Raw genomic sequence first — 283,477 nt, 5'->3', positions numbered from 1 at the left:
TAATCCAGCTGGATTTGCCCCCTCCAGGAGATCCACCTGCTCTGAGATTTTATGACCCCTGCTTGTGCATACACCTCCCAGCTGCAATAAGACGATATCTTCTTTCTTTTGAGTTCCTTAGGAATGTGATGACCCCCACACAGAGAGTCTATGCTGATAGCCATCATCAATGAAAACTGAAAGATTTTGTGTGGCGACTCCCACTCTGCAACACCAGAGGGTCAACATTCCTAACCCCCTCCCCTATGACCCACTGGCCTATATAACTGTTCAAGATTCTGTGCCCCTTTAAGATGGTTCTTTTGGACCTTAATCAGCCATCTTCCCTCTTGCTAGCAAGGTATAATAAAATGCCCTTTCTCTGCCACCATCTTGCCTCTTGTTGATTGGCTTTTGTTTCACAGTGAGCAGATCATGCCGTTTGTGTGGTAACAAAAATATAAGGTATTACAGAATCCTCATTAGCTAATTGAAGTTTACCAGGAGAGGAAAACTTTTTCCTGATACTAGCAACCCTCTACTTATAATGGCTTTAGTTAAAATTCCCGAATTTTAATAACCTTTGCTCTTGAAAATAAAACACTTCGAGTGATGAGCAAAACTCATGTTTAAAGCCATGTGATCATGGCAACTGGAGCCACGTAGTGGACCGGGACTAGACTAATCCAGTCAATAGCAACACACAACCACAACTGATTTCTGAGGCAGAAAACTTTTCACATGGATGCACAATCAGGTGCAGTGATCCTTGCGCCACTTGACAAAGGCATTGCCTCTCTTCAAAATGCATAAGAACAGGCGAGGTAAAATCCAAGGAAGAGTGTGCGGTGTGAGTAAAGGCTCCCTTTGGGATGAGGGATTCCAAATCTTGAGGAACAGAGCTCCCAGACAGATTGAAGTCTAGTGTACGTTGGTTCAAGGGAAGCTCCCGTGACTGTCATCCCCCTCCTCAATTCTGGACCATGGAACCCGCTTGGGAGCAAAGCTGCACCTGCTAGGAAGGCTTGGAGTACTTTTATGCAGCAGGCTGCAGAGGCTCACAGCCAGTTACCAGTAGAATGGAGAATGCCAACAAGCATGAGTGACAGTGAATGGCCTCCAGCTGTGCCTACTCTTGTGGCGCTAAAGCCAAGTGAGCACCCTAGCAGTGCAGTAGCGTGGAGGTTAAGAGACTAGGCTCTGGAGCCAGATGATCTGGATTGAAATCCCAGCCCAACGACAGTGTGTCCTCAAACAAGTTACTTAACCTCACCAAGCCTTAGCTTCCTCCTGTCTAAAATGATATAACTATAGGATGTACATCATGGGGTTGGTATGAGGATGTAATGAATTCATTTATGTAAAAGGCTTATAACAGCACCTGGCATATGGTAAGCACCCAGTAAGCACCAATTGGCTACTTTTACTATCATTATGGGACAGAAGCAAAAGAGATATGGGTGGAGCATTTTTCCTGCTTTTAAAAAGGCAAAGTAGCTACACCTACTTCTATGTAAAAAGTGGCCCAGTGGATGTCAGTCTCTAACCAATCAGGCGAGTTTCTCCATCTCACCTGGGGAAGAGTAAAAGAGAGAGAATACGGATGTGCTGTCAGCCCTCCTTGTCCACAAATGGGGGAGAGAAATGAGTGCCCCACGTTCTGAAGAACCTTAAAGTGTTGATAATAAGGGCTCCCTCTCTACCAGACACCAGAGCAGTAGAAGAAAGCCATACATATCATGAAGAAGAATTTCCCAGAAAATTTAACTAAAACCTTTGAAGAAGGAGGCATCTTTTATTATAGGCGTCAAATGATGAGGAAACTGGAAGCAAGGGCTGTGATGGTTCTCAACCACGGCTGCATCTTAAAATCATCGAGTTAAAATCACTTTTAAAAAGATTGGTTCTCAGGCCTCTCTCCAGACCACTTAAGACAGACTCTTTAGAAGTGGAGCCAGACAAGGGTATTTTTTAAAACCTTCTCAAGTGATCTAATGCATGTTCAAGGTGTAGAATAGGAGAAACCTTTCCCAAGGAGACTGTCCCTTGTCAAGCATTTAACATTCAGAGAGACTTACCATGGAAGACACGTCTTCAGCCTAGGTTTTAACAATATTTTATTTCTAAAGCTTCAAGGATTCCAAAGACAAAAAAGAAAATGTGGGAGGAAACACTGATACTGGGCACAATATAAAACCTGTACTTCGTGTGCGATAGCATATATCCCATTTGACTGTAATTGCCTGCATAATCCTCTCTCTCACCAACCGGCCTGTTAGCTCTGAGGGCAGGGCAGCAGCTGTGCCTCCTGAGTTCATTTGTTTTGATTCCCAGTGCCTGGCACAGTCTCTGGCACATGGTAATCTCTCAACAAGTATTTATTGAATGAAATTCAGCATTCTTAATGTTTGTAGAAGCAAATATTTGTGTGGTTTTGGAGAACATTTATGATGTCTTGGTATTTTACGGTGTGAAATGAGTTTTCAACAACAAAATTCTAATTTATAATATTCATTTCTATCAAATAAAGGTTTAACTTTTTCTGATTCAACTGTGGACTGTTACAAAGGAACCAAGTAAGTCACAAAGGAAGGAGGGACCTTCTGGACTACATCCTGAAAGGAATTTATCCCACTCATTCTTGCACAAACAACATTCAACAGCTTAAGAAACCTCCAACAGAGGTTTTAGAGAAGATGCAAAAATGTTCTTCTCACTATTTTATTTTTAATAAAGGTTAAAGACATTATATTAAAACATAACTATAAAGTCAGCTTCCAATTACGACAGAAAGAAGAGGTCAGCAATTCTTCTCCACTAAATAAAAGTATATAACTGGACAAAATTGTCAAAAATACCCACTTTATGTCACTAGAAATCTACCAGAGATGGACAACAGATTGAAAACCTGCTAGAGATTCAGGTAAGAACAACAGAAGCCTACTACTCTCCCCCAACCCCCACCCAGCTCAGTCAGCAGGAATGACAATCTTCTAACGAGCAACTTTGCTTCCAGAGGGGGAAGACTTGATTCAGGTGAGGAGGTGGGGAGAAATCTGACGACTTTACATGCTAAAGGTAGCAAACTCAGTTATAAATGAACAGGGAATACCCACAGCTTTGTTAGCACAAGGATGCAATCCCAGTTGGGGTGAGCAGCCGACCAACCAAACATTTAATGGAGAGATCCTGAAAGGATCGAGACAAGTTCTCCATACATCCCTGGCTGACTGAGAAGACGTACTAAATTTAACCCAGACAAGGGAAGGAGTGAAGAAACAAAACCTATATGGGATAAATAGAAAACAAATGGCAAAATAGTATACCTGAATTCAACTATAAGATACGTTAAATATTACTGGATTAAATATTCTAAGTAAAAGACACAGTTTGTCAACATGGATTTTAAAAAAAGCAAAACCCAACTATATGATATTTGTAAGAGATACCTTTAAACATGAAAACAGAAAGAATGAAAGTAAATAGATGGGAAAAGATATGCCAGGAACATATTTAACATAAGAAAACATGTGGCTCTTAATATAGCTGGCAAAGGAAACTTCAAGGCAAGGAGTATTACCAGAGATAAAGAAGGATGCTTCATAATGATAGAAGGAGCAATTCATCGGGAAAACTGAACAGTCTTAAGTATTTATGCACCTAGTAACTGAGCATCAAAATTCATGAAGCAAAGCCGACAGAAGTAAAGAAAGAAATAGACAAATCTAAAAATCAGAGTTGAAGATTTAACACCTTCCTCTCAATAACTTATAGAACAATTAGACAAGAAATCAGTAAAGTTATGGAAGATTTGAACAACTGTGTCTGCCACCTTCACCTAATCAAAATGCTACACCCAACCACTGCAGGCCACATTCTTTTCAAGTGTACATAGATCATGTACCAAAATGGACCATATCCCAGGCCATAAAATAAGCCTCAATAAATTTTGAAAGATTGAAATCTTATGGAATATGTTCTCTGGCCACAGAAATAATTAAGTTAGTAATTGGGAGCAAAAAAAAAAGTTGTTAGAAAATATCCATTTGGAAGTTAAACAACACATTTCAAAATAACTTTTAAGTCAAATAAAAAAATCACATTGGAAATTAGAAAATGCTTTGACCAGAATGATTGAGAAAATACAGTTTCAAAATTTATGGGGTGCAGTTAAAGCAGTGCTTAGAGAGAAATGTATAAGTTTATATGTTCATAGTAGAAAAAAGTTTGAAACCAATTATTCTAAGTTCTTACCTAGAAAAGATACAAGAAGAAAAGCAAAGTAAACCCAAAGTCATAAGGGGGATATTTTAAGATAAGAGAAGAAATCAATGAAACAGAAAACTTACAAGCAATAGAGATAATTAACTAAACAAAAATTTGGTTCATTGAAAAGATTAATAAAATTAATAAACTCCTAGCAAGACTGGTTTAAAAAAGAGAAAACATAAATTATCGACGTCAAGAACAGGAGAGAGGGTATCACTACAGTGAAAGAGGGGATGTCACTATCGATCCTATGGGCACTAAAAGGATAATTGGGTATATTTTGAAAACTTACAACAATAAATTTGATAGCTTAGGTGGAATGGACAAAGTCCTTGAAATATAAAATTTACCAAAACAGATATAAGAATAAATAGAAAATCTGAATAGCTCTATATCTATTAAGTAAATTGAATTCATTATCAAAAAACCTTCCACACAGAAACCTCCAGGACCACATGGTTTCAGCAGTGAACTCATCAAACATTTAAGGTTATCAATACCAATTTTACACAGAAGCTTTCAGAAAAAAAAGAGGAAACATTTCCCATCATATTTTAAGAGGCCAATATAATCATGATACCAAAACCTGACAAAGATAAGAAAATAAGGTTACAGATCTATATCCCTCATGAATATAGATACAAAAGTCATTAACAAAATGTGACCACATGAAATTCAGCACTACAAAAACAAAACAAAAACCAGGACAATACATCAAGACCAAGTGCATATATTCCAAAGATGTTGGTTCAACATTCAAAAAATCACTATAATTCACCATATTAATAAAGAAAAAGGATAAAAGCGTTATGATCTCAAAAACTGAAGAAAAAATTCAACAAAATTCCACACTCACTCATGACTAGAAATTCTCAAAAAAACTAGGATAAGAAGGAACTACCTCAATCTGACAAAAGCATCTATAAAAAACCTACAGCTAGGGGCTGGCCCCGTGGCCGAGTGGTTAAGTTCGCGCGCTCCGCTGCAGGCGGCCCAGTGTTTCGTTGGTTCGAATCCTGGGCGCGGACATGGCACTGCTCATCAGACCACGCTGAGGCAGCGTCCCACATGCCACAACTAGAAGAACCCACAACGAAGAATACACAACTATGTACCGGGGGGCTTTGGGGAGAAAAAGGAAAAAATAAAATCTTTAAAAAAAAAAAAAAAACTGAACTCAACTTAAAAAAAAAAACAAAAAAAAACCTACAGCTACCATCATAGCCAACGGGGAAATATTGAATGATCCCCACCCCAAGATTGGGAACAAGGCAAAGATATCCAGCCTCATCACACTTCTACTCAATATTGTATTAGTGGTTCTAACTGGTGCAATAAAGCAAGAAAAAAGCATAAAGATTAGAAAGGCAGAAGTAAAACTGTCTTTATCTGCAGAACATGGAACAACCTAAGGAATACTAAGGAACAATACTAAAACTATTTAACAAAGTCACAGGACACAGGGAAATATGAAGAATATATATACATATATTAGCAAATAATTAGAAGATAATTTTTAAACTTCTATTTACAATATCATCAAAAACAACTAAATGCTTAAGAGTAAATTTAACAAAAGACACACAAGCCCTCTACACTGAAAACCACAGAGCACTGCAAAAAAAATGACCCAGATAACTGGAGAGAGATACCATGTTCATGTACTTAATATTACTATGATGTCAATTCTCCCCAAGTTGATCTATAGATTCAATGTAATCACAATCAAAATATCACAGGCATTTTGATAATTTTGATAAATTGATTTTAAATTTTATATGGTAAAGCAAAGGGCTTAAGAATAGCCAAAACAATTTTGAGCAAAATTAAATGGCCCATGCCACCTGATTTCAACACTTGTTGTAAAGCTTCAGTCAAGACAGTGTGATATTGGCATAAGCATAGATAGATAAATGTTATAGAATAGGGGGTCCAGACGTAGGCTCATATGTATATAGTTCATTGCTTTTTGACTAAGGTGCCAGAGCTGTGTAATGGGGAAAGAAAAGTCTTTTCAACAAATGGTGCTGGAATGACTGAATAAATGAAAAGGGGGAAATGAATCTTGACACCTACATCTGATCAAACACAAAAATTAATTTGAGATGGATTTCAGAATTAAGTTAAAAGCTTAAACTATAAATCTTCTTGAAGAAAACAGGAAAATGTCTTCATGACTTATTTGCACAGGACCCAAAAAGTACTAATCATTAAAAAAAAGACTGACAGATGCCTACAGCTCCTTCTGGGGAGAGGTCATTCACCATTATGACAAATGTGGACATAAAGCCCAACACAAAACGTTCTTGGGCTTCTGGAAAGAGCTTTTTAAATTTTATTGATCACTTTACTCAAAAGGAAAGCCTCACCACAAGCTACCTGTATCATCTCCTTGCACAGAGGAGGGAACTGAGACATACACAAAGAATTCAAGAAATGAGTCATCCACCAGCAATGGTGATGTCAGCAAAATGGCGGAACGGGCAGCTCTGAAGTCCTGTCCCTCCACAGAAACAGTGAAAAACAAGCACCAACTGTCAGAACTAACTTTGCAGGAACTCTTGAAGAGTCAAAGATTTACAACAACCAAGCAAATGCTGAATCAAGAAAAAAGCAGGACACAGGGACACGCTTTTATCCTTTTTCTTTATTAATATGGTGAATTACGGTGATTTTTTTGAATGTTGAACCAACATCTTTGGAATGTATGCACTTGGTCTTGATGTATCGTCCCAGTAGAAATGCTTTATGGCATTTTTACTTGCTCTTGCCACACCCCCTCCCTGACTCAGCAGCAGTCTTGAAGTCAGCAGCCTGTATTCCCTGTGTGGGACCCTGGTCTCTGGTTCTTGAGGAAACAGAGCAGACCTTATTCATGAATCATTGTTTGTCTGTCCTAAAGTGAGGGCTAACTGAAGGACTGATGCAAAGTGCTGTCTCTGATTTGCTAACTTGGAGCCCATTCAGAGAGGTAAAGTGACAAGCATTGCTCAAAAACTTTGTAAGCCAAACCAAAAAGCCTGCGTTGAGCAAAAGATTAAGTTTGGGACATATAATAGACTGCCTAAGGCCTGGGAGGAAAAGCAAGGGAGAGTTTCTTTGGGAAATTAGGGCAATTCAAAACTGTTTGTGTATACTGCGAAGTTTAGAAAGCAACATGCATGCCTAGGACAGGACAAATGTTCAGAAAGACCTGAGAAGACCCGAAGTTTTCTCCACCAGCTGATCTCTAGGCTCAGGGCAAGGAGGAAGTGAGGGTTGATGGAGCGTTTTCAGTGGGTAAGTGTTAAACGAGTTCCCCAGGACAGAGCTGATCCATGAAGGGTAGGAGAGGTGCCGTTTTTGTTTGTTTTGTTTTGTTTAGCTCCTGGCATTCAAGGAAAGCTCTGTCAAAACACTACTTGAACACACGCTAAGCCTTCAACAATTAAGAAAAGCCATGCTTGGGGAAAAAGAAGAATCTGATTTCCAGAGTTAACACATTATAATATTCAAATGTCCAATTTTCAACAACAAAAAGATCACAAAGAAACAGGAAAATACGATCCATTCACAGGAAAAAATAAATTAACAAAACTGTCCAGGAGGAAGCCCAGACATTGGACTTACTAGACAAAAATTTTAAAACAACTATTTTAAATATACTCAAAGAATGAAAAGAAACCAAAGACAAGAACTAAAGGAAATCAGGAACACAATGTATGAACAAAATGAGAATATCAATAAATTGATAGAAAGTATCAAATGGAACCAAATAGAAATTATGCAGCTGAGAAGTACAATAGCTGAAATGAAAAATTCAGTAGAGGGATTCAACAGCAGATTTGAAGAGGCAGAATAAAGAATTAGTGAACTTGAAGATAGGACAATTGAAATTATCCAGTTTGAGGAGTATGAATGAAAAAAGAATGAAGAAAAATGAACAAAGAGCTAAGGTACCTATGGGCTAGCATCAAGCAGATCAACGTATGCATTATGGGAGCTCCAGAACGAGGAGAGAGAGAGAAAGGGGCAGAAAGAATATTTGAATGGCTGAAAAATTCCCAAATTTGATCAAAGACATGAAGCTACACATCCAAGACATTCAACAAACTCCAAGAAGGATAAACTCAAAGGGATCTATACTGAGACATATTATAGTCAAATTGTCAAAAGACAAAGAAAAGTTTGCAGTTTCTCAAAAAACTTACACATAAAACTAGCATATGACCCAGGAATTCCACTCCCAGGTCTATATCCAAAAGAATTGAAAGCGGGGACTCACAGAGATATTTGTATACCAATGTTCATAGTGGCATTATTCACAATAGCCAAAAGGTGGAAACAACCTAAGTATCCATCAACAGAGGAATGGATAAGCAAAATGAGCTATATACATACAATGGAATATTATTCAGCCATAAAAAGGAATGGAGTTCTGATACGTGTGACAACATGGATGACCTTGAAACATGATGCTAAATGAGATAAGCCAGGGACAAAAAGACAAATAAGGTATGGTTCCACTTATATGAAATATCTAGAATAAGCAAATTAATGGAAACAGAAAGTAGATTAGATTAACAGAAAGTAGATCAGAGTTTATCAGGAACTGGGAGGAGCGGGAAATGGGGAGTTGTTCAATGGGTATAGAGTTTCTGTTTGGGTGATTAAAGGGTTCTGGAAATGGATGGTGCTGACGGTTGTACAACATTGTGAATGTAATTAATGCCACTGATCTGTACATTTTTAAAGGCTTAAATAACTAATTTTATGTTGTATATATTTTACCATAATGAAAAAATTTTTAAAGACTTTTAAGTTGTACTTCATAAAAATTTTAAAATAAAATTAATAAAATAAAAGTACCTGGCAATTTGAAGACACTTACATACTTGAATGAATTTCTTGAATTTCCAGGAATTAGTGTTACATCTCATTTTACAGAGAGAAAACAAGTCTAAGCAACTGGCTGAAGTTGACAGGCTAAGCGACCTGAATAGTCGTAATTATGATCAGTGTTTGGTTGTCTATCCGTGGAATAGGCACAATTTTTCCAAGAGATGATCCAACTCACAGGCTAGACGTGTTCCCCATCTGACCCCTAACTTTACATTTTATTCAAGAGTTTCTCATATAATATTGTGGAGCAAAGGAACTTAACAGCTACAGCTATCAAGAGAAGGTAGTTGTCATATTTCTAGTGCTAGAAAGAGGCATTGTGTTATCAGATTCCAGATTTTCACCTTCTTCCCTCAATCCCTTATTCCTCTTCGACACAATAGTGATTTATTAAAAAATATAAAATTCCAAATCACTCCTTGGTTTTTAGATAACTCCATATATTAAATACCCAATTATCTCTTTGCTATTAAAACGTAATTTATCTCCATCATGACATTTGCCATCATCACGTGTTTAAATTAAAAAAAAATAAAATTTAAGAGGTTTTACTCATTTGAGAGTTAATTCATTTAATAATAAATTAACAGTAAGCATAAGTTTTATTTAATGGTAGCATGAGCTGTAAGAAAGTTTCTCGCAAGGTGGTTGTGAACAGATTTTTTTCTCCTTTTCAATAAAAGCAGAACTATGAAAGCAGTGTTACAAAAGACCATCTTTAAAAGAATTATTGAACCGACTGAGCACCCAGCAAATGAATTTGGTACAAGATGATATAAGAGACAGGGAAGGGCCTCTGCCCTCAGGGAGGCTAACCCAGGGGGAGAAAGAAGACGTCGGTATCACGTGCAGCAGTATGATTCATAAAGTGCTCCAAGATTCTGAAAAGAGAGATATTGAGGCTCCAACCACAACAAGTACGACTGATGGAGGCTTGGAGCGATTCTTGGGTCTGTTCCAGAAGCTCAATTTTACTGGTTTCCCCCCGACCCCAATTGCTGGAACCTGCCATTTCTAGGAAAGGAAAATTCTTGTCACTGTTTCCACACAATAAAATGGGACCATGTTCAAAGAGAAGGTTCCCATTCCCAGTCTTCTTGGGCACCTTTCTTCTGCCTCCACCCAAGGGCAAAAAGGGAGAGGGCTCCTCCAAGGTTGCTTCACAGGATCAGAGTCACCTCCACGTCCTGCCCTGGCTGCCTTTTCCAGGGGCCTCCCTGAGCACATCCCAGAGGAATCCTAACAGATTTTGAGAAGGGGCACCTAACTGGTTGATAAACAGTTGTTTTCCTCAGGCGCCATCTGAATTTAATTTATTTAGAGCATGACTCCTCAGATGGCTCTCACTGGTCTTCTTTTTTTTCTTTCTTTTGGCGAGGAAGATTGGCCTTGAGCTAACATCTGTGCCAATCTTCCTCTGTTTTGTATGTGGAATGCCTCCACAGCAGAGCTTGATGAGTAGTGTGTAGGTCCATGCCTGGGATCTGAACCCATGAATCCCAGGGTGCCAAAGCAGAGGGCAAGAACTTAACTACAACCCACCGGGTCAGCCCCCATGTTTTCTTTTTAACTACAAGTATTCCTTGGAGAGAGGGAGAACATTCAATGAATTCACACTAGGGAAACTCCCTGGGCTTATCAGATCTGCTTTTCTCTAGGAGTGGCTTACGAGCTCCACATTTCCGGTTGCTGCAAAAGACAAGTGTAGAACGGGGGTCAGGGTCTCCCACTTCTACTTCCCAGCTGTGCTTGAGGTTGATTCAGACCCTCGTCAGGGGCATCAGTACATGGTCCTTAATGACTAGCGTGTATTTTCTCGGTGGTTTCTTAGCTCAGAGCCGTGCCTAATATCAAAGCTGCATGCATCAACTCAAAAGGCCTGGCAGTCCTGCAGCCTCTCTCCTGTCTTCTGGTCCATGACCACATGACAGGCCGAGAGGAAGGGGGATCCAGACGGTCCCTGCCTAAGCCTGAGAATAGTTTCTTTGCCTCCGTGATTTTAGAACTTGTTCTCAGTTCCCTGTTTCCATTGTAAATAATTCACCTTTTTTATCAGAGAGATAAGGCCAGGCCCTTGTGAGCCAGGAAAGATTTAAGAGACGATGAAAGCTCTGTGTTTTACCAGTGACCCAAGGACTCAGGCAAGCTGCCCTACCTGAGCCAGGATCCTGCCTTTATTTCCTGGACACAGAAATGTCTGTCCTTACAAAAAGGCCTACTTTTAAATTTTTTTTAGACTTTTTTCTTTTAGAGCAGTTTTAGGTTCACAGCAAAATTGAGAGGAAGGTAGAGATTCCCCACATCCCCTCAGCCATGCCATCCTCATGCCAGCCTTCCCATCATCAACATCCCGCACCAGAGTGGTACATTTGTTACAATCAATGAACTACACTGACACATCGCCATCACCCCAAGTTGACGGTTCACATTTCAAGTTCACTCTTGGTGGTGTGCATTCTGTGGGCTCGGATAAATGGATAATGACATGTATCCACCCCTAAAGTGTCCTACAAGAGTATTTTCACTGCCCTAAAAGTCCTGTGTGCTCCCAGAAAGGCTTACTTTTAAGCTTGGAAATAAAGTATCCTGAGGTGAGCTCGTCTTTGCAGCCTTCCCACCGCCTGTGGCTATGGTCATGGCCTTCGGGTCACAGCTTCTCAGGGGACCACAAGCGCCACCAGACCCACAGTCCCCACGGCCCACGAGGTCTCCACCAGGACCCGAACCCAGTGTTTCACTCACTCTAGGTCTTCCGTGCCCGAGGCCCAAGTCAACCTCCCAACCGGTGGGATTTATAACCCACTGCCTCCCAGCCCTAGCAGAATCCCCCGTGGACGCTCAAGAACTTGACTGAGAGAAAGGAGCCCCATGCCCACGGGTCCCAGTCACCGCTGCTGGCTGAAGGTCACTAGCAGTGAGCTATGTAGGCCGTCTTGTTTTCTGCATGTGGTTGGGAAGAGCAAGGCAAGCAACCACTCTGAGAAACGTTGACCCCTAGGAAATCCCAGACTTAAGTCCTCCTGACTCCTGGGAGGGGCAAATGGAATGGAAGAGAAGAAGCCAATTTAACCAAAAAATGAAAAACTGTGCTTAGACGTTCTTGCTTTTCTCATCAGGAGGGCTGGATTAAAACATGTAATTAAAAATAAAAACATGGGCCAGCCCCGGTGGCCTAGTGGTTAAGTACATTGTGCTCTGCTTCGCAGCCGGGGTTTGGTTCCCGGGCCCAGACCTACACCACTCATCTGTCAGGGGCCATGCCGTGGTGGTGGCTCACATACAAAAAGAGGAAGACTGGCAACAGATGTTAGCTCAGGGCGAATCTTCCTCAGCAAAAAATAAATAAAAAGTAAATAAAAACAACTTAAATCAGAAAATAAGTGTAAGGAAGTCCAAGTTTTGAGTGCTGTGGTAAGCTTTTGGGAATCCTTCCCCACTTGTCTCTTTAGTCAGTCCCCTCCCCCTCTCCTATGACCCTGCTTTGCTGTTGTCTGAAGCATGGACCTAGTCCACCCCTCACATCTTCCAGAAAGCACCCTTAAAAATCAAAGCGAGTAGAAGAAACCCGCCCACCTGACATTTGTCTAGTCTTTTCCCCTGAGAGTGAGAACAGCCACCAGAAGCTGATGCTGGAGAACAAGAAGGATTAAGCTGAGGAGTGAGGAGCTGCTGGCTCCCGGCAGGCCTAGGGGAGGAAAGAACCCTTAGAACCTTTCCCTGGGGTCATTCTCCTTGCCCCCTGTCAGCCAGCTGTCCCAAGGTTGGAGCCATGGGTCGCATCCTTGTGAACCGGGCTTGGCCGCCTCACCTCACACCCTTCCCCTCTCTCCCTGTGCGCCTGTCTCTCTCTGACATAAACCTGCCGCCATAATCCAATACGTCGCTCCCTTTCACATCAAGTAAGACGACCCAAGAAGGTGGTGTAGACGAAGGAAGCAGGGTTGGGAGATCTAGGTTCAAAGTAACTGCCTAGTGCCTACAGCGCAGAGACCCTCAGGTGCATGAAGTTTGCTCAGAACTAAGCGGGCAAAGCAGACGCTAGCAACGTGCCTGCCCTTCTCCTGTGTTTGACAGTGAAGACATCTGAGAGAAAAGAGTGCGGGCGTGTCATGAGAGTAAATACGGTAACCTGTTGGTTTGCTAGTTCATGTGCTGGACTTGGGACTTGGGAGTGCCGGACGGGTGGCGCTCAGAGCCTACACTGACCTGGACTGAAATGTAGGTGAGAGACAAGATTGACTCATATGCTGGGAAATAACAGCCTGTGACCAGGACAGGCAAGACGCAGGACAGCCTCGACCTCAGCGGGAACCGCCGCCTCTCCCCCCCAGCGAAGTATTCACTCCTGCGAAACGCAAAAGGTTGAGCCAGAACTTTCCAGTCTTTCCCAAGGCAGCTCCTTCAGGGGTATTGATGTGTTGGTTGATCCTCTGTTCCTGATTGTTCAAAGTGGACCCCAGAGGAGAAGTCACACCAAAGAAGTTACCACGAAGCAGGTATGGTTTCTCTTTCTTTTTCGTTTGCTGCGGGTGGACTGCCCCCCAGCCCCACGCAAAAGAAGTATGGGAGCACAAACAGGTCTTACATTGGAGGACAGCAACAGAGAGGGTGTGTGTCGTGCTGGCCTTGCTGCTCTCCACATTTCGAGGGTGGAAAAAACCACGCAAACAATCACTGAATACTGAGTCCCATGAACAACGCCCCCTGATCCCACACGCCTCCTAGAGAAATCATCACAGCGGAAACCCCAGTTCTACAGGAGCCGCCACGAGTCACACACACAATCAGCCCTTCTCTGGTGCAGGGCTGGAATCTCCGGACCCAGAAAGTACCACGGTCCGGGACTGTGGGAGCTGGGAACAACCTAGGCCTGATTCCTCTCAGCTTGCCGGGTTAGTGTTGGCAGCCCCGGGGCCCAAGGCCGAGAGGGCAGCATGACAGTCCCAGGGCCTCACCGCTTCAGGGAGGCCCCGCTACCCCCCTGCACAGTCCTGTGGCTGAGCCGGCCTTGGACGGATGAGTTTTCCACCTCTACTTGTGAGGGGAGACACCGTGTCCCACAGAACCGAGCCTCTCCTACATGTGCTCAGTGCCACCAAGCCCTCCTTCTCCGCACCTCACAGTCCACCCCGGCTGAGGCTGTGGTCAGAGCTTTGCTTTAAGGCAGCTCCGCACCTGGGAATGGTCAGGAGTAACCTCTGAGGCCACCAAACCTTGACTCAGTGAGTCAGCTGTCGCAGTCGCTATCCCCCTCCCACGTGGATGACTGCATAACTCTCCTGCTGGGAAGGTCAATGGTCACCACCGCGATGGCCAGGGTGATAGGTTATCTCCACCGGAATGGACGTTTGGTCTCTAAGGATATGGCCAGAATCTAAAATCTGAATCTTCTAGGCAAGGCCCCAGAGACAACTACTTCTCTAATCAGTTGGTTAATAGGAAAGAATGTTTTGCTATACAGCAAAAATACTTACTCAAAATGTATTTTAGTTATGTAACAAACTTAGTCTAAGCCAGAGGTTGGCAAACTGCAGCACACAGGCCAAATCCCGCCCACCAGCTGTTTTCGTTAACAAGGTTTTCTGGGACACAGCCCTGCTCACTCGTTATATAGCGTCTGTGGCTGCTTTGCCCTGCAACAGCAGAGTTGAGTAGTTGCAAAAGAGCCAGTAGCCCCCAGAGCCTAAAATATTAACTCTCTGGCCCTTTACAGAATAAGTCTGCCGGCTCCTAGTCTGGAGCTATCAGCTTGTTCCTCAGTTATTATGGAATAAACACAAGAGATAACCACAAAACTGACAAAACTGTCAGCAGGTAACAGCTTTTTAAAATCATAAATGTGATTCATGATTACATGCTCCTTGGAAAATGAAAAAGCAGTATAGCGAAAGCTAAACTGTCCTCCAGCCATCCTGCCAACACTAATCCGTCCCCCAAAAGTAACTACTCTAACCAGGTTGGCGTGTTTATTACCAGACGGCAATTCACATAGTCATATACAGATGCCTTGCCTAACAGCAGGGTTAGGTTCTGAGAAATGTGTTGCCAGGCGATTTCCTCGTTGTGCAAACTTACACAATGTGCACTTACACAACCTAGATGGTAGAGCCTACTACACACCTAGGCTGTATGGTACTGATCTTATGGGACCACCACTGTATATGTGGTCCATTTGACTGAAACGTTGTTATGTGGCTCATGGCTGTATACACTAATAAACTATTTGTTGTCATATTATTTTCATTCTGTTTTCCCATTCAACAAACTTTCCCTGTCTGTACTCCATATGGAGACCTTCCATATCTATCTACAGTGCTACCTCATTAATTTCAACTGCCACACTTTAATTTTTAATTCCACAGAGTACAATCCTTGTATGTAGCCATCTCCTTTTTGATAGATATTTGAGCTGTTTTCATTTTTTCCCACTCTTACCAACAATTCCACAGTGACCCTCACTGTATGTGTCTTCTTGTGCTCACGTGCCAAGTGCTTCTGCAGAGGAGAGGCTGAGAAGCTGGATTGCGACATCTCAAGATATGTGCATTTTCATTTTCGATGCTGGCAAATCACCCTCTACCGTGCCTGTACCAATTAATACTCCCACCCGCAGAGAACGATAGTTACTGTTCCTCCACGCCTTGATGCTTGCTATTTATTAACCGTTTTATTAATTTCCCAATTGGATGAGTGAAAACAGTAACTCATTTAAAAAATATTTCAATTTCCCTGATCACTATTGTATTGATTTGCAAGGCTGCCATAACAAAATACCACAGGCTGGATGGCTTCAATATTAGAAATTTATTTTCTCACAGTTCTGGAGGCGGGAAGTTCAAGATCAAGGTGTCAGCAGCTACGGTTTCTTCTGAGGTCCCTCTCTTGGCTTGCAGACGGCCGCCTGCATGGCCCTTCCCCTGTGTGTGTGCATCCCGGTGTCTGTCTTGTGTCCAAATTTTCTCTTCTTACAAGACCAGTCCTATTGGATTAGGGCCCATCCTAACTACCCCCATTTGAACTAAATCACCTCTTTAAAGGCCCTATCTCCAAATATAGTCACATTGTGAGGTACTAGGGGACACAAGTCAATCTTTAACAGCTAGTGAGGTTGGCATCTTTTATATAATTCTTGGCCATTGTATTTCCTTTTCTTAACTGCCTATTCATATCCTAAGTTCATTTCATATGGGTTGTCTTTTTCTACTCATTTGTAAGAGCCTAATATTTATTCTTGATGCTAATCCTTTGATATACATATAGTAAATATTCTAAGTCTGTCGCTTGTTCTTTGGGGGTTTTTTTGAGGAAGATTAACCTTGAGCTAACATCTGCTGCCAATCCTCCTCTTTTTGCTGAGGAAGACTGGCCCTGAGCTAACATCTGTGCCCATCTTCCTCTACTTTATATGTGGGATGCCTATCACAGCATGGCTTGCAAAGCAGTGCCATGTCCACATGCGGGATCTGAACCAGCGACCCCCAGGCTGCTGAAGCACAAAGTGCGCACTTAACCACTGCACCACCAGGCCAGCCCTGTCGATTGTTTTTTAAACTTTGTTAACATCTTGTTTTTAGCCAACAGAAATATTTACTATTATTGTTATTGCTATTATTAGTTGATATAGCTGAATTTATTAATTTTCTCCTTTATGGATTTTGCTCTTTAGGTCTTATTTAAGAATGCCTTATCAACCTCCAACATTATGGTGATATTTTGGCACATTTTCTTCTAATACTTTTATCATTTAAAAAAATAGGTCTTTCGGGGGCTGGCCTGGTGGCGTAGTGGTTAAGTTTCTACACTCCGCTTTGGCAGCCCAGAGTTCGCAGGTTTGGATCCTGGGCACAGACCTAGCACCACTCGTCCAGCTATGCTGTGGCAGCATCCCACATAAAATAGAGGAAGATTGGCCACAGATGTTAGCTCAGGGCCAATCTTCCTCACAAAAAATAAGCAAAAGAGAAAGAAATAGGTCTTTAGTTCACTTGGAACTCATTTCTATGAATTATTCCAATAGCATTTATTGAAAAGTCCATTCTTTCACTATTCATTTGAAAAGTCACCTTGGTCATGGACTAAATTCTCACTTTTACATGTCTGTTGCTGGATACTCTGTTCTTCTGTATTTATTTCCTTTTTCTGAGCCAATTTCCATTATAGCTTTACTGTTTCTAATTGATTTTTTACTGATATATAGAAAATCTATTTGGTGTTTTGCTATTTTGTTTGGTTATGTTACTGAATTCTCTTAATAGCTGTAAAAGTTTATCAGTTGATTCCTTTAGAATTTCTTGGTAGACAACCATACTATATATGTATAACAACAGCGTTGTTCCTTCTTTCCTAATCTTTACACAGCTTTTTTGTTTTGGTCTGCTTGCCTTTTCTTGGCTTTCCAGGACAATGCTGAGTAATAGCCATAACAGAGGATAGGCTCATGGCTGACGTATACAATTGTGTGGGTTGTACACTGCACAATTCTAGGGGTACCAATCACAAACACTTAGATGTCTTAGATATTCTTGTCACGTTTCTCATTTTAGTCTATTTTTATTTCATACTGTGAACTCATATTTCTTGGAGACTTCTCTGCAGGATTCTTTGAAGCTGGAGTTGTGCCCTGGTCCCAACCTGGGAAGGACCTAGGAGTGTGTATGGGTCTGTTCCTGCACACAGGGGCCTTCTAGGTGGTGTGATTTGAAGGGAACTGGGAAGAGTTCCCTGCTACCCAAAACCTGCTCATCCCCTGGCCGTACCTCCTAAACTTCTGTGAAACACTGAAACAACAAACCAGATATCCAACTGAGGATTAAGATAAAGAGACACATCCAAATCCCACACGTGAGACACGAGACGTGTCCCCAGGGTCCCTATGAACAAAGAGAAGGACCATGAACCACAGGCAGTCAGAGCACTGCCTGTGCGTGCAGGAGACAGGGTTAGCCAGAGGTCACTGCGCCCTGTTAAAGAGTGGAGAGGGGACGGGGTGTACTTTTGACTTGGGCTGACGCCAGCTCTCCACCCTGCTCCACGTCTAGGAATGACCCTTCTGACCGCCTGGACCTGATGACTGTCCCGGGAAGCACAAAGGCCACGTTTCATTTACCAATTTGAAGATAGCAGCTACCGTCCTGTATCTGAATTCATACAGTGCGACTTTTCCGTCTGAGCTCCCACTGGGCACCTGCCCCACACCAGGGCCAAGGAGGGGGGTGATTTTTGGTCACAATATTTGATCCGTTTCAAAAAAAACTTTTAAGTATATGTTCTCATTTTATCCCTATGAGTTTTGTGACAAACTTTAACTTACATAGTATATCCATTTGCACTATAGGAAGAATCAGAATAAAGGGAAAAGAAAAGAAGTTCTAGCATTTGTTGTCTTCGTGACCTCGGACCCACCTCAAAGCCCCATTTTCTTGTTTGTAAAAGGAAGAGTAAGACCTGTCCCACCCTGCTTAATAGGAGACAGGCCCTGCTCTGCCACCTCACAGGCACCTCCACACGAGATGATGATTTTGAAATCATTTTGTAAACAACAAAACCTGTGTAATGTGAGTTAGTAAGTTTACCGAACTTGTCCCTTCATTGAACAAAGTCAACAGTTTTATAAGCTTCACTGTCAACTTCTCAGAAATTCAATTTTTATAAAATTTCCCTCTACCTGCTTTTTTTCCTCTTTATCCTCTGGCCAGTTCTGATACACATACACACACATACTCACATAGGTGCGTGTAGATATATACACAGAATATACACGCATAAGACATATGTTAAAGAAAGGAAACAACAGACCCAAAATGGAGTCACCTGTGCTAAGCCCCAGGTCAGCAAACCAAGACAATCCCTAAATCAAACCGCATTTTCAGCCTCTCCCAGGAATGGAACCTTTAACCAGTCAATCTGGAATTATCTGGTCAGCACTAGTGAGGTAATCTGCCTGACAGACCCCTGCCTGCCCCCAAAGGAAGGTGATCTTGCCCGAAACAACTTACTCTTTGCTAGAATAACTTCTTTGCCCCTATAAAAGTATTCCATTTTGTACAGATCCTCAGAGCTCCTTTCATTTGCTGGAAGAGATGCTGCCCGATTCATGGGTCATTGAATAAAGCCAACTAGATCTTTAAATTTTCTGAGTTGAATTTTGGTTTTGTTTTGGTGAGGAAGATTGTCCCTGAGCTAACATCTGTGCCAATCTTCCTCTATTTTGTATGTGGGACACTGCCACAGCATGGCCTGATGAGTGGTGTGTAGGTCTGTGCCCAGGATCTGAACCCATGAACGTGGGGCTGCAGAATCAGAGCATGCGAACTTAACCACTTTGCCACCAGGCCAGCCCCCTGAATTTTGTACATAAAACATATATGTCACTTAACAACTGGGATACATTCTGAGAAACGTGTCATTAGGCGATTTTTTGGTTGTGTGAACATCATAGAGTGTTCTCACACAAACCTAGATGGTATAGCCTACTACACACGTAGGCTATGTGGTACTCATCTTATGGGACCACTGTCATATATGCAGTTCATTGTTGACCGAAACGTCGTCGTTACTTGGTACATGACTATATATGCGTATACACACACACACACACACACACACACACAAGTTGTCCATTCTTTCCTCCCCTTAATCTTGGTGACCAGCTTCTGAAGCTTTTTGATTTGACTCATTTGAAGATTAAAGGTATCCGCCTCTCCTCCCCATACCCTTTTCCTGGGAGAGGGCTATCTAGCTCACCTGCAAGTATGTACTGACTTTAAACAACAATTTATGATGCCAGTCATTTCACATGGGTGTTTTATTACTTCCTCTATTTTCTAGAACGTTCAAAACATTTCTGTTGCCATATCCTCTGCCCAGCACTTGGGCCTTTTTGTGTCCTGTCCCTTTTGGGGACTTCTCCATCACATCCTTTTTGTGTACTGCTGATTTTCTCCAGGGTTAGCTGGATTTCTTACATCCTCACTCCTCCAGATGTGGACTGCTGACGGACAGCACCAGCACCCCCTGGGAGCTTGTCAGAAAGGCAGGAAGCAGCTCAGGCCCGGCCCAGACCCAGGGATTGGGCTGTGCATTTTAACAAGCTCCCCAGGTGACTAGTATGCGCAATAAAGTTGGAGAATCCTCATCTTAGACTTTAAGCAGTGGGGATTCTGAAGCAGACCTGGGAGAGAAGGAAGGTGACAATCTTAACTGCTGCAGACCCAGGCTTCACAGAGATATAAATGTGGTTCAAAGACTAAGATCATTCAGAATCAAATGCATTCTGTTTATCTTTTTATTCCTCACTGTAGCGCTTTTAACTACCATTGCTACTTTCCTTTCTGCTTCTTCTCTGCCCCATGCCTTCTGCTTCTTCACAGCTCTTCCTGGCTCCATGTCCTGCCTTCTCTCTGTGTATCTGGGCCACCTGTACAAGGCAGCCTAATAGTTTGGCTTCCCTTTTAATATTCTTTAAATATTTGATCAACTTATTTAGTGACAAGGGATTTTTTTTTATTTTATTTTTTTGCTGAGGAAGATTTGCTCAGAGCTAACATCTGTTACCAATCTTCCCCTTTTTTTTTTAATTTTTAAAATTTTTTCCCCTTTTTCTCCCCAAAGCCCCCCGGTACATAGTTGTATATTCTTCGTTATGGGTCCTTCTAGTTGTGGCATGTTGGATGCTGCCTCAGTGTGGTTTGATGAACAGGGCCATGTCCACACCCAGGATTCGAACCAACGAAACACTGGGCCACCTGCAGTAGAGCGCACAAACTTAAGCACTCGGCACAGGGCCAGCCCCTCTTTTTTGTTTTTTTTGAAGCAGAGTGCAGTGAACTTAACCATTATGCCGTGGGGCTGGCCCCTTATTATTTTTTTAATTATGGTAAAATACACATAACGTACAATTTACCATCTTCACCATTTTTAAGTGTATGGTTCAGTGAAGCTAAGTATATTTATATTGTGCAACCGATCTCCAGACTTTTTTCATCTTATAAAACTGAAACTCTGTACCCAGTAAACAATAACTCCCTATTCCCCTCTTCCCCCAGTCCCTGGCAACCACCATCCTACTTTTTTATTTTAACTTTATTGAAGAATAATTGGAGATATAATAGTACATATTTAAAGTGAACGACGTGATGATTGAGATACATATATATTGTAGAGTGATTCTCAACATTAAGATAGTTAACGTCCATCACCTCTCAAAGAGAACGTGGTTAACTCTTTCTTGTGTATGGTAAGAATGTTTATGCTCTACTGTCAGCAACTCTCAAATTGACAACACTGTATTATTAACTATAGTCACCCAGCTGTACGTTCCCACCGTTCTACTTTCTGTTTCTATTAGTTTGACTATTCTAGGTACCTTCCATAAGTGAAATCATACAGTATTTGTCCTCTGTGAATGGCTCATTTCACTAGCATAAAATCCTCAAGGTTCACCCATGTTGTAGGATGTGTCAGAATTACCTTCCTTTGCAAGGCTGAAAATATCCCATTATGTGTATACACCACATTTTGTTTATTCATTTATCTGTTGATGGACATTTCGGTTGTTTCCACATTTTGGCTGTTGTGAAAAATGCTGCTGTGAGGATAGCTGCACAAACCTCTCTTCAAGGCCCTGCTTTAAATCCAAAGTTGGAATTGCAGGGTCATGTAGTAATTCTATTTTTAATTTTTTGAGGAACCACGATCCTGTTTTCCACAGTGGCTGCACCATTTTACCCTCCCATCAGCAACACATAAGGGGTCTGATTTCCCCACATCCTTGCCAACACTTGCTATTTTCTGTTTTGTGATAGCAGGCATCCTTACGGGTGTGAGGTAAGGCCTCCTCGCAGTTTTGATTTGCATTTCCCTCATGATTAGTGGTGTGGAGCATCTTTTCATATGCTTGCTGGCAAGTGATGCTCTTTTAACGTGTATCATATACTTCATGGTCAAAATGAGTATTTTATTGCATGCAATTTTCCAAACCAGACAGCTTCTTGGAAGGCATGTTTAGATAATAAAACCGTCCACACATTCCCTGCACACAGCCCGACACCACACATTTTTCCATTTCTGGCTCTGTCTGTCATTTCAGAGGGCTGTCCTGCAGGTTGTCCTCAGGTGGCTCTGGGTGACAGGCATACGAGTGCCCCTGATCATTCCACAGAGACTAGTCTGCGCTGTCAAGGAGTGTTTTAGATCTCCACCTCAGGGTGATGGCTACTTTGCTAGGAAAGGAAACAATTTATGGTTTACCTCATTTCCAGCAAGGTTTTCTCTCAATATAGTGGCCCCCTAGGCAGCAGCCTAGCCAGCCGGTCCTTTAATTTGGCTCTGTCTTTTTGCCATTCAGAGTCACTAGGAGAGGATCTGAATGGGTCAGTGGGTCACTTGTCCCCGGGAGAGAGCGATTACACCATCCTTCACAAGCCCCCAGAAAGCCTGTGGACCCTTTCTTCTGGGGCCCGGACCTGGTCCAACCAGGAGCCTCTCTGAAGGCAGCTGTGGGTGGGGCAGGCCTACGGAGCATCCTCCTCCTGCAGGGTCAGGCTGGGCGAGTTTATAAGAGTCTCCTTTACAAGAGAGGAGCAGTAGAGGCTCTGTCTGCTGGTCTGAGACCTAACCTCCCCTGGAGACTCTAGCCGTTTGTGTGGCTCAGTTTCATGGGTACAATGGAACCAGCGCAGACATGGATTTAAGCTAAAGAAGCTTAGGCTTCTGGGCCCCTCGCTGACATGGGCTCTTTTGCATAGTCATATGCTTCTGTAACATTTTCAAAAGTAGATATTTAACCACAGTTGTTTTTAGATGATTTCTACTCCACTGTCACAATTTCTCTGAAGTCAAGTGATGATGGCATGGCTGTGGGGATGCTGGGGATCAGGCTACGGGCAGCTGACTTGGGGACACACATAGTTTGGGTGTATGCATATGGTTGCACTAATTGCACATAGAATTGAGTGACTGCTGGCCATCCAGTGCCACAGCAGGTTCAAGGATTGCCCCACTCTGCCTGCTCATCCACCGCCATGACGGGAAGGCGCAAGGCCTGAGATGTGTCACAGTATCACCGCGCCCTGTGGTGTCCAGCACAGGCTAAAGGAGGGAGATGAGATTTGACATGTGTGGAGCCACCATCTAGTCCACGGAAAGTTCTTCCAAGTGTGAAGACTTATATGCAAGAATCTCGATAGAGGTTTTCTTAGGTGTGACCACCATCCTCAGCTAGTTGGGAAGATGAAACTTTTCTCCATGATCATAAGAAAAAGTAAAATTTGATCAACAATGTTAGAGGAAAGACTTTATTATCTTTCTGTTCTTTATATAGAAAATGACATTACGAAATTGTTATATAAGGAGTACAATCTGTTTTCTATTGCCGCAGCCGTATTACCACAAATTTGGTAGCTTAAATAATATAAAACATACTATCTTACAGTTCTGGATCTCCAAAGTCTAAAATCAGCATCACTGGGCCAAAATCAAGGTGTCAGCAGACTGGTTCCTTCTGGAGGCTCTAGAGGAGGACCCGTCTCCTTGCCTTTTCCAGCTTCTAGAGGCCACCTGCATTCTTTGGCCCATGGCCCCTTCCAACTTCAATGCCAGCAACATAGCATCTAACTCCTTTTCCATTGTCACATCTCTTTCTCTGACCAGACGCAGAAAAGTTTCTCTGATTTTTAGGATTCATGAGATCAGACGGAGCCCTCCTGTTTAATTCTAGGTAATTCCCCAGCTCAGGGTCTGTACCCTTTAACATATCTGCAAAGACCCCTTCACCATATTAGGAAATATATTCACTTGTTCCAGGGATCAAGATGCAGATATCTTTGGGGACCATTATTCTGTCTCCCCCAAGAGACAACCAAAGATATTATAGAAGTGTGCCAGGCAATTAATTAATTAAAACATTACACTATTTTTCCCGATTTTGTGATGTTTGTTACTTGTCCTTTTGTAACGTTTGGGATTTATTGTGATTTCTTTTCTCATTCTTTCTCACAAATACATATTCTCTTTGGTGCCTAATTATGTATTTGCAATTTTGTATTCTTTTTCTTAAAGAAGACTTCCCCAATCATCCAAGCTTCAGTCTCCACTTAAACTGACTAAGGGCACCTCTGCTCACCCAATGACTACACTGAGAGATTGACGACGTTTCTCCCGCCGCTGGCTAGGGGGAGTCTGCCATTGGCTTGGGTGGGTGGGCTCCTGGCCAGCAAGGAGCCAGGGAGGAGCGAGGGTGGAGACAACGTGTGCCTCACACAGTGACCCTCCTTCTGTCTGTGACCCTGGAGAGTCACTTACCCGAGCAAAGTGCAGCCTCGAGACACGCGGGAAGGGACACCCCGAGGAACAGACAAGCATGGCGTGTGCACGTGCTGGGGGCAGAGGTGATGCAGGCGCCCCTGAACCGTTACCCTGGGAACAGAATAAACCTCCTGCTTTGACAAGCACCATGACTCTCTTTGGTTCACCCTTAGCTATTTCTCCCTAGTTTGTAGCGACCACACTGCAGCTCCTCTGCCTTCCTCTCAGATTCTTTTCTGGCCTCAGCGTAAACTGGTGCCCACCCCGCCACCCCCTCACCCCCCCGCTTTTCTTGTGCTACCTTAGGAAAACACTCATCACCCGCTGTCTCTCTTGGGGCCTATTGCATCTGCCCTCTTCATCCCCTGATGCTGCCTCCCCTCCCACCGCCTGGGCCACTGGTCAAGGCCGGCCCCTCACCTTTGCTTGAACTTCTTTCCCTCAGCTCTTCACTCTTCCTGAACTACAGTCCCTCATTCTCGCCTCCTTAGTGTTCTCTCTCTCTGTGTTTCTCAGCTGGATCCCGACACTTTGACGAGGGCTTCTCTCCGGCTCATCTCTCCCCTCCTGGCATTTCGCTCTTCCTGCCCTAGTGAGAATTTTCTCCGTCACCACCATACACCTCTGTTAAACTTTGCAACCAAACAGGCAGCATCTTGGCCCACTTACTGAGCATTTCATTTTTCCCTGCATATACAGACCACCTCTTCCCACGTCTGTTCTCGATTTCTGGCCCAGATGTGTCCACAGCACAGCTCACCGTGTTCTCACACACCATCTCTAAATATTTTCCTCCAAAGGTTACTAGTTGATCTCGTCCCAGCATCCCGCTTTCCCCCAAGACACAAAGCCTTTTCCTTTAGTCCCTCCCTGTCACGTGTTCCTTCTGCAGGGGGAGGAGCATACAGATGCACACATTTTCCTGATTTTTCTCTAGTTTGTTGTCATGATCAGCCCTCTATTCCGTATCATTGAGTCATCTCAGATCGTTTCTACATTCATGTGGAGTGTGCTGCATCTCACACCTTGACCCCCTAGATCAGGACACCCCACGTCTGTGAACCTGAAGCAGGGTCTCATTCAGCCCTATTTTGGAAGCTGCAATTGCCCTGAGTCCTCTCCCGGCCCCAGGCAGGCGCTCTGCACAAGTTCCTGTGTGAGCCTCCTGTAACCTGCCGTCCTTCTCTGCTGGTCCCAGCCCACCCATGGGTTCCATCGAGTTCTCATCCAGCAGCGCTGCCTCTGCAGCCCTTTCCTTGCTCCCAGTTTCAGCCCTGAGTTCTCTTTCAAGCCCTGTGCTCCTCTCCTCTCTCCCCTGCCCTCCAACCCCGTTTCTGTCCTGACTCTTCCTCCTGGAAATCCTTGTTCCTTCTAGAGCAGAAACTGACTTCAGGTTAGAATTTCCCTCCCTTATCCTCTCAGGATGCACCACTCTCCTTCCTTTCTTTATCCCCAAATTCAAACTCGTCTTCCCTGGGGACGCCGCCCTCCATCCTGGTGGTTCCCTCTAGGCTGTCTTCCGAGTGGCCCGTGCCACTCGGTCCCTGCTGGCCTCCTCTCCCTTCGCTTCTTGCCCTGCCAGATCTGCCCCTGTGGCAACACGCCCATAAGAGGGCACTCTTCTCTCCCTTTTCCTGCCGAAGATCAGGGCGGCCTCTTCAGCAGGGCCCACTTTTCTTAGGAGGATCCTGAGCAGCGGAGAAGTTAGTGAGTAGAGCGAGTTAGTCCAGGGTCAGTGGCAGGGTCCAGGCCCTCTTGACAATGAGAGCAGGACAACGCCCATTACATCTACGGCCCCAGGGAGCAAAAAGCAAAGTCCTCTGACCTCCAGGAGACTGTGGGACGGCTGGGTCCTGTTTGGTCACAATTAGTCATTCCCATGTCCTTCAAGGAGGACCTCCCTTCTCCCTAATTTAATAGCGGGGATGGGGCCCTCAGCAAATGAAGTCACTGTGTGTATATACACCAGCCTGGTAAGGCCACTGCTGCACGCACACAGGATGGAGCCTTCCGTAATTCCAACGATTTCTGAGGCAGCAGCACACCGTGGGGCCATCCTGAATGTGTAGCCCACCCCAAAGCTCTCCAAAGGGCCCTTGTGACGGAGCCAAAAAGTGGTATTTTTCAGGGCTTAGTAAAAGGCCCTGGCTGGTGCGAAACAAAAGAAAAAGCCTCCAACGTGAACAATGACTAAAATACAAACTGAGAACCACAGCATCTGCAAGAAACAGGCGGTGTCAGCCTCAGAGAACCCGCAGGTCTTTGTAAACACAGGGCCGTCTGCTTCTGAGAGCCTCTGCTCAGAAAGTCAAGGGTGTAGACAGAGGAAGCCTCCCAGCAACCAGTCAGACCCAGTGGACGGCCATCGCAACTCGAACACTTCTCTGATGTGCAAGGAAGGCCCAGCAGTCCTCCAGAGGGTGGGGGATAAGGTGCCTCTGGATGTGGTGGGAGTGGCAGCAAGGTTCCGTGGTCCCTGCTGCTATAACCAGCGCTGAGAGAGCAAGAACTGAGGGTCTCAGGGAACCACCTTCTGCCCAAGAACAGAGAGCTAGACCGAAGGAATCTCATGACACAGAGGGACTTGGAGACAAACTGCCTGGGAAAAATCTTGCACAGAAATGAAGGGGGTGTAATAAACGGTGCACCCGTTCAGAAACAAGTCTGGTGAACAATGTAGCACAATGCTGACCTCAGAACACAGGCTTTAGAGTTGGGCTGACCTGGTTTCAAATTCTGACTCCACCTCCTACTAGCTAAGCAATGCCACCTGATCACCCACCCAGAGAGGGGGCAGCGATGAGTGTGCTCGGCGCAGCAAGCCCCAGGCATGGAGAAACACTAAATTCATTAATTTATTCATTCATTTATCGATGACTCTTCCTTGCTGAGAATATATCCTGTCTTTAGTATTCAGCCCAAACACTGAGCTTTACAATGATGTTTGAAAAGCCCTCACTGAAGAAGTATTTTACTTTCACTGATACAAGAGGCAATCATTTCAACGCTCCACTGGCTAGACTTCACAGATCACAGCAAGGAGCAGGTGCCGCCCTCAGAGCAAACACAGCTGCAGTCAATGGAAACTGCACGTCTAATTGTCTTATGATATTCCCATGAAAGAGAGAGATGGCTGGTACCGACCAGTCACCTAGTCACTGTCATTTCCTGCCCACAGGGCACCGTTTTGTAAGCAGGACTGACATAAGAGTGGAGTAAGATCAGGACTGGGGGTGTCAGCTGGCACCCCCACCCACCCCAGTTCAGACCTATTTCTAACAAAATTCTAGTTCTGTTTCCATTATCTCTTGCCATGTAACAAACCTCCCCAAAACTTACTAGATTAAATCAACCACCATTTTATTTTCTGCCATGATTCTGTGGCAGTTCTGCTCCACGTGGCATTGGCTGGAGGCTTAACTGGGCTGAGACGGTCAAGAGAGCTTGCTCACATGACCGGAAGTTGGTGGGGACGGCTGGAAGGCTGTGGCAGCTGGGCCTCTCTTGTCTGTGTCATCTCAGGGCCCTCCCTCTTCACATGGCCTCTCTGCATGGTCCCTTTGGGTGGCCACTCCAGCAGCATAGCCAGACTTTCTCACATGATGGCTTAGGACTCCTCAAAGGGCAAAAGCAGAAGCTGCCAGGCCTTCTTACAGCTTACGCCCAGAACTGGCACAGTGTCACTTCCCCACATTCTATTGTTTAAAGCAAAGCCCAGACCATCCTAGATGCATCATGGAGGGGACTGCACAAGGGTGGGAATCCCAGGAGATGTGGCTGACTGGGGGCTATCTTTGGAACATAGCTGTCATGAGTTCTCTAACTGGGACTTCGTAAGGATATGAGAGACTGGCCTACGGAATGTCCCAGGGTCTGCTTATTAACAGCAAATTTAGGCAAAACCAAACAAAAGTTATACAAACACTATGGAGTGAGGGTCTGGCATTAATTCTAATACCTCCTCATGAGTTAAGGAATTGGGGATTAATCAGACACGTTTAAGTAAACGTCTCTCCTGTGTCCTCTTGGAGACATTTCTTTCACCTTCTTGGCGTATGCCATCCACCGAGCTTCTCCTGTTATTCAGGTTGTTACTGCATAATGATCACTTCCCTCCTAGGGAACGGCATTTACACTGTTTGCTATGGAAGAGACATCTCACTATCTCCGATTGTCCAAAGTTGATAATTTACGTGCAGACTCTCTGCCAACCATCTCCATAGCCTCAGATTCTACTATTCCTAATGGCTCCGGAACGAAGCTGAAACTTAAGGAAAGCAGTTCTCCTCCAGTGTGCACTCCGAAGTGATACCTTGCATAGGAAATTTTCCCTTCCTGTGATGCTCTTTGATTTTGGCACACTCTGTGTCTGTGAGTAGTTAGAGGGGTTTATAGCAGGCCCCGGATTTCTGCCAAAAAAGTGACTTCCAGCTTTCGTAGGACCTGAAAAATGACCCAACATGACAGGGTATCCGATGTATGGTAGATGCTCAAACATATGTTTGTTGAGTGAGATTATAAGTGTTATGATAATTGTTATGATGAATAAATGAGTTACCTTTCGCAAAGGACCTAGAACACTGTTTCAATAATTGTTAGTTACCAGTTTAGTACCTGCCCCATTCCTTATTCTTCAACTCAAAGTCTGCCCCCAAAATACTAATCCCAAACCTTAGATAATCCCAGCCTGAAATGCTGACACCATTTTTCTCAGTGTCTTTTTTTTTAAATGCTACTTATTTTTTTTTTGAAAGATTGGCACCTGAGCTAACAGCTGTTGCCAATCTTCCTTTTGTTTTTTTCCTTTTTTCTTCTTCTTCTCCCCCAAGCCCCCCAGTACATAGTTGTATATTCTAGTTGTAAGTGCCTTGGTTGTGCTATGTGGGACACCACCTCAGCGTGGCCTGATGAGCGGTGCCAAGTCTGCACCCAGGATCCGAACCAGTGCAACTCTGGGCTGCCGCAGCAGAGCACGCAAACTTAACCACCCCCTGTCAGTGTCTTTTAATGGGAACATTTAATATATTTAAATTTAATTATCATTATATGTGCTATTTCCACCTTCTTACCCAGTGCTTTCTATTTATCTCATTCTTTGAGTTTCTTTTAATCTCTCTAGTTGAATTTTTTCTTCTTCTCCCATTTTTTCCTCTCTATTAGCTTCTATTAGGTATGCATTCTATTTCTAGACTTTTAGAGGTTATCTTAGAAATTTTAACAAGTATACTTTACTTATCAAAATCGAGTTATTTATTATCTTTCCCTCCCTCAACGATACAGAACCTTAGAAAAGTTTCACTGTGATCCTCTGTCTTCTATGTTGTTGCAGATTTTAGTTATGTTTTGCTTTTTCTAACTCCCAGGACATTGATATTGTTGGTTTATACAGTCAATATTTGTTCAGATTTTATAGTCAATTTTTATTCATTTTGCAAATCTGCTTGGTCAATTTTGTGGTCTTTTGCTCTTATATCTTTAACGTTTTCTACTATTTATTTAAATAGATTCCATGTTTGATAATTCAGGGAGCCTTTGAATGTCTGGTTTTGTTCTAAGTTGTTTTTGCTGAGTCTTGCTCATGGTGCCACGTTGGTCCTGGCCTTGCGATTTCTGAGTTTTTGCTCATATTTCTTGAACACTACTTGTGCGACTCTTCGTGCCTTGGTGGAATGTGAGTTCCTCTAGAGAGGAGGATCAACATCTGCTTCTGTGGGTGTCTGGGAGCACCACCAACCCAAGATCCCTAAATCAAATTCTTGGTTTGAGGCTTTTGTGAACACTCAGTATACATTTTGTCTGCAAACCTATACGAGGTCATGATTATGATTTGAAAAATTAGGAGAGATTCCCATACACACCTGTTCGGTTCAAGTTCCCAGTCTGTCTGCAGTTTTCTGCGGGCCAGGGACAGGGCACAGATTAATTCCAATCCATCCTTAGCGGTGAAACTGTCAGCTCTCATCTGTCATGCTGTTGGAAACAGAAATTGGTGTGTTGAAATTTCTGTCAAAGTTTCATTTTGGTTTTAGAAAAAGCAACATCATCTGTGGTGTGGCGGTCCTCAGCAGTCAGTGCCCAGACAGACTTTTGGGAAAAGCAGTGAATAGGACAGTTCCCAATTTCTACTCTACTACTTGTCCTCGGTGTCCATTCTCAAGGTGAAATTTCCCTGGAGGGGCATCTTGAGGACAGCTCTATCAGTGGCTACGAGTTCTCTGATTATTCACTTAGGCCCCCGCTTGCCTGGGACATGGGCCATTTTCTCCCTGCATCGTGAGCCTCACTCCTGTCTATCTTTCTCCCCATCTGTTTGGTTACTCAGTTGAAACCCTCTCTCTGCCCAGCCTTTCCAGCTCTCTCTGGGAGCTTGGGCCACAACACACCTGAGGGCTGCCCCCCTGGGTTTCTTCAATCCCAGAAACCATCCTGAACAAGTGACCTGTCCCCTGGGCTGCTCCCCGTTCAGACTTTTGACCAGCTCATGGCCTCCTGATCTCAGTCCATTCAAGTATTACTGCCATGAGCCAACCCAGATAGCCTTTTCTTTTTCCTTCTTGTTTCTTCCTCTTACCTTTCTCCCTTCCATGTTCTTGTTCACATGTCTTATTCCAGAACCCTATTATTGTATATAAAATGTCGTGGTTACATCTCTTTTTAGAACAACTCCAAACCCACCCCCATTTCCTCCACGAGAGGCAGCTCTAGGGTCCACAGAGCCAAATGGGAGTGACACACAGAGAGGACTGCCCCTGCACATCCTGCCCAGCCCTCTCATTCCCTGTGGTTTTTTCACTTCTAGTGCAAGGGGCCCAGAAGCAAAGCTGGAGGTGAGACCTGAAGAGAGCTGGAACCATGCTGACCTTGTGCGCTGCAAAGAAGCAGACTCCACTCCTGGAAAGCCGGCCATCAATGCCCATGAGAGAGATGGGGGTCCCCAAATCTGCCGTGTATGTGGGGACAAGGCCACTGGTTATCACTTCAACGTCATGACATGTGAAGGATGCAAAGGCTTTTTCAGGTAGAGCTACCTCTCAACCTTTACCCACCTGCTCCCCTGACACCCTGGGTTCTGCCACTCCTGACGCACACATTTAACTAGGGTTCTGCCATTGGCCCACTGGGCACTGTCTCAGGGCCTCAGCTTGACCTCTCTCCCAGGTTCAGAGTGTGGGCTGATGGCCCATCCAAATGACTCTCAAGAGAGCCATTTACATCTCAGAGGCTCCTTCATCTTCTGTCTTCCTGCCTTACCCAGGAAAGGTCCCTTTGAATTAAGGTGCCCCTGTGTTTCTCTATGTGTTCTTGAACAAAATAGCAGATCAGTCAGTAAAAGAGCAAAGAATTTGAAAATCCAAAATGCAAGTGTTCAGATCAGTCTTCTGGAGTGGTTGTTGAGTAAAGAATGGAATAAAATAAATGAATACTGCTACAAAACAAGCTCACCTAGAAACAGACAAACAGAGAGGTCCAAAAAGGTAAGGACTAAAAGGTCCCAGCTCACAGCAAGACAGGTCCGGACAGAAGGCTCACGTCGTCCAGCTGAAGAGAGAGAAAAAACAAAGCTCGAGGCGAGGCTCAGACCAAGAGGAAGAGAAGCCCACCAGGAAATGAGGGGAGCAGAGAAAGGAAATGTGTGAGGAAGGCTCCCGGTCTGCCCTGTGGGAGGGCCAGCTATGAGAGAGCAGCGCTCACCTCTGGGACCCTCACGCATCTCGGTACAGCCAGCCTGGCTTGGCCTGTGCAGAGTTCTTCCCGGTGGCTGGACATTCAGATGGAAACAAACCCTAGAGCCACGGCCCACTCTGCAGTCCCACCGAAGATGGGCCTCCAGTCAGGCGGGTGCGGGCCAGAACCCACAGGAAGATGTCCACGGAGGGATTAGCCCAGGGATGGGCTGCAGCAGCTCAACGTCTCCCCAGAGTGAAGAAACTCCGGCCTCAGGGCGTATGTGGTCAAGCTTGAGCGGTTCTCAGGTGCCAAGGGAATGGCTGGGCCTAGGCCGGGTCCAAAGGTGCCCATGCTCCAGGGAGAAACGAACACCCGTGTTGGGTGGGTTCTAACAGACGCTCAACACAGCAGCCACGTCAGGCCGCGTTCAGCTGTAGCAATGCTCCACTCAAAGGGGTTTAACAATGAGGAAAACATGTTACTGCTCATTTCTAGAAGTCTGAAGGCTTCAGGGTTGGTGAGTTCAGCAGCTCGGATCTTTTCACTTTTCTCTGCTGCTGTCCTATGTGAGAGCTCTGCTCTCGGGCTGCTCCCCCTGGGGCAGCATCGTGCAGGGGCCACAGGCGGTAACCACGATGCTCAGCCGAGGGACAGAAAGGCCCATCTCATCCTCTCTCTAAGAGCAAGGAAACCTTCCCCAGAAGACCCTTCAGTTCACAGCGGCTGGAACTGGGCCCCAGCATACTCCTGAACTGGTCACTAGCAAGAGCACCAGACACAATCCTGAGCTGGGCATATGCCAACACGGCCACCCGGAGGAGAGCAGACATCCGAGCCAGATCTGGATTCTGCCGGCAGCGTCCGTGTAGACTGCCTTGGGGGGCAGAGTCCTCTGCTCGGCTGCCTCCACTCAGTGGCTGTCCTGGGACTCCCGGGGTGGGTGGGGAGCAGCGTGCTGTAGGGGTAAAAGCTGGCATTGTGGATCACAGACCTGAGTTCAGATTTCAGCTTGTCCTTCACCTGGAAGGACAGCCATCTGTCTTCTCCAAGACTCAGTTTCCTCCTCTGTCAGGCAGATGACCTGATGAATTCCACGGGGTGTGAGAAATGAATTTGCACAGCTCTGCACGATATCCAGCTGCGCATCTGATTCACAGCATGTCGTTCATAAGTGTGAGCTCCTCCCCCTTTCCCGTTCTGGGTGGACTCTGGAGGAGCATCAGCAGGCAGGAGGGGGAGGTGGTGGCGCCCGTGAAGAACACGCCCCCTGGGCTGGTCACTGGCCCTAGGCCTCAGGCCTCCGGGGTCAAGCTTGTGGTCACCATGAACACGGCTCAGCCTCCGGGTTCAGCCCCAGGGCCACTCTGCAGCCATGCCTGTCAGGTCCTCGTTTTCCACACTGTGGACCAGAACCAGAGGCCAGAGGCCAGAGCCCAAGAGGAATTGGTTTCTTTCTATTCAGCTGCGAAAAGGGGGCAAGGAAGTTAGGGCCACATTGACTGGGTCTTTTGCGGGAAGTTCAGGATGCCCTGGCTGTGGGGAGAGGGCGGTTGTGCTGGGGTCTCTAAGGCATTTACCCCGGTATCTCCCCACCCGGCCAGCTGTGCCGGGACCTGTGGCTGACGGGCCCACACACCCCCTGCTTCAGGCCTCTGAACTCCTTGGCTCCCGCAGATCAGTCAGGAGAATCCGCTTTTCGGACGGGTAGGCCGTTGTCCGGTGAGGTAGAGAGTTCCCCACAGTTTCCTGAGCCTCCGGCTGCCCCTGGCCCCCAGTCTAGACTGGGGGCTGGGCAAGGGCGGGCCTTCTGTCCCTACCCTCCTGGGGCCGGTTTCCTCTGGCTCCCTCCTCCAAGGAGGAGAAACCCAGGAAGAGGCCACCTGCACAGAAACATGGCCTCGTCCTCCTGGGGTGCCTGGTACTAAGGGCAAGGGGGTGAGGGGAGGGTCGGGGTAAGCTGGGCGGGGCTTGGCGCTGTTGCCCCCAGAAAGGGGCCCGGGGGGTGGCTTGTTGGAAGCGCAGTGGGAATGTGGCAGGAACCGCTTCCTCCTGCTCTCCCTCCTCCAGAGACTCCTGGGGGGGGGGCCCCGCCGATAGAAAGACCCCCGCACCTCTCCGATGAACCCCACCAGACTCAGAGGCAGAGGCAGGCCCCACAGAGGGCGCGGCTAGTGTCCTCGGGATGTGAGGCGGCCTGGAGAGGCCCCTGGGCCGACCTCTCGCTCTTTGTTCTCTCCCAGGAGGGCCATGAAACGCAACGCCCGCCTGAGGTGCCCCTTCCGGAAGGGCACCTGCGAGATCACTCGGAAGACCAGGCGACAGTGCCAGGCCTGCCGCCTGCGCAAGTGCCTGGAGAGCGGCATGAAGAAGGAGAGTGAGCAGCGGGCGGCCTGGGCGGCGTGGGCGCGCGGACCCTCGGCCTGACACGCGCGGCCGCCGAGTGGGCGTGGGCCGCGGGCGTGCATGTGAGCGCGTGTGCAGACCCGCACGGCAAGTGTGCACGTGCACGCTGCCCGCACCCCCGCGGCAGTCCTGGGGTTTGGGGAGGTGGAGGGGCCCTTAGTCTCTGCTCTGGGAGGTGTGCTTATCTCAGGCCAGGGTCGTGCCCCACTCTCCCCTCAGCGGCTCTTGAGGGATTCTTTTTGTCCCCTTCATCGTTGTTTTAACCAAATTGGGGAAGGTGAATTGGAGGGCGGGGAGCTGGAGACACGTAATGTGACATGACCCCCAACCTTCTAGTGGCTGGGGTCCGCTGCTGCCCCAGACCTGGTGTCCTCCAGAGGAACTGTTTGCAGATAGGCGACATAGAGTGCTCTCCTTCTACCTGTTGAGCTTTGGTGTAATTGTGCTCAGAGGTGACTCTGTGATTAAAGCTCGTGGAGAAAAGACTGGAAACTTCCAGTGCATATTTATCTCCATCAATCACAGAGTGACCTTACGTGATGGGCAGCCTCTTTCAGGGGCCGGGTTCCTGGGCATGCGGGCAGAGAGCCTGCTGCAGACCGGCAGAGAGTGAGGCCCTCCCCAGCCGTCCCTGCTCTCCCCTCCAAAGACCCCCACAGCTTTGCTCTACACACGCAAGTGGGCTCCAGAAATCCACAGAAGACCCGACAGCTCCAGGCTACATAGGCAGTGGCTAGAGTTGATATTTCCTTCTAAGCACTAGCCCCAGCTTCCGGGGTTTTGGAGACCCAGGGACCTTGGGGACTCTGAGGAGTCTTGTTGGTGTCTGATCTACCAGGAAGGAGTCATGTCAGGTGCATTTACTCAACGGCTATTGTGTACCAGGAGCTGGATTAGGCACTTGCCATGCAGTGTCTCATTGTAACAGCAGTGTGAGGTTAGCAGTCACTCCAGATAACCAGGAAGGAAACTGAAGGAGAGAGGTGAGCGAGCTTGTCAAGGTCACCGCTAGAGAGCAGCAAAGCTGTCCCTCAAACCCAGCACCTTTTGATTCTGAGGGCTGCACTCTGCCCACTGTCCCACAAAATTGTTACAAACCCCACAGCTGCGGGCAGCACACCAGCCGCACCTCATCCCTCTGTCCTCACCCCAGTGTTTCTCCAGAGGAGCCCACAGACCTCTCAAGTCTGGAAAAGGGCCGGTTCTTGTCACCAGCACCCTCCCTACTGTTGCCTGGAGGGGGTCAAGAAGTGGCCAAGCTCCTGGCAGGTGCCTGAGCCTGGTCTGGCTGTCCCTGCAGTGATCATGTCCGACGCGGCCGTGGAGCAGAGGCGGGCCTTGATCAGGAGGAAGAAGAGGGAACGGATTGGGACTCAGCCCCCTGGAGCCAAGGGTCTGACCGAAGAGCAGCGGATGATGATCAGGGAGCTGATGGATGCTCAGAAGAAAACCTTTGACATCACCTTCTCCCATTTCAAGAATTTCCGGGTATGAGGCATTGGAGCTGGCTCAGCTAGTGTGCTGGCTCCTCAGAAGGCCAGTCTCATTCCCAGGGGTTCCCACAGAGTGTTCCCTGGACCAGCAGCAGCAGCACCTGGGAACTTGCTACAAATGCAGATTCTCAGATCGCCCCACACCTCCTGAATCAGAAACTTGGGGTGGGGCCCAGCATTCTGTGTTGTGACAAGACCTCCAGGTGATTCTGACACACTCAGGTTTGAGAATCTCTGCTCTCTCCTTCCACAGCAGGTAGAAATTGAGTCTGAGCAATAAAGGGAGGGAAAGCGGAGGTGCCCCAGGGTGGCTGGCATTCAGGCCTTTGTGATGATAGGGTCAGGACCTGCAGGGGGTGGACTTGTGTGAACTGGTTTTACTGACCCAAGAATAGTTAGTGATCTCAGCAACATTAGCCATGTACGACCCAGTGCCTCCTCCTCCTATGCTCACCAGCATCTCGGGTGGCCTGCCCAGCTCAGCGAACTAGTTAGCCCAGACACCCCAGAAGTCTGTTCTTTCCATCTGTAGCTCCCAGATCCTTCTCTCTGAGTCTCCTGAGCCCAAGGTCAGTGATGTTTGGGACACAGTGATGGTGGAGGCCCCCCTCATCTTCCATTAGGGCAAGGAGAAAACCCATCTCTGACCAGGCAGGGATGTGCCAGACCATTAATTCATAGATCCAGAAAGTGCACCACCTGATGGGAGAAGACCAGAGAGAAGAAACAAGTGCTCTGTGTTTGTGTGTTTGCACACACATGTGCACATGCATCTGTAATCGTGCATTCTCTCAGGCTGCAGCTGTGGCTGTGTGTACCTGTCTGGGGCCTGTGTGAGATCGTGTTTGGGAGAATACATGCTGTCTCTCTCTCTTCTCTCCACCTCCCGTCTCGTGTCCCAGCTGCCCGAGGTGCTTAGCAGTGGCTGTGAGATTCCAGAGTCTTTGCAGGCTCCATCACGGGAAGAGGCTGCCAGGTGGAGCCAGATCAGGAAAGACCTGTGTTCCGTGAAACTCTCTCTGCAGCTGCGGGGGGAGGATGGCAGCATCTGGAACTACAAACCCCCAGCCGAAGGCAGTGGGAAAGAGATCTTTTCCCTGCTGCCCCACATAGCTGACTTGTCCACCTACATGTTCAAAGGCATCATCAACTTTGCGAAAGTCATCTCCCACTTCAGGTAGGACACGGGGGCTGGGTGGATGGGTGCGGAAAGGAGCAGGAAATGGCCAGCAGGTTCAAAGGGTCTGGGGTAGATTCCTCTGAGTCTGGGGGATGTTGGTGATGAAAGACCCTCCTTTATCTGTGTCCCCTGGGGTACCTGGCACTGCTGGGAAATGGAGCCCTCATGGTACAGCTCATTCCCTTTGTGATTGTGGGCCTGCCACTTAACCTCATTGTGTCTCAGCCTCCCCCTCTGCTGTCTGGGAGCTAATAAGGCCTACCTTGCAGGCTGCCATATGAAATAAGAAAACATCTGAGGAGCATCCAGCACATACATGGTGGACATTCAGATAGGAATTCCCTTCCCTATTTCCTCCCAAAAGGGCAGGAATCACAAGTTGACAGTTCCAGAGCAGGAAGGAGTTGGAAGGAAAGGGAAGGAAGTCTAGAGGGAGAAGAGGAGACAGGCAGGGGCAGACGCTTGGGCTCTGGCAGTCTGCTGCCAAGAGAAGGCTGGGAAGGCCATGAGGAGGATGGCTGGTCCTGAGAACCAAAGGCTGGGCACTCCCTAAAGCTGGGCATGGAGTCAACAACCTGGGCAACTGGTCATCAAGAAGCCCTGGAACCTCCCGGTGTGGCACCAGCACAACCTCGTGAGATGTGGTCTGTCAGGGCTGGAGGTGGTACTGGGCTTGTCTTTCCTGGGGTCAGCCACCTGGTTTTGCTGGGCCTGCTCAGGTGGAGCCAAATCACACACACAAGGAGCCCCTGATTCCATCGGCAGGCAGAGGGCAGGTCATATTGCAGGAGCCCACAGTTTCCGCTGTGCCCTATGGGTGACACACAGGACTTATTTAATGGGGAGAGGAGGCGACAGGCTGGCGCAGGGTCAGATTGTGGCAGATTAGGTCAAGGGAGTAGGGAGAGAGGCCTACTTACACATGTGGATCTTTGCGGATCCCCACTGACATCTGATGACCCACAATTTAACACCAGGATGGGAGGTCACTTGCTGTTCTTTGTGACCACAGTTTTGAGCACAACCACCCCAGGAGGCAGGCGTTTTTATCACCTCCATGCTACAGATAGGAAACTGAGCTCGACCATGGTTAAGGAACTTGCACAGGGGTGCAGCTGATCAGAGAGGCCGGCTTTGGAAGCACAGAGGACAGAGCTGAGAGCCAGCCACCTGCCAGGTCCTGAGCTAGGTGCTGGGGAGACCCAGAAGGAGATCAGCTTCATGACGCTAGTTGCTCAGTATTATGGCTCTAAAAGGAGGATGGGGTGTGAGGAAAACAAGGGACCAAATTCCCCAGAAGACCAAAGCTGGGCACAGGGCCTTGTCAAGAGCCAGGCAAGAACCACCTCCCTCCCGGGTTCCTTCATTGGGAAGTTGGGGCCCCTCTCAGGTTGGGAGGGGTGTCAATCTAACCATGAATATCAGAGACAGCCACGGTGGCTAGGCCTGCGTTCAGTGCTGGGAGTGGGGCTCAAGGCATGCAGGCTGCCTGGAGAGAAACAGTAGAAACATTGAGTCCAAATAGATAGCAGGAAGCAAATACCCCCACTGCATGGAACTCGTGCCAAAGGAGTGGCACCTGCAGGACAACACTGCATTCTGGAGAGACGTCTAGGAGCCACAGAGACAGCTTGGCCTGAAGGACTAGCAGGATTTCCTTAAGTGAAGTCAAAGGGTCAATCATTCCAAGTGGGCAACCGAGGCAGAAAGTACAAGGCCAGGGACCAGAAGCCAAGGTCAGCGGCTGTGCAGGGAGTTGGAGGAGATGGGGCCAGGCTGTAAGGACCCTGGACACCAAGCTACGTTGGCAGTGGAGAGTTCCAGAAGGTAGCAGGAGACTGGAGGAAGGTGGAAGGGAGGAGTCATGTGCTTGGCTGGATTGTCAGGGGGAGAGATCGGAGGCAATCTGAAAGCAACTGCAGAATCCTCAGGGGTGGGAGCCCATCCTCCTCTCCCCGACCTCCCCTGACTTCTGGACCCTGGGAATGGGGGCTGGCCTGTGGCAGCTTCTCAGGAAGCTGGCCTCCCCTCCTGTCCTCACTGCAGGGACTTGCCCATCGAGGACCAGATCTCCCTGCTGAAGGGGGCTACCTTTGAGCTGTGCCAACTGAGATGCAACACGGTGTTCAATGCAGAGACTGGGACCTGGGAGTGTGGTCGGCTGTCCTACTGCCTGGAAGACCCTGCAGGTGCCTGTCTGCCCCGGTAGAGGGAGGGGAACACACCGTGGAGGGCGGGGAGGAGCCATGCCAGGAATATGCTGGTCCTGGGATTGCAGGGCAGAAGATTGGGTGATGGGAAAACAGACGTTAGTGAGGGAAGTCTGGGTCTTTGGTCAGATCCTAAGAAATTTGCCCCTCCATCCTATCCTACTCACAGGGGGCATCCAGCAGCTTCTCCTGGAGCCGCTGCTGAAATTCCACTACATGCTGAAGAAGCTGCAGCTGCACAAGGAGGAGTATGTGCTAATGCAGGCCATCTCCCTCTTCTCCCCAGGTGATGACCCCACCTGTCCTGTCTGGCCTCCCCACCACCCCCAGGCTTGCTCACGCCGCCTCAGCTTTAGCTTCAGGAGGCAGCAGTCCCTCCTCTGCCCCCCAGGGAAGGTCCCAACCGACAGCCTTGCCCCCCGACTGACTGCATAGCTGGGATGGGGACTCTGACGGGTTTCTCCTCGGGCCAGTGGGGTGATGCACAGCCTTCCTAGTGCTCCCTCAGTTCCCTGCCTGGGCGTCTCCGGCTCTGGACGGTGGTTGGCTGGTGATTTGCCCTTTCTCGGTTAGACCGAGCTTGTCTTTGCCCCCATGGCCTTGCTGGCACCACACTGCCTTCGCTTCCCCACTAGATCGCCCAGGTGTGGTGCAGCGCAGGGTGGTGGACCAGCTGCAGGAGCAATTCGCTGTCACCTTGAAGGTCTACATCGAATGCAATCGGCCCCAGCCAGCCCACCGGTGAGCAGCAAACCGGGACGGTGTGAGGGGGCTCCCCCTGGCAGCCCTGCCCTCCAGGCCCCCGCTTGTTCTGGGCCTCTTGGGGAGAGCAGACTAGAGCCGCTCCTGGGGCAGCCTCTGATGATCAGGACTTTGGGGCCCTGTGCTGTGACCTCCCCTGAGGCCTCCTGCCCAGTCAGCTAAGCTCCAGCCCAACAATGGAGAAACGTAAGGAGGCCCAGAGGCCATGCCCAGCTGATGGGGCACTGCTCCCTGAGGCACAGCTCCCATCTGCCCAGAGCCTCCCACACTCTTGTCATCAAGGGGTGGGAACAGCCAGGTGCTCTCCTGAGGCTCCTACAGGCTCTTCTAGCCATAGCCAGCAATAACCATAATGATGACAAAGATAACAATACGATGATAATAGTAAATCAATCTATTAACAGCTACCATTTATTGAGAAGTGCCAGCCCTGGTGCCAAGCAGTTTACATGTGTTATCACCTTTAATCTTGAAAACAGCCTCACGAAGTAGGTGCCAACACCACCCCACAAGGGACAGGAGGCTCAGGGTGACTGCCCATGGTTCCACAGCCAGACAAGCGGAAGCTGGAGGTGGAACAGGTGGCCCAAGACGGCAGTCCACACTCTACGGCTGCTAGCCACCTCCCAGGGGCAAACACAGCAAATGGGACTGGCAACTCTTTAGTTTGGGCACAACCCAAAGGGGAAGGCTACTCAGGATGTGGCCAGACAGGGGCTTCCACCCCTTCACCGGGCCTCACAGTCCTCGTGACCTGGTGCCCATAGGCCCCAGCCATGACATGTGAAGGCCAGCACTGGGTATGCTTGTGTGAACTTAAACCTCTAGTCTTTACTTGGCGTGTTCTTTTGAGTTCAGCATCCTGGGATGCTGGGGGTGGCCGTGGCTTGATTTTCTCAGTCCTCCCCTGTATGGAGCTAGGAGGCATCATGGGGAAACTGAGGCACAAGATGTGTCTCAGACACTAGATCTCGGGCTATATCTAGGAAGGGACTGCAGCCTGCAGCCCCTGCCCCTACAACTACTCCACTTGGTCCTCACCCCAGCCATTAACCTGGGCAGAGAGTTCCCCTCAAATTGACCTGTGCACTCAGTGCCTGCAATACCTGGATTTTCCCCCGGAAGTCTGTATACGAGAGCATGAGGTGCGAGCAAGGAGTGCAGGTCCACACCTCAAGTCCCCCAGGCTGTTCTGCTCTTCTCGTCCGCAGGCTGAAAGAGAAGCTTAAGGAATTCAACCGAGCCTTGTCTCTTGGCTGACCTGAGATTAAAACCTCCAAACTTGTTCCAAACTTGTGCAACTTCAGAGCGGTCCCAGGGTTAGTGGGTCAGGGCAAGGGTGGCTGCACCCCCAACCATTCCTCTGGCTGGCCTGCAGGTTCCTGTTTCTGAAGATCATGGCTATACTCACCGAGCTTCGCAGCATCAACGCCGAGCACACCCAGCGGCTGCTGCGCATCCAGGACATACACCCCTTTGCTACCCCCCTCATGCGGGAGTTGTTCAACATCACAGATGGCTGAGCAGCGGCCCCTGGGCTAGCCCCCATGGGGGCAGCCAGAGCCAGAGCCCTTGGAGCCGCCACTCCTGGGGCTAGAAAGATGGACTCCACTGAGAGCCTACAGTGCCCGACAGGTCCTGCCTCTCCAGGGAACACACAATGACAGCTCTGAGGATGCTGGCTAGTATTCATCAGGAGGGAACATGGGTCCTCTCAGCCCCCAGCTCAGTCTGTGGAGAATGAAGCCATTGACCCTTAAATGGAGAGTGCACTGGCCTATAGGTCAGGCCCATTGAGAGGCAAGGCCACCCTTCCCTTAGAAGGCCCAGTGGTCTGGGGATCTAGTGTTATGGTGGGAGAGGGGAAAGGGTGACTGGGGGTGGGCCATCGAGGGTCTGTGCCCATACCCGAGTTCATTAGCTTCTTGGGTGTTTTCACTGCTACCTCTAGCACCCTTGTCTCCCACTTCTCACTCATTCCCAACCCACAGCCTCCTGTCCTGAGCTGCTCTGAGTTCCAGGCCTGTGTCCATCAGCAGATGCATTAGTGACTGTGGGAGTATTCTCGAGAGAAGCCAGAAGCCTGCACCAAATGTCAGAAGCTGCTCAGGACTTCCCTATCTTTTTATTCTTCCCTCCTCCTGACACCTCATTCTGTCTCTACATCCAAACATGCTATTAAGCACCAAACAATAAGCAACCTGCTGTGGGGTAACGCTCACTCAGAAATGGATCCTGACTTTCAAGTTTATGGTTCAGTAAAGAAAACAAAGCAGAAACACACGTAACTTTGATCAAAAGAAGTGATGTGGCGTAAGCAGCATAAAGGATGTCTTTGTGTGGATGCTGAGCTACGCTGGGGTTGTGTGTGCACTCAGGACCCAAGAGAGGGATCCCTGGAACCTGTGCCCAAGGCAGGGAGGGCACTAGCTGGCTGTGTGCACGTGTGTGTGTCTGCTCCACATCTGAGCTGGGGTGTGGGTTGCTCCCGAAGCTGGAACCCTGGGGTGCTCGCTGTGACAGGCTACGTTGCCAGGCAGTTAATAAATGCGCTGGATATGTGTGCACTGTATGTTTCCATTTACACATCTATTTGCAAAGTTAAAGAGGATGAAAGTGTCTGTTTTATTTATAGCCATTTTGAGTAAAATTTTTTTGCATTTTTCATAAACTACGTTTTAACTAATTTTACATAAAGCATTCCACACCTAAGAACTAGGCTTATCAAATCCTAAGTTTAATGTCAAATCAAGGTAAGAGGACTTACAGAATTAACTTTGGGTAGAGATTTAAACCTTTTTTCTTCTTTTTTTGCCTTCTTTTCTGGGGAAGAAAGAAATGTGGGGGTGGAGAAATAGAAATATATATTATGTATATAATATATATATATATATTTCACTACTTATTTTACTATTGCCCTTTACACATCTGCAGACTCTTCGTGTAAGAACATAAAAATGCATTATTTAACTTGGTTTGCTCATAAAATGATGGTTCTACCTAAAAATTTAAAGTATGTGCATAATTTAAAATGTACTAACAATTAATTTTAAATATCTCATTTCGTTGCAAATGAAGCTACAAGTTAACTGAATTTTAAGGAACAGATACTCATTCAGCTTTTACTATTTTACAGGAAGCAGGCCAAACTTTGAGAACTTAAGAAATCACTGACACTATAAATCAAAGCCAGCAAACATATTCCTTGCCACCCTCCAGATTTCCCAGCCTCTTCTGCATCAAGGAGATTCAGAACACACTCATTTTTAGAAAAGAAACTGAGGGAAAAAAGAGCTCCTCTCTCCAAATACAATGACTACAGCTTTCGCCCCCAGGAATTTTGTCTAATTATACTCGTTTGGAAATATGTTTCATTCAACTGTATTCGTAAGTCAGATGCATCTCTCCGTCCCCGTTGAAATAATTTTGAGTGTGCCATTCATTCAAGAGCCTGAAGTGGTTGTTAAATGTCGGCTACAGTAAGGTGAGGTCAAGGAGGGATTAAGACTGGAGGTAAACTCCCAGCTCCCAGTATGGATTTTAAAAATACCTGGGCAGTTCTATAAACATTGAATTGGTAGGTACGTATGATTTAATATTTATAAATACTAAGTGTAGTCGAAATGTAGTTAAGATTCAAGCTTAGATGCACCAGAGCTCACACAGGATACTCCTTTCAGCAGTTCTGTGGATCTTGAGTTTATAGGACTAGGAGCCAGACTAACTTTCCTACTCTCAAATATTTGGATTTCCTCAGTACTCCCTTCCCTGAGCTTTTCAGCATGGAGAACTAGGGGTCAGTCTCCGGGCATCCTCGTAGCCACCATTCTTTTTCTAGCTCTTGCCTCGGTCAGGTGAGGATGGAGTCAGTCTCCAAAGCTCAGGAGAAAAGACTAAGTGAGTGACTGCTGGCCTCTGGCTCTCCCATTAGTCAGAGCCACCCAGCAGCCAATCTCTACGTGGCCCAGACTCTAAGGATCTAATTAAAGCCTTGACATCAACAAGTCTTCTTGTGGGAAGGCGCAGGGTGGCCTCTCCTTTCTGGAGAAAAGATGATGTAAAGAGAAACATAGATCTGAGTGACCATCCCTTCCCGGCTTCTGGCAACGTGTGGGCCTGAGCATGCCACCTTCCACATTAGCTTCAGTTTCTCCCTGGACTCTTTCCTTTTCATACCCACAGCTCTCCTAAATCTGAAGGTGCCAGGTGGCGGGTGAAGTATTCCTACACCCGAGAAATGGGTGACCCACCCCATCACTCTGGCTCACTTCCTTTTGCATGAACGAGATTTGCAACCTAATCTCTCCCTTTCCCAACTGTCATCTGTCTAGAACATCTTCTGAAATGACATCTCTATCACTGCTCTCCACAAACGGGATCTCAAAGGACTGGTTGGTCACAACTTTTTGGAAGACCTAATAAATTAGAAACGCAGTCTTTCAGGATTTTAAGTTAAAAGGCTATCTTGCCGGACATTTAACACACTGTGTTAAGTGAATCTCAAACACACACTTCAATACCTTCAGGAGGCCCATCCCAAAGTAACGTTTTACATGTTTGTCCTGAAACCCCCCAACCTGCACCTCCCCACACACTGGTAAAAGTATCTATTTTACAAATATTAGTGGCATTAGCCAACCCCCCCAGCACAATAAGTAAGTAAATAAAGAGAAGACTAGACTTTATCCAATATAAATTTGTTTTTATTGAAGCAGCAGTCACATGACTTTATATCTAGCCTTTAGATTAGGCCTGACAGAGTGAGCCAGCCCTAAAAAAAAGATGTTTCTTTTTGCACTAAGAGACATAACATGTTTACATACATCATCCAGGATTGGAAATGAGCAGACTCAAACACATGTGTCGGTTACCTGGGAGGTACAGCCCCACTGTCTGTGGTGTTCATATATTTTACAGATACTCCCAAAGACCATTACTAATGGGATGAAAGTTAAAAGAAAACACAGCTACACCAAACCGTGAACACAGTAATCAAAGACAGCAGCTTACACACGTTTAAAAAACTTGTCCCTTTTAGGGATTTTCTCTCTTCAAAGCAGTGTCTGCAAAGCTTCCTCTACAGCAAATCCAAAGGTTTCCAAGATGGAAGCTGCACCTCTTGGGGCTATACAATGGAATAAGATCATTGGAAAGAAGAACTAGTGTTTGTATCTTGATTTTTATAACAAAGATTCATGTTTCTCTAACTGGAGGAACGGAGATGGTGATGTGACTACATATTGCAATGACAAAATAGGCAGGGTGAAGAAAAGAGGGTTGGGTACTGAAAGAAAGACCACACACTTGTGAATTTTAATTTCATTTCCAGGCTAACCTACTTTTTATTTAATGCAAATTACAGTACCAGTTAACTATTTCCAAACCAAGTCACATAGAACGAAATGTATTTACAAGGGAATGGGGAAGGGGAAAAAAAACATTGAGCATACTTTTCACAAAAAAGTTTATATTTAAAATGAAAAAAAAAAATCAGTCACAGAGGCATTCAAGTAGTAATAATGTTATACAGATTTTTGCTTTTCCTTTATATCAAGACAGATTTGCACAAGTGTTTGCAATAGTTTGTATACAACCCACAGTCCTTTATATATATATATATATATATATATAATAAATTTTGTTTTTTAGATTTGCTTTTAAGATGGAAGTGGTCACGCTAATTGGTATGTGTACAGGCCCAAGTGATCCATCGGCAACACATTAGAAATGCAAATTTTACAGGCAAGCACATTTTCATACATCTATCTGTATCTGCCTGTAGACAGATATATAAGAAAAAAAACTTAAAAATTAACACAAGGAAGTCTACTTTGTCAAGCTAACCCCTTATGTACTGGTTGTCATTTTGCTTTTATTGCAGAGGTGCAAAACGGAGCAACAAACTTGAACAAAAGTCATAACCCTTGTGAAAATAATCCAAACCCCAGGGATTACTTTCAAAGCCTCTCAAACGTAGAACTTAGTCTGGGACTCTACTGTGCTTCTAGTTGTCTCTCTCATTTTCAGTGGCTCAGGATTCTACCCGAAAAGACAGATTTTCTTGTAAAGCACGCTTAGTTTATTCTTCTATATAAGGAGAAAGTGTTCGGCTCTGTGATTAGAGGATCACTAACATGAACAAGAGGAGTCAGATACCATCTTGATTTAAAATAAAGAAAAATCCCCAGACCCCTGGGGATCTGGCATTGGCCAAACTTCCTTTGGAAGATTCCAAAGTTAAATCCTTTAAAAAGGCAAGGGGAAAAAAAAAATGAAATGCCAGTGTCTTTATATCCACAGGGATAGAGAATACAATAGTCCTCTCAGAAACCTTTGCATTGGTGCAGACAAGATGACTGGTTAGGCAGGCTTTGTTAAAACACAAACCAAGAATATGTGTCTAAAAATTAGGAGGACTTAAAAAAATGACAGAACATGTCACTGGAAAGAAGGTGCAGTCTTCTGCCTTGCTGGAATGAACACACGATGTTTCAAAAATAGCAACCTTTGGTTTGGTAAAGTTTTTCTCTTCTACTCAAGACATCTTATATGGAGTACTTGGAGGCAAAACAAATCATCTTGACTTTTTTTTCAAAAAAAGGCCTTCATGATGGGCACACAGTAAGAATTACACTGATTTTTAAAAAAAGAAATTAAAAAATAATGACATTTCATTGAATGGGGTGGAGGTGGTGGGAGGGAGGGAGGGGCTGAAACCACAGTCCTCTACGGGCCCGGCACGCTCCGGGCAGTAACCGCACTAGAGCATTTTAGACCACTGACGTATCAAAACCTGATACTATTACAAAATTCTGATTTATAAAAACCAGTTCTCTCTCTCTCTCTCATTTGGGAGGGAAATAGCTGAGGAGGAGAGAGAGAGCATGGAAGGTTCCCGCAATCTGCTGTTTGTAAGACCCACGGGTTAGAGTTTGGGGAAGAGACGAGTAAAATCTAATCTATTCGCTATCCTTCAGCTCTAGGGCTCCCTGGCACTACTCTAAGTCCCTGGATGAACTAAGTGTGAAATGAAACCGGTCACTGCTACTGATGAGGAAACAAACGTTCAGAATCAGAACAAAGGCAGGGCTTGAATGAAACGAGATTGTGAACGTGGTTCCCCCTTTCCGCTTCTGAGCATGGCATCACTGAAACTTAACTGTGGAAGGGGCAGAGACACTGTGTTGGGAGTGAGCTATTATTTCAAGGGGAAACGGGGGGGGGGGGGGGGGACAGGGAGACATGGATAGAGGAAGCAATTAAAATTTAAAAATGAAAACAAAAACAAAAAAAACAAACACATGGCAGTGAAGGCACTCCAAACTATATAGATACACTATACATTGCTAGAGTTATTGTTACAATAATACAGGCCGGTACCTACTGTACAGAGTTAAAACTATATGGCTTTAAAAAGCTCGTCTACATTTTGTCTGATTATTAAACAGAATCACTGCCCTGAACAGTAACTTTTTGCTCATTAATAACAGTTCCTGGGTCCACATATTTACATACAAAACAATAAAACTTAAATTTAAAAACATTGAAAGAAAATATAATGTACAAGCTTGAATTTGGTGAGGAGCTTTTTATTATTATTATTATTATTATTATTTACAAAAAGATATTCAGAGACCTGGATCTCACTTGTATAAAAGAGTTCTGTGATCCTGACATGATCTTTGAGAAAGAAAAACCACGCACCTCAGCCCTCACACACAAATAAGAGAAAAAGCATTTGACTTTTCTCTCTTCTCTTACTCCATTTATACAGGGCAAGGGGGGAGTGTTTCCTAAAACAAGCACAGATTTTTATGGACTCCAGCAAGTATACCAAGTCCGGAGTAGCGTCTGTGTCCAAATGTTTGGCTGGGCTGTTTGGTCTGAAAGCAGTTCTATTTCTCTGTCACAGACCTGCTGTTCAATTTCTTTATAAATCCTTCTTGAAAATGGTCTATCAAAGCCATTCCCTTTAGGAATTATGCTGCCAAATACTTTGATTCAGACTGCATTCAAATCTTGATGAGCTCTCAGAAGCTTGCTATGAAAAGTAAAGTTCAATTTGTTCGATTTGGTTTGAGTGAGTGTGTGTCCTTTCTCATGAACTCTGACATAATCAGAGGTTTGAGAAACCCCTTTTGTGGCCTAAGAGCTTAGCTAAACAGTGAGTGAAACGAAGATGGCTCACAGTTGCCTTTCTGGTATTGGTTCACTTCAGCAGGCAGTAGGACTCTTTGAGAGTCACACACACTTGGTTAAGAAGCAGGACAGGGTGCTGGGACCTGCATGAGGGCTGCCAAGAGACTCACTTCCAAATCACCTGGAGGGCAAGACCCCTAACATGACCTAAGGTGGCAATGAGGAGGGGCGAAGGAGGTTACACACAATCTAGGGCTCAGCTCTGCAGCCCTACGGCTATCAGCTAACCGTGGAAGGCGTGCGGGGAGGGAGCGGGCAGGAGGGACAGGTGGCCATCACTCAAGTGATCTTTAAATGTAAAGTACAACTGATTGTGCCTTAAAGATTCATAGGTCAAGTAATGGCCGAGAAGCACCAAGGTGACTAAGGTTCATTTTAGAGTATATAAGGCCCACATAGATGTCAACCTTAAAAGTATAAAACAAAGTTGTTGTGAAATCTATTTACTCACTGCAAACATAATCCTTTAATCCTCCTTGCTTTCCAAGGAATATTGCTTTTTCTTCAAAAACAAAGACTGATTCTTACACCATTCACTGACACACAAAGAAAACAAACAAAAACTCTTAACTGGGTGTGGGGGAAACATTCTTCTTCTTAAGCTTCAACCAGTTGATTTTGATACTGTGGACAAAAAAACAAAAAAGGCAGTACTGAATCTATGTATATATAACATATATACACATATTTATATAATCAGCTTTCCTATAAAGTCAGCAGGTACGAGTGACTGTTTATATCATGTTGACGTGTCGTTTTTAAGATTCCTACCATCTAAAATCATAGTGGCCTATCTGACATGCATCAATAAATAAAATTTAAAAAGCATGAGGTTAAAAAAAAGCTGAAATTAAATACAAATTCTAGATTTGGATTTAAAATTAGAACTACGTGCAGAATGCGGCAATTTCTGCAAGCTCGATTTGCAATTAAAAAATATGAAAAATAAACCAGTAGACTGTTACAGTTCACATTATTTAACTATAATGTCCTCTCAAGTGAATCTTTGCAAGGGAAGCAACTTTAGAAAACAATCTGGACAACTTCATCCACAGTGGTGAGATGTGCCCCTGGCCTGTCCCTTTCCTCCAGGTCCATCGGCTTTTGACCTCTGCAGCCAGAGTGGCCAGCTCAACACCTTTTTCAGTCTTCTCCTAGGTCATCAGTTCAAAACTACTGAGATCTGCACGGAACCTTTGGTCAGGCAGAGACCCACCCGTGGAGCGCGCGTGCTCCTCCTCTGGCAGCCTCCTACTGAGTTTCTTCACCACTAGCACTAATTCAGAGCAAAACAAAACCTTAACAAATCAATGAAGAATCTTCCCCTTATAGTTTCAAATTTTATTGACCTCCCTGGGTTACAAATGATACACATTTCCTTTTTTGTCTGCCACACCTGCCACCAACATGACAAAGGCAAGTCTTCAAACACCCGAGGATATGGATTAATTTTACAAGTGACATTTAAGTCCCCACTGAGTTACATCTGCTAAGCTCCCAACCAATTTCAAGCTGTGCACTATACCAAAGTCTTACACTTGACTTTAGAAGAAAACAAAGTTCAAAAAAACTTCAGCACAGAACAACGTTTTCTTATTTTGTGGAAGGGACATGAGGCAGGAGTCCTGTTTTTAAAGTATACAACAGCAGACTTTTGATAAAAAAAGATTGTCGTGGGAGAGATTGTGTGTTCTAGTGCTCCGCTTTCCCCCTCCCCACAACCCCTCCCACCCCCTGGATCTCCCTCAAAGTGAGAATACAATGAAATTGGTTTGTATTTATAGCTATTTTACAAGGTTAAATAAGAACAATAATAATAATAATAATAAAAAAAATTGAACACTAAAATGAACAGGTTTTTTTTTTTCTCTTTTTAATTTTCTTTCCAAACGTGACCAGTGTTGCTGAGTGACACTCAAGTAACTGGTGGTTTCTCCTGTGCAGCTGGCTGCTCGGGACTTGTTCAGGTGGAGTTGGAAGCTGATGCAGAAGCGGCGTTATTGGTCTGTCCACGGTCTCCAGCATTAGCATCTGCAAATCGAAAGTCCCAAAAGAGATCATGAGCAATGCTTTAACACCCCAAAGAGAAAAGTACACTGCCTTAACTGCAGACTGTGAGCTGTGTGGTCTTCCAAGCTATACCTGGAACTGTTTTAAGTATGGCCAATACTATGAAATCTGAATTTCTTTCTGCTTAGCGCTAAGACCATGCCTTGGTCTGGTCTTGGTGCAGGGAAGATAGTGTCTTTGAGTAAATTACAGACTCGGAGCCAGACATCATTTCTGTCAAAGCTCTTGCTATAGCTGGGCTTAGCTGTGCATGAATACTCAGCTGGAGTCTAACTCACTTGAAAATAAATGAACAATGCACAGCTGGGAAACCTTGCTGAAAATTCTGAGCCATGTTACAATGTGCCATCTGCTTAAGCAGGTGAAATGGGTGGAGGCAGTGAAAACAATATGGGTCAGTGTTGACAGGCAGAAGCACTAGGCACAAATCAAACTCAGTTGCTTGCTTTCTAAGTACAGTCCCTCTTCATTATTCACAGAAATGGAAGACAATCAGCAAAAAAGAAATAACCACTGTAGTACCAATTTGCTTATTCAATTCAATAAAGCATCTTGTGGTCAAATATCTTGGCAGTGACCTTATTTTGCCAAGCCCTTTGGAAATACGTATAACTTTATAACCAACTTTAACCCCCCTCCCTTTTAAGTTCATTATTTTTTCACAGCATCCATTAATGTTTAAGTGGGCATTTAATTGTGTCCAGATTGGCTCTCCATCTCAGGTAGGCAGACTGCTGCAGTGGCTAGTCAAATTGCATCCCTGTCATCCCAGTCATCACACATGACTGGGAATATACTGCTAGGCAAATTTTCCCCCAAACGCTTCACACTAAGCCCTGAGCAAGAAGAGACGTGGTTTGACTGGGATGGGCAACTTCCAAGAGCCATCTCCCTAGAAGTCACACAACCCTTGGCCATCAAGGCTGGTGACACCAAAAACCAGACTGAAGCTCTCCTATGTCCTATGATGAGTAAACAATATCATTGCTGAATGCAACATGTGATCCTTGGATCTTTCTACTTAAATTTTTTCATTAGAGAGAGAAACAAAAGACCCCAAAGACACACAGGAATTCTTTAACAAGGATTAGCTATTCAGTTTATCATTTCAATGGCCACTCTATAAAAATTATACTTCTTTTCTAGATTCCTGATTTTCCTGCTCTCAAAACAATTTGTCCTTACACACATTTAACTCAGACTCTGAGGAAGAAATGTTTATATCTCTTAATTTGAATGGTTATGGTTAAGTCATTTAATTTCCTTCAAAACATTTAAAGCTGTTTCTAATCCTGTTTTCATGCAAATAAGTGCAGATATTATGGCATCAGGGTCCCTACGTGAGGTTCATATTGTCCATGGCACGGAGTCACATTCACTCATTGGTATGGCACGTGGACAGGTGGCAGGAGAGAGTAGATGACATAGAATCTATTCTTCAAAGGCAGGTAAGCAGCCTTTTCCAATAATCAGTAAGTATCTGTGTCTAACGCTTCATTCACGACCCCTGGTCTTTCTCAGATAGGCTCAGTTTAGCAGGAGTTTTACTCTCAACAATCATCCAAATTCTGTGCATCAATAATCACCTAACATCAGTTTCTGTCCAGGCCACAGGTTCCTGTAAACCTTTCTTGGGAAAAAATACTCATTTTCCTAATTTAGGCACAGGCTGCATTAAAAACAACAATCCAGAGAAAGCCTGAAAGGCCCCAGAGCTATTTCAGAATTATAATGTTGCTCACAAATCCAAGCTCATTGTAGCATTTCCTATGCTTTGGATGACACTCAGCACCTTCCATGATCATCAACAGCACTTTTCTCTCATTTTCAGTATGTGAAGACAACAGGTAAAACTGCCACATTCTGGTCTTCCCCAGGACTTAAGAGAGTGACCAATCATCAGGAATTGATCTCTTGACCACAACATCAGCACATATACCAGCACTGTTAGCAGCTCTGGCCATGGCAGCCATCAGCTACATCAGCCACACCCACCAGAGCTCCGCTACATGGCCACCCAGCCCATGATGTTAATTTGCTCTTTGGCAAAATCCTATTGAGCTATTAATCTGGAGACATTCTTTCACTGGCTATTACCTGTGAGCTTATGACATTCCTCAAACTAGTCTCTCCTTCTTTGGATAAATTCAAGGCAGCCTGTATGACCATAATAAAAAGCACAAGCCTTTTAAGCGGACATATAGCCAGAAATGAATTCACCTTCTGAACAATAAAATTTGAAAAGGTACTCTTACTCCTCAGGTTTGTAATTTAATGAGCTCATATTTTTTCTCTGAATTATTTCCAAATCACTTGATGAGTAAAATTTTAACAGCTAATTATTCTGATTACAAATATCCTTGATACCAAAAGTCACAATGCTGTACTCATTCATCAAAAAAACAACCCCACCAAACCTTTGCCAAGTGCAATGAACTCCACTTAAAATCAAATTATACATGTCCTTGCTAAGAAAAACAGAGAGTTCTCTGTTTTTCAGAGGGAGACATAGCACAGGGCGGAGAAAAGCAAAACAAAAGACCGTGATGTTCTGTAAACTCAATGGGCGTCCAGACCGCCCAGCCTAGCAGCTGCACAGAGCTCCAGTTCATCAGTTCTTGGTACGTGCTTATTTTGCTCCCACTTTCAATTCTGTAAATTACTTTACATAACTGAATTAATATGAGACTTCTATACTAAAAGTGTTCGTTAATTTAAAATTCTGATAAATTTTCACTGGATTTGGATGTTTACTGTAATTTCTCTAACTTTTCTTCTCAAACTTTTAAACAGTAACTATTTAAAAACAGCAAAGCTCATTTTGATTCTCCTGCATTCCCTCCCATTACATTCATATTGGTAAAAGTGGTGCTCCCTGGCACCAGGGTTTAAAGGACAGGCTCACATCTTTTGATTATAAAGCATCCAATCCAACTAAGAATAATCAGACTGTACAGTCTCAAGTTTTTAGTCTTGAGATGCTCCTCTGAAATTCACAGAGATTCTTAAATCTAATCCAATTCCACAAAGCTTTACTGAGTATGAGACCTAGTTGTACAACTTAATAGCTGTGTGATTTTGGAACAAGTTATTTAACCTCTCTAACACTCAATTCCTTATCTGTAAAATGGTGATAATACCACCTGCCTATGAAGTGCTTGGCATAGTACTTGGATTATACTAATTGTTCAATAAATGGAAAGGTAAAAGGAGACCCTTAAAAATACATAAATTTATTGTTTAGTGTGACTACAATACCCACCATCACCACCACAATAAACATGAGTGGCAGCAGTTGTTAACATCTGAGTGCTTACCAATGTGCCAAACATCACACTAAGTACACTGCAAGCATGTCATTCAGCTCCCACAGTAACCCCAAGAAATAGGCACAATTATTGCCCCCATTCTGCAAATGGGAAAATGGAGACACAAAGAGCTTAAGTAATGTGCCCAAGGTCGTAGAGCTAACAAGTGGGAGAGCTGAGCACAGAGGGAGCAGAGAAAAGGAATGACGACTTTTACGGGCAGTAGGGGATAGAAGAAAAGATTTCCCAGCAAAGGAAGAAACGAGCTTAAGGGGACTTTCATTTAGACCTAACCCCTACATAATTCACTGTGATTTCTACAAGCCTATTTTTATTATCTAAAAGGGTTACTACATTAAAACAGACCAGTGAACCTATGATAAGAATTAAAAGTACATTTAGTTATTTTATTTTCTAATTTTCAAACAGTCTGTTGGGGTATACAGAGATGCAAGTGATTTCGAAACAACCATACAGCTGATATTTCACTGACTTCCACACTCCTAAAAACTAATGCCCATTTACCACCCTCTGATGCTGCTGCAGAACAAACTGGGGATGGACTTGAGGGGGAATGGACAGAATACTCAGCTTAGGAGAAGAAGGTAGAAGACCATTCTTATACACGTGGCAGCCACCTTCCAAGACGGTGCCAAAGGGTCATGCCTCTTGGTCTCCATGCTCTAATGTAGTCCCCTCCCCCAGTGAATAGGGTTGACCTGTATAACCAACAGAATATTGCAGAAATAATGGTGATTTCATAATGGTTAGGACATAAAAGACACTATGGCTTCTACCCACCTTGTCCTCCCCTTCTTGGATTACTTGGTCTAGGGAAAGCCAGCTGCCACAATGTGAGACACTCCCGTAGCACAACGGAGAGGTACACATGGTGAGGAACTGAGACCTCCTGCATACAGCCAGCACAGATTCACTAACCATGTGAATGAGCCATCCTAGAGGTAGATCTTTCAACACAGGCAAGACTTCAGATGTCTACAGCCCTGGCTGACATTTTGACTACAACCTCATGAGAGACCCTGACCTAGAACCCGATCCAGCTAGGCTGCTTACGAATTCCTGACACACAGAAACGGTGAGATAATAAATGTTTACTCTTGTTTTAAGCTGCTAAATTTTGGGATATCTTGATGTGTTGAAATAGATAACTAAAACACACATATATGTCAAAGAACTTAAATGCCAGTGAGGGTTTATGCTCACAAGCCCATGAGAGCGCCACTAACCAACTCCCTCTACAAAATTTGGTATGCTCCTAATACACTACACAAGACAAGGAAGACTGCATGGATGATCAATTGCTTTTTCCCTAGTTTTGAGAAGAGTCTATGGTTCTATGGTTTTTGTACTGGATACGGCAAAGGGAATGTGTGCATGTATTTAACTGAAACCAATTTTATTCTGTGTAACTTCAGAGGTAAAAATGACAAGTTGGGCAATCCCATAGTGAAGGCTAGAGTGATGCTCTAAGGCATCAAGTTCCCAAAAGCGTCCACGAGGCTGTGATTTTTGTCCTAAATTTTTATGTGCAAAATTTCATAAACGATACACATATATTTTTCTAGGGGAGGATCCATAGCTCTTTTCCCAGATTCTCAGAGATCTGTAAGAGTTGCTAGATAACTGAGTCACGGATTTGATGGGCAGCTGTCTCAATATTGAGGAAACTGCCCCACCTAGTTGCTCAGGTCACAAACCTAAAGTTCTCAACCTTGGTTCTTCCCTTTCCCTCCCCAACAGATCTAATGTATCAGCAAGTATCCTGTCCATTCTCCCTCCAAATGAGTCTGATCAAATGTGCAAATGTGAACAGGAAGGACAGTGAACATACGGTCCCACATTTATAAACTGCTGCCAAAGGTTTAAATAAAAAGACAATAGAAAATAAGGAAACCAGGTGGGAAGAACGGACAGAGAATAAACCTAGGAGCTGGGGTTCCAAAGGCCCTGCCACCATGAATCAGTATTCCAGAAATATGGGTCTATAAAAGTTAAAGGTTTCTAACTGACACAAGTGTTTACTGTTTGGCCCAGGAGTAATGATGGAAATGTTCTATCTGCACTTTCTAATAGGGTGGCTACATAGCTATTTATGGTTATTTAAATTTAATTGAAATTAAATGAAAATAAAAATTTAGTTCCTTATTTAGCCTAAACGTTTCAAGTTCTCAAAAGCTACAAAATTATATTTTAAATATTTTTATTATTGGCATATTAATAAAAGAGCATATTTCAGATATATCAAATCCTTTTTGTGTTTTATATGTACTTTCTAAGTATATTTTGGAACTTGAAGTATATTTTTATTTCTTTATTTCTTTTATGATGCTCTCCCAAGCACATTTTATATGTTTCTATTCACCAGCTATCCTCTTTCTATGATAGTTAGAAATGTCTCATGACAGGCCAACTCCTCTAAAATATAAAATTTTGGCAGCCTGGGATATATTATTTCTATCTTGTAGCTAACTGAGGATATTGTGATTCAAGCTGTTCCAAGTGGAAATGCCCCTACTATACAAATGTGTCTTGGATATTAGTACTGTTAACTGACACATGAACAAATAAGACCATGACTCACAGAGAATCAAAAGTGCACCCTAAGCTGCTATTTAAATTGAAACCATAATCCACACTCATGAAACCCAAGGATCACCTGTAAGGAGAGGGACTTAATTTTCATTTTCCTCTTTATAATGTCTACTATGATTTTGACAATTTTGCATGTGTAATAACGAGGGAGAGGGAAGGGGAAATGAAACCCTCCTCAGCAGAGCATCATCACCTTTCCTTTCCAATTCTTTCAAGGAAAAGGTGTGGTATAAGACACTAGGTGGCTTCAGTCATTTCAAAATTAGAACTGAAATTCAGACTCCAGTGAGCCAACCAATCCACCAGCAAACCTGGAGGGCCTGTCAATTAGACTGTTTATATTTGATCTGCCAGCAGCAGAGAAATCTTAGCTTCTCCAAACTCAGGGGCAGAGCCCATTTTAATTAAGAAGATTGGGTTTTGAGGGTAGGGAACTGAAGGTCATGGGGATACAGGAAACATTTTCATCTTTTAAGTTAAAAGACCTAATTTAGGAACAAGGAATAAGAAAAGACAAATGAATATAAGCAAGTGACTTCAGGCAAGGAACTGAGAAATATTTGAAGAACACATGGAAGAAGGTCTGATAGGACATTCACCAATTTAATCAAGAAGATCTGACATTGGGGCTGGCCCCGTGGCCGAGCGGTCACGTTCGCGCGCTCCGCTGCAGGCGGCCCAATGTTTCGTCGGTTCGAATCCTGGGCGCGGACATGGCACTGCTCGTCAGACCACGCTGAGGCAGCGTCCCACATGCCACAACTAGAGGAACCCACAACGAAGAATACACAACTATGTACCGGGGGGCTTTGGGGAGAAAAAGAAAAAAATAAAATCTTAAAAAAAAAAAAAAAGAAGATCTGACATTACTTTTGGAGGAGGGGGAAAAACCCAGGTAAAAATTTTGACTTAAAAGGAGAGAACATGTTTTGCATAAAAAGAAACAGTTTCCTGGAAGTGATACTTAGCACTACTCTGGTGAAAATGACTAAGAACGTTTGACTCTAGGTATCTATGTCCAAGCTCGCCAAGTCAACTTGAAACCCTAACATGGGGGAGATACAACCTCATTGGTGTCAGTAATTTGTCAAACTGGCATAGGTGGATGGAAGTCTATTCTTCAAACACAGAGCCAAAAGGAGGAAATGGGTATAACACTGTCCCTAAAAAAGACACCCACGTTCTTTGGCTACCAAGTTGGTAATGCCTAAAGATACACATGTGTGCACAGGTGTGCTACACCTCTCCCCACCCCAATCTGGACTGGTCAGTGTTAAGGTAATGGAGAAAGAGGAAAATATGTGCCCTGACAGTAGGCAGTGTGAAGGGACAAGCTTTCTGGAAGGCTATTTGACAATATGGATAAAAAACTTAAAAATTCTTCATATCTTTTGACTTGGCAATTCTACTTCTAAAAACTGAGACACAACCCAAATGTCCAAGAACAAGGAATCAGTTAAATAAATTATGGTACAGACTTAGAATACTACATAGTCATATAGCCTCATCCCCCAAATAGTATAAGCCCCTTAAAAAAAAAAACATGTCTCTCTGTCTATTCATATATAGACTAAAATATAAAATAATGTCACTTTTGTTTATCTTTGAAAGAGAGAATATGGGAGATTTTTATTTTTTAAAATAACTATATATCATGTTTTTAATAAAGAAAAATCTCCCCCCGCCCCCCTTTTTGAGGAAGATTAGCCCTGAGCTAACTGCTGCCAATCCTCCTCTTTTTGCTGAGGAAGACTGGCCCTGAGCTAACATCCATGCCCACCTTCCTCTACTTTATATGTGGGACGCCTACCACAGCATGGCTTGCCAAGCGGTGCCATGTCCGCACCCGGGATCTGAACCAGCGAACACTGGGCCGCCGAGAAGCGAAACGTGTGCACTTAACCGCGGCGCCACCAGGCTGGCCCCCCACACCCTTTTTTTTTTTAAAGCTGTATACTTTTATGAAATTCCATATACATTTGGGTTCAGACAAAAAGAAAACAGGGTTAGGAAAAGGAACACTTGAGGGCATACAACCAGACAGGAGATGGATACAGCTTTCCCACTGCACACTGTAAAAGTGGCAGAGCAGGCAAAGGATCATAGCACTTGGGGAGGGGATGAAGGGATGGTAACTGTCATTTTGGCAAAGCAAGCATTTGATACATTAACTTAATTTATTTAACATTTCCTCTCTCAAAATTAGTAGAAACAAATAAACAACGGGAGACATTATTCTGGGTTTAATTCTGCCCAAATACAAAGAATTGGCTGGTGATGCAGAGGATGACAAGAATTCTGGGGTAAACATAACTGCTGGCCCTGGCTAAATCTGAACCATGACTTTAGCAAAATGGATTTCAAAAAGTTCAGAGAACAAATAGGTATGGTTTTGTGGCTAGAGTCTTCAAAGGGGCTAATAATTGACAAGAAATAGAAAATTATAAAAAATAAAATTCTGACCAAGTAATTGCAAATCATCTCAATGCAAAGTAAAGGGAGAAAAACCAAGGAAATCAACTAAAAGGGTTTTCTCTGATGAGCTCATAATTTAAAAAATATATAACTTCTGGAAGAAGGGTACATATCTAAGGAAGAATGGAAAGTAACAATGTGAACTTGTAAGACTAGGCCAGATTTGGTTTAAATACGGTAACAGCAAAAGGTTTTCAAAGCAAGATCAAGAAAAGTTAAGCCCCCTGATCAGGTAAAAAGACAGAGAAGACAGACCTTGTCCAACTCCTATCATGATTCCCTTTTCTGTTAGAAGGGTTTTCAACCTGGAAAGGATATAACAAAAATCCTAATAAACAACATGCAGCCCAAGGAAGGTGAGGGCAATCTACACATTTTAAATGTCTTTAAACCCAGAATCTATAGTCCAACAAACAAATATTAAAACAGATTACAGAAATTCACACATTACAATTATTTAGGCACTAGTAATTTCCCTAATTCTTAAAAAAAATTTAATTTCCATCTTTGATAGAACTACTTTTTTGATGGAAAAAACCTGAAAGTTTTCTTGGCAACAGCAAAGCATTTTACAACATTTTTTATAACATTATTATATAAATGACTATTGCAAGGTTGGTCTGCAGCTAAGCAAACAAGAGGGGTAACCAATCACTCAGAATAATCACTCAGAATCGCCACCAGAATAATCTCTAGTCCCATTCAACTTATTTTAACAGTAATCTTAGTAAAGGCAAAAAAATGTCTAGTAGGCCCTGCCTTGTCCTGTTTGATATATTTTATTAGTTGCTTGTATAAAAGCAAAAAACTGATGTGTTTATGAAATGTGCAGATGATACACAATTGTATAGAAAACCTAATATATCTTGACATTTTAGAACATATTCAAGATTATGATTTAAAATCCTCATTAGTATGGAGTGCTTGCTGGCCATCATTACAATTTGGATGGTTTTTGTGTGCTAGGGCTTGGGTTGGTTCTATACAATCCCAGAGGAGGATCAGTGAACAGAAGAAGGTATAGGAAAACAAATTTCAGGGTGAAAAAAGGATAAGCCTTCTAAGAGAGTGATACAAAGATGAAATGTGCTCATTCTTCCAAGAATGAGCTTCCAGTTACTGAATATACATAAGCATGGGAGAGATGACCAGTTCTCAAAAGATAATAAGAAAGGTGAACTGAAATCAGTGGTTTTCAAATTTGTTTTAATAGCAGAACTATTGCACTGAAAGAAATCTTACCTAGAAGAGTGATATACAAAACAGATGAAGAGAGAAAACTGCTTTAGTTGAAACTCCCTTACCACATCTCACACTAACTCATCTGGCATTGGACCAGATGATCTCTAAAGTGGTTGATATTTGCCTAATAAAACTACAACTTCTCAAGATTTATTACTTGAGATGGTCTAGATGAATGGTCTCCCAAATGAAGTGAATGAGAGGATCTGTTGGGGATGTGGAGAAAAATCAAAATTTATATATATAAAAATGAAAATGAGAAATTATACTTTATGGACGGAGAGTAGTTCATGTAATTTTCAAGAGTTTTTCCTATCTATCAGAGCCGTGATCAGCTATAATGCTCCCAGATACTGAGGTATTTTAAAAACAATTTAAAAAGAATGTGAAAGTTTTTGGGGAAAAAAAAATCAACATCCCTATCCACTAATTTAAAACAACTGTTTTACTTTTTGTATATTTCTATCTAGTCCCTATCCACATGGAAACATACATTTTGGTACAATTACCAACATGGTAAGATTTTTAGATTTTCTCCACATAAATTAAGATGAAGAGTTCCACAAATGTCTAGCTTCATTATAATTCTTTTTTTATGGTTACATAAAAATGGAGATTCCATAATGTACTGAAAGAATTTCCTAGTGTTGATCATTCAGATCAGACTGGCTCTCCTTTTTATTATATAATTATTCCTATTCATATCTCTGTACATGGTAGCTTTTTTCTTCTATTACATGCATCTCGAAGTTAAGATTCCTAATGTGGGATTAGTGAAGTAAAATGTATGAACTCTGATGGCTGTTGTTAAACACAGGAATGCTTTCAGCAGGGCTTAATCAGTTCACCTGCAGTCACCACCTGAACCGTGAACACAATACTAGCTAAGCACTCTGTACACTTTCTATCTCCCTGCTCACAACTCTGTGCTGTGGGTATTTACTATTCCTGTCTTAAGGATAAGAGAACTGAAGCTAAGAGAACAAGGGGGCATGTATATTTTAAGGTCTTATTAAAGAATATAACTGCCAAATTCTTATTTAAAATAGAGATACACACACACATATATTTACTTAGATAGAGATAGCCTTTAATGTCATACAGTCAATCCGTTCACCTAGATCAGCATTTCCTGAAGAATGTTTTATGATACACTTGGCTCTCACTACTTTAGCCCCAAAGAAAACTGTTTTCGTTTAACTATACCGCGGTGTTACGCCTTTGGCTTATACTGAGGGGCACTCAAAGTATCCATATATAACTCACTATTACAATTATTGTTGGGATGGTGACAAGAACTTCATTTACTTTATCTCTGATGTATTAAATCTAAGGTCCTCAGGCAGAAATATTTCTCAAACAGCAGGGCCAGATACACTTTGCTTCTAGGCCACCAGTGTGCTTTTTATCTAACGAACAATGGGAAGTTCTACCAGTAACATTTCTTTATTTACTTTAGCCACTAGGAAGCTCAGAGCAATATCTGAAACTCTCTTTGGCAACTATTAAGATACTCAAGGCACAAACTTCTCTAAACTAATTTTAGCCTTCAGCCTACTATTTCTCTATTAAATCTTTTATACCCTGATTTACTTCAACTTTGAAGTAAACTCTCAGGATCAAAGTCCAATGCCAGTTTCCATATTTATTTTGAAATCTGATTTCAATAGCTATCAGAATATACATATAGCAATGAAATATTTTTTGGTAACTGCTGTAACCTGTATCAAAGTAACATAAAAATCAGCCAGTACACCTGAGCTCTAAGCCGGGAGACCATGTGGACATCTTATTTTTTTTTTTTTTGATAGACAAGATCTAGTCACATTCTGATCTAAATCTTAGTTAAATGTATTTGCATAGTAGTTTTAGCCCTTTGAAATGATTAAATTATACCAATCTATACTTTATACTTTTTGAAAATTTGCCTTTCCAGTGTACTAATATAATTCACATTCAGGATGATGGAACTGAAGTGAATTATCTTCAGTAACCTTACATTTGTACAGATTGCTTTCTGCTATAAACATTTCATTTGACATGTTAATCAAGAAATTATATGGAAAGTATGACAACTAAGGTGAGAGAATTTAACATTATAATGAGATACACCTTACATATAAAGTATTTATGGGGTCCTTTTGTTTTGTGCTTTTTGGAAATAAAGCAACTTTTTATTCACATTTATTCATTTGGCTGTGCTATGCTTTGATACTTGGAAGGTATTAAATGTTCACATGCATCAAATGAAACAAAATGGAGGTAATCATGTCTTTTTTAAAAAACAGAATTATGTTTTTATAGAATAGACTTCTGTGGTCTCACCTGAGGCTGCTGTGGCATTTGTAGGGGTTGAAGCAGTTGCTTGAATCCGAGCATGAGGAGGAATAAGGATGGTGGCTAGAGGTGGATTACTTGACAGTTCTAGAGGAAAGGTAAGACAAATATATTAGAGCCCACTTTTAACTTTGTATGTGAAACTACTTTATTGGTAATAATAAACATAAGATACTCCATTAAAACACTGGTTTAACAGCAAAAAAAAAGACATGTTAAATCCATATCTGAAACTAAATCCATGAGCTAGTAATCAACTCACAGAGAAAGCCCACAGAAATGCTGTGATACATAACAAAGGCACTATCTGCTAAAATTAGAATACGTCTGAGAACTAAGGATATCTTGGGGAAAAGTGTTGGCCAAAGTTTGAGAATAAGCATACTAATGAGATACATATCCATCTTTCTTTTTTTTGAGGACGATTAGCCTTGAGCTAACATCTGCCGCCAATCCTCCTCTTTTTGCTGAGGAAGATTGGTCCTGAGCTAACATCTGTGCTTATCTTCCTCCACTTTATATATGAGACATCTGCCACAGCATGGTTTGCTAAGCAGTGTATAGATCCCCACCTGGGATCCAAACCAGCGAATCCTGGGCCACCAAAGCAGAACGTGTGAACTTAACTGCTGCGCCACCGGGCTGGCCCTTATTTCCATCTTTCATTAATGTAAATCCACTAGGTTTTCCCATACTACTCTGACAATATTTGATTACATGAATTGAGGGTGATGGTGTCATAGAAAAGAAAATATGACTGTAGTCTGTGTGCCTCTCTATGTGTATGTATGCACAGACCAACCTACCCAATTGCTCATGAGCCAATGGCAGACAAAATCTATCCAAATACTAGTGGAAACAGGACTGAACAAACACCTGTTTAAAGTCTCGCTGCTTTTATAAAAAATAAGAATGTCTTTGTTCAATTAGATTTTCCTTTTTAACTAACTCAGTAAGATTGTACATATAGAAGCCCGGACATGCACATTAACCAGTGAGAGTTCATTTTCACTCTAATAACTGTTGCAATTTGAAGGAATAATTATATGACCACACTAGCTACAGTAAGACCTTATCCTCTAAGCTACAGTATACATTTTGACAATGCACAGATACAGCATGGAATTAAAAAAAGTTAGAAATGACTGGTTTTTTAAAAAATTAAAGAAAATTCACATAACATAAAATTAAACATTTTAAAGTGTACAATCTAGTGGCATCTAGTATATTCACAATGTTGTATATCACCTCTATCTAGTTTCAAAACATTTTCATCACCCTAAAAGGAAACCTTTAAGCAGTTACTCCCCATTCGTCCTCCCTCCAGTCCTAGCAAGGAAAACAGTGTTTTAATGTAGTAGTTTAAAAATGTTCTGGTGCAAAATCCCTATTAATATTGATTTATTCAACTCTGTACCTTAATATCTAAATGTTGTACTAAATTGTACACTAAATGACACCAGATTGTGGTAGAAAGAAACAAGCTAATGCCACGATTTATGAAAAATGAATGGGAGGAAAAGCTTAAAATTGAGAGAAAACTATTCATTATCTTTTCCCTTTAAATGAGAAGACTTAGGTCAGCTCATCCAACAGTTGGAAAACCACAGCCCTAAGATCAGGTTCAAAGAGATATTGTTTTCCCATAACCAGCTTTAGTAGCTGTTTTTCTTCTCCCTGAGGAACAGGAAGATTCTGTTTTATTTTAGGTCATCAGTCCAATTTTAACCTACAATCTTACACCCAGGAAAGCAAGAGAATCCCAATTGCCATAGTTGATGATTTTATAGTTCTAGAATAAAAATTAATATAAGATGTGGTAGTTATTCTTCATTAACCTAAAAGAAAGTCAAATTTACCAACTCAATTAAGATTAAAATCTGCTAAAACAGAAAGGCTTTTTAAAAATCCATCCATTTATCTACCCACTCACAGCCCCATCCATCTAACAATACTGAGCATAAAACAGTGAGTTAGGTCTCAGGACAGAAGGAGAAAAAGCTAACTGTCTTTGTCTGATCAACATAAATAGAAAATGGAAAGATAAACAAGCTGGCAAAAAAGGCATTCAGTCTATTCAGGATAGGGTAAAAGAAAATCTAAAAAAGGAAAAGAACCAGAGATTTTGATGTAAGACATTTTGACAAAGCTACTAATCTTTAAAATAAACTGAATATCAGTACTCTGTAGTCACTTTATTTGTGGCCCATGCGCCCATTTCCTCCCATTCATTTACTCTCTTTTACCAGATCACCTACTTTCTGTGTATCTGCACGCCCAGTTGAGGGGCCACAGTGGGTGTGTGTCTTACTCTGGGTAAGGATATGTGTGTGTGTGTAACACACACACACACATATAGGTGCAGGGCTTGGAAAAAAAAATCCTCTTTTTACCTACGTAGTAGACAGTGATTTTGGCCTTGCATAGGGGGAGAAGGTAACTAATGGAGGAATAGAAGTGGAAAGTGAACAAAATAAGGAGACGAAGAGGAGAAGCTCTGGGATCCTGGAGGCTTTGCCACATCCAAAGACACAGTGGAGAGTAAGTAAAGTCCACAAAACAATTAAAAAGAATAGATTCTGGGGGCCAGCCCCATGGCCGAGTGGTTAAGTTTGCGTGCTCTGCCTTGGCGGCCCGGGGTTTCACTGGTTTGGATCCTGGGCTTGGACATGGCCCTATTCATCAGGCCATGCTGAGGCGGCATCCCACATAGCACAACCAGAGGCACTCACAACTAAAATACACAACTATGTACTGGGCGGGCTTTGGAGAGAAGAAGAAAAAAAAGAAGAAGATGACTGGCACCAGTTGTTAGCTCAGGTGCCAATCAATCAATGAATCAATCAATCAATCAATAAATAAATAGACTAGGTTCTTAACCTAGAGTCACCAGTGAGTGGCCTTTGCAGGGAAAAGGAAGGAGGGAGACTTTTGTGAACTTTTAAAAGTCAAACATCCTAAAAGTCAAGGGATTCTAAACTGGACACCCACTTACAGTCCTAGGTCCCTCCGACTCCTACAGCCCAATGTCCTTCTTAACTACAGGCATTCCTTAGGGTCCACAGCTGTCTAACTACAACCTCTTCCCTACTTCAGAGAGCTGGTTTACTGTCATGGCTTTTGCCCATGTGAATGAGGAAGCCTCCTTAGACTCTTACTGTATAGTCCTGTTCTCTACACTACAAATCTGTCCCTTTTGTGGACAGGTTTGTAGAGTCTGTCCCCCTTCTGTGGGGACAGACTATGGGTACTTCCATGGAGGCTGTCACAACTAGTCCAAGATGGTTGTAATTGTTTTTCACTCACAACAATTATTACCTACTCCCAATCTCCCTGTCTATCCATGGCAAGAAGTTAGTAAGGAAACTGAGGCAATGAGTGTGGACTTAAACTGCAGTGAAAGAATGCAAAAAAGGATGGCATTTTGGAGGATAGAAACAGCAAAGCAATAGAACTTTTCAGGATTAGGGAGAGTGCATGTATTCTTGAAGGCAGAGAACAAGGTGTGTAGAAGAGATTGAAAATGAAACATAAGCTAATATTTATTTACTAAATATGTGTGGTAGGCTTGAGAGCAGGATGATAATCAAGGGAAGAAGAAGGAACATAATACTGAAGTAGGGCTAGCTTGGGAGAAGTAAGAGGTAGGAAGGATAAGAGACAGACTGTTACCTCAGAGACATGGCTCAAAACAACATGGCAACAGGTTCCAGAATTTTAGAAAAGTTAATGCATGATAAGGATTTCTTCAACCAACTGCAGATGCCATGAAACTATTCATCAAAAACAAATCACATAGTAGTTCATTAAAAAATGTTAAGAATATTTTGATGGCGTATCAATCATAATGTGCTCCACAACCAAACATTTTAATGTACAATTTAAAGAAAAGCAAAATGAATTTAAAAAGACCAATAAACCCAATCAAGATAGATATCAACCAAAGGTTAACCAAATTCATTTAACTAAAATTTGCTGCACTGTTGCTTATACTGCAAACTATATAGAAAAGAAAAATTCCCAAAAAAACACAAACTCAACCATACCTAACCGCCTAATAAAGCAATCTTTTTAAACATTAAAACAAAACGAAACCTAAATCTAGTTGACAAAACCTAGAGTTTCCCTTAATCTGAAGTTTCTATTCTTCCAAATATAAGATTCTCAAAATTAAAGATAAGGAGCAGGTGAGAAGGGGGTGGGGAATAGGGTATACATGTTTGTTCAAACTGTGTAGTGTGAAAGTTGAGGATAAATTTTAGAACAGCAAACACGTGTTAACCAGAGAGAAGAAATCAACTCCTTTGTTGACTTGATCTACTCTTACAGTGATATAACAAAATATCAGTCATCAGGTAGAAGGGAATCTGCTTCCTTTGTTAGATTTGAAGGCGTTCAACCTGCAGATCCCCAGAATGGAATCACCAAGAGGCAGACTTTCTTTTTCTTCCGCAAGTTGTCTGAGGTTTTCATGTGTGCATCAAGCCTCTTACGTATATATGGAAATTGCCAGTGTTTGTCTATATAGTTAAACTGCTATTTCCCCTTCATTCACAAAAAGGTTTAAACGATCTAACAACAGCATGTCCATTACATTTGTGTAGTTTTACATGTGTGTGTGTGTGTGTGTGAGGAAGATTGGCCCTGAGCTAATATCTGCTGCCAATCTTCCTCTTTTTGCTTGAGGAAGATTGTTGCTGAGCTAACATCTGTGCCAATCTTCTTCTGTTTTATGTGGGATGCCAACACAGCATGGCTTGACGAGTGGTGCTGGGTCCACATCCGGGATCTGAACCTGTGAACCCTGGGTTGCTGAAGTGGAGTGCGTGAACTTAACCACTACGCCACTGGGCTGGCCCCCATTTGTGTAGTTTTTCGAGCAGTAATTCAAATACTAGGATGGTGAAACCTCAATCTCAGACATTACTGAATTCTAATGTTGCTTATTTGGATTTTTTTTAGATAAACAAGTAAACCCATCATAACAATGGGGTTATCTCCTAACGATTTCAAAATGCCCAGGAAATCCTTGATCAAGTTTCTAACTCTGACTATATATTCCATACTCATTCAGGAAATTAAACAAATACTACTAAACAATGAAACAAACACTAATTAGAAGATCAGACAAATAGTAAATAATTATAAGGCTTACTCCTGCTACTTGGTGATACTGGTGATATTTCATGTGAGGAATACATGAGTGAGGAATACATGATATCTGCACAAATCCAAGACTACTTTGCCTTGGAACTGCCCAAGAGGGAGCATCACAATTTATATCAATCACCTAGAAATGTCTGAATGCGTTTAGTGTGATATATTTTAGAAGTTATTTAGCAAAACGTTAGTGTTTTAAAAGTTCTGGTGATTAAAAAGAATAAGCTTTAATAACCTAAAAATCTTAGAACTCCATTCTTGATGAAGCATAATAAATGTAGCATCAAGTTTTTACACAACTAAAAACAATTTTTGGAGGCATTCAAAAATAATGCTGCTAATATTCTGAATTCAGGGGGAATCAGTCTGAGTTTTTCTGTATCCATTTATACCATGATTTTACATACCTTGCCCTATTGTGGTCTATGTTTTTAGATTTATTTCTCATTTTTTGTCTTTCTGGAGTCAATTACTTTTTATAATCAGAATTTTGAAGCTGGAAGTGTACTTGAATATTCTTTACTCCAACTACCCAATTTTTTTAAGTAAGGGAACTCAGACATAGTGTCTTGGCCAAAGCCTAAAATCAGAGACTGGGAATTAGACTTTGGGTCTGACTTACCTCCTTCCATATGCAATACTGCATATCTTTATTGTCTTGGTTATATATCATATACCACCAGTGTTCTGGTCTTCCTGGAAGTGTATCTGTCTACACTACATACAGAACTTTAAGCCAAGATACTAGTTTTTGATTGTTCCTATACCATTCCATACTCTTCCCAGTAGTATGGCCAAAGCAGCAGAAGGGATCAAATAATCTCAGGAAAAATGACAATAATTCTCATAAATAATTGATAATTTAGATCCTAAAATCTTGAAGACAGTCAACATTATTTGTCATTAGTACTCTAGTTGCCTAAACTAAAACTTACCTCCTGCCCCTTTTTGCACACTCATGAATTTTCTCAAGCTCTCCCTGCAGTGTTTTTCCATTGGTTTAGCATTTCAATACCCAGAAGACTACAGCTTGCTTACCTAAAAAATTGACGCTTCTAGATTATTTGTAAAATATTAAAGAATAATTCTGACATCAATTCCTTTGATAAGTATGAACAGCTCCACATCTCTTTAATTAATGAGACTAATCCACTTATTTATACCCAAATTTCCTCAAGTCCACTGTCTTATAAAGACCTTTTATAGCCATTTTCACTCAAAAGAACACAACAGAGAACAGAGATAGCCATGTAAAAGGTTTAGTTTAGCTTAAAAAAAAATTCAGGGGCACTGCAAATTAAGAGTAGTTTATAAGTTTCACTTCATGATTTAATTCATATCCTATATATAAATGAAGAGTTCCTATCTTATGTAAATTTATTTCTGCTACTGTAAATTACAAGAAGTCTAAAAATAAAAAGCTCTAACTCAGCGTTTATAGCAATTTGAGAATAATATCAAAAGATACTTCATCACCTTAGGTGGCTGAAATACTGTGCCCCCTTTAGCTGAGGCTGAGGATAAAGTAGACTAGAAGAAAATGCCCAGGACATAAAGGCACATAAACAGGTGGGCTGACCATATTTATGTGTATCACTATTTTTATAACAGGGAAATTGGCTTAAAATTCATTGCTACAAAGATCATGGAACCTCCTAATTAATTATCATAAATAATGAGTTACAATAAATTTTATAAAGAAGTAGTCTACTGCTCTCAAATGAAGGAAGTATAACCCTTTGATGAGCTGGGCTTCCAGAACTCTTGGTGCTTTTGTTGCCCATTCCTAACTTGTTCTCAATCCTATTTTCATCACTTCCTATTCTGGAACACATTCCTACACTTTTAAAAATCTCTTTCTCTGATCCTTTTCTCATTTCTTTTTGTTTTCTCTTACTGATTATTTTACTGTCCTTTATATCTTTACTTTCTGAACCCCCTTTTCTGTTTTACTATCTGCTTTCCTCACATCCATATGCTTGTCCCTAGTTCCCCAAAACATCCACAGTCTGCCTGAGGTTTTCATGTTGCTCTCTGGTTGCCCCAAATATCCTATTTTAACTCTCATTTAAGCAGTTCCCCCTTCTTCTGGCCTAGCCAATAAGTCACCACTCCTCCTCAACTCCCCACAACAAAGCTACCATTCTCTCAGATAACTTAGCTAGGTGGTAGAGCAGCATACTCTTCAAACTAAATCATTCTAATATAAACAGCTGATAATCTTTACTCATCCCTGCCCAACTCCCATCCTATCCTATGCCCTCAGAGGGACAATGCTTGCTAAAATAATTTCACTTAGTAAAATTTCATACAAATTGGGCAGAAAATTGGGACTGGGAATGTGTGTTAGTTGGAAACTCACCTTTAAACACACAAAACAACCTATTTCCCAATATATTTCAGCCTTGGAATAGGCAAGGAATTGGAAAATACAGAAAATAACGATCCCTGCTGGGATTTCCTGATTCTACCTGCTTCCTCAGGTCTGATTCAGTTATGTCCAACCTTTCAGATCTAATGACCTGAGGAAAGAGAGAGAAGGGTGTGTGTCAAGTCTGTCCTGGTTTCCAATGTCTAGATGCAGGTAATACTGTCAGGCAGGGGGTCCAAGAACACTGAAGCTCAAGTGCCAGAAAAATGAGAGGTCTGAAAGTCTCCTGAGTTATGGGTTCAGGAGGTCAGAAGAATCTCAAAGTTTTCTGTCCCATATATATTTTCATCTCTCTTCTTCCTCTAGTTGATCACAGAAATACTTGTTTTGATTATATGAAAGAAATACTAACTACCATTTTGGCTAATTATTCATGGCACAGTAATAAATGCCAAACTGCAGTTAGATTTGTTGTAAACTTTAATACAACACTGTATTTTACTCAAGTGTTCAATCTTCAGAGTTTTGTTCTATGGGTAGGTTTACCGTGCCAATTAAAACAACCATAAGAGGGGCTGCCCCTATGGCCTACTGGTTAAGTTTGGAGCACTCCACTTTGGTGGCCAGGGTTCAATTCCCGGGTGCAGACCTACACTGCTTGTTGGCTGCTATGCTGTGGCGGGGACTCACATACAAAACAGAGGAAGACTGGCATAGATGTTAGCTCAGGGTGATTTTTCCTCAGCAAAAAACTACAACAAAAAAACCAAACCAACAGTAACAACAACCAGAGGGAACATTAGAAATGTCCAATAAATACTGGTTGCATGAATTAATACTGTGTTTATTTAAAGTGGCATGCGTCACCCACTCAAACATTCATTGAGTAGCTACTACATGTAGATCAGGGATTATCTTTATTTCATTCGGGGGAAGTAGTACTGAAAATTTGTTGTGAGAATGGAGGAGGGTTTTATTCTGCTTACAGCAGAACCTCATTAATGCCCCATCCCCAATGTTTCCTATTTCTGGACTCTCTCTGACTATACAACCAATTAGAGGACTGGTTCTCCTTCTTCAACCTCTTGCCTTACTCAGTTTTATTCTGATCATCCATTAATTGCTATTAACTAGTATGTGCTTTAAATTTGCATCTGCACAACAGTTATATCTTTGCTTTAGTAAACAAGATCACCATTTGGAAACACTGCTCCAAAATGAGAATACAGAGAATCAAATAGAATGACATCAAATAACACCTCCTCCCTGGACAGCTGTGTCCTTATATAGAAACACTGTTCAAGTGATGTAGAAGGCCAGGGAGAAAATACTACTAGGTGATCACAGCCTAGTTTCAGAATGGCATTTCAGAGAAGGCATTTTAACACTGAAAAAAGGAGAGCCATGATGATGGCCCTTTAAACTTAAATGATGCCACTTTCAACTTACTACATTTAGTTTTATGAAAAACAATTTCAAGGATATATTTACAGGGTCCATTTGAATAGATACAAAGACTCATGTACATTCTATTCACTGATATCTACAGAATCACATCACAGAGATTGCACACTGTGTCTACACACATCACATTGAAACATACACATGCTCTTCAAATCCTCAAAGACATATATAACAATTTAAAATATCAAAATAAAACAATCTTCATTCTTTTAAAAAAACTTGTAAATATTAGATACGTATGAATAAAGTTTGAACTAGATTATTTAGTCTTCTTTAAATTGAGCCTTTTCTTTAAAAACACGTGTCAAAGTGAAGTATCATAACAACTACGGAGGCTTCTAAGGACATTAAAGTTAGTTGATTCTGTTTGTTAACAGTATGAAAACTGCCCATTCACAAGTCCTTCCACTATTTTCAAGACCATATTCTAAAATCTAAGCCAATTTATTTTCATGTTAATCTATATTATGAAGGTAACTTATTAGAGAACACATAAATAGCTTTTACCAGGTCCTGATTCATTATATTCTAATAAGCTTAGGACTACAATGAGATATCACTTCACACTCACTAGGATGGCTATTGAAAAAAAAAAAAGAGGAAAATAATTATAGGAGAGGATGTGGAGAAACTGGAACCCTTGTACATTGTTAGTGGCAATGTAAAAGTGCAAGCCACTGTGGACAATAGTTTGGCAGTTCCTCAAAAAAACTAAACATAGAATTACTATACGACCCAGCAATACTCAAAAGAATTGAAAACAAGTATTCAAACAAATACTTGTACACAAATGGTCATATGGCAGCACTATTCACAGCAATCAAAAGGTAGAAACAAACCAAATGTCCATCAATGGATGGATAAGCAAAACGTGGTATCCATAGGCTATGGACTGAATGTCTGTGTCCCTCTAAGATTCATATGCTGAAGCCCTAGTCCCCAGCGTAATGGTATTTGGAAGTAGGGCTTTTGGGAGGTAATTAGGTCATAAGAGTAGAGCACTTATGAATGGGATTAGTGGTCAATAAGAGACATAAGAGAGGTGATCTCTCTTTACCATATGAGGGTACAGCAAGAAGGTAGTAATCTGCAAACTAGGGAGTAGGCCCTCACCAGACACTGAATCTACCAGCACCTTGATCTTGGACTTCCCAGCCTCCAGAACTGTGAGAAATAAATGCTTGTTGTTTAAGCCACTCAGTCTATATTTTGTTATAGCAGCCTGAACTGATTAAGACATGATATAGCCATAAAAATGAATGAAATACTAATACAAGCTACAACACAGATCAACCTTGAAAATGTCATGCTAAGTGAAAAAAGCCAGACACGAAAGTCACATTTTATATGAAACATCCAGTTTTGGTAAATCCAGAGACTCCTGGAAACAGGTTGATGGTTGCCAGGGGTTGGAGGAGGGGGTTAATGGGGAGTAACTGATGAATGGGTATGGAGTTTTCCTTAGGAGCAATGAAAATGTTTTGGAACTTGACAGAGGTGGTAGTTGTACAACACTGTGAATATACTAAATGCCACTGAATTGTTTACTTTAAAATGGTTCACCCTCATGAGAATCTTATCTCAAATTTTAAAAAAGCTTAGAAATTCATAAAATAACAAATTTAGTTGTTTTTAAATTTTATTTTCTTTAGTAATAATGGAAAATTATTAGCCAGTGACTAAAGAATGAAATATAATTACTTTAAAAATGGGGCATGTGAACAGTGAAACAGAATCCCAGATTTTTAAATCTGATCACATAAAAGGTTTAAGTAGTATCTTGATTTTGAAGATACAGGTGCACTGCTCACACACACTGAAGAGTATGTACCAAATAGGTCTGAACATAAGGAGAAGTACTCTCTAAAATGTATCCATCATAAACATCATGTCATATTTGGGTTTCTACCAAGTTGCTCACTTAACAAGGGGATTTCTTGATGCGGGTATTTTGAGAAACAAGGTACTTGTTGGAGAAGACACAGAGTGTGAGGAAAAAACCCTCAGTCAATGTTGGTTTGAGAAACTTTAAGGTCACCTGACGGAAGTAGTAGGAAAAAAAAAGGGGGGGGTAGGCAAAGAAATTTAACATTAACTTAGTAGTTTCTGATATTAAGGCTCCATAATTCCCAGTGCTAGATGTCACTATATACAAAAGCCTTTTAGAGACCACTTAAAAAGCAATCCAACAAATAGTTATATTGTACAGATAATAAACATATACCTACAGTACAAAAGAAAAAAATTAATCACCTTGTGTAAAAGGGTATTTGTACAACTTCCAATGGTGGCCTTATATAGATTCAAAAAGTGCCTCATATAAAAAAATTTAGGTGATGTACCTAAAAAACTATGATAGATGGTTCAAAAAGTAGCTCTATTGGTTACAAATAGATAGATGCAAAAGATGCATATAGAGTTTAAACAAAATTATTTTATGAAATTTGAGATGCAAAATTTCTAAATTATATTAAATTTATGAAATATATAATTTTAAATACATTCAAGTTAATTGAAAAAACCCTTTGAGATCTTCTTTTTTTTTTTTAAGATTTCATTTTTCCTTTTTCTCCCCAAAGCCCCCCAGTACATAGCTGTATATGTTAGTTGTGGGTCCTTCTAGTTGTGGCATGTGGGACGCTGCCTCAGCATGGCTTGACGAGCGGTGCCAAGTCAATGCCCAGGATCCAAACCAGCGAAACCCTGGGGTGCCGAAGCGGACTGTGCAAACTTAACCACTTGGCCATGGGGCCAGCCCCTGGGATCTTCTTAATGGGAAAATAGAGGATACTTTACATTCAAGGATTATCAGTATACACATTAGAAACAAGATTGAAAAGAGCTACATCATAAAATTCTACAAGTGATTATTTTGGGATTGTGACTTTTTTATCTACACTACCATTGTATTTTAAACATTTTCCTCAATCTACATGCATTACTCTTGATTAAGACAATAGCAATAAAAATTAAGTTTATTTTCTGAAGCGGTCAAAAACTTACATGACATGGAATCACAGAATCTTTGCTCTGAAAGAGGCCAAGAAGAGTCTCCCAGTCTAACCTCCTGCCAAACTGGAGTAATCTTACCTACAATATTTGACATCATCCAGTTTTTTTCTGATACAGAGATCAATGTTTTGAAAATAACTTGTTCCACTATTAAACAATTAAAAACTTCACTGATTCATCAATAATTGTACTCGGTCTCTATTTGTGCCAGAAGCTGAGGTCTTTATAGTAAGCCCAAATGTGTACTGCTCTCTAATTTTCTGCTACTATTTTCAGTTTTGCAATCTGGAGAAATAATATATGTCTACTCCTTTCTTTAGAAGATAATCTTGGAGGTATTTTTAGACAGCTCTTAGGAATCCCTTAAGTCTTCACTTTCCAGGTTCTATATTCAGTTTTGCTCCTGTGTATAACCTACCCACCATTCATTAATATTCTTCTTAAAATGGCATAGTCAGGCCTAAAACAACATTCCAAATGATTTCTGATCAGCCCTAAATAAAATTAATAGTCCTAGGATATCCAAACATTTTTTCTTTTATGAATGTAATTTAAGACTGCATCAGCACTGCCAGTAGTTATATAACATTGACAGTTTAAGATTATAGTCAATGGGATTATCCAAGTCTATTTTACTAGAAACTTAGATCTTCCAAATCTACAGCTTAAAGTAATGCATTTTTCCATAGTCAATTTTAGAAAAGTTGAAATATGTGGGGAAAATTCACCTTAGAATAAAGGAAATAATCTATTTCCTGATCACAGAAAGCTTTCCATCCCCCTTCTATATTTTTAGCTTGAAAAGCTTAGTAATCAGTCAATCAATCAACTCTTTATTGCTTGTTTTACTTATAAGGAATTATACACTTAGGTTCAGTTTAAGAAGAAAAATCATATTATCAGAGGCAGTGTGGCTGACTGATTGAATCACTTAGGGTCTTAATCAGAAAGAAAAGTGAACACGGAAGTGGTGAAGAAATAATGACTATTTCTAAGTCTTTTAGAAACCATGAATACACAAACTCAGTTTTCCTTTCAATATTTTCTCAGCAGGAGCAATGGTGCCAAGCTGCTGGGGTGATGAGAATTTCTCTATCTACATCTCTTATCTAAGTTCTAAGAAAGGATATAGGACTCCAGTTCTCCCCGTTTGTAAGACATCTGAATTTATACAAATACAGCCACCAATTTATTTCCAGGTGTAAAAAGCTTGATATAAATCCTTGGAAAGCAAGGAATGCTAATATTCTAAGTGTCAGATACAAACCTGAAGATTAAACTGTACATCAGTCTTATTAGTGAAACCTCTATAACTTCTCATGTGCCAAGATTTATTATAATAACCTGCTAAAAATTAGAGAAGTTATGGCTATTTGAAACATTTTATCTGCCACTATTTTGTTCAACACCATAAGAGCAGTAGCCTATTAAGTGGTTAGAAAGGATGTTTCCTACCTGCATAAGTACTTAGTACTTTTGTCCTACACAGATTTTTACTAACAGTGTCACTTCACAACCATGTGTAGCTTTCCCAGAACTAAGCATGTGGAATTACCTTGAGTGGTGAAGTTGAAGAGTGCAGGTGTGTCTCGCCCATTTGGTAGTTTGACATTTGGGTCCCGTAATTCATCAAAAAATGAATGTGCACAAGCTTCCAGTGGTGTCAATCGGGCAGTTGGTGTATACTCCAACAGACGGCTACACAGTGCAATTGCCTCCGGTGGAGTTCGGGGTCGGAAGACCTGCAGTACAAAGAAAGGGAAAAAACAATTAATGTTCTATTGTAAGAATCTTAGCAAATTATCCTCTGAGTACTGAGTTAATTCCCACCACGTACAAAAACACGGTTGCATTTGTGAAAGGAACCTTCTAGAATGAAAAGCGTTAACTGCATATGATTCACCACCTGGGGTGAACTGATAATTAAAGACTATGTGAGAAAAGCTCAGAGGAAAAAACTAGGGGAAATGGAAAAAAATCTACATATGCTAATAACAAAGCAGTAAATCAAACATGCACGCAAAATATGACAGGCACCAGAGAAAGGCTGGGTTCCGGAGGCAAGCACAACTACAGGAATATAAAAAAAATTTTAAACTTTTGACTGCTGTGGCAGTAGATGAAAAGTTGCCTCTTTTGTATTTTTAGCAGAACAACTGTAGACAATGGATGGCCCTTTTCAAATTTGGGAATCAGCATCTGTTTACTATAGGTCTATAAATGTTAAGGATTTGGTATTACGTCTTCAATAAACAGAGTCTTTCATTATTTGAAGAAATTCTTGAATACCCAGAATTTGACAAAACGTCAAATGTTTTCTCAAGTAGCTGTTATCATGAACCTGGTCAGATTACTCTCATTTGAATGAATATTCAATGAATATTCTAGGGTTTTCATCAGGGAGAGAGAACCGTACTTTTCATTCAGAGCCATTAACTCACAAAAAGAGTCAACTGAAGGCTATTTTAAAGCAAATGCAAATAAATCCATTTGCTTAAAGGATAGAAAGCTTTCTGTCCATCTATGTCTTAAAATTCCTAATCAACACATAAAGCAATGAAAATATACTTTGTTCTAAATTATGGACAGTTAAAGAATAAAAGCAGAAGGGGGAAAAACAGAGCAGATGGACAGAAAGCCTTTGAAACTAAAGAAAAATGAAACATAACCCTTGATAGGAAGAACACAGAATCAAACTGGAGGTGTGTAGTGGCAGTGGTGGAGGTGGGCAGACATATGCAGACGTCTATCAATGGTACAAGTGAGGGAAGGACATGGAGATTGAGACAAGGCGTGGAGGAGCCTGGAAGACTAAGGTTTCCTAGGGAGAATGGCTCAGGTACCATCTGGCTATTCACTCAGGCTGAAGGTAGGAGAACTAGTTACTACTATAAGCTTATTAGATTTCAAGAGATTATAAGAGTACTTTCTACAGTGAAAACTTTTTTTCGTTTGTTTTTACACAAAGTTTATTATTAATAAAGATATTTTCCATGGAAATTCAGAAATTGGTTTGAGTAGGATCTTAGGAATTTATTTTAGAACATTAAAAGTCTCAGTCAATTTACTTGGCTACATTAGAAAACTCTCTGTAAGGTAAAAAACTGCTTTATCTTTATTCTTTTGAGGGATCATACTTGCTTCAGTCAAGGAAACCATTGTATTATTTGAAATGTTTAGATCTTCTACTGTTCTTGGTCATTTTCCCCTCTCCTGCTCCCCTGCCAGGTCCATAATAAACTCAGAAGGTAAAAGAAAATAGTGAGTGGGCAAAATCAGAAAATTTTTCATAAAAATATTAAGCAGTACTGACATATTTTATCTCTGAGGGAAGTCTGCATTTATCTGACAGCATATGGATTTATTTTGCTAGCCAGTCTAATCAAAAGTGCTTCTGCACCAATATGGGAGCACATAAGCAGAATTAAAAGTACCACCAAAAGCAGAAATAATTATCTCCTGCTAACATTCAAATGTAGGGTAGCTGGACAGTGAGGGTATTTTAAATGAAAAAATTTCATGTTATATCAATGAGGATTTTGTGTTAAAGTTACTAATAGACTAGCATTGTAAGCTTATTTTTGATTGTTTAAAAAAGAAAGTCATCCACATCTTTTTGGTATCTTACTGGCTACAAGTGACCATCCATGTGGGTACTAAAACACATTAGATTATTTTGCCAGGGAATCCTAACTCATGGAACCAAAGAGTTAAAAACAATAGAGAAAAGAACTCATTCCAAGAGCCTACGCTAAAATCAAGTCTTAACCTGCCTTTGAGAAAAGTATCCATTATTACTTTAAACGCTATCAGAGTTTCCTGATGAGAAAAGCCTTGGTTCAGTACTCTGTGGATGAAGGCTAAGTGGAAAATTATGTGGGGTCAAAACTCAGTGTCTCCCAAAGTTCAGATTTCTGAGCATAATACAGGGTATGGTAGCATGCAACTTCCAAAAATTACAGGCCAAACTAGAAAACAGCTCTTCTGAAATATCCTTGTGTCTAAAGAAAAGGAAACCAATAACTACTGAAATTTGGCTTTTAATAAAGAAGTTTCTGCTGCCATTTCATTGCCTACTCATTTAAATTGCCTAACACAGAACTTTTGGTTCTGTGGATCTTTGTCATTATTTATTCTTGTAAAAATATTTTCAAACACCACAATTCCTAAACTTCAGTCTAGAAGTCAATAAATCACTCAGGAGACTGACAATCTAAATATACCATAAGCCAAACCTATATCATACAGTGAATGAAAAAAGAAATTATAGTGACCTACATCGTTTTTACTATTACATTTCAAGAATGAATAACTATTCAGTCTTTCAAAAAAGGTTTTACCCCTAGTTTTATAGACTTGCCCTGAAATTTTCGGAAAAAAAAATTAAGTACATACCCGCACTCCTGAGGTGAAATGTCCTGTTCCTGACGAATCCTAAAGATGATAATGCAGTGAAATAATCCAAACAGGGGAAGTCAATCCAAAAGAGAATAGTCCAGCAAGGAAAAATATATCCAATGTTATAAGAAATCCATGGTGTGGGGGGGGACATAGAAAATGTTTATACAGTTATAAACTTTAAACATCAGTCTCCACAGTAGCAAGTCCAAGTTTTAAAAATTATTTCACCACAGTGTATGCAAAAAAATTTTTGATTGCGCAATGGTGAGGCACAGTAAAGAAACATTTTTATTTTAGTTTATTATGTTCCAATGCCAGTGCGTTTATTAAAAAAATACAAAACCAAAAAAAGTTAAAATCAAAATGAAATCTATAAGTAAAGTTCCCAAAGTAAAGTGTTTGGTCTTCTAAGACCCGGATTCACCATCCATTGACATGGCTGGGAGGGGGCAGATGAGCCTGCTTTTAAGATATGAGTACCCATTATACTAATTTTTCTCTATTAATGCATTCCAGTTACACAGTATAAACATTTTTTTTGCTAAATTATTAGTGATGAGAGCAAAGTAATAAATATATTTAATTAATATTACTATAGATTTCAAGCCAGATATTTTCAATTTGTGTGAGCTAAGAAGGATCAGGCCACCGCGGATTATTCTGCATTTTGGATTGACTTCCCTGCTAAAAGATATTTGCTGGTGTTCTCATTATCTTAGGACTCTTCAGGAAATTGACATATCGCCTCAGGAGTGAGGGTATAAACTTACTTCTTCTACAGTGGGCTGTGCCCCTCATACCCTTGCACCCATTACTTAGAAAAAATAAATATAGAACATTCTTTCCTTTTTTGGAAAAACTCATTGAAAAAATCCTACATCTTTGAGCACTACAAATTCAACACAGTTCCATCTGCAAATATGCCCAATTCACCCACCAAAAGCTAAACAAAAATATATACAATAAACAATACAACTAAGGGACAGTCACAGTTATAGGTGACATGCATAGTAATGTACACCAACACCTAGGCACAACGGAGCCAAATATGCAAGGGAGGTATGTAGGGTCTATTATGTCTAGGTATTGAGAACAAAAAACGGCAGAACTCACCCGTAGCTGTGAATTCCCTCGGCTATTCTAAGAGAATTTAACATTCTTTTAGGATAGTTTCCAGTGGGGGAATTAAATATTTTGCAAACATAAATAATCCGCGGATTACTTTTAGTCTGCAGACTAAAATTTAGTACACGGATTAAACTCCGGCCCAATAGAATAAAAATCTCTCATGAACTAAATAAAACACAACCAGGTGGACAAAAATAGAAAACCAGACTAAAAAAACTGAGAGCACAAAGTAAGACTCAAGTGGGCCAACTAACAATTAGTGCGCAGACTAAATATGGCCAGCCAAGTAGGTCAGCAAGGCCATGAAGAGCCCAAAACGCCCCCTTATAAAAACTAAAAACAAAAGTAAATAAAACAAAACAAAGCAAAAAATAAACGAAAGAAAGAAAAGAGAAAGAAAAAATTGAAAAGAACCAAAACACTGACATGAACTTTTAAGTGATTCAAATACTACCTCACCTGTGCAGCAACTCATTTTCTTAAATTGAGACAAATGAACTCTCATCACAAATACCAGTCCATAGAAGAAACTAACAGAAAAAATTCATTTTTTTCAAAATGAAAGTCTCAGTGGTATTGAACAAATGCAAATGAGTCCTTAAATGAAGAATTATTCAAAATAAATTTGCATTTGGATAACTCAAAAATGAGAGACATAATTTTCCCCTTATATGTCCTAGAATAGACTTTTGCTATCAAATATCAAATTTCAACCTGGAGCTAACTGTCGTATGACTGAATCTTAAGCCCTTTAAAATAACCATTCATATATACCATACCAAGGCCTATGGTCGATTCTCATAGCATCAGCTCTCAATAATTCTACTGTATTAAACAGCCAACCAGAGCAATGTAAAAATGCCTATGGGCAATGATAATTAATCTACGGAGAACACAGAACAAGTGCTGTGCCTGTTCTGAACAGCTACTCCTCCCTAGTTTTCATTGTGATAAATGTACAACACAGACACTGTTCTTTGGTTATGCACAAAACAGACAAGCACTCAATGTTAAAAACCAATAAACCATGAACACACCTAAAGAGCAACCCCAAGATTGGCTCTCAAGTAATCTATTAATCACCTAAAATTATTTGAAATTTGTAAACCTAAATACAAGATTAAAAGTGAGACAGTGCTATGGATTTGTTCACTAGTTAATTATGTTAATTAGCCAAGTTAATTAACTAAGAAAAGATCTAAGTCTACTTAAGTGCTCATATGTAGTACCTAATTCCTAAGAAACACAAACATCCCTTCCTTAGCCAAGACAGAGCTAGGATTCAATAAATTTCAGCTATTAATTAAAAGGCTTATTAAGTTTTCCTGAGCTCTGCTATATATAAGAAATAAATGTGTTGATATCAGCATTTAACTACACAGTATAATTTTTCGCTCTAACATCATTCACGGATAAAATAGTACTATAGGCTACACAAAAGTGCGATTTACCAAATGTCCACTTATCCAATTTAATCTCTCGTTGTTCATAAAATAAGTACTGTAGTAAGGATGACCTTCTTAAGAATACTGGAATATTTCCTTTTCATCCACACCGCCTCATCTTAAGGGACAGTCAGTCCCCTAGGCTACAACAATCCCTAACTTCATCCACACTTAAGCAAATCCAAATCCTCCTTCAACAGTCCCTCCTCCCCCTTCTATCAACCTTTAAGGAGGCTTCCTTTTTCCCTCCACCACTCTCACTGGAGATCTGTCTCATAATACTTAAGAGCCTGTGAAACACCTTTGAACACGTATAGCACACCATCAAGTATATGGTTACATTTTATCTTATATTATTCAATACTTGCTTCAGCTGAGGCAGTTACATCACCTGTAAGCTTTTCAAGGACAAGGACTATATATTTTATTTCTTTTGCATCCTTTATGGCATTCAGCACAGCACCAGTTACATAGGAGATATGGGTTTTAAAGAACATACGATAAATTTAAAATAGATTTTTGCCTTCTTTTTCAATCCACTCCCAAGCCTATCCTCTACTGCCCACAAGCGATCTTGAATCTTATGTCGTAGTATTCTTTTTCATATTATTACTCTCACATATGGATTAGCCAACCTAGTAGGTGGATTTCAAGGTGTATAGTTTCCAGCAAAGAAATGGGAGTATAGCCAGTATAAACAGAAAAGTGAGGAAGTCCACTCACACAACAAGAAAGATGTTAGAAAAGAAGTGACTATTCTAGCACCAACAAAGATACAGAGAAATTCAGAAAAAATGTAGAAAATTCAGCAGAGAACATAGTGCATTTATGAGACAAGTGATAACGGATTAGTATAATGCTCAGGGCAGAGAGGGTTTAGTAATAATACAGAAACTGATTCACCTAAGCAAAATAACAAAACAGACAACTGGCAATTTTAGGAACCAAGAGAAATTTCCAGCACGGTTTTATGCTTTCTGGAACACACGTGAGTAAAATGAGTAAAGCAGAGAGACCAGAAAACATAAATTGAGTGGACTTGCATAAAAAGAAGTTTGACAGCAATCTTTGTTTTTGTGCTCTCTAGGCCCCACTGAAGGCATTTTTGGTAATGTGTTAAACTATAGTTAGAACAGGTAAGTTTATCAAGTGAAAATCTTGTATTGAAAGGCTCAGAAAAAAATGTAAGATTATGAAGAAAGTCTTAAAAAAACAAGTATAGAGGGGTATTTTTCTTTAGCTTTAAGTAAAGAGAATAATAAAAATAATAACTTGTTCAGTCTAGTTTGATTCCTTTGATAGCTGAAACGATCTCAGAATTCAATTTTCTGGAAATACTAGTATTCATTTATTTTGAAGAATGTGGACAGTGTTCTAAGAAATCAGGTATGTAAGGACTGATTTTTGTGGAGAATGCTTTCTGGAATACTTAACCAATGATCTATGGTCCTACATATCCTACAGATACTTAACTATTATGTAAACCTATCACGCATGCCAAAAACTGAGCAAGAAACATTGTGAAGTAATTAATACCCATTTCACGATTACCATTACACAAGAGAAATTAGGAACTGCTGTAATACATATGGCATGACCTGGTAGATACTACAGGAGTTATGAGGTGGGAAGAATCACGGAGAGCTGGGATAATTAGAAAATATTTCATGGGAGAAGTGAGATCTGAGGTCTCCAGAAAAGGTTAAGACTTGGTAAGTAGAGAAGAAAAACATTCTAAGTGAAAAAGAGACACTGGCAAGAGGTAGAAACAATGTGGCTTCTCTAAGAACAGTCAGGAGAACATTTTGTTCGATCAAAAAATTCAGCATGACTGCACGGCCCCTTTGAAGCCAGCTCTAAGCAAGACAACATTCACCTATGTAGCTAACATATTAAACAGCCCTAATCCAACGAAAGAGATCAGGGCCTTTGGGATTCTAATCCTTCTGCTGACCAGATATATCACTTATGAATTTCATTACTCTGAAAGAATACACAAACATCTGTGTTAAGTAACTGACCTCCTACGATTATTTACTACCAGGATAAAGGGGGAATACTTGTCTTAAGGAACTTTAAACAAAAGTTTAGCAGAATCAGTTACTCAAAATGGGGAAAAAAACTCATACATCTATTACAACATAACCTTATTAGAAATCCATAATCTACCCTAACTACAGACTAGGCTTTTAAATTCTTTGCCCAACTGGGTGGAGGAGGTGGAGAACCTGGGAAAGAGACTGAGTTCAACTGATGAGATGCCTCAGGGAAGGCCAGGAGAAGGACAAGAACTAAATCTCTTGCTTTTCTGGAAAGGAAAGGTATAAATGATTAGGAACCGAGTGACCGCAGAATCTGTCATCCAAACTGGAACACTGCTGAGAGTGATGGGGCATGCAATTAATACTTACATTGGACAAGCATAAATTGGGGCATATGATCACCCATGTCATTATGTATATATTATACCAAATTTTCCTAAAGGCAATGAGAAATCAGATACTTTTAAGTAGGAGTGACAGTATCACGTGAGCTTTTAAGAAAGTTAACTTTGACAGCAATGAGGATATGAAACAGAAGGAGGGGAATCGGCCAGAAGGGAGAAGGTTGTTTTAACAATTCTACGATATAATGATGGCGTAAACTAAAATCAGGGCAGTGGAGATAGGACAAATCACAAAACTATACTGGAGGTAGAATCTTTACATTTATTCAGAACTAAAATAAAATAATCCTTTATATGCATATTTTAACCACATTTTCAAGAGAATCTGGATTAGAGACACAACAACTAATTGCCATCTTATAAAAGAAAAAACTTGAGGCACAGTGAGTAGGAGCAGGGCTTAAATCAGAACTTCACTTCATACCTAACAGACTGTCATTTAACCACACCTCCATGTACTAAATGCAGAATTTAAGCCTCCTCTCTTCTTCCAACCCATCTCCGTCTCTATTTAATTCTCAATCTACTTTTGCATCACTTACTTTTGCTTACCATCTGGCTTTTATTCTTTGAAGTGTACAGTGTACACCAGTGCAGAGGTCTTTATCCTCCCCACTCCCAATAATGACCCCTGTTTCAAAACGGCGCCTATTTCCCTTCCTACTTAAATGAATTATGTTGCTTTGGCTGTTAAGCAATAGTCTAAGGACAACTTAGTGGATTTCTAAATTCTCAAGATTCCTGCTATATACCACAATGGGATCATCTCATTGTTTTGTTCTTTTGTTTGCTATCTTTCCTACACATGTGCATCCTCTCACCTCAATGTTTCCACAGAAGATATTTTCTCCCTTAATATTTATGTCTGTCTACTTTTTTGAGAACACCAGCTCCCATATATATATATATACACACATACATACATATATATATGTATATGTATATATAGCTGTACCACACTGCAGCACAGAAAATCAGGGTTCACATGCCCACAGCATCAGGAAACGAGGCTAAAGTGGGTCTAACACAAAATAGCAATGAAGACAAAACAGCTTTTGTTTCCAGACTCCTGTTTACCTGCCCTCCAAAGGCAAGAAACTCTCCTCTTTAGAGAACAACATTATGCATGTTTTTAAAAAATCACTCCATTGGCTGCCTAGCATAAGGGAGCATTTCTCAAGTGGGTGTCCACTATCATAATACAGGGGTGAGGGGACTGAGTTCCCTCTAGAAATTTAAAATTTTGTATTCTCATTTTGATAATAACCTATTTTTAAAAATCAATATAAACATATTCTGTATCATCTAGATTCATCTAGATGACAGAGTAGTGCCATGAAATTTCTGTGCCTGAATTTGGTGTTGCGTTTACAACCACAATAACACTAATCTAGTTGTATGCACTAATGAGAAATTAACATAAGTTAAATACATAATAAATGCATTTGTACTAAGTGAAAACCAAATTAAGGCACACTATATAAATGAAGAGTTCACAGTAGTCTGAACAGACAAAATAGGTGGGAGAATTGAGTCGTTATTCTGCACGTGGTACAGGAATGGAAACCTAAATAAACGAATAAAATGGCTTTATATAGATTATTCAAGTTTGAAATGCATTAGTGTAAGACATAGAAACATCAGGAAGCCACAAGGGCAAAGGAAGATGTATAACATATAAATTGAACACAAATCTGTTGGCCACATTTTAATTATAACCAATCATTCCTCACATTCCATTCTGGCTAATAGCTAAATTGAAGAGATATAAACCACGGAAAAAACGCAGAATATGACACTAATATTGGTGGCAGTCTTGATTTAAAAAAAACCAAAAAACACAGGATCTGTTGATTTCACGACCTCAATTTCAGCATTATATTGGTCAGAAACTCTCTATTAAGGGTTACACATGATGAATACTTAGATTATACCAAAAAGAGCTTTATTTTTCTTTCTCCATAAAAATAACATGCTTATTAAAGAAAATATGGAAATGCAGAACAAAGAAAATAAAATCACCTACACTCTTCTTACCCAAACCACTGTTAGCATTTTGGAATATTTCTCTGTATTATTCAATACAGAATTCTTTTTTTGTTTTTCTTTAACGTGAGTGAAATCACAGTACACTACAAATCACTTATAATAAACACATTAACTTAGAATAATTTTACTGGATTCAAACTCTAAATCCAAATAGGCCACTTAGGATTCTCTGAGTTAGAGCCAGGTGAGAGACCCTAAATATCTTCTATACTACTGTCTTTGATTCTAAATAATAAATAAATAATTAGTAACGAGGATTTTCTGAAGTGAAGAGAGGTAATGAGATTATGAGAACCTGAAGGAAAGTAACTAGAATCATAACACAATTTAGAGACAGAAAAACACGTACTTTAAATCTGGGAATGTCAGCTATTTCACCTATAGCCCTAAATTACTTCATCTCTTATTATAAAAGATCTATAACCAATTAAATGAACTTACCAATGTTCAAAACAAACTGTTATATGTACACTTTTAAATACAGAGAGCTTTTGCTTGAAATACATATCAAAATGTTGAATATTTTTAAGCCACAAAAATATAAAATGAAATATAAGTAAATGGGGGAGGGGTGTGCATGGCACATAATTAGAAACTTAAAAGATGTGGCATTAAACACACACACACACAAAAGTTTAATCCTGGCCTTGTCACAGACACCTATGTAATCTTGTTTAAGTCACTTGGTATCTTTGGCCAGTTTCTGAAGCTATAAAATGAGGAAGCTAGAGATTCACTCTAGTTTATAAATCCTATTGAGATTTTTTTCCCTCTGCACACCTCATCTCACAAATCAAACTGAGATGAAAAAACTTTTTAATAAATTCATTTCAATTAGTATCAAAGAAAAAAAAAGTCTTCCAGTAAATTAGGACTTACGCTCTTAGAATTGGTTCCATCTAATGTGGAGGTTAAGCTTTTCTAATGGCTAGTGGCATCCTGTTAACATATCAATTGCTTTCAACATAACATATCAACCTAGCAAGATCAAATCTGCTTTTTATTCCTGCTTCCAAAACACCAATAGCAAAGTAAACAAGAGATGAAAAACATACAATATCATCTATGATAAGGTCTACATATTAATAGTTTAAAAAAGAATAAAGAAAATATATGAAATGTATGTTTTCATACGCAATATGATGTTGAACTAATAAGCACCTCTATGTAAAGTAATTAATTTCCGAATTTTAAGTAGCCAAAAAACTTACATATAAGATCCTATTCCTAATGAAATTCTATATTTTAATAATATAGGCACACTGTCCTCACCCTACAAATAAAAAGCCAGGCTGGAAATTATCTAGAGGAAATCAATAGGGACGAAACCATACATAGTCAATGAACACTGAAGTCCAACTACCCAATTATTTTTACACGTAGAACTGCTGTGTACTTGGTACTCAGGCAGCCATCTAGTCTCAAAATAGTGTAGGTTAAGAACAATGAGAAACCCAAGCTTTAGTTAACTATTGGTTAATGTGCTTTTTAAAAAACTCTTTTTGACTCACCTTAGTCCAAGGATGTGCCTTAATTTGAGGGAATTTGAATTCTGTGTAGTTTGGGTTCATTTCTCTAATTTGCTCCCTTGTTGGTGTCCCCAGAACCTAGATAAAGAAAGTAAGTTATTGACATATTTCTCTATACACTTAAAATGTAGTCTATGTTTCAATGGATTTTAAAAGGAATTCCAAAGTTACAAAATACATAACTTGATAAACAGAGCAGACTTTGTGAAAGACTTTAATTACTTTATTTTATTGAGGTCATAATAGCTTATAACACTGTGGAATTTCAGTTGTACATTATTGTCAGTCACCAAATAAATGTGCCGCTTAACCCCTTGTGCCCACTTCTCAACCCCCATCCTCTTTGGTAACCACTAAACTATTCTCTTTGTCTGTGTGTTAGTTTACTGTGAAAGACTTTAATTTTTAACTGACTACAGATCCAAGGCTATACTACCCTACACAAACTTTTATGATAATAATAATGTTAAATCAGGGTTGTACAAAAAGATCACCCAAAAACACTCAAGTAAAAATCAGGTATCTTCGTCCTATCTAGAAAAACAATCTATTGCAATGATGGCCTCTGAAATAATATCTCTTATTCATTTAGTAAAGTATAGCCAGAGGTTTTATTATCAATAAATTAATTAATCAGGAGACTCTTACTCAAATATGGTCATCAATAATTCCATTCAATCACTGAACATTTAGTGAGCATCCCCTGTGTACAAGGAGCTATGCTATGATATATGGAGGATACAAAGAACAAGACATTTGTGTGTGGAAAAAAGCATAACTACAGTACAAGGTAAAAATATACTGAGAACTTCATTGCATCTATAGCTGTAGCAGGCACTGGACAAAGGAAGTATCTGGACCTGGCTGCACAAGACAGGCGACAGGAAGAAACATTAAATACTAAAAATGAGCACTTTGAAGAAAGACGACATACATTACTCATCTTTATAACTCTAGGGGCCTAGTATAAAACAAGACTGTTCAAATAAAACATTAAGCCATTTACAATTCAAAGATAGTTGCACAGAAGGAGCAGAATGTAATGTTAAGTACTTGACTTGTGGTGGCAACCAGTGAATAATCAGGGCAAAGTAAGAATTTCAGGGTTTTTTTTGTTGGTTCTAATTCTCTAGACTTCATTAAAACTTTCAGAACTTACTCAAAATTTTAAAAGTTCTAGTCTTCAAAAGACACTCTTAAAAAAAAAAGGGCAAGCCATAGACTGAGAATAAACATTTGTAAAACATATATTCTGCAAAGAACTTGTATCTAGAATATAGAGGAGTCATAATTCAAAAACAAGAAGACAACCTAATAGAAATGGACAACAGATATGACCAGACACTTCACCAAAGACGACACAGAGATAGTAAATAAGCACATGAAAAGATGCTTAACATCATTAATCATTAGGGAAATGCTAACTAAAACTACAAGATACCACCTACACCCCTACTAAGAAAGCTAAATTAAAGACTGACTACATATACCAGTCTTGGTGAGGATATAGAACAACTAAATCTCTCATCTACTGCTGATGGAAATGTAAAATGGTATGGCACCTTAGAAAACACTTTGACAGCCTGTTAAAAAGTTAAACATATACTTACCAGATACCCATCATTCCCATTCCTAGGTATTTATCCAAGAGAAATGAAAGCCATGTCCATACAAAGACTTGCACATAAATGTGCACAGCATCTAGTTTACAAGTGCTGAAAAGTGGGAACAACCCAAATACCCACAACAGGTGAATGAATAAACAAATGATGGTATACCCATGTAATAGAATACTACTCAACAATAAAAAGAACAACACGGAGGAATCTAAAACCAACTACACTGAGTAGAAGAAGTCACACCAAAAAGGGTATCTACTGTATAATTTCATTCATACGGAATTCTAGAAAATTTTCTTTCTACAGTGACAGAAAGAAGATCCACGCTTGAGAGGGGCTGGAGAGAAGTATTACACAAAGGGACTAGGAAATTACTAGGAGTGATGAAAATGTTTATTACCTTGATTTCACAGAGATAGTTTCATGGGTGTATACATGTCAAAACTTACCAAACTGTATACTTTAAATATGTATTTTATTGTGTGTCATTTACACCTGTAATAAAAACTTGCAGAAATTATTTAAATACTAGAATACATAAAGTTTGAGTGAGACAGGTGATAACATTCTGACCTATAGAGTCATCATATTATTTGTCAATATACGTCAAAAGGAATCTAGTTAACCATAAACTGACATTTAATTGCCTATAAGATAATTTCTGAGCAAACTCCTGATGTTATCAAAAAGAAAAAAGATGCATAAAAATAATCTAAATTATAACACATCATTCTAACTCTTATTTCAAACATTGTTCTGGGGGAAAGCTCACTCTTACAGCACTGGAAACATATCTCCAGTTACACAACCTGCCTTCCTTCTTGTAGCAGAATTTCAGCTTTACAGAGAAGAGCAAGGTATCTAGTATAGGGAAGGAAAATCTCTGCCTTTGTAGCTGTAAATACCAGAACTTTATAAGTCAGGAACTATTCATACATAAAATATGAAGGTTAAAAAGGAATTTTAACTTAGTTTTTATTTTTAAATAATAAAGCAAGCACTTATATTCCAGATTGAACCCTTGATGAAGGGTGTGTGGGTGTCTCTGTGTGTCTGTGTATGTATGTACATATACTGGGAAAGAGGGAAAGGAGCGAAAAAGAAGGGAGAGTGAACTTATCAGTAATTCTGCCCCACAAATGCAACTCCGTTGGATTCTTTTAAGTACTAAAGAAAAACAACTGCAATGACATCAATAAATGAGTATTTAAAAATGTGTACCTTCAATGATCCCACAACTTACTAATTCCATTTTAAGATATATACAACCTAGAGAAACTCTACACATCTAAAGTAACATTGCTAATAATAATAAAACATTGCAGGCAAAAGCAAAAATCCAAAAGTAGAAGTAATAAATAAACTGTGGTATAGTCATACAATGGTATACTAACTAGCAATGAAAATGAACGAACCAGAGATACACATACCTTATGGATGAATGTTATGCAGTGGTGAGTTTTCACTCAACAATGAACACGTATAGTTTCATTGCCTTATATAAAGTTTAAAAATAGGCAACACTAAACTATATTTTAGTTCACATATTAAAACCACGTAAAACTAAATCAAAAGCATGGGACTACTCATTAGAAAAATAAGCATAGTTTAGCTCAACAGAGAGGAGGTAAGAGGAGCTATTGTGACTAGGATGGGGCATAAGTAGTTCCTCTAATTCTTAATATGAGTGGTAGGTACTTTGATATTAACTTTATTATTGTGATTTAAACTGAACATATTTTTATATATTTTTCAATATATATTTCACAATAAACAAAATGACACTTAAGAAATGTCCACTCTTAAAAAGTGAGTATTTGTTGTGCAGCCCCCCTCTATTTATTCAGTACTTTGTTAACACAAGATAATCCTAACGCCCTACAAGTTGGGAAGAATGCCAAAAGGAATGAAAGTTGTACGACATCCATTAGTAAATGCATCCTTTTACCATATGGACAGAGATCACATGAACTTATCAGCCATTTGGCTAACTTTTCAAAAGAGCCTACGTAAGAGAATTCAAGAGTTACAAACCATATAATGAAAAGGCAGGACACGCCCTGAAGTGACCGTTACAATTCTTGCATGTTTTTTACTATAATCTAAGAATATTCCCAAAGGAAGTAAATCTGTGAAATATACAACAGCTGAGAAACATGTCATATACATGAGGTTTGCTTAATACACAAACTTTCAATAATTTATTTAATGCAAAAGCAAGAAGGTATAGTATACGTATGTGTGTATCCACTCCCATATCCTCCTCTCTAAATTCACTGTCTCACAGCCACTTAAATCTAATCATTTACCCAAAATTTTATAATGAAAAACTTCAAACATATAGAAAAGCTGCACTTTTTTTCTTACAGTGAAAAACTGGTTCCCCCTTATACCAACTACCCAGATTCTATAATTAACAACTTACTATATTTGGTTCAACACATTTCCACTCCTCTATCCACACAGCAATCCACCTTATTTTTTGATGCATTTCAAAGTCAGCTGCAGACATTAGTACAGGTCAGCATACATATAATCAACTAAGGTTCAATATTTATCACTTTTTATTCTAAGCATTTCTTGCATACTAGAATCCTCCTTCAATAAACACCAGTGCATGGATGTGGAAAATCTTTTATCACAACGGGAAATAATCTGCTTGGATGAATAGTGATGACATAAAAAAGATTCTTAATTATACTTCTAACTGTTGGTCAGAGTTTAACTGTGTTCTTTACCTTCAAAATACGGATATTTGTGACTTTTAAGAAGCCTAATTATTAAGTATTAAATGGAATCATTGATATATTCACTATCAATTATTTAAAAGCAATTAACCAAATAAATTAGTCTGCCAGCACAAAGTGGCAATGGAGACCTTACTCCTTCGTTACAGCCACGTGACCTTGAATCACTAACGCTATTAAATGGGGAAACAGATTCTAACATTACAGTATGTTCTATGTCTAATTTCTCTTGCCAGATATTGCACTACTATAATCATTTTTCTATTCTTTTTCTTATTATTTTTTTAACTTAAAGCCAGGTTCTCCCCAGGCTGGCTAACAGAGATGGAAACTAGATGGGAGATCCTCCAGTCTAGGAGTCAGTAAACTTTTTCTATAAAGGGCCAGAGAGTAAATACTTGAGGCTTTGTGGGCCACAGAGCCTGTCACTACTCAACTCTGCTACTGTAGCAAAAAGCAGCCATAAACCAAAGTTTATTTACAAAAGTAGGCAGTATTTTATCCCTGGGCCCTACCTGTCCAGCTCTGATCTAGTCTGAACATTTTTAGAGATGAGAAAAACTGAGACCCAGAAGGAGCAACTTTTTAGAGGTCAGAACTAATTAGAGGCAGATCTAGGACACAATTTAAATCTCATCAGTGGTAAACCAATTCTAGGAGATGGCACCAAAGAATCTTTTTATTGGACTTGGTTAGAAAGCAAATTTTGGTAGTTGTGAAAAATATTGATGCTATTAAGCATGAAGGAATAGAGCTAGAAGAAAAAATAATATTTAAGGCATTCAAGAAGAAGCTGGAGGAGTTCTCTACCAGTGGTGGATATTAAGTATATCATTTAGAAGAGAGCTTGAGGCTAGAAAAACAGCTTTGGTAGTACCTGACGTACAGGTGCTAGGTGGCTGCAACAGTGCACAACAGGCAAAGTAGTTTGAAGGAGAAGAGTGCTAAAGATGGGGACCTACAGGACACAAATATATGGAAAAAAGAAAATTTAAAAAGAAGGCTACAACAGAAGTCCAAAAGATTGGAAGTCCCACAGACAATGATACCATGGAGGCCAAGAAAACTGAACATTTAAAGGACAGAAAGGTGGGTATCTTATGACACAATGAGCCCTGGTAAAATAAAGGCCAAAGCTATTCACTGCAGCTGACCTTGGTGAGATCAGTCATGAGACGAACAAGCAGACCATAATCATCTGAAATGAGTAAGTGGAGACAGCATACATAAATTCTCCTTTCAAAAGGCACATCAGGGAAGGAAAGGAGAGAAAGAAAAAGTAGTTATTGAGCACCCATTAAAGAGCTACGTAAGAGTTCTTTGCTAGGTACACGAATTTTCTTTCCTCATTTAAACTTTATAGATACTCTATTACCCCCTTTTATACCTAAAAGAAACCTAAGGTTGACTGAGGTAAATTGATTTCTCAAAGTTACAGTTTATCTGTGGTAGATATGGGATTCAAGTGCATGCGGAGATGACTCCCTAAAAAGGTCTACTCAATATTAAGGGCAGAAACAGCGGAAAGTTTTTTAAACATAATTTAAAAAAAATCACTTTCTTAAACTTCATTGATTATACCATGAAATGAAACCTGAATCCTTTTGAGTTGTGCAGGATATAAAGATTTCATAAGATCACAAGACTATAATTAAAAGTTTTTAAAGACATTTTTAGACATTTCTTGACAATTTAAAAAAACACAATTTAAATAAAATTGACCCATACTGTGGTAATCCAATTTAATAAAAAGAATATCTTCAACTGATAATATAGATCTTAGGCAAGAGAAGAACCATAAGAAGTAATAAAGACACCTTAACAGGCTAAATAAGATGAAAAAGTTTAACAAATCTCAAACTAATTTTACAGATTTTTGTAAAAATTCTTCTAATAATTCAGCAATTTTGATAAATCATTCAGGCTTCTTTTGCTGTAGATTCTCACTGTAAATCCCATGCTTACTCATGCTTAAGGATTTTTGTCTGTTAGTAACTGTTTCACATCTGTAGAATTTTGATTGGAATGTTAGATAGTGGGCAAATAATGTGGATGTAAATATTATGAGGAACTGTAATTGCAAGAATTTTTAATTGCAAGGCTTAAGTTGCAGAAATTATTGTTATCGAACTGCTTTAGGTATAAATACTGTGCATATCTAACAGGGAGCCATTAACTACTTTAAGGTGGTCAAATGTAAATAAAAAGTCTTATATAAAGTAGTACAATTTCGTGTAACTTTGTATCACTAGTTCAACAAATTTGGAATGTCATGCAAAGGCTTGTATTTAAAAAAATAAAAAAGATTATCATGGACTTCTGCTTCTGGTCATTACAAAGTAACCGATAACTAGAATTGCCCTCCAGATGTAAACAACTACAAAACTGACAAACAAAACACTCTTTAAAAGAAGAAGGAAAATATGATCTAGAAACAAGAGAAAAAAAAAATCAGTCAACAGACTCAGATCCAGAAATGACAGGGATGATAGAATGAGCAAATAAGGACTTTAAAACAGCTATTATAATGAGTGAAATGGAAGACCAAAAGAAGAACCAAATACTAACTGTACAGTTGAAAAATAAAATGAAAAATGAATACTCCACAGGAGGTCTAACAGCATGTTAGACACTATAGAAGAAAAACAATCAGTGACCTTAAAAAAAAAAAGTAATATAAACTATCAAAGCTGAAGCATGGAGGTAAAGAAGGCTAGAAAAACATGTACATGTGATTGGAGTCTGAGAAGGGGTTGAGGGAAGAGATGCAGAAAAACTACTTGAAGAAACAGTGGCCAAAATTTTCCCAAATTTGATGAAAATTCAATAAAAAGCTCAATGAACCCTAAGCAGCATAAATATAAAAAAATATTACACCAAGTCAGAATCAACCAATAAAAGCCACTGTTAAGGGGAAAATCTTTCCCCAAACAAAAAGACAGATTATACACAGGGTTATCAACAGTAAGAATGACAACTGACTTCTCATCAGAAACAGTGCAAGCCAGAAGAAAATAAAGTCATTTCTATAGAATGAAAGAAAAAAAGCTGGAAACCAAGAAATTCTATATCCAGAGAAAATACCCTTCAAAAGACATTGTTAGGCACACAAAAACTAAGAGTTTGTTACCAGGAGATTTTCACTACAAGTAAGTACTTCAAGATGAAAGAAAAGGTTTTCACACGGACATTCCTATCTACACAAAGGAATAAAAACCACTGAAAATGGTAAATATGTGGCTAAATGTATGACATTTCCCCCTTGCTTTTAAGTTTCTGTAGAAGAAACTGAGTGTTTAAAGCAAAATAATAAACTATTGTGGAAGTATTGTGGAAGTAAAATGTATGACAGCAATAACACAAAGTACAGGAAGGGGAAATGGAAATACACTGTTATAAGCTTCTTACTTTATATGTGACGTGATGTATTATTATTTGTAGACTGTGATAAAGTAAAGATGCCCATTTTCAATCCTAGAACAAACTTTAAAAATGCAGCAAGGAGGTAAACAGGGAACATAAAAAATAATCATTACAGGGGTCAGCCCGATGGCTGAGTGGTTAAGTTTGCGCGCTCCGCTTTGGCAGTCCAGGGTTTCGCTGGTTGGGATCCTGGGTGCAGACATGGTACCACTCATCAGGCCATGCTGAGGCGGTGTCCCACATGTCACAACCAGATGCACTCAACAACTAGAATATACAACTATATACTGGTGGGCTTTGGGGAGAAGGAGGAGGGAAAAAAAAACGATTGGCAACAGTTGTTAGCTCAGGTGCCAATCTTTAAAAAAAACAAAACAAAACACCTCATTATGTCCATAAGGTGGCAGTATAAAAAAGGAAAAAAATAAAATAAAAAATAACTATCAAGGTGGAATACTTAAACCCAACCATATTGATAATTACATTCAATGTAAATTAATGTAATTAATTTAATTGGGTTCTAAACACCCCAATTAAAACGCAGAAATTGTCAGACTGGATGAAAAAAAAAGACCTAAGCATATACACTCTGTAAGAAATGAACTTTAAATATAAACACACAAAGGTTAAAAAGATATACCATGCAAACACTAAGAAAGATGGAGTGCCTACATTAATAACAGAAAATGTAGACTTCAGGACAAGGAAATTAAACAAAATAAAGAGGTATGAATTCCCAATAATAAAAGTAATTTTAAGACTAATTCTAAGACCACGTGTTGATGAGAATGTAGAACACTGGAACTCTCAAACGTTGTCAATGGGAGTGAAAAATAGTAAAACTGCTTTGGAAAACAGTTTGGCAATTTCTTATAAAGCTAACATATACTTATCATACGACCAGCAATTTCAGTCCTAGCTTTTTATTGAAGAGAAATATAAACATATGTTTGCAAAAATACTTGTAAACAAACATTCATAGCAGCTTTACTCCTAATAGCTAAAAGCCAAAAACAAGTCAAATGGCCATCCACAAAGGAACAGATAAACAAATTGTAGTATATTCATATAAGAGAATAGAATTCATCATAAAATAGGTGATACAAGAAACAAAATGGATAAATCTCAAAAACATGATGTTGAGCAAAAGAAGTCAGATAAAAAAGAAACATACTATATGAAATTCTAGAACAGGAAAAGCTAATCTGTAGTGACAGAAAGTAGACCAATGGTCACTGGGAAGGGACACAAAAAGGGTGATCAACTGTCTGGTTTGCCTGGGATTATGGCAGCAAAACCCTCAGTCCTGGGCAAACCGGGCCGTTTGGTCACCCCAGGCACTACACAGGAACACTTTGGGGTGATGGAATTCTTGACCAGGATGGTAGTTATATATGTTTGTCAAAACTCATTAAATTGTTCACTTAAAACAGCTACATTTTATTGTAGGTAAATTACATCTCTATGAAGTTGACTTAAAAAGTAAAATAGACCATTTTGTAATTTGTGATGCCTTTACTACACTGAAAACAACCATACGTTAACCCTTCAAATATTGCTATTTTGAGGCTAGTATTAAAAGTATCAGAGTCTTCAAACTCTAAAATTAGAATTATTTTATATATAATATGTACAGTCTTTAAGAAAGCAAAGTTATGATTTAAGACGGAAAGGAATGTAAGAATGCAGAAGTAGGACATAATTCAAGAGGCGTTTAAAAATTTTTTTTCAGCCTCTTAAGTCATTCACTCATTTAAAACACTTACTGCGTTCCTATGCTCAAGCAGCTCTAGGGCAGAGACTTATACATAAATCAACTACAATCAGTCAAGATCAGTATAACAAAATAACCATAGATTGTGTGTGAGGTGAAAGTGCTACACTGCACTGGAGTGAGGAAGAAACTCAGGAAAGAGTTCTGGAGGAGAGACCAGAGCTGATTTGACCTGAGGAATCTGGGAAGCAAATGAGTGAGAAGTACATCATTCTATGCAACCTAGGTATGAAGTGGAAAACAGTATGATTTTGGCTAACTGTAAAGGCTGAGTGCTAACAGAGAATAAGGATTGGATAATGGGTGGATGGCAAGATTAAAGGCTGAAAGATAAACAAGTGACAGATTATGAAGAGCAAAGATTACCATCTGCAATCAACACCACAAACATAAGACATTTTAACAAATCAACTATGCTATTTCTACCTCTGAGTATACCTTTACGTTTTAAGTTTGTATTATGTTCAGAGTATATTTCTACCTGATTTACTCTAGCTGAATTATACATTTGGAAACTTTGAAATCATATAATTGAACTTTTTTATTTTATAGATTAAAAAGGATGTTTCAGATGGATCTCATCATTTCTGACAAAAAACAAGTCTTAGCGTTCCCTTAAATTTTTTTTAAATGTTCTCTACATTTCTTCTTTGTTTTTTTTTTTTTAAGGATTGGCACCTAAGCTAACATCTGTTGCCAATCTTCTTTTTTTCCCCTCTTCTTCTCCCCAAAGCCCCCCAGTACAGTCGTATATTCTAGTTGTGAGTACCTCTCGTTGTGCTATGTGGGACGCCGCTTCAGCGTGGCCTGATGAGCGGTGCCAGGTCCACACCCAGGATCCGAACCAGCGAAAACCTGGGCCACCAAAAGCGGAGAACGTGAACTTAACCACTCGGCCACGGGGCCAGCCCCAGTGTTCTCTTAAACTTTAAGAGATGGAAATCCAATTTTCCTTCAAACTTTTAGACTAAAAGTTTTTACATACTTCTTTAAACTTATTTCTGGATCTCCTAAAAAGTGAGTTTCTCCATGACTTAAAGGACATAAAACTGCACACAAATGTTTTAAGAACTTTTCTGTAAGTATGATATCTCACACAATAAAAAGGAGATAGGATGTTAAAGATTATCACACCACTGGGAAGAGTATGTTTTCTCAGTTATCTATTATTAGAACAAGACCTTTCCATTTATTGCAAAAAAGTACCTTTTCTTTGGTTCACCATTATGGAACATCATGGGAGGTGGGGGGTGGAAAGATTCAAAGAATCAGAGATCAGCCTGCCACATCCCTTTGGATATGCTGTTCAGGCCTTATGATTAAATCAATCATTTCATTTGTACCTGGTCCCATCTACGTTTCTTGTAACATTTTTTCACTCATTTAGTCACACATTTATCCAGACACTGATAAATATCAAATCAGGAATTATGATTTAGTTCTTCAAAGAAATAAAACAAAGCCAAGAATCATCTGACGAAAGCTATGAAATACAAGTATTTCTTTCACAACCCTGCTTTTTAATAGCTCAACACCAGAGGTCGCCAAACTTCAGCAATAGAGCTGTATGTGCAGCCTTTAAAACCAGGGGTGAAGTAAAAGAAATCCTATTATAAATTCGTTACTCCTTTGCTTGAAATTCTATGGTGGCTTCCAACTGCCTGTATGCTAATGTAGTCTGGTCACTGCCCATAGTTCCAGCCTTCTTTCTCCTAGTAAATTCATTCTTCTAACCCCACCACTTGGAACCGTAAGCTCAAACCACAAAGAAACACATAATACATCTGATTTCACCAAGCATCTTTGTCCAAATTCACACATACATTCTCCATTCCCTTCCTCTCCCTAAACGGTGAATACCTTTCCATGTTTCAAGATTCAGCTCAAGAGTTATTTCTCTTATGAAGCCTTTCCAGATAGTACTACCTCCAAATAGAACGCTCCTGCCTGAGACATCTATCTGCCTTACTCTGGGCATAACATCTGGGATATTATCTGCCTTACTCTATTGCCCTCAGTTGTTCCTCTCCTCCCCTCAGTCTCTGAACTCCATGAGGGCAAGGACCCTAGCCCAGCACCCAACAAAAACTGTTCACTAAATCAACACAGATAGTTTAACATGATATGCACCCTGAAAGACTAAAAGGATGCATGGCCAGGCCTATATATATATTGAATTCAATAAAAGCTTTTTAAATCAGGGGATAAAAATTGTGTAACACAGAGGCAAGAGAGATTATATGTAGCATGGTTGAATAATTAACCATTTTCATTTCTTCTCTGCATAAAAGAACTATTTATCCAATTTGGATAATTGTCAGGTTGGCTGCCTATACCATAAGTTTGATAGATTTTTCTAATTAGAAAACTAGAAAACACATCACTGAGCAATTCTATTTCAAAATATCAGTATTCTAAAATGGCATTGGAATCACTACTATACTATACTTTTCACTTTCAGAGGACTAATATAAAATGTTGTTCCCTCTGGTAGTTCCCTACAATTTACAGGTTTTTCTTTTTTAAATCTATTAGATATGGGAAGGTAGCTAAAATACTTAACTCTCAACACATGCAGATTTTATCAATTTTTACCTTTCCCTTTAACATATGATTGAAATTTTGGTATTAAAAACCTTTTTTTGTGGTGCAATGTTTCTTTCTCAGGGTTTTCCTCTGATTTCCAAAAGGCAAGGAGCAAAACGCTATATAGCAAGCAGCGGTCTTAAAATGCAATTAGGAACTTCAGTGAAGAAAAGGAAGAAAGGAGCAGCAAGTTGTCATGTTATTTGAACACAACTAAATTTGGCTAATTTAAAGTATTTATTCAGCCTAGGGAGGGTAAACTAGTATAAGAGGGTCCCTTTACGAGTCCATGCCCTACTCCACTCATTCTTTCTTGTGCCATCTGTCACTTAATTTGATCTGTTCCCCTTCTCTTTTTGAGGGTCAGGGGCTGGGAGGTAAAAATATGAGAAGTCCTCTCAAGTACTACGCAAAACAATGGTCAGAGTTTATTGCCTTCCTTAAAACACAGTGGAAACAGCAAACCTACCTTATCAACAGTTCCAAAGTGGATGCCCTTGTTCTTGTCTTTTTTTTTTTACTAACAGCTTTATTAAGATATCCTTCATATATTATGAAGTTCACCCCTTTAAAGTATACAATTCAGTGGCTTCTTAGTATATTCAGAGGTGTACAACCATCACTTATCTAATTTTATAACATGTTCATCACCCCAAAATGAAACTCTGTACCCATGAGCAGTCATTCTCATTCCCACACCCCCAGCTCCTGACAACCACTAATCTAATTTCTGTTTCTACAGATGTGGACATTTCATATAAACGGAATCACGTAACATGTAGCCTTTTGTGTCTGACATTTTCTGTACCCAATCATCAGCTGGTGGACATTTGAAATGTTTCCACTTTTTGGCTATAAATAATGCCGCTATAAACATTTGTGTACAAGTGTTTGTGTGGACACGTTTTCAATTCTCTGAGGTATTTACCTATGAATGGAACTGCTAGGTCATATGGTACCTTTATGTTTAATATTTTGAGGATGTGCCAAACCATTTTGGGTTGCACCATTTTAGAATCCCACTAGCCATGTATGAAAGTTTCAATTTCTCCACGACCTCACCAACATTAGTTATTGTCTTTTCATCTTAGCCATCCTAGTGAATGTGATGTAGTATTCATTATGGTATTGATTTGCATTTCTCTAAAGACTAATGATATTGAGCATCTTTTCTTTTGCTTACTGGTCATTTGTATGTTTTCTTTGAGAAATGTCTATTCAGATCTTTTGCCTATTTTTCAATTTAGCTGTCGTTTTATTGTTGAGTTGTAAAAGTTCCTTATATATTCTGGACATAAGTCCCTTATCAGATATATGATTTGCAAAAATTTTCTCCCATTCTGTGGGTTGTTGTCTAACTTTCTTGATGGTGTACTTTACAGCACAAAAGTTTTTAATTCTGATGAAGTTCAGTATATCGATTTTTTCTACTGTCATTTGTGCTTTTTGTGTCATATCTAAGAAACCGCTAGCTAACTGAAGGTCACAAAGATTTACACCTATGTTTCATTCTAAGAGTTTTATAGTTTTGCCTCTTGCATTTAGGTCTTTGATCCATTTTCAGTTAATTTTTGTATATGCTGAGAGGTAAGGATCCAACTTCATTCTTTTACATATGGATATCTAGTTGCCTAAGTATCATTTTTTAAAAGACTATTCCTCCCCCACTGAATTGCCTTGGAATCCTTGTCAAAAATCAATTGACCATAAATCTAAAGGTCTATTTCTGGACTCTCAATTTTATTCCATTGATTTATATGGCTATGCTCATGACAGTAGTATATATATATATATATTTTTTTTAGCTTTAGTGAGGTATAATTGACAAATAAAAGTGTAAGACATACAAAGTGTATATTGTAGTGATTTGATACACATATACATTGTGAAACGATTCCTACCATCTAGTTAATTAACACATCCATCACTTGACATTTTTATCTTTTTTTTTTATCGGTGAGAACATTTACCTTTTACTCTCTTGGCAAATTTCTATTAAATAACGTAGAGTGTGGCCAACTATAGATGTTTTACACTAGAGCCTCAGACCTTATTCATCTTATAGCCGAAAGTCTGTTCACTTTACCAGCCTCTTCATTTCCCCCACAGCCCAGCCCTTGGCAACCACTTTTCTACTGTTTCTGTAACTGTGACTTTTGTTCTAGATTCCACATATAAGTGATACCACACAGTATTTGTCTTTCTCTGTCTGGCTTATTTCACTTAGCATAATGCCTTCAAGGTCCATCCACGTTGTCACAAATAGCAAGATTTCCTTCTTTCTCATGGCTGAATACTATTCTATTGTATATGCACTGTCTTGATTACTGCAGCTGTGTAATGAGTTTCAAAAATGAGAAGTATGACTCCTCCAACTTTATTCTTACTTTCACTCTTTTCTTTCTGATTAAAATTTTACAATTGGAAACAGTCCCCACCTTCCCCCAAAAAAGGTGACTATTTGTTTTGATTACGCCAACTGTTCAACATAAAGTGAAAAAGTCATTCTTAGCTGATACATATTCACAGGCGTCAAAAGATCTTTTTTCCTAGGTGAGTCTCTGCCAAAGTGGTATGCTCAAAGAAGGAGTATAAAATAGAAAAGGGAGGAGGGTCAGAATCTCTTGGGTTAAAAAAAAAAAACAACACTATTTCCCAAACTTTTAAAAACTACACCCCCTTTTGAGACATGTAAACATTTTAAACATCACCGAGCTCTTGCTTTGGGAATCACTAACACCATAGTTCTTTGGAGCATCACAAGCCAAGATTTTCTTCACGTCTTCCTTCTATGATACGTATAAATATGAAATAGCACTCGGTATGCTTTTACAAACTATAAATGCCCCTCTACAAGATTCAGTGTTTCTTTATATTTTTTCCACCACTTAACTCTTAAGAATCGTTGCTCAAAATTTCTATCCTTTTGCTATAAAAGGAAGCAGAGACGACTCATTAAAACACAGGTTCTGAAATCGGGATCTAGATTATAAATGCCGCTAACTTGGCAGATTTCTGCCCCAGTCCCACCCCTCACCTGCCTCTTGACATTTTTTAGATTACTCCTAAGAAATATAATGTATTAAACCAGGACCCTGAGATCAAGCAAACAAAATGAAACTGTGCAGAAGAATCTGCAGTTGATAAATAAAGGGTATTATATCCCAAGAAGAGTAATCCTATAGACAGTCTTTTGACACAGGTCCTAAAATTTAACTATCCGTAAATCAGTTTTGAGGTGACAATGTCATGAAACTTCATTTTGTGTGAAAAAAGTTTCTTTGTACGAATAAAATATACACTGGGAACTTGGTAAATCATTCTACACTGCTTGTTTGGAGGAAACTAAAGATTTCAAATGGAAGCCATTATTCTCTAGTCAAAAGCTAAACTGGGCCACACTGCCAGAAAAGCACTCTTCCATGCCTGGGCACACAGACCTGTAAGTATATAGAGATTTAACCAAGTATGAGTAAAAGCAGAGCCAGTCCAATTTCATAGCAGTAAGTTAAAAGTGATGTTTCTTTTGGTCTATGGAAAACATCATATTAATGTAACAATGCAGGTAAGTAGTTACTACATTAAAACAATTATTTTAATGCCTCCTTTAATCATTCACTTATTTAGAAAATGCTGACATACTGTGTGTGTAATACCGATACTGCAGGCAGTTACTACAAATCGTAACCATAATTCCTTGCACTTGTATAGGGATACTTAACCTAGGGTTCCTGGATAAGCTTCAGAAAGCCCAAGGATCATCTGAAAGTATATGCAAAATTCTGGCATGTATGCATTTTTCTGGAGGGGAGTCCACTGCTTTGAACAGATTTTCAAAGTGGTCCATGATCCAAAAGCTATTAAAAGTTGCTGCTCTAGTCAGTAATTAACATGGGAAAATTTAAATAATAATATAAGAATGAATCAATCAAATATTTTGTTTACACATTACATCAATATATGTATATAGTAAAAATCTTTACCACAACGTATAATGAGATGTACTTACATGTCCTGGGGAGTGGCAAGAGGAGATAGTAAGTTTAATATGTTGTCACTGCAGTCTGTTAACAACACAAGCTCTACAGTATGCACAAGAAATGTCACCACATTTCCACATGCATGTTAGCAAAGATATATCATGAATCCATCAAAAAACTTAGAGGAAAAAAGTATTTTATATTTATTAAATTTTGATTTAATTAAAAATATCTTAGACCTCTGTCTGAGAGACTGTTTGATAGTGAAAATGTTAAGCCAGGAAAGGAGAGCAGTGCACACACACACAGGCATTGAACATTATATGGGGACAAGATAACTGAAAATCTACAATGTTTGCTAAACAAAGATGGTGAAAATAAGGTTGAACTGCACTTGAAAGCAAAGGAATCCATTATTATAACCTTGATAGCTTTAGATGAAGCACAATTAAACCTAGTCCAAAGACATCTCAAACTGATTTGGTATATTCATTACAGTAAGATTTAGGGGCTGTTTCCTTTAGTCAGTGGTCCCATTTTTTTAATACTAACATTTAGTAAATATGACTCAATGCGTTCTGGCTATCAAGTTGACATTACGGATCATACTGTTTTTCCCAGAGCTACAAAATTCCATGAATGGAGGACACCAATTGACTAAAGAGGAATCAGATAGGATTTCCCCACCATCCAACCCCTCCCGGATACAATGGTTGTAGTAATGATAATCATCGTAATCATCCTCCTCATCTTCTTATTCCTAGGATTAACATAAGGATGAAATGTGATAACGTACATAAAGTGCTTAGCCCAGTGCCTGGGGTAGAGTAGGTCTCACTCAGTGGGACCTTTTGTTTTATTTATGATTAGCAGTAGTTTCCCAATTTTGAATGTAGACTTCTGAGGAGCCAGGTAATCACTCCTCTCTTTGTCTAAATTATACTGCAAACAGCCATCGGTCAAATTGGAAGGTCAGGAAAACAATTATTTAGACCAATATTTGTAACAGAATGTGGGTTCTCAACTCTGTATAACTGTTTTCATTTGTTTACTAACAAAAGATTCCAGCACAAAACAATTGAAAACATCTATTTTCTCATAGTTTCCATGACTGCAAAAAGATATGATTGTTTAAAAGAAATCAACATGACCAAACAGTAAAAAGTGCAAATTCTCTCCTTTCCCCCTCTCCCCTTAATCCCACTCTCCACTGCTAAATCTTTTCCTTTCTCAATCTTTTCTACTGATAGGCATCATAAGAAATGAAGTCCATTTACGGAGCTGTGATAACATAATCAAAAGATTATTTGGGGGCCGACCTGGTGGCGTAGTGGTTAAGTTGGCACACTCTGCTTCAGCAGCCTGGGGTTCGCCAGTTTGTGTCCTGGGTGTGGACCTACACATCGCTTGTCAAGCCATGCTGTGACAGGCGTCCCACATATAAAGTAGAAGAAGATGGACACAGATGTTAGCTCCGGACCAATCTTCCTCAGCAAAAAGAGGAGGATTTGTGGTGAATGTTAGCTCAGGGTTAATCTTCCTCAAAAAAAAAAAAAAAAGATTATTTGCATCTTATTGTTTTCTACTTTCAAATTTCTTAAAGTCTCTGCCATAGATAAGATTTTAATAGCTGTTACTTGTGTAAGAGCTATCTACACAGAAATGTAAATTGTGCAATAATTGCCAAGAGAAATTTAAAAAGTAGTTTAGTAAAGTTGTTTAACAAGAGAAATTAAGTAACTTTAATTGCCTTATAACAATTTTAATATTGCAAATAATTTAAGTATCTATAAGTTTAATGTCACGTTTTTCTAAAAGAGATACATCCAAATTTAAAAGGCTAGTTACTAAAACTATGAAAGCTATACTGAAATTCTATCATCAAGAAGTGAGAGCCTGACTACTTCTGCCCTAAAATTCTTCCGTTAGAAAGCAATGGTTAAATTATTACTAAGCTTAAGTAAATGTTTTTGGAATAAATGAAAGTACATCTCTAGGAATATTAATACATTTAAAACTTAAAATTCTACGAAACGGTTGGTTTCTTTTAAACTTTTACTTTTGTGGTATTTTAATCCAGAAATTGAACTCTAGACTGAAGCTCACCTTTCCTTACTTGAAATTTATGTTTTAAAATTTGGAAGGGGAAAAAAAAAACCTACTAGTAAAACCTACAAATTCCCAGGTCTAGAACTTCCTAGACTGCTTCAACTTCAATCTATTTGAGAAATTTAGGGGATACTTGTCATTTATAAAATGAAAGTTAATGACCAAATCTTTAGATTTGAGAAGCCGAATATATCATTCAAAGGCAATAATATATTTATATTTTACCTTAATAATATTATTCTTTTCAGAATTATGTAATTCAGAATGTAATCATACAATGGAATCTATGCAGTCATTAAAAAGTCACTTAGTTAAAACATACTTCTTCATGTGAGAAATACAATTAATTATTATTATTTTGTGTGAGGAAGATTAGCCCTGAGCTAACATCCACCACCAATCCTTCTCTTTTTGCTGAGGAAGATTGGCTCTGACCTAACATCCATGCCCATCTTCCTTTATTTTATATGTGGGACACCTGCCATAGCATGGCTTGACAAGCATGCATAGGTCTGTGCCCAGGATCTGAACTCAGGAACCCCAGGCTGCCAAAGCGGTGCACATGAACTTAACCACCATGCCACTGGGCCAGCCTTGAAATACAATTAATAATTTAGTAAAAGTCTACAAAACAGATGGATGGCATTTTTGTTCAAACATATATATATGCATAGAAAAGTATATCAAAATATTTATAGAAGTACATCATTGGTTTTTCTCTTTTGTTGGTATTTGTGAGTTTGTGCATGCTTTCTCAGTCTTCTGCACTGAGCATATAAAATTATAGCATACATAATCATTCAAAAAGTAATCACCATAAAAAAATACTACCTTCTCCAAACCTTCAGAAGACTCTCTCTTCTAAACAACTACACACTATGACTGATGGCAGAAATGCCAAAGGACAACAGTGTGTCACTGAACCTACTATGTTTGTGAAATTCCTGGTAGAGTTTCTCCCAAAACGTTTTATTTTTCACCAGGTATCTAAAACCTGCACCAGATAATTCTTGAGGTTATTATAACTAGCAAGTTAAAGAAGAATTAAAATAAAAATCTTATATCTGAGAAATCCCTAACAGAATTTCTCTTTTTACAAATGCTTTGAACATCCAAGCATTTTCTTGATATTCAGAGATTAAGCGGCCTAACAAAATGTCGACTGATAATCCTATATATGAAATCAACCTCAGAAAGTTGTGTTCTTCATACTTAGAAATTGTTTTTCATGCCTTCCAATTCCATTCTGTGCCCCTGCATACTACAACATAACAATAAAACAAAGTCCCTGCTCAGAAAGTTTATAAAATAACGAGGGAAGTCCACCACATATAAAATTCATAAAGTTTGCTCTATAATTGCTCATTTTTTGCATAAACTCAAATTCAGAGAGAAGAGTATCTATTTTACTAAGGGTCAGCTGCTTCCAGATACTCTAGAGAAATCCCCCTGAGGTTTTCAAGGGAGAAAAGGAAAAGAACAGATTAACATGAATTCCCAGGCTGGCCCCATCGCCAAGTGGTTGGGTTTGCGCACTCTGCTTTGGTGGCCCAGGGTTTCGCCGGTTCAGATCCTGGGTGCGGACACGGCACTGCTCGTTGGGCCATGCTGAGGCAGTGCCCCACATGTCACAACTAGAGGGACCCACAGCTAGAATGTACAACTGTGTACTGGGGCTGGGGTGGGGCGGGGAGGAAGCAGGGAAAAAAAAAGATTGACAACAGTTGTTAGCTCAAGTTCCAATCTTAAAAAAAAAGAATTCCCTACTTACCATAAGGATTAAGAGCTCATGACTATTATCTCAAAAAAACTGAGAACTGAATTGGGCACCTCTGAGCACCTTTCATGGTTAGCAGTAAAGATAATATTTGTTTAAAATCTAAATTAATAACATTTAACTTTGAAAGCTAACCTACACAACTTCTGTTTTCTGATTTACAACTTAGATCAGGAAAACTGACCAGTTACATCAGAATTAGGTATAAATTTTTATGTCAATGAAACATTACAGATATTCAATATTTAAGGAAAAGATATATAGAATCAACAAGATTTAGAGTTCTATTAAACACACATACAAAACCCCCACAATGTTTATTAACCTCCATGCAATAAGATTTAGAGCTATACTACACACAGACATACACATCACAACACAATGTCTAACAACCTTAATATAATGTATAACTTCAGATCACCAAATGGGTGGTAAACTAGTGCTGATATTTCATCTATCCTGGGCAGCCATGCTTAAGACTGTAAAAGGCCAAGAAGCTGGATATCCCAAAGTGCCCTGTGATGCTAATTCCATTATCTCACATCACCTTCAAAACATCTACAGACAGTGATCTTGAAACCACATTTGAGTGATGACTGTGTTCCTTAAGGATAAATGCAAGATGACAAGATAACATATAAACGAAAAAAAGTGTTTTGTTTCAGATTTGGTCTATTACTACAAACTGACCATAGACCAACTTACAACAAATAAGCCCTAATGAATATGAAGTCTTAAACCAGGAATAAAAAATCGACAATTTCCACTAAAATCTATTAAATAAGCACAAACCAATAATAGCAGAAAATTGAATTACAGGGCTGACAAAAAGTGGTGAAAAAAGCTCTACACTTAAAGGTTTATAAGATATGATGGCAAGCGTACGATATGGACTTATCACAGATGCCCACTTAGCCTCATGAGCAACTTCATTTCTATCACGTATGAATTAAAATTAATGACAATAAATCATCACAAAATTCTAAACTATAATCAGTAGACAAATGACACAATTCTAATAAGCTAAACATATATGACAAAGAATGGCAATATGCCCAGAGAATCATAGTTTGGCAAGCTCAAAAACATCAAGTGAAAGCCTGGGGATACAAGAAAAGCTTAATGGTTGTACCAGAGCAACGGTCAGCAAACTATGTCCCAATCTCTGTTTCTGTAAGGCCTATGAACTACGAAGTGATTTTACAGATAATGATTTGCAATCAATTTGATGATAAGAAACATTAACTTTGAACTCCAATTAAGAGAAATGTTATAGTAGCCCAAGAAAAGAACTCCATTGTTCTAATTAGTAGACTTGTATTACTAAAAAATTGCACTCAATTGCTATTACAGTTTGAATTTCATCAATGAAAAATTTGCGGAAATTTATTTTCTCTTTTGTTATATAACTAATCTCTATAGATACTCGATTTGTGTTTTAGCCTACAAAGCCTAAAATATTTTATCTAGCCCTTTACAGAAAAAGTTTGCCAAACCCCTGTAATAGAACATTAATTTGAATAATTAATTTTAGAAAACACAGAGATCAAACTGTCTGAACTTAGATCTGAGTGTAGTGTGGGAATCAGGAAGGAAGCAGATCTGTTAAACAAAGGTTAGAGGTTCAATTGAAACTAAAAGATGGTTACCAAAAAAGACTGCAAATACCAGAGAGGTCACAGGTGCAAAGCATAAGCAATTACATGGATAGTAAGGAAGATTCTTGATCACACAGTGGTTTTTTTCAACCACACACTGATATCTAGCAAAATCACTTTACCAAAAGTAATATTTTTATAGAAAAAAGTACAAGGATTTTAAAATAACTTAATCGTAGTTCTGCATAGAACTGGTAAAAGATACTGAGGAGCTACGGCTCAGCACAATAAAAACCAAATTCAAGCTGTCTGGATATAGTACAGGCTGGATACCAAAGCAGAATCTAATGCTGGAAGTATTTAAGAAAACACTGAAAAACCATCTGTCAGCAATGTAACTAAGAAGATTCTTTCATTGGATGGAGGATTGGACTACATGACCTCCAAGGAGATATTCAACTTTACACTTCTATGAAATATTTGGAAAATCAAAAACGAAGCCCAAAAGACAGTAGGTAGTGTTGCTTTGGCCAAAGTGTAACCGTAGAATGAACCAATCTAGTGGTCTAAATATACAGACACTGGATTTTTTAAAAGGTGTAGGAGCTTAAGATCTCAAATATTAAAAACTTTTAAAAATTACATTTCAAAACTCAATTAAAATCTCAGCCCTACCATTCTTAAGAAACAACATTAATTCTAACATAATATTTTGAATCTAGTGTGGTTAATAAAGGTGTTGACAGGCCGAGTAAATAAAATTACATTAAACCCATAAGTCAAAATTCTGTTTCTATCAGTGGTCTACTTGTAGAGAGAAATCTTCATTCTTTCGTATTATAAATATTTATATATGGAATAAATACAAGCATTTCCTATGCACTCAGCAGATTATTAGAAGAGAGTACATGATTAGCAAAAATAGACACATTTTTATGCTTTTATTCAGTTTATATACATTTTAGTGATCTTATAACTTTTAAGTACTTTAAATAAGATACATCCCTTTCTTGCCTCAGATATCCAAAATAGCTTTTCCAGGATCAAACAACAGAAGAATAATTCAATTAGAAACCAAAAGGCTGGGTTCTCATACTACTTCTATAGCTGAACTTACTATGTGATCTTGGAACACTTTCTCCATTTTTTAAGTTTTTAATGAGCATGTATGTGTGATATGGATTCTTAGAATAGCAACAAAATTCCTTCCAGTTCAAAAATTCAGATTCAACTTTCTCACCTTGATTATTTCCACCAACTGATCCACGCCACTGTCCCCTGGAAATATTGGTTGTCCTAGCAACAGCTCAGCCAACACACAGCCTGCAGACCATACGTCTGAAGATAAAAGAAAACAAAGGCTTATTGATACTTTGTAGCTTTAGTTGCATAGAAAATTGCTTGTATGCATTTTCTAATTTTACTTTGACACAGAGTAAATATCACAAGCAAAAGATTGTATAATCGAAAACAGAGGGAAAAAAGCCATCAATCTATCCCTAACACATTTTTAAATTGAGTGTTAAACTTTAAGAGGAAACAAGGACAATAAGAGTATTCCAATAAAGGGTAAAGTTTATTTAATTATCAAATATCAGGTGTTCAAGTCTTTAACAAGCAAGACAGGATTACAGTACCAAAACATAAGGCCTATCTACTTATCATACGTAAAAATAAATCAAAGTGACACAATGTCTACACATTAGCAGGTGTTCACAGAGCAGCAGCAAGCAAGGATTCAATCTCCTTACACAGTTTTAAGCCAACGTAGACTCTGAGAAAAATTTTAAGACTCTAAAGATTGATTTCATGTTCTAATATGATTGACAGAAAAACGTGTTAAATATATTATTTTTTAAATGCAGACAGAGGTATATATTTTATTTCACAAATTATCAAATAGTTTACTTCTAAGTCAAAGTGGAAACCTCATTCCTGAGAGAAAACTTCAAAAATAATACAATAAATTTTAATAATTTTTAAATTTAATAAATTAAAAAATAATTTAAAGCATACATCCTGACTTACCCAAGACAGTCCTAGTTTAGATCAACTGCCCTGGGATAATTACTAATAGCATCCTCCTTCTCTCTTAAAAGTCTCACCAAATGGGAAGATAACTTAAATGGTCACTCTCATTTATAGCCCACCATTAAGACTTACTGCAAGGAAAAGTTAATTTTCAGTTTCTGGATGCCTGAGATTCCTGGGTTTTGTTTGAACCAACAATCAAGTGCTTTAGGGAGATGAACATAATTAATCGCTGGGCTTTCCTATCTATCAGTAGGGAAGGAGAATAATAGTAAATGGCATAAGCACACCAAATAATTTAAGAAGTGTGATGTGGTGAGATGCACTATCGAGAAGCATTGGAAATCTCTGCTTCAGTGACTACTTTTTACTGACCTAGAAAAATAATGACACAAAATTAATACAAGAAATTCAAGTTGATTTTGTCCAGTTCCAAGCAATGATAATCAAGACACCTATTTTGCAAACACAGACCAAGAGCCCTCTTTGATATATTAAGAAATTGTTAAATGAAGCAAATATGAAAATTTGCTAGGAAATCTTTACTTCACTCAAAGCTACTAACTACTAACATACTAACTCAAAATCAAGTAGAAAAGATGTATCTCCTTATTAATGTAAATGCTTTATTTTGATCTAGGTTTAAAAATATCCCTTTACCTAGCTAATCAGATGGAAGGCAATATGCATCACTTCTTTCCTCTATAACACACAATAATTCACCTCAGAAGCCAAGCCTGGAAAAATTGCAGGGGAATAATTACACATTCACAAAAAAAACACAGGAAACACTTTCTTTGGCTGGATGCAGCTACAAATATAGGAGACAAGGAGTAAAACTTTAAGGAATACCATTGCTTAGTGGTTGCCACAGAAGATTAATAATCAAAAGATTCTGGTGGCAACTATATTAGTAGTCTTCAATTAATGTTAACTCAGGCAAATTACTAAAACCAAGATATTTATTGTTCACTTTCTGGGAGATATTAAAATCTCTTCTGTTTATTTCATAGGACAAATGGATGACACTCTCCAAACAGAATAAAAGAGAACTAAAAAGAAGGCACAAAATGTAAGTGCTCCGGCCCATTCAATCTTCCGGTTCTTTGGGGTTTAAGCCAAAATAGTATTCTGTTTCATACTTAACTCTAATTCACGGTAAAAATGATCTTTCAAGACCATCTTGTTTAACACACTCACTTCACAGATAAGGAAATTAAGGCACAACAGAAAGTTCCTGAATAGCAGAGGTAGGCCTGGAACAGAATATCAATTCCCAATCAAAATACCACTGTCTTGAAAAACTGCCTCACTGTCACAGAATAACTGCTTCTTCAAGAGTCTGTAAGCTCAATTCCTTGTCTTAAAGAAGCCATTTCTTCTCATTCTGCCATTTCTCAGTAAGTCGATACAATCAGAGCCATCAGCCTCAGCTCAGGTTATATCCAATTACGACAATAACCTAGCCAGAATCAGCTACTCTTTCACTTTAAACATCTTTGTTAAAAATATTTCTAAAATGCACGTGTATCAGTACACTTCTAAATACCTTTGTTTTTGTCTGTTTACAAATCTTCCAGTGTTAAGAGCCAAGTATCCTAAGTCTAAAAAAGGGAGGCCAAATCTAGGATTGTTAGGGTTCAAAAGGCCCCAGCTGAATCAGCGGTATATGGTGAGTGCTAAGCCTAGAAAACCAGAATCCGGGTTTAGCCATGTAAAGGAGGCTACTGGAAAGCAGGTACTCATAACATCCACGGAATAGGTTCCTAATAGAGAAAACAGACTACGCTACCCTTCTTTCATAAGAAGATTCCAAAGAACTGCTAGGCACGTGGACATTTATAAAAGTAACACACTCTTAAGAGGGTCAAAGGTTTATATAAACATGCCTTCATGGGTCAGATGATACAGTCATGATTTTTTAAAGAAGCAAATTGCATTTATTTTAGGTAACCCTGACACAACTCATTTCAGTATCTGGTATGCAGATGATCAGGACCATATAATTGAATAAAATATCAAGCAGTTGGAAAATCCAATGACATCTTCAGAGATAAAGGGGTGAAATGTGCTCTTGGGGAGAGTTAACAAACACCACAAAAAGAATAGCACCTTACATTTCTATAGTACTTTCATCAACATTTTATTTAATCCTCGGAGACATTCAGAAAGGTAGGCAGAACTGTTAGTAATCTCCACTTTACAGCTTAGTTAAGTAGTAATAAAGCTGGAACTCAAATCCAGTTCTACTTTAACCAAAATATCCTTTTCATAATTTCTCACTTGTCCCTTAACATATACAACACAGCTATGATGAAACTTTGAGCATTACATACATACATACAACACACACACACACACACACTCTCAAACACATTATTATACTCTATCCTCCAGTGCAGCTGGTCTCAAAGTATGGTCTGCAGAGCCCTAGGCCCCCTGGACCTTTTCAGAGGTTCTAAAGGGCAAAGTTCTGTTCTGTTTTTTTTTTTTAAAGGTTGGCACCTGAGCTAACATCTGTTGCCAATCTTCCTTTTTTCTCCCCCCTCTCTCCTTTTCGCCCAAAGCCTCCCCAGTAGTACATAGTTGCATACACTAACTGTAGGTCCTTCTGGTTGCCTTATACAGGATGCCACCTCAGCATAGCTTGACAAGTGGTGCTAGGTCCGCGCCCAGGACCCGAACTGGTGAAACCCTGGGCCGCCCAAGCGGAGAGCATGAACTCAACCACCTGGCCACGGGGTCAGGCCCTGCAAAGTTATTTTCATAAGAATACTAAGATGTGATTTGCCTTTTTCACTCTCTTGACATTTGCACTGATGGTGGAAAAGAAATAGTGGGTAAGACTGTTGGCCCAGTGGCACAAATCAAAACGCTCTTTGGCATTTTGCCCTTTGGCAAAATAAAAGTGGTAATGTGATTCTGTTTAGAGGTCTTTGTTCATATCAGAGAATTTCTGCTTGTATCAAAAGACAAAAATTGTCCAAGTTCTAGTTTTTCTTAGTTTTCTGTTACTGTGATTTTTGGTTTTTTTTTTTGTCAGTTTGTTTGCTTGGTATTTGTATCCTTTTGTTTCTGTTTCTGGACTAAGGAAGTCTCTCCAGAAACAATACATAACTATAAAATAATTTCGACTTCTAATTGTACACCTAGCCTGAGGTTGCTCCTCCTTTCTTAGCTTCCTATTCATGTCCAGCTGATCATACTCTCTATGTTCACTCCTACCAATGAGCTAAAATGGGTTAGAAGAGGAGGTCAATGAAGACTGAAGCAAAGTGTCTCTACTGAATTCCTTCTATCATTAAAGATCTTTCCTGAAGACTTCCACAGAATCAGTGGGTTTAGCCAGACTACTAATGAAAAGTCAGACTTGTTTTTTTTTTGAGCTGACTTAAAATTAAATAACCAATTGAGACAGCACAGAAGAAATGTCAACAATATGGTCGGTCATCCTATTACTTTCAACATAAACTTAATGGATGCAAATTCTCCAACTGGTGATTAAGCTTAGAAATGAGTATTTCAGGGGAATTAAAAAGAAAAAAATATGATATATTTGAAATTTTAAGTTAAAAACAAATGGAATCATGCAATCATAAAGAAATAGCTTTATTATTCTAATAATCCAAGAAACCTAAAAGTAGACTAGTAAATGTATCAAATTCTAAAAGATGAAATTTTTAAAATTCTACATCTTTCTGCATATCAATCTTTAAAAAGAAACATGTTTTAGAGCATACTCATCTATATAGTTAAAGTGAAAGTATAGATAGTAATGCTAAACTGCTACAAACAAGACGCAATTACTATTATGTCACTATATTCAGATTTAGTACTTACCTATACTAGAGGTATAATCGGTGGCTCCAAAGATCAACTCTGGTGCCCGATAGTACCGAGAACAGATATACGAAACATTCGGTTCTCCTCGGACCAGCTGCTTTGCACTAATAAAAAAATAAAAAGCAGAAATTCTTTAAACTAAATCTAAACCTTAAAAGAATCTAAACTGCTATCGTTCACAACACTAAATGTTTATCTAAGAGTCACATAATTCCAATCATACAACATGAAAAAGAAAATATGAACAAGAAAATATGAACCATAACTATCTCTGACAAAAGAAACTTTTAATTTTAACATAACATTCTGAAAACAGAACAGCAATTTTTAAAGAATGCATTTATCAACCGTCACCTAAGAAAAGAAGACATAAAAGGTCACAAAAGGATAAATGCTACATTTCTTCTGATCCTCTGTTCCTTGAATTCCACCTCTAAAATACAAAGAAGGAAGGACAGAAAAGTGAGAGGTACCTCTGCCCACCAAAAAGCATAGTAGTAGACTGTAAAAACGAATACTTCTTACCCAAAATGTTTTTCTAAAAGGATAAGAAATTGGCCGCTTTTTTCCAATTTGACTTCTGACTCATAGAGTGAATATCTTACAGACCCAATCTACTTTATTTTCCACCATCTCCAGACAATTTATTAACTGTCTAAACATTCATTACTCAACAAAAGACAGGCCCTCTCCTTCAGGGCAGAGACGATTCATAGCCTGTGAACTCTAACTCTGCTGTCATAAGTTTAATTACATGCTCTCTTAATCTAACCTTCCTTCCAAAATACTTTGCGGCTCGTATTTTAAACATCAAAGTAAATTAAAATTAGTTTCTTTTAAGTTGTCTCCCAAGATAACTTGAAGACACACGAAATAAACTGTTGTAGAAGCTAACCACTTTGACATACAATAAGAGCAAAGATTAATACAGAAAATAAGTACAAACAACAAAATCAAAATAGTAAACAACTAACAAGAATAGGTAAGAAAATTTTGAGGTAAAAGTACAGGAAAATCAGAGTATTGATGGATGAAAGCAGTCGCAAGGGTTTGGGCTCTTTTCTTCCATTTATTTCTGGCCAATGATAACTCTGACCTTAACCTGTTCTTCCTTCTTCTCAAGTTTTGAAGGTGGGAGGCAGTTTATTTTCTACCATTCTCCCCAAGTACTGACACACAGTAACCATTTCATAAATTAATAAATATTAATCCGTCTTTTGGCTGCATGAAAATTAACACTTTTTCAGCATAACTGATAAAAGCTTTCTACCTTATAAAGGATTTTCTTATGAACAAGACAGATTCCACTTATATCAGAAAAGTCACTGTAAGATACAGAAGGTAATACTGGAAATTCTGCAGCCTAGAGATTTCTTCACTACTTGATGAAGTTCTCCTTTTACTCATCAGGTGAGGCTAGCTGTAACTTGTTGCCCTTTGAGGGTTAAGGGCATCCAATATAGTGGTCACATTCAGTCCTAAGAGAGCCCAGCTAGCCCTTCACTTACTTCCAGGCCCTTATTTCATCCAGTAAAGAATTACTAACTAGAGAGTAATACTCTTTTGTTCAAGTCACTACCAATCTTGCACTAAGAATCTAAAGTGTATCCCAAACTCTACTTGCCCAAACCAGCTGTTAAAAACAAAAAAGGCAGCTTTGTTATCAGAGCTATTAAAAATGAGCTATTACCATACAAGTAAAATCACTATTTCAAATTTACTAGAACAAACTGATTTCTATGTCCCAACAGAATGGTCCATAGCAACAGTGTTTTGACACTATGTTGACAACAGAAACTCTACTAAACTTGATGTCTCATAGCCCTATACCAGTCAGTCACTCTCAGTGGGGAAGACATCCTATAACAACAACATTCATCGATTTGGACAGCTTGTACTACAGATAATAAATAGTAATACTTTGTTTCAAACATCAAGTAAGAGTTTTGATTTAACATCCTTCGTCCTTTCTTATGTCGAAGGGACAGAGTTACAGCCTGCAAAATGAACTGGATCCTGTGATAGGTGTTTGAAATTAGGAAACTGAAAAAGGGGATGGTCTGAAAGAGGACACCCTTGTGAGACTAAGCAGCATTAACTCAAGAGAGCAGATGTGCTTGTTTTTTAAAGACTCCCTCTCAAGAGACAGCCTGCGGAAAACATATCCTATATTAAATCTAAAATTTAAACTGTGCCCTGATGTAAAAGAACTACAAATAAGGAGGAATACAAATATTAGCATATGTGGGTCATTATCTATAAAGAGCTCAGTTAAAAAGTAAGAATTTGCGAGAAGGATAAAAAAAATAGAATCCAAGTTATGTGGAGATGTCTCAGGGACTGAAGGGAGGAGATTACTCTAGGTGATTACACCAGAGAGGAAGCAGAAGGCTAACTGCCTGAGTTACATGGAAACATAGGCCTGATTTCACGATGAAAAGTTAGATCAGAGAGGCACAAGATGCTGACTATTGTAGGGATGGAAAGAATGAAGTCTTGTTACACAATAAATTAACAAGGTATGAGTTTAAGAAAGCAGAAAGCACATTGGAATTTGCAGGAAAAAAGGAAGAATAAGAGACTACATTATAGAGAAAAAGGAACAAAACACTCCTACCAGACTTTTTACCCCATCTCTAAATTGACGTTAACTCTGAAGTTAGAAAGACACACAGTAGGGGCCAGCCCCATGGCCGAGTGGTTAAGTTTCACGTGCGCCGCTTCAGTGGCTCAGGTTTTTGCCAGTTTGAATCCTGGGTGCAGACATGGCACTGCTCATTAAGCCATGCTAGGCGGCATCCCACATGCCACCACTAGAAGGACCCACAACTAAAAATACACAACTATGTACCAGGGGGCTTTGGGAGAAAAAGGGAAAAAAAAAATACTAAAAAAAAAAAAAAAGATACATGGTAATGTATAATACTCAATATTTCAAAATAAGTAGTTCTTACTGAAAAAGGAATACATACGCATTACAAAAATTCAAACAATACAAAAGTATTATCAATGAAAAAGTAAGTCTCCCAGCTACACTATACATACTTCCAGTCTCCTTTCCTAGGAGTAATGTTACAGGTTTATTAAATATCATTCCAGAAAGAAGCCATGCTAATCTGTATACATGTGGCCATACTCTGTGTTTTTAAAACACAAACGAAAATATACTATACATACAATCTTGACCTTACTTTTTTAATTTAATATTTGTTAGAGGCCATTCTTTTTCAATTCATGGAGAGCTATCTCAATCTTTTTCATAGCTGCACATATTACACTCTATGTGTATGTATCATAATTTATCTGTCATTTTCCTGATGGACATTTATAAATAATGCTATGACAAAAATACCTGTATATACGCTATTTTGTAAATGTGTATTTCTAAGGAACTAATTCCTAGGAGTCAAACTGCTTGACGAAAGACTATACACATTTATTATTCTGACAGAATTTACCAAAATTACCCTCACAAGAAACTGTACTAGTTTATACTCCCTGAATAAGCACTACAGTACTTTTAGACTGACATTGTAAAAAGAATATATTTTAAAAGAGCATATGTGGGGAGGGTGCGGTAGGAGAGGAGAGAAGGAAGGGAGAAGAAAAGAGAGCTAGCTTACCTTCCAAAGTCACAGAGTTTTAAGACAGCTGTATCAGGATCCAACAAGAGGTTCTGTGGTTTAATATCCCGATGGCAGATTCCAAAGGAATGGATATAAGCTAAACTTCGGAACAGTTGATACATATACAACTGGAATAAATAATAAAAATTAATTGAATACTTTTATTCCAAACAAATCAGAATCCTTAAGCAGTAAATAAAGTAACATTTTCAGAACAGAACAGGTGAAATGCTGGGGATTGTTGGCACTCAATCTTTAACAAGTTTCATGTCATTTCTACATTAATTAGCTAAAATTTCATTAACCACATGTTATATTTGTACCATCCCTTAATAATTTAAAAAAGGAAATTTTATAATGAGCTTTATAATTTTTTTTTCACTAACATCTCACCACAAGCCTGCAAAGATGAGCTTTTTTTTTTTAACACAGATAAAAAGCTCAGAGAGGTATTCTGAATCAGGTGACTAAATAAGTAACAATGTTTAGACTAGAAGCCAAGTCATCTCTTCTAAGTTCGTCATTCTTTAAAAGTATTTGCAGTTTCCTCTTTAGAATATTTTTCTGAGAAGTCAGCTCCAGAGATTACTGATACAAAGACCTGGAAAAACTCACATGTGGACTGAGAAAATCTACAATCAATGATCTATCAAGACAGTAGTAACCTTGTTAATAGCATCACCACTCTTCCTGTTAATATTCTTCAGAGATAGGTAGACTTTAAAATGCCATTTAAAAATAGATCCTAGCTGACTACTGACATCAATTTAAAAGAATATTCCAATTTTATTTTAAAGAAAGATACACTGAGAAACTGGATCTGCATGGAAGAAAGAATCAGACTCTTCACTAGGTAAGAGAGGGCCTTCATGAAGAAAGCGAGTCAAACCTTCTGTTCATCCCCAAATCAGTGTTCCAGTTCACTTTTAAATTTTTCTGACTACTCACCTTCTGACCTCTACCCAAAAGGTATATACCATGGAAAGAATTTTTGAAACGATTCAAACCAAAGATTCCAGTGTCTTGGTAAAAAACAACAACAAAAACAGCTAAAGCACAGATACAGCACTGACATAAGGCATCATCTTTAGAGGCTACTGCTAAGACTTAGTTAATTAAAGTTAACATGAGACCTACTTTTCTTTAACAGGCATGATGAAAACTGCAGACAGTTGAATTTTGGTGCATCCTTAATGTTATATTGAACTAAAGCTGGAAAAGCTTGAGTCTTCTTTAAAATGAAGCACGATATAAAACATACAGATAAGATCTTCAATAAGGTCAGCATTTTGCCACCCAAATTAGAATTAAGGAATTTAGGTATTCCTGTAATTTTTTTAAAGCTTCATAATTCTATTACTGCATCACTGTTCATAGTATCACTCTTCAAGTCCTACAGCTCACTCTCAGAGTTCTAAGAGTTTAATTCACTACCACTAAGAAAATAAGCCCCCATAAGAAATTGAGTTCATAGGCATTAATTTACTAAAGGAGACATTTTACTAACTGTGCCAGGGCATTAATTTTAGGTCAGCAAGAATCAGTGGGGAAAAATGTTTTCTTTGCCAAAAATGCTTGAGAGTTTAAATGAGGTTAAGGTGTCTTTTTATTGTATTCATTCATCTGAAAGATTTACTCTATCTCCATTCTCTTCACTTAATCTTTTGGAAAGTCAAGATAAAGAATGAAATATGCAATTTTATATCTCTTTTTTTGTTGTTCGACTCTGTAAAAGCATACTTACAGGAAAACTGAGAGGCTTTCTACAGTAGAAAGATAGCAATAACAGTAACAAGAAAAACAACTTATTACGTACGAGGCACTATTCTAAGTGCTTCGGATATATTATTAATAGGACTACTATTATTTCCTATTTTACATATAAAACAACTGAGGCACAGAAGTTAAGCAATCTGTCCAATACCATGTAATTACCATTCTCTAGTGGCTTGGGTTAGTATACCTCTCAACTATAATTTCTTTATTTCAACATATTAAATAAAAATGCAAAAATGTAATCATTAAATAGCTTGATCACTAAGTAAAAGACTAGAATGATAAACTCAGAAACTCAGAGATACTTAGCACATTTTGAAATCTGAGATTTAATATGTACTAGTGTGTTTTGTTTTTTCTTGTTGTTGCCGAAGATTAGCCCTGAGCTAGCTGCTGCCAATCCTCCTCTTTTTGCTGAGGAAGACTGGCCCTGAGCTAACATCTTCCCATCTTCCTCCACTTCATACGTGGGACGCCTACCACAGCATGGCGTACCAAGTGGTGCCATGTCCGCACCCAGGATCTGAACCGGCAAACCCTGGGCCGCCGAAGCGGAACGTGTGAACTTAACTGCTGCACCACGGGGCCGGCTGCATGTACTAGTGTGTTTCACTCATTTGTCTATTTAATTCTTTCAATCATTCTGTGAGATATACATTTATCCTCATTTTTACAGTAGAGGTAATTGAGGTCCAATGAACAGTTTGAACACAGTTACAAAATTATCAAATCTAACTCAAGTCCAATGTCCTTTCCTTTGTGCTACTAAACCTGTTTAAAACAAATGACAGAATAACAGTTTTGTTTATGATTCACAAAAATGCATCCAGCTCTCTTGTGTACTCAGACTCTATCTTTAAACATGTCCTTCCTTTCAATTAAAAAAAAATTCAAGTTCACAACAATGATTTGCCAGGCATCTGTTTTAGAGTTGTATTTTAAAATGCACTTAGTTATAAAAGATGTTCATTAGAAAAGCAAAGGTTTTCAAAGCTTTTTAACTTGTATATTAATTATCATTAATTACAAAATGACCCGTACTATAAATGGAATGAAGAAAGAGGTTTGAAGCAGTAAGGTCACAGAATATATTCAACTCCTCCAGAAAAAGTAGAAGTCAAGAATCACAAAGAACTGCAGCTGCCATTTTGATAATATGGATGCCAAACAAGTGCTTATTAGATGGCGAAGTCCATGAAGGCAAGAGTTACACATGTGTGTATCACTTTTATTTCTCTCTCCCAAGCCAAGATTTTTCACAAAAAAAATTGTTTTTATAAAACTATGTAGAATAAATATGTGAACGAGATCAACTTATCAATTCCAGACAATGTTTTATCTTTTCAGACCCTTAAATGTAAGAACAGATTTGTGTCCTCAAAGAATAATGTCCACGGCCAGTAATGCTGACTCTGGAAGGGCTGTGGTTATACAAAAGAACCATCCTTTTTTTCCACAAGGGGATAATGGGAGTGCTAGATCTTTCTTTGTATGCCAACTTCAACGTGCATAATAATCTTTTCCTTTTTAAACCATAGGATGCCAGAGATCATGTTCAAATATATACTGTCAAAAATACAGAAAGAGATGTGCACAAGGCTCTTCACTACAATGTTATCTGTAATAGCCCAAAACAAACAAACAAATAAACCTGAAAAACAATATATCCATTAACAGGCAACCAGTTGAATAAATTAGGATACAGCCAGCCATACAATAGATTAATACGCAGCTATAAAAAGAAAAGCAAAATATCTATCTCCAACTGTATCTTATCCATCCACCCATCTATCCATCCATCCATCTTTAATACAGAGGGCTCTCCAGGGTATGTTTTTCATTAAAAAAGCAAGGCAGAGGAAAAATGTATACATTATGTAACATTTACATAAAAGAATGTAGGGAGGATAAAATAACTATATACATATGCTTATTAAAAAAAATTGTAGAATGGGGCTGGCCTGGTGGCATAGTGGTTAAGTTATGTGCTCCACTTCGGCAGCTCAGGGTTTGCAGGTTCGGATCCCAGGCACAGACCTACACAATGCTCATCAAGCCATGCTGTGGTGCCACTCCACATACAAAACAGAGGAAGACTGGCACAGATGTTAACTCAGCGACAATCTTCCTCAAGCAAAAGGAGGAAGACTGGCAATACATGTTAGGTCAGGGCCAATCTTCCTTACCAAAAAAAGTCATAGAAGAAACTATAAAAAATTTTAAATATTTAACTCTGGAGGAGGGAAGGAATGGGGTAGATAGAACAGAAATAAAAGTTAAACTTATTTGACTATCTATACTTTGTTTTGCAGATTTTACTTTGGAACCACGTAAATATTTTGTATTAATTTTTGTTTTGTTTTGCTTTTTGTGAGGCACTGATTGGCCCCAAGATAACATCTGTGCCAATCTTCCTACATTTTGCAGGTGGGATGTGACCACAGCATGACTTGATGAGTGGTGTGTAGGTCCATGCCCAGGATCTGAACTTGCGAACCCTGGGCTGCAAAAGCAGAGCGCTTGAACTTAACCACTACGCCACAGGGCTGGCCCCATATTTTATATTAATTTTGATGTAAAATTAAAACACAACTTATAATAAAAGCAAAATGAAACAAAGCCTAATGATGTATAATCACATAGAGAGGAATTAGTCAAAGTTTCTGTAAAACAAAGAAATTTGATTGTTCACTCCTAACGGAATTATAAATAACATGGGGCTAAAAAGAGCTGCAAAAAGATCTGAAATTATTTTCAGTTGATAGTGGTAGTGTTAGTATTGTTATCTTAAGACTTTTGTATGTAGAGTGTGGGACAGAACAACTAAGTAATTATATTATTACAAAATGGAATTTTTAGTGTAAGAGAAATACAGATGTAAGATTGTTAAGCCCTCCAATTTTTAATTAGAAATATCAATATGAACTCACAGTATATTTATCTCTGGGGTTAAAAAAAGATGCATTTTATCTTTCAAAAAATTACCCACATATTTCCTAGCTCTGTCCACTAAAAAGACTCAGAAATAATAACCAACCTTGTGGCAATTAGCACCCCTAGCATCCAGACTTTGGTCTCTAAACACTGTTTCCCACTAAAACAATAAAGTCTCCTTGAAGAAAAAGCTGACTCCAGCCTGGGGAAGAAACGCATAAGATGAACCTAGAACACTGTTATACCAGAAAGCAAGTAAATTATCAAATATTATTAAGACTCATGCAAGAAGCTTTAAAATAAAGACACAAAAACAACAACAAAATACCTCATTGGTCACCTTTGGAACATACTATGGAACCAACTAAATTATAAATTTTGGTAAATAAAGAGAAATAATCAAATATATATCCTGTCTTTTTTATATAAACTGTACCTCAAGATAACCAAACAGTTGACATGAAAGTTTCTATCTATGGAACTATTCCAGCTTACAAATTAAGAAGGAATAATAATATTAGAATATCAACATTTTGTGACACTTGATGAATTAATGGACTTAGGCAATGATCATCAATGGTTACAAGCTTCACAAAAAGAAAGACAGTATTTCCTTGCTTAGGAAAGCACTCAATACTACATATGAAGTAGTCCTAACTCCTATAAAAATACATCTAATCACCAATTTACAGGAAATACAGAGGACAAAGGAACATGTTTATAATACTACAGTAATCCAGTCAGCAAAATCCAGACCAAAAAACTACAGGTCAAATGACCTAGCTTCTTTAACAACAAAAAGTTTGAGAGAGAGAGAGAACCTATAGATTAAAAGAACCATTAGAGGCACATCAGCCAGTTATAATATATGGACCTTAATTGGATCCCATTTCAAACAAAGAAACTTAAAAATGTATAAGACGTATTAGGAATCTAAACAGTAACTAGATATTTAATGATACTAATGAAATATTATTTATTGATATAGGTAAGACAATGGTAGCCAGCCCCGGCAGTCTAGTGGTTAAGATTCAGCACTCTCACCACCGTGGCTTGGGCTTGCTTCCTGGTCAGGGAACAAAACCACCTGTCTGTCAGTTGTCATACTGTGGTGGCTATGTGTTGCTGTGATGCTGAAAGCTATGCTACCATTATTTCAAATACCAGCAGGGTCACCCATGGTGGACAGGTTTCAGCGGAGCTTCTGGACTAAGAAAGACTAGGAAGTAGGACCTGACCACCACTTTAAAAAAAACTAGCCATGAAAACCCTGTGAACAGCAGCAGAGCATTATCTGATACAGCACTGGAAGCTGAAAGGATAACACAAAAGACCGAGCAGGGTTCCGTCTGCTGTACACAGGGTCACTAGGAGTCAAAATCAACTGGATGGCACCAACAACAAAAAAGACAATGGTATTGTAATTACGTTTTTTTAAAAAAGTCCCTATCTTTTATACATATATACTGAAATACTTGCAGATGAAAATAATAATATCAGTGATTTGCTTCAAAATAAAGGAAGTGGGGAGTAGAGAGTGGTATAGATGAAATAAGCGTGGCCATGAACTGATAATTGTTAAAGATGTGTGATGGGTACATTGGGGGGGGGGGTGTCACTATTCTATTTTCTCTACTTTTATTTATATTTAAAATCTTCAATAATAAAAATAAATTTTTAGGGTGACTAAAGAGAAGGTCCTGAGATAAAACTTGTGCAGACAGATAGAGGAAAAGAAAATAATTTGGCACATTTTACGTTAAGAGGTGGTGGAAACATAGGTATTGCTTAGTAAATCTCTGCTAATAACTAAGTAAATTTGTAGGGTAGATTCAACAGCAGTATTACTACATCCTTCTTTTCCAAGAAAATTTTGCCAATTCAAAACAATATGATACTTCCAGCCTCTTATTCACTTTCATAACAGTATTTTTTTGTTTTACGGTTATTTGTGTCGTTTTTTCCTTCTTATTAGAGGAAGAATAAAACATTTTATTATGCTTCACATTATTCTGCAATCATTTAGCATTTATTTGGTGAATTACAGAATTGGAACAAAAACACGTCTTATTGAATGTCCCCAACATGTCACCTTTTGATCTAGGGTTAAGATCTTTTATTACTTTTATTTTACAGTACCAAAAATGTTTTCTCACAAGTTAAGTTCATCTTATAGACCAAGAAGGCTATAGTGTGAGTATGAAAGAAATATGTACAATTTTACCAATATGGAAGCTAAGTAGTGAACGGATCAGTAACTTTCCCAAAAGCAGTGAACTCAGTAGCAAAGTTGGGAGTCAAAACTAATCTTCAGGAAGGAACTAAACGTAGGGTTTCTTCTACTTCATAAACGTGCCAGGGATTTGTACTGGCAAAAATAAGAGCAACAGGGTAGGTAGAATGAAACGATCACCATTCTAAACTAAGGAGCTCAAAGATTATTCTAGATTTAGGAAATTTAAAGGGATATATTATTGTGCTGGTTATCTTGAATAGTACTTGTTATTCTAACACCATAAAAAAGCACAAAAGTAAATTTATAGCAGAAAAACTGCCTTTTAGTTCCTACTATCATCCATTTAGCCACAACTTCAACCATGTTTTGATAAGCCCAAATAAAATTAAACTGGAATCAGATTTTTTAATTCCTAGCACTGAATTCAATAGGAATCCTGTACTCCTTGCCAAAATCATCTAGCTTCCAAAGTCCTACTTTGGTATCCACTTTATTATTACAGAGTTTAAAATTTTAAGTAAAACTTCAATACTCCGATCTTAAAACATTTAGAGTCATTGTCATTTTAACTTCTAGAATCATTTCCATAAAAGATAAAATGCAAAAAGTTGTATTAAATATCTGAACTTCCAAACTTAACTCCTAGTTAATTTTCACAATGTCATAGTTAATAAAATAATAATCTGTTTCTAACCAACTACCACAACTTTAATCAGAATTATGCTGGATAAAGCCACTCTGCCATGAGTGCAAGATGACACTGATATTAGCTACCAAAAATTAAATAGCACCTTGATAGTCTGTGCATATTTAAAATTACCAAAGTTTAAACTTCAGGTACAACACAATAATATATCTCTAAATGGCAATAAAATGTTGAATTTGATCATACTTACAACTCTATTTTATAATTTTACATGATATCCTTGCTCTTAGTCAGTGGCATAAAAAGGGTACCAAATTAAATAAAATGGTGCTATGGGTAGCATAATTAAAATTTATTCTTGTCTGTGAAAAATTCACCTGTCAGAAAGAAGACAAGTCTCTTTAACACCTGAGTCATGAAAGAGTAAAAGGTGAAGGCTTCACACTTTAAAACTGTACAAGAATTTAATGAAGCTCTAACAATACATACTTTGCTGTTTTTCCCCTCAGTATTAGATGTGATAATATAGTTAAAACACACCCGGCACTCTCCCTGGCTCGTAGTAAGTGCTTTCTACAGTGGGAATTACTCCATTTTTACATACCTTGACATAGATCACAGGGAGCGTCTGTTTGGCTCGACTATAGTGTCTGGCAACTCTGTACACTGTTTCCGGAACATAGTCCAGCACCAGATTAAGATAGACCTCATCTTTCTGAAAGAGTTTATTAAAAACAAAAAAACAAGATTAAAAACTAGTCTTTAAATATTCAAATTAAGTTCTCTACACATTCACTTATTCAGATTTTTAAAGATTCATGTGTTCAATTTTAATTATACAAAACTAATTCAGAATATAACCATAATAGTAAAAACAAGGCTATCATACCTTTATACTAATAATTTCATAGAAAAAACACAGCCATTTCAATACTGTTAAGATTCCTAACCATATTTGAACTATTATTTTGGTCATATGATTTTAGAGGCTATCACCTGTCATAAAATTTCCTATTTTCTAGTTTGAGAATCAATGCTCTCATATCCTATCAGGAAAGGTGTCATGATAGTAGAGTAAGTATTGAATTGGGAACTAAGAAATGTGCATTTCTAGCCCCAGTTCTGCTGCTAACTGATGTATGCAAGTCACTTAATCTCTCTAGGCTTCAGTTTCTTCAATATGAAAAGTTGTACTAAATATTCTTCAAAATTTCTCTAATCTCTACAAAAAGATTCTATGGCTATCTGATAGTCTATAATTAGTAGAACAACCACTTGTCTTCTACAGTTAACTGAAAGAAAAAGAATAACTTATAAGGCAGCGAGTTACCATACTCACAAGTTTACTGCAGGTCATATGTTTAAACATCCATTCTCAGCAGCATAAAGACACCAATCCAAGATCAGTGGAGAGAAAGAAGGGAATTCCAACTAAGTACCAAGTAGAAAAGAGGAACAGAGCACTACCCTTACACCCTGTTCACGTGAATAATATCAGATAGATAAACTGAAGCAGAAAACAAAGTTGAGAATCACTGTTTTCAAGCCTAGAATTGCCTACTGAGTGGAAAAATCTGTAGGCAAACAAACTTACACAATCTTCCCAATTTGACATTATCTTACCGACCAAACTGAAGTGGAGAATTTCAATTTTCAGCATTTACTGAGCATTTTCTATATGTCAGTAGGCACTGCAGAGGAAGTAAGGGTGCAGGTATAAAAGAGATGACATCTGAATTGAGTATGAAAAGAGCACTTCAGGCAGAAAGAAAACTGTATTCAAGATGTGGGGTCAAAGAGCACAGCAGAGTTCAGAAAACAGTTAGTGAGACAGCATGCCATCGACCCTACTACCTTTTCACTACCCCTCACTCTTTCATGTTCTCCTCTCCATATCCATCTTAAATTCCATGGTCTATCACTATCCTCACTCTCTAACATGGGGATCAGTATAAACAGCAAAGGCCTGCTGCCTGTTTTTATAAATAAAGTTTTATAGGAACACAGTGATGCTCATTTACTTAAATATTGTCTATGGCTGCTTTGGGACTACAATGGCAGGGTTGAGTAGTCGTGACAAAAACCATATAGCCCACAAAATCAAAAATATTTATTATCTAGCCCTTTATGAAAAAGTTTGCCAAGTCCATTCTAGCATATACTTTCTCTTATGTCATACTTGTTTGATGAAACCACAACTCTGGTTAAATCCAGCTGTCCACCCATTCCATGCCAATACCTAAAGAGCTGAACATGGCTGCAAAAAAACCTAAAATTGTGCTGATTAGTCTCATATGAAACTCATCACCAAGAACTTTAATCAGCCCACCCAGCAATCATACATTTGCCTAGTCCATTCACTTTTCCAAATTACCTGATTTCTTCTCTCCTTCCCTTCAACCTCCAATACCTCTTCTCCTATCCTCACCCTCAGCTGACAACCTTGCTTGTACCATGACATGTACCCACCTACCAACACCTACCCCCTTATGTTCATCCTTCACTTCTCTAACCAGAGATAAGCTGACCAAGCTCGTTCCTAAGGAAAACTCTGCTACATGTAAAAAAAGATGCTCTTCTGCTTTTCCTATTTACAGACATTGCTTCAGTAATTTTTGTCTTTCTGCATCAGTTATTCTCTCTCTGTAGGAGAATTATAATCAGCACACAAATTTGCTATTATTTCTCCCATAGTCAAAAAAAATTCTAACCACACTAATTACGACTATGTCTTCTGGCTCCCTTATACAGTAAAATTCTTCAAAAGAAGCATCTAAACTGACCTGTCTCTTCTCACTCTCTCTAAAACTTACTCCAACAGAATTTCACCACCAGTACTCCACCAGAATTGTTTATCAGGATCAATCACCTCCTTGATGCTGAACCCAGTAACAATCTTTCAGTCATCATCTGACCCCTCCCTTCCACTTGACTTAGCACTATCACTTGACATAGCTGATCATGTCCCCTTCTTTGAAATAGTTGCTTCACTTGGGTTCAAGGACACTATACTCTTCTGGTTTTCATCCAACCTTAAGGCTAGCTCTTCTTGTTCTCCACTTCTGGTTTCTTCTACTCTCCTTTATCTCTTAAGGAATGGAGGATCCCAGGGCTCAGTCCTCAGATCTCTGGGCGTTTTTTTTTTTTTAAAGATTGGCATCTGAGCTAACATCTGTTGCCAATCTTCCTTTTTTTTTTTTCCTTTTTCTTCTTCTCCCCAAAGCCCCCCAGTACAGTGTCATATATTCTAGCTGTAGGTCCTTTTGGCTCTGCTATGTGGGACATTGCCTCAGCATGGCTTGATGAGCGGTGCTGGGTCTGCACCCAGGATCCGAACCAGGAAAAGCCTGGGCCGCTGAAGCAAAGAACACGAACTTAAACACTCAGCCATGGGCCCAGGCCCCAACATCTCTGTTCTTTATGTAAGCTCACTCCCTTGATGATTTCATTCAGTCTAATGGCTCAATACTACTATACACTAATGACTCCCAAATTCATATATATCCTGGACCTCTGCTTTTAACTCTAGCCTAGTACATCCAACTGTGTTTTTGACATTGCTCAGGTTAAAAACCTTAGAATCATCATTAATCCCTGCTCCCCTCTCTCTCACATATATATACACACTCCCCATATCCATATATCAAAAATATACCAAAGGTTCCACCTTTCAAATTTATTCAGGATCTAACCACTTACCATCTTCACTGCTTCCCTGGTCTGAGCCACTATCACCTCTCACCTGGACCACTGCAATATCCTCCTAAATGGTCTCCCTGCTTCCACCTTTACCCTTTTACAGTCTAATATAAACAAAATATAACTTAGATCGTATCTCTTCCATTCCACCTCATTAAGATTTATTCTTATAAATGGTCTACAAGGTCCTACACATGTACTTCCTTATTTCCCTGTCCTCTACTCCACTGCTCTCCCCATTGCTCACTCATCTCTATCCACAATAGCTTCCTGCTATTTCTTGACCTCATTTGGCAAGCTTTCACATTCAGGGCCTCTGTACTCATTAGTCTTTCAGCCTGGAATGTTCTTTCCTCAGATATACACACAGCTCACTTGCCCCAACTCCTTCAAATCTTTGCTCAAGTGTTATCATCTTAGCATGGCTTTCCCTAATCACTCCATTTAAAATTGCAACCCATTCCTCCACCCCACACTCCCATCTGCATTCCCCACTGAATTTTTCCCCATGATACTTATCACTTTCTAACCACACAGTTTACTTTTTATTGTCTGCTTCCGCCCACTAGACTAAGTTCTGTGACAGCAAAGATTTTTGTCTGTTTTGTTAACTGCTCTATCTTCATCTGGAATAGTGCTTAGCACAGAGTAGGTACTCAATAAATATTTGCTGAATAAATTAAGCTCAGAGGCAATGGCTATTTAAAAATTAGGATGACAGCCTTGACAGTTCTAACTCAAACAGCACTGTGAAAAATGGATAAGAAGAGAGGAGGAGTTGGGAAGATGAAAATGAAAGCACTATGAGCAGCTTGAAACTTACAAGAATCCACCACCTAGACCAAGGCATAAGGCAAAGAGGACTTTAAAATGAGGGAGGTGGGGGGTGGGGCAGGTATACTGGCTAGTTAAACATGAGAGTAACAGAGAACCTAAGAAACAAAGAAGTGGAATTAATTTAACTGTCACTAAATTTGGGTAACTGGGCAGGTAATGAGCCAGGGAAAGCATAAAGAGCAAAAAGGTGTAAGGGAAAAAGTTAGTTGAACTTTTACTTAATAAATCTCAGAACATTTTACATGGCTATGTTCCAGAGGGGGTTGGAAACACAGGCCAAGTCAAAACCCAGGAAACAAGAGTGGAGTACAGCTAGAGATTTAGGCAACAGCTGAAGCCCTGAGAACAGACTCACTCACCTAAAAGGAGTGTATACATTAAGAGAGTGAGAAAGGATCAAGTATGGAATCCCAGAAAATACTAAACTTAAGAAGCAGATGACATTAGGGGACAACTTAGCAAAGAATAAGAAACAGAACTAAGAGGCATAAAAAAGCAAGGGGGGGGGGCTGGCCCGGTGGCATGGTGGTTAAGTTTGCACACTCCACTTCAGCGGCCCAAGGCTCATGGGGTCAGATCCCAGGCACAGATCTACACACGACTCATCAAGCCATGCTGTGGCAGCATCCCACATACAAAATAGAGGGAGACTGCCACAGATGTTAGCTCAGGGCCAGTCTTCCTCACCAAAAAGAAAAAAAAAAAAAGAAGCAAGGAAAGACTAGCATCAAGAAATCCAAAGCTGAAATTTCAATAATGATGGGATGTGGCACAACAAAGTGTTTCAACGTCAGGAGGGATGAGGACTGAAAACGCTGCTGGATCCGGTAAATCATGGTTCAGTGATGATCTTGGAAAGAGCAGTTTCAGACCATGGTGCCAGTAGCAACCAAACCGTACTGAGTTCAAGAGTGAGCAAATGGCAGGTGAGGAACAGGAGGCACTTAACTTAGTTTCTTATAAAATCCCTAGTGGTGACAGTAAGGAAAGAGCTTGGAACTGGTTGGTAACTTGAGGGGAAGAAGAGTCAAAGAAAAATTGCTGATGTATTATTGTTTGTATTTTTTAATGGCTAAAAAAGACCCAAATGTATTTGTAGGCTGAGTGGTTAAGGATAAACTTATAAGAAAGGAAAAAAAAGGAATAACTGATGAAGCAAGAACATCACAGGAAGAGGGAAATAACACAGAGAAGCTATACAGTGTAGTAATCAAGAAGCAAGGTTAGTATGAGTCACACAAAACTACACAGAAGTCCCAAATTTGATACTGTATCTTATGTGTCCATGAGCAAGTTAAGTACCTGTCTAAGCCTCAGTTTCTTGCAAAATAGCGCTCACGATGGTATCTACTTTAAAGGACTGTCATGCAACTGTAAGAAATTCATGTAACACTCTTTAAGCACCTTACCTGGTATATAATAAAGAGTCAAATTTTAACTACTATCATCTTTAGAAAAAAATAATACCATATTATTTTTCCTGTACATCTAAAGTAAGTGACAAGGTGTCAGGGAAAAACGTAAGTTAAATAAGTGAATGCCTGATGACCCTATTTCTTGTAACATAAGAGATAAGGTCATATGTAAAACTGAGGGTGCAATGCTGAAGGCTAAGAGAAGAAAATTTCAGAGATCAAGATTCAGACAAGAGATCAACCGAAGTGAAGGTAAGGTCCAATAAAGAGAATAAATAAACAGAATGCTGAACTGGCATTGAAGGGATTGCTGTGTAAGTATAACTCAAGGAATGGTGAGTCTTGGGTTTTAGAAAGGTCATTAACACAGATGTTGAAGCTATCCTTTTTTTTTCTTTTGGTAAGTTTCATATGTTTTATTTACTACCAAATTGTCATATCCTAGAAATAAGATTTTTTTTCAACTTTCAGATGTACACCATAATATATTTCAAATTCTGTGTAGATTACATCATGTTCAGCACCCAAAGACTAATTATAATCCATCACCACCCATGTGCCTAATCACCCCTTTTGCCCTCCTCCCTCCCCACCTCCCCTCTGGTAACCATCAATCCAATCTCTGTTGCTATGTGTTTGTTTGTCGTTGTTTTTATCTTTTACTTAGGAGTGAGACCATATTGTATTCAACTTTCTCCCTCTGACTTATTTCACTTAGGATAATTCCCTCAAGGTCTATCCATGTTGCCACAAATGGCTGGATTTAATCCTTTCTTATGGCTGAGTAGTATTCCATTGTGTATATATACCACATCTTTATCCATTCATCCCTTGATGGGCACCTAGGTTGCTGAAACTATTCTTTTTTCTAACTATTATGTGATTACAAGGCTTCTTGATTTTACTAAATCATTTGACGAAGTTAATTGTGATATATTTATGAATGACCTGGAGATATGCATAGCACTGTGTTATAATTTAATTCATTTGCTAAACAATAATACCAAAGTGAAAAATAAAAAGATGAAAAAATAAATTAAAAAATAAACTGTCAAGTTCAAGGGAGGTTTCAAGTTGTAGGGCTACAAGTTCTGTCCTTCCCTTGTCCTAACCAATATTTTCACAAATAATTTCATTTATTAGGGGCTGCAAAAGCAAATGCCTTCAACGGCTAAGGAACAAATGTAAATGCGTGAAGCCAAAATGTATAATGCAGCAAGAGACAGTGGTTGGTCAATCAGATAGTACAAGACTTAATTAAAAGCATTCTAATTCAAAAAAATATTAACAGAATCTGTTAGCCAAATAAAACACATCAGGGAATGGATTTGGCAGTCAGTTTACAATTTCTGACTTCAACACAACCAACTAAGATTGACAACTAGGATGAATGGCTTAAAAGGAAGGCCAAATAAGAATTTAAAGGACTCTAATAGACTGGAACACTAAGCCAAACCCACAATAGGAAATTTAATGAAGATAAATATAGAGCCTTATGATTAAAATCAAAGTATCAATTTACTATGGAGAATGACAGGTAAGACAGTAATTCATCTGGAAAATAAATGATAGGTGTAACTCAACAGAACTCAAAAGGAATCAACACTGAAATGCAGCTAATAAAAAACTTAATGCAATATTAGGTTACAGTAGAAGTATTACGTTCAGATCAAGAAAGATAATTCCACGCTCCTTTGTATAGTTCAGGCTTCATTCGACATACTGATGATATCCAGTTTTAGGCATTATATTTTGTTCATCAATAAAGCAGAAGATATCAAAGGAAGGTTAACGAAACCATGTCTGCTATAGGTTGAATGTTCTAATTTACTACACTATGGAAAATATGGAGATTCAAATTATATTTGGACTAGTACTTCTTAGATTAACATAAGCCTATCTTTTTGCTGAAATAAATTTTATTTACTCCATTCATCATCAAAAACTTGCAGTTTTCTTTAGAACCATAGAGAAGGTTTGTTCATTTTGTAGGTATGATGTAAATATCCCTTTGACATTTATAAGCTTCATTTTGACAGTCTTCATTTTCTGAGACACTGGTGGTCTCTCATTTATATTTAAAAACATTGTGAACTACCATTCACTTCATGGCTCTTTGCTTGTATTCAAATCAAATCCCTTTTTTTTTTTTTAAATCTGACTGGGTCCTAAAACCAAAAACCAAAACAAACACCCAATAATACTGCTACCAATACTGATTTGAAATAAATGGGCTCAACAACATATATTCTTTAGATGCTCTTGTTAAACTTAACAGATGTTCTGCTGTAAACTAAAGAGCCACAGGAATAATCTCTGAGGGGAGAATGCTCATCCCTAAGAAACACCATCACAGTAGAGAAAAAATTAATATTTTCACATTCCCAAAGTAGTTTTGTTTGGAGGTTTGTGCAAAAGATAATTCATGGGACTAAGGATGCTAATATTTCAAGAAGACAGAATAACTGCAATTCAGCATTTCTATCACTTATAATTTTCCGAAATATCTCAGGTTTGCTGTTTTCTTAATGTAATCTCTCTCTTTTGGGTTATCGGACAGAATGCCTAAATACTCAGATTAGCTATAGTTTTAAAAGCCAAATGCAGAAATACAACATATAAAAAGTATCATTTAGATGGAGATACTAAAAACACTTAGTTTACTAACATAACGAGAAAATAATAATTTAAAAGAACAGTTACTAGGCTTCCAAAAACTTTGCTAAGGAGTCACTGCTACAAAACCCTGCTAGTATACAAAGTGGATCTTATTCAGAAATATCCAAAAAATTACATGACATACAATTCAAGAAGTATTTCTCTCAATGGTTCCGTTTACCTAGTTAACACCTTTATTAATAAACTACAGTCATGCGTCACTTAACGATGGGGATACATTCTGAGAGATGTCGTGAGGCGATTTTGTCGTCATGTGAATATCAGAGTGTACTTACACAAATCTAGATGGTAGGGCCTATTAGACACCTAAGCTACACAGTACCAAGCTTACAGGACCACCAGCATACATGTGGTCAGTTGTTGACTGAAACGTCATTATGTGGTGTGTGACTGTACTAACTGTTGAGAGCCACTCCTCTAGGAACTCCACTCGAAAACCATTCACTAAAGAAACTTAAATGACAAAATTTTGACCACACCTAACAACTCAACAACAGCTGGAACAACTACATCCTACATTTGGAAAACAGACACCATTATCACGCTCTGATCCCCAGATGATTTTTGAGGTTGAAGAAACAAAACTGCCTGATGCTGCAGTTTTAAACAGAATCATCTAATTCTAAAAATTTGATGGGACGCAAAGCAGTATATCAGAGAATCCAGTAATAAGATAGTCAACAAAGTATCATGGTAGCCCAGGATTCTCCTCAGAATTGGGTTAGGAAACTCAGACAGCAAAAAAACTTCAAAATAGATGCCTTTTCTCTGATGGGTGTGCCAGGCTGGCTAGAGATGGGAATACTACTAACAGTAAAGTGGGTGTGGATTAGGAAAATGAGAAATATCCTTTTTCTTGGGAGACTGGGAGAGAGAATGGGGAAAGGAGGATGAGTACCTAGCCTACAACAATGACTATGTCAAACGTCATCCTTATCTCAAACCTTCCAACAAAATAAATACCAAAATTAACAAAGGTTTAAAAAAAAAAGTTATAAATGTACCAGACAACATGAGTATGTTTGCAAATCTTGGAGGACAAAATATCCGTAAGCTATTAGGGAAAATAATGCCAATTTGATTACATAAAAACGTAAAATTTTTACACTACTTTTTTAAAAAAAAACAGAAAAACCAAATTTAAAAAATGACAATTTAGCAAAAAAATATTTCTGCTCCACATGACAAAGGGCTAATTTGTTTTTGTTTAAAATACAAATAGCTCTTGGAAGTCAATAAGAAAAGACTAACATTTCAAGAGAAAAAACGGAAAGGGGCACGAACTGATGGTCACACAAATAGCCAGCAAAAATGTAGAAAGACGCTCAATCTCATACACAATTAAAGAAATGTAAAAATAACAATGAGCTATCTTTTTTCACCCATCAAACTGGAAAAGAAAACTCAATCTGTGAGAACTAAGTATTGCAACAGGGTCATTGGTCCAATGTGCATGGTAATTTCACACTTCTTGTAAAAGCCCAAGCTCTTGCAGCCTTTTGGGAAGTCGAGGGGTTACAGTAAGAATAAGAGTCTGTGGCATTTTAGCAAAGATCTGCTCCCTTACTCTGTGATCCTACCCCCACATTTGGGAAGCTCTATCTGGCACTCTACTCCAGAGAGGTGTGGCCAAGAATACAAGTAGCTCCCCCTCCCTTCAGCTCCCAGTCTGAGGCTATGGTTTCACCCCAGGAGGACAGGCTGTCACTGCGGCATCTCTCATCCCTGCAGTTCCAAGTTGCAAAAGATCCATTCCAGTTGGGCACAGCAGGAGGACTATGTCTCCCTGCCCCTACTCAGTCCTCACTACTAAGTCAGAAGTTCTTCTACTCCAGACACAGCAGACTGGGGCACTGAAAGCCTCATTCTCAACTTGCTCATAGGACAGACCTCCCAAACTGGGAGAGGCGAGCTATGAAGACCAGAGGCTGCCACTGCCCTTCCACCAGTGTCCACTCATACAGTGAGGGTGTTACTCTGGGAAAAGTGGGTCCTCACCACAAGTTCTAATGCAGTGGAACAGGGGTTCTGTCCAGAGGGAAAGGCAAACTATATTCTCTGTCAAAAGAGACTGGCTTTACTTGCAACACAGTAGGGAGAACTCCATGCCTATGGGCATTATCTAAAAACAACGGACATCTTTGTGGACAGCAATTAAGAGGAGGCTGGTAGGTCCATGACACAAGCAAAAAGGCAACGCACCAGAAGTTTAAAGAGAGCCAAGAAAAGGGATTAGCCAAAAAGAGCCTACTTGGGATCTCAGTTATCTCTGAAGGTCACTAAGGATGTGCACAGGTGCTAGTGTGAGCAGGATGAAGGACAATCGTGAAAGTACTCCTCAAGCTGCACATAGATATATAAATGCACAGGAGAAGCATCACTGGCACAAGGGGCTGACAAGCAACCTCTGACCAAACACTGACTGAACAATAAGCTACTCTGACCCAAGAGCAACTCGCAGGAATCAAATCACATTCATCCCTGGCAGGCAGAAAGATTATGAATGCCCAAGGCTGCACCCTCTCAGGAGCAATCAGAGGAGAAATGCCAAGCTACTGGTCCCTCGTTCAACAGGTGACAAATAAATATGAACTCCCTGAACTATGATAGTAGCATCCAAGCCACTCACACATCCAACGGTAAAAGATAAAAATATAATTAGCTAAGGAAACTTTAAGCACAACTTTTGACCAAAAAGTGACATTAAAAAGAAGAAAGATCTAGGGGCTGGCCCCATGGCCAAGTGGTTAAAGTTCTGCACTCTCCACTTTGGCAGATCAGGTTCACAGGTTCAGGTCCCAGGCATGGACCTACTCTACTCATCAGCCATGCTGTGGAGGCATCTCGCATACAATGTAGAGGAAGACTGGCAGAGATGTTGATCAGGGCTAATCTTCCTCAAGGAAAAAAAAAGAAGAAGAAGAAGGAGAAAGATCTCAAATAAATAACCTTTAGTTCCACTTTAAGAAATGAGAATTTAAAAAAAAAAAAGGGGGACCAGCCCAGTAGCACAGCAGTTAAGTTCACACATTCCACTTTGGCGGCCCAGGGTTTGCCGGTTCGGATCCTGGGTGCGGACATGGCATCGCTTGGCAAGCCATCCTGTGGTAGGCGTCCCACATATAAAGTAGAGGAAGATAGGCACAGATGTTTGCTCAGGGCCAGTCTTCCTCAGCAAAAAGAGGAGGCCTGGCAGCAGTTAGCTCAGGGCTAAACTTCCTCAAAAAAAAAAAAAAAAAAAAAAAAGTGCAAAATAAACCAACAGCAAGCTGCTAGAAGAAAATAATAAAGACTATAACAGAAATAAATGAATTAGAGAACAGGAAAGTAATTCAAACAAAGAAAAAAAAGAAACTCTAAGTTGGTTCATTGAAAAAGAATCAACAAAACTGACAAACCTTTAGCTAAACTGACCAAGAAAAAGAGAGAAGACTCAAATGATCAAAACCAGTAATGAAAGAGCTGACTAACCTTACAGAAATAAGAATTTTAAGGGAAAAGTATGAATAACTTTATGCCAATAAACAAGATAATTTAGATGAAATGGATAAATTACCAAAATGGACAAAAGAAGAAACAGAAAATCCAAATACATCTATTACAAGTACAGAAATTGATTTAGTAATTTAAAAATTTCCCACAAAAAATGCCCAGGTATAGATGGTTTCACTGGAGAAATCTAGCAAACCTTCAAAGAAGAATTAATACCAGTCCTTCACAAACTCTTCAAAAAAACAGAAGAGGAAAACACTTGCCAACTCATTCTGTGAGGCCAGTATTATCCTGATACCAAAATCAGACATTATGACTGGGGGGTAAAAAATTACTAGTCAATATCCCTTATGAATATAAATGCAAAAATCCTCTGAGAAATACTATCCTGCAATGTATAAAAATAATTATACACAATGATCAAAATGGAATTCCAGAAATGCAAAGTAGGTTTACCATTGAAAAAAATTAGTGTAAAACAACTTATTCATAGAACAAAGGATGAAAACAACATGATCATTTCAACAGATGGAGAAAAAGCATTTGACAAAATCCAACAACCTTTCATGATACAAATGCTCAACAAACAGAACAGAAGGGAACTTAACCTCATAAATAGCATCTACAAAAAACTCACAGCTAACATATTTAAAAATCAAAGACAATGTCTTTTCCCCCTAGAATCAGGAATAAGACAAGAATGTGTGCTTTCATCTCTTCTCAACATTGTATTGAAGGTTTCAGCAAGGGAAGTGGCAAGAAAAAGCAATAAACGGCATCCAAGACATTACATTTTGATAAAAGGTCAATTCAAGAAGACGAAACTATTATATACATATATGCACCAAACAACAGAGTCCAAAATATACGGAGCAAATATTTATAGAATTGAAGGAAGAAATAAGACAACTGTACAATAATAACTGGAGACTTTAATATACCACTTTCAATAAGGGACAGGACATCTAGATAGAAGAGCAATAAAGAAACAGAGGACTTGAACAACATTATAAACCAATTGGACCTAACACATATAGAAGATTCCACCCCAAAATAGCATAATACACATTCTTCTCAAGTGCACATGGGATATCATCCAAGGTAGGCCAAAAGACAAATCTCAATAAATTTTAAAAGAATGAAATCATATGAAGTATCTTCTCCAACTAAAATGGGATGAAACTAGAAATCAATAACAGAAGGAAAACCAAAAAATTCACAAATGTGTAGAAATTAAATAACACAGTCTAAACAATCAACAGGTCAAAGAGAAAATTAAACAACACACTCAAAGAAGAAAAATTAGAAAAAAAGAGATAAATGAAAACAAAGATACGACATACCAAAACTTACGGAACGCTGCACTCAGAGGGAAATTTACAGCTGTAAACTCCTACACTAAGAAAGAAGATCAAGTCAATAACCTAACTTTACACTCTGAAGAACTAGAAGACGAGAAAAACTAAACCTAAACAGAACTAAACTAAACTAAACCTAGCAGAAAGAAGGAAATAGTAAAGATTAGAGCAGAGATAAACAAAACAGAGAACAGAAAAAACAATAGATTCAACAAAACCAAAAGGTGGTTCTTTGCAAACATAAACAAGATTGATAAACTTTTAGCTAGAATGACAAGGAAAAAATAGAGAAGGCACATATACTGAAATCAGAAATGAAAGTGAGGACATTACCACTGACCTTACAGAAATAAAAAGGACTATAGCAGAGTACCATGAACAACTGTGTGCTAATAAATAAGATAACCTAGAAGAAACTGATAAATTCCAAGAAACACGCCAATTACTAAACTGACTCAGGATGAAATACAAAATCTCAACAAACCTATATAACAAGGAAAGACTGAATCAGTAATCAAAAACTTTGCAAAAAAGTAAAGTCCAGGACAAGATGGTTTCAACGGTAAATTCTAACAAACCTTTAAAGAAGAATTAACAATAATCCTTCCAAACCTCTTCCAAAAAATAGCAGAGTATAAGTGTTCAGATTAGTGCCTAGCATATAGTAAGCACCATATAAGTTTTGGCTGTAATTATTATTACTACTATTATTATACAGAAAAGGCTATTTATTCTCTTCTAAAAGATCTCCCAGGTAGATACTATACAATCTCCCCTTGTTCAACAACCATTACTAAGATATTCTTAACTGTTACATTTCTAACATACCGCTTCTGGAGAAATCTACATTCTATGCTAAATAGTACAGCATACTATGCAGACTCTGGAGACAGACTGCCTAGAGACGACTCCTAACTTTGCCACTCAGTAGCTGGATCACTCCCGGGTTGTTTACTTAACTGCTGATACCTCAGTTTCTTCTTCTATAAAATGGGGATAACAACAGTACCGATTCTTCACTGGGTTGCTATGAGGTTTAAATGAGTTATAAAGTACATGTAGAGGGCTTAAGGCAATGTCTGTCACATAGCAAGTGCAATATATATTATTAAGCAATAATTTGTAAAATAGTGAGTTAATGTTTACTAAGTGTTAAGTATAGGCCAGGTGTTATGATAAGCACTTAATAAACATTATTATACTTTTTTCCTCACAGAATCCCTACTGTACAGATGAGGGAAAAGGTTTACAAAGGTAAATATCTTGTTCAGTCATACTGCTATCAAATGGTAGAAATGGAATGCAAACCCAAATATTTCTAGCTACAAAGCCAGTAGGCTTTACTTTTCAGAATGGATTCACCCCTACCCTTTCCTCTCCAGCACTAGTGGCCAACAGGCATGATCAAGCACACAGCACTCTTCCCTCTGACCCCAGAAGCAGAGTACAATCTTTCCCTTCTGCACACAGCCCTCCACATAGTTACTATCAATAGAACAAAATTGAAATGAGGAATGAAATCAATTTGCCATCCTTGCTATTTAAACTGTCTCATACAAGTAGAGGGAGAGTTTTATTTAAGGAAGCCTCTCTCTTCATTACTTAAGTAATCAATCTATGATGAATCACAAATAAAATATTTTTACATGTAAGGTTACTTACAGAAATTTTTCTTAAAGAAAACTACTAACCAACTTAAATAAAATTTAAGGCTCCTGCAAAGACACAATGTGGTTTACATACTATGTCCTTCAGAGTCCTAGGGCTCTACAGAGGTGAGCTGTAACTCGGAGAAGGCCAAGTCAGCTGGTCCCACACCCTAGTTTCAACCAGAGCAACTCTGCTTTTTCTCTCTTCTATCTGTAAACAGGAGTTCTTAAAATTTCATTTGGGAGGAATGGGGTTTCTACTGCCAAATACTGATATTGAAAAAACACTATTACATAGGATACCTGGAATTCACTAAAGATTATAAGTCCAGACTTTCAAAACATTCAAAAATCTCATTCTTCTCTGATAAAGGGAAGAGTGCTACTTACTCTCAACTAAATCAGTTACTAAAACCTCTTGGGTAACCTACAGTATACTAACTGATTACATGATGCTCCAGTTACTATAGCAAATACCAATAATTCCAATCAGAATACTATGGCTAAGACTAATTAGGTCATACCTCTAGTCTCTGTCCTGACTTAATTCCTCCTTCTTCTTGTTAAACTGGCTACTCCTTTCACCAGTTATAGGCTAAAAGTTGATTATTCATAATCTCTAAAGAAAACAGTATTTAAAATGGCAGGGTGGAGCACAATAAAAGAGAAGGTCACCAAAGCAAACCTAACCATTCAGTCAAACTGTGGTCAGTGGAAATATCTGCCAAATATTACAACAATCCTACTTTAGCTTCACCCAGAGCTGAAGGTGTTTACAGATAAAAATTATAATGAAGCCCCAGGGTAGTTTAGCTACAATTCTAAAATTAAAAATAACAATGGGGGGGGGGGTGGTAAGCCCCACAGCCTAGTGGTTAAGCTCAGAGCACTCTGCTTCAGCAGCCTGTGTTTGTGGGTTCAGATCTTGGGTGCAGACCTACACCACTTGTCAGCCATGCTGTGGTGGTGACCCACATATAAAATAGAGGAAGATGGAACAGATGTTAGCTCAGGGCTAATCTTCCTCAGTAAAAAAATAAAAATAAAAATAACAGTGGGAGGTAGTTAAGGGTATTACATAGTGCAACAACTCAATGGAACATTACATAACCAATAACCACAAATATTATGAGGCACCAAGGGAATGTTTTTATGAGATCTTGAATATTTAATAAGGTTATAAATAATTATTCATACAACCATGTAAAACAGGTACATATGGAATAAGATACGTAGAATTGAAGTCAGAAGCAGAATAGTGAGTGAAAAATTTTTCTTCTTTAAAATTTCCCCAAAAGGGAGTAGTAGAGGCTCAGAGAGAAAGGATACCAAGAAAGAGAATGAGGAAGGCTCAAGACATCTGAGAATCCATGTAAAGATTTAGAAAAGATCAAAGAAAGAGAATAAGATGGATAGAAACCCAACAAAAGAGGGGTAGAAAAACCCAGAGAAAGAGGTTGATATAGGTCATAGGGGAAGTAACCAACACACACACACACACACACACCCCCCAGAGGGAAAGGAAATCTGAGGGGGTGACATAGACCAAGAGGGAGGGTAAGAAACCCAGGGACAGAAAGATAAGAGACCCAGTGCCCAGAGTCAAAGAGGCAGAAACTCAGCAAGTGAACAGACTGAAGAGAAAGGAAAGAAACGTTTAGAAGACACTGATAGAAAATGAACAGAGGGAAAGAGAGTCAGAGATGATGGACAATGATGACGAGAGAAGTGCAAAAAATTCCCACATACATTTGAACTCATCCATCCTGGAGCCTAATCAAGTCTTTGATCCCTATAATCCTGAAACACTGAATTCTTCTTTCTCATCTTTCCAATGCCCCCAACCCATCCCCCTAGTTGCATCCTCACACCTCTTTTAGGCTCACACTCTTATCATTGATCTCCTGCCCAGAGCTTTCCCCTGAGCAATCTGGAACCCCAAAAAGAAATTCTTCATCGAGTTTTGAACCCTAGTTTCTTCGGAGAGGGTCCTTTCTACTGTCTTTGCCCTAGACAAAACCTGGATCCCATTCAAAGGCACTGGCTTCCTTGCAGCTGTCTCAAATGAAGACTGATCTCATTGCTGAACATATTCTACGACCAGAAGGCAACACTGGCGAACTGCTGGCTCTTCGCTGTCCTGGCCTCAAACAACATGCTCTCTCCCTCCTTCTTGAACTCTTAAGAGCTCTACTACATGGCTACATTCCCCATCTATCCAACCTTGTCAATCAATGTCATCTCTGCACTTAGCAGCCTCCCCATTACCACATATGAAGACATACACGTAACTGTCTACTGGGCATCTCTATCTGCATGTCACACAGGCATCTCAAACTACTAATTTACTGTTTCCTCCCCCAAAACTCCTCTAACATATACACATAGACAATACATAATGCTTCCATTAGAAAAATGCCTACCTAATATAGGACTAACACATTTAGAAAGAAATCATCTTTAAGAATTCGTAAGAATCTCATAAGACATTTAGACCCCTTTTTAAACAGCAGCTCTGAGTTCACCCTCAGTAACCTACTCTTGGAGAGAGAGAACTGATAATAACAAACCTGGACAACCCTAGAGCAGAATCCATCTTCTCACATGGGACAGATTAGTTTACTACCTAGTCTTTTGAGTGATATGTTAGTCCTGCCAGAACAACTGAGAAGAAAGGAAGAGGAAATCATGAATAGGGCAAGAAAAAATTATCTTTTTGTTGGCTGGAAGATGGTGGGAGGCCCTGAAACTTTCTATTTCTGCCTATCTTCATACAATTTTCCTTTTTTGACAAGGAAAGATCATTATTTTTAGCAATATATCACAAATTTTCTTTATTTATGGAGCTATCCAAAATTTAAAGGTGTCTTTTTTTTCCACTTTGGAAAATTTACAATGCTCAAGAGAAAGTTCTGAGATAAATATTAGAAAGTCTATTTCTTTTTTATAATAGAAAGAGGTTCACTGTCCTTCCAGTTAATCTCCCTTAATGATTTCTCAATTGCTCTTTATTTGTAAGACCATTTAAGATAAATAAGCAGCTCTAAATAGCAGCAGGGAGGAAATCACTCTCTGGAATACACAGACAATAGTCAGTCCACTGTCACTCCCAAAAAAGGACTAAGTGAGGGTGAAGGCAGGTTGTGATGGGGGCTTTCACCAAACCAAACCAGACAGTTAAGCCTTTAGATGCCACCATAAATAGAACCTTACATTCAAAGGGTTTAATATTCTTCCCTTTCCACTCTTTACTTTCATAAGAGTTAAATGAGTTAATATTCTAAAGCACTAAAACAGTACCTGGTATATAGGGAATGCGATAGGAATTAAAATAAGTAACCAAGCAAAATGTTGAAGAGTTTTGTAAGGAAGCCTTTGCAAATCCATCTACGTGCAATCCAGTGGTTCATGGAACAAATAATTCTGACCTTTACTTTCCTCCCTGGGGTATCATAATGCCTAGCATCTAATAACAAAAAGCCATGAGGATGCAAAATTCCATTATAAGAGTGCTGTGAACGTAACAGATGCTCCATAATTTTATTTGGGAAGGGACAGGAAAAAGTAAAGACATGCCAAAATAGATAAGATTAAAGACAATAACAACCAGTTTGCAAGGTTTAAAAAAAGAAGCATGAACCAAGTAATTGGCTTTAGAAACAAAGAGCTCACATACTTAGGAGGGTTTACAGTCCCTAATACAAGCAGAGGCATCATTTAAATTTTAAAAAAAGAAAAGGCACCTGAGAAGTGCCAATTTGCTACTTTTAGTTGTTAAAACATTAGCTATCTCCCTCCCACACACACACAATTATATATCTATAGTCATGTATACCACAATCCTGACTTAATACATGAGTACCTTCCCATATTACAGGCTCTGTCAAGAAAAAAAGAATTTCCAAGGAAATAATCTAAATAAAACGTAATGGAAAATGATTAAACACTAGCACACTGGGAAACAGTTATGTGAAGGAAAAAGAACACCAGGCTAGAAATCAATAGGCATTACGGATCTTAAGGACGTTAGATATTATATGCATAAAATCTGAAGCCCAAAATAGCATATGAATTTATCCAAAGTCGTATTTGTTTAGCCAAAAGATTAAGTGGTTTGTTACTTGCCCAGCCTCTTTACCCCAAACCAGTGAAGGAAAAATGTACAGAAAGATTGAACCTGGGAAGAAGGAACTGTGAACAGGCAGGAAGAAAAAGACCACGGTAAAACAGAACAAACAGATTTTTCTATGCTTCCAACTCCAGTGAGTATTATGACATTAATTATTGCATCTTCTGAAGAGAAAGACAGACCAAGGAGGAACTGACAGCAAAGTCTTCTTTAATTATCCTTTGCTTTCACAGAATCAAATGTGGTCATAAATAGTGATCACTTATAACAAGCTCTATAATATTCTACCTTTTCCAACTTTTTCCCTAGCCAAGGATAGATTAAACTTGCTTCCCAATGTTTAAGTCTCATTCTGGTCCTACCAAAGTCCTCCTGTTTCCCTTTCCTGTAATACTTCCACTTAACAAAATGACATCATTTTCTTCCCTCTACTAAACAAGTGAACTATCAAGGGGCTCCAGAAACATATAAGGACCATAGAAGGTTTAAAAATATATATAAACTTGCTTTAAAGAGAGATGTTTAAAAAAAGAAGAAAATTCTAAAAAGTTCATTTCCTTCATCTTTTCATTAACATTTTCCTGATATAACTAATGATATTCAATGATCCTATCTTAAGCTCAGACACTAGGGCCTGTGTTTTGGAATTCTTCCATTCAATTAGCAAAACTGTTTCACTGGGGAATGGGGGGAGAAAAATGGGGACTATTTCTAGAAGAATAACAAATCAATCCAATATTCAGTACACACTTTCTACAAGACCTACCTTCTCACCACTTGAGTAGAAGAAATACCGCAATCGGACTATGTTACAGTGATCTAGCTTTCTCATGATTTGGAGCTCTCGGTTCTGAAAAGGAAACACAAGAAAATACTTTTTAAAGGATAACTGCTATTCATCATATTGGCTAAGATGCTTCTGAAATAACATTAAACACTAGAATCAGCAGGCTCTAGATATGCTACTGAAAAGTATGGTCTATAGACCAGTGCTGACTTGCAAACTATGTTACTAAATTCACATACTATTTACTACTGCTCTGCAATAGGATAAATACAGAAATTAAGATTAAGTGTTTAGAATACTTTATAGCAAGTTGAGAGAATAATTTTAGGTCTATGAATCTTTTATAAAAGTGGGGCCTATACTTTGTATTTTTAAAAATTTCACTTTTATAGTAATTCATTTGTATTGTATTTTACAAGAATATCAGTCTTAAATGAGTTGGAAATTTTGAAAACTGGTACTTCACCACAAATAGCTTGAGAAGCACTGGTCTTTGGTAAGAGATATCTGAAATGAGCTATTACTACTATAATTTTTTGCAACTATAATAAAAAGCAAACTTCTCACCACACAAATGAATTTGGGTGCAAAGGAAACTCTTACAAGCCCTATCATTTTCCAAGATACAGTGAAAAATCTGAGTTAGCCCCATCATAAGGGCTCAGTTGCTAAGTTTTAGAGAGTTAAAATATGACATACTAGAAATTATACAGTCCTGATACATTTATAGACCACAAAAATAATTTTCCCTTTGGGGAGCTTCAAAGTTACACTCACTCTTCACGGAAAGAAAACATGAAATAATATAATGACTTTCTAACACCATAAGTTTTGTAGTAATAATTAAGAGTATATATTAACAAGATAAATGCCAACAATCTACTTGGCTGTCAGAAATCCAGTTAATAAAGGCCAAATTACTAACACAGAGAAGGAATACCAAAATACCAGCTATGTGGACTGAAAATGTGAAATTTCAGTTAAAATAATGGTTTAGAAGAGCTAGAAAACATAAAGTATATACTTGGGAATCTTCAAGGGAAATGCTGTTAAGGTTAGAAAAAAAGGCCAAAAGAAGAGGAGGGGGGATGCACAGGGGATGAGGAGCCGAATAAGGAGCAGAGTAGGCTCTAGTTCTTAGAAGATGGACGCAGGAATAAGCGAACGTTTCTCCTCCCTAGAAACTTCCAACAGGCTCTATGGTTGTTTTAGTATGCCCTCTCAGGAAAACAGGAAACTGAAGAGGACTCTCCTTCTGTCCCTTTATATTGACCATGAGAGCTGGGCTTACGTATACGGTGATATTTAAAATTCTTTTGTAAGACATTAAGCTTTCATTCCCTTACTTGTTATATATAAAATGTTTATAGTTGAAGCGATAAACAGAAACTCAGACAGGACAGTATAATTGTTTTAACAAAGGTAATAACTGATGTCAGACTCTTAAGTTTGACTAGTGCTGAGGACACAGAAAACTTTACCAATTTCAAAACTGTGTCCATTTCCATTCCAATGTGAAGCCATTTCTGGAGTATGTCTATATTTTGCCAATTCACATCTAGGTATGGCTAGTTTTGTGGGAGAACTACTAGTAAGCTAAGACTCACTCCCTCTCATGATATACAAATATTAAGACTAATTGTTTAACATAGCCAACTATGTTAAAATAAGCTATCTATTTTCCAATACTCATGAACCAAGTAATAGAAAACTATTAAATTCCCAGAGAAGTTGTGAAAGATTATGCACACTGCCTTTTATCAAAAAAGATGCATAAGTGAAGCAAGTACAGGGACCTAAAAATTCATCTATCCTTTCTCTGATGTTCATATTCTATTCTTTTAAAGAGGAGGTTTAAATTTTCTCATTTTAAAATTCCCTAAAAGATCTAAAATATAAATTTCATAGAACAATATTTATAAGTATTAATCAAGCCAATACTAGGCAAAATTCATGCCTAAGATGCATCTAAATATACAACGTATATTAGTAATGCATGTAAATATACAACCCGATCCTAGGCATTTTTACTGAGTCATTCTTTATTAGTTCACTAATGACATACTAATTCTATGGAAAACACTGTTGTTCTACAAATATAGTGTACCTAATTCTCTGTCAGGTATTATTCACAGTGTTAAGGATATGGCAGCAAACAAAACTAACAAAGTTGCTATCCTCACGAAACTTAGAGTCTATGAAGGACAGGGAGGAATAAATAATATATTTTCCTGTTAAGTAAGAGGATAGAACATGATAGAGAGAATGGGCTATAGTAGACCTCACAAAGAAGGTAAGATCTGAACACAAAGCTGAATGATATGAAGATGAGAACCATGTGAAGACATGAGATAGGGCACTGCGGTTACAGGGAGCCCCAAACATAAATGCCTAGAAGTGGGTTTGGCATATTCAAGAAATAACTAGAAGGATAACGTGATTGCAGCATGGTGAATAAAAGAAGAGAAGTGGGAGATAAATTCAGAGAGGTAGGCAGGGGATATGTTAACCATGAAAAGACACTGAATTTCACACTAAATGTAAAGGAAAGCCAATGAGATTTTGACCAGGAAAATGATATAATCTGATTTACCTTTTCAAAAGATCATTCTAAAAACTGAAGAGAATAAATTTGAGGGAGAAAATGGATCAAGAGTTCTGTTTTCCATCTATTAAGTTTGAAATCCTTATTAGACATCAAAGTGAATATACTAAGGCTTAAGGTAGAAGTTAGGGCTGGAAATATTTATCTGGGGGTCATCTGCATGACAGAGACTTAAAAAGCAAGAGTGATACTCAAAAGTATCACCTAAGGAAGAAGTTTAGACAAAAAAATACATTCATAGTATGAAAAGGAGTGGATCAAGTGAATGAATCAAGTCAATGAAGTAGGATGAAAAACAGGAGAGAATGTTATCTTACAAGCCGAGTTTAAAAGGCTGGGGTGGCGGGGGGCAGTGGGCGGGGGGGGCAGTGTCAGAAAAAGGGAGTGACCATTTATGCCAAAAGCTGCTGAAAGGTTGATTAAGATGAAAACAGAAAATTGACAATAGGGATATGGCAAATGCAGGATGCTGATGACTCTTAGAAGAGTGATTTCAGTAGAACAGTGATAACAAAAGCCTGCCTACCTAGAGTGAATTAAAGTGGGGCTGGGAGAGAGAGGGGAAGGACTAAGAAGTCACAAAGTTCAAAAAAGAGGTAAGATTTCCAGCTACAGTAGAAATAAAGAGAGAGACAAATTCACTCCTCCAAAACACCTATACAAAGGACTACACTGTAGAAAACAACCATTTCAGGGCTCTGGAAATTGACCAAAGGCAAGAAGAAATCAAGAAGCATTTATTCATGAAATACGACTAGATATTGGAGTCAGGAGAGTGGGGGCCAGTGGCTTTCTTGCCAGGGGATGCTACCACCACACCCCCATCCCCAGCTCAGACACCTGAGGTGGTTTTACCAGGGCAGGGTTGGCCATGAAAACCAAGAGTTCTGCTTCCAGAGGAAGCTACCATCATTTAGAACAGAGAGCACAAACACAAGTCCAGTGGCACTGGCAGCAGAAATAGCAATTTGATAGGAAACAAACTAAGAAAGCCGACAGCTCTGCTACCCTGTGGATGCAGTGCCAGCTGAGGAAAATGAAAGACTGGCAGAACACTAAGAAATTTAACAGGAAGACCCTGGAAATGAGAGAGGCCTAGAGGAGCTAATAAAGAAGCTCTCCACATGTCCCTGGCTGACAGAGAGCCTGTGGACACATACAGAAGAGACCCAAAAGGGCCTCTGAGAAAGTAAAAGCTGAGGCTGACTTAAAAACTGCCCAAATGTTGAACATACTCCCTAATCCATGTACAGAATCATCAAAAACGATGGAAGCTTTATAAACTCAAATGTTTGCACACATCTCTAACCAATAAGTAGCTGACCACTAAGCTTTGCAGACAAAGAGTCAAGCACTAAGAAATCAAGCTAAAAAGTGAAAATTAGAATAAAAAATTTTAAACAGAATAGGGACTTCAAACTGTGGAGGAGAAAGATTCTATATATTAGATGCAGGTAAGTTACAAAACAAAGAAAACTGCCACAACAACCTTCAGGAGGATTTAAAAAAAATCAGAACCCATAGTTGCTACAATATATTATCTAAAATGTTCAACCAAAAAACTCGAGAGATGTGCAAACAACAGGAAAAGTTGACCTACACTAAGGTGTAAAAAAACAGCAGACAAGAGCAACTGACTGGGTAGACACAGCTGTTGGATTTAGCAGACAAGAATACAAAGCAGCTATTATGTTCAAGAACATAAAGATCTGAAACTGTAAAACTCCTAGAAGAAAACATAGGCAGTAAGCTTCTTGACACCCGTCTTGGCAAGAATTTTTTTAGATCTGACACCAAAAGCAAAGGCAACAAAAGCAAAAATAAACAAGTGGAACCACATCAAATTAAAAAGCTTTTGCACAGCAAAGGAAACCACCAACAAAATCAAAAGGCAACCTACAGAACAGGAGAAAATATCTGCAAATCATGTATCAGGTAAGGGACTAATGTCCAAAATATATAAAGAACTCATACAACTCAACAGCAAAATACCAAATAACCCAATTAAAAAATGGGCAAAGGACCTGAAGAGACATTTTCCCAAAGAACACAGACAAATGGCCAACAGGTACACGACAAAGTGCTCGACATCACTAACCATCAGGAAAATGCAAATGAAAATCACAATGAGATGTCACCTCACACCTGTCAGAATGGCTATTATCAAAAAGAATAAATAACAAGAGTTAGTGAGGCTGTGGAGAAAAGAGAACCCTTGAGCACTGCTGGTGGGAATGTAAATTGATACAGTTACTATGGAAAACAGTATGACAGTTCTTTAAAAGGGTAAATACAGAACTACCATATGATGCAGCAATTACACTTCTAGGTATTTATCCGAAGGAAACGAAAACACTAATTTGAAAAGATATATGCACCCCTATGCTCAATGTAGCATTATTTACAATAGCCAAGACACGGAAACAACCTAAGTGTCTATCAACAGGTGAATGGAATGTCTATCAACAGGTGAATGGATAATGAAAATGTGATATATGTACGTATGTGAGTGTGTCTGTGTGTATATACACACATATATAAAATTGAATATTATTCACCCACGAGAAAAAGGGACATCTTGCCATTTGCAACAACATGGATGGACCTTGAGGACATTGTGCTAAGTGAAATAAGTCTGACAGAAAGACAAATACTGTATGATATTATTTATATGTAGAATCTAAAGAAGCTGAACTCAAACAAACTAGAAGGGTGGGTACCAAGTATGGGGTATGGGGAAAAGGGGAGATCTTAGTCAAAAAGTACACACTTCCAGTTATAACATGAATAAGTTCTGAGGATCTCATATACAGCATGGTGACTATAGTTAATAACACTACTATATATTTGAAATTTGCTGCCAGAGTAGATATTTAATATGCTCACCACAGACAAAAAAATGGTAATTACAAGATGTGACATGTTAGTTAGTGCTTTGGTGGTAATCATTTTCGAAAATATAAGTCAAATCAACATGTTGTATACCTTACACTTACACAATGTTGTATGTTAATTATATCTCAATAAAGCTGAAAAAATTTAACTGTGGAATAAATAAGTTCAAAGAATTAAGGAAAATCATATTTTAAAAATCAAAGAAAATATGACAACTACACAAGTAGGAAATTTCAACAAAGAAATATTAACTTTTAAAACTCAGAAATATGAGAGTTGAAAGGTATAATAACAGAAGTGAAAAAGTCACTATGGGCTCAAGATTTGAGGTGGCATTTTAAAAAAAATCTGCGAACTTGAAAATAGAGAAATAGAATATCCATTTGAAAGACCAAAGAGAAAAAAAAGACTGCAGAGAAATAAACAGGGCCTCAGAGAGCTCCTGTAGGATAACACCACATCCATTAACATCAGTATAATGGTAGTATCAGAAAAAAGAGGAAAAGGAAAATGGAGAAGGAAAGAAATGTTTGAAGAAATAATTGCTGAAAATGTTCTAAATTTGATGAAAAAATAATCTATTGAACCATAAAGCTTAATGAAACCCAAAAGGGATAAACACAAAGAGATCTGTGGCTGGGCACATCACTTTTGAACTGAAGCCACACAGAAAAAATCATGAACGCAATAACAAAAAATGATTCATCACATACATGGGAAAAACAATACAATTAACTGCTGACTACTCATCAGACTAATGGAGGCCAGAAGGCAATAAAAAAATATTCAGAATCGTGAAAGAAAAAACAACACCTGTCAACCAAGAATGCTATATACACAAAAATTATTCTTCAAACATGAAAGAAAAGATGAAGACATTCCCAGATTTAAAAGAAACATGGAGAATATTCTATAGTAGAAGGCCTGTCTTTAAGAAATACTAAAGCAGGTCTCCCAGGCAGGAAGGAAATGACACCAGCAGGTAATTCAAATCCATGAGGAGACATGAGAGCACCAGAAATGGTAAATAGAAATGCGAAAATATAAATGACTGCATAAATATATTTTTTTCTTTTCTTCTCTTAATTCCATCATAGACATAAGTTGTATAAAGCAACTATGATAATAGTGTATTATTAGGTTTACAACATAAATAGGTGTAATACATATGACAATAATAGCAGGAAGGAGGGAGAAGAAAATGGAGTTATATTGTAGGAAAGGTGCAATATTTTACTGAAATTAAGTCAGTCTACCTTGAAGCAGACTGTGATAAACTGAAATACATATTGTAATTCCTAAAGCAACCCCTAAGAAAACAATTTTTTTAATGTTAAAAATCAACTCTGAACCCAAAATGCTACACTAAAAAGATCTGTTCAACACAAAAGTCAGCAATAAATAAGAACAGAGGAACAAAAACAACATGAGAGCAACATGAGGAAAAAAAAGCAACATGGGACAGGTAATTCCAATCACATCAAAAACTGCATAAAATATGACTGACTAAGCACACAATCAAAGGCAGAGACTGTCAGACTAGATAAGAAAGAATGCTCTATCTTCTCTCTACATTTGACATACTTTAGATTCAAAGACACAAATAACTTGAAAGTAAAAAGATGGAAAAAGATATACCATACAAACAGCAACCAAAAGAGATCTGGAGTGGCATTGTTACCAACAAAGTAGATTTTGAAAGAGAGAGAAATATCCCCATTTCCTACCAGATAAAGGCTAAATCACTTCATAATCTAGTCCTTCCTTTTCCACTTAACCTTGTCTTCTATTCATGACCAATGAGATAATTAGATCTCACTTCTCACTCTTTCTGAATATATTATTTCATTCCCATTTCTAAGCCACTGATCACACTTACCATCATTGGAATGTCTGGACCCCCCATTCCACCTACACACATTTTACCCATCCTTTAAGTTCCTATTTAACTCCCACCACTTTAACAAGGCCATCCCCAACTCACATGGATCTTTTCTGATCTCCAAATTCCTATAGTACCTACAAATATTTCGGAATTTATTATATACTCTCTTAGTGTTATTTTTGCAATTATAGGTCAATGGTATTATATAAAAGCACACTTTTCAGAAAACAATTTATAGATTATTGTTGGAGAGTGAGGTCAGTGCCATGCCGGAGTGAGCTTGTCTGGCACTCTCTCCCCCCCAACACACAACAAAAAGGAGCAACTATATTCCAACAAAAAACACCCCAAAAGCACAGGAGTCCGTGGAGAGTCACAGCAGCCACACGACAGAGGGTGGACAGGCTGGAGCCCCCCCCCCACTTGGACAAGCTGGAACAGGGTAAGAATGAACTTCACTCCCTCTCCTACAGACTGGGATTGCTGCCTTGGGAGGCTCCAAAATGGAAGGAGTGTGGGAGGGGTGTCCTCAACAAGCCAACCCCAAGAGACCAGATAGCGAGAGCTGATCAGGAAACCCAGGACTGCACACATGAGAAAGCAGCCCTCCTCTGACCCGCGTGGTACCTCACCATCTTGGCTGAAGGCAGAGGGCTCAGAATACGCAGCTCTCGACTCCCATCCAGTGGTGATAGTCTGTAACTGCAACTGAATAATATCACAACGGGAAAACCCCATTCTTCCAACATCAGGCAATTCATCAAATCTCCAGAACAGAGGGAAAACACTAAATAACCAGAATTCAGTCCTAAGGACTCAGAAATAAGTAAACTAAACGACAATGAATTCAAAATAGCTATCATCAAAAATTCAATGAGGTAAAAGAGAATATGGAGAAACAATTCGACGATTTCAGGAGCTACTTCACAAAAGAGATTGAAACTATAAAGAAGAATCAATCAGAAACACTAGAGATGAAAGACACAACGGAAGAGATAAAACAAAATACGGATTCCCTGACTGCTAATATGGACACCACAGAGAAGCAAATCAGCATAATCGAAGACAGACATATTGAATTGCTCCAGACAGAGAAGGAGAGAGAATTGCGACTAAAAAGAAACAGAGAAAGTCTGAGAAATATCCAACTCAGTGAGGAAATGCAACATAAGAATTACAGGTATTGCAGAAGGTGAAAAGAAGGAGAATGGAGCAGAAAGTGTACTCAAAGAAATAACAGCAGAGAACTTCCCAAATCTAGGGAACGAGAGAGAAATGTGTGTAGAGGAAGCTTTCAGATCTCCTAGATTTGTCAATGTAAAAAGACCTACTGCAAGGCATGTAGTAGTAAAATTGGCAAAAATGAATGACAAAGAATCTCAGGGCAGCAACGCAGAAGAAAATAACCTACAAAGGAACCTCTATCAGACTTTCAGCAGATTTCTCTGCAGAAACCTTACAAACTAGGAGAGAATGGAATGACATATTCAAAACTTTAAAAGATAAAAACCATCAGCCAAGGATACTCTATCCAGCAAAAATATCCTTCAGATATGAAGGAGAAATTAAATCCTTCCCAGACAAACAAAAGCTAAGGGTCTTTGTAGCCACAAGATCCCCCTACAAGAAATCCTCAAGAAGGCCCTCATACCTGAAAAAAGAAAAAAGGGGAAAAGGGGTCACAAAACACCAAGTAAGGAGACAAATAGACAGAATCAGAATAGGATAGCAAATATTCGACTATAGTATAGGCTAAAGGGAAGGAAAACACCAAAAACAAGGACAATCCTATCACTTTAATCACAAACTCACAATACAAGTTGGAATAAGATAGGAAAATAATAACCTAGGAGGGAAGGAGGAAAGGGACTGAATCAGTTTAGACTAAGGAAATAAGAGGCCATCAGAAAATGGACTATGCTATGCATGAGATTCTGAATACAAACTTCAGGATAGGCACTAAATGAAAAAGCAGAACAGAGACACAAAACATAAATAAGGAAAAAGCTAAGAAACACAGTATAAAAAACTGCAGAAGTCAATGGGTAGACCAAAACACACAGGACGAGAAACAAAGGAAATGCAGGAAAACCAGAAAATGAGTGACAGAATAACAGCATTAAGCCTTCATACATCAATAATCACCCTCAATGTAAACGGACTGAACTCTCCAATAAAAAGACACAGTGTGGCAAGATGGATTAAAGAACAAGATCCAACAATGTGTTGCCTCCAGGAAACACACCTCAGCTCCAATGACAAATACAGCCTCAGAGTGAAGGGGTGGAAGACGATACTCCAACTAATGGCAAACAAAAGAAAGCAGGTGTTGCAATACTTGTATCAGACAAAGTAGATTTCAAGATAAGGCAGGTAAAGAGAGACAAAGAGGGGCAGTACATAATGATCAAAAGAAGAAATAACGCTTATAAATATCTATGCACCCAACACAGGAGCACCAAAGTTCATAAAGCAACTATTAACAAAGCTAAAAGAAGATATCAAAAATAACACAATAGGGGGGCTGGCCCCGTGGCCGAGTGGTTAAGTTCGCGTGCTCCGCTGCAGGCGGCCCAGTGTTTCGTTAGTTCGAATCCTGGGCACGGACATGGCACTGCTCATCAGACCACGCTGAGGCAGCATCCCACATGCCACAACTAGAAGAACCCACAATGAAGAATACACAACTATGTACCGGGGGGCTTTGGGGAGAAAAAGGAAAAAATAAAATCTTTAAAAGAAAATAAAATAAAATAACACAATAGGGGCCGGCCCGATGTCGCAGCGGTTAAGTGCGCACGTTCTGCTTCTCAGCGGCCTGGGGTTTGCCAGTTCGGATCCTGGGTGCAGGCATGGCACTGCTTGGCATGCCATGCTGTGATAGGCATCCCACATATAAAGTAGAGGAAGATGGGCATGGATGTTAGCTCAGGGCCAGTCTTCCTCAGCAAACAGAGGAGGATTGGCAGCAGTTAGCTCAGGGCTAGTCTTCCTCAAAAAAAGAAAAAAATGAATTAAAAAATTAAAAAGAATAAAAAAATTAAAAATGGAGAAAAAAAGAAAATAAAACAATAATAGTAGGGGACCTCAACACTCCACTTGCATCATTGGACAGATCATCCAGACAGAAAATCAACAAGGAAACAGTGGAATTAAACAAAAAGCTAAAACCGTTGGACTCAATAGATATATAAAGTACACTCCATCCAAAGACAGCAGAATACACATTCTTCTCAAGTGCACACGGAACACTCTCAAGGATAGACCACATATTGGGAAACAAGGCAAGCCAATATAAATTTTAAAAAATTGAAATAATAAGCATCTTCTCTGATCATAACGCTATGAAGCTAGAAATTAATTCCAAGAAAAAAGCTGAGAAAGGGACAAAGATGTAGGGACTAAACAACATGCTACTGAACAAGCATTGGATAAGTGAAGAAATTAAAGAAGAAATCAAAAAATATCTGGAGACAAATGAAAATGATAACATGCCATACCAACTCATATGGGATACAGCAAAAGTTGTATTAAGAAGAGAAATTCATCGCAATACAGGCACACCTTAACAAACGAGAAAAATCCCAAATAAGCAATCTCAGAGTACACCTAACTGAATTAGAAAAAGAACAAACAAAGCCCAAACTCAGTGAAAGGACAGAAGTAATAAAAACCAGAACAGAAATAAATGCTATTGAAACAAAAAAGGTAGTAGAAAGGATCAATGAAACAAAGGGCTGGTTCTTTAAGAAGATAAATAAAATTGACAAACCCCTAGCCAGACTTACAAAAAAAAAAAAGAGAGAAAGCTCAAATAGACAAAATCAGAAATGAAAGAGGAGAAATAACAACAGACTCCACAGAAATACAACAGATTATGAGAGAATACTACAAAAAACTATATGCCAACAAAATGGATAACCTAGAGGAAATGGATAAATTTGTAGACTCTTAAAACCTCCCAAAGCTGAGTCAAGAAGAAACAGACAATCTGAACAAACCAATCACAAGGAAAGAGATTGAAACAGCAATCAAAAGCATCCCAAAGAACAAAACCCCAGGACCAGACGGTTTCCCTGGGGAATTCTATCAAACTTTCAGAGAGGATTTAATACCTAGCCTTCCCAAGCTATTCCAAAAAATTAGGGAGGATGGAACACTTCTTAACACATTCTACGAGGCCAGCATCACTCTGATACCAAAGCCTGACAAGGACAGCACAAAAAGGAAAACTACAGGCCAATATCGCTGATGAACACAGATGCAAAAATTCTCAACAAAATCTTGGCAACCCAAATTCAGCAATACATCAAAAGGATCATACATCACGATCAAGTGGGATTCATACCAGAGACAGAGGGATAGTTCAACATCTGCAAATCAATCAATGTGATACACCACCACATCAACAAATTGAGGAATAAAAACCACATGATCATCTCAATAGATGCAGAGAAAGAAAGCATTTGACAAGATCCAACAGCCATTTATGATGAAAACTCTGAACAAAATGGGGATAGAAGGAAATTACCTCAACATCATAAGGGCCATATATGACAAACCCACAGCCAAATCATACTCAATGGGCAAAAACTGAGCACCATCGTCCTGAGAACAGGAACAAGACAAGGATGCCTACTATCACCACTCTTATTCAACACAGTACTGGAGGTTTTGGCCAGAGCAATTAGGCAAGAGAAAGGAAGAAAAGGAATCCAAATAGGGAGTGAAGAAGTGAAACTCCTGCTGTTTGCAGATGACATGTTCTTATATACAGAAAACCAAAAAAAAATCCATTGGAAAACTAATAGAAATAATTAACAACTACAGTAAAGTTGCAGGGTACAGAGTCAACCTACAAAAATCCGTTGCTTTTCTATACTCCAATAACGAACTTACAGAAGGAGAACTCAAAAATATAATTCCATTTGCAATCTAAACTAAAAGATAAAGTACCTAGGAATAAATTTAACCAAGGAGGTGAAGGACTTATACAAAGAAAACCGTAAGACATTACTGAGAGAAATTGATAATGACTTAAAGAGACAGAAAGAGATTCCTTGCTCATGGATTGGAAGAATAAACAGTTAAAATGTCCATACTACCCAAAGCAATCTACAGAGTCAATGCAATCCCTATCAGAATCCCAATGACAATCTTCACGGAAACAGAGCAAAGAATACTCAAATTCATATGGGGCAATCAAAGACTGAATTGCTAAGGCAATCCTGAGAAAAAAGAACAAAGCTGGAGGTATCACAATCCCTGACTTCAAAATGTACTACAAAGCCTTAGTGACCAAAACAGCATGGTACTGGTAGAAAAACAGGTACAGAGATCAATGGAACAGAACTGAGAGCCCAGAAATAATACACATCTATGGTCAGCTAATCTTCGACAAAGGTGCCAAGAACATACAGTGGAGAAAAGATAGTCTCTTCAATAAATGGTACTGAGAAAACTGGACAGGCACATGCAAAAGAGTGAAGGTAGACCACTATCTCACACCATTCACAAAAATAAACTCAAAATGGATCAAAGACTTGAAGATACGACCTGAAACCATAAAACTCCGGGAAGATAATACTGGTAGTACACTCTCTGACATCAAACTAAAAAGGATCCTTTCAAATACCATGTCCTCTCAGACAAGGGAAACAAAAGAAAAAATAAACAAGTGGGAATTCATCAGACTAAAGAAAGAGCTTCTGCAAAGCAAAAGAAACTAGGATCAAAACAAAGAGACAATCCACCAAGTGGGAGAAAATATTTGCAAATCATCTATGTGACAAGGGGTTAATCTCCACAATATATAAGGAACTCACACAAATGAACAATAAAACAGCAAACAACCTGATCAAAAAGTGGGCAGAGGAGATGAAGAGAACTTTTTCCAAATAAGATATACAGATGGCCAATAAACATATGAAAAGATGTTCAACATCACTAATCATCAGGGAAATACAAATCAAAACTACACTAAGATACCACCTTATGCCTATTAAAATGGCTATAATCACTAAGACTAAAAATAACAAATGTTGGAGAATGTGTGGAGAGAAGGGAACCCTTACACACTGCTGGTGGGAATGCAAACTGGTGCAACCACTATGGAAAACAGTATGGAGACTCCTCAAAAAACTAAAAATAGAACTACCATATGACCCAGCCATCCCACTACTGGGTATCTACCCAAACAATTTGAAATAAACAATCCAAAGTAACATACGCACCCCTATGTTCATTGCAGCACTATTCACAATAGCCAAGACAAGGAAGCAACCCAAGTGCCCATCAACCGATGATTGGATAAAGATGTAGTGTGTGTGTGTGTGTGTGTGTGTATACACACACACACAATGGAATACTTAGCCAGAAAAAAAGACAAATTCACCCCGTATACACACACACACACACAATGGAATACTTAGCCAGAAAAAAAGACAAATTCATCCCGTTTGCAACAACATGGAAGGACCTAGAGGAATTATGCTAAGCAAAATAAGCCAGACTGAGAAAGACAAACACCATATGATTTCACTCATATGTGGAATATAAACAAGTACTGGGACAAAGAAAACAGTACAGTGGTTAGTTACCAGGGGATGGGGGTCTGGGGGGGAACTGGGGGTGAAGGGGAGGACTCATGTGGTGACAGTCAAGAAATAATGTACAACTGAAATCTCACATTGATGTAAACTATTATAAACTCAATAAAAAATTAATTAAAAAATAGTTTATAGAAATCATTATTACATTATAGTCACTGTAGAGAAACACACACACACACACACACAACTTGTCCAACTAGCTTATTCTAAGTGCCTTAGGAACAAAAGCTGAATTTTCTATCTTTCTGTATTACCCACAGAGCTCTCAAAGCAGGTTACTTTGTCTTTCACACTGTAACACTTTGTAAATTCCATTTCTGTAATTGGGTCTACCTTAAAACTTGCTGTAGACCAGTATTTTCCAAACTGTGGGTCCCACACAATCAGCATTGAGAAGGGAAAAGGGAAGGAGAATAGAATAGAATAAAATAGAACTTTAAACATCGTAAGAGCAAGGACTTTTTCATTAAATTTGTTTTAGTTATTTTTCTGTGCACTGGGTTGCAACATAAAATATATTTCTTATGATAGGATCATAGTCAAAAATTTGAAATCCACTGTAGAAAACAACCTGTCTATAAAGGCAAACTTTTCCAGTATAGAAAAGATTAAAAGTTACATGTAAACTAGATTCTTTCCAACCATTCCCATCTAAAAAAACAAAATGACTACTCAAGATGGAATAAATATCTCACCAGTATAAGAAAACCTGAAAGGCACATTTAAAGGAAAAATTATCTTCTTGTTTTAACCAATAACCATTAACATACATTCACCTCCAAACTAGACATAGAGGCTTTTGTTCATTTTTACATCATTTGACACCTCACACTTAAAGGGAAAAAAACCCCCAAACTTGTGGAAGCTAAAAGCATGGAGTCAAGGAATTCCCAGAAGGGTATTTTATATACCCTTATGTAAAACTGGGAAAAGTAAACTTTTAGGTGACGAACCAGCAAGTTAATACTGTGGGTGTATGGTAGGCAGTATATAAAGTCTGTCAGCTTTTTTTCCTTCACCAAATTTCCTTCTACCAGGAGATCTTTTCCCCTACTGTAGAAAGCTCCACTTTCATAAGATCTAGCAAAATAGGATTCACTTCAACACAAGTTTTGCTTCAAAGATATTTTCCCAAAATACATCATCTTCGAAAAATGAGGATTATCCAGAGTACCACCATCCATCCTTAGTAATCACACTAGGGTTAAAAAAGTGTTTAATCCATCTCTAAATCTTTGATGCCACAGTAAATTCAGTTGCCCAAAAAGACTCTACAGTTGGCCAGAATATCACCTCAAAATAACTCCATGTATACAAAAAGCATTTTGAAGCCAACTACGTGTCAGAGCCAGGGCTCTGAGTATACAAAAATTTACAGTCTCTAAAAGGCTTCATATTCTAATGGGTAAGCAAACCCAACAACTGCAACACAATCTGAAAAGTTTAGCTCATTCAGAAAGTGCTATAGGTAAATGAGGACAGGAGCTAAAAAAAATTGCTTATTACTTTGAAAAATTCTAGAAAGGGGTCAGGTGGAAAGTCTTAAATACTGTGCTAAAAAAGTTTGACTACAAGCCATAAAGAACCTCTGATGTGTTTGTTTTGGGAAGCTCACTGGGAATGAAAAGAAAAAGTTACTAAAGGAGGGGGAAGATACATTAAACCAGGACCTGCACTGAGGTAGAAACAGTGAAAATGGAAGGAAGAGAATGGATCTGAAAGGAGATCAACAGTTATTTGATCACCTATTGCTACTGGTTTGGTAACTGAAAGGAAGGGAGTGAAAACTATTAAGCTTCTGACTCATGTGACTATTAACATGGCAGTTGAGTTCACTGGCCTAGGAAGCTGATTCGGAAGCAGGATGAATGAGTTCAGTTTGGGACATGTTCAGTTTGAAATGATGAAGGGACGGTGAAGTGGAAAGGCCCACAAAGCAATCTGATATGTTCATCTTATCCTCCAGCAAGAGGTCTGAATGGTTCTTGAAGCCACAGTAGCAGATAAAATTGCCTGTAAAATAAGAAAAGAAGTGGCCAGAGTCTCCAGCACAGCAGTAAAGTCTATAAAGGATGCTAAAAAACCTCATCAGGCAGTACAACCTAGACAGTGGTGCTACATAAGCCCCAAGACAGGTAAGATATTCAGGAGAGGATCCTGGAGAACATCACCATTTAGGCAGACAGATGAAAAAGAATCACACAAGAGACTGAGAATGAGCAAAGCTGTAAAAGAAAAGCTACAAAAATAATACCCTAGAACAGGAGTCAGCAAATATTTTCTATAAAGGGCCAGATAATAAATAGTCTAGCCTGCAGGCTATAGTCTCTATTGCAACTACTCAACTCTGCAGTTATAGTGGAAAAGCAGTCAAGGACATGGAAAGGAATGGGTGTGGCTGTGTTCCAATAAAACTTCATTTACAAAAACAGGTGACAGGCCCATAGTTTGCCACCTCCTACTCTAGAAGCCAAGGAAAGAAAGTTTCTTACATTCAATCTCTTTTGCACTCAGCACATATACATATACATCATATACATAGTGGACTTTGTAATACTAATCTGTCGACTAATGTTCTGAGAATTTATAACATTTTTCTTTCACATTACTATATTTAGACAGTATGTAAATACAAAACCTAAATTGTAAACTATAGTTATAAAACACATACTGCTCAGGTAGTCTTGAAATTTTCTACAAAGAAACCCCAATTTTATAGAAAAAATAAACAAGATTCATGCATGTTAATTTTCCCAATCAGCCACACAAACAACTTGCCCAGCATTGAAAGGGGAAGGGAAGGGAAACAACAGAAAGGATGCCTGAGAGCCTGAAGGACTTCTATTTCCTGTCACCTTCTACGGATTGCTGAAGTAAATATAAACCAGGTTTTTAAATGCTTAGTTTTCAGAAGCCCCAGCAGATAAGTCAACTCTAACTTAAATGCAATGTTTCTTTAACCCTGTATCTTTGAAAGGTCAATATAATAACAGGATAATATCAATAGCCTAACAATGATGGTGCCAACAACTAGAGATAATATTAAGAATCAAGAACCAAGCACAGTGCTAAGAGCTTTATCTTTGTGACTTCATTTAATCCTCTCCAAAAAGCAAACAAATAGGCAACATTATTATTCCCACTTACAGTGGTAGCGAAGGCATAGAGGGGTTAAGGAATTTGCTAGCAAACAGAAGGAGCAGGATTTAAACCAAGTTGTCAGATTCCTAAGCCCTGTAACTACTGCAGTGAAATGTAACTCAGTGCCATCAACTTTCATTTATTCCTATATGTTTGGGGAGCACAACGATAATAAAGCAGGACCCCAGTATTGAAAGCACTTATAATTCAAAGTAAGTCAAGTATACAAGTGTGCAAATAATACTACATGACAGAAAATGTCAAGTGCCAATAAAGGTATCAAAAAAAATGATGTGAGCATTTTGAAAAGAGAAAGAACACTTTTGTTTGAGATTTAAAAGATTTTTCATGAAAGAGTACACAATTGGGGCCAGCCCAGTGGCATAGTGGTTCAAGTTTGCAGACTCCGCTTCGGCAGCCCATGGTTCACCGGTTTAGCTCCTAGACGTGGGCCTACACACCACTCATTAGGCCATGCTGTGGCAGCATTCCAGACAGAAGAACTAAAAAGACTTACAACTAGGATATACAACTATGTACTGGGGCTTTGGGGCGAGAAGAAAAAAAAAAAAGAGGAAGATTGGTAACAGATGTCAGTTCAAAGACAATCTTTCTCACCAAGAAAAAAAAAAGCACAGCTTAAAAAAAAAAAAAAGAGTACAAAATTAGGTTGGATCGTAACTAGCAGGATTCAATTCCTCTCTGTGACCATTAGCTTTCTGAATACATAAAGAAAAACTCTCTTTTTTTCTTACCAATAAAAAACTAGAAAGGGGAGACATCAGCCTATATACCACCAGAATACAACCCAACTAAAATCTCAGGCTACTACAGAGAATATGCCAATATGCTATAACTATGGTTTCTACAAAAATAGATGATCTATTGGTCACTGCTTGAAATGCTTTCTCCAATTGCCTTCTAGGACAAAAAACTCTCTTGGTTTTCCTCCTTCCTCCCTGGCCAAATCCACAGTTTCTTTTGCTAGTTCTTCCTAATCCCCCTATTTTCTAAACAATGGAGTAGCCAGAACTTGGTCTCACCTCTTTTCAGCTCTCTCTATTATCTCTTCCAGTCTGAGGGCTTTAAAGGCTGCTAAGTTTCAATTTTATATCCCCAGACCAGACCTCTCCTGTGTACTCCAGAATCTTTTAACCAACTACCTACTTCACAGTTCTGTGTCTAACATACATCTCAACTTGACATGCCATGAGCAAAATTCTCAATCTTCTTTAAACCTGCCCCACTCACAGCTTTCCCCATCTCAATTGTTGACAATTCCACTCTTTGAGTTGTGGAAGTCCCAAATTTTGAAGTCTTGATTCCTCTTTTTCTCTAACCTCACATTCAATCTGTCAAGTAATTCTGTTGGCTCCACATTCAAAATATATCCAAAATCCCAACAACTGCACTCTTGGGCATTTATCCCACAGAAATGGATATTTATGCTCACATAAAAACATGTAGATGAACGTTCATAGTGGCTTTATCTCAGTATAGCTACCAGATGTCTTTCAATGGGTGAATGGATAAACAACTGTAGTACATCCATACTACAGAATACTACTCAGAAATAGAAAACAACTAATTAGTGATACTTGCAACAACTCTGATGAGTCTCTAGAGAATTACGCTGGGTAAATAAAACCACTCTCAAAAGGTTAGATTACATACTCTATATGATTCCATTCATATAACATTCTTGAGATAACAAAATTAAAGAAATGAGGAACAGACTACGGCTTGTGCAAGGGGTTAAACTGGGGGTTAAGAGTGGAGAGATGGCAGGGAGAGAAACGGGTGTGGTTATAAAAGGGCAATAAGAGGATCCTTGTGATGGTGGAACTGTTCTATATCTCAACTGTGGTAGTGAATACACAAACCTACATATGTAATAAAATTGGATAGAACTAAATACACACACAAACAAACACATACACACAAAGGAGCAGAAGTAATCTGAACGACACTGATGGATCATATTAATGTCAATATCCTGGTTATGACATTATACTATAGTTTTGCAAGATGTTATCATTGAGGGAAACTCGGAAAGGGTACATGGGATCTCTCTGTATTATTTCTTGTAACTGCATGTGTATCTACCATTATCTCAATATAAAAAACTGTGTGTGTGTGTGTGTGTGTGTGTACGTGCGTCTCCAATATCTTATCATTTCTTACAACCTCCCTAGTGCAAAGCTTTTAGTTATCTTGCCTAAATTACTAAATAACTTTCTAAATGGTCTTTCCCCTTCCCCTGCTTCACCTTCCATCTATGCTCAACAAAGCAGGCAGAGCGATCTTACATTTTAAAATATAAGTCAGATCATGGCATTTCTCTACTTAAAACCTCCAGTGGCTCCCCTCTTTGAACAAAGTTAAAGCCAAAAATCTTACTACGGCTAACAAGGCTTCTATCAACTGCCCCACCTACCACCACTCCTGCTCTCCTTACTCAGCTGACCTCACTACTTGCTGCTCCCTCACTCCTCTCCGGTCATACTAACCATCCATCCAGCTGTTCCTTATACACTTCAGGCAGCCATTTCAGGGTCTCTGCATTTGCTATTCCCTCCATCTGGAACCATGTTCTCCTAAATACCCAAATATCTAGTCCCCTTCACCCTACTTCAAGTGTTTCCTCAAATGTCACATTGTCACATCTCAACACTCAGTCTCACCATTCCTTCTTCATCCTTCTTAGCTTTTTCCCTCCAGAGCAACAAACCATCTAACGTATTGTATCTATTTCCCAATTTTATTCATTATTGGCCATCTCTCCACATTAAAATGTAAGCTTAAAAACAGCAGATTTTTGTCTGTTTTGTCCACTGTTGCATTCCCAGAACCTAGAAAAAGGCTCAGCCCATAGAACGTATTCAATCATCAACTGTTAAGTGAATATTCAGATTGATGACATAAAATAATACCCCTACCAACAAAAAAGTACCTTATAACAATGTATTTCATTGTAAGAAATCTGACTACCAGTCAGAAAAATAAAGGGTAAACTACAGAGACAAATAAATTTCCAAATCACAAACCCCTACCCATTGAAACATACACAAAAGACTACTTCCCATTCAGGAGAATAAAGTGTGACGTACTACTTTCTCTCAAATCACTCTCAAACTGATCACTGAAGATTCAAAACTAGTCAAGAGCCCAATACTCACAGGGCACATGATGCAGGCCTGAAAACACCACCCTTCAGGCAGGCTCCAGCCCACCATAAAGTACGTACATATACAAAAGCATTCAACTCTTCCTCGCTCTCAGTGTACTAAAACAGTGATGAGAAAAATAAAACCTCCAATTCCTCCAAATCCAAGGTGACCTTGTCTAAAACAAAGCAAACCTTTGCCTTCAGTCAACATATTAATGAAGGCATCCCTACATGGATAATAGAATAATGTGCTATTAGCATCTCTGAATTCTTTCATTATACTCTTGGTAACTATATCAACGAATTTTTTTTTTTTGAGGAAGATTAGCCCTGAGCTAACATCCGTGCCCATCTTCCTCTACTTTATATGTGGGACGCCTACCACAGCATGGCTTGCCAAGCGGTGCCATGTCCGCACCCGGGATCCGAATGGGCAAACCCCAGGCCGCCGAAGTGGAACGTGTGTACTTAACTACTGCACCACCGGGCCAGCCCCGAAAGAATAATCTTAAGAGTATATGTCAATGAAAGTATGTCAATGAAAGAACTCAGCAAGAAAGGAGTACCTTAACAAAGCTTTGCAAGATGCACTGATGTGAAAAAAAACCTACCAATCCAACTGAAAAGTCCCCATGCATAAATCCCTTCTGCCCCTACCCCTAAAAATCCCCAAATTTTCCTACTCAATATAAGCATCACCCAGAGTCAGGTACTACATGGCAATGACCAGATAAAAATTCTCATCAGTAAGCCCTAAAGTTCACTTAGTTATCTGGCCCAAAGAGTGACTATGAACATAAACCATGCAGGTGATCTAGGACTCTATCTAACCACAACTTTGAGAGGAATCTACAGGAAGATATTCCATCATACAAATCATGAACTCCCATATCTGATACTAAAGTACATGATCTCCTTAACACTTCACATTCCAAATGTTTGCCTTGTCATCCTAAATGGATTGTAAACTCCTTGAATGCACAGATTGTGACCTACACAACATCTAATTTAGTCCTTTGCACATACCATATACAGACTGAGTTGGCTAGCCTTAGTTTCTACTTGATCCTCTAACTCAAAAAGTCAATGAAGGTGTTTTAGGGGAAAGGAAAGGAAAGGAGCTTATTCAGATAAATCTGCCTAGATTAACCCCAGCTAAAGATGACAAAATCTAATTTGGAGAGAAGGCCACTGTATTTGGATACTATTTCACAGTTTTAAGAAGTTATTTTATATAAGTTCTCTCACATAATTCTGAGAAAAAAACTTTTAAGTATTAAATATTTCCTCCTACTTCTTACCAACAAGAAACACATTTGGAGAGGTGAAATTAATTGTTCAACTTAATAACGGGCTCTATTCAATACTTTTCGAGCTTTAAGAAAATGAAAAACTAGTAATGATGGCAGAGAGGCACAGACAAGGACCTTCAGATAGTATAATCACCAAGCACATTAAGGAACCAGAAGAGACTGGCTGGGGGTTTACAAGAAGTTTTTTTTCAAATAATTTAAGTAAAACAGAAATTATATCTCAGAGTTCATGAATCACTATAGCCTACCACCACACCCTATCTGGTTGATAGATCTTTTATCTTAGGGGGACCATTTAGAAAACGCAACCAAGCCTAATATAAAAATGAACTCCAAACGCAGGTTAAAATTACATACTGAGGGGCTGGCCCTGTGGCCGAGTGGTTAAGTTCGTGCGCTCCGCTGCGGGCGGCACAGTGTTTTGTTGGTTCAAATCCTGGGCGTGGACATGGTACAGCTTATCAAGCTGCGCTGAGGCAGTGTCCCACATGCCACAACTAGAAGGACCCACAACAAAGAATATACAACTACGTACCAGGGGAGTTCGGGGAGAAAAGGGAAAAAAAATAAAATCTTCAACAAAAAAAAAATTACATACTGAAAAGATGTCAAAATAATCAAGCACTAGTAAAGAACACAGAAAACAAATTTAAGAAAAAAAGTTCCATTTAATATAGCATCAAAAAGAATAAAATACTTGGGAATAAATTTAAAAGAGTATAAGACTTATACATTGAAAACCACAAACAAGAAATTAAGAAAGATATAAATAAAGAAAAAGACATTCCATAATCACAGATTATAAGAGGTAATGTTAACAGGGTAGTGTTCCCAAAATTGATTTACAGATCCAATGCAATCCTATCAAAATTCCAGCTGTCTTTTTTTAAGATAATGACACGATGACGTTAAAATTCATATAGAAATGCAAGGGACTCAGAATAGCCAAAATAATCTTGCTAAAGAAGAAAAAAGTTGGAAGACTCACACGTCCAGATTTCATATCTCACCACAAAGCTAACAATCAAGTTGGTGTGGTACTGACATAAAGATAGACATATAGATGAATGGAATAGAATTGAGTCCAGAAATGCCTACATTTACAGCCAACAGATTTTTGATAAGGGTGCCAAAACAATTCAATAGGAAAAGAATAATCTTTTCAACAAATGGAGCTTGGACAACTGGCTATCCACCTGCTATCGACTGAAGTTGGACCCCATCTATACAGAGAAATTAACTCCAAATGGATCACAGACCTACATTTAAGAGCTTAAACTATAAAATTCTTAGAAGAAATACTAGGAGTAAATCTTTATGATCTTGGGTCAGCCAAAGATTCCTAGATCTAACATCAAGAGCACAAACAACAAAAGAAAAAATAAACTGGACTTCATCAAAATAAAAAACATTTGTGCCTCAAAGCACACTATCAAGAGCTAAAGAAACTGAAATGTAACAACTCTTCTTCATCTATCAGAGAAGTGAGGTCACAGGGCAAACCACTGCTGCCCTAAAAACTGGAGACAAGCAGATACACAGAATCACAGCTTACTGGAGCAGAGCCCAAGCACAGAAATTGATTGTGAAGCTACTACTAGTACAGGAAAACAAACTTTATTGACAGAGATGTAGTGTGAACAAGTCTGACTGTTAAAAACTACAGAGGGGACCCAACATTCTTCTCAGTTTTACTTCCAGGAGCCATACCAGGTTCTAACAGTGAAGATCTAAAAAAAATTTTCTGGAAACTGGAAGAAGGGGATAAAATAGGCATTTTAAAATCAGCCAAGAGCATTCTGTTCTTCTTAAGACCTGCCCTCAAGAAACACTATTCTGGGGTTGGCCTGTGGCACAGAGGTTAAGTTCGCATGTTCTGCTTCGGTGGCCAGGGGTTCGCCAGTTTCGATCCCAGGTGCGGACATGGCACCGCTTGGCAAGCCATGCTGTGGCAGATGTCAAACATATAAAGTAGAGGAAGATGGGCAGAGATGTTAGCTCAGGGCCAGTCCTTCTCAACAAAAAGAAGAGAATTGACAGCAGATTTTAGCTCAGGGCTAATCTTCCTCAAAAAAAAAAAAAAGAAAAACTATTATACCAGAGCTAACCGAATTGGGGGAAAGGTAATATCCAACTCTAGCCTTCTTTAGACTTCCAAGTGGGGGAAGGGAAATAACTGCAATATTATCCAGCCTTCTATGCGGAAGAAGAGAAAGATAAAACTCCAGCCCCCTCTAGCCTTCTTGTCTCATCAATTGTGGTGGGGAATTGTGGTGGGGGTCAGGAGAAGGAGGACAAAAAACAGAGAAGCATTTATAAAAGTCAAGACCAGAGCACAAACTCACTAAGAGATTGAGACCTAATTTTAGGACAACAGCCCCTCCACACCTTACCACCATATAGCCAGGGCTTCTCTATAATAACAGGAAAATACCATGGAAAGAAATGCATGTCTCAGACTTTATTTAAGAAGTCTCTCAGGAAACCCAAGACCACAGGAGAGAGAAAACAAATGGGAACCAGAGGAAATTTTAGCTTCTGACACCTACATGTACAGCAAACAATAAAGACAACCTACTCCTGTCAGATAAACATAAAACCTTACACTAAAAGCCTATTTACCTAAGTAATTTTTACTCAGCACATCCTGTCCAGCTTTCAACAAAATGTTACAAGGAATTCTAAAAGACAAAAATCTGAGCATGAATACACAGAGCAGGCATCAGAACCACTCAAATATAGCAGAGATGTTGAAATATCAGACTTGGAATTTAAAACAACTACAATGAATACACTAAGGGCTCTAATGAAAAAAGAGGATAACATAAGAACAAATGGGTAAGGGAAGTAGAGAGAGATGGAAACTCTAAGAAAAAATCAAAAGAAAATGCCAGTAATCAAAAACACTAACAGAAATTAACAATGCCTTTCATGGGCTCATCAATACTGGGACATGACCAACGAAAGAACCAGTAAGTCTGAAGAAATGTCAATTCAAAGACTCAAATGCAAAGAGAAAAAAGAATGAAAAAGACAGAATAGAATATCCAAGAACTGTGGGACTATTACAAAACATGTAATATACGAACAATGGGAATACCACAAGGAGAAGAGAAAAAAGAACAGAAAAAGCATTTGAAGCAATAACTGTGAATTTCCAAACATTAATGTCAGACATCAAACCACAAATCCAGGAAGTTCAAACTACATAATAGAGGATAACTGTCAAAAAGATCTACACCTAGGCGTATCATATTCAAAATGCAAAAGATCAAAGGAATAAATCTTGAAAGAAGCCAGAAGAGGGGAAAAAACCCACACCTACAGACGAGCAAAGATAAGAATTACATCAAACTTCTCTTCAAAAGTCATGCAAGCAAGAAGAGAGTGAAGTAAAATATTTAAAATGTTAAAAGAAAAAAAAAGCCACCAATCTAGAACTTTGTATCAAGAGAAATTATCCTTCAAATGTGAAGGAGAAATAAAGACTTTCTCAGAAAAACCATAATTGACAGTATTTGTCAACAGTAGACTTGTCATCCAAGAAATGTCAAAACAGAGGCCGGCCTGGTTGCACAGTGGTTAAGGTCACGCACTCTGCTTCAGCAGACTGGGGTTCACAGGTTTGGATCTCAAGTACAGACCTAGCACTGCTCGTCAAGCCACTCTGTGTCAGTATCCCACATAAAATAGAGGAAGACTGGCACAGATGCTAGCTCAGTGACAACCTCCCTCAGGCAAAAAGAGAAAGACTGGCAACAGATGTTAGCTCAATGTCAATCTTCCTCACCAAAAACAAAAAAAAAAAGAAAGAAAGAAACGTCAAAATAAAAAATTCATCAGAAAGAAACAAAATGACATAGGTAAGAAACTCAGATCTACATAAAGAAAGGAAGAGTATAAGAGAAAGAATAATTAAAGTAAAATATATTTTTCTTATTCTTAATTGATCTAACAGGTAACAGTTTGCTCAGAATAATAGCAGCAACAATGTATTCAGTGATTATACCTTATGGATTAGTGAAATTAATGACAGCAATATTATATGGAATGGGAAAGAGGAATTAGGAATACTCTGTCATAAGGTACTTGCACAATCCATGAAGTAGTGTAGTGCTACTTGAAAGTATTGTAAATGTATACTGTAGCCTCAAGTACAACCACTAAAAAAGGTTTAAAAAAAAAAAAAGTCGTATAATAGATATGCTAAGAGAGGAGAAAAATAAAGTCAAATAAAATGCTCAATTCAAAACAGAGCTAGCAGAAAAAGAGAAGACGACAACAGAAGAAACAAAGAACAAGGGCAACAAATAGAAACAGTAACAAAGAGGGTAAAAGTATGATCCAACTAGATCAATAATCTCTTTAAATATCAATGGCCTAAATATACCACATTAAAGTCAGAGACTGTCAGTGGGTTAAAAAAAAAACCAACATTAAATTTACACAAAATTATATTTCAATTTAAAGAAATAAAAAAAAAATTTAAGTCCCAACTATATATAATCAATAAGAAACCCACTTTAATCTCAAAAACAAAGATACATTAATAGTAAAGGGATGGACACAACAAGAAAACTACAAACCAACATCCTTCATCAATAGATGCAAAAACTCTCAACAAAATACTAGCAAACCAAACTCAACAGCACACTGGAAGCATTATACATCATGACCAAGTTTTATAACTGCAATGCAAGGATGTTCTACATATGAAAATCAATCAGTGTAACACCCCACATTAGCAAGAGGAAGGACAAAATCCAAACAATCATCTCAAGTGATGCCGAAAAGCATTTAACAAAATTCAACTCTGTCATGATAAGAACACTCAACAAACTAGGAATAGAAGGAAACTACCTCAACATAATAAAAGTTACACATGAAAAGCCCACAGTTAACATAATACTCAACGGCGAAAAACTGAAAGCTCTCCCTCTAAATTAGGAACAAGGCAAGGATGCCCACTCTTGCCACTACTACTCAACATAGTCCCTGAAGCCCTACCCAGAGCAATTAGACAAGAAAAATAAACAATAAAAGGCATCCACATATGGAAAGTAGTAAAATTATCTCTGTTCACAGATAAAATGATTTTATGTGTAGAAAACCCTAAAGGATTTTTTTTAAGTCTGTTAGAATTAAAACAATTTCAGCAAAGTTTCAGGACACAAAATGAACACTGAAAAATCAGTTGTTTCTCTATACACTAACAATGATCAATCAAAAAGAAAATCTCATTTACTATAGCACCAAAAAAGAAACAACAAAAAAAAAACTTAGTAAAAAATCTAACGAAGGAAGTGAAAGACTTGCACAGTGAAACCTACAGAACAAAACAGAAATATGGAAAGACAACCCATGTTTGTAGACTGGAAGAGTTAACATAATTAAAACGTCCATACTACCCCGAACCATCTACAGATTCAAGTCAATCCCTTAAAAAAATCAATTTTTTTGCACTAACAGAAAAACAGAATGCTAAAAATTATACAGAATCTCAAGGAACCTGAAATAGACAAAATAAAAAGACAGAAGTTGGAAGTCTCACAATTCTTGATTTGAAAACAAACTACAAAGCATCATTAATCAAAACAGTATGGAACTAGCACAAAGACAGATATACAGACCACTAAAACAAAACAGAAACCAAAAATAAACTCTTACATATATGGCCAAATGATTTTCAACAGGGTTGCCAAGACTATACAATGGGGAAAGGACAGTCTCTTAAGTAAACGGTGCTGGGAAAACTGGATATCCACAAGCAAAAGAATGAAGATGGACCCTTACCTTATACCACACACACAAATTAACTCAAAATGGATTAAAAGACCTAAACATAAGATCTAAAACTATAAAAATCCTAAAAGAAAACATACGGGAAAAGCTTCAGGACACTGGAGTTGGCAATGTATTTGACCTTTGGCAACTGGCTTATTTCACTTAGCATAAGGTTCTTGAGGGTCATCCACATTGTGTCAAGTGACAGGATTTCCTTCTTTTGGTGACATCAAAAAGCACAACCAACTGAAGCAAAAATAGACAAGTGAGACTACATCAAACTTAAAAACTTCTGAACGTCAAAGGAAACAAAGCATAAGCTCACTTATATGTAGGATCCTTAAAAAAAAAAAAGCTGAACTTAAAAAAACAGAGTAGAATGGTGGTTACAAAGGGTGGGGGAGTAGGGGAAATGGAGAGACGCTAGTCAAAGGGTACAAGCCTTCAGTTAAAAGATGAAGTTCAGAGGAGCTAATATATAGCATGGTAACTATAGTTAATAATACTATATTGTATACCTGAAATTTGCTAAGAAAGTAGATCTTAAGTGTTCTCACCACACACACACACACACAAAGGTAACTATGTTAGGTGATGGATATGTTAATTAATCCAGTTGGGGCAATCATTTCACACTGCATACACATATCAGATCATTACGTTATACACTTTAAATACATACGATTTTATTTTTCAGGTATACCTCAATAAAGCTGGGAGAGGGCTGGCCCAATAGCACAGTGGTTAAGTTAGCACATTCTGCTTCAGTGGCCTGGGGTTCGCCAGTTCGGATTCCAGGTGAGGACGTGGCACCACTCGGCAAGCCATGCTGTGGCAGGCATGCGACATATAAAAAAGCAGAGGAAGATGGGAACGGTTGTTAGCTCAGGGCCAGGCTTCCTCAGCAAAAAGAGGAGGACTGGCGGCAGATGTTAGCTCAGGGCTAATCTTCCTCCAAAAAAAAAAAAAAAAGCTGGGAGAAAAAATTTTAAAAAGAGTTCAGAAAAAGAAAAAACAGACAAAATAGTTAAGATGGTAAATTTAATGTTTTATATATATATTTGGGGGGGTGGGGGGTGGTGAGGAAGATTGGTCCTGAGTTAACATCTGTGCCAATCTTCCTCTATTTTTTCCAAGTGCCACCGGAGCATGGCTTGATGTGTGGTGTGTAGGTCCATGTCCAGGATCCAAACCCACCGAAGCAGAGAGCACGAACTTAACCATTACACCACCAGGCCAGCCCCTGTTATATATTTTTAATAAAATAAAAAGAAAGTAAAGGAATGGAGAAAGTTATACCATAGTAAGACTAATCAAAACAAAGCTTGGGTAGTTATATTAATTTTAAACATTGAAGACTTCAGACTTTATCAAGAATAAAGAGGGACATTACATAACGAAAAAGGGATCAATCCTCCCAAGAGAAATAACAATTCTTAACGCGTATGTGCCTTAACAACAAAGTGTCAAAATAAGTGAGGCAAAAACTGATAGAATCACAAGGAGGAATAGACAAATCCACTATTAGAGTTAGAGACTTCAACATCCCGTTATCACTTATTGATAGATCCAGCAAGCAGAAAATCAATAAGGACATAGTTGAACTGAATGACATCATTAATCAACTGGATCTAACTAACATTTATAGAAAACTATCCAACAACAGCAGAATACACATTCTTCTCAAGCTCAAATAGAACCTTCACCAAGATAGATGTAATTCTGGGCCATAAAACATACCCTAGCAAATTTTAAAAAATAAACATCATACAAAGCATACTCTCACACTACAGTGAAATTAATCATTAACAGAAAAATAACTAGAAAAAAACCCAAATACTTGGAGCTTAAACAACATACTTCTAAACAACACAAGTTAAAGAAATCTCAAGAGAAAATAAAAACTATTTTGGGCTGTGGGCTGGCCCCACAGCATAGTGGTTAAGTTTGGCACACTCCACTTCAGCAGCCCAGGTTCACAGGTTCAGATCCCAGGCGCGGACCTACACCATTCATTGGCCATGCTGTGGCAGCAACCCACATATAAAGTAGAGGAAGACCGGCATAGATGTTCGCTCAGGGCTAATCTTCCTCAAGCAAAAACAAAGAGGAAGACTGACAACAGATGTTAGCTCAGGACTAATCTTACTTGGGCTGGGGGCGGGGGGGGATTTTGAGCTCAATCAAAATTTGTGGGATGCAGTGAAAGAAGTGCTTACAGGGAAATTTATGGCAATGATTGCATATGTTAGATAAGAAGAAAATCCAAAATCAATATTCTAAGCTTGCATCTTAGAAAACTAGAAAAAGGAAAAACTAAATCTGAAGTAAGCAGAAGAAATAAGAACAGAAATGAAATTGAAAATAGGAAATCAATAGAGAAAAATCAACAAAAGCTAGTTCTTTGAAAAGATCAGTAAAACTGATAAACTTCTAACCAGATTAACTAAGAAGAGAGAAAACATAAATTACTAATACCAAAAATCAAAGAGAGGCCATCACCACAGATACGTGGATGTTAAAAGAATAATAAATGAACATTATGAAGAGCTTTGTAGATGCAAATTTGATAATCTAGATGAAACGGACCAATTCCATGAAAGACACAATAGACTAGAACACATACAAGGAGAAATAGGTAGTCTGAATAGGTCTATACCTATTAAACAATTTGCATTAATAATTAATCACCTTCCAAAACAGAAAGCACCACACCTAGATGGGTTCATTGGTGAATTCCATCAAACACCTAAGGAAGTAATCCTATCAAATTCCTCACAGTCTCTTCTGGGAGACAGAAGCAGAGAGACTATCTCCTAACTCATTCTATGAGGCCAGTATTACCCTAATACAAAAACCAGATAATGACATTACAAGAAAGGACAACTACAAAACACTATCTCTCATGAACAAAGATGCAAAAATCCTCAACAAAATATTACCAAATTGAATCTAAAAACGCATATAAAGAATTCTACACCACAACCAAGTGGGATTTACTCCAGGTATGCAAGGCTGGTTCGATATTCAAAATCAATTACTATAACCCATCACATCAACTGGCTAAAGAAGAAAAATTACCTGATATCTACAGATGTAGAAAAAAGTTTGACAAAATTTAACATCCATTCATGATAAAAACTCTTAGCAAACCAGAAATAGAAGGAAATATTCTCCACTTGATAAAGAACATCTACAAAGAATCTACAGCTAACATTATATTTAATGGGGAGAAACTAGATGTTTTCCTGCCAAGGTTAGGAACAAGGCAAGAAAGATTCTTCTCACTACTCCTATTCAACAATGAATAGGATGCAATAAGACCAAAAAAGGAAATAAAAGGTATACAGATTGGGAAAGAATATATAAAATCATCTTAGTTCACTGATGACATGACTGTCTATGTAAAAAATCTCAAGAAATCAAAAAAAAAACCTCCTAGAACTGATAAGTGATTATAGCAAGGCTGCAGGACACAAGATTAAGGTATAAAAGTTAAGTGCTTTCTTATACACCAGCAATGAACAATTGAAATTTGAAATGAAAAACATAATACAACTTACATTAGCACTCCAAAAAAAAAGAAATACCTAGGTATAAATCAAACAAAATCAGGACAAAATTCACATGAAGAAAACTATAAAACTCTGGGCAAAGAAATCAAAGATCTAAATAAATGGAAGCATATTTCATGTCCATGGATAGGAAGACTCAATATTGTCAAGATGCCAGTTCTTCCTAACATGATCTATACATTCAATGCAATCCCAATCAAAATTCCAGCAATTTATTTTGTGGATATCAAATAGCCAATATAATACAGAAAATTCAAAAGACTGATACTAACTGACTTCAAGAGTTATTATAAAGCAACAGTAAAAAAAAAAAAAAAAGACAGTGATATTGGAGAAAGAACAAACAGATCACTGCAACAGATCAGACAGCCCCGAAATAGCCACCAAATATATGCAATCTGACAAAGGAACAAAGGCATTTCAATGGAGAAAGGATATTCTTTTCAACAAAAATGCTGGAACAATTGGACAGTCACATGTTAAGAAATAAATCTAGACAAAAATCTCACACCTTTCACAAAAGTCAACTCAAAATGGATCATAGACCTAAATGTAAACAGCAAAACTACAAAACACCTAGAAGATAACACAGGAGAAAATCCAAGTGTCCTTGGGTTTGGCAGTGACTTTTCAGATGCAACACACAAAACAAAAAACTGATAAACTGGATTTTTCAGTAAAATTAAAAACTTCTGCTCTAAGACACTAACGAAACGACAATTCACAGACTGTGAGTAAACCTCTGTAAAACATGTATCTGATAAAGTACTATCATCCAAAATATACAAAGAACTCCTAAAACTCAACAGTAAGAAAACAAACAATGATTAAAAATGAACAAAAGTTTTAAACAGACACCTCAGCAGAGAAGATATACAGATAGCAAATAAGCATATGAAAAGATGCTAAACATCATATATGATCAGGGAATTGCAAATTAAAACAACGAGATACTACTATGCTCCTATTAGAATGGCTAAAATCCAAAACACTGGCAACACCAAAGCCTGGTAAGGATGTGGAGCAAAAGAAACTCTCATTCACTGCTGGTGGGAATACAAAATTATTTTGCACAGTCACTTTGGAAGATAGTTTGGCAGTTTCTTGCAAAATTAAACATATTCTTACCATACAATCTAGCAATCCTGTTACCTGTTATTTACCCAAATGAGTTGAAAATTTACACCCACACAAAAACCTGCACATGAAGGTTTAGAGCAGCTTTATTCGTAACTGTCAAAACTTAAAAGCAACCAAGATGCCCTTCAATAAGTGAATGGATAAACAAACTGTAGTACATGCATACAATGAAATATTATTCAGTGCTAAAAAGAAATGAGCTATCATGCCACAAAAAGATATGCAGGCACATTAAATGCACACTGCTAAACGAAAAAAGCCAATCTGCAAAGGCTATATACTGTGTGATTTCAACTATATGACACTCTAGAAGAGGCAAAACTATGGAAACAGTGAAAAAAAAAAAAAAACAACAAAACAATGGTTGCCAAGGGTTGAGGGCTAAGTAAGAACGAATAGGTGGAGCACAGGGAATTTTTAGGGCAGTTAAATTATTCTGTATGACACTGTAATGATGGATACATGTCATTATATGTTTGTCAAAACCCACAGATTATACAATACAAAGACTGATACAACCATAATGCAAACTACAGATTTTAATTACTAATAATGTCTCAATATTGGTTCAAGTGTAACAAATCTACATTAATACAAAACGTTAATACCGGGGGAAACTGAGGAGGAGGGGAGTATATATGGGAACACTGTACTTTCCACTCATTTTTCTATAAAACTAAAACTGCTCAAAAGATAGTCTGTTAATTAAAAAAAGAAAATTTTTGAATTAAAAAAATTTTAGTAGGCAAAGGAATTCTACAGACATTTTTCCAAAGAACACAGACAGTCAATAAACACATGAAAAGATGCTCAACCTCATTAACCATCAGGAAATGCAAATCAAGACAAGGAGACACCATTTCATTCTAAGATAGGTATAATCAAAAACAGGACAATAACAAGTATGAGTGATGATGTGGAGTAGTTGCAATGCTCATACACACTGCTTATGGGATTGTAAAACGGCACAGATGCTTTGGAAAACAGGTTAGCACTTCCTCAAAATGTTAATCAGAGTCACAGTATGATCCACCATACTTCTAGGTATAACTGAAGAGAAGTGAAAAGAAGTCCCCACAAAAAATTGTATGTGAATGTTCAGAGCAGCATCATTCATAACAGTCAAAAGGGGGGCTAGCCTGGTGGCGCAGCAGTTAATTTCACACACTCCGCTTCTCAGCAGCCAGGGGTTCGCCGGTTTGGATCCCAGGTGTGGACATGGCACCGCTTGGCACGCCACACTGTGGTAGGCGTCCCATATATAAAGTAGAGGAAGATGGGCATGGATGTTAGCTCAGGGCCAGGCTTCCTCAGCAAAAAGAGCAGGACTGGCAGTAGTTAGCTCAGGGCTAATCTTCCTCAAAAAAAAAAAAAGAAAAGAAAAGAAACATAACAGTCAAAAGGAGGAAACATTCAAATCTTCATCAACTGATGAATGAATAAACAAAATGTGGGCATAACCATACAATGGCGTATTATTCTCCATAAAAAAGACTGAAGTACTGAGACATGGTACAACACAGATGAACCTAGAAAATACTATTCTAAGTGAAAGAAGCCAGACACAAAAAGGTCACATATCATGATTCCTTTTATATGAAGTGTCCAGAATGGATTTGTCCACACAGACAGAAAGTAGATTAGTGGTTGCCAGGGCCTGAGGGAAGGGGAGGATGGGAAGTGACTGAAAAGGTACAGAGTTTCTTTTTGAGGTTACGAAAATACTCTGTAATTAGACAGCAGTGATAGCTGCACAACTCTGGGAGTATACTAAAACCAATGAAGTGCATACTTTAATGGCTAAAACTTATGGTGTAGAATTATATCTCAATAAGCTCTTTTAAAAAGATTCAAGCAGCTGACCATCCACAAAAATTAAAAAGGCTTTCATGAAACTAGTCAAATGGGCAAATCTAACAACTAATGCTAAACACTTCTTTGTAACTTACCACAGATACACAGGAATTTGAAAAAGTATAAACACTGAAGAATAGTAAAGTTAAAAGAAAAAGTGAAAACTTAAAAGGCACATTATGCTTTATATTAAGTTTTACTTCTTCTCTCAAGCCATTCAAGCCACTGAAGGCCAGAAAGAGGACATTCAGGATCACATATATCATGTTTCCATTTTTTTTCTCTCTTGAACAATGGAGGCAATAAACCTATATATAATTTTAAGAGCAAAATCAATAGAACCCTTCCACACCAACCTCTGTACAGTCTCTGAAAATTCTAATTTTTAAAAGTATTTTACCAGTTACCCTACCTAGGCACTTGGGAAAGTAGCATAAAACAGTCTGTATCCTTAAGAAGCTTAGTATGGCAACTATGAAAACGTGCCTCTCAGATCTCCCACTGCAGGGAACAACAATGACCAATGGTTCCAGCTACTGAGCTCTCAAAACTATTCTCTTGTTGGGGCCAAGCCAAGCTTCCCATGGGCTCTTCCCAGCCAATGACTGAGCATGATGGACATATTTAATGGAGCCCTTTTCCCAGGAGACATTGAACTCCTCTGATGACTCTATGAACTCGTCTGATGACTCTACCTTGGGTTGAGGATTCCCCATTGGTTTTGCTGTAACTTTCTCAGAGCTGCACTGCAGTGTAAGACTTTTCCTACCCAACCTTCCTCTGTCCTTCCCTCTCTTCTCTACAGAGGTTAAGAACTGGTTTTTAGTTTCCACTTGACAACTACAAGTTTCTGTGACCCAAACAACATAGCTCCGTATGGCATAACTAAAGATTACTATTTCTCTCAAGTTGTCTGTCAGTTTTATCAGGAAACAGATTTTACACAAATAACTTAAGGACAGCTATATAAATGCAAATAATAAGGTGCCTGAAAAGAGGATTACCAAATTTAAGAGAAAATTAAACAGGAAAAAATCTAAAGTGAATAGCAGTTTGTACTAATTCAGATGCCTAAAAATAAAAACAATAGAACTTCGTTATAAAGAGTTTTAAAATTTAGAAAACGTTCTCATGATACAGTTTCATGTGATTCACAGAACACTGGAGGAAAAAAAGGAGCACAATAATATCTGAGCTCTTTTATGTGCCAAACATTAGGCTGGGGCATTGCTATAGCAGTAGCATCCCCATTTTACAGATGATGAAACTGAGGCTCATAAAGTTAATGAATACACTCAAGTTACAAAGCTACTAAGAGTGGACCACGGTCTTCTTTCTCCTATGCTGTCTCCAGAACATCATGCAGAGAATAATCATATCCCTAAGGATCAAAACCAGACATTATCTCCCCTCACTCTCCAAAACAGAATATACTAAAAGTAGGGCTCTATTCACTCTACATTCACAACAGAACAACAGTTACACTTCACATCTCCACCCCAACGTCCCAACCACAGAACAAGTGAAACCAAGCAGGAGACCTGAAACCTATGACTTAGTTCAAAGGAGAACCTAAATTAATAGTTAATGAAGCTGAGATCACTAATTAATTAAAAACGCAACTTACTGATTTTCATTTTGGAAAAGCCAGCCTCAACAACAATCAGTAGCTTTTGGGATTGATCAATTTTCTCCCTGCTCTAATATCAAAGGTCTCCTACATAAGGTACCTAGCTGGACTTTACACCACAGTAGCATTTTCTATCACAAGTATTTACAAACTGGCCAAGTGAGGTAGTTTAATTCTAGTTTAATTTAAGTAATATGCCACAGTATGATGGGTCACAGAGGAAAAAAGGCATTCAGATTGTAGGTCAAACACTGCTGGAATGAAGCTTGTAACACCAGAAATTCCTTTAAAGAGCTCAGTGTCTTAAAGGTAGTTTACGTGACTACTGACGCAGGGATAAATACTCTTGGTTTTCTTTTTATTTCTGACCATTGTTTCTCTTCTTGTTTTTTTTTCACAAAAACAAACTGCATCTCACTGACACTAGCAGGCTCAGCAAGTTGGTTTATTTAATTTGGCAAGGAGAAGACCCTATGCCAACCTTTTCCTGGAAATACATAATTATTTAATACAATTCTAAGCAGCAGCTATGTAATTCACAGATGTGAAACTATAGAATTTTAGGTTGTCAGAAAATTTTCTACTATTTTATGATAATCAAAAGGAATGAACTGATCAATACATCAAGTTTTACTTTTTGGAAAAGAGTTAACATTTAAGCAAGGAGAACAAAGAACACAAGTTCTACAAAGGAAAGGTGTCTCAGTGGAAAGAACTGAGCTTGGTGTAAGGCAGCCTGCCACTTTTTAGCTTGTAGGAGAAAAAAAGAAAAACAAAAACAAAACTATGAGATAGCAATAAAATACTTGGAATAAACCTAACAAGAAATGCCAAAAGCCTATATAAGTAAAATTCCTGAAATACACAAAAGTGTATTTTGAAATACACTTAAACATACGGAAAGATTATCTCTTATTCTGGGGCAAGATAATTCAACATCACAAACAGGTCAGTGCTCTCTAAGTTAATTTATAAAGTTAATGAAATTCCAATTAAAAATATCAACAAGATTTTTCATGGAGTTACCCAAATTGATACCAAAGTTCATATGGAAAAAAAAAACCATCCAAGAATAGCCAGAAAAAAACAAAAAAGAAAAGCTACAAGGGTAGATTAGCCTTATCAGACATTAAAACATACTATAAAGCTCTATAATTAAAACCGTGTGGTAGTGACATAGGAATATGCAATTGACCTAATGGAAGAGAATGGAAAAGCCCAGAAATAGACCAAGTACGTGCAGAAATTCAGCATATAATAACAACAGCATCTCAAATCACTGGAACAAAAACAGACCTTTTAATCAATTGCACTGAGACAAAGGTTAATGATTAGAAAGGATAAAATTAGATCAGTAACTCATACCATACATAGGAATAAACACCATACAAAGGAAGGAACTTCAAATGGATCAGCGATCTAAATGTAAAAACTGAAATCTTACAACTACTGTAAGAAAACATGGATAAATTCCCCTTTAATGTGATGAAAAGGCTTTCTGTAAAAAAAGGCTTTATAAGGAAAACAAACAACAAAATAACAAAAACAAATAAAATGAACCTGGAACAGATGAAAAGATGCTAAACTACATTCATAATAATAAGATTGTAAATTAAAACTACGAGATACCATTTCTCACCAGATTGGTAAAAACTGAAAAAGTAAAGCAATGTATGCTGTCAAAGCTGTGGAGAAATAGGTACTCATATATTACTGGAGAGAATGCAAACTGGTACAAGCCTTATGGAGGGGAATTTAGCAGTATCAAACAAAATTATATATGTGTTCATGTTTTGACTCAGCAGTCCTACTTCTCTTAATTTACCCCGAAAATAATGCATCAAAAAAATACATATGCACAAGGTTTTTCATAACGCCACTGTTGGAGATTACAAAATTTTGAAAAGAAATTAAATATCTTTACTTAGAAAAACGGTTGAATGAACTTTGAAATACTATGAAGCTGTAAAAAGAATGTAAAAAAATCTCTGAACTGATATGCAATGACTTCCAGGAACTATAGTTAAAAGAAAAAGCAAAGTACAAAAGAGCACCTCCAATATTTTACCTTTTTTGTAAAAAACAAGAAAAGAAAATTACACATAACAGCTCACTTGTGCAAAAGAAACTCAGAAAAAATGAACCAGCACATAATGAGACTGGCTATCTACAGGGAGTGAGTGGAAACAAGACAGAGGGAATAGAAAGGAATGACACTTGTACATTTCTGACTTTTGGAACCATGTTACTGTTTCACAGACTGAAAATATAAATAATTTTTTGTAAGTAAAAAAACGTGTGAGTAAAATTCTAAGAAGGGATACACACAGAAACAGAAGAACTAAACTATATTTCAAATGAATAACCTAACTATGCCAAAAGGAAAAATTAAAATTAAAAAAAAAAGCAAGGAAAAGAAGAACTCACTCAAACACCTTCTGAACAGAATATATGGGTTTGATACAACAATGATAAAATGTAATAAAGCACTCTGGAGTCAAATTGCTTGGATTCAAATACTTGCCCATCTATCCACTTGCTAACTGTGTGACCACAGACAAGTTAATTTATAATCTCTTTCTGCCACGTTTCCTTATCTGAATAATAACAGTACCGATCTCACAAAACTAAGGGTAAGGCTCAAATAAAACTACTCATGTAAAAACCTCAGTAGATCACAGAGCATATAATAAGGATTTGATAAGTATTCACTATCATCAACAACTAATCCAAAAAAACACTGCATGTGTGGGTACCCAGGAGACCCTTGTCATGAAAAATAGTGGAATTTCCTAGTTTATGGACAATAAGTGTTCAAGGAATTTAGAATAGCAAGATCCATATGGCTAGTGGAATCATCTGGGAAATTTCATAAAGGAAGAATCTGATATGGGTCTTTATGCATATACAGGATTTAGAGAGCAAGAGAATGGGAGTGACAGAAGGGAAGCTGAATAAAAGCAGAGACGCCATAAAAACCAAAATATTCAAGGATAGTGACATAGAAGGTTTGGAAAGCTGAGTATTTGGAAATAAGGTAATGGAAGCTCCTGAATGCACAACTGAACTGGGTAGCCTTTATTTTCTAGACCATGAGGATAGAAGATTTGTGTGCAGGACAAACAACATGATCAAACTGACCTATGCAATTTATTCTTGTGCTGGTATGCAGAAGGGATTCAAAGTGAGAAGATCAGAGGCAGTGTTCTATTAGTGGCTAAGCCAAATGATGACAAGGGCCTGACTAGAATAGTAGCGATGAGAAAAGGAAAGAAGGGATAAACCAACAAGGCAGTGAGGAATATAAGAAAAAAAAATCAACCCAGTTTGACAATAATTGGATATGAGGTATGAGAGAATGGAAGAATCTGAACAACAAGGTGAATGATAAAACCATTAGAAGGAAAAAGCAAAAAGGAGTGATAACCAAGAGAAAGGATTTTCGTTGTGTCTTAAAAGTTAAGTCAGAGTTCGATAAGAAGCCTTGCCAATTTGAGATAGCGCAACATTCAGATATCAAGATCTAATGGGCATTTGGCAATATGAGACCAGTACTTGGGAAAGAGAATGAGAACTGAGGATAAAAACTTTAGAATTTTTAAAAAAAATTTCTTTAAAATGTTTCTTTAAAATGCCTCTTTTTGCTGAGGAAGACTGGCCCTGAGCTAATATCTGTGCCCATCTTTCTCTGCTTTATATGTGGGACCCTGCCACAGCATAGCTTGATAAGTGGGGCACAGGTCCACGCCCAGGATCCGAACCAGTAAATCCCAGGCCACCGAAGTAGAACGTGCAAACTTAACTGCTACACAACCAGGCCAGCCCTTTCAGTAAATTTTATCTCTACAGAATACACAACAGAAAATAAAGTCACTACAATAATTGAGCTGAACAAAAATGTGCACAATAAATGAAATTTGAAGCAAAAAGAAACTATTGAAAAAAATAATCATTTACACGTATTGACAGCAACAAAACATATGCAACAGCAAAAGTCTTACCTTAAACCTCTTGTCCTGCAATACTTTCTTGATGGCAACCAGTTCTCCTGAATCACAAAGTTTGGCTTGATATACCACGCCAAATGACCCATTTCCAATCACTTTAGTGTCTGTATAGCTGACTTCTTGTGGCCTGTCTGGACCCTGCCCAGGAGTTGCCACCACTGTGGTCACCTTGCTGCCATCCTTGTCTCCTAAAAGAAAGAAGGGATAGAAAAATGAGAACCATAAAGAATTAAACAGAGAAAACTGCCAAAGTATACAGTAAACTATACTCCGTACTATGAATTATTTTTAGATGCTCACTTTAGTTTATCATATAGAATTACTGCAACTATTTGTTTCAATTAAAAGTAATTTTTTTAACCACCATATATTCAGTCGTTCTATAGACCAGGCACTATGTTTAGTTTATATATGTGACTTCATTTAATGAAAATAACAACCCCATGAAGTAGATAGTACTGTTCCCATATTAAACATAATGGGAAGAATATTAAACTTGCCCTAGGTCAAAAAAGAGAATGGTGGTCCCACCAGGGTTTGAATCCTTATCTGTCCAACTCTAAAGGCTCTAGTTCTTTCCTCGAGGCTTCCTTACTTTTCTTCAAAATAAAATATGTGCAACTAAAAATGTCTCAACACGCTGACTCTATTCAGACCACTCTGCCTTTAGGCAGGTAACACTTTAAGTTTTCACTTCTCCATATCTTATTTCTTTTTAAGAAAATAGTGGAATACCTCTCAGAGAAAGGTCAGATGAGGAATAGGAACAGGAGAAAAAATGTTAATTTGGGAGTAAGCGATGTAAAACTTAAGAAAAATCAAACCCATTCTGAACCGAGCCTCACTCAGAAGTAGCTAACTGGCTGTGGGGTCTCTGCCCACTCATGGCCCTCTCCTTACCTTTTTTTGCCTTCCTCTTCTCCCCCCATAACAACCTAAAGATTCTCTTCAATTCAAGCTCAAGAGCCACCTCCTACTTGACTAGAGACAGTTCACAATCATCTTGTTCTCTGAATTCTTAAACTACTCTAAACTATTCTAGCACCTCATGTTAAAGAGCTTTAAGTTGTTCTTTTATTGATTTCAGAATACACACAGATTCTAGCGACTACAATCATTGTGAAATAGCAATTATGATTTGTGCTGCTTCTCTCTTCCCTGACAAATCTAAAACTAATTCTCAGTACAATGGTAAGTCCTTAGGTCCACTGACTAAACCACACTTTTTACCCCATTACTTTTCCATTATATCAATTTTATTTTTAAGATGCTAACTGAATTCACACTAACCTAATAAAAGAAAAAAAAATGTAATATTTAACTCTAGATACCAAGCCAAAATTATGAAGTATTCATTTGTATGTCACATATAAAAAGATCAAAAATATAATAACCTGGGGATTGGCCCCATGCTCTAGGGATTACGTTTAGCATGCTCCGCTTCAGCAGCCCAAGTTCACAGGTTCAGATCCTGGGTGAGGACCTACACCACTCATCAGCCATGCTATGGTGGCGACCCACATATAAAGTAGAGGAAGACTGGCACAGATATTAGCTCAGGGCTAACCTTCCTCAAGCAAATAAAGAGGAGGACTGGCAACAGATGTTAGCTCAGGGCTAATCTTCCTCAGCAAAAAAAAAAAAAAAAAAGGAAAGGAAAGGAAATATACATATAAAATAACCTAATTTTGCAATGGCTTGAGTGTTTTTCCCCTACCAAACATAAAATCGCCAGATAAATGAATATCCAAATGTCAGTGGCATATTATTACCAATAATGATAGTCATTTAAGTTCACAGAGGTATTAATATAGACAAAAGCCAGTAAGCAATATCTGTGACTGATGAACTTTCTTGCTTGTAAGACAGCCTTTATGACAGATACAAAAAGAGTGAATGATTCCTACATAACATAGCTAGGTGAATTATAAGCAGTCTATACTACATCATGGCCAGCTATCTTGAACACCTATGTCTTTAATTCCAAGGTGAAACACTCAAACAGGTATAATTTAGTTAGCACAAATTCAACACTATTTGTAGAAAGAATAACTCAAATCTTGTCAATACCACCATTTTTATTTACAACAGTATTACATACACTTTAAATGCACACAAACACCAGTACAAGCCAACACATATACAGCAGTTCTCAAAGCGTTCAAATGGTCCCTTCACATCTCACTTCCTAGTAAAATTAATCTTAAATATATCTGCTAAGCACCTAGTTTAATCTGAGTTCTAAATCATCATGCTCCACTCCCAAAATATGTTCCATATTACTTTCATTTCTGACCACGTTAATCTTAACTACAACTTTTCAGGTTAACTACAAATCTTACTATAAGTTATTTTCTTCTTCACTTGTAAAATAAACCTATCTTTACCTGTATTATGGTACTCCTAAAGACAGAATCACAGTCTTCTGAACTTAAACTCTAAATGAAGAGATCTAGAAAGGTTAAATCCAGAAAGGTTAAAATCCAAGGGACTGAAAACATTTTCTTACAATCCACTGTCCCAAAGAAAATAAAAAGCAGAGGTGATTTCAAAGTCTGACTCTTCCCTAGATCATCCAAATCAAAACCAAATCATAAAAAAAAGAAAATTTGATGATCTATGAATTAATAATTCCACTGAACAAGTTGCTTGCTTGCAAAATCTCACAGGTCTAATTCACAAAACAAAACATTATTTTTAAATTAAGACAATTAGTTTTTAAGAATGGCTGTTGTACATCACAATTTTAATTGAAAACAAAAGCCATTTGGAGTATAACCAAAAATTATCCTTTTCTACTATGTAATCATATTTCAATTAAAAAAAACAGGAGTCACAGCTTTGTATTTGCTCCCATAAGAGAACTTAAGCAATGATAAGTACATGTAATGACTTTCCCCACTTGCCTCCTCAGGCTGCATTTCTTTAAAAAACCTTCACATTTCATAAAAATAGTTTTAGGGCTTCAAAAACCAGCTATGAAAGCTATCCATCACAATCCTGGTATTTAAGTGTCTCTTCAACCTCAACTAGTAAGCCTGGGAAGTCTAACCCAGCATCATGATTTGCATATGAGAAAAGGCACAAATGAGATAATTCTGCAAAAATATTAAAAGCAGAGTAGAAAGATAAACAGATAAATCCTATAGATGCCATAACTGAGAAAGACTCTTGAGGCCTCAATTTTAAACTGTGATTGGATGTGGACAAGGACCAATCCTTTCACCCTCCTGTACATCTAGTACAAAACTACTCACTATCTTAGCAGAAATTAAAAGATTTCCTCTATTCTCTTTCAAGCAGTTAAGAGAGACTCCTGAGAACTCTTATGAACTACTATTCTCTGCTAACATGAAATCCCTAGGTATACTAGGAACAATGGGTCTCAGGCTTTCTACCTCAAACATCCTGGAACTTTTATTCAGAAATCATCAAGCTCTTCAGACTGCTCCATCAGAGATCTGAACTAGCAGCACTGTAAAGAATGGCAAGATAACACTGGGGATGACTTGGCATGAGCATTAGCAATGCATGGGACAGTCAGCAGCTAGTGTGCCAAGGAAAAGCATGTCACCATTTGGCATTGTAATTTGCAGACTTAGCAATAAAATAACAGCTGTATAAAATTTCACTGTACAAAGAACTTTCCAATTCATTGTTTCATCTACTCTAACACTTATATTAAATGTAGGGATATATTATGTTTACTAAGCAAAAGAGGAAAGTAAAACTAAGAGAAATTAATTTGTCCAATACCATAAAGCTCTAAGTAGCAGAACTCTTCACTCGCCTCATGCCACCTCTGCTCTATTTTACAACCTCCCTACTACAGCTGAAAGACTAACTTTATGCACTATGACCTGCACCAAAAGAGGAGATAATGTTTCTGAAAATATAACATAAAAAGATCAGCTCCAGAGTAATAAGAAGTAAGAGAATAAATGAATAATCTTATAGAGTTTTCAGGCCTCAATTATTCACTTATGAATAACTAAAGAGCTATTTATTTCCAAAGATACTTTGGCAACATTAGATTTTGAAACTTACTCCAATGCAAAAGCATATGGGAAACAACTGATTCTCTGATGTTCAAACAATTTAACATTTGCTACTAGAAACTGAATAATTCTGGATCTTAGCAATAGAGCAGTATGTTAAACACTGCTACTAAGAGACCAAAGTCCTCATGAAAAACTAGAAATCGTAACAAATGTGCCTCATTTTTTTTTTAAAGACTGGCACCTGAACCAACATCTGTTGACAATCTTTTTTCCCCCCTTCTTCTTCCTCTCTCTAAAGCCCCCAGTATGTAGTTGTATATTCTAGTTGCAGGTCCTTCTAGCCATACTATGTGGGAAGTGGCCTCAGCATGGCCCAACAAGCGGTGCCAGGTCTGCGCCCAGGATCTGAACCGGAGAAACCCTGGGCCGCCAAAGTGGAGCACACGAACCCAACTACTCAGCCACAAAGCCAGCCCCCTAAATTCCCTACTCTTCACCCCAATAAAGAAATCCTAAATATAAAAACCACAACAGACCCCTCAGGAAGCAACGGAAAAATGGTATGCAACAGAAGAACCACTTTCTACTGAAGGTTGTTAAATATAGAATATAATTTTTACAAAAGCCTTAGGCATATCCCAAAATTATATGTGTGGCCTAGTTTTCTGTCTCTCAAACACAGAACTTTACCTGTAAGCAACACCTTGTGGTTCCATTTTTTAAGTTTTTTGAAGTCACTCAGACCAATCCACCCTGGGATGAATAAATGTTACAGTGTAACAGAGCCCACATCCAGAGTGTGGAGTGAGTGTCCAAAATCCAAAAGGCCACTTCTGCTGTGTTTAAATGCTTAGGAGGTATCTGACAGTGACACTCTAATTTTATATGAATGATAAATCTCAAAGTTGAACATACTTTAGCCATTTAATTTGATGTTTCTTAAGATTCAGAGCAGAGAAAAAGCAACGATGGCAACACTTGTTACCTGAGAGGCGGTGGAGATGTTAATAAGCCATACTACTGATACCAACTCAGCAAAGGCAGTAATGACTGGCTCTATAAAATCTTCCTTTAGCTCAAGAATAACATTCCCACGTAGAAATAAGAGAAACTTAAAAAGTCTGTAACAAAAGCCCAGAAAAACCAGCGTACCACCAGCAACCACAAGGAAAATACAAAGTATTTTCATGAAGCTTTTTACCTAACACTAGCATTAGTAGGGAAAACAGCACTACCTACTGTTTCTCTATCACCAAGAGAAATGAAGAGAAATAACTGCTATTTTTACAGATGTTTATCAACAACATGGCAAACATTCTACTGAAAAATATTCTTATATAAATTACTCAAAAGAACCAAAAAGAACCTCATTTACAGGCATGATTAAGACCATCTGAGGGAGAAACACTGACCACTGTCAAATTTTCAGGTTTTTAAATCAAAATCCAAACAACTCTTTATTCTAAGTAACCGGCTAAGGAACTTATATTAAAGCAAGATGTTCTCCCCAAAATAAACAGAACAGCTTAGAAACATGAAAACAACATAAAAATGAATAAGCAAAAGAAATAAAAAGGAACTGAGGTCCACAGCATCAGAGTTAGACAAATTCTAAAATAAACGTATTCTCATCATGAAATAGGGGCTCTACTCTGGGATGTGGAAGCTCTCGCTGGAGTGCAAGCACGCACCCCTTAGAGCAAAGCTGCGAAGAAGAAAGGGAATGCCTACGAAGCAGCTGATCAGTCACATCAACCCCAACAATCAACAGCATGATAAAAATTCTCAGGCAATTTCTATGTAACCTTGATGTGATAAAAATCTTTCCAATAGGTCCTTTTCCCTTAGACACCATTCATCTCCACATGATTCTGTCTAAAGGATTGGGAAAAACAAAACACAGAATTACTAAATTTCCTTTGGGGACAGGAAGAGTAAACCAAAGGAGAGGCAGCGGAAACAAAATGGAGAGATGTCACACAGGGGCTGGCTTTTGGACACATTACCCTGTATATCACTTTTGGAAAGTGAAAGGAAAACATTGGGTGGCAGAGGATAAAGATGAGACAGAAAAGACTCCAGTCCTTGACAACACAATAACACCACACTTTCAATCATAGGAAGATACCATGCCAATGGGACTAACAAGCATCAATTCTGAAGAACCATAAAATTCCCCTTAAGAAAAAAAAATCCAATGAAGTTTTTGTCCTTAGAGAGAGGCATAATGGTGTAATATAGGCTCTAAAGTCATACGAAGGCTTGAATGGCATATTCTAGCACTTAATATCTATAAAACGGAGAGGGCAGCTACTTCAAAGTGTTGTCGTGAAGATGAAATGACATAGGTTAAGCAGTTTTTTTAAGCACATGCTATGTAGTGAGTGCCCAATAAATTACAGTTTCTCTGAACTTTGAATTATTGGCAGTAGAAATAGGAAAAAAGCTTTGTTCTGCTCTGCTATGCTCTTTTACCACCAGTATGTGTCCTACTACACTGCTTATCACAATGTTCCATAATTATTAAGAGTCTGAGCCCCTCACTTGACTAAGAGTTCTTAGGAAAGCCGGACGTTATCGGAACCATTTACATTTCCCTAGTGCTTATTATTAGTACAGGACTCAGCACAATGCAGGTGCTCAGCAATGTTTGCTGCTGAATTTATGTAAGAATCACTTAAGCAGAACTATTAGGATTTGGGAACTGACTACTTGATGCTAAATTAAGCAGTGCTTTTGCTGCTTCTTATGCTTGCCACTGATGAGATACAAATGCCCAGGGATAAGGCATATAGAAAGGCCTTACAAGTAAAACAGAAAGAAGAGCTTACTGAAAACATGGCGACAAGAGGCAGCCAAAACAAATGACCCAATTTGCCACGTGTGTACTAACTGACAGGGAGGAGAATTACTCTGTTTCATAACCCTTTTCCAAATAATTCTGGTTTTTTGGAAGAATCAGTATGCAGTAACGGATAAAAACTGGGCAGGGGACATCTCTGAGGTCTGAAGTTCAATTTACATCAATATATATGTTAAGCATATTCCTTGAGTACTGTTTTACAGTTTGTGAGCACCACTCACAGTGGATATAAGAATCACCTGGGGTGGGACCAGGCCCATGGCCAAGTGGTTAAGTTTTCGCACTCCACTGCGGCAGCCCAGGGTTTTGCTGGTTCGGATCCTGGGTGCAGACATGGCGCCACTCGTCAGGCCATGCTGAGGCGGTGTCCCACGTGCCACAACTAGAAGGACCCAAACCAAAATATACAACTATGTACTGGGGGGACTTGGGGAGAAAAAGCAGAAAGAAAAAAAAAAAGATTGGCAACAGTTGTTAGCTCAGGTGCCAATCTCTATAATAAAATAAAAAGAATCACCTGGGAGCCCAGGGGTTAAATTCGTCTGCTCTGCTTCAGCGGCCCAAGGTTCACAGGTTTGGATCCAAGGTGTGGACCTACGCACTGCTCATCAAGTCATGCTGTGGCAAGACATATAAAATAGAGGAAGATGGGCACAGGGCCAATTTTCCTCAGGAAAAAGAGGAAGATTAGCAGTGGATGTTAGCTCAGGGCTAATCTTCCTCACCAAAAAAGAAGAAAAAAAAAGAATCACCTGGGAGAGTTGACAAAAAATGAAAATTTTAGAATTTCACCTCTAGAGAGACTCAGTAGGTGCAATGGGGCTCAGAAAACTGTATTTTCAATAAGCACCCCTCCAAATGATTATTAATGCAGTTCTAGCTACCATACTTTGAGAAAGAACCACAATACTATTTATTCCCTACAACAACTTTGTAACATACTCATGATAATTATTTAACAAACAGGACAAACTACCGCGTTTGAAAAGGTTTGGTAGCTTGCCCAAGGTAACCCCTTTAACAAAGTGTACCTACAGGATTCAGACCTGTCTATTCACTCGAAGCCTGAGTTACTTTGCTTAAGACCATGCCATAAAAATAACACACAGGGGTTGTGGTCCTAAAATCAATTTTCTATTTTCAGCAAAACTGAAAATTTCAAGTATTTTACAGAAGGTTCTGATGCAAATATCTGTTAGATATCTAAAATTTTCACTTCCAAATATCCATATTCCTCTTGAACTAATTTTAATAGACAACTTTTTTATCTTCTATTAAAATCCAGATTTTACTTTAAACCAAACCAATCAAAAACCAGAATGAACTATGTTAATTTTTCAACAGCCTGAACTTAAATATTATTTAACTTCTGAACATAAACTGGAATCAAGCATATTTTCCCTTTTTCTAACTCCAACGAACTGGAACAAAATCAAACCAAACCCAAAATGAATAAATATTTCACTTGGTCTTAAGCCCTCACTTGAAATAATACCAAGATGTATTTTAGAAACAGGTTTATTTCCCATGAAAGTCTAAAAGGCTTGCAGCATGTGTGTAAAGAGCTTCGGCTGTTAGGTATTTACACAAGAATCTTTAAGTCTTAAACATGCTTATCTATTTGATTTACAAACTGTCCAATTTGGGGTGGTGAAGAGTAGACAGCACATTTAAATTTTTCTTAATGAGGAAGTTTACCATATTACCCAAGAAATAGTATGCTATACACAGATGGAAAGAGTAAATGGTAAGCACTTAGACTAAAGAAACAAACAATTACTTTTAAAAAGACTCACTCACAGATCCAATGCCCACACTTCCAGCAACTTCAATCTTGAGCAGCCACAAATCCAGAAGAAAGCCAGAAAATAGTTATCACAAAGCTGATATATTTTAGTCTAGTCTTTAGTGAGGGCAACATTAAAATCAATGCTTTACAAATTTTCTTAAGGGATTAGGGTGTGTTTTTGGCTTGCCACAAATGCCCTTGACCCTCAAGAATGCCCTCTGACAACCCAAATCCCCACACTTTAACAGCTCACTTAGTCTGGCTTTTGCCTGAACTATGCACCAAAGTTATCTTTACCCCTAAATCCAGACTGCTTTTCCTACAGCACAGCATACAATTTTATATACATTTTAAAGTGAATATTAACCTAAAATTTGTTAGATTTCAAACAGTGGTGGAGGGAAGAGGGCAGGATGGGATTTGTTTTGTCCCAGAAGACTTGCTTACTCTAGATGGGTCCTGTACTTATTTACCAAATATAATTTAACAACTAATATCCAATCCATGAGGCAACAATCATGTTTATCAAGTTTATTGCTGTAGCCTCGCTTTATACCTATACACATAGCAGGCTGCAAAACATCTCTTCATTTTTAAGTGAACAAATTCCTATAGGATTCCACTATACTTTGAAAACTGCTAACAGTCTAAAAGTCACTAAAATAAGTACCTCTAACTCCTTCTCTAACATGACACAGGACCCTGTAATCACCTCTCAAAAGGGGTGAGTCACTCAGACTGAGAAGAAAATGCAAAGACAAAATTCACCAATTTGACAGTTTTCCCTGGGACCAAACCTCATCACCACACACCATCATTTTCCATCATCATCACAAATAACATATTTGTGGAGCACTTTACAGACATGATTAGACCGATTACCTCACTTTAACCAGGCAACAGTCCTATGAGGAAGGGAGAATGAATACTAAATTGAGAAGGAGAGAACTGAAGCTCAAAAGGTAAGTAAAACTGCTCAAGGTTATACAGTAATATTGAAAACTACAACCCGGGTCATTCAAATCCCAAGTGTAGTACACTTGCCAATGCCTATAAAAATGGAAGCCACTCAAGCCATTTATTTCTATTCCAAAGTAAATCCATAAAAAAACTCAGTCCAACATAACCACACATTTTAAGTAAGCATCTTAACACCTTTTAATACAAACTGCAAAAATAATTTTTAATATAAAACTGCTTCATTTTGCCTGACAGGCTATCTGAGAGACAAATCATCTAAAAACGAGTAAAAGGAGAGTCGGAATTCCCCTGAGGACAATCAAATCACTGAACTGATAGCAAACATATAAGCACTTAAACAGATGTAGCAGAATACAAACTAATAACCTACTGGTTAACAACAGCTGCTACTTTTACAGGAATAGAAGGAACATTTCCTGCACTTCTTTTTGGACTGATTTATTCTAAATAAGAAACATTACACAGTTGGCCCAGTGGCATGTAATGGTTAAGTCTGTGCACTCCGTTTCGGTAGCCCAGGGTTCAAGGGTTCAGATTCCCGGTATGGACCTACAACTGCTCATCCAGCCATGCTGTGGTAGTACACAAAACAGAGGAAGACTGGCAACAGATGTTAGCTCAGGGCCAATCTTCCTTGCAAAAAAAAACAAAGAAAGAACAAAAGAAACACTGGGGACTGACAAAGCAGGGAAGCATAATTTTTCTAATCAATAAACAAAGAAGGAAATGAAGACTAAATCTCTTTACATCACAGTTTTCGGACTCTCCTATTTGGCTAAACTATAATATTTTACTTTTCATAAGTTTAAAGATCGAGCATAACTGTTTAATAATAATAATAATTGAATTTACTTTTTAAAAATACCCCAAATATATATAATATTTGGGTGGTGGTTGCTGTCCCACATGATGAAAAACCAACTCTGAAATACGTGCATACATTATACCAAAGTAGCACACTGTTCTTCATTCCCAGTTCTAACTAGCTTCCAAAGATACTCAGCACGAGTTACTGACCAACACAGGGATGCCTAACCCAACATATTTTCTTATCATCACCTTCTCTCTCCTTCAACAGGAATCATTCACATTGTCATATTCTTCCCTCACTCCCTCAAACTTGCATTATTCTTATGCCAAGGAAATGCACCTCAGGTGGCGTCCTAGGTTACACCACCTTCTAGTTTTTCCAAACCTTAGTTACCTGAGGAAACTCTGTATCCTTTTCTTTTCCCTACTCTCTTCGTTCCACTCAAGAGCTAAAAAAACAACTTTGAACACAGCTGTTAAGCAAAAGGATAAATAATACTTCTGCTCTATACCTGGCATCAGCATCAAGAGAAAGTAAAGCTAGGAGGTGAAAAGCCAATGCCATCAACCCATAAAGCTCTGAAAGTATCCAGAAAGATCTGTCAGCCTCCCATAAATCTCTATCTACTCCTTATCTCCTTCAGATTAAATCCCTTCATCAATCAAGTGCCAACATTTAGGAGAATTTTCAAAACTAATTTTTAGGGGGTTTTTGTTTTGATTAATTACTATTCTTTCAATTGTATTACTTTCTATTATTTTTCACTATAAATACGTAGACATCTGAGCTAATTACGGCTTAGTTATTTAGGCTTTTGTAGGACAGCCTGGGAACCTAACAATTTTTTATTTTACATATTTACAACACCTTCAATGGAAAAATATGTTCTGAGTTCCAAAACCACTGACGAACTTTTAGAACACAATCTGTTTACAAGCTAAGACTTTTCTGTATTATCTAGGGGGAAAATCCATCTAAAATATTACAGTTTCACTTATTAAACTGTTAAAATGGAAATGTGATAGGATATCTCCTAAGAGCTTTACAAGAATCTCTTTAACTATGAGAAATAAAATAGCCAAGTAAAAATTAAGAGTTCTGTCATTAATCCTACTTCTGCAAGGAACACCACAACACATTTTCAAATAGTGATTCATTAATTTTTAGTTTAGATTTACAACCACATAAGATGCTACATTTATAGTTAATAAGTAATCTGCTAAAGAGAAAAATACACTAAATAACATTGCCCCAACTGATTCTAATTACTTGGAATGAAATCCATATTGGTTTTTACATTTGCCCCTCTCTTCCTCCCTCTAAAAACTGGCTTAACATCCCCCAACACTCTCCCCACAAAAATGAACTTCAGAGGGGCTGGCCCCGTGGCCAAGTGGTTAAGTTCGCGCGCTGCACTACAGGTGGCCCAGTGTTTCGTTGGTTCGAATCCTAGGCACGGACATGGCACTGCTCATCAAACCACGCTGAGGCAGCGTCCCACATACCACAACTAGAAGGACCCACAACGAAGAATATACAACTATGTACCAAGGGGGCTTTGGGGAGAAAAAGGAAAACATAAAATCTTTAAAAAAAAAAAAAAAAAAAAAGAACTTCAGAGAATCTAGCAATGCCACTCAAATAGGGCAAGTCCAAAGCCCATCTCTCTCCAGAGGAAGAGTGCTGACAGATCAACTGGGTCAATTCACAAAGCACAGTCCACATGGCATTTCTCCCCACAAAGCTCTACTAGAAGAGATGCTAACTGGGCTCTGTTAAATAAAGGCCACTGGAATGACACAGTCCTACACTCACAGTGGGGCTATAATGAGACTTGGCTCCAATTGCCACTGCCTAAGAAGTATGGCTGATCCTCTTGCTAGGGGGGCATAGAAGAGTATGCTGGGAAACCCCATGCCAGGACACAGTATACTTCTCACACTCCTCACTCATTACTTACAGTGTCAGAAGCTCAGAGGACATTAAGGTAGAAAACACTTTCTCTTGAAAAAGAACTTTCATCCTTGGGAAACACCTACATTCCTGACCTTGCCCTTTGCAGACGGTCTTTTGTCATCTCCTCCTGTTACCTACTTGACCTAATGATAAACCAGGACAGGACCAGTGTAAGTCTCCTAACAGTGACTGCTAGCTAAGTTCCTTTTTATACAATAGCTCCACAATCTGCAGGCGCAATGGCACACATACTCATTTTTAAAAGAAAATCAGTGGAAAAGTGAATTCCATTTAAAATGAGACAGAGGGGGCCGGCCCCGGGGCCAAGTGGCTAAGTTCGCACGCTCTGCTTCAGCAGCCCGGGGTTTGCTGGTTCAGATCCTGGGCACGGACCCACCACCACTCATCAGAACCTGCTGTGGCAGCATCCCACACAGAAGAACTAGAATGACTTACAACTAGGATATACAACTATGTGGTATGGTTTTGGGGAGAAAAAATAAAATAAAATGAGAGAGAGAGAGATACAACCCTATACTTTAAGTACCTGTACTTTAAATCATCATCTCTGTGTGGCTTTATAAACTATTAATTCTCACACATGTGTTTATGTTATGCACATCCTTTCTATTTTGTAAGTATTCTCTCATATTTATGGCACACAGTAGGCTGACTGATAGAAAGTTTCAAAAATCCTGAGAATAGAAAAGGAAAAAAGATACAAATAGAATTTCTGGTTCATATACACATTGTCATGATTAATTCATCACATGCATAATAAGCACTGTCTGTGCGCCAGGCAGGTACTGTGCTAGGAACTGGGGTCAGAAAAAATAAATGAGACAAACAAGGCCCCTTCCTTCGTGCAGCTTTCTGTTCAAAGAGAATTAACTAATTAACTTATTTATTTATTAATGAAATCTGGATTCAGTATTTATTCAAAATCTGGATTCAGTATTTCCTGTAAAATAATAGAGCCAAGTACCTTACTAATTATTTTCATATAATACCTCACTTAATCTTAACAATCCTGTGAAGTGCATGAAAGTATCTTTATCTTGCAGACGAGAAAACTGAGACTCCAATAAGTTAAGGGACTTACTAGAGATCACAAACTAATAAGAGGGGCCACATTAAAACCGCTGTTTGACTCCATCCAGGTGTCAACTCTATTCAATCTGCTTCTAAGAAAAGGCCAAACAGGAAAAGGTACCACTGGATGCCCAGACTATGAAATTAACTTTAACTCGCATGTAGAAATAAAATTCCAAAAATCTTTTAAAAATTCTTGTGTTAATATACGCAAATAACTAGACCAAGATTCCACTGAAGTTTTTCTGAGTTGAATCACTCCAAGACTCCATCCAATACAGCCCTCCATTCTACGTATGTTCACGCGCTTCAGATGAAATACATTGTAATAAAAGTTAGCTATGAAATAAATATCTGTAGAGCAATCCTATTTTCTCACCAATTTCCATTATAAAAACTGAAACTACATACCCAAAGAAGAGCTCCACAGTAGACAGAGTTCAAGGCTTCGAAGATTTGACATGGTAAATAGTCCTGTGTTAATGATAATCTTGCAGATTATCAAGGTCAAAAGAAAGCCATCTGACCTATTATTCTGAAAGCGTCACTTTAAATTTCCTCAAGAAGAAAAATACTATTTCCTCTATCTTGAGACCCCCATATACATAAGCTACAGTCACATACCTTTGTCCCAGGAACCTGCATCATCCAAAAAGGAGCAAAGTAAACATTAAGGGAGAAGAGAACAAATATACCTAACAGTCCAGGCACCACGACAGATAGAGAAGAAATGGTGGACCTCAGAGGCCAATAACAGCAGCTGAACCTCACCAATTTCATTAATATTTCCATCAAAGCAGATGAAGCAACACTCTCCTGCAATAAACTGTGTCCCAAGTAGACAGTAGGACCCACAATTTACAAATATCCTTGGAAAACTGAACAGTTGGATTCTAAATAAAAAAGAGACTATTTCAGTTGGGTTATTCAACTTCTTGGGCAGGGCAAATATTCCAGATAATCTAGGCAACAACATAAATGGACTCCAGAAATTAACCTGGCATTGACAGTCTTAAGTTTTCCTATAACTAGAAAATTTCCAGATTCATATTTCTGGGAGAATGTAACGGACAGTTCTTATGGTAGCTATCTGATACACATACATAAGGCCTAATTAACCACTATCTTTCTTATTTTTCAGCTTACATTTTCAACTATGAGTAGTGTTGCTACATTAACAGTTAATACACACACACACACCCTTCCCTCTCTTCTCTGAAAACCTCCTTCCCCTCCCACCGGGTTGAACACCTGAATGTATTCATCCAAGTATTTATTTCTCCCTAGACTAGACTGTGAAAAATCAACAACAAATAACAAACTCCCTGCTTTCATGGACCTAGAGACTAGTGGTAAAAGCAAATATTATTTATACAAATAATTACCTAGTTACATAAGTGAGGTAAGAGTATACGAAAAGGAATTACAGGACACAAGAGAGCCCATAATAGAGGATCTAGAATCTAATCAGGGTTGGGTCCCCTTGAGAAAGTGATTTTTAGTTGAAATTTGAAAAAGTATGAAGGGGTAGAGGGGACAATAGGGTAGGAAAAGATAATAAAGGCATGGAAAAAGAAAGATATTGCAGGACTTTAGCAAAATGTGGGAATAAAGAAGGGTAGTCAGTCACAAAAGACCATATATTGCATGATCCTGTCTATATGAAATGTCCAGAATAAGCAAATCTATGGAGACAAAAGGTAAATTAGGGCTGGGGAAGGAGGTGGAGAAGAGACAGAGAGTGACCGCTAATGGGTAAAGAGATTTCTTTTTGGGATGACAAAAATGTTCTAAAATTAGATTATCGTGATGGTTGCACAACTCTGTAAATATACTAGAAATAACTGAATTGTATATTTTAAATGAGTAAACTTTATGCTAAGTAAACTATATTTCAACAAAGCTGTTAAAAAAATAATAAAATAAAAATGCATCCTCCCTAAACAGGGGTGAGGGTAGTGTGGTTAAAGCACAGCAAGAAAAAAAGAATGGAGAGAGGAGGCTAGAGAAGTGGCCAGGAGCTGTACTATTATGCAGCTTTGTAGGACATTTTGGTATCACCAGGTTTAATTAAATGACTTCTTGTCTGATACCTCAGTGCATGCTCATTGCAACTCAAAAACAGTCATTTGAAGAAGTGACCCACCACCTCCTCCATTAGCTTTACAGCAAAATCAGATAAATAAGAGGCCGGCCCAGTCGTGAAGTGGTTAAGTTTGTGCACTCCACTTCTGCGGCCCAGGATTTGCTGGTTCATGATCCCGGTGCAGACCTATGCACTGCTCATCAAACCATGCTGTGGCAGGCATCCCATATATAAAATAGAGGAAGATGGGCACGGATGTTAGCTCAGGGCCAATCCTCTTCAGCAAAAAGAGGAGGATTGGTGGTTGGCTCAGGGCTAATCTTCCTCAAAAAAAAGAAGCAGAAACAAAGAATATCAGATAAATAATTTGACTACCTTAGCTATCAGATAATTTTAAATGAAACTGAAGTCACTGAGAAGTGAATGGTTTCTAATAAATTAGATTTATAAAATTAGACATCTTGCCATGCTACATTTAGAACAACAATGACCATCTGTGAAAATAAAACACCTGTGTTGTTTTAATTAAAAATTTTATCATCTAAGTTGAGAAAGTGAAATGAATCAATAGTGCCACTATTTCTCCCCTAATAAAAAACAACTGTGTTTTTCTTTGTTAGTTAAGTACCAAAAACTCACCATCAGCAACCAATGAATAGAACAAGCTTTTGCTATAAACTACAAAAGAAGGGAGCCAAGGAAAAAAAAGAAAATGTTGAGGCTACCAGCAACATGGCATGGCTGCTAACACTGCTCATACTTTTAGAAGCAATTCTGAAGGAAAATGGTCAAAAGATAAAATACTGACAATTCTCTATCATTCTCCTCAATATGGTAAAAAATGGACCATGAAAATGACACAGGCAGCTATGGAAGGGGGTGGTAAGGTAGGGGAGGAAGGTCCAGGAAAGTCTACAGCTAATGTTTCTCACCCCAAAAAGCCTCTTATAAATCACCTGTGAACCTGAGCAAAGGCAGAAAGGCCACCATCTTCCAGGTTAGTGAACTAAGTTGAGGGAAGAAACAGAAGCCCAGAAAAGTGGAATGCAACCTGGCTTGGTGGTGGAAACGATGCTCTGAAAGGACTGTATCGGCTAGGGGATTCTCTATTTACCTTACTAACACACCCGTCAGGCTACAGAAGAGTAGATTAAAAACAGCAGCCACATTCTGAGAAGACAAAGATATCCAAAATAAGGTAAAAAACAGGGAAGAATTCAGTGATGGACATTATATCAAAACAAAAGATCTGGAAAGAGCTGCCCAATTTAACCATTAGAAAGTTGAAAAAACTTCACACAAACACACCACAGGAAAAACATGCGAAAGCCAAACTAAGAACTCTATCTACAAGAAAACAATCTAAAGAGCAGGAAAAAATTCCTTCCAAGAGTTTAGTGCTACAGGAGAACTTAATAGGAACATGAAATAAATAAAAGAAGAGTCCAAAGATAAAGTCATAAAACAACAGAGAAATAAAAAAGGAAAATTGTTTCGGTCCTTGTATTAGTTTCCTGTGGCTACAGTAACAAATTATCACAAACTGGGTTGCTTCAAACAACAGAAATTATTCTCCCACACTCCTCAAGACCAGAGGTCTGAAATCAAGATGTCAGGAGGGCTGCACTCCCTCTGTAGGCTGTAGGAGAGAATGCATTCCTTGCCTCATCTAGCTTCTGGTAGCTGTCCACATTTCTTGACTTGTGGCTTTGTAGGTACCTCATTCCAACCTCTGCCGCCATGGTCACACAGATTCCTCCTCTGTGGGTCTGTTCTCTTCTGTGTAACTCTTATAAAGACACGTGTCAGGTGGATTTAGAACCCACCTGAATAATCTAAGAAGATCTCATCTCAAGATATTTAATTGCAATCTGCAAACACCCTTTTTCCAAATAACGTAACATTCACAGGTTGCTGGAATGTGATGTGGATATCATTCGGGGTGCCATTTTTTGGTCTACCACAGTTCTCAATTTGTTTCTCAGCTTAGCAGAACAACTATAGATCCAATAAACAAACTAGAAACAGAAGAAACTTGCTGAAAAATTAACGCAGGGAGGAAAGGAAATCACAGCAATGCAGAGGGAATCGACGAGGAGATTAAATGTGGAAAAGATAATAAATGTGGAGAATAAAGATGATTCAACATAAGGATAATTATTGTTCCAAGAGTGGATTCCGACAAATGAATAGAAAAAATATTTGAAGATACAAATTTCCTTAAAATAGAGAGAACTATATCTGCAGGACAAAAAGGTACAGTGTACACCCAAAAGAAGTGACTCAGAATGATCCAAGTATCCTGATTAAACTCAAGGATAAAAAAGATTCTATCAGGCATCCAAACAGAAAAAAAAATTAGTCACTTACATGGGGGAAGGGGCAGGGGATATTTGTGGAAAACCAACAGATTAGTTATGGAAAGAAGGCCAAGCTTTGTCTACCGCTGTTTGGCTTATGACCTTGAGAAAGTCAAGGAACCTCCCATCTAGACCTCAGTTTCCCTATTGCAAACTGAAAAGACTGACTAAATAGGAACTTTTAGATCCCTTCCAGCTTTGTAAGTATGTATATAATTCCACGGCAGCCAGATGAAGAGAATAAATTTCAAACACTGGGTTTTATAGCCTAGTTCTCACCTTCCAATTTTTATTTAGTTACAAGTTGGGAAAGTATGAACTTGCTATATCAGTCATTCTTTCCAGTCCCAAATATATCTACTATATTTTACCTAAGCAAATTAGCAAATATTAAAAAACAAAAAGCAAACACTCAAGGTTAACAAGGATACAATAAAATTAGGCATCCTCAAACATGATGAGCTCTTGCCAACTGAGTTCTGGACAGGTTTTATCAGTTTATACTTTTACTTTCAGTGTTTGAGGATTAATGTCTTAAAACTGTTAAAAAAAAAAAAAAGCCTAAAATTTTCCCCAAATATCAAGCAAGAATGTTAGAAAAGAAGGTCACTAAATAAAGAACAAGTATTTGTTAGGTACAATGAGAAGGTATCTGATGGAGCCAGAGTGAAAGCTAAGGTGGGAGAGGGAACTAAAGGATTATAACCTCCAGTAGTAGTTCTCAGCATACTAGCCAAAGACACCCTATAAGGATTTGTTATTGCAAGGGGGTCTCCAGATCCATACACTAATCAACCACTGTTGGAAACGAGCAATAAATAATGTCACACCCACATATATTAACATACATACATACTGATTCTTAAATATGAAATCTTGTTTTGATTACTTAAGAATAATTTTCTTTACAAGCAGCAGGTGCAGCAACAACAAAGCCCTACCCAGTATAGTTCCCTTTCTAAGAATATGGTGAAAAAAGTCATCAGAAACTGAGAAAATGATTGATTTACGTAGGTATTCATTGAAGCACTATACATAATCACTAAATTGGAACCAATCTAGATGCTCAATAATGAGAATTATTAGGTAAACATATTATGCTCACATTGAAGAGAACATTAAACAGCCATTAAAATTACATTTTCAAAGAATATTTAAGGTTATAAGAAAATACTCATGACACAAGATTACATGAAAAAGCAGATTACAAACTGCTATACACTGCGTGATCCCAATTTGAAATAAATGTTACACAAACACACCAAAAAGTAAACAGGAGTTTTCTCTGGATAGTGAAAATACAAGTAAATTTTTATTTTATTCTTTGTACCTTTTTGTAACTTCCTAATTCTCTACAATTGAGCATGTGAAGTTTTTTAAAGATACATTTGCTTAAAATTCTAAAAAAGATACTCTTTTCATACAGGTATTATTATAATCTAACATTTCTTCACTGGGTTCTAAAAAATTCAGGTATGCTTAAGGAACTGTTTAAAGTATAAATAAACAAATGTCTACTTCTTGAATGATTTATCCTTACTTCTTAAACTGAGTATAACAGGCATTTGAAGAGATGGATTGAGTGCCTCATTCATAGTCAATGTTTATTCTTCAATTAACACTGATTCTTGTATTCAATACATAAAATAGTGACAAAATAAGCTGGATAAATTATGACTTACTGTAATGTATGTTTAAAAGATTTCCTAAAAGGTTACACATGTACTCAGATTCAACTTTTATGAACCACTATGTGACTGTTCATTTAAATCATAAAACAATCAATGAGATACTATTACCATTTAACAGTTGAAGGGATGGAAGAGGCCAGCACAGAGCCTCACCATACCACAACTAGAACCTGCTAAAGCGCATTTACCTCACCAATAACTTGTTCCTCTCCCAACAAACTTTTGAAACCATCCAGACCACACCACTAAGGCCACAGATCCCTCCAACCTACAAGAGACTTCAAGGGCTAAATCTATCACACCTCATTCTTGTTTACCTAAGTCTTCACCAGTAACGCAAGGCTCTCCCATTTGCTATTCACTCTCTCTCTCTTATCTGAGTCAATCCTACCCCTTCTAGAATGTCCTCTGAATTCCTACTCTTTGATCAACAAACTCCACCTTCCAGCCTTAAGGAAAACATAATTCCCCCAAGGACATACTTTCATAAACCCCACAGTGGCTGAAGTGATTCAATTCCTCTACACATCTCAAAATAACGTCTTCCTTGTTCTCTATTGCCATTTCAGGACCTTTGGTCATCCAAAAAACAAAACAAAACTCTGCTTACCTGAGGCCCTTCTATGGTGGATACTCTTCTACCAACCTCTAAATGTTGGAGTTCTTTTTTTGTGTGTGCAAGGAAGATTGTCACTGAGCTAACATCTGTGCAAATCTTCCTCTATTTAATGTGGGATGCCGACACAGCATGGCTTGATGAGTGGTGTGTAGGTCCATACCCAGGATTCAAACGTGTGAACCCTGGGCCGCCAAAGCCAAGCATGTGAACTTAACCACTATACCACCAGGCCAGCCCTAAAATGTTGGAGTTCTTCTGAGCTTAGTTCTTAGACCCCCTTTCTCTTGTGTGTCAATACTCTCCTCAAATTCTTACACACTCCCAGAACTTTAAATCACAGTATTTAAATCATTATCATTTGAGAGCTGTTGGTTCTGAAATTTATTTCTGTAGCCCAGACCACTCTTTCAACCTTTAGAGACTACCATATTACACTTCTCACTTCAGAGTTACACTTGTATATCTCATTCCCCTGATTAAAACACTTGAAAGGCTTCACATGTTCTACAAGACTACAAAATATGGTTTGATCCTCATCTCATGCCATTCTTCCCCTTGCTCACTAACATTGTCACATAGGCTTCTTTCAATTTATTGAATACACAAAGCTCCTTACTTCCTCAGGACTCTTTTATATATTTCCCTGTGCCTAGAATGTTCTTTTTCCAGCTCACTAGCCCACTCCTTTTTATCCTTTAGATCTCAGCCTAAATGTCACTTCCTCAGAGATGCCTTTTCTATAACCATCCAATCTAAAGTAATTTTCTTGTTATTATCCTCTCACAGTAACCAGGTCATTTTTTTCAAAGCACTTGTTACAACTTCTAAATAATATACAAATAATGTCCTGACCATATTAAGCATTCAAACTATGTCTTTTGTATGAATCAAAAATTAGGGAATGAATAGACTTACCACAACCATACAGCTAACACAGAGAAAACCAAGATCTGCCCAACCTAAATGTAATGCTCAACACATAACAACGTCCCCACAACTCTTCATCTCAGACATAACTACATTTAATATTTAACTAGATTTAATAATCCTTATTGTAAAAGGGTATGGTAAAGTTTCAAGATACTTACAATGTAAAAAATTACAAGGACCAGAGTGCTCACAAATATAATGGGAAGTCTGGATTTTTGAAAAAGTTATAAAATAATTTTATTTCAACACTTCTCAAATTTTTTTAAAACATTTTCTTATTTGAATAAACAAGAGATATAATAACTAATTTAGCAGACAGAGTTTCAAATTTTCTCTAATAGAACAATTGTTTGGAATGAAACATAGATAAAAATTTCCAGAAAAAGCAGTAATTTATGTTCTTAAACCAGCCCACAAAAACCTATTTAACATTGGTTAAATAGACCTTAGTGCTAATAATACAAACCTGAGTTCTGGGTCCGGGACGCAGGACCCTGTAGTGAAAGAAGGTTGAGGATAAAAAAAGAAAGTAAGAACTCAATCAAGTCCCTGGGTAGCAAGCTTGTTTTTTGACTGCCACATCCTAAGCCTCTTTTCCCCATGCCCAGGCTCATGCATTTAAAAGGGACAGAAGATGAAGTGGAAAGAGAAGAAAAGTAGTATTTATTAAACACTTGACAACAAGTACAATGTTGGGCACATCGTATTTTACTTACTCCCACCAATCCCACAAGGCAGTTTTCATCATCCTTTGTTTCACAGGGAATATTTAACTTTAAGCCTATATTCCTTCCACTAACCACTTCTTAACCAACCTACTCTAATTAAATAACTGTATAATTAACTATTTAATGCCCTGTCCATAAGGAGATAAAACATGCCTGCATTTTTCACCAGTTTTCATATATAGTAAGGGCTCAAAATTTCTTGGGTAAATGAATGAATGAATCAATAAAAGAAAGTGAGCAAAATAAACTCAAGCATCATCTCCTCTGTGACCTTTCCTAAACATTCTAAACTACGATGATTATCTCCTTCTGGAGTCACACTGATTGTCTCTACTTATGCTGTCCAATACAACAGTCACTAACTACATGAGGCTACTGAACACTTGAAAGTGGTTAGTCTGAATTGAGATGTGCTACAATACATAACAGATTTTGAAGACTTAGCATAAAAAACAGAATGTGAAATATCTCAAGAACTTTTATATGTATTACACGTTGAAATGTTAGTTTTTTTTATATACTGGGTAAAATAAAATATACTACTACAATTAATTCCACCCATTTTTAAAAATTTTTTAAAGTGGCTATTAGAATTACATACTTGCTTCACAATATATTTTTACTGAACAACACTGATCTATACTATCCATCTGGCAGCTTATGTATTTCTATTTTACAGCAGCTCTTATGTTATTTAAAAATTCATATGCGTATGTTTCCCTAGAATGAAGTGTCCCTAGCCTTTATAAATGACAACATGAACTGGAATGCACTTTAAAAACAGCTTAAGTTTTAATTCACCCACGTAAAGTGTACAATTCAGTGACTTTGTGCATATTCACAGGCTTGTGTATTCATCACCAAAATCAATTTCAGAGCCTTTTCATTATACCAAAAACAAACTCTTCACTCCTTAGCTGTCATCTCACAATCCCTCGATCCCTATTAGCCCTACAGAAACATTAACCAACTTTCTATCTCTACAAATTTGCCTATTCTGGACACTCCATATAAATGGAGTCACGTGGGTCTTTTGTGACTGCTTTCTTTCACTTAGAATAATGTTTTCCAGGTTCATCCATGTTGTAGTATGCTCTGATTTCTTTAGATTACTGAATAATATTCCATTGTATTGAGATACCACACTTTGTTTCTCCATTATCAGTTGATGGACATTAAGGTATTTCTACTTTTTGGCTATTATAATCCAAAATGACTAGCGTCCTTATAAAAAGGGGAATTTTTTATAAGAAAGAAGACAATGTGAAGACAAACCAGGAGAAGACATCCAGGTGGATGGAGTGATGCAAATACAAGCCAAGGAAGAGCAAGGACTGTCAGCAACACCAGAAACTAGAAGAGGCAAGGGAGGATTCTTCCCTGCAAGTGTCAGAGACAGCATGGCCTAGCTAACACCTTGATTTGGACTTCCAGCTTCTGGAATTTTGAGATAATAAGTTTTTGTTGCTTTCGCCACCTAGTTTTTGGTACTTTGTTAAGGCCATCCCAGAAACCTAATACAAGATCCCTTGTATTCCCATGTGAATTTTAAGATCAGCTTACCAATTCTGCAAAAAGGCAGATGCAATTTTGATAGGGATTGTACTGAATCTGTGAATCAATCAGAGAGGTACTACTATCTAAATAATATTAAGTATTCCAATCATTAACAGGGGATGTCTTCCCATTTATTTAGGTCTTCTCTAATTACTTTCAATAACGTTTTATAATTTCCAGAGTACAAGTTTTGTTCTTCTTTCGTCAACATGACTAAACTATCTATTAAATTTATTGTTAAATTTATAAGTATTTTATTTGTTTTGATGTTGCTGTAAATTAAGTTGTTTAATTTCATTTTCAGTTTGCTCATTTCTACTGCATAGAAATACAACTGAGTTTTATACATTAATTCTCTATCTTGCTGAACTGGTTTATTAGCTGTAATAGTGGATTAACAGTGAATTTCTTGGACTTTCTATACACATCTGCAAACAGAGATAGTTTTACTTCTTCCTTACCAACACGGATGCCTTTTATTTCTTCTTCTTGCAAAACTGCCTGGCTAGAACCTCCAGTACAATGTTGACTAGAAGTAGCAGGAGGGGACATCCTTATTTTGCTCCTGATCTTAGGACAGAGCATTCAGTCTTTCACCATTAAGTATGATGCTAGGTCATGGTTTTTCCATAGATCCTCTTTATAGGTTGACAAAGCTCCTTCCTAGTCCTCACTTGTTGAATATTTTTATCATGAATGTAACGTACTTTTAAAAGTTTCTGTATTCCAGAATATATGGCCCTTTGGTGTTCTGTGACTGAAACTGGTATCAGGTACAACCCAAAGAAAAAGCCTTGGTTTTTTTTAATATAGCAGAAAAATATAAATACTAGTTTATTCTGATAATTCAGAAGATATCTTTATTAAGAATATGAATGTTATTAAACTAACACTGATCATTAGTTTTTGTTGTTTTTGTTTTACTTTTTTTTAAGATCCTCTGGGTAACATCTACTAAAGTATCCTAAGGGATGGGGTACCATGACTCATTTAATTGCCAAATGACTTTAAGAATAAAGATTTAAATAAAAAGCCAATTCTGTGCCACATAGCAGTTTTAGAAACGGAGTTGGTTACAGAGAGATCAAACTAACGGTATGTCTCAATAAAGATTTTAGAATCACTGTTAAGTCACATTTACAAGTTTCTTACCACAGAAATAAAGTTAAACTAAAAATCAAATTTTCTTTAATTGACAAAACAAACTTTATGATAACTTGGCTGGATAGCAATTTCTATCACTGCATTACACAATTATTACTCCAATACCTTATTAAACACACAGAAATGCTAAATACAGAAGTACAGAAATACCCTTTATTCACTAGTAATTACTTGAAGCAAATAAGAAACTGCTTATCTTTTACTCAGGGTGTTTCCCTACAGGACCCTTGCTTATCTCTCTGTCTTACCCATTTCTAACTTTAAAATAGCCAAGCACTTCTTAATTATATTGTATATGGCTCCTCCATCTACTTTTTGGAAGAAAGGATCAAATGGTAAGATAAAGGAAAAGAATACCGTTAAAGTAATATCTTGCCCATAGCAATTAAGAAACATATGCTTCTCTATCTAGACGTTCTTTGACAGACATTAAAGAATTGAAGACACAAAACCTTAAAGAACTCACACTCTTATTGGAGACGATAATTCAAAAATAACCTAAGGGGCCAGCCCAGTGGCACAGCGGCTAAGTTCGCACATTTCGCTTCTCGGCGGCCCAGGGTTCGCCAGTTCGGATCCCGGGTGTGGACATGGCACCGCTTGGCAAGCCATGCTGTGGTAGGCGTCCCACATATAAAGTAGGGGAAGATGGGCACGGATGTTAGCTCAGGGCCAGGCTTCCTCAGCAAAAAAGAGGAGGACTGGCAGTAGTTAGCTCAGGGCTAATCTTCCTCAAAAAAAAAAAAAAACCTAAAATAATTTTAAATATACAAGCAAGCAGCGTATAATACATCATGCACAAAGAAAGAAAATGTTTTATAAAGCACTTTAGCTCTTCTTCCACCATCACCCTATACACATAAACCTTTAGTCTTGAGCCTTTTGATACTATTTATCGGTTTTATAAAACACTGTGTGTAAGAAAGAAGCGCTCAATTTTTCACACTTTATACTCTTTAAATGGTGGTTATTCTAGGTCAGTCATTAAATTTCCTTAAGGAAATCTGCTTCTGCCAGAAAGTCGTCAATAATGATAAAGAGCCCAAATGGACTGTTTTATTCTTGTTTAGATTAACATCAATTATTATTTCCCTAGAATATATTGTAAAGAATGAAATAACAGAGATTAGTGAATTCAAAGTATGTAAAACATTTGGGGGTCCTTTATTATTATGAATAACCTTCCATAACTATAAAATTACTAAATGCTTTATTTACATATTACTCATTTAGCATAAGAATACTTTTTATATATGAAGAAACTGAGACACAGTTAAGTAACTTGTCCAAAGTCACAGCCAGTAAATGGCAAATTCAAGATCTGAATAAAAGAACTGACTCGTTTCAGAGCGCAAGGTCTTACTCAATATGCTACTACCTCCTAGGCTATTTTTAAACTCTACAAGTCAAAACAATGATAATGTCAGGTTTCTTATTTTCTTTTAATAATCATAATTCACACTTGAGCACGTTCCACTGAAAGAGGATATCAATGGGGCCAGCCCCATGGCTGAGTGGTTAAGTTCGCGCGCTCCACTTCAGCGGTCCAGGGTTTGGATCCTGGGCGCAGACATGGCACCACTCATTAGGCCATGTTGAGGGAGCATCCCACATGCCACAACTAGAAGGACCCAAAACTAAAAAAAAATATACAACTATGTACTGGAGGGATTTGGAGAGAAATAAGCAGGAAAAAAAAAAAAAAGAAGAAGATTGGCAACAGTTGTTAGCTCAGGTGCCAATCTTTAAAAAAAAGAAAACAGAAAGAGGACATCAAAAAGGCATGACAATCTTCAAAAACTTGTGCTAGATCAACTGGACATCTACAAGCGGGGGTGGGGAGAATAGAGCTTACTTCACAAAAATTAACTCAAAATGGAGGATAGACCTAAAACAAAACGCAAAACGATAATACTCCTAAAAGATAACAGGTGAAAATCTAGGTCACGTTGGGTTTGGCGACGACTTTTTAGATACAACACCAAAATCACAATCTGTGAAAGAAAAATTGATAAATTTGACTTAGTCAAAACTATAAACTTTTGTTCTGTGAAAGATACTGTTAAGAGAATTAAAAGACAAGCCAAAGACTGAAAGTATTCGTGAAACGCATATCTAATAAAAGACTTCCATCTAATATATACAAAGAAGTCTTAAAAGTCACAATAAAAAAGCAACACTACTAAAAATAGGCAGAAGACTTGGACAGACATCTCACCAAAGGAGATACTCAGATGGCAAACAAGCATACGAAAAGATGCTCAAAGTCATATATCATTGGGGAACTGCAAATTAAAACGAGAAACCACTGCAAACCTATTAGGATGACTAAAATACAAAACACTGACAGCACCAAAGGCTGGTGAGGATGTGGAGCAACAGGAACGCTAATCTCTATTGGAAATGCAAACTGCACATCTACTTTGAAAGACAGTTTGGCAGTTTCTTACAAAACTAAACATACTCTTACTATACAATCCAGCAATTGCAGTCATGGATATTTACCCAAATGAGCTGAAAACATGTCCACTCAAAACCTGCACACAAATGTTTATAGTAGCTTTATTAATATTTGCCAAAATGTGGAAGTGACCAAGATGTCCTTCAACAGGTGAACAGATAAACAAACCTTGGTATACTCATACAATGGAATATCATTCAGCAATAAAAAGAAATGAGCTATCAAGCCACAAAATGCCTTGGAGGAACCTTAAATGCATATTGCTAAGTCAAAGAAGGAGGTCTAAAAAGGCTACATACTGTATAATTCCAACTACATGACATTCTGGAAAAGAACCACAGAGATAGGAGAAAAGGATCAGTGGTCGCCAGGGATGGAAGGGGAGTAGGCAGGAACTTGCGGAGACAGGATTTTTAGTGCAGTGAAACGATTCCTATTCTGTATGGCACTGTAATGCAGGATACACGACACTACGCTTTTGCCAAAAACCACATAACTATCCAACAGAGTGGGCCCCAATGGCAATTATGAATAAAACAATGGACTTTAGTTAATAACAATGTATCAATATTGGTCCACCAATTTTAACAAATACACCACACAGAGCAAGATGATAGTAATAGGGGAAACTGTGGGTGGGGAGAAAGGGAGTATATGCGAAGTCTCTGTTCTTTCTGTTTAATTTTTCTGTAAACCTGAAACTGCTCTAAGAAATAAAATCTATTAATTAAAAAAAAGAAAGGCATTACAGCACAACACTTCCAAGTCACTAGAGTATGTATCACTTGGAAAATGTATTTGTTATTAAAAATTTGAGGGCACAAGTGGTTTGCGTTTTTACTTTGCTTTGTTTTTGTTATCTTATTATACATGCCTGGTCCTCATCCCAAATCTAATAAAAACCTCTGGGAGTAGGACCCTAACATGTCTACGTTCATAAAATTCCCCAAGTGATTTAACTGTCAACATGATGAAAAGAGCCAGGAACTTTTGAGTTAAACAGACAGGGTTGATTGCTGCTTTGTACTAAATTAGCACGTAACTTAACTTCTTTGCACTCCCGTTTCCTCAAATGTAAGACAAGAGGGTTAAACTTGACAGATAAGAGCATGAACCAGAATACTAGGGTCACTTTTAGCTTACAATTTCTTTCTCCTCTACATAAATGTAAGTCTGAACTAAACTTACATTTAGTTCAAATCTAAGTTTGAGCTAAACCACATACTCCTTTATTTACCTTAAATCTAATCAAGCTAGATAAATAAAAATTTTCATTGTTTTAACTAAGGTGATACAAAAGACCTGTAAGTTACAGCTAAATTGTCTTACCTGATCAAATAAACCAATGCTTTTTCTATCACAATTCTCTTCCTATAAGAACAACAACATTTAGTCTTTAGCAACTATTTGAGGTATTCAAAAGATCATCAAGAGTGTAAGTTAAGAATTTGAGATAACTGTAAGAAATCAGACACTCTCAAGAAGGCAATCCAATAGACAGGCTGCTGTTATCTCTCACTGGTAACAAATTTCCCATATTTCCTAACATTCACGTGAGCAAAGACCAGCACACACTAAACTCAATGCCAGCATGGTTCAATTTCCTTGTTTTAAAATTGGTCTAAGTACCATACTGAATGTCAAAAGTTTCATCCTAGAAAACTAAAATTTATCATCTATCCTCAGCACCTGTGTACCATATAACATAGTATACACTGGACAATCAAGTATTTTTCAATTAATTTATAGTGATCAAATAGCTGTTGAACATTTTATATGTCAGGCACTATGCTGAGCAATGGAACAGAACAGTGAGCAAAACCAAGCCCCTGTCCTCGTGAAGTTTACACTCTCAGATGGAAGACAGACTAACACAGGCCAAGTGGTAATAAATGTAATTTTAAAAACTAAACCAAGATAAGGGGTGCGCTATTTATTGACTGAGAGGGACCACAACAGAGCCTTCTAGAATGATGAAAATGTTCCATACTTAGCTTAATCTGAGAGGTAGTGTAGTCACTGAGTTGTACACTTAGGCTTTATGCAATCTGCTGTATATAAGGTATACCTCCAAGTGTTTTTTTAAGCTTGCTAAAAGCAACACCCGAAAGACCAACCCCACCCAGTCCCAATGATGATTTCCTCCTGATTACCACAATTATTAATATACTTTCGGGTTTAGGGAAAATACATCCTCACAGCTAAATAAAATTATATCTTCTAGAACAACATAATGTGAATTTTATGTTTTACTATATATATTTAACTTTCCAGTTGTAATGTGCTTGCAATAGGCCCAACAGTTCTTCACTTCAAGCCTATCATTTAGTAAGCACCTACTGCATACATGTAAGTCAAAGCAAAAGAAAACCAAATGCTTGCCTCAAATTACAGTAAAAACAAAAACAAAATGTTGCTAAAAAGGAGTTCTACAACTAATCGTCATAAATATAAAATGGAATATCTTAAAAAAAAAACCCCGATCTTTAACCATTTAGTACATCCTCCTTTTGCCACTGATCCAAAATCCCAGTCAGAGTTTGTTTTAGAAAGGAATGCAGTGAATACAAGAACTGTGCACTCAAATCATTCCACGATCCATCAAGAGAGTCCAGTGTAGTGACCAAGGGTGTGTAGTCTGGAGTCAGACAGCCTGCATTAAATTCTGGCTCCACCACTTACTAGTTGTATTATCTTAGCCAAGTTTATTTCTTTCACTTCCCTGTGCCTCAGGCTCCTCATCCGCAACATAGGGATAACAGGATCTTTCTCATGGGTTATAAATGAGTTAATTTATGTACTGTGCTTAGAACAGTGGCTGGCACATAAAAAGCACTAGACAGGTGTCAGTGACAACGACAACTACTACTATGACTATAGCTACTACTTCTACTACTACCGCTAGGAATCCCACCCGAGCTGGCACCTAGGTACCATAAACAGGCAAATTTAACCCAGTAAAGAAAAAGTATACAGGATTAACAGTTAATGGCAAGAGGAGAACTCCACTTCTGTTCCCATTTACATTCAGACTAACTCAGTACTTTTAGAATGACTGTGTCCTATAATAATGTTATCAACTTAGCACATTCCCTCCAAATCATTCGTTTTATATGCATGATATAGAACAGATGCCTAACTGATGGCCCAAAATATTCAATTAAAATCAATCAAATTCCAAAGTACAGAAGAGGAAAAAAAATGTCTATATATGACAAAGGGGGCGGGAGAGTTAGCAATTAAGGCAAATCAAGTTCCCTTTTAACGGCCTTAGCTAGATAGTCTCACGTTGATGAAGGCCCACTCTCCCCAAAATAAATCTCTGTGCCTCTTCCCTTTATCTAGATGACAATTAAAATCAATAATTTAACCAGTGTCTGTCCCTACTCTGCATCTAACATTTCTCTGGAGACAATCAGAGGATGTAAAAGCTGAGACATAATTCTTGCCCTGACAGACTAGCTAGGAAGAGTCCAACACAAAAGCAATCAATTCCTTCAGTCAACAAACACTTCTTGAAGGAATATTCAGTGCCTGGCTCCAGGCCTGGCCCAGGGTTGGTTTTAAAGCCCACCAGGGGAATACTGTTAAATAGATGAAACTGTACAACGGGTATGTTAAGTACAACAAAAGTGGCAAAAGGTATGAAGGAAGCAAGGGAGAGGGAATAACCTAGAATGTCGGAAAAAAATATCTATGCTAGATTTTGAGAGACAGATAAATTTACCTGAAAGAGAAGAGAGAGAAGAACATTTTCAGGCAGAGGCGAAAGCACATTCCAGAAAGAGATCGAGATGCTTTCTGAATGAGAAAATAAACCAAAAGAGGTAGGCAAGGACTTGATGCCATGATAACTTTATTCTGTAAGGAATGAGTAGTAAATAAAAGACTTATGCAGGGGACATATGGTCACACTTCTGAATATTTACCTAGAGTGGAGAGAAGGGTAGACAATGCCAGAAACAGAAAATCAGTAATAGGCCAACAGTAGGCAAACCTTCTCTGTAAAGGGCTAGATAGTAAATATTTTAGGTTTGCTGGCCATATAGTCTCTGTCACAACTACACAACTTTGTCTTTGTAGCATAAAAACAGCCACAGAAAATGAATATCTAATGAGCGAGACTGTATTCCCGTAACAGGTGATTCTACAAAAACCGGCAGTTGGCCATTTTTGGTCTGTGGGCTACAGTCTGTGAACCCCTGCCTAGGCAAAGAATGATAAGGTCCTAAACTAAAGTGAGAGCTATAGAAATGAAAAGGAATAGATTCCAGAGATATTTAGGGATGGGATAGACTTGAAGAATGACTAGAGGAGGAGAATTACGTATAAGGAGGAAACAACTCTGACTGCTAGGAACAAACCTCAGGATCTCTATAGATGACATGCTATTTACCAAGATAGAGAATAGGAGGAAGAGCAATACTGAGGTTTCATTTTGTTTAAGGAAGGAGACAGGGTGAGGAGAAAAAATGATTTCAATTTTAACATGTTCAGTTTAAAGCAGCTGTGAGACGCCCTTCCACCACATGAGTAGACAGGGAAAAGACGGTCATCTATGAACCAGGAAGCGACTCTCCTCAGACACAGAATCTGCTGGCACCTTGATCTTGGACTTCCCAGTCTGCAGAACTGTGAGAAATAAATGTCTGTTGTTTATTAAAAAATAAAATAAAGTAGTTGTGAAACATCCAGGTGGTAATTCCAGTGGGTCTGGAATTCTGAAGAGATCTGGGCCAGAGGTCTAGATTTGGTCACAGAAGTAGTTAAAGTTAAGATCACCCAGGGAGAAGGAAGGTGGGCAGAGTAAGAACAAAGGGCTGAGGTCAAAATACATGTAAACACTGGGGAAAGGGCCCTTCATCCTTACCCCATCCCCACCCAGACGAGGCAAGCACCCTGCAGGAAAGCCTGAGAGGAAACAATCTGGGAGACAGACGAGCAGTCTCAGTGGACTGGAGTGTAAGGGTAGTGACAGCTAAATTCAAATACAGGATACGATCTTTGTGAGGAGGAAGAAATTAGTGGGCCAAACACTGAAGAGGTCTAATAGGATTTAGAATAACCCAGAGAGAAACAACATAAACAGATGCACACTGGTTAAAAACAAATGTCAGCCCAGAACAGGTAAATCCACAGGGTCAGAAAGCAGGCTGGGGTTTGCCAGGTGCTTGGAGGCAGCGGGTATGGGTTTTTCTTTTGAGGTGATGAAAATGCTTTGGAACTTGACAAAAGTGGTGGCTGCACATTATGAATGTAAATGCCACTGAACTGTACACTTTAAACTGGTTAATTTTTTGTTACACCAATTTCACTTCAATTAAAACAAAAAAATTAACAGGGAGAAAATCAGTGGGCAAGCCAGAGAACAGAACGCTGGGAAATAAAACTGAATAGACTGTGAGAACCAGATTATTGAAAGCCTTCAAAGAAAGGAAGAAAAGTTTAATCAGATTAAAAGAGACAACAGAGGACACTTTTAGGCATCTCTTCCAGTTTTCTTAACCTGACTGGGACGTAGCTCAACTATTTAATTAGGGAACCCAAATTGCATTACATGGAGAAACTGTAACCGTGAAGGAAATAAGATAAAAGCTGTTGTAGGTAGCATAGCTACTCGGTGGAATGGATATGTGCTTTATCACTAATAAAGGTTTTAAAAAACGTGTATCACTGGATAATTGAAAAAAGCACTCTACTAAATGCGGCAGATTGACTCCAAAAGTTTCCTCAAATTTTCAGGTCTCCCTATATTTACACCCTTCACAATATGACTTTGTAGTCTTTCCCCACCTCGTGAATCTGAACTGGACTGATGATATGATTTGGCCAATAGAAGGCAGTGAAAATGACAGCTTGCCAGTGTTGAGCCTAGGCCTCAAGAACTCCTGCATGTTTCCATACCTCTCTCTTGGAAATATGCTCTGTCACGGTGAAACAAGCACATGCCAGCCTGCTGGATGTCTAGAGACATGTGGCTCAATCACCCTGTTACCCCAGCTGACCCCCAGACAATTGCCAGACATGAGAGTGAGACCACCCTAGACAAGCTAGTCTTAGCCAATCCACCAGCTAAGCCACGAGAAATATGAGCAAGTCCAAATAAGATCACTTAAGTCTGGCCCAATCAGCAGAACTACCCAACTGATCCAAAGACTCATGAGCAATAATAAATGGTAGTTGTTTTAAAACAAGTTTTGGAATGCTGTGTCATATATCAATAGCTAAAATACACTAATGATAGTAGTGACGACAGGAAAAGGACATTAATGTGGTATACTAGCTAGATTCATGTCTTCAAATACTAATTTATTCAGTGTGGTTTAGATTTTGTAGACACATACCTATAACTTAAAGAGAAAAAGGAAACCTAACTATTAAATTCCTACAATTACTTTGTGATTGGGAATCTGAAAACTGATCTACTAAGCCACCACTATCCTTTTTCCTAAAATTACAGCAACATAAAACCATTAAAAATATAAACGAAAGTTTTGATAACATGACATATCTTTGTAAAACAACTATCACATGACAGCAACTGACTGTACTTAGAGGGGAGGTATTTTTATGGTTAACTGAAATTGGAGTTTTTAGGGTTATTTTCTTTTGTTTAAGCAAGGGACTTCTCCAGGGATTTCTAGATTTTCCAGCTGTTACTATTGTGCCTTTTAATTTTCAGAAGCACTATACCATAAGAGCAACTTTTTAATATAAGGCAATCAAACTTTCCTTCAACAAGCCAAAAATACTAAACCGTATTAATTCAACGCCTCTCACAAATGGTACAATAGTCTTCTCAACTGGAAGGCATCTAAGATATTTCAACAGAAGACAGAGATCTCATCTTTTCTTTTCCCTTCAATGAAAAACTGCTTTAACGGTCAAGTCACTGCTCTATCACTGCCAATGCCAACAAGCTCCACCTATTGTTGAGAGGGTAATTTTGTATGCTAGGCAAGAACCATGGCACTCAGGAGTCATTTGGTATGATTGCAGACATGGAGAGACTTGCAAATAGGAAGTACTTTTTCTAAAAGGCAATGACACCTTTAATAATTTTCTAAAATCATTCCTGAATTTAACATGGTCTCTTTACCAAATCAGTTATCAATAACAGTAAAATCTGTTTTCACGGCATTTAATACTAGTGAAAATTCCTGTGTGGGTTTAGCAGCATTAAACTTTAAACATCACTAGCACATCCAGAGAAATTCTCAGAAGGAAACTAGTTTACTATTTTTAAACATACTAAATACTCTTCTCCTTTATAAAGGGGGTCTGTTGGTGTTAGAGAAGTTCACTGGCGAGGGCTACCTTACAAACGTACTGGTACATTCACAAAAGCTACAAAACAGGATTTTCCATCCATTAACGTTTTACTATACCAAAAAGGTACCAATTCTCAACAGGACTCTAAAATGTTTAAAAGAATAGTACAATTTATTTGATAGAAGAAAAGAATGACTAAATTTATGGCTATCAAATATCCTAGATAATTTCATTCTCTGTCTCTCTTTTAAGAGCATAAGTCTCATATAAAAAGGTGAATATAGGCTTTCTCAGACCATGGCACAAACCTTAACTTCCCGCCCTCTAAGTACTGCCCTAGGTTAAATTACAGGTTACCCACTAGCTTGGATACTAAGCCTGCAATATTCATGAACCTTACCAGGTTATATTAATTTTCTGCCCTAAAATAGCTAGTCCACAACAACACTTACCCTCCTACACAAACACACACACTCCAAATAAAATATCCCATACTATAATTCTGGGTCATCTTTTACCCCCTCTCTCATTTTTAAATACTTTTTATTATTCAATCCAAAAAGAAAGGGATTACAGAACCACCTCGAGAAATACAGTGTTCCCAAATGCCTCTAAGAAAAACCTTCCCCAAACAGCTACCTCAGGAAATAAATCTCCTTGTTTACATAAGCTATTCTCACTGCCCTCCCAGACACACAAAATCTACAGTATGACTCTATTTGAATCTATTCCTTTTTCAAATGTAGCAATACCCTTATAATCAAGAAAGCTTCCAGAAACATCAAGCTTAGAAAATCAAAACCATGGAGACAAAGAGAAGATAACTAACAGCTAACATTTATTGAATCTACCTACTCTGTACCAAGTAGTGTTTTTCATGCATTATATCATTTAACTTCCACAACAGCCTTGTGATGTAAGGATTATTATCATCATTTTAAACATGAAGAAAGTCAAGTCTTGAAAGTAAAGTCATTTGTTCAAGTTCAGAGTTAGTAACTGTTACAGTAGGCATCCTAAGCAATCTAAGTATAGAGCTCTACATTCTTTAAATGAAACAGCAGCAAAAAGCCATCCATATCTCAGACTAAGCTTTATGGAAACAACCCCCCAGATCCTCCTTACAATCTACTGATTAAAATTAGTAATCTCATGCAGAGCACAACTCTAACAACTGGAGATATGGATTTCCCAGTTCACAGTTATTAGGTGCAGCAGATTTGTAGGAACAGGTAGTATTGCTGCTAGGACCAACCACACTAAGGAGTTGAGGACGAGCCAGGGGGAACCAACACACAAGGAAAAGATGAAATTGACTATGAAAAAGCTACTACGTGATTATATTAAATAGCCCTAAACTGTTGTATTTTTTAGAATAGGGCTGTTTTGATATCCTTCAGTAGAGCAGTAAAGTAACTGATATTCATGACAACTAAAGAGTCATAAAAAGTATCAAAAATCATATTTAGCATTATGTCAATTATGTTTTAGAAAAATTTTTACAAAAAGAGCAAACAAAACGTTTGAAATCATTTCTCTAGGAAGTTCAAGGTGGTGATTATTTCCCCATCTCTCAGCTCAACCTCTTAATTTCTCTCTCCTTCCCTAGAACATAAAACATTCTCAAATCTCTATGTTTTGTCCACTTTTAACTTGCACTCCCCCAACTTCATGGGCAAGCTTCTCAAAGAGTAGCCAACACTGTCTTCCACTTCCTCACCTCTATCCTTTTCGCTACAGCTTCTGTAACTCAACTTCCCAGTTACACTCTTTTTGCTAAAGTCATCAATGCATCCTTATTCCTAAATCTAATGAACAATTTTCAGGCCTTATTTGTCTTTTTAAGAAGGATTCAACATTACTGGTCTCTTTCCTATCCTCCTCCTCCTCTAAATTCTCATCAGTTGCCTTCTACACCACCACTCTTCAGTTTTCCTCCTTCTGATTACTTTTTGCTAGATTCATTTTCCTCTGCCTGTCTCTCAAAAGTTTCAGGGTCCTTGGCTGCCTTTCTTTGCCTATTAAGAATTCTCAAAGGATTATCTTAATCTCCATTCAGCCAGCTATGCTACATGGCTAGCTCTCCAGCCCAGACCACTCTCCTGGCAGCTTTCCAATGCCTCACACACAATGCCACCTGAACATTTCCAGGCCCCTCAAACTCAACATGGCCACAACTGAACTCATCTTAGAAAACCACCTTTTTTCTTTCTCTTTTTCTTTTCTCTTCCTCCTAATCTGATATTTCTTTCTGTAATGAACATATTTTACTTTTTTGATAAGAAAAAAAGAGTATTTTTATTTTGAAATACTCTGGTTCAAAAGCCAATGATTCAATGTGGGGAACAAATATTTGCAACAGCTTGCAAATTCAGTTCATCTTGTTATTTAACATTACCTACAGAAAAATTAAAAAAAAAAAAAAACCAGGGCTAGTCCTGTGGCATAGTGGTTAAGTTCGCCACCCTCCACTTCAGCGCCCCAGGTCCATGGGTTTGGACCCTGGGTGCAGACCTACACCACTCATCAGCCACGCTGTGGCGTCAACCCACATATAAAGTGGAGGAAGACTGGCATGGATGTTACCTCAGGGCTAACCTTCCTCAAGAAAAAAAACAGAAGTACTAGCAGAAGATGTTAGCTCAGGGTTAATCTTCCTCAGCAAAACAAAACAAACCAATAATATCAGCTTCCTTTGGAAAATGTCACAAAAAGTTTATGGACTTTAGCATCAAGAGACCTGGTTTAAAATCCACAAGTTACAGGTTATGAACTTTAAGCAAATTACTTAACCTCTCTGAAACTCAATTTTCTTATTCATAAAATACTGATAATAATTCCTCTCTCTCAGGATTGTTATAAGGACTATGTTAAAAGAATAAAGCATGCAAAGAGTATAAGAAACAATAAAGAATAAACAATAAATGCTAATTCCTTCAAAGAGATATACATAAACTCTAGCTCAATAGCAAATTGATATTAAAATTATGCTGTAATTATACATCTTCTCAGTAGTTTATTGCCCATTCTCACTTTCAATTTAAATTAAATCAAACTCATAAATACCCAAGAAAATAAATTCTCCTGCCTTGTGGGAAACCCCAACCCTAGGAGAAGCACTGTGAAACAAACATTTTTACTGTCTCTTCCTTACTTAATCTGTCCTACTTGACTTTTGTATCCTCAGGAGTACAGCAGAGTACCTAGCATACAGTTGGCCTTAAGTGTTAGATGAATCAATGTGGAGACCTTGGAACACCTAACACTCTATCTCTCTAATAATAAGTCTCATTATCACTCAAGTCTAAAAGCATCTGCAGAAAGCTGTGGTGCTAATTAACATCCAACAACAGTTTTGATCTCAGAAAAGCAAACATGCAGCCAGTTTCATCCACCTCACTTCCTCACAACTTCTTATTTCCAAAGGTATATATACCTAAAAACACAAAGTCACTGGGATGAATCTTTAAGTCAGAGAGAGAGCAAGAGAGCACTTAAACCTTAGCCCAGCTCCTCAAGAGGATCAAAAAGCGCAGAATCTCACAGCAAGCTAAAAGGTTTTTCCCCTACTCAGCTTATTAGTCTTTTGGTATTCATTTAGCAATAGTTAATAAGCAATATCATAAAAACTAAATTATTAATTAAATAATCTCTGTTCTGGGATTATTCAAAAATAAATTTAGAAATTCCAATTTATCTATAAATTTAATTCTATTACTAGACCACAATGAAACAGTCACACTACAAAATAACTATGGAACTCTAATCTTCTGTAAATACTGAGAATAAATTTCAGCTCCACCAACCAAAGAGAACATCCAGTTATTCCACAAACACTGAGTGCCCACTATTCGTTATTCAAAAAACACTTACTGAAATCCCATTATTTCAGTGCTAGGCACTGTTCTGAGCTCTGGGAACACACAGTGAACTACAGAAACAAAAGTCCCTGAACCGAACTCGCTAGAGCTTACACCTCAAAAGGCAGAGAAGGGAGGAGCAGACACAAATCAAATAAGTAAATTACATATTACAAGGTGGTAAGTGCTAAAAAGGAAAAAAAAAGTAATGCAGAGGAGGAGAATGGAAAGTAAAGGGTCAAGGGGAACAGGTGCAATTTTTAAAATAAGGGGTCAAAGAAGGCCTCACTGAGAAAACATCTTAAGGTGTTAAAGATCAAACTACATAAAACTAGCACAAGTTCTAGTCCTACATAGATCAAACTCATTAGCAGGAACCCAGTGAACTTATTTTGTCAATTCCTGAAAGGGGTAGGAGGAAGACTGAAAGTGTACGACTCAGAAGATTTGAGAGACACCAAATCTTAAGAAGGTGAAACAATAATTCTAAGAGCTACTAATATCAGAGAAAACCTGATAATATTATCATGAAAATATAGCAAGCCCTTTTTTTTAATTTTATTTCATTTATTTATGATAAAGCCTCACTGCCAGCAACCACAAAATTAACATTTAAAAGATTCTGTCATTTTGCCATTGTCAGGCTTCAAACTTTAGCTTAATTTTCCACTCTTTTTCCATTTCTATTACCCAGAAACACCATCAAATGAGCAGAAATCAAAGACGACATTTTAATCTCTATTTTATGTGTTCACCAAAAGGTACTTACAGATTTAAATTTTTACTAATGGAAATCTATTTTAAAGGTTCTTAGGGAATTTACTGTCCAGGAATCCAGAAGTAAATCCTTTTGCAAAATTAAAGGACACTTCAAAAAATAACACAGGTGTCTTTTTAAGAGACTGTATGTTCACTGTAGAGAAGCGAGAAAATAAAGATAGCAAAAAGAATAAATTGACATATTTGAATAACAGCATTGTAAGTACAACTGGATTATAAGTATAATACAAGAATATAAGTATAAAATTTTAGAGAACATTGTTTTCTCTATTTTGTTGCAGTCAGTGCAATCACACTGCACATACTCCTTTGCAATGTGGTGCTTTCACTCATGCTTATTATGAATTTATTTCCATGTTAAATATTCTTCTACATCTTCATTTTATTTTTTTTGAGTAAGATTAGTCCTGAGCTAACTACTGCCAATCCTCTTCTTTTTGCTGAGGAAGACTGGCCCTGAGCTAACATCCATGCCCATCTTCCTCTACTTTATACATGGGACGTCTACCACAGCATGGCTCTTGCCAAGCGGTGCCATGTCTGCACCCGGGATCTGAACCGGCAAACCCCGGGCCGCCAAGAAGCTGGACGTGTGAACTTAACCGCTGCGCCACCGGGCCGGCCCCTAGATCATCACTTTTAATCTCACTGTATGAATATCAAAGGCTCGCTGACAGATTAAATAAATGTAATGTATGGCATGGAGGAAGCACTATTTAAGTAGTAGTATTGTTATTAGTCCCAGGATTAGAATCTTCATAAGCATTCATGTATATCTAAATTTGTGAGCATATCCTTAATTTTTCCCTTAAAATAAAATCCCAGAAGTAGAACTTCTGAAACTCTGCCAAACTGCCCTCCAAAAAGAATATACAAATTTATTTTCCTTCAGCAACATGTCTCCCAAAACCCTTGTCATCAACTAAGTATAATCTTGGTCAATTTGACTGGGGAGCAAAGGGTGTAATTTTGTCTCATTTTATTTTTTGTGTTTAGTCAATTATACTAAGTTGAACATTCTCACATGTTGATTATTTTTATTTCTCCTTATGTGAATTGCTAGTCAAAATATTTTAAAATGAATTACTACAATATTTATGGTCAGAACAGTCACATATTAGATTTGTTTAAAGCATGTTACGCATACTGCCATTCTACATAAATATGTTTGCTTATATTATACACTTAAAAACAAGAGTTATACACATTCATTCCATACTAACTCTCAACTTAGTATCTTCCACTAATATTTTAAAAACAAAACACTAGTCCCAAAGTCTAAGGTAAGAAAAGGGCTCAAATTAGAGTCTTTTAAAACTACCTAATTATGTAACATATAGCATCTCTATTAATACATTCATTTAAAAGAATAAAGTAGACAAATTAGTATTGAAATGGAAAATGTCCATGATATATTAAGAAGTGAAAAAAAGAAGAGTTTATATGGTGTGATTCACTTATAATTTATATGGCAAAAATAAAACAGAGAGTGGGAAGAGGGAACCAGTCGCTGTCCTAGGTGCTAGGGACCCAGTGATGAACAAGACAGGCAAGGCTTTTTCCTGCTTTTATGGAGCTTACATTGAACTCTGGTTGTTAACAGGTATCCTCACTTTATTAGGATTTACTTTTACTATTAAGCCACAATAGATTACAACAATAAAAATTTTCTCAATTTCTTTCCAAATATAGATTTCAGTCTAAGAAGAAAGTAAAGAGATATAGCCACACACACTGCTTTCTGGATTTTAGAGAATTATAATACAGAAAATTCAGGAAGTTAAACACAAACACACAAAATCTAGTATAAATGAAAGACAAGAAAAAAAGGTCTCAGAATCATGTCTTAAGTCTTATTTATACTCAGGAATCTTTTTTCATTATGCAAACTTAAAGCTCAATTGATAATATACAATAAAAAATCAAGTTGCAGAATATTCATGCAGAATAATCCCAATTTTGTTTAAAAACCATTTGTAGTATATATAAATGTTGTACACGCCTAGAAAAATGCCTTGAACTAATCTACTACTAGTAATTTCCGGAGATAGGAATAGACACAAAGTGGGCAAATCAGAGAAAACTTTACACTTTATTGTGTACGCTTCTGTACTATTTGAGTATTTTTAGTAAAATAATATCTTTATGATAAAAATGAAAAATCAAGTATCTTAAAGTTTCAATGCCAGAAGAAGAACCAGGCACTTGGACCCAATGAAATTTCCCTATGTAAAACCTTAATGTCCAAGAATATGGAACTGCTTCAATAAAAATTCAGAGTGCTATTCAAGCATAAAAATCAGGCATATGGAAAAAAAAAAAAAATCCAGGCATATGGAGCACAAAGGAAGTGCTCCATATACTATGAGTGATTTCCAGGATTTTTGTTAAGTAAAAACAATGCAAGGTACAAAACAAAGTATAAGTTTCATCTAAGAAAGAGAGAGAAATATGAATAAGTATACATTTTTTTTTTAATAACCAAAAACTAATAAAAATGGTCACCTATGGGATACGAAGAAGATAAAAGCTAGACTTTTCTGATTATACTTCATGTTGTAGTACTGGTTTTGGAATCATGTAAATATTTTACGTAATCAAACAGGCGGCTTAACCTCAGAAAGAAATCATTTGAAATGATTTTTAAAAAGTAGCTTGACTGTAAATCTCTAGTAGAATTTATATTAATAGCAAGAATTCTTAAAGTGTTTTCAGCAAACATTTTCTACAATACTCTCCAAATAACAATAGTAATATGTAAACATATATATAAATATAAATAAGAAAGTAATTCACTAATCTCAAAATTTTCACCATAAAAATCAAAGAGCCACAAATACAAAGCTTAAAAAAGTTAAAGGGAAAATCTTATAAGCCTAAACCCTTAATCCTGAAATGCAAATCTGGAAATATTGGTATGAACTCATGGTTTATTTTCTCATTTAAATAATCATACAACAAATTCAGCAAAGTTGCAGAATATAAGATCAACACAAAAATCAAGTTGTATTTTTATACACTAGCAATAAACAATCTGAAAAGGATATTAAGAAACAACTCAGTTTACAACAGCATATAAAAACTGAATTTACAATAGCATAAAATATCACTTAGCAATAAATTTAACCAAGGAGGTACAAGACTTGAAAACTACAAAACATTACGGAAAGAAATTAAAGAAGACTTAAATGAAAGGAAAGAGATGCCATGTTCATGGATCAGAAGACTTAATATTGTTAAAATGTCAATACTACCCAAAGCAATCTACAGACTCAACATAATCTCTATCAACACCCCAAAGGCCTTTTTTGCAGAAATGGAAAAGAACATCCTAAAATTCGTATAGAATTGCAAAGGATTCTGAACAGCCAAAATAATCTTTAAAAAGAACTAAGCTGAAATGCTTAAATTTCCCAATTTCAAAACTTACTACAAAGCTACAGTAACCAAGACGGTGTAGTACTAACATAAAGACAGAAATATAGATCAACAGAATAGATTTGAGAGTCCACAACCCATGGATCTATGGTCAACTGATCATCAACAGGAGTACCAAGACCATGCAATGGGAAAAGAATAAGCTCTTCAACAAATGGAAATTGGAAGACCGGACCCTTATCTGGCACCATGTACCAAAATTAACTCTAAATGGATCAGGGACCTAAATATAAGAAACAAGACGATAGGGGCTGGCCCCGTGGCCGAGTGGTTAAGTTCGCACACTCCGCTGCAGGCGGCCCAGTGTTTCGTCGGTTTGAATCCTGGGTGTGGACATGGCACTGCTCATCAGGCCACGCTGAGGCAGCGTCCCACATGCCACAACTAGAAGGACCCACAACGAAGAACGTACAACTATGTACCGGGGGGCTTTGGGGAGAAAAAGGAAAAAAATAAAATCTTTAAAAAAAAAATAAAGAAACAAGACGATAAAATACTCAGAAGAAAACATATGGGTAAATCTTCATGACTTTGGATTTGGGAATGCTTTTTCAGATATGACACCAAAAGCACGAGGAGGAAAGATGAAGTAGGTACATTCAACTTCATCAAAATTTAAAACTCTTGTGCATCAAAGTAGACTATCAAGAGAGTGAAAAGACAACCTACAGAATGGGAGAGAGTAGTTCAAGTCATATATCCAATAAGGGTCTAGTATCCAGAATACATACAAAATCCTTCCAACTTAACAACAAAAAGACAAACAAGCCAATTTTAAAACGGGCAAAGGACTTGAAAAGACATTTCTCAAAAGAAGGGTGCATAAATGGCCAATACACCCATGAAAAGATGCTCAACATCATTAGTCATTGTGGAAATACAAATCGAAATCACAATGAGATACTACTTCACACCAACTAAGATGGCCATTACCAAAAAGTGGAAAATAACAAGTGTTGGAGAGGATATAGAAAAACTGGAACTCTCATACACTGCTGGTGGGAATGTAAATGGAGCAACCACTGTGGAAAACTGGCAGTTCCTCAGTAAATTAAACATAGAATTACCATATGACCCAGAAATTCCACTCCTAAGTAAATATCCAAGAAAGCTAACAAGCATTCAAACAAAAACTTGTACACAAATGTTCACAGCAAAACTATAAGCAATAGCCAAAAGCTGGAAACAACCCAAACGTCCATCAACTGAATAAACAAAATGTGGTATATCCATACAATGGAATATTATTCAGCCATAAAAGGAAAGAAGTACTGATACATGCAACCAATTGGATGACCTCAAAAACATTATGCTAAGTGAAAGAAGCCAGACACAAAAGGTCACATACTGTATGATTCTATTTATATGAACTGGCCAGAACAAGCAAATCCATAAAGTCAGAAAGCAGATTAGTGCCAGGATCTGGAGGGAGGGAGGAATGCAAAGTGACTGCTTAATGAATACAGCGTTTCCTTTTTGGATGTGAAACAGTTCTGGAACTAGATTGTGGTAATGGGTACATAACACTGTAAATGTACTTAATGCCACTGAATTGTACACTTTAAAATGGTTCAAATGGTCAATTTTATGTTGTGTATATTTTACCACAAAAAGAAAAATCACACACACTAGAGCTGCCCACTAAAAAGGCCTAGAAACAACAACCAGTCCATATCAACAAAGACCTAGACTATGTTCTTTAAATACTATTTTCCACTAAAAAGAATCAGAACCCCTTAGAGAAAGAACTGGTTCCAGAGATAAGGGAGGTGATGTATGAGATGAGCTTGGAAATTTTATTATTCTAGAAAACAGGGTTACCAAAGATTACTGAGGTTATATCGAAGGATACTGGAGCCAACATGAAGGGGCTACCACCGGCTAAAGATAGGATAATTTGAGAATTAAAATGAATAACTGCAATGGATTAAGACATCAAACATATTCAAAGCCAGGAGTTCATATAGATACTAAAAACAAAAAGACAAATCTCACTGGTCACTGGCCACCTCTATCAAATACTAGGAAAAGAATCAAGTTTTTATCCTGCATTTCCTCAGAATAATCACGTAATTGATTCAGGTAAAGATGTTCTTTTTTATAGAAAACTCCAGCAAATAAAACAGAAGGAATGATAGAACATCACCACCATTAAATACAATGATCTAGATGGGGGTCAGCAAACATTTTCTACAAAGGACCAGACAGTAAATATTTTAGGCTTTGCAGGCCATACAGCCTCTGTCTTAACTACCCAACTATGCCACTGTAGTGCAAAAGCAGCCACAGACAGTATATAAAGGAACTAGCATGGCTACATTCCAATAAAACTTTATTTACAAAGTAAGTAGTGGATCAGATTTGGCCATGGGCTGTAGTTTGCTGAACCTTGATCTACACAATAATCACCAATGACTGTAATCAGGCTGATGAGAATAAACGTAGCCACCAATCGTTAACTTCACAAAACAAGAGACAGATTGCTAGACATTATTTGCCACCTGATATTATGCAATAGGAAATACTCAGCACCACCTAATAAAGTAATCTGAATAAAAGATCTACAAAAAAAAAAAAGGGGGGGGGGGCTGGCCCAGTGGCCGAGTGGTTAAGTTCGCACACTCTGCTTCGGTGGCCCAGGGTTTCGCCGGTTCAGATCCTGGGCATGGACATGGCACCGCTGATCAGGCCGTGCTGAGGTGGTGTCCCACACACCACAACTAGAAGGACCCACAACCGAAATATACAAGTATGTACTGGGGGGATTTGGGGAGAAAAAGCAGGAAAAAAAATCTAACAGTTTCAGGAAATACAGGGGACAGAGGAACATTCCCTCTATTAAATGACCAAAGGATACAGTCAGCATAATCCAGAATGCGGGAAATTCCAAAGGACAAATGATCTGATTTCTTCAATAAATAAATGGCAAGGAAAAGAGGAGGAAAGAAAAATTATCATGGATTGTAAGGAGATTTAAAAACAGCAACCAAATGCAACATATGAACCTTGTTTTGAATCCTAACTCAAATAAACCAATTATTTTAAGGGGAAAAAAGATACAACTGGGAAATGTGAACACTGGATATCTGATGATGTTATGGAATTTTTTAAATATATAAAAGGAGAATCATGGTGCTGTAATTATGTTTGTTTGTTTTACACATCCTTACAGAGATAAAATATTTCCCCCAAAAAATCATATGCTGTCTGAAATTTGCTACAAAAATATTTGGGGTAGTGGTGAGGTTATAGATGAAACAAGACTGACCATATATGGATTATTATAGAAACTGGAGATGGATACATGGTAGTTCATTACACAATTCTATTTTTATAAAATTGAAAGTTTCTTAATAATTTGTGAATACTTTAAAAATAAACACTCCAAAATGGAAAAAATATTTACCACCTGTCTAGGAATATCAGGTTCCCTAAAAAAAAAAAAATTTAATAAAAATTACCCCATTCTATCAGAAGCCAAGTTCAGTACCCATAAAGAGCTAAGTGGAAAGGGAAAGGAAGAAGAGAAGCAGAAAAGGAGAAAGAAGGAACCTGTGACTCATTTTTCCCTTCTCTCACCCTAGTTAGCGACAAGGCTGCTAGCTGCTCCTTTAAAACGTCCTGGCAAGGACAGAGTATTTTACTTTATAAGAAAATGTTTCCCATGAAAATCGTTCTGTCTCAAGCTGAGAAAACTGTCTGATGTTCTTAGAGCCCCCAATAATCTTGCTATTTCAAAGCAAGAAATAAAAAGTTAGGAAAGAAGAAGAAAATTTCCAGGAGGAGGAAAAAAAGCTTCTCCTCCAATTCCTCAAAACTGAGAAAGAGGAATAAAAATGGAAGGGAAAAAAAATACAGTATTCTGCTTAACTCAATCCATAGTTAATAGCCTTAGTAGTTTTGAATGGTTCTAAATAGTTCTCCACATTTTTAGAGAGCACCTCAGACCATTTAACTCTACTGAACAAGACTATAGACATCCAGGTTTGGAGGAAAAAAGATCTTCACGTTCCACCGTAATCTGGTGTGCCCGTTACAGTTAAACATTTAATATCTAACAGTCATGCAAACTAACATGCCACTGCATACAGACTAGCCTGAAAATAGTTTTCAGAAGAAAAATATGCAGTCTATAAAGACTGACTACAGAGACATCAGATATACTTAAAATATACATCTCACATTTAACAAACCAAAATTTTATGGGCATTAGGCCAATATGTGCTGATTATAACTAGTACTCACTGAAAAAGTGCCAGATCCCTAATGGGAACTCTATGCCCTAATAAAACACATTGAAGATGGAATTTCCATTACTTTAAAAACGCATCTGGTGATTTTTCCTCAAACAAATTTAAAAAAAAGAAAAAAGAAAAAAGATTTGTAGGCTCTCCTTATGGCCACCCTAAAACACACCTGTAAAAAGAAAAACAAAACAGGATACAGAGAGGTAACAACCTACACCTAAGCCTTTATTACTTTTATTATCACTAATAATAATAGAGGCTAAGATTACTATGCGCAAGACACTGTGCCAAGCACCTTCCATACATAATTACCTCCTTTAAGCTTTACAATCACCCAGAAAGGTTAGTGGTATTATCACCACTTTCAGACAAAGAAACTGAAGCTATAAAAAGTGATTAACTTGTCTAAGCTCACTATACTTGATCAAAGAGGGGGTTCTGGCCTTATGATGTCAAAAAATGGATATAAATCTACACAGACCTAAAGATAATATCAAATCTCACTCAAAAAGCACTTTAATTTACAGAGTGTTCCCTGAAAACTTCTCGTCTGGAATACGGAGTTGACTTATGCAAAGCGAAGGATGTGGACTGTGTGTCAGCTGGTCAATTTACTATCCTTTCTTTCTTCCCTAAACAGGGCAGCTTTGTTTCCTTCCTAGTATTACCGCTAAATTGCTGTTTCTAAGGAGTAAAACCCAAATGGGCAGTTCAGTACAATCACAGAGTAGCACAGAAAGATCAAAAGAGCAAAGATTAAGGAATCAGAGAGATTGGGGATCTATTCCCAGTTCTGCCCTGTTACCAGTTTTGTATCCTTTACCCTCCAGAAAGGCCTCAGGCTCCTTGTCTGTAAAATGGAGGTATCACCTAGGCCCTGTGGAGTAATGCTCTTTAAATGTTGGCTCCCTTCCCTTCTCTTCTAAAAGAAAAGCAGGGTACAAATACCTAAGGCAGAGCTTCCCAAGTGTGATCCAAGGAATACCAGTCCTTCGAGGGATCCTATAAGCAGCATTTCCTAAACTTCTTTGGCCACGTAATATTTGTTACAGCATAACACTGTTTAGAGCAACACTGACCAAAGGATTTTCACATAGGTTAAAAAACAAAACAACACTTTGCTTCAGATTCTATGATAGCTCTTTTGGGTCTCCAGTGTTCATTTTTGCCCACTATCTAGTTTCTGCCTTCATTCTGTATAGGTGAACTGGCAAATAAGTGCCTTCTGTAGATATGAATACTCCACTTCTTAAATATTACACATCAAGACCCAGACATCCTCTTTTAAGTGTGATCTGAAAAATCCAACTGCATGACCTTTCTGTAAGAATTGGATGACGACATAAGGAGATGGAAAGACATTCCATGTACATGGATTGGAAGAATAAACATAGTTAAAATGTCCGTTCTACCTAAAACAATCTACAGATTCAACACCATCCCAATCAGAATCCCAATAACATTCTTTACAGAATTAGAACAAAGAATCCTAAAATTCATATGGGGCAACAAAAGACCCCAAATTTCTAAAGCAATCCTGAGAAAAAAGAACAAAATGGGAGGCATCACAATCCCTGACTTCAAAACACACTACAAAGCTACAGTAATCAAAATAGCATGGTACTGGTACAAAAACAGGTGCACAGATCAATGCAACAGAATTGAAAGCCCAGAAATAAAACCACACATCTATGGACAGCTTATCTTCGACAAAGGAGCTGAGGGCATACAATGGAGAAAAGAAAGTCTTTTCAACAAATGGTACTAGGAAAACTGGAAAGCCACATGTAAAAGAATGAAAACTGACCATTCTTTTTCACCATTCACCAAAATAAACTCAAAAATGGATCAAAGACCTAAAAGTGAGACCTGAAACCATAAGGCTTCTAGAAGAAAACATAGGCAGTACACTCTTTGACATCAGCATTAAAAGGATCTTTTCGGACACCATGCCTTCTCAGAGAAGGGAAACAATAGAAAGAATAAACAAATGGGACTTCATCAGACTAAAGAGCTTCTTCAAGGCAAATGAAAACAGGATTGAAACAAAAAAACAACCCACTAACTGGGAAAAAATATTTGCAAGTCATATATCTGACAAAGGCTTAATATCCATAATATATAAAGAACTCTCGCAACTCAACAACAAAAAATCAAACAACCCAATCAAAAAATGGGCTAGAGACATGAACAGACATTTCTCCAAAGAAGATATACGGATGGCCAATAGGCACATGAAAAGATGCTCATCATCGCTGATCATCAGGGAAATGCAAATCAAAACTACACTAAGATATCACCTTACACCCATAAGAATGACAAAAATATCTAAAACTAATAGTAACAAATGTTGGAGAGGTTGTGGAGAAAAAGGAACCCTCATACACTGCTGGTGGGAATGCAAACTGGTGCAGCCACTATGGAAAACAGTATGGAGATTCCCCAAAAAATTAAAAATAGGACTACCATACGATCCAGCCATCCCACCACTGGGTATTTGTCCAACGAGCTTGAAGTCAGCAATCCCAAAAGTCCTGTGTACCCCAATGTTCACTGCAGCATTATTTACAATAGCCAAGACATGGAAGCAACCTAAGTGCCCATCAACAGATGAATGGATAAAGAAGATATGGTAGATATATCCAATGGAATACTCCTCAGCTGCAAAACAGAACAAAATCATTCCATTTGCAATAACATGGACGGACTTTGAGGGAATTATGTTAAGTGAAATAAGCCAGCTAGAGAAGGATAATCTGTGTATGACTCCACTCATATGAGGAATTTAAAAATGTGGACTAAGAGAACAGTTTAGAGGATACCAGGGGAAAGGTGGGTGTGGGGTGGGCACAAAGGGTGAAGTAGTGCACCTACAACATGAATGACAAACATTAATGTACAACTGAAATTTCACAAGATTGTAACCTATCATTAACTCAATTAAAAAAAGAAAAAAAAAAAACATGCACAAGGATTCAGCTTCCAGGACATTAATCACAATATTATTTATAACAGCAATTGGAAACAATCTAACATCCACAGACAAGAAAACTGTTAGACAAATCATGGTTTATCCATGCGCTGTCAGAAGTATGTTGTGAAAGACTAATGATCCGATAAAGTGTTCACAACACATGAAAAAGCAGATACAGGAAGGTTCTATTTTTGTTTAAAAAACATACATATATATCCAACTATATGTATATATATTATACGTGGATATAGACATGTACAGTAAATGCAAAAAAAAGCATCTCATCTCCAGATGATGGTATTACAGGGTGATTTTTAAATTTTGTACACTTTTCTGTATCTTTTAGTTTTTCTACAAAGAATGTGCGTTATCTCTGTAAAAAGAAAAAAACCAACTGCATGAAAAACAGGGCTTGTGATTGCAAAGTTAACAGAAAATAGTATTTTTTCACTGGTCTTCTAAGTTAGAGAGTAGAGGAGACAGGGAAGCAAAAATTCATCTATCGGTTTTCATTTACCTCAATTATGAAGTAAACCAAATATTACAAACAAAATGTGTACCTGGCCTGACCCGGAGACAGTAAGGCAGAGCAGAGGGTGGGAGCTAGTTATACTGTATCTGAATTTTGTATCATCACAGGATTTTATTGTAATTTGACATTTAAAACACTCATCAACTAGGAAAAGTTCCTCAAAGGCAAAGAAAATTTTCTCCAAGTCAGGAGAACTATAAATCAACCTTTTAAATTAACACTTAACTAACCTTTTAAGTTAAACTAATGCTTAACTACCTTCAAAAAGTACAAAAATACTTCTTAAAAAGAAAAACATGATTATGAACTGATGTATTAAAATTTGGTCTCTATATTTAAGATTCAACGTTTTAAGTTTCTGATTTATTTTTCAACATTCAACATTTATTAAGTGCCAACTAGATAAAGAGGATCTTCATGTGCAAGAATAAGAGAAAGCAACAATGCAAAATATTGAGACAAGTGACCATAGGAAAGTGTAAGGATGCAAGCAGGTAAAGTCTAACACTTGCCTTCAGTCAAGCTATGATGTGTTAACCAGACTCAAAATCGGTGTCTTCAAGTTACCAGAGGTAGCATGACTCCATTTTTGCATATTCATTCATTCTCTTAGGACACTAAAGTACTTAAGAATAAGAGCTCTATATCAAATTACCTAGGTTGGAACCCAGCCTCTGCCATCTGCCAGCTATGAAACCTTTGCAAAGGTTATCTAACCTCTCTAAGGCTCAATTTCCTCAAAGATAATGGGATCTGGCTCATAACTGACCTTGTAATATGAATTTCAACGATTTTTTTTTTTGAGGAAGATTAGCCGTGAGCTAACTGCTGCCAGTCCTCCTCTTTTCACTGAGGAAGACTGGCCCTGAGCTAACATCCATGCCCATCTTCCTCTACTTTATATGTGGGACGCCTACCACAGCATGGCATGCCAACTGGTGCCATGTCCGCACCTGCCATCCAAACCAGCGAACCCTGGGCCGCCAAAGCGAAATGTGCGCACTTAACAGCTGCGCCAGTGGGCCGGCCCCTCAACGATATTTTTTATCCATCTTTTATAGCCACTGTTTCATAGATAACCTATAGCAATCTTAAAAGCAAGGTATTTCCTTTTAAAATTTTTATTTTAAAAGGATAAAACAACTTAAATTTACTTGTATATGACTGACAATTACTTTCCCCTTTGTAAGTAACATTATAAAAAGTAAAAGTTCCCAAAGCTTACCCTAAGAAATCTTTTTTATCTTCTCCTTAAAGCCCCCCAGTACATAGTTGTATATTCTAGTTGTAGGTCCTCCCAGTTGTGCTATGTGGGACACTGCCTCAGCATGGATTGATGAACAGTGCTACATGTGCGCCCAGGACCTGAAGCAGTGACACCCCAGGTCAGTAAAGATGAATGCGCGAACTGAACCACTCGGCCACAAGGCCGGCCTCCTAAGAAACCTTAATTAACCAATTTCACAGTTTTCCCATTCTCTTTCCAAATTACAAAGGCCACAGAGTGTAGCAGTTCAGAGAACAAATTCAAAGTATGGCTAAGAAATTTGGTGGCTGTGTAAGGCCCTCTAAGCCTTAGTTTTCCTCATTTGTAAATTAAATTTGCCTTACCAGATTGTGGTAAAGATCAAACGAGATAGAAATAAATTGCTTAGTAGAGTGCAATGACACAGTAAGTACTCAAAAATTTTTTTTCTTTTACTTGAAGTCTGGCAGCCTGAGTTCAACATGATGAATATATTCCCTACTAGCTGTTAAGATACGGAATAAATCACTTAAAATACTTTTAACTGAGTTTCTTCATCCATTAAATGGGGATAATATTGTCTCAAAACATTACAAAAGTTAAATGAAATGACAGTGCTTGGTACACAGTAAACACTCAAAGGGTAGCTGAACCTGAATTACTCTAGTTCTAAGATCTGGGCTACCATCAACAGAATCCAGACAAACTAAATACTCAACATAATCACAAACTTTTTTCTAATTAACTTCTTCCTGACCCTCCCTCCAGTGGTCCACAACAGCATTTCTCACCTCTTCCTAAATTTTAGAAAGTTTACAGGCTTTCTCGTGTATATGTGAGAAACAAAAGGATGTTTTTTGGTTTTTTTTTCACTTGGGCCATAGAGTAAAGCTGCATTTTTAAACAGTATCTTATTCCTAAGTTAATACTGATAGCTGACAAGCTGTACAATTTATACTGATGCCATATACAAGGCAGTGGAGTCAGAGAATCTTCTGCCTCTGGGGATCTTTCTTTTCTAAGGACCCCAGGAATTGGCCCTCCTGTTCCTATTTTAGAAATCATGATACACAATGTTTCTTACTAAGTACTCATTCTCCACTATAGCAGAAATACAATACCAGAACATTTCCTCTATCTTTTGAAAGTGCACAGCTATTCTTTAATTTTCTAGAAACTGACAGGAGGTATATATATATAATATTAAAGTCTCTAAAGTCTCTCAATAAAGGTAACCCTGATGTTCAACTGAATTTAAACAGAACTATGCTTCGCTCCTTAGTAACTCCTCTTGGATTTCAAGAAGGGCATAGCAAACATTTGCTCCTTACAGAGAAAATAAATATCTTCAATGTCTAAGAATCATGCCCTAGATCAGCCAAACATCTCACAATGTACACAATTAGTCACAGAGGCAGATATCATGTTGGTCAGTAGAAACCAAATTATTATCCTGACAACAGGATTTCTCAAAACCAAATACGAACAGCCAAATTTTACAGCTATTTAAGAGGCTGGATTATTTAGCAAGAGAATCCACACCATTTACTAATATTTCTCACTCTCTCTTGGAAAGCTCCTGAATTTATACATTAATATGCACTAGTATATCAAACAAATATTATCTTAAAGACACAAAAAGAGGTGCTGTAAAAATTAGTTTTCACAAATCCCCAAAATACAATTATACTTCTAAGTACATGCATGATGAAAGTGCCTGTTCATATTTGAATATCATCTCTTTACTTTATCTCTTGCAGAATAAGCTACTTGGGGAAAATAAAGAAATTTATTTCATTGTTCTAAATCTCTCTTCCATCCTCACCCACTAAAAATAAAATCCTGGATGGCTTGGGGGTATTGTAGTAGCTGGACAGGCTCAATATTTCAAAAGTACTGTGCTTACCAACCAGTGCAACGTAGCACCCAAGTTCTTTCATTAATTCAGCTATCCAGCCCAAGAATTCAGACCACTCAGTGCTAAGCACACAGTATAAGTGTCTGTATTTCTATGTCTCTTTCCTTCCCTTACTATTACTCCATGTTTAAATAAAAACCCGGGTTTAACTTTATAAATTAATTTCTTATATCAAAACTTAAATGTTCCTAAAAACATCAGCGATGGTTTGGTGACCTGGAATCTATATCATGTAACTACCTTGTATAGTATACACGTAACTACCATGACAAATTGCCTTCAACTCAAATATATATTAAGTGACCGAATACAGAAAATACTGTGATCCACACTATAGGAAACACAAAGGTGACTAAAATTCTGGTTTTTTTGCCATACTGGAACTGAAAATTCCCTAGGGAGAGAAAAATCAAGTTAACCAGAATGTAAGGCAGAATATAAGAAGGTGACAGAGAGTGCTGCAGGAGTGACATGCAAGTGAATTTCATGCCTTGAAATAAGGCAGGGAAGACAAAGTGGTTGAGGTGGCATTTGAGACTCTGAAAGCTGGGTGGGTCTTTGAAACAACAAGGGTAAAGAATGTATGACAAATAATATTTTGACTAATAAAATTCCACTGGGACCAGGACAATCATGGCAATGCTAACATCTAACAAGCATACCAATAAGAATTTCAATATACATTTAACAGTTGGACTAAAATATAGGGAAAAAATCATTAGCTCCTAGAGCAAGCACCTTTCTGAAGAACATAAATCTCTCAACCTCCTTTAATGTGGTATAAAATTTCAAAATAAACTGAAGACATGACTAAAAACAAAACAGAGCAATGAGACAAATTAATGAAGTGCTTTTAAACCACATACACCTTATGTGTGCCTTGAGAATAAATAGACTATATGATAAGACAGACTGACAACAATATTACACGATCACATAATTCCTGGACAAAATTCTAAACCTGTGCTGTCCAATACAACAACCACTAGCGACATGCAGCTACTGAGCACTTAAAAAGTGTGGCTAGTCCAAATGAGGATGTGCTTAAGGGTAAAATACCCACTAGGATGTGAAGATTTAGTACCAAAAAAAGAATATAAAATATCTCATTAGTAAATTTTATATTGATTACATGTAGAAATAATATTTTGGATATACTGGGTTAAATAAAATATTATTAAAATTAAGTTCACCTGTGTCTTTTTATACTTTTTAATGCAGCTCCCAGAAAATTTAAAAATACATACGTGACTCACATTTGTGGCCTGCATTATATTTCTATTGAATAGCTCTGGTTTAAACAAATACTTAATATTCAATATTGTTCAGATTTCTGTACTTGCTTCATCTTGTTGCTTCATGTTACCATGGTAATCACTTGATCATAATGATAGAAAGAAACCTCCCAAACTTCTACGCCTCAGTGTCTAGATACTGAAAAGGTGAGACACGTGCCAAAAATGTGTGTCAGCCTCTTAACTACACTTTGGGAGCAAATGTGGAAAAAAACACCATCTAACAACTTATCCAGATACATTTACCAAGCAGCTAATACTGTGGGCACTGCTGGCTGATGTCATGAGATTATGTTAGATAAGAACTAGTCAGTGATACAAACACATGGGATCCAGGATATAGGAGTGGACCCTGAAGAGCAATGAAAGAAGTCGGGGCATGACAGCTGTACAGCAGGGCCTGGAGAACAACCACACCAGATCCCAGCAGTAGGAGGAGGACTCTAGGAAAAAGGACACTCCAGAAAAAGAATGGAGGGTGGGGGAAATCTAGAGAATGCCTGACAAAATCTGAGGGGAAAAAATCAAGACTATGATAATTGCAAACAGTGCAAGAAAAATAAAATGGCAACAATAAGTATAAAAAAATTAAAAGCAAAGGAAATATGACTGCCACTTTGGAAACAGTTTAACAGTTCCTTGAAATATTAAACAGTTACCAGTGAACTGACCTAGCAATTTCACTCCTAGGTATTCTCAAAAGATCTGAAAATATTATGTCCACACAAAAACTTGTTCACAAATGTACATAGCAGCATTTTTCATACTAATCAAAAAGTAAGTAACAATCCAAATTCCATCAACTGACGAATGGATAAACAAATAGTGGCACTGTCATACAATGGAATATTATTCAGCAACAAAAAGGAATGAAGTACTAATAAATGCTACAACCTGGACGAACTTAGATGATACCATGTGGAGTAAAAGAAGCCAGTCACAAAAGGCCATATACCGTACCATTCCATTTATTTGAAATATCAAGAATAGGCAAAACAATAGAATAGAGAGGAGATTAGAGGTTGCCTAGAGTTGGAAGGAAGGGGAATATGGGGAATGACTACTAATACATACAGGGTTTCTTTTTGGGGTGATAAAAATCTTCTAAAATTAGACTGGATGATGGTTGCAAGACTCTGTAAATATACTAAAAAACACTGAACTGTACAAATTGAATGAATTTTATGGAATGTAAATTGTATCTCAATAAAGCTGTTTTTAAAAGCAAATGTGATCACTGTATACTACTTGCTTCTGCTAAGAATATTTTTAGTGTCTAGATACTGAATATTAATCATTTGAATAATAATTTAAATAAAATGATTTAACTAAAAATAGTGGTATGATTATATTAGCATGATAGCAAAAGGCAGATGGAGATGACAATAAATAATATCTACCATAATGAGAAGACAATAAACAATATCTAAATATAATTTTAAGAAAAAACCAAAAAGTACACTAATTAAAAATATGACAAAAACTAGTGGAAGAAATAGCTGTCATAGTTAAGGTTGCCACTGAGAAACAGAAATGGGGGGGGGGGGCAGATGATTGGCTTCCATAATAAGACTTTCTGCACTATCTGATTTGTTTAAATTATATGAATGTATTACTTTATAAAAATAAAAAATATTTTTTTAAACAAGACTAAGGAGTTCTTAGTTTAGGAGCAGAATGAAACCGTGCGCTCTTAAAGAGGTAAAAGGCACAGGCTTCACTGACATTGACGCACTCTGCGCCTCTGATCTCTCAAGAGAACAGGTTGTCTCATCTGAGATGTTAGAAAAATGGAAAGTTAAAGGAAAAACATAAACTATCCTTTGTCTTACTCTCCACCATGAAATAAACAACTATTTCCAGCAAGAACACAGATAACATCTACTTGACACTCTAGATCATTTCTCAAATACACAGTCGTAAATATTTTAAATGTGCTACTAAGTGTTCACTGGTTATGACTATTAGCATTTTACCTCTTATTACCAAGAGAAGTACTCTCTCATCTTTGTTCTTATTCCCCATCTAACTCATATTCTCAAAAATAAGAGTTTAGTAATCTACTAGGATGAAAAACAATAGCCACTTTTCTAGAGTAATTGATTTAAATTTTGTTTTAATCCTAATACTCTTATGCTAAAGCCAGTGTTAATTTAGCTATGTATACATAAAATATAATTCCCCAGTAGAAATAACCTATAACGATTCAGAATATTTATCGAAGGATACATAAGAAATTGGAATGCTGGCTGCCTCCAGGAAAGGGAACTGGTAGTTAAAGGGCAGGAGCAGGAGGAAGACATCACCCTTTAAATTTTGAAACGTGAGTAAATTCCATTTTTTAAAGCAAAATATGTAAATAAGATAACCATATAATTGTCTAGCATACAGCATCCAATTAATATTATTGTGATTACTATATATTATGCAAATATGATAAACATATATACATATAATTATATATTATTACTGAAACCCTACCAACTCAAAGCTTCCCCCTTCCCTTCAGAGTTCAAATAATGTGTAGAGTGTGAAAGCTCTGAAATTCCAATAGGACAGCAAATGCACCCCCAATACTGTCAGTCTGATGCCAGGCATAACTCCAGCACCTCCAACTCTTCGGGTGCTGCCTCTATAAACTCCGAAGTCTAGGAGTAGCAAGCAATTTGACTCAGCTCAACAACTTCAACACAAGTCATGAAAAAAGTGGCTAATCAATTAAAAAGAATTAACTGATTTCATGGAATAAGGGGAAGTAGAGGGAGTCACATTTTTAAAAGATAAGTTAGCCTTCCTTGGAAAGAAATCTGTAACACCAATCTTTTTAGCTTTATTAGCCATTAAAGCCTCTAAGAATTTCTTAGACCTAATTCCTTCTAATATAACTTTGCTTCTTTTCAAAGTAAGAAATTGCCTCAGTTTTTTAATGACTTTGTTTCCTACGCAGCTATTGCTAATTCTTTCTAAATGCTCCATAAATTTTTAAAAACATCTCTCAATACTATTTACATATGCTCAAATGTATCAGATAATCTATCAGTTCTTTTTTTTCCTTTTTATTTTTTGTCTTTGAGAACCTCTCTCTGCCCTTGTCTCCTGCCCCAATCTGGACCAGCTGTCCTACTGTAATCTTTCACTGCTCTCCCACATTGAAGTTCATGTTTCCTGAATTCTGTATCTTTTTATTTCTTAATTTACTCTATTGAACTCCAAAGAGAAAAAAGTACTTTGCCACGATCGTGCTTTTTCTTCAGATCAATGATTAAGATACCCACCTTTTCAATTCTCATTACCTAGGCCATAAGTGTATTTGGTAAAGCTACTGCCTAATAACTAATCATAATTCATAAGAAAACTTAAATGATTCCATGCAGTGCCTTCTAAGCACTCCACAAATAGAAGATATGGGCAGGTCAAAATCCAAACAGCAACTCCACATAATACCACAGAAGAGAAAAATACTACTACAAACCTTAAATCAGATAAAATGCTGTTGCTGAGTAATAAACGTAGACTGACAACAGAAGAAAGAGTTGGAAACAATACTCTGGGCAAGCCTACTAAAGCCTTTAGTACCTTTATCCCTATCACTGAAATCCAACTAGAGCTGATCAACCAAAAGAGATGATCCAGTTCTCTTCCTCATCACTTCAGTGACCAAGAAATTAGAGAATGTCTGATGTAGTGAGAAGTTCTTACAGACCTCCAGCTATCTAGAAGAGACTTTCCTGCCTCCTGCCCTTTTAAAAAAGAGTGAAGTTAGTATAATTTAACCTTCTCTAGGTCAACATGTTGAACAATTATCAGAGTGATTTCTCCTGGAGCTGTGTAAACCTATACCAAGTAATTTCAACGTGCTTGTTTTCCTGAATTGTCTGTCTATTCTTTTTAGTAGGTGTCATGCTTAATACCAGTATCCACTCATTCCCTTCTAATATGCAATTTTCAAAAACCACACAACTGAATACGTGCTAAATAGTAATAAAGAACTCTTAAATGAAAGCCTAAAAGTCCATCTACGAACAAAGTGTATACACCATTTGTCTGGGCATTTCAGCTGCTTGGGAGCCTCTTTGGTTTACTTCTTGTCAAATACCAACCCACTCTAAAAAGGTGATGTTCCAGATAACCCAATTCCACACTGATGCATAGCTGTTATTCTTCAGAAATAAAATTTTAAAAACCTGAAGGCTCACAGACCCAGATCTAACCCATGTTCAACAGATACTTGACTAATTGGTTGTGCATATATAATCAGAAAAAAAACCCAGAAGTTTGCTGTCAAATATTAAAAGGTGGAATAGAACACTTAGAACATTTCACAACCTATATGAAGAGGTGGAAAGAAATAATAATCCTTAACAATGGATAATCTGAAGAATCACTATTATTACCTGGAAATATAAGCACACAAGATTTACTTATGAACAATCAGTACTTTTCAATAAAAACCAGTGCTCTGACTGAACAGTAAACAAAAAAATAATATCATATACTACTTCTTTTTTTGTGTGTTGTCATAAGCCTTAATATTTCATTTTCAATGTTCATCTTAAGATGTTTTCCCTGAAATCTTAAAGGAATTGAAGATTCTTTCCAATATAACTAAGTATTTAAGTACTGTATTCACTAATAAGCCTGTCTGAAACTAATTTCAAAAGCAGTACTAATCATGAAAGTCTTACACAGTCTCTCCTAAATTAGCAATGAAAGACCATCCTAAAAACAAAAGGCACTTTAGCTTATCTCTGGAATCCAAGTGTTAAGGGAACAGCAATCCATTCTTTGTACAATAAAGAGCAAGGGCTCTAGAATCAGTATGCCTGAGTGTAAATTCTAGCAGAGCAACTTTCTGGCCAGGTAATCTTGGACAAGTTGCTTTACCTCTCTAAATTTCATTTACCTCACCTATAAAGTGGGCATAATAGTACTAGCTACTTTGTAGTTACTGTAATGATTAAAATGAGATATTGCATGCAAAGAATTTGGCAGAGTGCTCAGTACATAGTAAACATTCAATAAGCATATCACGTCAATCATATTTTTATTCACCGCCACTTTCTATCAAAGCAACTTATTTATTTTTAGCTTCCTAAACCAAGGATTTCGACATGTTATAATCAATGGTAATGAAAAGATGAAGTCCTAATGTTACTGCTTTGCACCAGTATTACTAATATTTTTTTTAAATGCCTCCCTCTATCTACCACCTCTCTTAATGGCATGCTTATTCAATCCTAGACTTGTAAGTTCATTTAAATACCACCTTGTAAAAAACAATTTTCTAAAAAGTAGTTCCATCTTTGTCAGAAATGTTTACTTTTTATTACTAGATTGATCTGAAAGAATCAAAAAATAATCAACTCCAGACTGTGCGAATAGGGCAACATTTTAAAAGTTAGTATTTGTGCCGTTGTTGGCGACAGTACCCTGGAGACAAAATGAAAAGGTGATTTGACAGAATTATTTTCAAAAAAAACAATACATGATTGCTTCAATCTCATCAAAACAAAATGCTTTTAAGAAAACTATTCAATACAAAGATATAAGATTCAACCATTTACAAAATCTTAACTTGCATACCCTTTGAAAGTAGAGCTTTTCTCCCCAAACCATAAGCAAAAGTGGGAAGGGAGATTGTAAACTAAAATTCCCTATCTACAAAATTCTGTCTTTACATCTTGTACCAGACCAAGTACATTACAGACACAAGTATACGCTGAAACAATTTACTGAATGTCCATTATGTCCTGAGCATTAACTCACTTTTTAAAAACTAGAATGAAAACTCAGTAATAAACAGAATAGAATAAATATCCCTTTATTTTATCAATTTAATGGTAGGAAACTTTTGGGAAAATGATTAAATCCTTCTCCTTTACTGTCAGTGTTTCCTTGCTGTTCTATTCACACAGGGCTTTATATAAACACATAATTTTACATCACATTCAATCAATTTCAAAGACAATTTATATAACCAAGGAAGAGTTGTACAACCCAAGATAGGAGCAAAGATTGCAATCTCTATTTTAAAACCAATGAACCAGGAAACAACTTCTATCCTTGAAACCGTACACGATTCCCTTCCCACAACACTCCCCCCGCCAAATGCTAGAAAATGATGCTAAACATTCCAACAAATTCATTTCCTCATGGTGATTATGCTCTTAGTAGAACAATATCCGGGAAATCAGGTTGGTCCTGTTAGTACCAGCATATACTCCCAACACACCCACTTGCTCTGGCCCCCTATTCTCCATTTAAGGGTGGAGCATCACAAGAGACACTACAGTCTCACAGCCTGCCCATCCCCATCCCAGTCTCACAATCCCATGAGTCTTATTGAAAAGTAGAGAACTGTGGCACCAGGGTCAGCACATGCATGTTTCACAGCCTATACCTAAAGAGCACACAAAAAGAGAGCTCCTCAGTCTCAGAATCTGCTGCTGACCCTTAAAAAACTCTGGCTTCCTAGCCTTGCTGTTTCTCCAAAACAGTATCTCATACATGCAACTTAAGCCCAAATAAGAGGCAGAGAAGACAGGGTGCAAGTACTGATTTTCAGTTGAACTATGCCAGTGAAATGAGAAGACGTCACCTCATTTTCTAAATGCAATTCCCAATCAGCATAAATTGATTTGTGAATCTCTGGGTTCCCTTCAAGTTATTTCCTAGTGCCTGTGCCTTATGGTCATTTTACAGTTAGCATTCTACAGGTATAAACAACAAGAGAGCATCCAATACTTCTATGAAGGTCTTAGTGTGTTAACAACTCTGGAAAGGTCTGGTTGGGAAAGGAACGAAAACAACGAAAATAAGGTTCTGGTTTTCACTCTCACACATGAACTCTCTTCCACATAACATGGATAATCTAGAAATTAGCTAAATTCTTTTTTTTTTTTTAAGATTTTATTTTTCCTTTTTCTTCCCAAAGCCCCCTGGTACATAGTTGTGCATTTTTAGTTGTGGGTCCTTCTAGTTGTGGCATGTGGGATGCCTCCTCAGCACAGCCTGCCGAGCGGTGCCATGTCCCCACCCAGGATTCGAACTGGCAAAACCCTGGGCCACCAAAGCACAGCGCACGAACTTAACCATTCAGCCACAGGGCCGGGCCCTAGAAATTGGCTAAATTCTAATATCCTAGTTTTTAGATGTCATGATGAGATTAAAGTCCCCTGGGAACAGAAGAACTCTAAGTTGCCACCTACTCTTTGGTTTTAACTTCCATACAACTACTGCACAAAAATATGCAACCAGTATTAATTATTCTCTCTTCATTAAAAAAAACTTTGATCGAGAAAGGTTTTCTATGAGGAAATAAGTGATACTCACTGACTTATTTTCCTCTTTCCAAAACATATATTTAAGCATTAAACCTAGGCAATTAACTAAATTTTCGCCAACAGTATACCAAAAAGATTACTAATATTTTAACCCAAATCACCAGACAGTCCCTTATTTTTTGTATTTTGAGTAAAACATCACATGATTCTATAGCAGGAACTGCATGGCTATTAACTCTTACTTAATAACACTTGAATCCGGATGTGGACAAAAAAGAAACATTGGTTCCACCATAGGAAACAAACAGAAATATTTCACATATACTGATTTAAACTTGAGATGAATGCTTAACTCAACAAAAAAGGCAAAAAATAATTCTGATAAAATCAACTTTTAATTTCTGCTAGAGCTTTCAGAAACCAAGTGAAGGCTGCTATTATTATCATTACCATTATTTTAAACAAAAGGTTTACCTAAAAATAATCATTATTTACGAAAAATAAATTTTAAGCACGTACCAAAATTAAAGGCAATATAAAATATCCAAAATTTTTAAGTCACAGTTTAGTCCAAAAAATATTTTCATATAAATTACCATTGAACTATTATAACTAGGTTTCAAATGTGAGGCTTTTGAATCTACATAAAAAATTACTTTCTTTTTTAAGACTTTAATGGAAAGCATGTAAATAAAAACCCTTAGTTTACTTCTCCCTAAAATAAATCTGACATTTTTAGGTGTAGAAAAATTAGAAACTGTGCAATTAATAGACTGAAAAGTTAAATATCATTGCCAGTAAGCAAGAGCTGCCCGCTGAATTTCAAGGGAACCTATTGTACATTAAATTTTTAAAAACTGAACTCATCTACCCTCTCATCTCAGCACTTTCTCAACTTTCCCATTACAATCAACAATATAACTCGGCGGTCAAGTCTTCCAGACCAATAACATCAGAATTTATTTTTAACTCCTGACTCCTTCCCAAATATTCCCCTTCAATCCAAACCTAAGTCCTGCCAGTTCTTCATTCACACTCTCTCTCAAAATGTGTTCTTTTCATCCCATTTTCACATTTTACTTTATATTTGCTCATGACTCACAACATACCCTACTATCTCCCCAAAAGGGCTCGAACGTCTCCATTCTAATCCATCAACCCAGCTACCCAAATAATCTTCAAATATCTTGCTCAGCAACCTACAGTAAATTCCAACCTCTCTTCAACCTCAATCAAACTCATAGGCCCCCTCTGCTCTCCAATAACATTAACACATTTCTCAAATTCCATCTTCTTATTTCCCTATTCAGGCCCCTTTAATTCAGATTTACCAACTTGCTTGGTAAACACGAAAACCATCTACCTGTCAGACAAAAATCACCATCTCTGTGCCTCTGTTCATTCCTTTCATCAAGAATCCTTTATGCTTCTCTATCAATTCAAGTTACTGCCTCCTTTAACACCTGTCTTAAAACATACTTCCCCTCCAGCCCATCTGCCTCATCCCTTTATTCTTTGTCCCTCTGAACAAAGCAGTCTATCTGTATTTATAATCTTGCAGTCACCATGCTATTGTTTTCCTATTTTGTCCCATAACCTACGTCTATAACCAAATGATAAGCTTTTGAGACCAAGGACAATAATTTCTTAGGTGTCTCTGTTTTGAACAGGGGTCCCTTAGAACATTAGCACTCTAACAAATGCTTAACAATTCTCCTTTCTTTTAAAATGTCCTTAAAGTCAAGGTTGTCAAAAACACATAATTAGCACTGAATTCCAACTTTTTAAATGTTATGTAGACCTATATGCTAATAGAAAATCAAACATTTTAATCTACACACTTTACAGGAGTTACCCCATCCTCAGTCAACATTCACACTATCGAGAATTAAGGCGTCATTTTCAAAGAAAATCATGGAAACAAAATGAAAAGTCCAAAATTTAACATTATAAGCTATTCTATTTGGTGCTCTGAAACAGATCTAACAAATTAATTACCTAAAATTGACTTTGAGTGGTTTTTAAACTATATTACCAAGAAGAAAAACACACAAACACTCCAGTGCCACAAGAGGCTCTTAAGTAGCTATTATAAGATTTGCTTCATCATAGCTGAAAATTACCCCTGAATTTTAAAATATTCCTTTCAAATGACCCCATGAAGTGCTTAGAAAGCTTGACCCTTCTCTGAAAGACGCATCGTCAGCTTCTCTCTTCACATACTCTGCATTCTGTACCAGCTAGTCACCAAAAAAAATTAACTTTCAAAAATAATCTCCCATTCAGCTATTACCTTAGATTACCCTGTTTCAAGCAAGTTCCAAAAGCCAACATGAATTGAAATCCTAAATTCAGTTAAAAGTGATCATTTACGTTGCTTAAGGATATAATCAATCTCATACAACAGCATATACTTTTTTTTTAATCTCAGTTCTTCACTTCTCTTTCTCCTAGACAACAAAATAGTCTCCTTTGCCGTCATCATGCCCCTTTCTCAAGGAATAAGAAAACAATATATTTTTGTCAAATTCTGGAAGCATGTTTAAATAAGCTAAATTAAATATCACATAAACATATCCACAAAGATACATCAGAATATCGGATACTTAGTATACTAAACATCTCAAGAACACAGACTTTTCAGCACAAATCTGGGACAAGAATACAGTCTAGCAACAACCCTGAACACAGCCCAAACATCCCTCTTATATCCAGGACCAGTCTTCTGCAAAACCCATGCCGGAAAGGTCTAAATCCATATTCTTCTAACTAAATCCATTGTTTTATCTAAATATGACAAGAAACCAACACAAGAGAATTTTAAATAGTCCTAAGAAGGGACTCCCGAATTCTCTATCATTTAACAAGTACTGAATGCAATGGCACCCCAAAATTGAACTTAAATGACGAAATCAGTGACAATTAACATTTCTACTTAGAATTTGGCAACATGACAATACAAACCTCAATCAGAACTTGGACCTAGTTCCAACTTACCTTTTGATTAAACATAAATTATATACTAGTAGATCGGTAGTGTCAAAACAGGACGGTTAAGAGAGAACATATTAAACTACTTATCCAATTTAAACCAATGCGTGCAGACATACTCCCGCTACGGGGCACCTATCAGCTCCCACCCGCCCCTTCTAAGGCAGGAATCAATGCTCGCCTCCAAACGTCAATCTTCTAAGGCAGGAATCAATGCTCGCCTCCAAACGTCAATGCTGGTTACTGAGCAAGTTCATCTCCGGATAGAGAACAAATACTTTGAAGAGTCACACAGGCAAGAAAGAAATGTTAGGAGCCTGTGACATTAAGGCTCTCTAATCAGTGTACAAAACTATGATAAGCCCAGAGACCTGAGCTAACTAAAATATCCCTCATTCCAAAAGACACAGACTCTGCCAATGCACATAATGGTTTATGAATCTTGTCCTTCTCTTCATGCAGAACGAGCAAGTAAACACTTCCATCACTATTTTAACATGGAAATACTCAAGCACTCGACAAAGCTGACTACCAAGAGCAAGAAAAGTATAAGAAGTGTTTCAAATCAAATCATCCGAGTAAAAATCATATTCTCTCCACCCAAGGTTAATGAGACCGGGGGAGGGGGGTATGGGAGGAGAACAGAGGGAGCTGCCTCATCCTTGACTGAAGACAGGTTTTTGCCCTTTTCCATTACCTCTGACGGTTTCTATCAGGAGAGTTAAGATTTTAAGATCCTGGTATGTCAAGGTTTCTTATTTTAAGGGTGAGGTGAAGAAGGGATATAAAATAAAATCAATACTCACTGCTAACTTTCATGCTGCCAAAAGCTGAAGGCTGCTGCACTGGCTTGCAGCTCTCCGCAAAGGAGGTGGTTCTGGGCCGCCCTGACATGATCACTCTCTTCCCGAATCACCTTCTTTTCCTTCCTTCCTCCTTTTCTTCCTTTTGTTTTGTGTTGGGGTGTTAGGTTAATGATAAATGCAGCATTAAGTTCTCCCACAAGAAAAAGAAAAAGACTTCGTCCGCTTGGCTTTTCACTCCTTTTGTATAGCTATAAAAAAACGAGCGATGTATTTCTCCTTCAAGACAGATCAGTACGGATATGGAACATACAGATGATTTGGGGCTGGGAAAAAAATACAATTCTTTCCCCTCCCTTTCCTTGGAGGGGAGAAAAGGGGGTAGGGAATCCTAAAAAAAAAAAAAAAAAAAAAATCACGTGAAACGGGGACAAATACTTGATTGAAAATAAGTACTTTGAATATTATATTTTCCTCGGGATTTTTTTTCCGAGTCAATGAAGAAGAGAAGCGGCGGAAGGATCACGAGTCTCACGCTTGAAAAGAGGGGGGATGGGAAGGAGGGAGGGAGAGGGAGGGGGTGGCTCGGAGATGCGACGGGAAGCGCTGCGGCTCCGGCAGCGGCGGGATCCGGCGGGGGCCCGGCGAACTGGAAGGCGGCGGAGTCGCGAGGCAGTCAGAGGCGGGCGGTGGCGGCGGCTCCTCTCCTCATTGCGCCAGGAGCAGCTGCAGGCGGCGGCTGGATCCAGCGGCCATGGCGGCGGCGGTGGCGGAGGCAGCTCCCTTCAGATCCCAGGCAGCGGCTCCTCGACTGCTCCCCATACGCCGGGGACATGGGAACCCGGCAACCGCTTCCGTCCCTCGGGGCCCCCTCCCCCGTCCACGGCACCAGCGCGGCCGCCCTCCCGCCCCTCGCCTCAGCTCGGTCTCCGCTCAGGAAGTGTCCGCGCTTTGCCCCCAGCCCGGAGCCCTGTCAGCGGCTGCGGGTCCGGCTCCTCCTCGCTTCCTTCCTTCCTTCCTTTGTCACTCGGCCCGGGCGGCGGCGGCGGCGGCAGCGGCAGCGGCAGCACAAGCCCGCATTCGCCCGGGTCGGGGGCTGCTGTGTGTGAGGAGCGCCGTCTGCGCAGCCGCTTAGCTCTTCCCCACTCCCCCTCCCCCCTCCTACTCGGCCTCCGCCTCCTTCCTCCCCCACCCAGCCTTACACCGCCCAGCGCCCCGCCGCCCGCGTAACAGGCGTCTGGGAATTGCCGGCCGAGCCCCGCGCCCGCCCGCTTCGGCTGGAAAGCCGAAGCCGGAGCGGAGCCAATCACGGACGTCGTTTGTTTGCGGCTCCTCCCGGAAAAAGCCGATCGACCTGAGGAACCAATTAGAAAGTGTCGCTGGAAATCCACGCCCAAAGAGCGGAAAATGCCGAAGGTAGCCGAACGAGAAGGTTGGTTCGCCTTGTTCTGTGGCTGGGTAGAGGAGAAATTCGACAATGGCAACAGTGGCCAATCAGAGTCGCCGGCTCTCAGGAAAAAGCTTGAAGAGTTAAAGGACGGTGAAACCCAGAGTTACTGGTGAAACAGCACGGCTGAGCGCCGCGGCCGCTTTGTAATTGGCCGAAAACTCCTCTGGGAGTGTACCTCCCTCGCTGATTGGTGGAGAGAAGGGGGCTTCCGAGGGCAGCCTGGCCAGTCAGAACGTCTCCTCCCTCGCCGAGGTGGGGAGAAGAAGAAAGCGAAGGGAGGGGGTCTATAAAGCGCCTGTTCATTGGCCTGAACCTTCGAAGCTGGAGCGGGGGCAAAAGGGAAGGGGAGGGAGGCCGAAACCCGTGGCGGTAGCCAATCGGCACTGACTGCCGTCCAATCGCAAGACCTAGGTGCAGTGTGATTGGCCTCCGGCCTCCGGCCTCCGGCGGCGGGCCCACAAGAAGGGCGCCGCTCGGCCGGGGTCGGGGCGGACGGTCTGACGGAGTGGCCTGCGGCTGTTCCCAGCTGGTGTGGAAACCGCAGACGGGGAGCGCGGGCCCCCAGCACAGCCGGTCCGAAACCGCTGCGGTCGGCGAGGCTGGCCCGGAGCGCTCGAGCGAGCGAGGGTTAGGGGCTCTCCCCTCCCACGGAGGCTCTCGGCGGGGGCGGCTACCCCTCTCCGCCCGGGATAGCGCGTCTTCCCCGAGAGGGCCAGGTGGACCCGGGTGCGATTCTCAGGCGCTAGAGTGGGGATAAAGCTTCCAGAGAGGCAGCGCCTCTGGGCGGCCGCGAGGCCGTTAGGAGAGGGAGGCCGCCTGCGCCTGGTGCGCGCGGCCAGGCCGGCCTTCTGGAAACGCCCCTGAGAGATGAGCTCATGCTGGATGCGCGCGCTGCTGCGGCGCGACTGCCCAGCAAAACGGGCCCGAAAGCAGGTGAGGGGAAATGCCGTCAGGCCGGATATCCTGAAACCTCCGAGGAAACGGAATCGGAAGAGCCCTTCGGAGACTTTGGTCCTTTGGAACTAGGGCGATCTATAAAAGTACCGTTTAAGTAGGTGTCACATAGAGGCCAGTGTTCATTGTTCTGCAGAGAACCAGTGCTTCTGGTTTGCCTGAGGACTGAAGTACAGCTGCGTCAGGAGGCAGAAAAAGTACACTGGACAGTTGCCATCCTGCTTGTAATCCCGGGGTGCCTGTGATTTGCACCTGCAGAGGCATCCCTTCCTGTTAAGACACGATGTCCAGAAAGCACACGTAAAATTACCCATAGTTGATCAGATTACTTAGCTATTGCTTTGAAAAACTGATGAGGGGCTTGGGATAGAAGAAAGTAAGCTGCATAGGAGACAGGAACGGTGTAGATAGGGTTTACGGAGTCAAATGTCTGCAGGCGCCAGAAAAGTAAAGCAAATGAGTAAACCGGGCTTGGTGTAAGACAATGGAGAATGCTACGCAATGTGGCAAAGCGGAGTGTGCGTGCTGTAACTGAAGGGAGCAGCTGTTCAGCTCTAGCAGATTGCTGCCCTCAGGAATGTGGTCCAGTGTTCTGAGATAGTCTGTGGTTTTTTCCCCCTAAGAGAAACTCTAAAGCTGGATTTTTGTGTGAAATCTCTTGATTTTTAAGTGTTGGGAACCAATGTTTCGGAACCCTGCAGGCCAAACAAAACATCCTGGGGTAAATGTGGCCAACATGCAATTAATTTGTCATCTCAAGCCTAAGCATAGGTTTTATAGCCCAAGAGCAGTGGAGGCTCTTGTTCTTTGCAATTAAGAGAGAACTTAAGGTCTCTGGATGTCATGCAGGAGGGTAAAAAATGATGCTAAAAGCAAACTCAGTGCCTGGCAACTTTCTTAGATGAATGTCGGCTCTCCATGTGAACTATTATGGAGGACCTTTGCCACTAGTTCCTAAAATGCTATGAGGCAAAGCTTTAAATCCTGCCTTCCTCTTTACCCCTCATCCCTACTCCCAGTTACACCAGCAGGTAAATGACAAATGTTTAGGTTATACAAATTGGAAGCATAGTTATTCTTTTCTATATAATAAAGTACAAAAATAGTCTACCTTAAGGTTATGATTAGTAACTTTACTGTTACTGCCTTCAAATATTTTGAACTGATGCTGTTTAAAAAACAATCTGACCAAGATGGGGAAATTTTACAGGAAAAAAAAGGTATTTCAGTCTAGAAGTAGGACTTAAGGAGGGAAGAGTTTATGAGAAAGTACAGAACTGAAGTAGCCAAGTCAGGATTCAGATCCCCTGTTCTTAGCCTCTACTCCATACTTCTCTCTCAAACACAGTCCCCACCTCTCCTGGCACATCTTGCTTTATCTTAAAGTCTTAGCTTTATGTCTTGAACTGTGTGTGCCTGGTTGTGAATGTATCCCCTAGTTTGGTTTATAACAATTTGGTTTCCTCCAGGGCTCATCAGATGGTCCCTAGCAGAGATCAGTGATTCTGAGCCACAGCAACAGTAAACAAAAGGATTAGAAAAAGAGAAATATAGGAAAGCTGGGTGGTACAGAACAAATAAGTAGTGTAATGGGAGAAAAAAAAAGGTTGATGAGTGTGTCCAAAAAATAACAGTTATAAATTAAAATGCACAGTGAACTGGCTTCTGGAGTAATAACAAGCATTTGTATAGCACTTTGCACTTGGGACGTGCTATTATGTTTATGAAGTTTAGGAAGTACTATTATGAAACTATTCTGTTTTTACGAATGAGGAAACCACACTAGAGTAATTGAATGACTTGCTCAAAATCACTTAGTTGCATTTTTAACTGAAACTAGAAGAAAATATGGACGGGTTTAATGATGAAGATAGCAAATAGGATATGAGATGCACTTTATTTAAATGAACTCAGAGTCAACCATTCCAAACAGAAGTCCATAAGCAAACTCTTCCTAGGACCTCACTTACTTGGCCAACATATATTAAATGCCTAAATATTGTTGGGTGCTGGTCTTCAACATTTAATACGTTATGGTCTCTTTGCTCTAGATACTTGCAGTCAGATAACAAGAGATGAAAAAGTTGTTTAGTAATGAATCCTAGAAAAACCCTCTGATATCAAGTTTGAAGTGAAGATTAAGAGAAAGGGAAAATAAACTTACATTTATTGAATGCCTGTTCAATCCTTCCCAAAACCCCAAAAGACAGGCATTAGTAGCCCTTTTTTTAATAGATGGGAGGAAAAAATGAGCAATAGGTACATTATTCAAGGTCACCCAATTAGTATATGGCAGAGCTGAAATGGGGTTTACGCGTGAGTCTATTTGAATCCAGCCTCTTTCTACTAGATCACGCTGCCCTCCATCAAAAAGTAACATTGTTTATCCCATTTATGTAAAATTATATGTCTGTGTGTGTGTGCTTACACACGTACACCTAGGTGTTTGGAAATAGTAATTTTGATGGCATTTTGGGTGATCTTTATTGTCTTCATGCTTTCCAGTATTGTCTTCATTTTCCACCTGTGCGTAAGGAACAAAACACTTAAAAAACAAAACAAAGCTAAGTCTCGGAATAACCAAAGAAAAGAAATAGTGTGAAATTGCTCAATTTGGTTAGGAATTAACATAACTGAAACTTAGAGACGCACCCTTTGTTGATAACTTTGATATATGTTCCACAGGAAAGTAATCTAACAGAAAGGTAAGTAGCAGAAGCTAGACAGGCACTTTTAGAGAGATTCAAGGGGACAATTTCAGGGCTGAGCAGAAGAATTAGAAGAATGGGGGCATCTTTTAAGCTTTGAAGCACCAGGAGAAATTTGCCCTCCCTAGGTAGGCTTTGATGCCCAAAAGAGATTGGCTATTAGTGACATTCAGTATACCATGTAAAGGAGTCAATTTATGTCAAAGAAAGGGAAATGAAGTGACCTATTGGCTCTCCTAGAAATCAAAGCAGCAGGTTACTTTGGCAGTAATATCAAGAGCCATTTTAAAAATTGCACCCTTTGATCAATAATGAAAGTTAACTCGTCCCAGGCGCTGTGCTAGGTGTTTGCAGCATATAACCCCTTATATGGTAGGTGCAATTTTTCTCTGTTTTACTGGTAAGAAAACTAAGGCAGAAGAGAAGTAACTTTCTCAAGTTTACACAGCTAAAAAGTGGTTTTCAAAACTGTAGCTTAACTCTTGTGCCCTAGCCCTGGGAATTTCTCCAAAGAAACAATCCAAAAGAAACTTCAGTAAAATCCATTTAGTGAGCATTTGTTCAGCTCCTGATCTCTTTGTAGGACACTCTACCAGGCCTTAGGAATACAGAAGTACAAAGATGAATAAAAGCCATTCAGAGATGACTACTGTCTTGCTGCATTCTTAGAGGAGCTCGGGTAGAGTCGAGGCATGTAAACAGACACCACCACCATGTCATCTGGGCAGGCGTGGACTAACACAGAGGAAGAGAAGTGTCCCAGAGGTCATTTTCCAAGTTGTATTTAAACCGGTGGTCTCCAGAGTTGAGTGTATTTACCCAGGGGTTGTACAGGATGATCCACTGGAGTGTGAGAACTATTAGAACCTATTCTTGTCTTAAAAACATAGGATATTATGTCTCCAGTGGTTATTTACTAGTAGACACAGGTGACTTCCTCAGTTCCCCTGTCACAGGAAGAGGTGTCACATATCACTATACCATTATCCTAAAGGAAGGGGACGAATCCAGAGCCTAGATGGGTTTGTGAATACAAGATGCCCTGCTGCTTTTTTAAATTTTCAGCAACATGTGGCAGTTTACTTGTGCTTAATTAAATGGATTTCCAGGCGTATTATTTGATTTTTTAACTAAATTGACTCTCCCAGATTGAAAATGATTCCTGCAAATAAAGTGTAGATGACAGATATTACTAACTGTGCAAGAGTGAGTGGACAAACAGAAGCTGACGAAGCTGGTATTCTACTCGTGGAAGGAACTCTTCATCAGTCACATAACTAGGCAAAAACAGTACTGAGCTAATCAAATTTGACAAGAAGTAGGCCTGAAAATTTTGAAATTATCAAGAAGAGTTTTTGAAATATGAAGTTACCATCCACTATTGTTAAAGTCAAAACTTCCCCTAAGTTTCTGTATGATTGAGATGTAGCTAATGCTAGAGTGAAGGCTCCACAATGAACCAAACATTTAAAGACTGTGCACCTGGGAAGTGTTAATAATTGTGGGGGTGAGGGGGAGAGAGCAGATGAGTCTGGGGCCTTAAATAATAAAAATAAAATAGTGCTTACTATACCTCTTGTCCTTTTTTATTCCTGTGTATGCCTTATATATGCATGTCACACTAGTTTGAGTATGTTTTCTAAATAAATACTCAGAGTATATTGGAGCTGGATATTAAAAATTTTTTTACTAGTAGGATTTAAGATCAAAAACATTTGTAGACAACTATTTTAAACAAAGATTAGTTTTCCAGATGGGTAAAGGGAAGAACATTCTAGGCAAAGAAAAGAGGTTATGCAATGGCAAAAATGTATGTAAAAAGATATTCAGAGAGCTGGAGGTATTATGAAATTATGTAGTATATAAGATCTGGACCTAGAGAAAATAAAGGAAAACAGTATCAGATAGTAGAGGTATAGTTAAGTAAATTGTTATATTAAGTCCATATTGTGCAACAAGTAAAATTAATAAATACGAAGACTAATAACTCAGAAACAATACTAATTGAAAAATATAGAACTTCAGATTGTATATTAACTGTATTTCCAATTCTGCAAAATATTTGTACATTTGGGTCAAAGTTGAAAAGGAAGACAGAAATTAGAATAATTTGGTTAATATATTGGCATGTTTAGTTGTAGATGAGAATATTCACTTTGTTTTCATTTAATATTTTTACAATAAATTTCTCTTTGGTTTTAAAGGAAATTGGTTCCAAAATAAATCATCTCTTCACTGTGATTCACATATTCCTCAGCCTCTGATTACATGGAATTCTTAACAAACACTACAAATTTCTCAGCAAAGCTTTCCAACACTAACATTTTTACTGATGAACCTTTGTAATATGAGTTAAATTAATAAAACTAGCCAATATTTATTGAGTACAGACTATATGCAAGACATCTTCTAGGCACATGATACAAAGAAGGACATGAGCCACCTGAGTGGCTCTCTGCCCTTGGGGAGCTTACCCTCTGGGGAAGTGACCGCATGAAAAGTTAGCTAATTATTTTAAATCACATTTTGAATCCATAAAAAAGTTGTGAGGCAGAATATAATTTGCTAATATGATTGTTACTCATATGCTCAAATGAATTGCTCATGCTGTCCTATTTATAATAGTTGGATGGAGGACACTTCAATCTGAAGTGGATCTTAAAGGATGAGAAGTAGGATTTGGAGATGAAGAAAGGAGAGAGGAAATAAATTATTTTCCACCACTTCATTTCCAGTCCGTCAGACAAACTCTCTTAGTAAACTCTTCAGTGAGTGGAGCTGTCAGAGCAATTAGGGACAGCATGAGTCTGTTCATCTGACTTCAGGAAAACCAGTTTGGCTAGAACTGATAGAGAGACTAATGGGAGATAGGGTTTAAAAGGTAGTTTGGGGCCAGATTTAACAGAGCTTTGAATGTTACACGAAGAAATCTGGGCTTTGTCTTGCAGACAAGGAGGATTATGGTAGGTATTTTAGCAGATGTAAGACATTGTCACTGTAGGAAAGCCTCTGAGGTAACACACTGTGTGGTTTTTCCTGTTGCTGAAAATGTGCCCAGGATAACAAGACACAGCCTACTTGGTCATGCTTCTTATAACCAGAGATGTGCCCAAATGGGAAAATAATGAATGACTATCCAAAAATAAGAAGGACAGTGTTTGAAACATTGCCACTATGAAGTGGACTCTGGTTGTTTTCAAAGTGTCATATCAAGCCTTTGACAGATCATATACCCTAATTTTAACATCTAAAGGATCAGACTATCTAAGAGGAAAACAAACCCTTGATGAATCCTGTTAGTTTTTTATGCTTGTCACATTTTTGCTCCTAAGAGGGTGTAATAATGTGCTTAATATAGTATTACGGATTAGATTATTTTGAACTGTTTCAATTTCACTTTTTACTCCATTTCTTTTCTTTTTTCAAAAGGGTCTTTTTTTTTTTTTACTGGGAAAGAGTCACCCTGAGCTAACATTTGTTGCCAATCTTTCTCTCTCTCTTTTTTTTCTCCTAGCCAAAGCCCCAGTATGTAGCCGTATATCCTAGTTGTAAGTCCTTCTAGTTCTTTTATGTGAGCCACTGCCACAGCATGGCTACTGACAGACGAGTGGTATGGTTCCTCAGTGGGGAGACCTCAGCTGCAAACCCAGGCCACCAAAGTGGAGTGTGCCAAACTTTAACCACTAGAGCATCAGGGCTGGCCCATTTTTTACTTCATTTCTATTCACATTTTTTGAAAAGAGCTTTCTTAAATGAGTGTAAATATTTTCATGTTGAATTGAATAAATGAATGCACATGAATTGAAAACAGTATGTATTGATTGACTACTTTGACTTAAAGCATACTTCTTTACAACAAATTCTAGTAAATTCTTGTTTTATGTGCATTAAAATGTAATAAATGGGGGCCAGCCCGGTGGTGCAGCAGTTAAGTGCACACATTTTGCTTCGGCAGCCCGGGATTCGCTGGTTCAGACATGGCACCGATTGGCTAAGCTATGCTGTGGTAGGCATCCCACATATAAAGTGGAGTAAGATGGGCATGGATGTTAGCACAGGGCCAGTCTTCCTCAGCAAAAAGAGGAGGATTGGCAGCGGATGTTAGCTCAGGGCTAATGTTCCTAAAAAAAAAAAAAAAGTAATAGGCCTGAGAAATTCTCAGTTGGAACAAATACTTCAAGAATTCTTTAGCCAACAGTAAATCAGAAACAGTCATGTTTTCTTCTTCATATGGAGAGAGGACTCACATCTCAGAACAGAACAAAAGTCTTTAGGCCTTTATATCATGTTCATAGTGAATGTAAAAACTGTAAGAAAACTGGCATTCTGTTTCTTGGCTTTGAATATCTTGACTTAGAGGGGGAAAAACACTTGAAAAAAAATTAAGTTTCATGGATTATTCAAGAAGGAATTGCAGAATGCAGAGAGGGCCTGTCTCCCTCAGTCAAGCCACAGTTTCATTTGGATTGTGTCCATCAAGATGCATCATTTCTCTGACTTCATTCCTGTGCCCTGTAGGATGGAATTCTGAAAAGGACTGAGAGAGAATGCTCAGAGCCCCGAGGAATGTGTGTTCCTGTGTAACATCCAGATCAGACAGTAGTAGAAAGTGCCAGATATTAGACCAGAAAGGATTCTCATGGGAGAGGGTTTATAGCTCAGTTTTGTAAACTCATTATTATTTCATCATATCTATGGTTTATTATCTTTCTAACTCATATTGTATTAGTAGTGTCCAGTACTTGAAGATAAAAATAATAATTTAGGAAAAATAGCCAATATTTCCCTAAATAACCCTTACTACTCTTTTAGGAACATTCAAGAGTCTCAGGAATATACTAGCTCTGATTGTTTTTTTTTTTTTTTTTTTGAGGAATGAACATGTCTGAGATGGCTGAGCACATCTTCCTATCAGTACTCTTCTACTTTCTCTGACCATTTCTTAACAATTTGAATATGGTTTCACGTTTAGCCTTCTTATCAAAAGTGATCCAATTATTCTACCTTTTAATCATTAAATGTGTTCGCTGTGATTCCAAAAAATGTCATGAATTTTGCTGGTCTCTATTGGAAAACATGTGAAAAGACACAATATTGACTATCCTGATTCCACTAGGAAGTGCTTATTTGTGTCTGCTGGTTACCCAGAATTGTCCTAGATATGGTGGGAACACATCTGCTTACAGTAAATTGAGAAAACTGCCGTATATGTTTTAAAACCTATCATGATCTGCTCAATTGCATTTTAAAAATATTTTCAAGGTTAAAGGAGTACGGGCCCTTTTAGAATTAAAAACAAATCTCTTATGGAGCCAAGTCAGCTGGAACTCTAAGTAAACTATTCTATGGAGGTTAAGCTTTTAATCTAGCATGAGAGGAGTTAAAGTGAAGTACTTCTAAGCACCAGAGAAACCATCGAGTGAAAAAGAGAATCATCAACAGGAGTTGCCAAAAGAGGACATACGCATGGTTTGCCTTTATACCTGACTTTCTTCCTGATTAAATGGGATTACATGGAAAGGTAAAGTGATTCTCTTGACCTCAGTTGATGCTATGCACATAGTAGAAACTCAGTAAATGTTGGCAAAATGAGCAATATGATTGCAATTAAAAAAATGAGGATCAGCCCAGTGGCACAGCGGTTAAGTTCACATGTTCTGCTTCCTGGCGTCCTGGGGTTCGCTGGTTCGGATCCTGGGTGCTGACATGGCACCGCTTGGCAAAAGCCATGCTGTGGTAGGCATCCCATGTATAAAGTAGAGGAAGATGGGCATAGATGTTAGCTCAGGGCCAGTCTTCCTCAGCAAAAAGAGGAGGATTGGCAGTAGTTAGCTCAGGGCTAATCTTCCTCAAAAAAAAAAAATTAAAAATTCTTCATGGACCTTCTTTTTCTCATTGGCCTATTTACTTCCTTTAGGTGTTGTAGTGCTTGGTGTTTAATAATTGCATGAAAATAAATAGATGCCTTGCAAACCAATACTCTTAGAGTAAAGAACAATGTTCATGGCATCTGATACATGAATTGGCGATTTTTTAACGGAAAGATGTACATATAGAGTCCCACCAGATTTAAAGTATGGTAGCAACTGGAATTTAACTAGTGAACAAACACTGAATATCTATTATATACAAAGTATTGTTCTCAATGAGAGTGAATCAAAAAGGTATATAAGACATGATCACTGCCCTTAATAATCTTTAATCTGACTAGAAAGGGGTAAGACATAGGCTAGGTATATTGAAGATCCTCAATAAATATTTGTTGAGTGAATGAATAGATGAATGACTATAAAAGATCATTATTAGTCCAAGGTAGCATACGATAAATACCAAGAAAATGAGACAATGTATATATATATATAAGAGTTCAGGGGATAGCTGAACTAAGGAATGCAATACTCTACTGGCCAGACCCATCTTGCACACCCAATCCTGTGGATAGAGCAACGTCCCCATAAGAAAGAAGAATTCCATTACAAAAACTTAAAAAGATGAAGAGCTGGGACAGCACCCTGGGAAGACCAAAACTACAGTTACCCCAGGCCACTTTAAGGCTATTTATTTTAAAAATTTCAATAGGATATCTGCCACACACAGAAAACAGCAGGAGGTGCAAGGCCACTGCCTAGAAAGAAATCTGGAGCTACATTAAGAGAACAAGAGATTATCCACATGAAATTGGCCACTAACTCTGTAAGGACGAATGAAGCACTTGAGAAACTGAGCAGAATTAGAGAACAGAGAGTTGAGATGTCGACTCCCTCACTTTTAAGGATTGTGAAGAAGAGGCGAAAACAGAAGAAAGAATGGTTCAAGAAGGTAAACTGTAGACCATTATATCAATTTTTTTACAGACTGCAAAATGATATTGTATTTATCATTATGAAGTCATTAAAGTCCTCTGTAACTATGTAGAATCAGAATTATGAAGGGGAGGTGAGGTTGCAGAGTAATTTTGAATAGATAAAAGAATAATTAAGCTAAGGAAATCAGGCATTAAAGGTATTAGAAGATATGGAGATATTAATGTTTATTTTGGAGGCAAAACAGCCATTGTCCTGATGCCAAGAGCGTCTTAGAGGAGCAACCTGAGGTCACTGTGATGATCACTCTGGAAGCCAAGAGCTGGCACAGAGACATGTATTCTTCTAAGTTAAGATTTGCATTACTTGCTGATACAATTAAAAATTGAGCACTAGGAGCCGGCCAGGTGGTGCGGTGGTTGAGTTTGCACGCTCTGCTTCAGAGGCCCAGGGTTCGCTCGTTTGGATCCTGGGTGCAGACCTGTGCACTGCTTATCAAGCCATGCTGTGGCAGGCGTCCCACACATAAAGTAGAGGAAGATGGGCACAGATGTTGGCTCAGGACCAATCTTCCTCAGCAAAAAGAGGAGGACTGGCAGCAGATGTTAGCTCAGGGGTAATCTTCCTCAAAAAAATGAGCAGTAGTTTGGAATCTCCCTCGTGAAAAAAGTATAAACAAAATTGGGATAATCCACATTGATATTTTGTACTTTTGCAGGGAGTGGTAACGTATAGGATTTTGGCAAAGACACAGTAAAAGCTATCTCCAAAGTGAGTGAGTCAAAAGTTGCAAATTTTAGAGACTGTTTGAAGCCTCGTCAAGCTATCTAATAGATATTTTTTCCTTTGGAAAGTGGCCCAGGACCTAGTGAATCTAGGGACAAACTTCAGTGCTTTTGCCAGGTGCCCATTTAGAAGACTGGTCCCTTGCCTTGAACTTTAATGTTGAGACCATAACCTACTGGCATCCAAATGACAACTTATGAAGGAGGCCTCATGATGCTTCTGAAAGAAACAACTTGTTCCCTGCCAAAAGTAGGATTATCTTGCTTTAGGAAGAGGATGCATACTATGCTGACAGCCAAATGACGATTTGCCAAAAATATCAAACTCCATCGTGGATAGCAAAGGAGCCTCACATAACCCAGACGGCAGAGGGTATTAGAGATGACCTTCCAGACAGTTGATGAGAGACCTGCTGAAGACTGTGCTGAAAGCAAAATACGTAGTAGTACCTGCGCATGGCACCAACTTAATGACCTGGCACATCAGAAACCACAGTAAGGGTAAATCCTTGGGTGGGAGTTTTAGGCCCTAAGTGCTAAGGCATAGGGTAGGCATAGCTGACCCATGGCACCATTTATTCCATTTCTGTACCCATGGAAGACATGGATAATAGAAAACTCAGTTTCAGGGTCCTTGTCAATCAACACAGCATGGTAAGTAGGCACTACCTATCAATGGGAATTATCGGGTCATTTGAAACTTATTTCCGGGGCCGGCCCTGTGGCGCAGCGGTGAAGTGCGCACATTGGGCTTCTCAGCAGCCCGGGGTTCGCCGGTTCGGATCCTGGTTGTGGACATGGCACCGCTTGGCAAAAGCCGTGTTGTGGTAGGCGTCCCACGTATAAAGCAGGGGAAGATGGGCATGGATGTTAGCTCAGGGCCAGGCTTCCTCAGCAAAAAGAGGAGGATTGGCAGTAGTTAGCTCATGTCTTCCTCAAAGATAAATAAATAAATAAAATAAAAAATGAAACCTATTTCCTTGCCTATGGATTGCTACCATATGACAGGTGCCCAGTCTACCTTCAGATAAGAGGATAATGGTCCTGAAAAGCACTTTGCTGTGGGAGGCAGTCTCATCTCCCAAAAGGTTGGGCAGCATAACTGAGCCAATGTACACTCTTGAGGATGTCCAGGAGGTCAGGGATCCACTTGCCAGTCAGCTGACCTCAGGAGGTGGATTCCATGCTTCATCACTCATGGCTTACGGCCCAAGAGTACCTGCTCTGAGTAGCCATCAGCTGAGCAAACCTTTCCATAACGAAATGTTAATGTAGCCAGGTTACCAAAAAGAGTCTGTGATTAGTTGCTTCTTGGTCTTACTTCTTCTGTTGTTGGAAAATACTCGGTTTTTGAAGGGATGAAGTGAGACAGCACCTGTGAAAACTGTTTGAAAACTTTAAATGCCTGTATTCACGTAGGGGACGTGGGTGAGGACGATTGTTGGAAGATAACGAAAAGTTCAGCCCTGAATTTTTCCTTAGGATTATAGTTTTCATTTAATTTGCTCTTTTCAATAAGACTAGAGTAGAATCTCTTCCATTCTGGGAGGGAAAAGTAGTGAAGAGATGTTTGCCCTGACTTTGCTATTACTGTGTATGTGTGACATCCCTAAATCCACTCGAGTGCATCCTGCACACTTGTCAGATTGATCTAACTTTCACGCCACCGTCATCACTTCACCCAGCTGCTCAGGAACCTAAATTGATTCCCTGTTTGCTGCAGGAAATGTAAGCTCTCAGTCTTGCATTCAAAGTCCTCCTTCAACTACCCACCCGCCAGTCATCCAGCAGCCTCCACCACCTTTCCAATCTCACCTCTTCCTGTCTCACTTTGGAGAAGCAGGTACTGTTGAAGCCAGCAGTCATCAAAAAGGTGGTGCTCATTCCAACCCCTGCATTTCATAGTCGGGGAAACTAAAGCCCAGAGAAGTGAGGTGGTATATATGCCACACACAGCCCTTCCATTGTGGCCAAGAAAACGTGCTTTCTATTCCCCACACAATTTGTTCCTCCAGTCCTGAGCACTGGGACGGGATGAGTAGAACTGACTGGTATGCAGAGAACAGCGTGGCATGGGATAAATGATGCATGAAGCAATATTGAGAATTAAAAACTCAATGTGCTTACAACATACTGTGTTTGAAGCAAAGGATCTTTATGTAGAATTTGCCCCCCTCTTAATAGGGAATTCACTAAAGCTGGGAATTAATCTGGAAACTTTTGTTCTCCTGGCTTTGGAAGGGAAATTTGTGACAATTTCTTCTATCTAAATAGAATGAATGGTTCAGGGCAAGAAATGATTAACAGGTGTGTCAGGGTTACTCTGGGGAATGGCCCATTGGGTTATTATTGTTTGCTGAGTTTTTCCTCTGAATTGAAGTTAACAAGGTCATAAGGGTAACCGTATTGGGGAACGTCAGTACAATGACCCTGTTACAACTTGTCCAACTGGAAGCTAGGAAACCACACCCTCTTTAGAAGGTTTATGTGGTAGAAAATGGGAGGTGGTTAGTGATTTAAACCTTACTGATTATCACGAATGGCAGGAAGAGGAAAAAAGTGAAGGAAAACCCTTGATTATAAGAATATTGTTAAAGAAAATCAAAGGAAGTTTTGTAAATGTTCAAATACATAATGTAATTCAAAGTGAGACTGATCAACTTTCCGAATCTGCTTTGATGAGTAGATAAGAATACTTACAATTCGTGTATTAAGTATTTGAATGCAAATTACTCATTATAATCTGAGGGTGTTTTTTAAATAAATTTTCTTTAATATTTAAATCATCACCATGGAACTTAAAAAAATAAAATAGCTCTCATCATTGTTTTCACGTTTACATAGACTATAGTACTTATGCAAATTATTAAAAATTCCAAATAAATGGAGCCTAAATCAATGAAGTTTTAATATGCCTACAAGTAAGTTCATTAGTCTAAGTGTCCAGGTTAAGATTTAATACTTTTCAGACTTCACCACTAAAGAAACATCCCTATTACACTGGGATCTTCCCATAACAAAGCTCAAAGGAGCAGACTTTGCCCTGTACTCCACAAAATGGAAAATGGTTGTTTGCCTCAATACAGAAATGCACCCCCCACCCCTACCCCTACAAGCATCCAGACAAATCCTCAAGTAATTGACTCTTCAGGAAGATGCTGCATTTCGTCCAAGGCCTCCCTCTTTCCTGGCACGTGGCAGAGGTGCACCAAGAGCCCTTTGTGACCCAGGACAAGAAGCAGGGTGCACTGGATCTATATTTGGGGAAGACTTCACAGATCGTGTCATCCAATTTGAGTGGAGAACAGTGATTGCGCTTTGCATAAGCAAAAACTTAATAAACGTTTATTAAATTGAATTTGTTGACTATGAAACGAGAAGTGTTTATAAGTGAAAAGGTCTATCTAAATATAATGTATTAATAATATAAAGGTCAATGTTAGCCAATCAGTCTCTTGGCATATAATTCTTTTAAGCCCAAGACTCAAAAAAACCTGCAAGATGTGCTTGTACCACCTCCCCTCTCGGGTGGGCTTCAGTTCCTCCTCTCTGTTTATTCTAACCTCAGCTGTTGAACACCGTTCCCTTGCTTGGGATCAGAGTAACTCTAACTCCTTTCAATTTTTCGTTAACATTACACCCACTTCTCAAAGAGCAAGGCCATGAGGTCTATCCTTTCTGATTGTTGCTTCTTGCTCCAAGCATAAGTCACACATCCTTTTCCTCGGCTTTGGCATTTTGGGTACGTCTTGGTCCATTCCAGGGATTGTCTTCTGGACACATTAGATACAGAACCATGTCATGCTCTCTTCCCTCTCCTGGGTTAAATGCACGTCAGACAGACCTCAGATCTTTTACCTCTGCCATGTCCCCAGCCTTCAGAGATGGAGCCCCAGAGAACCTCCCCCTGCAGGGCCCAGCCTGCCTGAGCCTGTGAGTCAGTTCTCCCTACGCCCGGAAGAGAATCAGCAGCCTCAGCCCCAAGAGTCTGAAATCAGGCTTGCTGCCCATACAGTGCTAGCAATGAAGAATTGGGGCCTGTGAGGCTTTGGACTAACTGCATCTCCAATCTGTGGTGTCTTCAGCCATGCAACTGGAAGGCAGCAGGGTGCAGTGGAAAGAGCAGGGGCTAAGGATCCAGGCAGACCTGGAAGGTTAACGTTAGTCTCCCCATTCTGACAGTCAGCTGTGTGACCTTGAGCAAACCACTGAACCTCTCTGAACCATCTCTTTCTCTTCCATAGAGGGGAGGTTGTCTCTAAGGCCCATCCCCTACAGGGGCTCTTGCTGGTAACTATAGTTAGTTCTTCTATTACACTATTTTCCAAGTCAACACAAGTAGGGGCTTCCCTCTTAATTTTATATGTCAAATTGTCTTTGCCTAATAGGGATGATGGAAGCTTTACCTAATATAAAATCAGTCATCTGCGTTCTTTTGTAATTTCTGTTCAAAAATTCTTGTTTCTTCCTATGAAACCATACTTTTAAAGCTACTGGAGGGCAGGAATGCCTAATCATCATTATAATAATAATTGCTAATATTTAGTGAGGGCTAATTATGTGGTAGGTGCTGACCTAGCCTCTTGATGGGGATTGTTCATCCTTGCAAAAATCTTATGAAGTATGTACTATTATTATTGCCATTGTATACACGAAGAAACTGAGGCATTAAGATGTTAGGCAATGTGCTCAGGGCTACATAGCTAGTAAGCAGAGAGGGATATAGCAGAGATTGGGAGAGAAGATTCTTGGTTAAACCAATAGGTTATTCCTTTTCCTACTTAAAGCAATGGTCATGTCTAATTCACTTCAGATAATAATGAACGTATTTATTGCCTGGAGTCACATTCATTTATTTGTTGAATATCTTCTGAGTGCAAAGCAATGACTAGGAGATTCGCACTATGGACCATTATAAAAGAAGGAAGATTTGGTCCCTGCCCTCAAGAAAATCAGAAGCTAGTAGGGAAGCAGACTGAGAAATAGTGAACTCCAATACAAGTAAAACACAGTGAGGGCTTTAATAGTGTTACAAGCTGAGTGTTGCTGGGCCAGAGTGGGGAACAACATATTTCAGGGTACCCAGAAATCTTGATTAAAAAGTTTATCTTTGGGTTAAGCCTTGTTGGACAAGGAGGATTTTGAGAGGCAGAGAAGTTAGAGAAAGGCATTCCAGGCAAATGAACCACATGGGCAAATACTCACACTGAGTCATTGCTGACTCACTAACCGCAGTACAGGGCTTGTTCCTGGAATAGCAAGGAGTTGGGGGTTTCTAAGCCTTAGGGTATCTGAGAGGAAGTCCTAATTTGGTAGATAATAGTAGAAAAGCAGAATCATAAATTCTTGGGGTTGAAGGGTCCCCTAAGGTCATCTGATCCAATAATCCATCTAATGCTTAAATCTCTTCTAAAACCTTCCTGCCAAGTGGTCCCAAAATCTAGGCTCACATACTCCTAGCATCTGATCCCATCACTTTCTGGAATTTATATTACTCATTTACGTATTTGTTCATTCGCTTGTTGTCTGTCAGATCAGAAATCAAGTTCCATGATGATAGGGACTGTCTTGCTTATCACATATCCTCAGTGCCTGGCACAGAGCAGGCATACAACAAATATCTGTTGAAATGAATGCATTCCATCTCAGGACAACACTGACATTTATAAAGTTCTTAGGTGATTTCCACAAGATAGTTTTTTATATATATGAAGCCAACCATAATCTCTCTGTTGTATTTTCTCCAAGTTAAATATCTCCAGTTAGTCAACATTCTTCATGAGATATAACTTTAGGGCCCTTCATTACCCTGATGACTCTCTCAAATAAACTCCATATTGTCTCTTTTTTTTTTAGGAAGATTAGCCCTGAGCTAACATCCGCTGCCAATCCCCTCTTTTTGCTGAGGAAGATTGGCCCTGAGCTAACATCCGTGCCCATCTTCCTCTACTTTATATGTGGGACGCCCGCCACAGCATGGCTTGACAAGTGGTGTGTAGGTCCACACCCGGGATCCGAACCTGCAAACCCCAGACCGCCAAAGTGGAATGCAGGAACTTAACCTCTGCGCCACTTGGCCAGCCCCTTGTCTCTATTTCTTTTCATGTGTTGTTGCAAGAACAGAAGGCAGTGATCCAACTTTGTGACACCCTCCAACTAGAGAGGTCTGATCACCTTTCTCATTCTAGGTCTGAAACTGTGACCCAAGACAGCACCAACTTTGTTGAGGTCCACTGCACACTGTTGCCTTATGTTTCTCTAATCGTCAGCTAACCACCCTCCTTCCCACTCTCTCTACCCGCGGCTAAGTTTTACTGCTTGCTCGCATCTCTCTTGTCCTGACTTGTGCAGGAAGATGTTGAGAATCCAGCCCACGGCCTTACATCTAGGAGGCTATTACAATAATCCAGGACAAATGACACAAGGTACTAAACTAGTGCAGTGTGGCCGGAAAGGAAGAGACAGAAAGAGAAACATATTGGAGGCATTACCAACAGAACTTGCAATTCACTGATGTAGTGACTGCCAGCACGCTCTCTCAGTGGCTGCCTCACCCTCCAGACCACTTATGAATTAGGAGTGAATTCCCAGTTTCTCCCTACTTCACTGTCTCCAAAGCAAGCATACAACTCTTCTTAAGCTTTTACATATTTTTTTTCTAGTTACTATATAGAACCATATTGGGAAAAGTCAAAGATAGCAGGATTTCTAGTCTGGATGACTGAGAGAATGGTGGGTCCGTTATCAGAATTAGGAAATTCAGGGGCAGACTTTAAGGTGATAATGAAGTATTTGGTTTGGGACATGTTGAATGTGAACGCCTAAGGATATTTAGAAGCAGTTGGACATTTGGCTTTGGAGCACAAAGCTGAAATGTAGATTTGTGAATCATCCTCAGAGATGCTAGAAGCTTTCCCTAGAGAATGAGAATGTTCAAGTTCACCTAAAGTAAAAAAGAGACATGGCTAAGAACAAAACCTTTAACAAGGGCCACATATGATGGGTATTTGGAGGAAGAATCTCCCAGAAGGAGAAAGAAGAGTGCTCAGACGGTATGAGGAGGGGCCAGCCAGGTGGCGCAGTGGTTAAGTTTGCACGTTCTGCTTCTCTGGAGCCTGGGGTTCACCGGTTCGGATCCCGGGTATGGACATGGCACCGCTTGGCACACCATGCTGTGGTAGGCGTCCCACGTATTAAAAAAAAGTAGAGGAAGATGGGCATGGATGTTAGCTCAGGGCCAGTCTGCCTCAGCAAAAAGAGAGGATGGGCAGCAGTTAGCTCAGGGCTAATCTTCCTCAAAAAAAAGAAAAAAAGAGGGTATGAGGAAAACCTAATGAGCATAATGTTGGGTCAGCCAAAGCTGGACATTATTGCACAAAGAAGAAGATAAAATCAGTCACATCAAATGCAGCAGAAAGCTCCTGGAGGACAAAAATTCTTAAGATGTTACTGAGTCTATCAATAAAGAGGTAGTTTGGTGACCTTGGAGAAAATAATTCCAATGAAGTTGGAGCCAAGTTGCAAGTAGTTAAATATTAAGGAGTAATTTGTAGCAATGAAGTCAAAGCAGAAAATGTAGACTGCTATTTTGAGAAGCTGTCATACACTACCTGTAAAGTAAAAAGAAACAAGCCCATATGAGTCCATATGAGAGTCATATGATCCACATATTCTAAAATATAATATGAAGTTAATTACCATTTCACTGTAATTTTGAACTGACTCTTGAATTAGGCACTTCATAAGCCTTATGACTGTACCGGGTGTTCAACAGATCTCAGTATATCAATGAGAAAAATGGAAATAGATTTTTATGGCTAGATTTCATTGAATCCAAATAGGGCTCCACGTATTTTCTTGGGTTTTTTTTTTTTCGTGATTCCCTTGTAGGTGTCCATTATTAGATGCCCAGTAATTTTTTTTTGAGATCAGGTCTCACCAAATTCTTCCTGGGCTGGATGCCAGGTCAAGCTGTTTAGAGTTTAACCCAACATACATTCTGTAGGAATCACCACTAGGTGTGGTAAATTTCTGGATCTCTTCCACATCGTCATCTAATCCCTTGGGGTGTGAATCTCTGGGAAGCCCCTTTCACCTCTGGCCCTGGCCTCCGCTGCACACAGATTTATAGGAAGTCAACCCTGGAAGTGATTTTATGATTCTTCCAGCTCATTTCCCTCAGTTTTATAGGTGACTGAGGCCCATAGTGGGAAAATGATTTGTTCAAGGAAACATTGTGACGGAGTGATTGCAGAGCTGAGACTGAATCCTGCATTCATTGTTACCTAACTGTATGACATTAAGCTAGGCTCTTCATCTCCTGAGCCTCAGTTTTCCCATCTAAAAATGGGGCTAACGGTCATCACATCTGTCTCATATAGTTGCTGTGTGTGTTGAATGAATAACAGGTGATGCATCTAGTCCATGCCTGGGATACGGTAGAAACTCAAAAAATGTGGACTCCCTCCCCTCTGCACAAGTTTCCATAGCTAATGTGACAGAAATAAAATTCAAAGCAAACCCAAGTCTTCTGACTTCCAGGCCAGAGCCCTTTTCATACACAGGGTCTTCAAATGAGGTACCCCTAGAGGTATGTAAAGACTTTCCAACTGGTACAGGGGCATGGGCAGTTTTAAGGGAACTGACTTCCAGATCCTCAAGTTCCACATGAACTCTTTCCTATAGTTGATCTGGATACGCACTTGCAGTTGAGAGTTTAATTTTTCTCCTCACATATCACAGTGATTCTTCTACTTTGTCAAAGAACGACATTTCAAATCTCACAGTTGTGCATCACCCTTAAGTGTTAAACTTCCAAAGCAACAAACAGAGGGACATTGTGACAATTCCTTTAATCAAGATCCTATAAACTGCCTCTCAATCAATCTCATTATGAATGTAGTTCCAACAAAATTTTCCTTTTTAGGTTTAATAAGCTTATTAAAATTCATAATAATGTACACTTTTGCTCAATTGTGCACTCCTAATAATTGTTTTAGTGCTCAATGCAAAAGAAACTTTTTAACACTAAGAGCTTTAGTCACAGGAAATATTTTAAACTTTCAGTTTACACATGTATATACTATTGTTGAAGAATGCTAGGATGATCAATAAAAGACTTCCAAACATAGAAATACGTTACATCAGGTTAAAATCTGTGGAGGAAGTGGGATGAAAATACAAATCCAAGGAGGAAAAATAAGCCAGATAAAATTTTCAACTGTGACAGAAGAGCTTGTTACAAACTTTTAAAATTGATGGCATAGGTATCAAGATTTGGCATTTAGATATCATTGTAAAGTTTAAGAGCGATAAAACAGATTTACTTATAACTTGCCAGAATTGTATCCTTTTCAACTTTTTAAACTTATTATGAAAAAATTTAAATGTCAACTTAAACATGTATTAGAGGGGCTGGCCCTGTGGCCAAGTGGTTAAAGTTCATACGCTCCACTTTGGTGGCCCAGGGTTCACCGGTTTGGATCCTGGGAGTGGACCTACACACTGCTCATCAAGCCATGCTATGGCAGCATCCCACACAGAAGGACTAGCGCAACTTACCACTAGGACATACAACTATGTATTGCGGCTTTGGGGAGAAAAAAATAGAGGAAGATTGGCAACAGATGTTAGCACAGGGCCAATCTTCCTTATCAAAAAGCAGCAAGAAAGAAAGGAGAGAAAGAGAGAGAGAGAGAGAAATTCTTTAAAAACAAAAGTATTAGAAAGAACATAATTCTTCAAAATTCTTTTAAGGAGTCCTGCCTACCCTGCCTTGGAGAGGTTCACAGCCACCTCAGAGTCTTACCCCTATTATAGTCCTTGGCTGAGAGAGATCTTTCCTTTTTTGGTTTTCAAAAAGGAGACACACACACACACACACCTGCAATATATCCCCAGGGCTTTAGGTTCTCTTCCTCTGAGCTGACATCCCCTCCTTTGCCCTTTAGGGATATGTTTTTGGCTCCAAGCCCTGCAATGTACGCTTTACCCTTTTCATCCTCACTGCCCGTCTCCGCCCCTCCCTGACTTGCCAATTTTCTTCTGAACTTTTCATTTTCCTGCAACATTGCTGAATTGCTCCAGGCATTAGCAAGCAGTTGGCTTCTTCCTTCATCTTTTGCTCCAATATTAATTCTCAAACTTTAGCATGCATCAGAATCATCCGGAGGATTTGTTACAGCACAGATTACTGGATCCCACTTCCAGAGTTTCTGATCCAGTGTGTCTGGAGTAGGGCCTGAAAATTTGCACTTTTAACAAATTCTCAGGTGTTGATGATGATGCTGGTCTGGAGACCTCACTTTGAGAACCACTGCTCTAAGCTAATGTCTGGTCTGTTCACCAAAGGTCATGTGCTCATGAGGTCATGTGGCCTAAATGGCAGGTACCATCATGTCTGAAGCTAAGAGTGGCACCAAAAGAGATATACCAGGCAGAAGCATAAGAACCTTCTCAAAAAGACTTCTCATGTAATCTAAGAGTTCTTCAGGATTGTGTTGACTCAGAGCAGAATTCAGAGCAAAAGAGCCACAAACGGGGAAACATTGACAAAGTTTCCCAGAATCCTCCCCAAAAACTAGAAGAATTCACATTCATGGCTGATCTTCTATATGCCAGGCATTCTGCAAGGCAGGTTCTCACACTATCAACATCCTGCACCAGAGTGGCACATTCGTAACAACTGATGAACCTACACTGACACATCATAGTCACCCAAAGTCCATAGTTTACATTACAGTTCACTCTTGATGTTGTACATTCTGTGGGTTTGGATATTATACTATTTTTTACCAAAATATGTTATGTTCAAATTGTGCTTAAAATGCCCTCTTGAAATCTTTTTCAGGAAATCTTTAGCAACCAATTCATTGTAAATCCTCAATACTTCACTGCTCAATAAAGAAGTTCCATTACACAAAAGTGCTGGTACCTGTTAGGATTCATAAAGCTTGCTAGAAGAAATTCCGGTTGTGGGGCCGACTCCACGGCTGAGTGGTTAAGTTCGTGCGCTCCGCTGTGGCGGCGCAGGGGTCAGATCCTGGGCACGGACATGGCACCGCTCATCAGGTCACATTGGAGCAGCGTCCCACATCCCACAACTAGAGGGACCTGCAACTAAGATATACAACTATGTATGGGGGGGTTTGGAGAGATAAAGCAGAAAAAAAAAAAAGAAATTCTGGTTGTTAAAAGAAATGCTTGAGTGGATGAGACCCTAAGAAAAGATGCTTCCAAGTATTCTGATGATACAGGACTCTGGGGTATGTTTGTTTATTTGCTTTGCTGGGTGTCTCTCTGACCTCTTTAGGTCAGTGGAAAAAGAACAAAGGCCTCTTCTCTTACTGATTACACCACCAGGAAGCCCCAGGTAGCTGAAATGAGAATGCTTCAAGATACAGAACAGATACATTCCCAGAGAGAAAATAGGACAAACAACTAATTAAAAGCTCAACACTGGAAGAAAGACCAACAGAACAGCCTTGGAACCAAAGCAGTGAAGTGAATGAGGCCTGCAAAAGATTTGCAGTGAATTCTTAGATCTGGGTTGACATCCCTGATAATTTGGCAATGATTAATAATGGATGAAATTTAGGTAGATTAGGATTCCATTTGTACCTAATTGTTCATATTTTATTTTTTAAGTATTAATACATACAAGGGTGTATAATTAAAAGCCAATTTCCCCTTTTATCTAATCACTGTAACCTCAATCAACCTAGTCCCGTACCCAGAGGCAACTACTTACCAGTTGCTGGTGTCTCCTTCCAGGGAGAGTCTATGAATATACAAGCTGGGGGAGGGGCATACTGTAACATAATGGACATATTGTTCTGTATCTCACATTTATCTTTTAACAATATATCTTTGAGACGCTTCCTATTTGTACATGAAGTTCTCCTTCATTTTTTAAAACAGCAGCATACTTTTCCATTGTGTGGAAGTACAATTATTTATTTGACCAGTCTGAAAATGATGGATATTTAGATTGTTTCTAGTCTTTTGCTAGCATTTTTCTGCTGCTTCTTTAAAACGTATGCACCTAAAAGTGCCTTTTAATGAATAAATTCAATAAATCTATCAGCTAGAAAATAGCACTTCATATCAATCAAATTAGCTAAACTAAAAGGTTTAAATCCTTTATTTTATAGATATAAGTTTGTCCAAGTATCATTGCCATTACTCTCAAACATAGCTGCTTATCAGAATTTCTTTAGAGTTTTTTCTCCATGTACAGAAGCATGGGTCACTTCTCTGGAGATTCTGATTTCAGACTAAATTAAGTTCTCTCCACCTAGGAGCAGGGTTGAAAGAACTGTTCTACCATCCTAACCCCAGGCCCGGATGTGCACATACTGGCAGCTACCAACACTCCCAAATTCGTTCTTAGAGGAAATGGCCTTTATAGCACTTACCTCATGAATTCAGGCTTATTGAGGGATAACGTACATTACTGTCCTTGTAATTACACATTTAAAAAAAATTTTATGGAAAACAAATCACAGAGTTTGTGGTATTAACATAGCTAACTGTTTATATAAAACTCTTAATCCTTATTTATCATTGCAAAAATATAAGGTTTTACGCCTGTGTACACATTAGTTTGGTTCTTTTTCCACTTAGTTTTATTTCCTATGCACATTTAGATACATAAATATAGATCACAAAGTTATCATTTTAATCGTTATATGCTCACATTGAATTACCTTATATTTTGCAAATCCAGTCCTTGACTCAGGGCATTTAGGTTGCGTCCTGTTTTTCCTTATTATAAATGGTACAGATACAAATATGATTATTCACGTAACTTTTTTGTTTGTTTTAAGTTATCTCTTTATGCCTTACCGAAAGAAGTTGTACATCCAAAGGATAAACAGTTCTAATACTTTTGCCCATACTGACTGACTACTCTCCTGAAAGATTCTAAGGCACTGTGTTCTGAGGAATGGACCAGTGTGCCTGTTTTCCCACAGCCTCTCCAGCAAAGGGTTTTATTCCTTTTATTTTAGCCTGATAAATATTAAGTTTTATGTCATACCGATGAATTTATTGAGCATATTATTAAAAAGCATTATAATGGTTTAAGTCGACTCTGGTACCAGACTTCCTGGGTTCAAATTCTTGCTCTGACCTATGACTTTCAGTAAGTTACTTTCTTTGTGTCTCAGTACTCTATGTTTAAAATGACAACAATGTCGATACCTATCTCAAAGGCATATTGTGAAGATTAAATGAGTTCAGTGCTTTGAACTGTCCCTGGCCTCTGGTGAGCACCATAGAACAGCAGGCCATTATGCGTGCCCATGAGTGTCAGGAGCAGTGCTAAAACTGTAAACACAACAGGCACAGAAACAGTTTCTACACTCACAAAGCTCACACACTAGGTAGGGATACAAGGAATGACATTACCGCATGGCAGGTGTATGACAAGGGGACATGTTGGGAAGAATGCCTGACTTGAATATTTGGTTTTTCATTAGAGAAGCTAGATAAATGTTCTAAATGTTGTTTTGAGGTTTTGTTCCTTCTCATGTGAATTATTTAGTCATAGCTAGTGTCCACTTGCCCATGGAGTCTAAGTATTTATTACATATGTGTATATCCATATTTTTCAATTTATAAAAGCAATGCTTATTCTGTTCCTACCACACTGGCCTCTGCTGTTCCTTGAACAATCCAGGCATGCTCCTTCTTCAGAGCCATTGATTTGTTGTTCCCTTTGTCTGGAAAGCTCTTCTTCCAGTATCTACATGGTTTGTTCTCTCTCCTCTTTCAAGTCTGCTTAAATGTCACCTTCTGCGGAAGGTCTTCCCCATCGCCCTATTTAAAAGTGTGACCTTCATCTCCTGAGACTCTATATTCTCCTTCCCTGATTTATTTTTTCCTTTGTATATTTCACTTCTATACTAGAAAATTTATTTATTTTTTGTCTCCACCGTTAGAGCTTAAGACCCAAGAGTCAGGAATTTTTTTTGTTTTATTTTTTTCTGGATCCCCAATAGTTGATGGTATCTAGCACTTAGTAGGTGCTAAATAAATATTTGTTGAATAAATAAATTGCCATCATAACATACACCTTATTCTGGAACTTACTTTCTCATTGAAAGATACATCTTAGATATTTTTTCATGTTAGTACATATAGATCTTTCTCACTCTTTTTAACAACTGCATAGTTGTTCGAAGTAGTATGAACCATAGTTTATTTAGTTTTTCATTAATAGAAATTTGAATCATTTCCAATTTGTTGTCGTCACAAACAATGCTGTAATAACAGATCTATCTTCTCGTAATTGTGGTTTTCTTGCAGGATTTATTTATTTTGAGTATTGAGCTTTTGTCCATTATAGTTATCATAAATATTTTTCTGTTGCTTATATTTTTATCTTCTGCATGTGGTAAAAATTTCAAACTGAAAATGAAAATAAATCTCCCTCTCCATCCCACAGTTCCCGTTTCTCCCATATCTCAGAGATAGTACACATACGAACATATGTAACTGAAGAAAATTTTCATAAAACATACTTCTCCTTAATACAGTAGATATACTTTGATACTTTCTGTTCTCCTCTATATTTCATTTCATTAAAAAATGCTTGTAGGGGCTGGCCCCGTGGCCGAGTGGTTAAGTTCGCGCGCTCCGCTGCAGGTGGCCCAGTGTTTCATTGGTTCGAATCCTGGGCGCGGACATGGCACTGCTCATCAGGCCACGCTGAGGCAGCGTCCCACATGCCACAACTAGAAGGACCTACAGCGAAGAATATACAGCTATGTACTGGGGGGCTTTGGGGAGAAAAAGGAAAAAAAAATGCTTGTAGAGACCCTCTAAATTGATATCAAATAACTAGTTCCTTGAGACCCACAGTTTAAAAAGCTATGCCCTCTTCGCCCCAGCCTGTGTTGAACTGGTCTGTAGAAGCAGGCACCCATTTGAGTTTCCCTGCCTGGCAAGCTGGTAGCCTATTAGAACTGGAGACCTCCTGTGAACACCAGCCCAATTAAGTAAGGCCTAGCTCTTATCTGTCTTTTCCTAGGAGTTGAGACCCAGTCACCACACCTGCCAAGAATGAACAGATGGTCTCAAACTAAGTCACTACTACAGATGGCAACCATCTGACTTTGAATGTCTGCTACCATGCCTTGTCCCCCAGATTGATATTAGCCCCACTTACACCCCACCTGCCTAGATAAACTGAGACATTATTTTAAGACTATTGGCTCACTTCCATGGTGGTACTTAAGGGAGATCGCTCTATAAGATGGGAACTGTTTCCAGGCAATGCTAGTACTAAAGTCAGGAAGGGACAAGATCATGACTTTCAAAGATCTGTTTATTCAAATCCATGCCCAGGCTGAGTCTGGGGATACAGGGAGGAAATGGGAAAGTGCTGCTAGGATCCAGGTAAAGAGTTTGCACTCTGGTCAAATGGACCAGAATTCATAGCAGAACTCCGGGCAAGCAGGAAGAGGTCAAGTACAGATGGATAAACATGGTATGCTGAGGTATGCAGTAGCAGAGTGGACAGCTGGGTTGCTAAGGCCCACCTGAGACTCACAGCAAATGACAGGACTGTCTAGGCCCCACCAGCTGATAGGGCTAGGCTCCCGCTGTGGTCAAGACCAGCTCAGGAACAAGCTGACCCAAAGCTTGTAGATTAGGGGGATCTATGCCTAGAGCTGAGAGTGCCAGGGCATGCAGGAACTCACAGGAAACAATCGAGAAGACTCCTTGTCTCCCACATTAAACCCAGCAGAGAGCCTATCTCCTCTCCTTGGCATTTGACTCAGGACCTGTGAAGAGATCATTCTGGGAAAACAATTCAAATGAAAATTAATATGACCAGAATTTGAAGAGCAGATCAGATCAGATAATCAGATTTTTCACAATTAGGAAAAGAAGGAAACACTTTTTAAAGAAATATGTTCTATTCTGGAAAGGATTTTCTGAAGGGTGGGTTTATTCATTCATTCACTCACCCACCCATTTGTTCATTCATTATGTAGGACACACTGACTAATGGATGCCTGTGTTCACTCACTCCTGTACCGTCAGAGATGCACACTCTTTCCTATTTTCTCTGTCTCTTTGGATGTCACAGGCAGGTGAGCATGTTTAAGGTATTGTCCAACTTAAATATGCAGATTTCTTAGGCAACATTGTTTAAATTTAGTGTCAGTGGGTCGCTGATGACCAATGAGAAGTACTCAAGAAGTCAGTTCTACATGAGAAGTAAGCTTGTTAATTGTGTTTTTCTCTGTTGGGTTGGTTTTCTCTGTTGGGTCTCCCTATATGGCAGCAAATGCAGATAGAGATAATGGCAAACTCCTGAAGAAGTAAAGTAGATTGTAGGAGGTGAAAATATTCCAGACCCAAACCCAGGTGTCAGCAGAGATGAGTTTGTCCTTCAAGACTTAAGAAATATCTGGCCCTCACCCCACTTCCTGCCTGCATTTCAAGGAGGCAGCATGGCCCTCTGCCCAGGATGGCGTAGTGGAAGTGGGAAGCTCATATTGTCATGGTCACTTGGCTTCAGTTCTGGTTTCCAATGTCTCATTTTCATCTGACCTTTGGCAGCTCTTTCTTCCCTGTGTTCTGTCCGACTCAAGATGGAGCTCAGCTCTTCTTCTGCTTGTTTGTTTTCTTGGTGATGTCCTCCTTCTTTCTCCCTCCTCTCCAATCTCACATGACACATTTGAGTATGTGGTAGAGTCCACTGAAGACTTAGGATGAAATGGAGGTTTCATAGACATTAGATATTGCTTATCCTGCATCCCTCCTTCTACTCCTTTTGGTTCCCTAACCCAAGGTCAAGGACTCTCAGCCTAAGGATAGGACAGATATTGGTGCTTATTTAGACTTATTACAACCCCCTGAAAGTTAAAACAAAGGGGCCCTTTCTGCAATTATCAACACCCAATAACTGGTGGATATTTTGACCTTTCAAACTTTCTTTCTATCCTTCCTAGATCAGTTGGAATAATTTATGCCACTCCTTAAAAGTGGAAAAAAATGGTCAGTTGGGTTTAAAATATACTTTAAAAGTCATTATGCTAATATGGACTTATTAATATGGATAAACCCTACTAGCTGTCAATGGATTACATTTGGTCACAGTTATCACACTGTTTAAAAAATATAAATTTTTAGTACAGACAACTCCAAGGAAGAAAACAAAAATTGGCCCATAATTTTCCCAGATTGCCTCTGTTGACATAGTACTCAGATTTTGATGGTTTTTCTGCTACTTTCCTTTTCCAGGATTGCCAGAATTACAGTGTACTGATTGGTACTAGGAGAAATGGTACTTTGATCCAATTCTTGGCACCAGGCTCAGAGACCAAGGATTCTGACCAGGATCCAGCATTGGGACCAAAACACCAAATCACAAATCAGGAACTGGCTGAGGTAAGGCAATGGAACAATTAAAGGTAGGAAATTCCATGAGGAAAGGGTGGAATTTAGGGTGGTCCAAAGCCGGAATTCAAGACAACCATGGAAGATGTCAGGCCCAAGAAAGGACAAGCATGGGAATCCGGCTCCAAGGGAAACTCTTGGGTCTGAGCAGGAAGGGTTGCAAAGAGATCAAGGAGGAGAACCTGAGTAGGTATCATAGATACAGATCATGGGTCCAGGAAACATTTGTCACGGGAGATCTCTTCTGGAGGTCCTCAGAGCCCTCTTAGGGGTGGGCCTCTGCTGGTCCACAAAGCCTGGAGCTTTGGCAGGCAGCTGCTGGTACCACATTCAGTCAGGAAGCAGTCTCTGTGGTTAGCAGAGAGCAGAACCTCCTGGCTCTATGAAATGATGTTAGTAGACTCAAAATAGGATCAGGCAAGCCAGGATCATTAAGGGTGGCTAGGAGGTCAGTCTGTACTCTTCAGTTTATGAGGCCTCTGTAAGGTTAAAGGTCAAGATGCCCAGAATAGCAGCTGTGTTAGAGACAATTCAAGTTGAGTTTTCTGTTACTTGCATCAAAAAGCATCCTAATTGTGTGGGTGTGTGTGCTGTGTCTTAATGTATACAGATGTACAAAACAAATTCTGAAAGTCTAAACAAAAAGTTAAAGGATGTTATCAAAAAGGAGATTATGAGTGATCTTATTTTTTGCTTTGTCTATATATATATATATATCCATTCTTTTTTATTTAAACAGTGGACTTATGATATCAGCCAAGGTTCTTACAAGCAATAGAAGCTGACCAAGGCTGATTTAAGTGGAAAAGGAATTTATTGAAAGGATATTGGGAACTACAAAACCACCTGGCAGTCTGCTAAACCAGGTTTCAAAGGAAGGCAGTAACCCGGGGGCCTCAAACCACGCCTGGAACTAGTCTGGAGAGGACACTGCTGTTTGCCGCCACTAACCCCTGGCCACCACTGCCACTAACCCCTGGCCACCACAGCTCACAGTGCGGCCCAGCCTTAAATGCTGTAAACCACCGCTGCTTGACCTGGAAGCTCTTCTGCCTCCACCTGTCACCAACATGCATACTTGCTACTTTGTGGCAATAGCCCCTGCTTCAAAGTCCAGGGAGTTCATGTCTGTCTGACCGAGCTTAGGATGTTTTCCCACGCCGAAGGACAAAGGAGCTGGGACAGTGAGAGTCTGAGCTTCCAGCTCCTACAGTGGAAGACAAGATACGCTCCCATCAAGACTCTTAGGTGGGGAGCTCTACAAATATAGAAAGTCAAAATAAAAATGAAAAATTTTACTCTTATAATATCTTTTAAAGAATAACAAAGCAAAACAAAACAAGAAACCCAACCCATACCAAAGCAAAACAACCCAAAGAGAAATAAGTCTAACATGAATGTAAGTACTTTAAAAAAGATCATTATTTTTTTAAATAGGAAAAATAAATACATAGATATTAGACACATTTGAGGAAAAAACAATTTTTGTGAAGTCGTCTTATTTTATGTACCTTTCATATTTGAAAGACATTTATCTCACATTTTTCTGGTTTTCTAACCAAAAGTTTAATTCAGAATATGTGTCATTTTTCAATCTCTCTGATGAATTTGTTGTCACTAGGAGCTATTTCTTCTAATGTACCAACAGTAAATTATATATAATGAATTAGACATAGTCTAACAGTCTAGTAAATTAGACATAGTCTGATGTTTTGCCCAGCTGAGCTTCAGACAAGCATGGTTAATGGAGTCACAAAGAGTGCTCTCCACTCAGTGATATTTTTTTGCCATCAAAAATAGAAATTTTTAAATTGTCAAGAATAATATGTACTCAATACGTTTACTAGAATTAGCGATAAGTATATTTAAACAAGCAAT

The 283,477-nt window shown here is 38.5% G+C and overlaps 2 protein-coding genes and 1 long non-coding RNA gene across 13 annotated transcripts; 1 reads left to right on the top strand and 2 right to left on the bottom strand.

Moving 5' to 3' along the window:
* Positions 1–13,045: 13,045 nt before the first annotated feature.
* Positions 13,046–43,590, top strand: NR1I2 (nuclear receptor subfamily 1 group I member 2). Of its 5 annotated transcripts, none has more exons than XM_070583831.1 (9): positions 13,046–13,625; positions 31,232–31,450; positions 34,341–34,474; positions 35,804–35,991; positions 36,899–37,173; positions 39,223–39,365; positions 39,556–39,672; positions 40,022–40,127; positions 41,360–42,720. In XM_070583831.1, the coding sequence occupies exons 2-9, from the start codon at positions 31,419–31,421 to the stop codon at positions 41,406–41,408; spliced, it is 1,044 nt and encodes a 347-aa protein (XP_070439932.1). In that variant the 5' UTR covers positions 13,046–13,625; positions 31,232–31,418; the 3' UTR covers positions 41,409–42,720. The 5 variants fall into 5 exon arrangements, with proteins under 5 accessions (XP_070439932.1, XP_008512863.2, XP_070439934.1 ...); XM_008514641.2 differs by having other exon boundaries at positions 13,067–13,625; positions 41,527–42,720; XM_070583833.1 differs by lacking the exon at positions 41,360–42,720 and adding an exon at positions 43,285–43,590 and having other exon boundaries at positions 13,277–13,625.
* A 6,083-nt stretch (positions 43,591–49,673) lies between these two features.
* Positions 49,674–252,736, bottom strand: GSK3B (glycogen synthase kinase 3 beta). Of its 7 annotated transcripts, XM_070583828.1 has the most exons (13): positions 251,488–252,736; positions 185,751–185,944; positions 146,127–146,210; positions 126,707–126,817; positions 118,508–118,638; positions 114,882–114,988; positions 110,251–110,348; positions 87,380–87,475; positions 78,795–78,833; positions 75,955–76,141; positions 62,381–62,479; positions 59,069–59,118; positions 49,674–50,378 (listed from the first exon to the last, which is right to left on the bottom strand). In XM_070583828.1, exons 1-12 carry the CDS (start codon positions 251,573–251,575, stop codon positions 59,114–59,116), a joined length of 1,239 nt encoding a protein of 412 aa, XP_070439929.1. In that variant the 5' UTR covers positions 251,576–252,736; the 3' UTR covers positions 49,674–50,378; positions 59,069–59,113. The 7 variants fall into 7 exon arrangements, with proteins under 7 accessions (XP_070439929.1, XP_008512845.1, XP_070439930.1 ...); XM_008514623.2 differs by lacking the exon at positions 59,069–59,118; XM_070583829.1 differs by lacking the exon at positions 78,795–78,833.
* Positions 252,737–271,150: 18,414 nt separating this feature from the next.
* On the bottom strand, positions 271,151–275,302 carry LOC139077030 (uncharacterized). The gene is made up of 2 exons (XR_011529179.1): positions 275,118–275,302; positions 271,151–271,794 (listed from the first exon to the last, which is right to left on the bottom strand). It is a non-coding gene; the product is annotated as an uncharacterized lncRNA (long non-coding RNA).
* Between the last annotated feature and the right edge of the window lie 8,175 nt (positions 275,303–283,477).

This window comes from Equus przewalskii, chromosome 18 (genome assembly GCF_037783145.1).
Source record: "Equus przewalskii isolate Varuska chromosome 18, EquPr2, whole genome shotgun sequence".
NCBI lineage: Eukaryota > Metazoa > Chordata > Mammalia > Perissodactyla > Equidae > Equus > Equus przewalskii.
The sequence above is the reverse complement of the archived record's forward strand: the minus strand, read 5'-3'. Positions and strand labels throughout refer to the sequence as shown.

Coding starts and splice junctions, on each gene's coding strand:
- NR1I2 (XM_008514641.2), top strand. CDS start 31,419: ATGACATGTGAAGGATGCAAAGGCTTTTTCAG. Junction 34,475..35,803: donor GAGCGGCATGAAGAAGGAGA/GTGAGCAGCGGG, acceptor CTGTCCCTGCAG/TGATCATGTCCGACGCGGCC. Junction 39,673..40,021: donor CATCTCCCTCTTCTCCCCAG/GTGATGACCCCA, acceptor CTTCCCCACTAG/ATCGCCCAGGTGTGGTGCAG.
- GSK3B (XM_008514623.2), bottom strand. CDS start 251,575: ATGTCAGGGCGGCCCAGAACCACCTCCTTTGCGGAGAGCTGCAAGCCA. Junction 118,639..126,706: donor TCCCTGTGATCTATGTCAAG/GTATGTAAAAAT, acceptor TATTTATTCCAG/TTGTATATGTATCAACTGTT. Junction 87,476..110,250: donor AGTTGGTGGAAATAATCAAG/GTGAGAAAGTTG, acceptor TTCTTTATCTAG/GTTCTGGGGACACCAACAAG.